The 217,432-nt window shown below is 46.2% G+C and overlaps 2 protein-coding genes across 15 annotated transcripts; both read right to left on the reverse strand.

Moving 5' to 3' along the window:
* Window positions 1–5,349: 5,349 nt before the first annotated feature.
* SAV1 (salvador family WW domain containing protein 1) lies at window positions 5,350–52,270 on the reverse strand. Of its 4 annotated transcripts, none has more exons than XM_030562838.1 (5): window positions 48,805–48,922; window positions 44,823–45,263; window positions 29,411–29,681; window positions 28,153–28,296; window positions 5,350–6,868 (listed from the first exon to the last, which is right to left on the reverse strand). In XM_030562838.1, the coding sequence occupies exons 1-5, from the start codon at window positions 48,851–48,853 to the stop codon at window positions 6,667–6,669; spliced, it is 1,107 nt and encodes a 368-aa protein (XP_030418698.1). In that variant the 5' UTR covers window positions 48,854–48,922; the 3' UTR covers window positions 5,350–6,666. The 4 variants fall into 4 exon arrangements, with proteins under 4 accessions (XP_030418698.1, XP_030418697.1, XP_030418696.1 ...); XM_030562837.1 differs by lacking the exon at window positions 48,805–48,922 and adding an exon at window positions 47,520–47,608; XM_030562836.1 differs by lacking the exon at window positions 48,805–48,922 and adding an exon at window positions 52,121–52,270 and having other exon boundaries at window positions 5,351–6,868.
* Window positions 52,271–57,175: 4,905 nt separating this feature from the next.
* Window positions 57,176–180,306, reverse strand: NIN (ninein). Of its 11 annotated transcripts, none has more exons than XM_030562841.1 (31): window positions 180,285–180,306; window positions 178,518–178,568; window positions 167,409–167,615; window positions 155,216–155,297; window positions 140,290–140,459; window positions 126,886–126,925; window positions 124,071–124,261; window positions 122,186–122,332; window positions 120,867–121,034; window positions 119,314–119,450; window positions 116,546–116,686; window positions 115,639–115,813; window positions 113,581–113,691; window positions 112,633–112,722; window positions 108,510–108,657; window positions 106,463–106,584; window positions 104,586–105,109; window positions 101,723–103,792; window positions 100,257–100,382; window positions 99,220–99,289; window positions 97,758–97,973; window positions 96,363–96,476; window positions 94,585–94,707; window positions 93,560–93,673; window positions 80,027–80,173; window positions 78,369–78,548; window positions 77,051–77,200; window positions 74,890–74,991; window positions 70,547–70,747; window positions 63,728–63,841; window positions 57,176–60,233 (listed from the first exon to the last, which is right to left on the reverse strand). In XM_030562841.1, the coding sequence occupies exons 3-31, from the start codon at window positions 167,592–167,594 to the stop codon at window positions 60,024–60,026; spliced, it is 6,369 nt and encodes a 2,122-aa protein (XP_030418701.1). In that variant the 5' UTR covers window positions 167,595–167,615; window positions 178,518–178,568; window positions 180,285–180,306; the 3' UTR covers window positions 57,176–60,023. The 11 variants fall into 11 exon arrangements, with proteins under 11 accessions (XP_030418701.1, XP_030418700.1, XP_030418704.1 ...); XM_030562840.1 differs by lacking the exon at window positions 180,285–180,306 and adding an exon at window positions 180,223–180,241; XM_030562845.1 differs by lacking the exons at window positions 57,176–60,233; window positions 180,285–180,306 and adding exons at window positions 61,318–61,358; window positions 180,223–180,241.
* Window positions 180,307–217,432: the final 37,126 nt, after the last annotated feature.

A 217,432-nucleotide genomic window follows, 5' to 3' on the forward strand; every position in this document is an offset into this window, starting at 1 on the left:
ACGTGATGAAGTCGGGCGTGTCACTGGTCACGATACATGAACATAGCACAAATACTTCACATTTTGTCAAGCTGTGCATGACAGCAGGTACACACATCTGCAAGATGTTCAGCTGTTCAAGGACTTCTGGTGACTGGCACAAATTGGTTACATCTACAATGCACAGACTGCTAGAGTGATCCCTTATCTTCTTTGAAAAATGGAATGTAGCCCCCCCTGCGTGGGCTAAATGAAACAAAGCAACGTTAAACCTGCTGTTCCAGGGCGTTACAATGGGAATGGGTGGAATACGTGGACTCTTTCCTTTATTCCCCAAGAGCATATAGAAGCGAGCTTTATGTGCCGGGCTCATTACACAACCACAGCCAGGTCATTTACTTTTTCCAAGGTTTTTACGCCACATGTCAACCAACCAAGTTTAACAGGTGAGCAACGCATCGTGAGCACAGCACTCTGAAACAACGGCTTCATGCTCTGCTCCTCACTTCGTCTTTGTATACCTTGCGACACAACAGCACCGATCTGGTCAAAGGAAACCTCATATTTATCTGTTTCCTGTATTGCTTGGCTAATGGGCTTAAAGATCACCAAGTCCAAAACCACACAGTCCAACAGAAGCACGTTTACCATCAATCCACGTTCACATTATGGTTAGCTTAAAACAGCCAACTTGCTGAGACTCTCTCTCTCCTATTTGTGTGGTCTCGGTGACAATACTGATCCCATCATAAATCTTCAGCTTTTCTTTTAATTTTGTTTACATTGTTTTCAAATACTCTTGGCAAATAAAATTCCTGTAGATGGCCTGAACTTGGTTCAGTTCCAACATTTTTCAGGTTGCATTCTAAACACTCCTTTAGGGTTACATTGTTAAGAATTCTTGATGGCAGCTGTGCTTGAAAAGCTCTGCCCATCTATGATGTTGTTCCTCTTTTCCCCTCAAACATCTGACAGGTTTTTTGCACTTTGCGTTCTCTGCCCTCTTCAGATTTCAAGGCCTCTATGTTTGCGGGATGCTGTCTCCACGTTTATCACAGCTTGCCTCATGATTGTAATCTACCAGCATGCTGCATGTTGAACAAAATAATAAGCGTCCACTTCCATGGAAGATATTGTGCAGCTCACTCCCTTGTGCTTATTACTGATATTTTTACTCCTTGTCAACCCCCATAGCTGTAGATTAAATCCTCTGCATTTATAATAGAGCAGTGTGCTTACATTGTAGCTAAGGAAAGCAGCCCACCTGTCAAACAAATTAGGTAAATGCTTGTTTAAATGTTGCACAAATTATGTAACGTATTAATTTGTTGTGTAAGTCACAAAACTATGAAAAATACCTTTTTAAGCAGTCAAATTGAATGCACCCAATTACTGTGGGTCCCAAACTTTTCAATAAGGCAACCCACCAATTACACGTTGTCTTTTTTATGTGACCCAGGATCCAAGTTCACAGAGTGGGGTCCATTAGGCCAGCAACCTCCTTCTTGCCCCACCAAAGGGGCACCGCCCGCGGCAGCACCTCCTGCCTGTAGCAGATCTTGTACGGTGACCGTCTCAGCAAAGCAGGCAAGCACAAACATTTAAATATAGATCCCTTTCCACCACCTGTGGCACATGCATGGAGTGCATGGTCAAGGTCTGAGAGGAGGCAAAGCAATGAAGGTTTCCTGTGGGGTCTGGGGTGCAGGATTCACTGCCCAAGCCATGGTCAGTGATCTACAGCCGGGGTCCTCAACCTTTTTCTTTCTGAGACCCCCCGAACATGCTATAAAATACCATGGCCCACCTTGGCCGCCATAACTGTTTTTCTGCCTATCCAATAGATTAAAAGCCACTGGCATTAGGGGGTAGCACACAATGCAATTGCCCAGGACCCTACGCCACAGGGGATCCCATGAAGCTAAGTTCTCAGGCTTCGGCTTCAGGCCTGGGTGGTGGGGCTCAGGCTTTGGCTTTCTGCCCTGGGCCCCCGCAAATGTAAGGCCGGTCCCTCTCTGGACCTCCTGAAACCTGCTCTCAGCGTCCCAGGGGGCCCTAGGCCCCTGATTGAGAACCTCTGCTCTATAGAGTGCTCTAAAGTGTTGTGCTCTGTCACACGCAGACAGCTAGCAAACTAGGTACCTTTCAGTTCATGCCAAGAGGGTCTACACCAGGGACAGGGAACATTTTTTCTATCAGGAGCCACTGACCCACAGAAAAAAAATCAGTCACAGGCCACACCAGCCCTGCAGGGTGGGTGCAGAGGCTCAGGGCCAGGCCCTAGGCTCCAGGGTGGGGCCAGAAATGAGGAGTTCAGGGTGCAGGAGTGGGCTCCGGGCTGGGGCCAAGGGGTTTGGAGTGCAGGAGCGGGCTCAGGCGGTTTGGGTATGGTGTCTGGGAGGGAGTTAGGGTGCAGGAGGGGGTTCCAACCTAGGGCAGGTGGTTTAGGGTACAGACTCTGGCTGGGTGGCACTTACCTTAGGCTGGGGCTAAGGGAGGCTCCCTGCCTGCCCTGGCTTTGCGTTGCTCCTGGAAGCGGCCAGCACATCCAGCCCCTCAACGGTGGTGTGGCCAGGCAGCTCTGCACGGTGTGCACTCCTCACAGCTCCCATTGGCTGTGGATCCTGGCCAATGGCAGCTGCGGAGCTGGTGCTGGAGGCGGGGGAAGCATGTGGAGATTTCCTGATTGCCCCTGCGGCCACTGGGACATGCCGGCCATTTCGGGGAGCTGCACAGATCCGACCAGACTTTTAATGGCCTGACAATCCCAGCTTCCTTTCCTGCACCCTGAACCCCTCATTTCTGGCCCCACCCTGGAGCCTAGGTCTGTGTTCTGGAGACTTGTCACAGGCCAGATTCAATTAAGCATCTGGCTTAATTAAGTAGGTTCCCCATCCCCGGTCTACACAGAGCGTTTCACTTAAATCACATCCCACTGATCACTGGTGCAGACTTGGGGGCTTAGGGTGGTGTAGCCTTTTATTTGCATTTAAAGTGAATTTAGTGTTGTTGTATTACAACACTGTGGGTTTGGCTCTGGTGTCTATACTCTGCAGCTCATTAGTTTTATCTCTGCCACTTATTTCCAATCTAGAGCTTCTAGGAACACATGAAGACCAAGGAAAGTAACAGACATTCACAAGAACAAGGTCTAATATCTTTTATCAATTTTATTGAAGTTACCAATAAAGTTTTGAATAGCCAAGCATAGATAAATCCTACCTATATCCATAGTTACAGTCATATGTACATCCTCCTAGGTAGTCTTAGGGGCTGATGGGTCTCATGGTTTGATCATCAGTAGAGGGATGGTTCCTGCTGGAGTTTTCCTGCAGGGAGCTCACTCTTCCCAATCTGGGCACTCTCTTTTTAATAATGTGATTCTGACTATACCTCATACCCTGCCCATGTGCCGTGAAAGTATCAACCCTCTTTTCCTTAGTTGTATTGTGTCCCCAAAGAATATTGGTGTACCCTGTTTTTCATAGTTGTGTATAGTTCCTTTTATTCTCATTAGCATGGACACAACCTGCATCCTATGGTTAAGGGATACGTTAGGAAAAAAAAGTGCCTCTAGAGCATTTTGTGATCTAAAATTAATCTAAGATCTTACAGGCCTCAGCCTGTAGGCCTTGGATTTCAGCCCTCCGTACTTAGGCCTGGTCTACACGGAGTGGAGAGCGGGAAATCGATCTAAGATACGCAACTTCAGCTACCAGAATAGCATAGCTGAAGTCGACGTATCTTATATCAACTTAGAATCACTTACTTCATGTCCTCGCAGCACAAGATCCACGGCCGCCACTCCCCCGTCGACTCTGCTTCCGCCTCTCGCCATGGTGGAGTTCCGGAGTCGACAGCAGAGCGATCGGGAATCGATTTATTGCGTCTACACTAGACATGATAAATCGATCCCCGATAGATTGATCACTACCTGCCAATCCAGCGGGTAGTGTAGATGTACCCTTCGATACCTAATCATATTGATCCCTTCTGACTACTGATTGACCTGTCCCCCTCCCCACTGACTATGTGTTCAGAGTCCTGCCCCTCCCCGGGTGTCTCCGCCAGCTGTTTCCTACCTGCTTCCCAATGGCCAGTTCAATCTCATGCACCCAGGCAACTGCTCCAGCCCTGCTCCGGGTTCTGTTCTCGCCTCCGTCACCCCTGCGGAAACACAGCCAGGTCCTACGAGATATCGGGGAGATGGGGGAAACATCAGCTCTCCAAATATTTCCACAGCAGGGCCACTTGACCTCCTGGTTCTGCTGCCACTGGGAGGGGAGAGGTCCCAGCCGGTCCAGGTCTCTCCAGGGCGAGGGCAGAAGGAAATGGTCCCTGTTTCTCCTGACGCTTACTCCCAGACAGGCCAGACTGCAGGGGGGAAGGGGTTTGGCTGTGGGGCCAGAGTGGAGGGAGCGGGGGTGCTAAACCATTTGGTCTGGAGGTTGAGAGAGATCTGTGGGATAGGAGTTGCTGCTGCCAGGTGAGTGATGAACAGGCTCCCTCTCAACAATGCCCCCAAGGCTTCCCTCCTCACTGGGCTGGCAAGGCACCCACCTACAGCCTTTCCACAGGAACTCACAGAAGGACTGAGAAATCACAGTATTCATGACAAGCCTGCAGCCATAATCAGCTACAGCAATGGTGTCAAGTATCCAGCCTGCAGGCCTGGCACAGCCAACGGAGGCATTTATCTGGCCCGCAAAACATATTCAGACTGGGCCGAATGTAAGCTTTATTTTTCAAGAAAGCTTCCTGCTCCTGTGGCTGTGAAGAAAACCTTCTCCATGTGAACTAATGCAAAGCCATTGGAGTGTTCTTTCCCTGTGTTTGCAGCCACACTCAGCGATACAAACCACATCAACTTCATCTCATCAGGAGGCTGCTATTAGGCTTAAAAGCTTTAAACAGCAGATTTTAAAATTCAAATGTAAATATGCACTGGATGAGCCCAATTACTGCACGTGGTTTGCACAAGTTGGGTACTGCACACTCAAACAGCAGAGAGTGTTGCTTCCCACTGATTAATGCTGAACACAATAACAACTTTATTCTGCCCAGGACCTTTGTACAAGGCGCCTGTTAGCAGTGGGAGATCTGCTATGGATCAAGGATGGCGTACTATCTATTTTTGTAGACCAGCCTCAGGGATAATTAAAATGTAAATTTTCCCAATCCACAGACTGAGTTTAATTCCCGAGTTAAAGATAAAATCTTCCCAGAAACCAGTTATTCTAGATGTCTTTGTCCTCTGATCAAAGGATTTTCATGATTAGGAGGATCTTCTTGGAAGCAATTTTCTCTGATCTTTTAAAAAGGCAAAAAATATTTTTGCTACGTTTTGTTCAAATTTTAATCTCGGTAAATCAATGATATTCACGCTTTTCTTATTTAAAGCAAAAATTGAATTTATTGAACTGATGGGATTTACAGGAAATGTATTTTCTTATTTGCAACAATATTTATTGCACTAAAAGAAGGAGCCATAAACAACAAATCAACCAAAGTATGATCCTGGAAGGGGTAGCTGTGCAGGTTAAAAACTTCATGTGTAAAGAAAACCTCATTACAAGACAACACTTTTGCAAAAAATGCATCCCTGATTTTATCATGGAGATTTATGGCTGATAAGTCAGTTAGATAATTCTATTGCTTTCCAACTGCAGTTAGCTCAACATGTATGTGGAGCAGCTTGCAGGTCTTAGGGTACGTCCACACTGGAAATGCTCCAGCAACACAGCTGCCGTGGCACTGCTGTAGCACAGACACTTCTACAGCAATGGAGGGGATTCTCCCATCGATGTAGGTAATCCACCCCCCAGCGATGCAGTAGCTAGATTGAGGGAGGAATGCTTTTGTTGACCTAGTGCTGTCTACACCGGGGGTTAGGTCAGCTTAACTATGTGTCTCAGGGGTATGAATTTTTCAAACCTGGGCAACGCAGCTAGGTTGACCTATATTTGAACTGCTGACCAGCCTTTAGTCTTGAAGAGGCTGCAGGTATCTTGCCCCATGACAAAGTTCTGTGCAGACTGCTGGCAAATCTAAAGTGAGACGATGCATATAACAGTAAAAAATACAAGGCACCTCATACTTCATCAATGAAGCATTTTGTTCTGATTGAAAAAATAATCTATGCATCTGCACTATTTAGTAATATTACTGAGTGTTACTGTAAAGTAACAGTGTCAGTGTTTCTGTACATTAAAGCAGTAAACATCTTAGCTTAGATGTTGCACAAAGAACAGCCTCTCCCCAGAGACACACCGGGCATCTGAAGGGAAATAAACTTATTCATTTAGATTTTAACAAGATTGTTTTGCATCCAGGACATTACTTATAATTGCATTTATCACCATGTTAAAATATATAGACAGCTTCTTAATACAGCTGTCTGCTAAAAGGAGATACCAGTATCAAGTGTTTTTTCCTCCATACTGGTTCTCAGAATAATAAACTAACTTTTTTGTACAGAAAAAGAATAACAAACATGTTTTTCATTCTATAAACAATACCTTATATATGTAGAAAAACATTCAAGAGGATAATTAATGACAAAGGTGCAACATCAACACAAATAAGCTGCCTTTTAAACCAAAGCACTTGTTCATGGTTTAAAAAAAATAAAAATCTTTTAAAGCTCTTAGTGTCCTTATGAAATTCCATTTAAAAAAAAAACTTAGCTTAAAAATTCTTGCCGTGTTGTTGTGCATACCACTTCTGCCTTAGCTTGCGATTCTCCAGCTCCGTGAGAAGGGCTTGCCTGTATGCTTCATACAGTTTAACAATTCGTTCCAGTTCTTTCATGAAGAGCAGCTTCAACATTCCCTGGTATGTATCTAGATCAGCTAGTTGGAAGAGTTCCCACTTCAGAATGTGATCATATCTGTTTTGAGATATATATGTATGAGATGTGTATTTACATGCCATTATAAGAAAACATGTACATAAGACATTATGCATATCATTTTGTAATTGTGAATCCACTAAAGACATTTTTAGTAGTTGATACTGATGAACCTATTTCTGATAGCCGCATACTTCCACAATTAAAATTAGTTTGGTTAATCTCTACAGTAATTTGTTTCTTAAAGGAAGAGGTATCCCACAAAGTTACACACAGGAATCACTCAACCATACTGTCGATATATATTAATGTAAAAATACCAAACCATTTTGTAAGAACAAATATAAAATTATTTAAGACACTAGCAAACAACTGCTATTAACCAAAAGGTAGTGAATACATTCTGGAGGCATTAAAAAAAAATTTAATAAAACCCCACAAGAAATCCCCCTAAGTAAGAGTATGGTTTGAATTTTGTGTACAAACTGTGGGGAGCTTGGGAGGTCAACAGAGTAACTTGAAAGAATAATCAAGTCTGTCAGCTGATTAACCCAGTCCTCCCAAATGCCTGCCTCCTAGATAGCTGAATTCCACAGGCTTTGCAATGTCCCTTCTCCACTCACAGTATCAGTCTGCTCCTAAAGTGTCCTCGCCCTAACTATTATAGCTGGTGAAGAATGATATTGTACAGCACTTGGCTAATCCAGAGCTCTACTGTACCTGTTACACTTACAGTACAGACAACAGAGTTCAAAAAGCGAGCCCTCTGTTTTGTAATGGAAGGCCTTTAGAGTGCTCTCCTGTTGGAACGTTCGACCTATAGCTCAGTTTCACATTTCCACATAATCAAGCAAATGAAGCAAAATGAAGGTTGCCCAAATGTATCCTTAAAGCAAGTCAGCACTATTGATCACTGAACTGTTTTATTGTCCGTTTATTAGAATGGTTACAATTGCATAAATGAACAAGGCAAAATATGGCAGCATGGGTAAACTAATGAGACCTTCTGGGTTTTGCAGGACTGCATAGTACATGCCTTTATTGTCTGAGCTAACCTGCATTGTATCAACCAGTACAGTCCAAGTCCACTACTTAGCTGCAATTATTGTTGAATATTTCCCTATTTAGTTTTCCTTCCTTCTGTTACTACTCCTCATGCTACGATCTTCTGATATGTCAAATCTTCCTCCCTTCATTTATATCCTTATCATGAAAGTATGTACAGATAATTGTACTGTAGGGGGTGGGAGATTGCCCAGTGACAAACAGGTTAGGAATAACTGCCGGGAAAGCTAAAACGTCATCTATAGAAAAACAGGGAAGCATGCAAAACAAAAGAAAGTGTTGGGGGGGGGGGGAAAGAACCCCCTAAGGCTGTCGATTAATCAGTTAACTCATGCGATTTAACTTGAAAAAAATTAATCACGATTAATGGCAGTTTTAATTGCATGTTAAACAATAGAATACCAATTGAAATGTATTAAATATTTTGGATGTTTGTCTACATTTTCAAATATATTAATTTAAATTAAAATACAGAATACAAAGTGTACAGTGCTTACTTTACATGAACTTTTATTACAAATACTTGCATTGTAAAAATGATAGAAGAAATAGTATTTTTTCAGTTCACTTCATACAAATACTGTAGTGCAATCTCTTTATCATGTTAGTGCAACTTACAAATGTAGATTTTTTTTGTTATGTAACTGCACTCAAAAACAAAACAATGTGAAACTTAAGAGCCTACAAGTCCACTCAGTCCTACTTTTTGTTCAGTCAATCGCTAAGACAAACAAGTGTTTACACATTTACGGAAGATAATACTGCTCGCTTCTCCATTACAGTGTCACCAGAAAGTGAGAACAGGTGTTCCCATGGCACTTTTGTAGCCAGAATTGCAAGGTATTTACATGCCAGATACACTAAACATTGGTATGCCCCTTCATGCCTCGGCCACCATTCCAGAGGACATGCTTCCATGCTGATGATGCTCATTAAATAAAAAGGCACTAAATAAATTTGTGAATAACTCTTTGGGGGAGAACTGTATGTCTCCAGCTCTCTTTTACCAGCATTTCTGCCACATATTAGATCTCAGATGCTGATTCAGCACGTTTGTTTTAAGAACACTTTCTTAGCAGCTTTCAATGTGAGATTTCTATGGATAGCTACAGGACTGGACCCAAGGTTTAAGAATCTGAAGTGCCTTCCAAAATCTGAGAGGGATGAGACGTGGAGCATGCTTTCAGGTCTTAAAAGAGCAACACTCCAATGCAGAAACTACAGAACCTGAACCAGCAAAAAAGAAAATCAACCTTCTGCTGCTGGCATCTGACTCAGACAATGAAAATGTGTCAGTTTGCACTGCTTTGGATTGTTATTGAGTGGAACCCATCATCAGCATGGACGCACGTCCCCTGGAATGGTGGCTGAAGCATGAAAGGACATATGAATCTTTAGCACATCTGGCATGTAAATATCTTGTGACACTGCCTACAATAGTGCTATGCGAATGCCTGGTCTCACTTTCAGGTGCCATTGCGAACAAGAAGTGGGTAGCAGCTTCTCCTGCAAATGTAAACAAACTTGTTTGTCTGAGCGCTTGGCCAAACAAGAAATAGGATTGAGTGGATTTATAGAGTCTAAAGTTTTACAGTGTTTTGTTTCTGAATGCAGTTATGCTTTGCACGTAATTCTACATTTGTAAGTTCAACTACTGTACTTGTATCAGGTGAACTGAAAAATACTATTTCTTCTGTTTTTTACAGTGCAAATATTTGTAATAAAAATAAATATAAATTAAGCACTGTACACGTTGTATTCTGTGTGTAATTGAAATCAATATATTTGAAAATTTAGAAAACATCCAAAAATAAACAAATGGTACTCTTATTGTTTAACAGCACAATTAAACACGATTAATTTTTTTTTAATTGCTTCACAGTCCTAAAAAACCCAACTACCAGTCATAGCAGAGTGTCTCTGAAGTAGGGGACTCAAAATGAAAGGAAGCAAAGAAGGGGTTGTTGTGTTGGCAATGTTTTCCTTGATGTGGGAACAAGATAAGGAATAAAAGCAAGATGCATAAGGTGAAAGACTGTAAAACTACAGCAGATGTGTCATAAACAGATAAGTAAAAGTTAATAGAACAAAAGTGCTTCATATCCCTTTGCCTGGAAAGGGTTAACAAGAACAGTGAGCCTGGCTGTCACCTGACCAGAGGACCAATCAGAGGACAGGATACTTTCAAATCTTGAGGGAGGGAAGTTTTGTGTGTGCTGTTAGTTTTTTGGTGGTTGTTCACTTTGGGGGCTCAGAGGGACCAGAGGTGCAACCAGGTTTCTCTCCAATCTCCCTGATACAGGTTCTTATAGATTCAAAATAGTGAGTACTAGGTGCTAAGGCGAGTTAGGCTTATGTTTGTTTCCTTTATTTGCAAATGTGTATTTGGCTGGAAGGAGTTCAAATTTGTATTTTGCTGAAAGGATTTTAATTTGTACTTGTATACTTAGGCTGGGAGGGTGTTCCCAGTGTCTATAGCTGAAAGACCCTGTACCTATTCCATCCTAAATTTACAAATAATTTTTACTGTTTTTTCTTTCTTTAATTAAAAGTTTCTTGTTTAAGAACCTGATTGTTTTTTTTTTCTGGTGTGAGACCCCAGGGGACAGGATCTGGATCCACCAGGGAATTGGTGGGGAGAAAGGAGGGAAGGGGAAGAGAAAGGTTATTTTCTCTCTGTGTTAGGATTACTTTCTCTCTCAGGGAGAGTCTGGGAGGGGGAGAGAGAAGGAGGGGAGAAGGTGCATTTTCCTCTCTGTTTTAAGATTCAAGGAGTTTGAATCACAGTGATCTTCCAGGGTAACCCAGGGAGGGGAAGCCTGGGAGAGGCAACGGTGAGGGAAAGGGTTTACTTTCCTTGTGTTAAGATCCAGAGGGTGTCATAAACAGATAGCTAAGGGTTAATGTCTCTTTCACCTGAAGCACCTGACCAGAGGACCAATCAGGAAACCGGATTTTTTCAACTCTGGGTGGAGGGAATTTTGTGTCTGAGGTCTTTGTTTTTCTGTCTGCCTGTTTTCTCTGAGCTTTGGAGAAGTAGTTTCTGCTTTCTAATCTTCTGTTTCTAAGTGTAAGGACAAAGAGATCAGATAGTAAGTTATATGGTTTCTTTTCTTTGGTATTTGCATGAATATAAGTGCTGGAGTGCTTTGATTTGTATTCTTTTTGAATAAGGCTGTTTATTCATATTTCTTTTAAGCAATTAACCCTGCATTTTGTCACCTTAATACAGAGAGACTATTTGTATGTATTTTTCTTTCTTTTTTATATAAAGCTTTCTTTTTAAAACCTGTTAAAGTTTTCTTTACTAGGAAATTTCAGGGAAATTGAGTCTGTACTCACCAGGGAATCGGTGGGAGGAAGAAATCAGGGGGAGATCTGTGTGTGTTGGATTTGCTAGCCTGATTTTGCATTCCCTCTGGGTGAAGAGGAAAGTGCTTTTGTTTCCAGGGCTGGGAACGGAGAGGGGGAGTCACTCTGTTTGGATTCACAGAGCTTGTGTCTGTGTATCTCTCCAGGAGCACCTGGAGGGGGGAAGGGAAAAAGGATTATTTCCCTTTGTTGTGAGACTCAAGGGATTTGGGTCTTGGGGTCCCCAGGGAAGGTTTTTCAGGGGGACCAGAGTGCCCCAAAACACTCTAATTTTTTGGGTGGTGGCAGCAAGTACCAGGTCCAAGCTGGTAACTAAGCTTGGAGGTTTTCATGCTAACCCCCATATTTTGGACGCTAAGGTCCAAATCTGGGACTAAGGTTTGACAGAGGGTCTGGGTCTTGGGGGTCCCCGGGCAAGGTTTTGGGGGGACCAGAGTGTACCAGGCACTGGAATTCCTGGTTGGTGGCAGCGCTACAGGTCCTAAGCTGGTAATCAAGCTTAGAGAAATTCATGCTGGTACCCCATCTCTTGGACGCTAAGGTTCAGAGTGGGGATTATACCATGACAAGATGCAATAAAACACCCAAAAGACTAGAGCTCAACAGCCTTGGTTAAAGGTCAGATTTGTCACCCAGCAAGACTGAGGGTGAGGCATATTATGATAAAACCCTCATGCGAGGTGGAGAGGCTGGAAAGAGAAGCATATAGTGGAGTGGTTTTTGAATGTCACTGGCTACTAAGAATGAATACCCGAAGTTCACTATTTAGTAGGTTTTTAGCTGATTACATTTACAAAGCTCATTCTCTATCACGTATAGGTAGTCACTTCCATTACAAAGCAGCATATCGCTAGATAAAGATGTCAAGGCTCAGTTACAGACAGTGCTTCTAAGTTTTTCCTTTGTATAAAGCAATTCTGTTTTACTGTTTAAAGATCATGATTTTCATTGCTTTTTGGGAATACATGAACATCTAACTTTCCTGTGATCATCACAGACTCTCATAGGCTTTTTAGTATATTCCAAGCTGCTGACATTAGGTACATTCAAACCCCCTATAATCTAGCATATGTATTCACTCCTCCCACCTTTCACTAACCCAGCTGAATTTAATGGAAGTCTCCTGAATGTTTCATTTCATGTAAATACCGCCCGTCTAGTCTTGTGACGAATCAAGACGAGACCAGTTCTCCTGCAAATCATTTTCCAGGCTCAGAACTAGCATTGTTTAGTCCTGGAAGGGAACTGGAAAACTAGTCCAGAGTCCAGTTTTACTTTCTCGTTCAATGTGTGGCCCTAGGCTCTATTCACCACACACTATTCAAACCCTGCTCTCAATACAGAATGACTCATTTCCTCCTCACTGCTTCTATGGCTCATCACTTTCGTATGTGAAGGCTTCACAGAGGTGAATTTATTTTCACAACGCCCTTGTGCAATGAGGAGGATCCTCACTTTACAGATGAGGAACTGAGGCAAAGAGCGAGATCAAGCTCAAGTGTCTACTAAGTTTGGGTGTCTGATCTGAAATGCCTAAGACCCCATTTTCCTGAGCACACAGCATTATACATAGCTTTGTATGTTCAAAGCACAGCTCTCACTGACATCAGCTGCTGCTTTGAGTGCTCAGCACACCTACAAATCAAGACCCTGGGTTCTCGAGCTGGGCATCCAGAGAATGAGGAACCCACAATTAGTGACCACCTATGAAAAGTTTGGTTTAAGTGACCTGACCAGCATCATGGAGGAATTCTGTAGCAAACGCAGGGACAAAATTCTCCAACTGCCTTAACCATAAGCCCATATTTCTCTTCCCGCAATCCCCTGCCTTTTTCACTCCACACCTTTCAACTTCTGAAACAGATAAGGCTGGGGTCCTACAGACACCCACCTCTTTCATTACACAACCCTAATTCATCCACAGTACATTGGTCCATCCGCTGCATTGAATAAGACAGGGTCCTGTGGAAAAAAGTACATGATCATGTAATAAAAGACTACCCTAATGCACACACACAAAAGGGGTAAATTAGGTTGCACAGGCAACCTTAATCTAGCATTTCCTGACTTTACAGTGCTTGAATTGCAATGCTAATGTTTTCAGTGTCATTTTTTGTATGTAATTTATAGGTTAAAAAAACGATTGGCATCATATTGACACCCACATGCCAACTCTGCCAGTGGGAGGTTTCAGATAGTTGCTGACAGCAGAGGACTGATGAGACTCAGGAATTGTGGTTTCCATTCCAGGCTCTGGAGGGCAGTGCATTCTAGGTGTCACCGATCCTTCTGCCTGTTCCACCCCAAGCCTGACTCCTTCTACCCTTGTCCTCTCCAACCTATCCCTGTCCTAATCCTCCCTCCTGCCTCCTTACTCACTCATAGCTTCTTGTCCCAGACTCCTTATCCAACTCCCCCCCTCAGGGTATGTCCCATTGCAATTAAAAAGCGGCAGCTGACTCAGGCTTTCAGCGCTTGGGTTAAGAGACTGTTTAATTGTGGTGCAGACATCTGGGCTCAGGTTGGAGCCCAGGCTCCAGGATCCTGCGAGGGGGGGGAAGGTCCCAGAGATCAGGTGCAGCATTATCCTGAATGGTTACTCCACAATTAAACAGTCCTTTAGCCCAAGCCCACATCACCCAGTGTGGGCCAGCTGCGGGTTTCCAATTGCTGTACAGACATACTCTCAAAGGCCTTCCTCCACCTCCACAACCTTGGCTCCCAGTTTCAGAACACCTCCAGAGGTTCCTTATCCCAGTCCCCCATCCAGGCCCCACAGACTCCTGCCCAGCCAGTCCCTGTTCCCACCCACTTTTGGCCCCAAGGCTCTTCGTCCCAGCCTCCCTTCCACATTCTTCATCCTAATGTAGTTCCTCCACCCCTGGCAAAGGTCTTGCTCTTGTCCCATCTGCATTCGATTCAGGTAGCTTCCACCACTGCACTGTCTGGGTGCTAACAGAGGAAGCATTGAGAACTCATGAGAAAGATTCTCCCAGATCTCTGTTTGGGGTTTGGCGCCAAGAAAAACCCGTGGCGCAGAGTCTCAGAACCTGAGTCAATTGACTTGGGCTATGGGACTACAAATAGAAGTGTGGATGTTCAGGTTTGGGCTGAGACCCAGGGAGGGTCAGAGAGCCTGAGCTCCAGCCCGAACCCGAACATGTACACTACAATCTGTAGCCCCGCAGCCCAAGCCCCACAAGTGCGAGTCAATTGACCCAGGCTCGGAGACTCAGCACCTTGGGCTGTTTTATCTTTGCAGTGAGGTGGCCTGCTGCAGCCTGAAGCAATACATGCAGGGAATCCTGCTCAGACCCTCAGTGCAGATGGAATCCATGGAGAATTCAGCTGCCAAACTCTAGGAAGTGTCTATGGAGCATGCGCAAATTTCAGTTATTCAAAGGCTTATAACGTGGCCAGATTTAAGCATGTTTTCACTGGAACAGGAAAAGGCACATCACTGACAACAAGGCCAACCACCCCCAGCAAAGTTTCAAGTCCCTCCTCCAAAGCATGAAATTAACAGAACTCAGCGAAATGGCTGTGCGAAGAATGTGGGATATTTGTATTATTTTTATGAAGATTACATGTACATCTGTTTGATTGTCATGGCATAGTCTGCCATACGGGTGACAAGGCGGTTAATTCTTGCAGGGGTTATTCGCATGACCCAACAAAGGAGTACAATGGCTTCAGATAACCAGCCATCTCCCAATACTTACAAGACAATGACTAGACTGGACTATTCTCTTTGATGGTCTATCTCCACTCTGAGGCTTTTAGCAACATGGCTTTGCCGCTACAGCTGTGCCACTAAAAAGCGCGCAGTGCAGCTGCTGTTTGTTGGCAGGACAGAGCTCTCCCGCCAACAAAACACTTCCATCCCCTACGAACGGCAGCGGCTGTGTTGGCAGGAGAGCGCTCCTGCTGACAAAGTGCTTTTCACACCGGCGCTGTTCATTGGTAAAATTTGCCGCATTTGGGGTTTGCGGTTTTTTTTTTTTTTTTTTAACACCCCTGAACGACAAACGTTTTGCTGATGATGTGCAAGTGTAAACAAACCCTCAGGGTCAGACAAGTCTGGCAAGAGGAGGGGGCGCCAGTCTGTGGACACAGAACAAAAGGGCCGGCCTGGATTAAAAAAAAAAAAGAAAAAAAAGACCAAAAAAAAAAAAAGACACACACATAAGCAGTGTCTATAGAGAAGCAGATGGAACCTGGGTCTCCAGAAGCAAGGCTGCCTGGGCTGATTTGTGCTTGGAGGGAAATGCTAAGCTTAAGGTAAGTAATGTGTGTATAGTATCAGAGGGGTAGCTGTGTTAGTCTGGATCTGTAAAAGCAGCAAAGAATCCTGTGGCACCTTATAGACTAACAGACGTTTTGGAACATGAGCTTTCTTGGGTGAATACCCACTTCGTCGGATGTGTGTATAGGTGTTTTATTGGTTTAACCTATTTCTCTCCTATGCATAAACAAACATGACTTTGTTTTGAAGGAGCTGTTCTGAGGCACTGTATTTACCTAGTGTATTTTATTCCCAAAAGGGAGTCTCTTGCAGGTGCTGGGAAAACAAGGTTGGAAAACATGGGTGTTGTAGCCCAGAGACAAGGTTTTCATCCTGAGAGCAGTGATGGTGCAGAGCCTGTCACTGGAGAGAGGTCAAGGGTGAAGCTAGCCCTGTAACCGGGACAGGTTGCACAATTTTTTTTGTAAACGAAGTATTTTTCTGTACTCCCACTCCCAGAATTGTGTGTAATCTGGTTTGAGTCTTGTTTTCTAATTGTAGTGTAGTACTTTATATTATACTGGCTTGTATTTTACACAGCCTATTAGCACAATTACTGGTGATATTAGAATGTCTAATCTTCCTTGTCCAGCAACCACAAAACTCATTTAATTTTGTATTCTCTCAAGTGTAAATGTGCACCTACTTGCTATAGCTATCGGTAAAACAAAAACGAATAAAATAAGATCATCATCTAGGTATGAATAAACTAGATGAGGAAATGGATGCATATATAGAGTGGAAGTAATACAGTGTCTACTTTAAGATGCTGCAAGCCAGGAGACCAGGAAGAAGAAAGGATATCATAGTAAACTGCCACCTGCAATTATAAATAAAAACATTAATAATTTAATAATTATTAAAAAGGGCAGATGGCCAGAAGGGCTCCATGTGCACTGCAAAGTGGGAGGACTCAGGGGTGCAGCTGGCATCCAAAGAAAACTAGTTTGAAATATAAAGGGTTTAAGCTCAGATCCGGACTTTTCATTACGTTTAATCTTATTCCATGACTTGACACATTTCCATTGCCAAACCCATTATTTTCCAAAGCAAAGCACAATGAGAAAACCAGCTCTAGTTATTAACCACTGATCAGGGGCATTTATTTTTTGGAAAGAGTTATTGGATCCCTGGGGTATGACAGGGCTCCTAAGTACGGAGGTAAACAAACAACAACAAAGCAAGTTATCCACTTCCAGAGCTTTATGTGCTGATGCCAAACAAGTCAGCATTTTTATTTATTATTATTGTATTTTTTACAGGCCTGGTTACAACCGAGTCAGTGCTAATTACAGACAAGGCAACGCTCCCCTTTTCTCTCTCTGGTGAACTGTGCGAAGGTGGAGCAGGGTCTCCGATTCATGTTCCCTCACCCAGTGTTTTCACACACTTATCAATGAACAACATTCAGGATTAGCAGCAGGCAGATAAATTCGGCTCTCAGTGGGGGAACACTCCTTCCTATTTACTTGGCAACAGTAGGGAACAAAGCTGCATGTAACATATACAGCGAAGCTGTGTCCAGAGGTGTTCTGTCACTTCATAGTTTTTATTTTATTTTTTAAAGTGGGATCGTGGGTGGCTATAATTGTGTATCTTCTGGCAGCCTGCCAGAAATGAATCAGCAAGTTAGGGCTGCTCACAGTTTTTTGTTGCTGTAGTTTCAAATGTCAGCTCCCAACAGAAGTGCTGGGTAGAAGATCAGGTGTCTGATTAAAGAGTTATTGAGCCACCAATAAGAATGGGAATGAGAGTTTACTTGAAGTACACCCAGTCTTCCAGATAAAGAGCATCCAAACAATGCCTTCTATTTCTGGCTTTTTAAGCAATGGGTAAGAGGCTCGTAGGGCATCTGGCAACACTTCAAAGTCTACAGAAGCAATCTGAACAACAGTAATTTAACACCATCAGCTCCACTGCAGCTAGACTGGCTGATGTAATAAAGTACGTATGGAACTGTCCGAAAAAAATCTAAACGGTTGGCCAGGCCAAAAGGTGACTATATGCAAAGGATATCCTGCTCTGTCCTCTTAACTTCGGCTTTTTCATTCCCCATAACCACCATCATCAGTGTGTAATTTGTTTCTCTTGCACATTTTAATAGCCTTTAAATAAACTGAAGACAATCATATATCATAAAAGATTTTTCTCTTTAGGTGGATGAAAAATGTAATTCCAATGTCATTTGGTTCAGATGCTTGGAAGACACTTCCTACCCATTTAGGCTATTCTTTTTCATTTCAAGGATGATCCTTGTGAGATTCCACATGCTGAAAAAGATCCATACCTACTACATATAGCAAATACATTGAAATATATTTCTGGCCTTTAGTACGTGGCAGATTCTAGTTCACAACTCTCATGCATTTAGCAAGGCAAACTTCCTGAATTTCTTGGCAATACTTAATTTTAAACAAGAGGAGCTAACTTCCTGCTCAGTGATCCCTCACCTATATTAATTTGGGCAAAATTAAAAAAAAATTTGATATCTGCTTTATCAATGTTTAATTTGTTACATGATATTGTCACTGGAGACAAATGATATTGTGGGTGGCATATGGAATGAAAGTTTTGACCCCAATTTCTCATTGTTATTGCATTCACACTGGATTTATCATTCTAGATGATTAAGCTACTGTTAAACTGTGAAACTAAGACAGAGAAAGCAATTGCTCCAAGTCTCGGATTGTGAATTGCAGCTGGCATTGAAACTTAAAGTCCTGTTAAAGAAAAACTGTCAAGTAGTTTGCCAATTAAAATCTAGTAAATCATATTCTAGAGATTCTACATTATATTTTTAAAACTCTACCTCACTATCAAAAAATACCTCTATTGGTTTAGGGCTTGACAGAACAAACATACAGCTGTGTCTATACTTTCTCTCTCTCAGGGTTTGGCTACACTTGCAGCTGTACAGCGCTGGGAGTTAAAGTTGTCTTCGTATAACTGCGTAGGGAAAGCGCTGCAGTGTGGCCACATTTGCAGCATTTGCAGTGGTGTTGGGAGTGGTGCATTATGGGCAGCTATCCCAGAGTTCAAGTGGCTGCAACGTGCTTTTCAAAGGAAAGGGGTGGCGTGGCGCATGACAGGGAGTGTGGGGGAGAGAGAGTGGATTTTTGGAGCTGACACTGTGTCAGCTCCCTGCCTTGAAAGTTCCCATCTCTTCCCCCACCCCTCCCTCATTAACTGAAAGCAAATAGCCCTCTTTGTTTTTTTCCTCACAGACCTGATAAGCAGCTTCTCCGAAAGGGACCTCGTGCTGCTTCTCTCCTCAAGCAAACACTAGCTGTGGACATTCCAAAGGGATCCCCCTGCCCGCCTCTGCTCGAGCAAACAGGAGCTGTGTTTGTTTTTTAGATAAGCAGCTCCAGGAGCCCCCCCCTTCACAACAAAACAAAGAGTGTTATCTTTATTTAAAAGCATTATGGGAAGGTTCTGAAGGTCAGTTACAGCATAGTATGATTAATCACTGTTTACACTGGCACCCCAGAAGTGCAACAGCAGTGCTGTTCTCTTTATTCCTCTCATCGAGGTGGAGTACATGTAGCGCTGTATCCAGGGAGATACAGCGCTGTATGTGCCTTTCCAGTGTGGAAGGAGAGTAAGTTACAGCGCTGTAAAGCCACCACCAGCGCTGTAACTCTCAAGTGTGGCCAAGCCCTCAGTTTCTCTATCTGTAGCCTGGGGGATAATACACAATTATAAATACCTCTCTGAGGAAGAGGAGGATTCAATGATTGTGAAATACTCTGAATGTATAAAGTGCTTATTAATATTGCTACCAGATCTACTCTAAGATAGAAAAATGAAAAATTGACTGGTATTGTGTTTATATATAAATTCATTATTTCTTCTCAACTATGTGAATCACATTTTAATTCTTTGGACTAATTTAACTTGCTCTAAATTTGTCTCATCCCACAGGATTTACAAACATTCCCACGAATCTGAGATTTTCTATTCCCAGGTTTCCACAAGTGCACTGATAAGAACCCACCTAACACTGAAATAGTTTGAAAGCAGACATTGACTAGATACTCCAACATCTAATGAACAGAACACCGTTAATGACAGCAACTAAGAGTGCTCATTGGAAAAGACGGTTACTCACCTTTGTAACTGTTGTTCTTCGAGATGTGTTGCTCACATCCATTCCAGTTAAGTGTGCGCGCCGCGCGTGCACGTTCGTCGGAAACTTTTTACCCTAGCAACTCCAGTGGGCCGGCAGGTCGCCCCCTGGAGTGGCGCCGCCATGGCACCCAATATATATCCCTGCCGGCCCGCCCGCTCCTCAGTTCCTTCTTGCCGGCTACTCCGACAGTGGGGAAGGAGGGCGGGTGTGGAATGGATGTGAGCAACACATCTCGAAGAACAACAGTTACAAAGGTGAGTAACCGTCTTTTCTTCTTCGAGTGATTGCTCACATCCATTCCAGTTAGGTGACTCCCAAGCCATACCTAGGCGGCGGGGTCGGAGTGAGAAGTCGCGGCACAGAGCACTGCAGTTCCGAAGGCCGCATCCTCCCTCGACTGCTGGACCAGGGCGTAGTGGGAAGCAAAGGTGTGGACCGATGACCAGGTCGCTGCCCGACAGATTTCCTGGATGGGCACACGGGCGAGGAAAGCCAGCGACGACGCCTGCGCCCTGGTAGAATGCGCAGTCACACGGCCCGTAGGGACATGGGCCAAGTCATAACAGGTCCTGATACAGGACGTAACCCAAGAGGATACCCTCTGGGAGGAGATAGGAAGCCCTTTCATACGATCTGCTACCGCCACGAAAAGCTGGGGGGATTTTCGGAAGGGTTTGGTCCTCTCTATGTAGAACGCGAGAGCCCTATGGACATCCAGCGAGTGGAGCTGCTGCTCCCTGCCTGAGGAGTGAGGTTTTGGGAAAAAAAACGGAAGGAAAATCTCTTGGTTGACGTGGAAGGCTGAGACCACCTTGGGCAGAAAAGCAGGGTGTGGTCTCAGCTGCACCTTGTCTTTGTGGAAGACCGTATATGGGGGGTCTACCACAAGAGCTCGGAGTTCCGACACCCGTCTAGCTAAGGTGATAGCTACTAGAAAGGCAGTCTTCCAAGAGAGGTAGAGCAGGGAGCAAGTAGCTAACGGCTCAAAGGGGGGCCCCATGAGCCAGGACAACACCAGGTTAAGATCCCAGGTCGGAGCAGGGGGACGGACGTTAGGGAATAAACGTTCCAGCCCTTTAAGGAATCTCGACACCGTCGGGTGAGAAAAAACGGAGCGACCGTCCGCACCCGGGTGAAAGGTGGAGATAGCTGCTAGGTGGACTCGCAACGACGATAAGGCCAGACCTTGCCCTTTGAGGGACCAAACATAGTCTAAGATTTCGGTTACCGAAACTTCCATAGGGCGGAGATTTCTCTCTACGCACCAACAGGAGAAGCGTTTCCATTTCGCCGAATATGTGGCTCTTGTGGACGGTTTCCTGCTGCTCAAGAGCACCTCCTTCACAGGCGTGGAGCAGCGCAGCTCGGAACCAGTCAGCCACGCAGGAGCCACGCCGCTAGGTGCAGCGACTGCAGGTCTGGGTGACAGAGGGTCCCGTGGTCCTGGGTAATCAGGTCCGGATGAAGGGGCAGGGGAACTGGGTCGGCTACGGCCAAGTCCAGCAGCATGGTGTACCAGTGCTGCCTGGGCCATGCCGGGGCCACCATGATCACTAGAGCCCTGTCTCTGCGCACCTTCAGGAGGACCTTGTGGACCAGGGGGAACGGGGGAAACGCATAGTACAGGTGGGTCGACCACTGGATGAGGAAGGCATCCGCTATCGACCCCGGCTCCCTGCCCTGAAAGGAGCAGAACGCTTGGCACTTCCTGTTCCCCTTGGATGCGAAGAGGTCCACCCGGGGATAACCCCACCTCCGGAAAATGGAGAGAGCGACGTCCGGGCGAAGGGACCACTCGTGTGACAGGAAGGATCTGCTCAATCGATCCGCCAGCGTGTTCCGTACTCCAGGGAGGAAAGAAGCCCTGAGGTGAATGGAGTGGGCTACGCAAAAGTCCCAGAGTCGTATCGCCTCGAGGCACAGGGAGGAGGACCTGGTGCCGCCCTGCTTGTTGATATAGTACATGGTCGTTGTGTTGTCCGTGAACACGGCGACACAACGACCCTGAAGCTGATGACAGAACGCTTGACAAGCAAGGCGGACCGCTCTCAACTCCCGCACGTTGATGTGTAGCCCCACCTCCTCCTGAGACCACAGGCCCTGTGTCCGCAGGGTCCCTAGGTGGGCCCCCCAGCCTAGATCTGAGGCATCCGTTGTCAGGGATACCGAGGGCTGAGGGGGGTGGAAGGGAAGACCCGCACATAATACGGACTGGTCTAGCCACCAGCCGAGAGAATCTAAGACCTTCTGGGGGATTGTGACTAACATGTCTAACGGTTGCCTTGCCGGCCTGTAATGACTGATAAGCCACAACTGGAGAGGCCTCATGCGGAGCCGAGCGTAGTCGGTCACAAAGGTGCAAGCCGCCATGTGGCCCAACAGGGTTAGACATGTCCTCACTGACGTCAATGGGGCTGACCGCAAACGTTGAACGATCGCCACCATGGTCTGAAACCGTTGCAGAGGCAGCGAGGCCCTGCCCACAGTGGCGTCCAGGACGGCCCCGATAAATTCCACCTTCTGAGTGGGCCTCAGGGTGGACTTGTCTGTGTTTATCAAGAGGCCCAGACTTGCAAACATGCCGGTGATCACGCGGACATGGCTGTTGACTTGTTGTTCCGACGTGCCCCGAATCAACCAGTCGTCCAGATAAGGGAACACGTGGACACGGTTGCGCCGAAGATGCGCCACGACAACTGCCATGCATTTTGTAAACACCCTCGGGGCCGTGGACAGGCCAAATGGGAGGACTGCAAATTGATAATGAAGAGCCCCCACAACGAAGCGGCGGAAGCGTCTGTGGCGCGGCCAAATGGCAATGTGGAAATACGCGTCCTGCATGTCGAGGGCGGCGTACCAGTCTCCCGGATCCAGGGATGGAATAATGGTCCCCAGGGATACCATGCGGAACTTCAACTTCACGAGGTATTTGTTGAGCTCTCGCAGGTCGAGGATAGGCCTGAGGCCCCCCTTGGCCTTGGGGATCAGAAAGTAGCGGGAATAAAACCCCTTGCCTTTCTCGCTTTCCGGAACCGCCTCTATAGCTCCTTTGCTGAGGAGCGTCTGCACCTCCTGCCGAAGGAATTGCTCGTGAGAGGGGTCCCTGAAGAGGGACGAGGAAGGAGGGCGGGAAGGAGGGAATGAAACAAACTGCAGGCGGTATCCCGTCTGCACCATGCTTAAGACCCAGCGGTCCGATGTTATTTGGGACCACGCCGGGAGGAAAAACGAAAGGCAGTTGGAAAACGGGGGGGAAGGATCCATAGGGGAAACTGTTACTGCGCCCTCGGGCGCACCTTCAAAATGAAGGCTTAGGTCCAGGCGGGGGTTTTGAGGAGCCTTGGTTCTGCCCCCCTTGGTTCCCCGAGTGCCTGCGCCTGCCGTTCCTGCCGCGGCGCCTGTAAAGGTCCTGCCGCTGGCGGAACTGGGAAAACGGCCTGCGTTGTTGTTGTTGCTGCGACCTAAAGGGTCTACGCTGCGTCACGGGGGTGTGCATCCCGAGGGACCACATAATGACCCGATGTCTTTCAGACTCTTGAGTCTGGGGTCTGTCTTGTCAGAGAACAAGCCCTGGCCTTCGAAAGGAAGGTCCTGTATAGTATGCTGGAGCTCCGGCGGAAGGCCGGAAACCTGCAGCCAGGAGATGCGACGCATCGTAACTCCTGACGCGAGGGTACGGGCAGCCGAGTCCGCAGCGTCCAAGGAGGCTTGCAAGGCCGTGCGTGCGACCTTCTTGCCTTCGTCCAAGATGGCCGCAAGCTCTTGGCGAGCATCCTGTGGCAGCAGCTCCTTAAATTTGTCCACTGCCACCCAGGAATTAAAGGCATATCTGCTCAGCAGGGCCTGCTGGTTGGAGACCCTGAGCTGCAGCGCCCCAGCCGAATACACCTTACGGCCAAGGAGGTCCATCCGCCTGGCTTCTCTGGATTTGGGGGCTGGAGCCTCCTGGCCATGACGCTCCCTATCGTTCACTGATTGCACCACCAGTGAACCCGGAGTCGGGTGTACATGGAGATATTCGTATCCCCTAGAAGGGGCCATGTACTTCCTCTCGACGCCTTTCGCCGTCGGAGGGATGGAGGCCGGGGACTGCCAGATGGTGTTGGCGTTGGCCTGGATGGTCCGTATGAAGGGCAGGGCGACCCTGGTGGGAGCATCAGAAGAGAGGATGGTCACAATTGGATCCTCTATCTCCGAGACCTCCTCTGCCTGCAGACTCAAATTTTGAGCCAAACGCCTGAGGAGGTCTTGGTGCGCCCTGAGATCCAGCGGGGGGGGACTGTTGGAGGAGGTACCCGCCACCGCCTCATCCGGGGAGGAGGATGAGGAGACCCCAGGCACGAGAGTGTCTAACTGAGGGTCTTCCTCAGCCCTCGCCTCTGCCTCCGGAGCCACAGCGGAGTCTTGCTGCTTGGACCCTTCCTCCCCTTCCGGGGAGGGAGGGGGGCGAGACAACGAGGCTTCAGGAGTCCTACGCTCCGCAGTCGCCGGCCTAGCAAGGAGCTGCTGGGGGCCCTGGGCCTGATGGTATGCCCAGGGTGTCCAGAATCCCCACTGTTGTGGGCCTTGGTCCTGCAGCGGCGGATCACCGAACAGCGCCGTCTGCCGGTCGGTGCCCAGCGCATACCCGCTGTCCGTCTGGGAGGATACGGACGGCTGTCTAGAGGGCCATGGAGGGGCCGACCCTGGATGGTAAGGGTCTGCGCGGGCCGGCACGGAGGATCGTCTCGGTGCCGGGGACTGGTGCCGGGAGTCATATCGGTGCCGGGATCGGGATCGGGACCGGGTTCTGTCGCGGTGCCGGGATCCTGATCGGTACCGGGCGCCGCTTCGGTGCAGGGACCTGCCACCGGCTCGGTGCCGGGAGGTCGACCGAGACCTGCCACCGGCTCGGTGCCGGGAGGTCGACCGAGACCAGGACCTGCCACCGGCTCGGTGCCGGGAGGTCGACCGGTGCGGCGAGTAGCGTCGGGACCTGCTCCTGGAATCGCGGTGCCGGTCTCGGCGACTGGAACCTGACCGCGATCGTCTCGATGTTGACCGGTGCCGCGAGTGCGACCGGTACCGCTGAGGGGAGCGGTGCCGGGACTGCGAGCGGCGGCGGGACCTGGAGCGCCCAAGACGTCGGGACCTGGATCGTGAACGAGATCTTCTGGGCGGTGCCGACATCATGGGCTTGCCTCTGGACACAACCCGCACCGGAGGTACCGGGGGTGGCAGCCGAGTGGGCTCAGTCAGGGCTATGAGGTCCCGAGCCGAGGCGAAGGTCTCCGGTGTGGACGGGACCATTGTCTCAACCCCAGATCTCATGGGGGAGCTCGGCGGTACCGGACTCGACAGACCCGCTGGGCCCGGAGTCGACGGTGCCGGCGGCGCCGCGGCCGATGTCGAGGCCGGGCGCTCTAGCCGGGTCTGCCTGGCCGGAGTATTGGACTTCGACGGCCTTGGTTCTGACTCCGGTGCCGGAGAGGGTCGGTGCCGGGGAGTCTTCTCTGTGCCGGTGCGATCCGGTGCCGGCGCCGAGATCACGGCCTGCGAAGCCGTCGGGTCAAGTGCCGCCTCCATGAGGAGAGTCCGGAGCCTTTGATCCCTCTCCTTCTTTGTCCTTGGCTTAAAAGCCTTACAGATGCGGCACTTGTCAGATCTGTGCGATTCCCCGAGGCACTTCAGGCACGCTTCGTGGGGATCGCTGGTAGGCATGGGCTTCTTGCAGGCCGCACACTGTTTGAAGCCCGGCGAAACAGGCATGAGCCTGGCGCCGGGTGCCGGGAAGGGCTAAGCCCCCGGCGAAGAACTACTTAACAACTATTTAACTTAACTATCTACTTAACCAACTAATTAACAACTATAATGGACTAGAGATGAACGATAGATAAACGATAGAGAACTAGGAGAGCTAGGGACGTGGAGGACAGCTATGCCACGCTCCACAGTTCCAACGACCGACACGGCGGTAAGAAGGAACTGAGGAGCGGGCGGGCCGGCAGGGATATATATTGGGCGCCATGGCGGCGCCACTCCAGGGGGCAACCTGCCGGCCCACTGGAGTTGCTAGGGTAAAAAGTTTCCGACGAACGTGCACGCACGGCGCGCACACCTAACTGGAATGGATGTGAGCAATCACTCGAAGAAGAAACAATCCTTTCCAACAGGTTACTGGAACTGGACACACCCTTGATGCATAAAAATATCATTGGAATGTATGCCAATTTAAATCTTTACAGCAGCCACATGTAGCTATAAAACCCATTAAATTATATTACCAGAAGCTTCTTTAAAAAGAACCTGCATATGGAAGCTGCCGAAGATCATCCAAAAATCTATGAATCTGCAACTGCAGTCATTGCTACAATTCTATTAATTTATCAAAAAATTGATTTCATATTGCAAAATATTAAAGCCACAATCCCTAGGTTCTCAGTTGCTTTTCCTGTTGGTGGTATTATTGCTCCCTGGTGAGCCGGGTCTCTACATTTCATTTGTTTCTCTGAAATGAGTCAAAAATGTATTCTTATGGGACAGACTCTTAGCTCCTAAAATAGCATAATTTCTTCTAAAAATATAGTTATACATTTTTTCAGTTTTATTTAGTAATGAAGATTTTTGAGCAGGGATGTAGTTGTCAACAGTCTAAATGCAAAATTCTTAATTTTGTTGTGAAATTTGTGTAGGTTCGTTTCCAGCACAAAGTTTACTTTAAGAAATTAAAAAGTAGTTAATAGGCTAGAAAAGATTGAATGTGATTATATTTCCTAAAGCTAGCATAAGGAACTGCAGTGTTCTTGGAATCAAACACATTAAGACTAAGTCACACACTCTGGGCTCTCTAGCATGTTATTCGACATGTTGATGTGAACAGTAAGGAGCACTTCGCAACATTTTTCTCCAGAGATGAACCTTCCTTTAAAAATTGTGAAACTCATCAGCCCGTGTTCTTATATGCCATTTCACATACCTGTGTGATTAAACAACTACAGGACTATTGCTTCCTTGCCCTCGGGAGACCATGAAAACCCAGGAGGCAACATTCATACTCCCATGGAGTGAGTTGCACATGTTGGTTATGAACAAACCTTTAGGAATGTCTACACTGCAATTAATCACGCACGGCTGGCCCACACTTGCAAGGCTTGAGCTGCGGGGCTGTTTAACTGCAGTGGACTTTCGGGCATGGGCTGGAGCCTGGGCTCTAAGACCCTCCCGCCTCACAGGGTCTGAGAGTCCACGCTGCAGCCCAAGCCCAGGAGTCTACACTGCACTTGAACAGCCCTGCAACCTGAGCCCTGTGAATCTGTGTCAGCAAGCACAGGCCAGCCATACATGTCTCGACCAACCCTAAGTATTTAGTTTCAGGGGTTTAATTCCATCTGACAGCTCCTTATAGTTGAAAGGGAAAAACGAACAGACTCTTTTCCTAGAGAAAAACTGTATAGGAAATTCCTGCTTATTTACAAATAAATAAAAATTAAAAACCCAAACTCAGAACAGAGAAAATAGTTCTATTTGGTGGGGAAAGGAATGAACTGGATACTTCAAGCTGCAACTGACCCTCTCCCAAAAGATATGCTCAATATTTTTTGAATTCCCCATCTTGCTCTGCTGGTAGAAGGTCATATTACTACGGGTCCAGACTGACCTAATGGATAAATTTGGTCTGTCAGAGGGTGGAGGAAAGAGAATCGTCCCCTCAGGCTCCTGAGGATCAGCAATTGGAGATTTCTGAAGTTCACAAGAGCTGCACAAACTACCCACACTCAGCACAAGGTAGAGGACCAGCCATAACAGTGTGGAATGCATCAGACCTGCAATGTTACTTCAGCGCTGTATGTTTGTATTTAAAATATACTATTCTGCAAGACTAAATTGGGCTTGTTGCTTGGGTACATGTTCTAATCCACAACCGTACCTCCTTCCTAGGCTATTACTGTCACAGCACTTATCCTCTACCTACGGCAAAACAAACCTCCCAAGACTAGATTTAATACCACTAGTGACATGCAAAGATCAGTAACTGCTTACTGTGAAATAAGTCTCTCTACATCTGACCATATATGTTATCTTGATACCAATTCTGATTTTGCTGCAGAAAGCCTGATGTTAAATCTCTATCAGACACTGGTGGGGGGAGGGGGGTGGGAGAAGAATGAAGGGGCATCCTCTAACCCCATCTTCTTTAATATACCGTTGATGTCCCAATGATACAGTTACAGGTCTCAAGCATCCTTGTACCTGGTCCCCACAACTTTTGCATATGGCTGCACTCGTCTTCTGAATAACTCAAAATATCTGCTATAACTTTCTACATTTAATTCTACTGCAAATAATAGTGCCTATGCAATTAAACAAATGAATTTACATAATGCAAAAAAGTATTTTTCTTTTCTAGCTGTTGAAATACAACTATAATACTTCTGTCTTTTAAAAAAAAAAAAAGTAAGTCATTTTGAGAGGAATGAAAAAGATACTCACTTTACAGGAGCCCTGGCATAGACCTGTAGCCAATCAGGAATCTCCGCAGTGTGGTATGGATTTGCAGGCACTAGAAGGGGCTGGCTTCTCTCAGCTTGCTGTGGCTGATAAGTCACTGGTGGAGGTTGATCATAACGAGGAACGCTGTATAAAGAACAGAGATAGAAATCTAAAATGTATCAATTCAATAATCTCCAAAAGCAGCAAATTAAACACGCTAGTATAATTAAAATGTTAATTTTGACCAAAATGTTAAAATCTTAATAAAAACTACTGATCAATCCAGCCACTTACAACAATAGGAGTCTGTATGCAGACTGATGGCATTACAGCATGGAGGTAGGTTGCATTTAATTTTAAATGCTCCAGTACTTAATTTTAAATATTCTTTAGTGGGAGTAAGGAGACTTTCTGCAGTCATTTTTAATAATAATTGTGCCATGGTCTTTATTTTATTCTAAACACAAATGTAAACACTGCTGCATTTATCACATTGTACAAACTCGTATCGGACCATTTCACCTGTTACCCCATTGCATTTTTACTAACATGGTCTGACCAAAGATTAAAAACCAATTTTAACAGATAAAATAGGCAAGTGATCAACCCAAAAGTCACTGGATTTAGAACAAATGTGTTCAAGTTACATTTGGTACAAGCTATTCCACAATGTTATCTGTTGTTCCATATCGAGATTCTTCCTTCTCACATGAAGAAACAATAAGAAAAATAGTACAGCAGGGACAAGTGTGTTGGAGTATACTAACAAAAAGTTATCAACATTTATATTGTGTGCAGATGAAACAGGGACATTTATTTTAGAGCAGAACTAGCCCATGTTTAAAATGGCAAAGTGCCTCTTCATCAGGATTATTATTACAGGTTATTTGTGAGGACAGCCTGCTGGAAGGTAAGATTTAACAGCTTCCTTTCGACCTGTAACATTTTCCTCCTCTTGAAGTATTCTGTCAATCTTAATGAACATTAATAGTAAAGTACAATGATGCATTGTTCTTGATTAGTTGGTAGCAATATTCTGTGCTCTGAACTTACATTAAAATTAACACAGCTCAGGAAACAGAAGCCCTAAGGTTACCTCCGTTTACAACTAAAGCAACTTGGACAGAAACCAGTAAAGTTCCATGTATAAAAATAACATATAACTGATCAGTGATGTGCTAAAACAGAAAAGCTTGATTTTCCTACACTAAATTCGATCAGAATATAGTCTGCAACAAAATTAACATCGATAGCCTACCTGGGAGCACAGGGATGTTTGTACTGAGCTCTTTTATTGATGTGATCTACATAATACACTCCAAATTCTGCTGACTCAACTCTTTCCCAACCAGGAGGCAGCCCCTCACGCTCAAGTGGATGGCTCCAATGAGTTGTATTAGTGTTATGATCAATGTAGTATTTCCTTCCTCTAATAGTCCAGTCCACTGACCAGCCAGGAAGAAGAGGTAAATCTTCAGAACTGTGATTTGTTAAATTTCCTAGTGATGTAGCAGGAACCCTGCCAATGCCTGAAAAAAACATAAGAGAATTCATCCAAGCTGACAACAATGCTTGAAATTGGATGACTGACTTGAAAAAAAAAAGTTGTAATTACTTTCCTCAGGAAAGCAGTGAAAGATGGCCATGTTCTGAATGAATTATAACTCAAGAATAAGGCTGCAGCAGATTTACAAAGTCTGTATTCACACATTGTTTTTCTCTACATATTTCAAATTAGGACTTGTCAAATGAATCACTAATTATTGGGCAATCAGAACATTATATGTATGGATTGACCAACAACAACAAGAGCAATAATCCTTTTGTTAAGTCAGGTCTCACTTCCTGAAAAAAGAAAAAGCAAAGTAGTGTTTTGTTTCCATAACATAACCTGAACTTTTGCCACCAGGTACTCTTGATTTTACCCACAATGCACTGGACAAATGTCATAGCAGTTTTATCTATATTTACTAAAAGTATGTTTGGAGCTAAATGTCCAGCTGACTTGCCTCCACGAAACTCAGTTAAGACTTATTGGCTCCGTTTACCTTAGAAAAGTAGGTAATGTATTTAATAGGGATGACGCTGCAATCGTATTACTAACGTTGAATTCCTGAACAGGGCTGGCAGACATGGGATTTTAAAATGCCTGAACATATTTAAACTACAATTTATGTTAGTAATACATTACAGTTACATCCACCCTACATACCTACTAAACACAGCTACAGTATTTTTCTAGTGTAAATGGGACCTTCAAAACCCATTCAGCAGTAGACAAGCCTTCCTAATTTACCTACACAGGCAGTCACAGAAACAGAAGGGAGGGAAGAGATGCAGAAGTTAAAAAAGACAATGGACAATGATCATTATACCATATACTTACATAACCACAAAAGATAATTCAATACAATTTAAAAATCGTAACTTTTAAAATATACAAATATTACACTTACATGCATTATAGACATTAGTGCACCAAGTACTAATAAACACAATAAAAATGTCATATCAATTTTTTTATCTTTTCCTTCTCTTTATGTATTGTGGAACTTTAGAGAGGACTCCATGTCAGTCAAAATACAGTTGAAATGAGAAAACTTCCAGCAGAGATAAAAATATGGCTGAAAATGTAAAACACATGGTGACCTAACCAAAATGTTCACAGATCACTAGGTTTCATTCCTCAGATGCTTGATATCCAGTATAATGTTGGCACAATTTAAACTCTTCTTCATATATCCTTGAAATATAAATTTATTTTCCTGAACTGCAGTTACATTTACATTCCCAGTTAGATACTTCTCTAGCTGCAGAGAAATCCCTAATTTGACACAGTAAAAGCTTAGAAAGCTCTGTAAAGTTGCATTTCTGATCTTCATTGAAATGCTGGTTTATAGTCGGGTTGGTGGGGAGACAGCAGGGGGTTGGGGTGTGGGCTCTGAGTGGGTGTTTAGGTGCAGGAGGGAGTGAGGAGTGCTGGATCTGGAGGCCACTCACCTAGGCCGGCTCCCCTTAAGCGGCGACCTGTCCCCGGCTCTGCCTGTTCCTAGGTAGAGGCATGGCAGACAGCTCTGCATGCTGCTCCCCGACCTCCGCCCTAGTGCCTGGGAACTGTGACCAATGGGAGCTGTGGGGGTGGCACCTGTGGGCACAGGCAGCATGCAGAGCCACCTGCTGCGCCTCAACCTAGGAGCAGCCAGAGCCCGGGACATGTTGCCATTTGCGGGGAGCTGCCAGAGGTGAGCACCTGCCTGGATCCAGCATGCTGTACTCCCTTCTGGGCATCCTAGCCTGCTGCCCTGAGCCCCCTCCCACACACAAACTCCCTCCCAGAGCTCACGCTCCACACCCTCTCCTGCACCCTAACCCCCAGCCCCACACCCACTCTCTCTTCCTTAACCAGCATTTTTTTTTTAACTTACTGGCACCTCCCCTTCCTCCAACATGCCCGTTAAAACAACTTTTACTGTACTTTCAAATGCCATAATAAAATACATTTTACTGGATTCCAGAATTCCCAGCTAGCTGATAAATGTCCTATTAATGCTTTATTTTCTCACTGAACCATATAGAGGAGTTTAGATTTTTTCCTCTCTCAGCAGTTAAACAATTGATTCTACCACAGTACTAATGTCTCCACAGATGTTGGAATAAATACTTCCTCAGTTTTGGCTCTTCAGAAATAAAAATGTGTGTGAGTGTATGAGAGAGAGAGATGGAACTACTGGTATCATCCAAAGAATACCATGAAAAGAAAACAATCTATGCAAGCTCATCCAAAAAGCAGCACTGAAGCCAGATGAAACTTCACCATTACTCCTTCTCTGCCTAACCATCTGTTATAAACAGATATCACACATGCAGCTTCTCCTTTGTACTCACCCTTCCACTTCTGCTATTAGGGGAAATTATGAACATGCTTTCCTTCTGACTGTTCACCCACAGATCAACACTGGCACATAAAGGACATTCTTTTCGATCTTTTGCTTACCAGTTTGGATTTAGTACAGCACAAGTACTGGAGTAATACCTCGCCTGCACTTTCAGTCTGTGAGATTAGCCATCAGCAATAAGGTAACTGGAAATTATTCCAAGTGAAGAAACACAGGAAATGAGGGACTGAAGTCCTCTCTTCCCTGTGAGTGCTGGTCCTGAAAACATTTCTATTTGTCAACAAAAATATTTCTAACCCTGGCAGGTTATGAAATATTTGACCTTGGAGTACCTCCCTGTATTAAAATATTTTTGCTATTTCCATAAGTTATCATGTGTACCAATGCTGTGGTTCCCTCTCGCAGGTCCTGATTCCAAGAAGGAATCTGCAACCTGGACCTTATTTCCCTGTGGAGTCTCATTGAAGGCAGGGAAGAGAAAGGTATTCCAGTTTCTATTTCCAAGAGGAAATACAATTTTCCAATTAAGCTACTTGAAAAGATACTGGACTTCAGATAAACAAGTCCAATATTTTCTCCAATTAACTGGATTGTGATGATTATGACTCTTCTTGGATGTGTAAACAAGTACTACTTATGGTGTCAGCACTAGCATGGGATTCAAATACTCTCAGACATCACTAGAAGAAAGAACCTCAACATAGGTATAAATGTTAACTTTCCTTTCAGTTTACATTTAAAACGAGCACATGCTCAAGTGTTTTGTTGTGTTTTTTACTCCCACTTCAATTATAGCATAATTTAGCAGCCAATATATACTCCTGTGGACAGAGGTTAATGCTTAATAAAGTTTTAAAGCTGGAATTAGAAGGTTTCAGATAGTACATAGAATGGGTTTTAGCTCTAACGGTTAGGACTTGTTCATGTGGGAAATTATTTAAACCATGATATTCATCCCAGTATAACAGCCTACATGGACACACAAAGGTCTAGTCTTTACTTAAAAATTAGATCGACCAAGCTATGTTGCTAGGGAAAAACGTTGTGCCCTGTGCACCACAATTAGGCTGACTTAACCCCTGCAGTGTAGATGCCACCTCTTGAGAGATGGATTAACCCCTTTAGCTGATGTAGGAAGGGTCTACATTGCAGCGCTACAGGGGCTGAAATATTGACAAGGTCTTATTTAAGTACATTTCTTGCCACAAAAAAACAGACAAGAGCTAAGAGGAGAAAGGGAAAATTGTAATCAGAACGTTACCTTGTGAATCACCAAGACGAGAAAGTAATTGCTACACTTCACTGGAAAGGCAAGACTTAACGCTATAGAAACTAGGAAAACGAGAAGTTATAGCCACAGACCTTAAAACAGTCATGACTGCCTCAGACAACGCAATCTTATTTTGGCACTGTTTCTGGACTTAACACAGCAAGTACCAAACCAGTGTAATTTTTTGATCCCTGGATAAATTTTTTTTTTATATATATAAAAATATATAACTGAAGCAATCAACAGTTATGAAACAGAAGGCTTGATTTCCAGGTAACAAAGAGGCTAGAAGTACACAGAGAGCTGTAAAAGGTCACATAGGCTTGGTCTACACTACGCGTTTAAACCGATTTCAGCAGCGTTAAACCAATTTAATGCTGTATCCGTCCACACTACGAGGCCCTTTATATCGATATAAAGGGCTCTTTAAATCGATTTCTGTACTCCTCCCCGACGAGAGGAGTAGCACTAAAATCAGTATTACCATATCGGATTAGGGTTAGTGGGGCCGCAAATCGATGGTATTTGCCTCCGGGCGGTATCCCACAGTACACCACTGTGACTGCTCTGGACAGCAATCTGAGCTCAGATGCAGTGGCCAGGTAAACAGGAAAAGTCCGGCGAAATTTTGATTTTCATTTCCTGTTTGCCCAGCGTGGAGCTTTGATCAGCACGGGTGGCGAGGCAGTCCCAAATCCAAAAAGAGCTCCAGCATGGACTGTACGGGAGATACTGAATCTGATCGCTGTATGGGGAAACAAATCTGTTCTATCAAAGCTCCGTTACCGAAGACGAAATGCCAAAGCGTTTGAAAAAAAAATCTACCGGCTACACAGTGCTGTGTGACAAGTGTAACGGGAAGCCAGAGACTCAAATGGACACTCATGGAGGGAGGGAGGGGGTACTGAGGACTCCAGCTATCCCACAGTCCCCAGCAGTCTCCGAAAAGTATTTGCATTCTTGGCTGAGCTCCCAATGCCTGTAGGTTCAAACACATTGTCCGGCGTGGTTCAGGGTATAGCTCGTCAATTTACTCCCCCCCACCACATGAAAGAAAAGGGAAAGAAATCGTTTCTTGACTTCTTTCAGTGTCACCCTATGTCTACTGAATGCTGCTGGTAGACGCGATGCTGCAGCAGTGAAGAGCAGTATCTGCTCCTCTCCCCTGCCCGGTGGCAGACGGTGCAGTAGGACTGGTAGCCGTCCTTCTTATCAACCCGTGAGTGCTCCTGGCTGGCTTCAGGTGAGGCTGGCCGGGGGTGCCTGGGTGAAAATAGGAATGATTCTCGGTCATTCCCAGTAGATGGGACAGAACGGCTGGTAACCGTCCTCATCATAACAACTGGGGGCTGAGCTCCATCAGCCCCCTCCCTTTCCTGTGTAAAGAAAAGATTCTGTCCTGCCTGGACTATCATAGCAGCGGGATGCTGGGCTCCTCTCCCTGCACTGCTTAATGTCCTGCCTGGACTGTCATAGCAGCGGGAGCCTGCCTCCCCCTCATTTTATCTCACTAACAAGTCACTGTTTCTTATTCCTGCATTCTTTATAACTTCATGACACAAATGGGGGGGGACACTGCCACGGTAGCCCAGGAAGGTTGGGGGAGGAGCGAAGCAACAGGTGGGGTTGTTGCAGGGGCACCCCCCGTGAATGGCATGCAGCTCATCCTTTCTGCGGGATCTGACACGGAGCAGCTGTGCTCTCTGATATACTGGTTGTCTAGCACACTTGCCCCATATTCTAGGTAGGACTGACTATTTTTAGATACCATAAAGGAGGGATTGACTCGGGGAGTCATTCCCATTTTTGCCTTTGCGCCCCCGGCCGACCTCAGCCAGGGGAACCCATGATAGCAGCAGACAGTGCAGAACGACAGATAACCGTCATCTCATTGCCAATTTACACCGGCAGCAGACGGTACAGAACGACTGGTAACTGTCTCTGCTATCATGCAAAAGCAAATGAATGCTGCTCTGTAGCGCTGGAATATCGCCTCTGTCAGCGGCATCCAGTACACATACGGTGACTGTAAAAAAAAAGAGCTGAACGGGCTCCATTGTTGCCGTGCTATGGCGTCTGCCAGGGCAATCCAGGGAAAAAGGGCATGAAATGATTGTCTGCCATTGCTTTCCCGGAGGAAGGAATGACTGATGACATTTACCCAGAACCACCTGCGACAATGATTTTTGCCCCTTCAGCCACTGGGCTCTCCACCCAGAATTCTAAGGGGCGGGGGAGACTGCGGGAACTATGGGATAGCTACGGAATAGCTACCCACAGTGCAACGCTCCGGAAATTGACGCTAGCCTCAGACCATGGACGCACCCCCCTGAATTAATGTGCTTAGTGTGGCCGCGTGCACTCAACTTTACACAATCTGTTTTATAAAACTGGTTTATATAAAATCGGAATAATCCCGTAGTGCAGACATACCCACAGTTTCATGTATACTTTTTCCTTAAGTCATAAAAACACCATCAGTATTTTCTTGAGGTTGTTGAAAGTTATAAGAATTCAGATTCTATTTGGAAGTACAGATTCTCGTGCCCTTTGAATCGTTGTAGCATTCAACTATAATTAGCTTAATTTAGACATTTGTTTGTATAATTGGAGTTATTGACTACCAGAATAAGCCATACTCACTGCTTTTGCTTATAACATTCTATGAAGGAAGTGCTCAGCAGATGCTTCCTTGAAATGAGAACATACAAAAGGAATACTTCCTACTGTAGCTTAGAACAACAACAGGAGAGGAGAAAACTACTTTGTTTTTTTAGACTCCTGTTAAGTATCAATAGTAAGAGTGGGCACCACTTCAAAGGTTAGATTACCACTTAATCTTTTTCACAATTGCTGGTCAAAGAAAGGAGGGGCATTTAAAGTATTAACAAGGAAAATACTGTGTTATAACAGGATATTTTACTAGACTGCAAGACAACCTGAAACATAGTAAGCAGAAAGTTACACCTGACAGAAATAAGCTGGTACATTACAGTCATGTAAGGTTACAAGAGCCCTGCCTTGAGGAGCTTTGTAAGAATACTTATTAATTCTACTTCTACAACACCTGAGGGCCCGAAATGTGTATTAGTGTCCATTTTAAGGCACTATACAAACACACCACATGACTCAGAGCATTCAGAAAATATAAAGTATGTATTCTGACAATGACTGGTGGAGGAACAAGTTAATTTTAAGTCTGAGAGTTCTTTCAGTAGAAGTCTGGGGGCAGATATTTAAAACATGATGGAACTTTGGCATCCCTATTAGTGGGTGGCATGGTCCCAGTCTAACTGCTCCACTGCAACTTTTCTTTTAAAACCTGACCTCTACTATCCTGGCTAAAACGTCTCTTTTCTTGGGTTAGATCTCTGCCACTGTATTAGTTGCTAGACAGGCTTTGCATTTCCTGCTCAGAGACGGAACAGCTTTCTGAAAAATGGTTTCTGTTAGCATGGTCTCAGTCCTTTCCAAGTTATAACTCTTTTACTCTCTGCTTAAAGGTGGGTTCTCTCATATGAAAGTGACTTTCTTAATGAAAGTTACCAAATCTCAGGAGTGGTCACAACTGTATTCTCATTTACTGGACTACAATCTCTGTCCGGACTGCATCACTTAAACCCTGTAGTCTGGAACCTGTCTTTTCTCATTTGCCATTTCTGTTTCTCTCGGACTCCGATGTTTTCTTTTCGCTTTAACTATTGGTCTTAAGGAATTTCAATGCTGCCTTGTTATTTTTGGCTTGGCTTTTCCTCTGTGCTGTAACATGCTGCCTTCAGTTCAATCCTCTGAACTAACTGGCAACTAGCTTCTGAGTTTTTACATAGTGTTGCAAAGCAGAGGAATCCTGTTGAATCTAGTCTGCTCTCCTTAGGAATGAAACTGTGCATTATCTCACTAGTCTGCTAAAAGAAAATGTAAATGGATATAGACCATTTTTATTAGCCACATTTTACAACACTTCATGTATTTCCAGGTTTTAAGCCAGTCTCTACACTAAGTCTCTTTTTGAAAACCTTCAGCAGCACAATGCTTCAACACTAGGATCCAAGCATCAGTTTTTAGCACTGTGTTTTACCATATATCATGGAATCCAGAGACAATGCAAAGGAGCTCCTTTGGATCACAATATCTATTCTTATAGAAATGGACCTGTAATGCAATGATCCCTTTCAATTCAAAATCGAGCCTTTGTTTGTGCATACACCACAGAGAGATCAAAACAGATGTATTGCATAAATGATTTTGTAGTCCAATCAAAGGCATCTTTCTGTGGAAATACCCTGCTTGGAAAAAACGGGTCACTGGAATCTATTCTGAGTGGAGGTCTCAGTTCTGCCAAAGATCATCACTTTGGCCAATCAATTGGCCTGATGGAATTGTGTTGGAAGAGAGCAGATGACCTCAGAAAGAAGGAGGGTGTGTGTGAGGAAGGGACTGAGCAGGAAACCTCAGCGTGCTACCATTCATCTGATGCAGAGCCGGAAAGGTGGAGCAGTTTTAGATCCCACTGTCCTTGACCAACATGAAAACGGTTGAAAGACAAATACAGCCTATTGAATAAGACCCTCCGACTTGCTTGTGTTTCGTTCTAATATCTTGAGTACCCACATCCCAAAGCTGGTCTAGAAACCTGATGTGAGGTAATCTCCCCCATCCTGAGATTTTTTTTTGGGGGGGGGGGGGTGCCGGAGGGGACGACAGGACAGGGAGACACAAGAACTGTTTAGTTTTGGGGTGGAGGCAGTAGGTTTTTCAACTACCAAACCAACAATCACCATTAACTAGATTTGCAGCCCTTAGATACTCAAATACCGTCCTCTTCCCACCCATCCCAAAGTTGCTGACTTTACTCCCACCATGTACCTTGCATAAGAGCATAGGTGGAACATTCCCCACCACAACCAGACAAAAAAGGAATTTAAAGTCTGGAAAAAGATCAACAAGAACAAGCTGTGAAAACTGTGCTGCTATAAAATTACTGTAGAATCAGCGCAGTAGTTTAAAACGATAAGAATAAATGTAGAAGTCAAACATTTTCCCAATTTCTTTTTCTCCAAACACGACTAGGCTTGTTAAAACAGCTTTCTGTTATTGGTTCCCAAATAAACCTTCCACTTGACCATTAACCTCACTTCTTGTTCCTTTTCCTTTTTCCCACATTACATGAACCATGTCTCCTTGTTTACAATTATGAAGAGTCATGATTTGACATAAGCAGCATCTTTTGCTTTCATTATCATTCAGTGTGTAATGTTAGTCATTTTCATCTTCGGACATACCTGAACGGCTGAAAATACACCTCTGAAAGTACCCCATACAAGTGACTTCGAAGTTAACTGATTTTCATGTACATGTCAGTCAGTTTTATGGCGTATCTACAATTACAAATGACTCAAGACAAATGGTTATAACCCAGCCTGAATCTGAAGCACAGACAGAGCTTTAACCATGGACCAATCAAAGGCTTTAACGCAGGAATGGAGAAGAGGAGGAAAGATAACCTCTCAATTGTACCTATGTTTCAGATATCAGAGAGGCAACTAAAGATAAAAAAATTAGGAGAGGGAAGGGTCTGAGGTAGAGAGGTAGATTTTGGGAAACACCACCATTAAGGTGTCAATCAAAAACAAAGTTACTGAGAGCAAGAAAAGGCAGGGACTGAGAAGAGAACCTCAACATCAGATAGGAGGGAAACAAGGAACTCTGGGGGATGAAAGGTTAAGGTAAAAAGCACCATTAAAGATACCAACTCAACTGTTTAGCTTAAAAATAACAAATATGATTTTTAGAGTTTTGTTTTTGGTTTTTTTTTTTTGTTTTTTTGTTTTTTTTTTTTTACAGGAATTGTGGAATTCTCTGTATTTGCCTTGTGGTTTGAACCTTTAGGGTTCACTTGAGTCATGTTTTCAAGCCTCTCTCTGGAATCATGAGGGTGAGAATCTTTAGGTAATCACTTAACTCTAGCAGCTGAAGCTTTAAGAAAAACACCAACATTGTGAGATCACCAAAAAGAAAAACATGAGGATTGGTAGGAGAATCAGGAAAGCAGAATCATGGAAGCCAAAAGAAGCAAGGAAATGGATTAAGAGCAGAGACTAACCGTTACTGAAGACCTAAAACACCTCATGAAGGAAAAGGACAAAAGAAAGCACTTGTAAATTGAGCTAGAAAGTAGTCATTTCAATAGGGCTTGAAAAAAAATCCATTTGCCCAGTGCAAATAGGAGTTATTTCTAGGCTAGTGCCATCAACTTCTGCAGAACCTAACCGTCCATTTTAAAAACTGCCTGTTTTGAACACTAAATTACTATTGAAAAGATAGACTTCCAAACACGAATGGTGCATAAACTGATGCACCAGTGTCTTCCTGAGTCAGCCAAGACAGACCAGGGCTGACAGTCCTGTTTGGGTGAGAGAAGTGGAGCCTGGTAGGATGAGATGGTTCTAGATGAGGGGTCGCCCAACACTGACTGACTGACTGACCTGGTGTGTGTTGCGTGTGGGGGCAGCATTAACTGGAGAAGCAAAGTTCAGCTAGCAAGAGACTGGGTCTTCAGGCATAAGCAGATGGAGATAACCGAAGTACAACAGCAGCAGAGAGGAGCTCTGCTTGAGACGCATGCATGTTTCAGTCAGATGATGAGTAGGTTTAATCCTTCAACTCGTAGGTATTAAGTAGTTTTTTTCAAGCCCTGGTCATTGTGACTTTGATTAAGACAGTTTTGATTAAGTAGAAAGGTTGGAAGCTAGATTGGAGGGGGATAAAGAAAGGGACTGAGGTGAGGACATGAAGTCAGCATGTAAAAAGCATGCTCCAAAATTCTGGAGACAAAGGAAAGACAAGAGATAGGACAGCAGACCATACTGGATAAAGAAAAAGTTTTTTTTAAAGATGGGGGAGTGAACCAGAGGAAAGGCAGCAGTTAAAGAAAAGGGAAGGGGGAATCCGAGGGAGCCATGGATGATAAAAGGAAGGGCCAAGGGAATAGGTTAAAGGATTAAAGACAGTTGATGATAACTCAGTCAAATAAGAATGAAGGAAAGTAGAACTGGGGTGAATTGAGGTGGAAGAGAGATGAGGAAGTTTCAGTAAAAAAAATCTTGTCAAATATTTTGTTTTTGAAAAAATAACTACAAGGCTGTCAAGAGATTAAAAAAATTAATCACGATTAATTGCATGATTAAAAATTTATTTAAATAGTTCTGGATGTTTTCTACATTTTCAAATACATTGATTTCAGTTATAACAGTACACAAAGTGTACAGTGCTCACTTTATATTTATTTTTGATTACAAGCACTGTAAAAAACAAAAGAAACAGTATTTTTCAATTCACCTAAGTACTGTAGTGCAGTCTCTATCATGAAAGTTAGAGTTATGTACAAAAAAACTCCATTCAAAAATAAAAACGTAAAATTTTAGAGTCTGCAAGTCCACTCAATCCTTCTTCTTGTTCAGCCAGTCGCTCAAACAAACAAATTTGTTTACATTTGCAGGAGATAATGTTGCCCACTTCTTGTTCTCACTTTCAGGTGACATTATAAACAGGTGTTCGCATGGCACGGTTGTAGCTGGCATCACAAGATATTTACGTGCCAGACGCGCTAAAGATTTACATGTCCCTTCAGGCTTCAACCACCATTCCATGGGACATATGTCCATGCTGATGATGGGTTCTGCTCCCTAACAATCCAAAGCCATGGAGACTGATACATGTTTATTTTCATCATCTGAGCCAGATGCCACAAGCAAAAGGTTGATTTTCTTTTTTGGTGGTTCGAGTTCTGTGGTTTCCACATCAGAGTGTTGCTCTTTTAAGACTTCTGAAAACATGCTGCACACCTCGTCCCTCTCAGATTTTGGAAGGCACTTCAGATTCTTAAACTTTGGGTAGAGTGCTGCAACTATCATAGAAAATTCAACACTGCTTTCTTCTTTGCGTTTTGTCAAATCTGCAGTGAAAGTGTTCTTAAAATGAACAACATGTACTGGGTCATCATCCAAGATTGCTATAACATGAAATATATAGTGGAATGGGGGTAAAACCCCCAAGGAGTTCAGTCACACATTTAAGTAACTCATTTTTTTTAACAAGCATCAGCAGCATGGAAACATGTCTTCTGGAATGGTGGCTGAAGCCTGAAGGGATATACGAATGTTTAGCATAATTGGGACATAAATAACGTGCAATGCCGGCTACAAAAGTGACATGCAAACGCCTGTTCTTGCTTTCAGGTGACATTGTAAATAAGAGTGCAGCATTTTTTCCTATAAATGTAAACAAACTTGATTGGCTCAACAAAAAGTAGGACTGAGTGGACTTGTAGGCTCTGAAGTTTTACATTGTTTCGTTTTTGAGTGCAGCTATGTAACAAAAAATCTACATTTGCAAATTTCACTTTCACAATACAGAGATTGCACTATAGTACTTCTGAGGTGAATTGAAAAATATTATTTCTTCTGTTTATCATTTTTACAGTGGAAATATCTATAAACAAAAATAATATATGCTTTGAATTCAATTACAACACAGTATACAATATATATATAAATGTAGAAAAACATCCAAAATTTTAATAAATTTCAATTCGTATTCTATTGTTCAACAGTGCTATTAAAACAGCGAGTAATCATGATTAATTTTTTGAGTTAATCATGTGAGTTAACTGCGATTAATCAACAGCCCTAACAACCACAACCTAGGCTGAGAAAAACGCAAAGGAAGAGGAAGCTGGGAGGGAACTGAAGAAAAAAAATTGGGTTCATATTCTCATTAGCAATGAAACACATCAAATAAATAGTTTAAAATTGCATGCTCGGGGTGGGGTGGGAAGAGACAGTGCTTTTGTGCAAAGGAACAGAATGTCCTTTTTTTGCCTCTCCCCTCACACTAAGCAGCAGCAGATTTAATCCTTGATTCTACTACTGCCGCAGGAGACCTGTAGAATTGAGAAGGCACTTTTATTAATGCTCAGTCAAGCTAGGGGCAATAAAGATATGGGAATGACTGACAGAGAACCAAATTCAGAAGCTCCCTTCTGTTTTCCAGCAACCAGAGAGGTGAAAAGGTCAGAGAGAGGAAAGTCCTCCGTCAGCAGTTGTTTGTGTAGGTCTCAAATAGCTACAGGGGAGAGAACATTTAAACAAACAGAAAAATGTGACTGTAAAAATCACAAGTTGGCAGGGTGACCCAGAGACAGAACCAACAACTACCTTTAACTTGGTTTGGAAGTTAACTAGATTTCAACCAACAGTGTCCCTTTTAATCACATAAAAAGAAACCCAGATTTCCATTTCCAGTATATCAAAGACTTTTGCTCTTCCACCAAGCATCAATAATGTTTTCCAAAACTGTTCAGACCAACCTATATTAGCACTTAAATCATTTTCAATATTGCTTTGGGGAAACGGTTTCAGCCGTGGTTCACTGTTTCCTACGATAGGGTTTTTAAAAACTGACGGTTTTAATAATAGGAATATATGACTTATATGGATGACACTTGTTCAAACATATCAGATGTATTATTTAGCATTTAGTAAATAAAACCAAAATGAAACTGCATAAAAGTCCTCACAGTAAAGCTTTATTATTTACTGATTTTAAACAGTATTACTATTATTACTCTTTGGAATTCAGTTTTCCCCCTAACTATTCACTGAATAAGAAGTTTTCTGTAACAAAAACATTTCTCTGTCAAGCTAAAAATTCCACACATGAGGTCAGTAACCTTAAAGTCTTGACATTCTTGATAACAGAGTTGTTTTCTTAGAGACAGCAGATTTACTATTTTGCTTATAGTGTACATGTAAAGATGAACTGAAGGTATTTCACAGTGAAAACACTTAAGTTCATGTTTAAAGTTTAAAATAATTTCTTTAAAATATTCTTTATATAAGATGTTTTATATTTATCAAATGTTAGAACATAAGTTCACAAGTTCTCTCTTTTTAAGGTCACTTTTCTATGACCAATAGAGCGGTTCCACAGATGCTGTACAAATTTCACAGGTTCTCAGTAGCTTTCCATTGTAAGGAGAAGATTCATAACAAAACACCACACAAAAAATATTCAGGAGTGCCACAGCACACAGAACAGAGAAATCTAGAAATACTGTGCTGGAATACCATCAAGGTTTTGATTAGGCAAAGCACTCTATCCTCTTTATTGTGGTATCTAACTTCAGATTGTTTATAAACAGAACTACAACCCACAATCTATGGCCATCTGTTATTCTATACATACTTAATTCATGCAGCAAAAGTCTACTGCAAGTTGACAAAATCAAGCCAACTAATGGCTACAATGTTACCACAGGGCTGTATTTTAAGAGTGCAGATATGATTCACATCAATTCTCATAGCATTTTAACAAAGGGGATTAAAATGTGCAAGTGAGCCAAAATTAATTATGTGACAGTTTTACCTCATGAGTATTTTGAGAGAGTTGAGCTGGTCATAATTTAAGGGGAAAGAGTACTTCATAATCCATGCTTAGAATACCACTCACTTGGCTTCCATTTTGCACTCAATTAAAATACAGTACTCATTTTAACTCTTGAAATGTGTAAGGAAAAGTAGGTCACTTATAGGCAGATAGTACACATTATATACACCTCTACCCCAATATAACACGATCTGATATAACATGAATTCGGCTATAACGTGGTAATGCAACAGGGAGCCCCAGGCCCTTTAAAGTGTCGCCTGAGCCCCACTGCTTTACCACATTGTATCTGAATTTGTGTGGAACCCTGGGCCCTTAAATCGCTGCCCGAGCCCGGCCTCCGGCAGCTGGGCTTGGGCGGTGATTTAAAGGGACAGAGGTTCCAGCTGCTGTGGGGAGCCGCAGGCCCTTTAAATCCCCGCCTGAGCCCCGGCAGTGGTTTAAAGGGCCCGGGGTACCCCACAGTGGCTGGAGCACCGAGACCTTTAAATCACCACCAGGGAAGCCGTAACAGACCATACCCAATATAACACGGTCTCACCTATAAGGTGGCGAGATTTTTTGGCTCTCAAGAACCGTGTTGTGTCAGGATAGAGGTGCACTTTAAATTATTTTAAAAATTCAGAAGTGTATCACTTTATTTAAAGAAATAAAGGCCATGTGGCTTTTGGAGAATGGTATAATCTGTTTAATAGATGTATTTGTTAAAAAATACAATATTAAGCTTAAGCCTGGTGAATACAAGATATCTCCAATTCTGTCAGGAGTTAAATAAGTTTAATATTAAAAAGCCATCCTACAAAGTACCTTTAAAAAAATAGTCTTTTTTAAAAAAAACATGCACATTTCCTTTCCTTCTCCACAGAGAAGAACCCTATATGCAACCCTATTTTCCTGGTTGCCATACATATAAACAAGCAAACTCTGTACCAGAAATGTAATTAAAATAGGAGAACTAGAGTATATAGAGCAATATTAATAAAAACATGACCAGAAGCATCATTAAGAAATATTTCCATACCAAAAATATTTCCCATGCATTATCTAAAATAACTTGCCTGCAGCATGCCTCCCTTGATTCTGTGACATCCTTTGGAAGAGATCATTGTTATGTCCATAATATCTATAGTTCTCATGTACACGATCACTTAGCTGATGCCTCCTTTGACCATCATAAAAATCATAGTAATAGCGGGTACCAGCATCTCCATTTTCTGTAACAGAGTTAGCTTCTGTTAAAAAGGACTGGGAGGAAGAACCATAGTCCCGAGGGACATCAGCCGAATTTCTTGCAAGATAGGAAGGTGCAGATAGTCTGTTGCTTTCTCGCCTCATTATTTCATGAGGTGGCCTCTGAACTGGAGTTCTAAGGAAACTCTGGTTTCTAGAAACTACTCCATCCCCTCCAGCAGAGTAGGCAGAAGAACTCGAGTCAGGAAGGCAGATATCAGTTCGCCTTGGAATGGTCGGACCATGACGGATAAATGAAGGCATCAGATCTGTAAGAGTAAAACATTGTAAGTTAAATACAAACTTTGCTACAACAAGTGTCCAAATTAGGTGCAAAATAGGTATGCTAATTGGTTGACTGTAATGCTAAATTAGAGTGTAGAAATCAGGAAATTCAAAGCTAAGGTTTTCACAGTAACATTAACTCAGCCATTTTAAACAAATATACAGTCAGAGTTCCAAATCCAGAAGGGACCATCAGATAAACTAGTCTGACCTTGGATATATCACAGGCCACCAACACATTACAGCCACATGCACGCTAAATCCAACAAACGGAATTGTACCAAAGTATAAGTATAAAGGGATAGCTTAGTGGTTTGAGTATTGGCTTGCTAAACCCAGGGTTGTGAGTTCAATCCTTGAGGCGGCCACTTAGGGATCTGGAGCAAAAAATCAGTACTTGGTCCTCCTAGTGAAGGTAGGGGACCGGACTTGATAACCTTTTAAGGTCCCTTCCAGTTCTAGGAGATAGTTATATCTCCAATTATTATTATTAAATTATTATTAGAGCCCATAGGAGACTAAACTACTGTGTGCCACCAAGACAGAACATGAGGGACCAGAAGGTACAAATGCCCAAGGCCTTAGCAGTAGGAGGAAAATTGATTAAATGAGATCCTGGCAAATGGCCTGTATACCCCACACTGCAGAGGAAGGTAGAAAACCTCAAGGTCATTGCCAACCTGACTTGAGACAAAATTATTTCCACATCCCACATATGGTGATCCGTTAGACCCCTGGAGCATGTGAGTAAGAACCAGTCAGCCCAACACCTGAGGGAGATTTCAGTACCACCTCAGAGTACTAGTTCACCTTGCTTTTTATTGCTCTATCTCAAATACCACAAAAGAATCTCAAAGCATCTAGTATTAAGCCTCAAAACATCCATCTAAGGAACGTAGCCCCATTTTACAGATTGAAAAATTAAGGCAAAGATAAGTTAATGAGCTTGTAAGCTCTTTAGAAGAGAGGCTTTTACTCTGTTTGTACAGTGACTAGCACAACAGTGTCTCTAGGTACAAATGCAACATACATAAATTATTTGCATTTTACTAGCTTCTGAAGACCCCAACTGAGACTGAAGCACCATATACACATATAATAAGAGGCAGTTCTTGCCCAGAAGAGCTTGCCATCAAAATACAGAGTTCATGTGACTTCTCCAAAGTCACACAGCAAATCAGTGGCAGAACAGAACTCAAATCTTTCAACTCCCAATCTAATGCCCTATCATGAGGTTTGCATTTATGTACTTACAGTGACTGAGGGTATGGCTAGACTTGAAATTTCAAAGTGCTGCCGCAAGTGTGAGTGTGGTCGGAGCACCAGTGCTGGGAGAGAGCTCTCCCAGTGCTGCACGTAAACCACATCCTCTATGGGTGTAGCTTGCAGCGCTGATTACACTGAGGCTTTACAGCGCTGTATCTTGCAGCGCTCAGGGGGGTGTTTTTTCACACCCCTGAGCGCGAAAGTTGCTGCGCTGTAAAGTGCCAGTGTAGCCAAGGCCTGACTGGGTAAGTGACTTTCCCACAGTCTCACAGGAAGCCTGTGGTACACACCCAGGAACAGAACCTATACTTTACTGTATCTGTATAACATGGCCTAGCTAGCAACGCTGTAATTCTGAATGCTTAATTTCTCAACTTTAATGTTACGTTAATGTATAATAGCATTTAATAGCTCAGCTTTAAGGAAACCGCATAAGACATGAACATAATTGCTATACTGGTTCAGAATCTAAACCATTTTGCCTCTATCAAGTTAAACACCAACCCAGAGTGGTAGACCTCACTCAAAAGGAAAAATATGCCAATGTATTCAATAACTGTTTCTAAAGTTTGTCTTTTAAATTACACCTCAGTAGATGTAATGAATAATTTGCCATAAGAAGTGCTCTGACACTAGAGCACACAATGGCTTGTTATTTCACAACAAAAGACTGAAAACATTTCTAATGTATAGACAAGTTTAAACTTTTACAAGTTTTAAAAATAAAAGGTATAGTATTTTTAATCTAGTCTGTCTCCTTTCTCACTGGGAAATACAGTAATACCACGCCATTACCTTACATCTTCAGCCATTTTTGAGCTGTACATGCAAAACTGGTTATCAGATTATTGTTACAGCGAGAATAGAATTTTTAAACCCTTTTTACTAAGAAGGTTAAAACAATTAGTTCATAATTTACAGTATGATACTGAATTTGAGTAACAGTTTTTAAATTTTAAAACTAAAACACATGCCAAAGAAAGAGCACAAGCTAAAGAGTTCAAAGTTCATTTCCCAAAAGTATGTTTTCAGCTCTTGCAGTTGCAAAGGTAACTGTTCAAACAACATGAGGCACTGCTGTCACACTCAGGCTTTGTCTTTACACTAAAAAAAAGATGTGCTTTTATCATAGGTTAACTAATTAGATTAGCTAGCCTGCTGTAAAATCCTATTAGAGAGTCAGGAGACCACCGACAGGTGGGGAGTACAGTGCTGTCCTTGCCTAGCTGCCTCCTGGTAAAAAAACTACACGTGCCTTGTCTCTACTAGGATTTTATAGTGAGATAAGTATCACACATTAGTCATCTTACCATAACATCCCCCCTCCCGCTATTTTGGAAATGAAGATATAGCCTTAGCTTGCAAAAAAGAACACTGACTTTAGGAGAGCTGCAAACCGCTCCAATTCATATGAACAAGTTATTAAAGGAACATTGTGAACTTAAATAAAAATCACACTTCCGTGTGAAGATACTGTCTTCTACAACCGGAACTGAGATTAGAGAAGTTTGTTTACAAAGTGCATTTGACAACACTTGTGTATAGACAGTTTCCCCTTTTCACAAATGTCTTCCATACAGCAACAAGGAAAATAACTTTTTTTTTTTTAAATGGAGGGGAGAATATTTTAAAACCATAAAAAGCTGGCTAGTAGGGCTGACAATTTCCTGGGAAAAACTAGTTTAGGAGGACCACGTGTTAGTAAAAACTGGCTTAAACTGGGGTTAAACAGGGAAAAATAATTGCACCAGTGTCCAGCAAGTTCTGCAAGCATAGAATGAGTCTTTTCAAATGTTGGCTATATTCACTGAAAACTGAGGAACAGTTGGTCTATCCACTACATCAACGTTGGGCTTCTACAGAATTCTGCATGGCCAAGCGGAACTAGACTGGTAGTCTGAAATTCTGCCTGCCTCTGACTGCTTAATGCTTCAAGCCCACAGCTCTGCATTACGGTCATTTTCACATAATCAAAGGTTTTTGATGTTTGTTTATAAAATATTGAAAATTGAGGAGTAACATAACTTTCCTGAAAAAATACTAAAAGAAAAATGTAGACATTCTGCTGCTCATTATTATAGTTACACATATTAGTATTACATCCACCCAGAGTTTTACTTTTTGTTTGTACAACCCAAATTAATCTCTGAATCTGTTTTATGTAATCACAATTTTAATACATAACTAAAACTAAGTGTAATGTAGTGTGCATTAACAAAACAGTTCTTAAAACCGAAAATACCTTAAACCGGGACTAACCGTTTTTCCCAGGACAGTAAAAACCATGATTTTCGCTTGTAAAAACCATCTCTGGTAAATACCATGCCAACCCAGCTGGCTAGAGGATTTAGAGGCAGGTGTAGTACCTCAAAAGTTTTAATAGACTTTATTGGGATTGGTGCTCATTACACTCAGCAATGTATAAACAAAATACAGAAGAAAAACAGTCCCTTCCTGAAGTGTATCCTTAAAATAAAAGCAAACACCAACAATTCAAATATGTACAACTTATGTACACTGGCACATACTTCTTACCGTTCACATGCATCTGAGCTATCCCCTGGGATCCTACATATCAAGCTGACAAGGATTCCCTTCAATTACAGTCAAAGAACAGAGGTTTTACTATCACATCAGGTGGGCAGGGTGTCACTATAGGCCCCCGTCCACCTCCTGGGGTGGGTGGTGGGGGGTCCTTTTTCCCCCCACTTAGGACTCCAGGCCCGGGGCACGCTCCCCACTGCCCCCTGACTCCAGGACCGGGGCACGTTCCGCACTGACAACCAGGGGGCCGCTCCCCAATGCTCCATGACTCCAGCCCCAGGGCATGTTTCGCACTGACCCCTGCGGGGGCCGCTCCCAAATGCTCCATGACTTCAGCCCCGGGGGCATGTTCCGCACTGACCCCTGTGGGGGCAGCTCCCCGCTGTCCCATGACTCCAGCCCCGGGGCATGTTCTGCACTGACCCCTGGGGGGGCCGCTCCCCACTGTCCCATGACTCCAGCCCCGGGGCATGTTCCGCACTGACCCCGGGGGGCCGCTCCCCGCTGTCCCATGACTCCAGCCCCGGGGCATGTTCCGCACTGACCCCTGTTGGGGCCGCTCCCCGCTGTCCCATGACTCCAGCCCCGGGGCATGTTCCGCACTGACCCCCGGGGGGGCCGCTCCCCACTGTCCCATGACTCCAGCCCCGGGCCATGTTCCGCACTGACCCCTGTGCGAGCCGCTTCCCGCTGTCCCATGACTCCAGCCCCGGGGCATGTTCCGCACTGACCCCGGGGGGGCCGCTCCCCGCTGTCCCATGACTCCAGCCCCGGGGCATGTTCCGCACTGACCCCGGGGGGCCGCTCCCCGCTGTCCCATGACTCCAGCCCCGGGGCATGTTCCGCACTGACCCCAGGGGGCCGCTCCCCGCTGTCCCATGACTCCAGCCCCGGGGCATGTTCCGCACTGACCCCTGCGGGGGCCGCTCTCCGCTGTCCCATGACTCCAGCCCCGGGGCATGTTCCGCACTGACCCCTGTTGGGGCCGCTCCCCGCTGTCCCATGACTCCAGCCCCGGGGCATGTTCTGCACTGACCCCTGGGGGGGCCGCTCCCCACTGTCCCATGACTCCAGCCCCGGGGCATGTTCCGCACTGACCCCTGTGGTGGCCGCTCCCCGCTGTCCCATGACTCCAGCCCCGGGGCATGTTCCGCACTGACCCCGGGGGGCCGCTCCCCGCTGTCCCATGACTCCAGCCCCGGGGCATGTTCCGCACTGACCCCTGTTGGGGCCGCTCCCCGCTGTCCCATGACTCCAGCCCCGGGGCATGTTCCGCACTGACCCCCGGGGGGGCCGCTCCCCACGGTCCCATGACTCCAGCCCCGGGCCATGTTCCGCACTGACCCCTGTGCGAGCCGCTTCCCGCTGTCCCATGACTCCAGCCCCGGGGCATGTTCCGCACTGACCCCGGGGGGGCCGCTCCCCGCTGTCCCATGACTCCAGCCCCGGGGCATGTTCCGCACTGACCCCGGGGGGCCGCTCCCCGCTGTCCCATGACTCCAGCCCCGGGGCATGTTCCGCACTGACCCCGGGGGGCCGCTCCCCGCTGTCCCATGACTCCAGCCCCGGGGCATGTTCCGCACTGACCCCCGGGGGGCCGCTCCCCACTGTCCCCCGGGGGGCCGCTCCCCACTGTCCCATGACTCCAGCCCCAGGGCATGTTCCGCACTGACCCCGGGGGGGCCGCTCCCCGCTGTCCCATGACTCCAGCCCCGGGGCATGTTCCGCACTGACCCCTGTGGTGGCCGCTCCCCGCTGTCCCATGACTCCAGCCCCGGGGCATGTTCCGCACTGACCCCGGGGGGCCGCTCCCCGCTGTCCCATGACTCCAGCCCCGGGGCATGTTCCGCACTGACCCCTGTTGGGGCCGCTCCCCGCTGTCCCATGACTCCAGCCCCGGGGCATGTTCCGCACTGACCCCCGGGGGGGCCGCTCCCCACTGTCCCATGACTCCAGCCCCGGGCCATGTTCCGCACTGACCCCTGTGCGAGCCGCTTCCCGCTGTCCCATGACTCCAGCCCCGGGGCATGTTCCGCACTGACCCCGGGGGGGGCCGCTCCCCGCTGTCCCATGACTCCAGCCCCGGGGCATGTTCCGCACTGACCCCGGGGGGCCGCTCCCCGCTGTCCCATGACTCCAGCCCCGGGGCATGTTCCGCACTGACCCCGGGGGGCCGCTCCCCGCTGTCCCATGACTCCAGCCCCGGGGCATGTTCCGCACTGACCCCCGGGGGGCCGCTCCCCACTGTCCCATGACTCCAGCCCCAGGGCATGTTCCGCACTGACCCCGGGGGGGCCGCTCCCCGCTGTCCCATGACTCCAGCCCCGGGGCATGTTCCGCACTGACCCCGGGGGGCCGCTCCCCACTGTCCCATGACTCCAGCCCCGGGGTATGTTCCGCACTGACCCCCGGGGGGCCGCTCCCCGCTGTCCCATGACTCCAGCCCCGGGGCATGTTCCGCACTGACCCCAGGGGGCCGCTCCCCGCTGTCCCATGACTCCAGCCCCGGGGCATGTTCCGCACTGACCCCTGTGCGAGCCGCTTCCCGCTGTCCCATGACTCCAGCCCCGGGGCATGTTCCGCACTGACCCCGGGGGGCCGCTCCCCGCTGTCCCATGACTCCAGCCCCGGGGCATGTTCCGCACTGACCCCCGGGGGGCCGCTCCCCGCTGTCCCATGACTCCAGCCCCGGGGCATGTTCCGCACTGACCCCGGGGGGCCGCTCCCCGCTGTCCCATGACTCCAGCCCCGGGGCATGTTCCGCACTGACCCCCGGGGGGCCGCTCCCCGCTGTCCCATGACTCCAGCCCCGGGGCATGTTCCGCACTGACCCCCGGGGGGCCGCTCCCCGCTGTCCCATGACTCCAGCCCCGGGGCATGTTCCGCACTGACCCCGGGGGGCCGCTCCCCGCTGTCCCAGCTCCGGAGCACGCTCCCCAATGCCCCGGGGGGCCCCGCTTTTTCCTCGCCCCCTCCCCCCAAGCCCGCGGGCCAGGACTCCTGCCGGCGCCGCGCCGCCCCGGACACTCACTGCGGAGCAGCGGGCTGGTCTCCTTCTTCACGTACTTGCCCTGCACCTCGCCCGGCTTGGAGAGCTCCGTGCGCGTCTTCTTCCGGGACAGCATCCCCCCGCCCGGGGGGCTCGGGCCCGCGGCCGCCTCACTCCGCGCGGCCCCCGGCGCTGCGCTGCGCGGCTCCCGGCTGCATCATCCCCGCAGGGCGGCGCGCGGGCCCCGGGCGCTCACCCGCTCGCGGCGCCAGCGGACAGCGCGCTCAGGGCCAGGGGAACGGAACGGGGCCAGGCCGCAGCCGAGCCATGTGCGGGGCCGCCCCTCCGCGCACAGCCCTGTGGGACACCAGCAGCGCCCGCCTCCGCCGCCGGACAGCGCCCCCTGCGGCGGGGAGGGCTGTGCGGCCAACAGGAGGCGCCTCTTGCCCGCCGCGCGGCGTGGAGCGTTCGGGGGCAGAGGGTTCCGCGGCCGTTGGGGCTGGAGGGGCGGGGCCATACCCAGGGGGAGGAGCCTGCAGCCCCCTCAGCCCCAGCCAGGGGTGGCCCTGCCCGAGCAGGCTGCTGGGGAGAGGCGCCTGGGGCTGGCTGCAGGGGGGTGGGACAGGAGACCAGGGCACAAGGTGGGCCCACACCAGGCAGAGGGAAGGAGGCTGGGAGAGACACAGGGCCCTGGGAGGAAAGAGGCAGGAAGGGACAGCACAGGACACACATTGTATGTCAGTTAGATCACAAGCCCCCTCGCATTGGGGTGGCTGGGCACGGGTCTGAGAGCTGGGCCTGGGGCCTCCATGCTTTGATTCCATGGGTAGGGCTGGTCACCTTGCCAGCCACAAACTCACAATAGGGTTGCCACAAACTCCCTCAGAAGGTGAGCTCTCCCCTAGGGCCTGTTCTCATTCTCCAGCGCCCTAGAGCCGTCAGACACAGAATATCAGGGTTGGAAGGGACCTCAGGAGGGATCTAGTCCAACCCCCTGCTCAAAGCAGGACCAATCCCCAGACAGATTTTTTTACCCCAGTTCCCTAAATGGTCCCCTCAAGGATTGAACTGGGTGTAGCAGCCCAACGCTCAAACCACTGAGCTATCCCTTCCCCCCATGAACACTCCCCTCTGACAGCAAAAAGCAAGAGCCACTACGCTAATGGATGGGCATAGTGCAAAGCTAGTTGAGTTATGCAAGCTGCATATTGGTATTACTGCAGCAACCAGCACTCTTGTGTTGTGTGCATGTCTACCACCTAACAAAAAAACAATCCCTCCCCTAAAGAGATTACAATCTTTAAGTGTAAGACAAGGGATAACAAATGGATACAGACAGGGAAGCATATTGAACAATGAGAATATTTGGTCAATATAACAGGCAATGGTCACAGCACACCAGCATCAAAAAGGGCATAGAAAAACAGTTACCTACCTTTTTGTAACTGTTGTTCTTAGAGATGATGGCTCATGTCCATTCCATTCTAGGTGGGTGTGCACCCACATGCACAGTCGTCCGAGATTTTTGCCTTAGTGGTAGCTGTAGGGTTGGCTGTAACATCTAGAGTGCCTCAGTCATGTGCTGGTATATTACATGTTGCCAACTCTATGCCCTCTTAGTTCCTTCTTGCTAGCAACTCTGACAGAGGGGCAAGAGGGCAGGTAATGGAATGGACATGAGAACACATTTTGAAGAACAACTGTTACGAAAAAGTAGGTAAGTTTTTTCTTTCTCAAGTGCTTGCTCATGTTGATTCCATTCTAGGTGACTCACAAGCAGTATCCTCGAAGGTGGGCTCTGAGTTCACAGTTCAGTGGCTTGCAGTACTGCTCTATTGAAGGGCCTGCTGGGTAAGTGCATAATGGGATGTGAACATGTGGACAGACGACCAGGTGGCTACCCTACAGATGTCCTGTGATAGACACTTGGGCTAGGAAAGCTGCTGAAGAGACTTGCACCCTGGTTGAGTGGTTGGTGACAATCGCCAGAGGTGGCACCTTCACCTGGTTGTAGCAGCAGCGAAAACAGACAGTGATCCAAGAAGAAATTCTTTGAGTGGACACTGGATGACCTTTCATCCTGTCGGCCACTGCGATGAACAATTGCATTGACTTGCAGAACGGCTTGGTCCTTTCAATGTAGGCTAGCGCCCTCCAGACATCTAGGGAATGCATGAGTTTGAGGGCGAAAGCTTCTGCAGATCTGCACTTATCCTTTCTGTGGGACTCCCCCAAAGACTTTAAACAGCTCTCATGGGGTCACTAATGGGCAGGCTGCGTGATGAACATGGCTAGAAGCCAGAGATGAAAGTAAGCTGGTCCGGTCCAGCATACCGGCAAGACCCAGTACACCGTGCCGGACCACACCGTGCCAGACCGCAGCTTTGGCGGCTGGGCTGGGGCTGGATTTAAAGGGCTCAGAGCTCCCGCGGCTGTGGGACACCCAGAGCCCTTTAAATCCTGCCCGCGGCTCTGGCGGCCCAGCTGGGGCTGGGATTTAAAGGGCCTGGAGCTCCGCAGTGTCCAGAGCCCCAGGGGCTCCCAACCACCTCTGCAGCTGGGAGCCCCGGGTTGATTTAAAGGTCCTGGGGCTCCCAGCCACAGCTGGTGCCCCGGGGCCTTTAAGTCTTGAGAGGCACCGCCTCTTCTGGATGAGGCCACGCTCCCCTCAGGACTCCGGCAGTACCGGTAAGTCCTGTAAGTTACTTTCACCCCTGCTTAAAGCTTGAGGAACGGGACATGCCCGGCTTTGAGGCGGAGTCGCAGCCGGGACTCTAACTCCTAAACAACCACTCTAACACTTAAAGGTCTAACTAAATACCTATCAACTAACAACAAAGGAGGCAGAACAATGGACTATAAGAACTGCTAATGCTCTTGTGATCCAAGACAAGGCACTACGACCAAGGCCTTGGTTACACTGGTGCTTTACAGCGCTGCAACTTTTTTGCTCAGGGATGTGAAAAAACACCCCCCCCCCCCGAGTGCAGCAAGTTACAGCGCTGTAATCCCCTCGGGGAGGTAGAGTACCTGCAGCACTGGGATTCCAGCGCTGGCGTCACCACACTCACACTTCAGAGCGCTGCTGTGGGAACGCTCCTGTGGCAGCGCTTTGGAGTTTCGAGCGTAGCCAAGCCCTAAGTGTGGTAAGAAGGAATTGAGAGGGTGTAGGGTCGGCAGTGCATGAGTGCGGCACTCGAGAGGGAGCTACAGCCGACCCGAAAAGTACTGCTAAGGCAAAAATCTCCGACTGCACATGAGTGTGCACTCGAAGAATGGAATCGACATGAGCAAGCACTCAAAGAAGAAACCAACCCTCCAGCAGTGCAAATTAGAGGAAGCTCATTAATCTGTTACCAGTAGAAAAGCCTATTTGAAGTCATACACAAACAAAACATGAGGTAAATTTAATCCTAAATTCTGAATATTTTAATAATTTTTACAATCAAATAATTGTGTATTAAAGATTACCTTTTTAATACAAATATTTAGAGTGGTAACAATGATTAAGGAGGAAAAACACTGGAGGATGAGAACAGGCTAGAGTAAAAATAAATTAAGGGGTAGGTTCATTCTTGGTTTTTTCCCCTCCCTAAACTGGTTTATCGTTTTTTTCATAATGGAAAATTCATGTTTTTATCATTAACTACAAACCTGTCAATTTTTATTACTATTTTACTTAGTTAAAAATGTAGCTTTGATTAGTACAGGCATACGAATTACAACTGAATAGACTTATTGGTCTCCACAGCAAAATACTCAAATATTTTCATACAAGGAAAAAAAGAGCAAGTCGTGAGTACAGTAATTTATATTTTTAATTTCTGTATAAATGGTTCATTTTTTCTGTTTTACATGATGGTATAAAGACAATTGTTGTAATACAGTATATTATACAGATATAATACAATGCAAACTTGATAAAAATACACCCACTAGTCTTCATCGCTACAGAAGTTAAATGTCACTAATTACAACATTTGACATTTAGTGGGAATGGAAGCTATTAATGGGTGAGAGGGCTGAACATCAGCAAAGCAACAGAATGAAATTATAACAACATCATTTCCTTTAGATTTACCAAAGGATTTTGCTGTTCTTTGCTAAAGTACACTGTTCCCTTAAATCATTTTATGCAACAGCCATAAATAGTGAATGTCAGTTGGGTTACAGAATCCCTTTCTTTGAATTTAAATTCAGTCTCATCTGACTGAGGAAAAAGTGTTAATACTGTATATACTTTTTACCAATGCAAATTGACACACAGCTCCTTAACTGTGCAGATATAAAACAACCCCTCAAGTTGTTTGGAATGAATTTGTATATATTCCCCACCAAAAAAACCCAACAACTCAGTTCCAAAACACTTATCTTCACAGTGATTCACACAGCATGATGCAGGAAACAATGGTCATACTTTTAAAAACACTGTTATATTATCTTTGAATTGGCAAGACCCATTGTTTTGATTGAGGCCTAGTACTTCAAGTTTTGTTGAGCATACATGAGTTTGCTATTACAGACTTTGGCATTTAAAAAATGCGTATATGGTATACCCAGGCTTCTAACATGATATTCAGGCATCAGAGACTATAAATACTTAATACTTTTCATAGGTGTATATCCATTGGCTCAAATGCACGGTAAAAAAAGTATATGCAATTGTGCCAGCCCAGTGGTCAGATGCACATTTCACTGACAGGGCATCAGAGTTTGAGTCCTCAGTTTCACCACTGCATACCATCTGGGGAGGAAGTGCCCTAAACTGCTTCTCAAGCAACCCTTCTGGCAGATGCTCTAAGCAGCATTTAATAGCTCTGAAAGGTGCAATGTCAAAGGGCACTTTTGAGAACGCTTTATTCACACAGATATCCCAAAGAAGTAACCTTGAATTTTGCCTGAACAAGGGAGGTTGAACTCCCTCATGGCCCCCCAACTCCCAACTGTCCTCAGTGGTTGGATTAGTATTTGAAGCTAAATACATGAAAGGAAGGATACATTGAGAGAAGGGGGAGAAATCAACCTCTGTGCACTATCCCTCCAACAAAAGTTACCTATCCTAGTTTCCCCTTTTTTGACATTGATTCTGATTAGTGCTTTTTTTTTTTTTAAATCCAAGAGAAAATAAGTGCCAGAAAGTAAAAATTTGGAGTCTATTCTTTTAAAAAAGCATCCATGTGAGATTTTATTTAATTACGCAGCAATTTAAGGACAATCTCTACTTCAATATCCCCATAATGTCTGACAGTTTGCCACATGTTAACATTAGAGGCTAGTCTACACTACCGCTGTAAATCGATCTAACTTACACAACTTCAGTTATGTGAATAACGTAACTGAAGTCGATGTAGTTAGATCCACTTACCACGGTGGCTATACTGTGCTGTGTCAATGGGAGAGCGTCTCCCATTGACTTCCCTTACACTTCTCGGGGAGGTAGAGTACACAAAATGATGAGAGGGTGCTCTCCCATCGATTTAGTGTCTTTTCACCAGACCCGCTACATCAACACTCGCTGCGTCGATTGCAGCAGTGCCAATCTACCAGTAAGTGTAGACACGCCCTAGGTCATGTCTAGTCTAGGAAAATATAGTGCATTAAAAAAATGCTAGCTAACGCCTTTTCCTAGGATGACCATATCCAGCTGAATTCTGTCTACTCTGCCAGTTTAAAAATACTGCCTATTTTCCTAAGCTTGACATAACCTTAGAGACGTGTGCTCAATTTCCTTATTGTCACCACACATTTTAGTCCAATTGCCCATGCATCAAAACTTTATTATGTATGTGACTTACCAAGCTAAGTGGTCAATATTAGCATAAGCAAAATATTTATACTCTTCGGAATTTAAAAAGGGAACACTAATTTACTTCAATGTAATTTGCAATAAAAGACCGCTTCTACAGTCAATGTAAACATGGTGTATGCAAGCGTTAGAGCTTGTCATCTACCAAGAGAGAAGATGGAGAGTGGAAAGAGACAGCACAGTACAGTCATGAAATAATTTCTAACTAAGGTTTTCTTGCTTTGTGTAGTGCTAGATATGTTTGTGCTATCATTGTAATTGGTCTACCTTTTAAAGGTATATTGAACAAATCTTTTTAAAGTTTTAAGAGTTAAAATGTAAACACTGCAAGCTGATTATTGTTTTTAAATAAAACTCTGTATATTCATTGCACCCTTTCAACAGGGAAACGGTGCAGAATTTTCTATCATAGGACATGCATTCATGGTGATTATTTTCTCTGCCGTGTCCTTATGCTCCATTCCTGTACACAGGAAGAAAACAAATCTCTCTGGATTCTTGTAACATTCACAATATTGTCTGCATAAAGGAATGGAGCTGACTGGCAGTAAAAGGAAAGGGTCACACCAGGTATTTATTATCCAATCCCTCTACCCTCCAATGAATAGGTAACTTTTTAGGTACAACAGTCTTGACAGTGCTTCACTGGCTTTCTAAATCAGTGCTTTACCTGGCTAAATCAGTATAAACTGAAAGTCATTCTCTGCAGGCTGGCTAGTGGCTTGTGGCAAGTGAATTGACAGTCTCATTTCAGTTCCTAGTGGACAGTTGCATGTCACAAATACTACCGTAACTGGCACCTTGTTGGCAGTCTCAGAGACAAGGGTTTGAATACACAGTTTGAACATTTTTAACCCTTCCTCCAAATTCCACTATGGCTGCCAAAGTGGCCCCCCTCATCTTGATCAATTGATCCTTCAAGCCCTCATATAGATTGTGCCAATCACAATACATCTTCCAGTCTTATCCTGGCCCCTCTCACCAGTATTAAATTCACATTTTAAAAATCTTATAGTCTTAAGTCTATTTTTATCAGGTCGTATTAGATAATACAGTTTGATTTATCATTCTTTTCATAAACAAGGTTTCTTAAAGCTTGAATAAGTGGTTATCTTCATACACAGACATTAAGTTCCATATTTATAGTAGTGCAGGAAGCTAGTTTATGCTATCGTTCCAAGTTGCTGAGGTGACCTCAAACATAACCTTACAATCACAAACTCAGATCCTGTAGCAGGATCCATTAGCAGAGACCTGTCTGTACAGAGTCCCACTGACACCAAATAGAAGTTTGTATGGTCATCAGAGATCTATGTTAGTAGAACCCATTGCAGGATCATTGCCATAGATATTACAGACTAAAGTTTATGTAGGTCCTCTTCTCTGTTCTCCTGCCAATACAGGTTTATTCCATAAATACATTTCAGTGCTTTGCCTAGTTAAATATTCAAGTAGAAGCCACATCACTTTCTGTTTGGAGATTGGTCCTCTGTTTTAACTGAAGGCCCCTAACATATTTGTAAAGGAGTGTTTAATTGCAGCTGTGTAAGTCATTATCACACTCACCACATGGGACATTTTGCAGAATTAGAAACTGCTATGTTTAGTTAAATGGCAGCATTCGATTTACCAAGTTTTAACCACCATTGGGAAGCTGAACCCTGGAAAGAAACAGCCACTGATGAACGGGCTAGAGCCTAGTGCATCAGTTGAAGCATACTGCTTTAGGGAAACTCCAGAATCTATTTGCAGCCTAACTGAGACCTAAGTTGCAAAGGTTCCCCTTAGACCTAGGTTTCAATGTAGACATGAGTTACAAATTAATTCACTACAATAAAACCAGAGTATATATTTAAAAATAAAGCAGTTAAAATAAGTTAAGTTACATAGAATCACAGATTCAAGTCTTTTCTACAATCCTGAATAGAGTAGTTTTTAACAAAACTGGGCAGGAAGGTGGTTTAGGAACGCAACCAGAAGTTTGTTGGCAGCTATCAGTTTAGGTTTTAACTTTAAACTATGTACCTTGGGATCTCTGTTAACTAACATCTAGAATACAAAAAGGCAGCACAGTGAGAAGTTGAAATCTTAACATTTCCGTAAAGTGCAAGAGAGCTTCTGAATATACTTATGGCTTTGCTATGACCTTAGTTGAGGAGTAGAATTCAAAGACGGTGATGCCAGGTTCTTTACTATCGTACCGAGGTTGGCAATCTTTTCTTCTAAGAAGTAGTTTTTCTTCTCAGCAGTTTTCTGTCGCTGTTCTGTCATCTCCAGAGCTTTCAGCAATTGTGCGTTTTCAACATAGAGATCCTTAACCATTGCATCTGCTTTAGTATTCTTGGAGAGCTAAATATATATATATAAATAAAAGTTACTACCAGCTTTTTATGTATGAAGAGATACTCATGAAAGCAGTGCTGTGTTTAGGCTGTGTTCTGGCTGGAGTGCGTTGTTGACCACTTAAGGCTGCTTTGTTTAACAAACGACCATCGTTAAACCTAATAGCCCTCCCTATGCACAGCTAGACAGAGCAAAGAAAAAAAATTCTCTGGCTGTAGGTTTAAAACAAAACCCTTTCTCTCTCTGCTTACAAGCATCTAGCAGAGAAAAAATTTTATAATCTTACTGGCTTTTGGATTCTTATCTTTCCCATACGCTGCACACCATGTCATAATATAATTCCCAAATCTGGACCTTAGCGTCCAAAATATGGGTACTAGCATGAATTCCCTAAGCTTATTTACCAGCTTAGATCTGTAGCGTTGCCACCAATCAGGAATTCTTTTAGGGCCTGATACCCTCTGGTCCCCCCCGAAACCTTCCCAGGGGACCCCAAAACCCAGATTCCTTGAGTCTCACTACAAAGGGAAATAAACTATTTCCTTCTCCCTCCTCCCCTCCAGGTGTTCCCTCCCTGGGCTCCTGGAGAATTATACGGATTCAAGCTCCGTGAATCTAAACAAAGGGATTCCACCTTTCCCTCTCCTTCGCCTTCTCTGTTAAGTACAGACTCAATTCCCTCGAGCCTCAACAAGGGGAAAAGGAAACTAAACAGGTCTAAAGCAAAGCTTTTAATAAAAAAAGAAAGAAAAAAAAAGTAACAGGTTTATCTCTACACTTTAGATGGTAAACAGTTACAGGGTCTTTCAACTTATAAACAATAGAAAGAAACTTTGTCCAGCAGAAACACAATGTAAGCTACTTCCAGCAAGTACACATATGCAAATGAAAAAGAAAACAAATTAAAAGACTATGACCGCCTTTTCTACTTACAATTCTGAACAGATAAGAGACTGTAGCAGGGAGATTGGCAGAAACCTGGTTACACCTCTAGCCCCGTCCAGGACTCAGAGAGAACAAAGCCAAAACCAAAACCCACAAACAAAGGCTTCCCTCCCCGAGAGATTTGAAAGTAGCTTGTCTTCTGATTGGTCCTCTGGTCAGGTGTTTGCAGGTCACTGTTTGTTAACCCTTTATAGGTGAAAGAGACATTAACCCTTAGCTATCTGTTTATGACAGGCAAGCTGCTGGTTCAATTTATTGTGAGCACCCTCATCCATGCATTCATGTAGTGCATGATCATATGAAATCATCCACAGTAAAAGGATACACCAAATTGGATATTTTCATGTGTTATAAATGGAACATTTCCTAATGTTTATGGGCACTACTAGTATCTTGAAGGTGGAAAGAGGTTGTGCAGAAGGTCAGATATGAGACAGATATTATGGGTCCACAAATCAAGATCTGCAAACCCTTGCTTATGCAGTTAGTGCATTTAGTTTGTAGAATCATGCCCCAATTCTTTAAGGCTTGGTAAATTCTCATACACCAGAACCCATCAAGCCCAGAGTGGGAGACGACTGCAATTAGACACATCTACTGGGTCCCACAGATACAGCTGTGATGGAAAGTTCTGGAACACAGGCTTTCCCTATTTAAGTGGGTGAAATGCACCAGTACTCTGCCTTTATTCCTTTGAGAACAGCCCTTTTGTGGGTGATTTGAGATTATGGTGAGGGCACCTGGACCCTGTCTGTCAATACTGCATTTCCCTGATGAGTCAGTGAGTAAAATCTGTTGGCCTCCTGCTTTACAGGAGAGTCCAACTGCAACTGTGACTCCAGAAGTCCATGGATGAGCCCACCCAATCAGGGCCGGCTCCAGGCACCAGTGTAGCAAGCTGGTGCTTGGGGTGGCCTCGGGAAGGGGGCGGCATGTCCAGCTCTTCGGCAGCAGGTCCCTTAGTCCCTCTCGGAGGGAAGGACCTGCTACCGAAGAATGAAACAGCGGTGGTCGCGGCTACTTATTATTTTTGTCCCCCGCTGCTTGGGGCAGCAAAAACCCTGGACTGGCCCTGCCATCAACGATAATTCCTCCTGCCTGGGCCTTCCACACCACTGTTGTCCCAAATCCGTTGCTCAGCTGAACAACTGGCTTGGTCTGCTCAGAATTCTCTTCTGTCCAAAGACTATGTACTTGAATGTAATGGTTAGCTATATGCTTGGCCATATTAATCTGCCTGGCAAATTTACTACCAGATCTCAGCTCTTTCAGGACACCGCTCATCATCTTATCTTCCTTCCACTGCTCCAGAAAGTCCTCTCTGCCATTCCTGGAGATGTCTACCAGTCCCTGCTCTTCTCAAAAGAGATGAGTAAAAATTAAAATAAGTGAACCCAGGGACCATCTTATCTCCTGAGAAAAGGGAGATCTTAGTTTTTTGACCTCTCTAGTGACTTGTGTTTTGAATCTTTGGAAGCTTTGTTGGGTTTAAGATGCAGTTCATTCACCTGTAAAGTGAAGCTGCCTCTGGGGGACTAAATTTAATTAAAACTAGTTGTCTCCAGCTTTAGGTGGATAGATTCTGTCATGAGGGAAATATGAGGTAGGAACAAATTGTCTCAACTATTTAAATCTAATATTGCAACAAAAATTGCATTTTTTAATAAATGTGCTGACTATTTACTAAGGAAAGTATTTTCCATTTCCCCTCAAGTAATCTGATTTAATACATCCCCAAAATGTAAATTGTTTGACTGAACGTAGAATATATATAAGTTAAGTAAATAATATACAAGACTTAAAATCTGATTTTGGGAATGGATTTTCACTCACCGTGAACTCCTACATGCATTGAAAGGGAACACAACATTTGTGACATTGTGAGGAAAGTTAAGTACACATCCGTGCTCAATATACCAATCTACATGCAATGTATTTGCCTGTTTTCATCTATTTTATCTCAAATAAGAGATCTTATACGTATACTTTTCAGCCCTGAACTGATATAAACTTGAATGTTAGTGTAATTTATTTAGTGAGACCACTAAAAAGCTCACTGGAATTCATGGGCATTTTTATTTTTTCCAACAGAGAAGAGATGAACATTTAGGTAATTCAGAAAACGCTTGTATCCTAATAAAGGAAAACAGGAGCAAAGACCCTGCTGTGTGTCTGGGTAAGTTTTTCCCCTGCCATGTGCTACAAATCCTTGGGAGGGAATATCCCCAAAGTGTAATCTTTGGGAAAGTACCTTGTTCTCCCTCTTACCCCATGTACAACCACTCTTCAGTTAAGATCCTTCTCCCAAATTGGAGAGGTTTATTTCCCAGGTTTAGGTCTTGCAAGGTACTGAGCAATCATAGTTCCCAGTCAATTAATAACAAATAGTGGATGGTGAATTCAGAATCTTTAGTCAAGTGTGCTGTGTTTTAGATCAAAAGCATAAAGGACTTTTACAATCTACTTTGAACAAAAGTAGAATCTGGCATACTTTGCTCACTTAAGTTGTGTACACAAGGTATGTGGGATCCCTGGAGAGGAATGGTAAGGCTTACTTGTTCTTTCAGTTGGTTCACTTTATCTTGGAGAAGCCTCTTCACAAGCTTCAATTTCTGCTCAACATCCATCATACGTTCTTCCATCATCTTTAGAAGCTGAGCATGGCCCCCCTAAAAGGTGAACAGTTGTGAGAGTTAGGTCACAAAGACACATCAATTGTTATTTGTCTCCTCTCAGGTGATACTGGGCTGGGAGACAGATTTGGTAGCCAATACAGGTCTGCTTTAAAAGATGGGCTCACATCTGTTTTGCAGTTTGTGTAGGCAAATACTTATGCACTGCCTCTAAAGGGACACTGTCAATATTAAAATAATTTTTAGACTCCTTATTAACAATATCTTAGATTATTAAATTTAACAAATCTAGTTTACTTTCATATGTACTTTCTGCTTTTCACTCAGGCTGGGCAATGAACATCAGACCTAACAGTTTTCGCTTTCAGTTCTCACGCTCTAGACAAAGTTCTGTTGCATTTGGTTTCACTACTGCAGGGGAACAAAAATCATACGAACCTATTTTTATTTTGTAAAATATTTGTAGTAAACTGAAACTTTAAAGCATGAAGTGTGACAGACTCTCTTTAAGGTCAAATAATCCCCACAACCTTCAGTCTTTAAAAATAAATGGAGGGACTTGCTACTTCCCCAGAAGTTTGCTTCCTTTATTATAGCTGTAGATTACAGGCTTCTGGCTATTCAGAAATGTTAGTAATCAGCCTCCTTTTGCCAGTTTTCTTCAGCAATGTAACTCACAAGCCAGCTGAAACAATAATTTACTGCAATCAGAATACCTGCAAAAATCAGACACTGCATTGCAATTTCCCTGAAGCAGCTGGGAAGGGGAGGCAGCAGATCACGAAGAAAGGTATTTGGAGATATTTTGGTAATTAGCAATCACAGGCAAGGAAATACAGTGTTAGTTTAAATGCCAGTTTCTACCTATATTTTAAAAAGGCATCTGAACGGGTGTTAGCCAGGAGTCACTTTGCTAAAATACTGAACCCTGAAAGGGCCCGTAAGCAAGCCACTTTGGTACATGGGGTGGGGCATTAATGGGAGGCTGGAGGAGAGTATTTTTTCCCAGATAAGAGTTGCTTATTTATTTAAAATTCTATAGAATGGATTCCATTATGGAGGGAATTGCAAATAGAATTACATTTTACCTGAAGAAGCTCCAAAAGGATCTCAATAGAAGGAGGAGTTTTATATATACTGTAGTTAAAAACAGTATTTTAGAATTACATATCATGTAGGAAGCAGTATGTAACGTAGTTGGACTGGGGACTTTTCCAGAGGGATTTAATATAAAATCTAGCAGTAAGTGGAACTTACCATAACAAGTTCTAGCCAAAATATTTTCATCCATCTTTTTTTTTTAAGTTTAGTGAAATACTCTGAAACATAGGTCCATAAATACTTTTGTTTGGCTGTTGGTGCATGAAGTGAATAATTAGACAAGTATAACTGTACACTGTGTTGTAGCTGCTTGGTCTCAGGATGTGAGAGACACAAGGTGGTGAGGTAATATCTTACTGGACCAACTTCCATTGGTGAAAAAGAGACAAGCTTTTGAAAATTAGCTCTGTGAAGCCTGAAAACCTCTCTCTTTCACCAGCAGAACTTGGCCCAGTAAAAGATATTATCTCACCCAACTTGTCTCTCAAGTATTACTATATAAAACTTACAGGTCTCCGCAGATATTTTTTGTTCTGTTTTGTTCTGAGTTGTGTGTTCAAATGAATTTGAGAACAACAATTGAAACTAAGTTCTACCTGATTAGTCTATGAATCTATAAAGCCTTCTCCTGAAGTTACAGGAAGTGAGGTAATGGACTCAAAGCAGGTCAGGTTCATTGAAAAGATGTAAACCTCAGTAAGTCAGGACAGAGTTTTGTTTAAAAAAAGTTTCACACAATTTGTACTTCAAGTATACAAGAGCCAGGCTATAATGCTGTAAATGTTTATACACATCTGTTAAAATAATGCAGAAGTCTAGCTTAAAAACAGTAACTGCTGGGAAACATGGGAATACTAAGAACTGTGATTTGAAGATGGACTTCAGTCATTACAGATGCTACTTTTTTGTCCAAGTTTTTAAATCCAACACTATATAGCAAGTGGATGCTTCAGACCAAATTCCTTCATCAAATGTGCACATGCAGCTCTTGCTAAAAATGTATGTGCAACTCCCACTCAAGTTGAGGACAGAATGTGGGTCCATGTTATTACATACTATGCAATAGTTCCCATCCGCAATATCTGAGAACAGTGAAATAAATATTTTGGCCAAAAGTTTGTCTAGAAAAGCTGAAATTCTGTAGTCAGTATGATACATTAGTAAGACAGAAGACACACCATTATATTTAAAATGTTTTATTTCTCAGGTACATCAAAAAGTGTCATCTTTCCCTGTTAAAAAGTTTATACATCTTGTACAAAACTCAGTATAAATAACCCAGATTTTCTTCAAATCTCATATAAAAATTAGTACCTTTTGATAAAAATAGTTACAACCATTTGAGAAAAAATAGTGTATTTCTTTCCACAATGAACAAGTCAACAATTTAAATAACATAAATAAAAAGGATTTGTAACAAAATTGAAAAATGACAGATTATGAATTTTCTTCACAGAATAGGTTCTACACAAATAAATAGGAAAAACATAATACTGTAGAGGCTTTTTTTTTTGTATAAAGCACAGAATAATTTGATCCTCAAATTTCTCAGCTTATGCCAGTTTGAGTGTAAGTAAGTCTATCATTGTAAGGAATGAGATCATTAGCAGCCAAGCTTTCAGAGGTGCCCAATCCTCCTGTAGGAATCTGCATGCACTGCTCGCTGCTCCCGTAGCAAGGCCTAGAGAAAGAAGGCAAGTGGGACACTTCACCCTGATATCAAGATTTAAAAAAATAAATAAATACATACACTGCTATTAAAGTAAACCACCAACAAGCAAGCAAAGCAAAACAAACAAAAGCAGCAGACATCACAGAGCATGCAGAGAATCACAAATTACATTTTTCTAAATATTTGTACAAGCACTACCCAAATGGGGTGGGGAATGTCAATTAACTTTATGCAGTTGCTAACTAGAAAAAGTGAAGCTGTAAACTTCTGGTTAGAGGAATACAGCTGCCACAATATGTATATAGTCTCAATATTGTTGGGAGACTTGCAGCATCTGCCTGAAGGGTGTGGTCCAGTTCAGCTACATTAGAAAGTGTTCTCAGCATTTCCATTATAAACCTAGTTTGTAAAGAGACTATATCTGGGACACACAAATTGGCTCTAGGCTAAAACTGTATTCTGGAAGGGGTTTCACTACAATAAGTTGCTTTTTAAAATTTTCAAATTAAAAAAAAAATCTGAAGGAAGTTTTTTGGTGTTTATACGGTGTCCACACAGGGATAAAATGAGGGACAATCAATTTTTTAAAGTATTTTGGACAGATTAGTGCATGTTAGAAAGCATGGCATTAAACAAGCGCAGGTTCTAAACATATGGAAAAAATTGGTTAGGTGACAGGGTCACTTTGTAGTTGTAAGGTTATTGCATATGGAGGAGGAAGTGAAAGAAGTACAGGGATTGGTGTTGGGGCTAGTATACTGCAGACAGAACTGGAAATAAATGACACAGGAAAGCATCAAAGTTTGCACCAGACAAACCAAAAAATATGCTAATATAGATGAAGGATCTCAAGTTCAGAAAGGTCTAGACAGGTTAGTGTGAGTAACAGACGGCTCAAGATTTTCAATTTACAGAACCTGAAGTCCTGAATACAAAAACAGTGATCCTGAAGGGCAACAGCTTGGGAACAAGGACAGAACATGGCTATGACCAAAAAAGCAAATAAAACGGGGACAGAAAAGAAGCACACAGTACAACTCAAGCACAAAGTTTATCACCATCACTCTACTTGTATGCATATTTGCTGTACCTAATTTTAAGCACCTTATTAGAGAAAGGCCTTGGAGCTAGAAGAGCTCTGTAGGAGTGCAGCAGCAGCAGGAGTAACACCAGGACTAGGTAGGTTAAATGTATACAGATAGCATGGAAAATCTGGAGTTGTACTCACTGCTGAAATGACGGTGGAGAGGGGAAATGACACAAGTTTTCAAGATGCTAAAGGGGACACTGAAACGTAAATAAGCTTTCAACTAAACGTTTCCCCTAGGAATCAACTAAGAAAAAAAAGCAAGGTGTTTTTACAAAGGAATGTTCTATTTTGTGCTGAACTAGAAGCTGCTGACAAAGATATAGTCCCTGACCATACTGATAAAGTGCTCTGCTGTAACAAAATTGATTTAAAAAAAAAAAAAAATCAATCAATATAGTTAAACCTATGTGAACCCTTATTGTAGATGCAGTAGAGCTGGTGTAACCTTTTTTTTTTTTAAATCAATTTAGTTTGCTTAAGCTGTATCACTGTAAGAAAGGGATAAACAGGTTTTAAGTACATCTGTTTGCACAGGTTTAACTAGATTGATTTTTAAAATCTAATTCAATGCATTATAGACAAGGCCTTGCAGAGATACACAACAGGAAAGATGTACACTTTATTCACTTGCAGAACCACCATTTATAGCATATAGCTAGCTTATGCTTGATGAGCTCTCAAATAAATTTAAAAACTTTTTCTTGTTTTCCAAAAAAACTAAACAACCTTACGTACTCTTAAGACAGTTCACAGTATGTTAATTTGCAGAAGCTGCTATAAGATTGCCTTTTTCTGCCTTTTTTTGTTTGCTTTTAAACAACAAAATTTCAGACTAAACCTTACACTCTACCTTTCATACTCTTTGTCACCAAAGACCTTGACATATGGGCGGGCAGCCCAGAGCCCTTTGAATCCCGGCCATGGCTCTGGCGGCTGGGCTGGGGCCAGGATTTAAAGGGCTCGGGGCTCCCTTCAGCGGCAGACGCGCTCTGGGCCCTTTAAATCCCTGCCCCAGCCCCGCAAAGCTTGGGGCTCCCTCCAGCCGCTGGACCCCCGGGCCCTTTAATTTGCCCCTGAGCCCAGGGGGCTCCCAGCCACCTCTTCAGCTGGGAGCCCCTGGTTGATTTAAAGGCCCTGCATCTCCCAGCCACAGCTGGTGCCCCAGGGCCATTAAATCTTGAGAGACCATGCCTCTTCTGGATGAAGCCACACCTCTTCCGGATGAAGCCACACCCCCCTCAGGACTCTCACAGTACCGCTAAGTCCTGTAAGTTACTTTCACCCCTGACATATGGTAACATTGCCTTCTCGTCGTCAGAGTGCCTGACAGAAGACCTTACATGCAGTATAATTTGTATTTAATTCATCCTGCTGTGCTTTCCTTTCGTTTCCCTACTTTTGGATGATGCGTCTCATGCTTAAATATTTAATACTCTTTAAAAAAAAAAAATGGCATCACCAAAGAGGTTTGTCATTTTTGTTGAAAAAGTCCATTCAAGTACATGGCACTTGGCAGGAGTATGAATTTTTTGATAGAGCTATCCCTGTCACCCCAACCCAGTCTGTATAGAGCCTATGTATGAGTAAGTCCCCAAAAGATACGGTTATGAATTGATTTTAATTGTTTTTATGCTGAAAAAGAATACTGTGTTGTGACTCCTTCTCCCAGGATACACTTTATACTCTTGTAAACAACCACGAAGGGTCCCGTCACCTTTTCAAATCATTCCAAAAAGATAGCATGATGTCAAGTTTCTTACCCCATGAAACTTAAAACACTATTGCTACATAAAAACAAAAATAAACTGAGCATGTTCAAAGGCTCTTCCTAACTTTAAAAAAAAATAAATTCAATTTTTGAAAGCCCAAGGCTTTAAAGAAAAATGCTAGAGTTTAGTCTACTTTGAGTGTAAGATTGTGTTTAAAATTTAAGCTTTTGTGTTTAAGAGATATGGAGAAGTGTTTACAATAGTGTTTTTAATCAATGTTATCTGAAGCTCTACCTCCCTCCATAAAAGGAAGTCAGGCAAACATTCTGGTTTACATATAAGGCAGAAACCAGTCTTTTGGGTACCTCTTTTGCTTTTGAAGCAATTTAAAGTGGCAGAGAGAAACTCCCCAAACTGTAGTTTACAGTGGAAATGCCAGCTTTCATACCAGTGGTTCTGCATAATCTCCTATAACACACTTCTTGCACATTTGGGTTATACTTTATTGTTCAAATAGTAAAGAAACTGGATGACAACTGCATTGAAAATCCCACCCCATGTGAATGGTGGCCACAATTTAGTCTTGAAAATACATTCTGAATTTTCCTTCAGAAATGGCAATATTATACAAATTTTATCATAACGCCACCTTCCAGAATGTCTCCTCCTATGACCTGAGAATAATGAAGCTGCAGTGACAGGGGTTTGTTAAGTGTCTGCATTATGTCAGGCAGCATTTGACACACCTGGACTCCATGCGGCAGTGATATACTTTGCTAGTTCTGCATGCTTTAGATACAGATGTTTGTGCAGTTTATAGTTGTGCTGTACCTTTAAAACTGTATAGTTTCATACTTGATCACATTTTAAAAAATATAAATAAAAACGGTACTGTCAAATCAAAAATATAGATCAAAAGGAGAAAAGCCAGTAACATCTAGCTGGGAATGGTTAATACTCAGGAAAATTAGAAAGACTGCAGAGTTAAGCTACGGTCTCAGTCAATGGCATGCAAACTGAGGGCATGTTATACAGATATTTGTATTAGAAAGATACCATTATTTTTGAACTGGCATAAACAGAGAAAGGATCACATCAGAATGGAAAAAACGGGACAGTTATTCAATACATTTTCTAACTCTGAAGCTGCACAGTAAAGAGAGTTGTACCTGTGGCATGTTTGTTTCAGAGGGTCTATTTTCAAGTTCCTCCTGTAGTCGTTGACTCCTCCTCTCTGCCTGCTGTAGCTGATGTTGGAGTTGCAGGAACTGCTCCTTGGGCACCATAGTACAGTCTTGCTGCTGGAGCTGCTGCAGCTCCCGAGAATGCTGGGATTGGCTACGCATCACATTGGAGCTCGAGTGTAGCATCTGAGTAATAAAACCAAACCAGCCGTTAGGAGCGATGTTGTTTACACTTCAAACCAACCAAAAGAGCTATTTAGTAAGTAGCTATTTACTAGCATATGCTACAGGACACTACTGGAAACCAGCTTCAAGTCTTCAGCAAGCTCTTTTTCTGGATAACTGAATCAAACAAACTTGATCTGATGGCGAATACATGCACTGTGTTAACTATTCTGCAACAGCTCTGGTTTTTTACCCACAATAAAAAGTTATGAGGTTAACAAACCTTTGTACATTTTCTGAAAGGGAAAATGTATGCGTGTTTGTTGTTTTAGTCTAATGAAACCTGACCTTTGATCCACGTTTTCCTGGGCCCAGTTTAAAATTTAGGCCTGTCAAACCTAAATGAGCCATTGGTAATTTAACTTCAGTGTTCATTTTGTTTAGACTTGATCTTAACAGCACTAGCAGTAAGTTTAGTATTAAGGCACAGCAAAAGCAACCAAGCAGGGGCTTGGCGAAAGAGGCAGTGCAATTATTGACTTGGTAAAATGGGCTCAGGTCACTCCATTCTGATCCAAAGCTTTCCCAACATTCCGAAGTGCTCAGATATGTGGTTTTGGTTTGGGATCCATCTCTAGTTTAATGGAATTTCATTAATATGCCAAAAGCCATTTTCCTAAAGGAGAAAGGAGAGTAGGATGTTTTCAGCTCAGTGCATGTAGGATTTAAGTCATATAATGCTACTCATTATATCCCATTCAGATTTGTGAGACTAAAGCCTCATTCTTTATATTTACCCCTAAATGCTGGAAAACTGAAGCCTTTATATTCCCAGTTACTCGAGTGATGCCTCCAGCTACAAGCAGAGATTGCTAACAACCAAACAACAATTCGACTTCTATGTACAGAAATGGAGTCTTGAAGGGGTTCCTTCAGTTATGGGTGTGTTTAACAATATGAAGAGGTTTCTTTACCATCAAAACCTGATGTCTTGTCTATCCTAGAAGAGGATAATCCCTCCAGCAAACCCTCCTTGTGTAGACACAGCTTATACCCACAAAAAAGTGCTTTTCCAGTTATAGTTTATACCAGTTCCCCAAGTGAACTAAGCTATACTATCCAAAGCACTTTTATGCCAGTATAACAGTGCCTAAACTAGGCCTTTTTGTATATACATATGTTGGGGGTGGGGTGGAGAGGCCACAGGAATCACTTCCTTAACCAGTATGTCATACTACCCAAACACCTAATGAGGACATGGCCTGAGAGGGTCTAACTTCTCTCTCTCATTTTGACAAAGTGCTGCTTTCAAGCAATGGGATGACACTGCTCAGACGAGGGCAAGACTGCAATGTGATTGCTGGAAATCTCAGCTGGGAATTGTCTGACAAGTTTACAGATTAGAAGTCATTTATTTTGTTTTTAAATACCCACACAATTCAAAATGTGATTATTTAAGTTAACGTTTTTCCAGATATTAACAATTGAATTTAAAAACAAAATTCCAGGCAAAGTTAGTTTATATCTAGAATCATTTCTGATATTTGAAAGAAAAAAAAAACATAGTCAAGATATTAAAATTTTAAAAAGATCAACATGCATTTGAATAAGATTGGAATGGCTCTATTCCTGTTAAACTATTAGATATACAATAGCTTTTTAAAAGGATTTATAATTAACCTGACACCTCAAAACACCTGCACTAGTCTCTTGAGTAAGGTGTTTGTGGTTTTTTAGTTCTGCAAACATGATTTTGCTTCTTCTCTCCCAAGTGGTGTGATTAAGAAGGATGCATCAGCTACTATTGCTGTTTTACTTCTTGGACGTGTCTATATTGGGAACCATAGTGGCATGAACTCCTGTGCCCTGTCTATGCTACGGCTTTCTCCTTGGGCTGCCCTGGTGCAGGAAAAAAGGAAGTTATACAATGTTTTCAGTGTAGACAAGCCCTGTGTGTTTATTTTCTACAGGAGAATCAGAACTTTCTCCTGAATCAAATAAACGGTGTTCAAAGGCTAATTTCCTCCTTTCTCCAAAATACAGGCTAAGAAAGAATTCTATCTATATTCTCTGCGGCTCTGACGGGATTTATCAAAAAAGCATTTCAGTTAATAGGACACAATGAAACAGTAATTACTAATGGAGGACTCTAGAACATGAGCACAGATGCTAGCAGTACCTCAAGAGAATAAAGGCAATGAAACATTGTTTGTCTAGGCAGAAAAAAAAACCAAAGTATAATCTTTTGCCATGCTAATCTGCTAGGGAAAGAGTACCAAGAGCTGCACTCCTTAAAAGATTTAAGCATGTCATGTAGTCTGACTGCATTTAAAAGAGTGCTCGGCAGTTCAGTGAAAGGCATGCAACATATCTGATGTTAACGAAGAGACATCTCCAACCCTCTCAAGAAAGTAAATGGTCGTTTAATAAATGAAAAAAGAAAAATGAAATTTCAGAGCCACTTTTCATTTTGTGATGTCAAAAGTTTATCCGTTATGACTTTTCAAATAATCTTGGGAACAGACTTTGAAAGGTATGCCACATTTCTGGACCTACAGGACGGAACATTCGTGATATATCCACATCCTTTAGTGTAAGCAATATGGTGTTTGAACTAAGTATAGTCATAGCTATATTACAATGAATAGTGACTCCTTTACAGATATGGAGGGTTACAAAACCCAATACAATTAATAGCGTAATAAAGAAACAAAAATGAGATTTCTCCGTGCTATGGTAGTACATTGAAAATTATTGCTCTACCTTCACACACTATCTCAGACAGAGCACTGCACCCTTCTCTGCTAGTTCCAACCACTGAGTTCTAGGCACAGGTTAGCCACAGACAAAAGGAAAACAAGCACAAGAGAGAAAGTCAGAGTAGTTAGGATGTGCAAAGTGCTAAGTGAGTTTTATACATACCTGTTGGAAAAAGATTAGGAAAAACAACACAAAAATCTTGCATGTTACTAGATAAAGTTTTACAAGAGAATACATTTCCATGTATGGTAAAGAAACAGCCAAAAGCATTAACAGTCCAGTCTAACAGTATATCTGGGTTCCCATGATTTCAGTTGTCTTACATAGAATGGAAAATTTAATTGGTTTTGAGCATATATAAAAACAATAGTATTTTGGACATTCTGTCAGCCATTAATTATCTCTTCTTATGAAGGTGTTATAGTAATATTTTAAGTTACGCAACTGAATTAGTGTTATCTGATAGTCTACTTGGGGCCTATTTCTGCCTATTATCTAGGCAATTTTTAAAGTAGTTTCTAATATATCTTGCTAGGCAAGCATCCTCTGGGAGATACTCTCATTTTTATTTTGGCACAAGACTTGATTTTGCTTCACCATTCTCTCCTTCAAGTTTAGGGGATAAGGTCAGATAGAAGGTTATGAGTTCAAAGTTCACATTCAGCTGCAAAATATTCCCATCATAAATAAGAGAAACCTTTTAAATTCTATTTTCATAAATTTGTTTCAAGCACATAAATAAATTAGGCAGACTAATAAATTAGAAGGACAGAACATTTTTTTTTCTTTTATTTGTTCACATGACCCATCTTGTGTTACTGGCTCTTGAAGGGAGCAGGAGGAATTTAGAATAAAACACTCAGAAATTTACAGTTTTCCAGCAGGACTAGTAAATTTGTCTGATGTTTCGTTGTTAAAAAGCAAGTTTTCAAAATTAACATGCATAGGTCATTAAGCTGTAAGAGGTTACAAGTGAGTAGTTTTATACACTTATAATCAATAGCTCCCTAAAATTATGATTTGCACCCTAGTGTTGCCAAATAAGGTTTGGATAGAAACATTGAGAGTCTTCACTCTTATCTTTGGATACAAAAAAAATCTCCCTCTGTCTTCCATTTGATCATGACCTTGAAATAGCTGTAGTTTCTTCTCACAACTTCTGACAAACATCCCCTTTTGTCGGAGCACATTTGTCATGCAGCATAATTCCTTGATTAATGAGAATGTGACTGGACATTTGCAAAAGACTTCTACCTGGCCAGCCTTATCAGTTTAAGTTCGCACATTAATGTATCGTATTCCTATCCTACTGAGACCAGGAAAATATCTTTAAATACATCATCTATAGATACTAGGCCCATTTCTTCTTTATTCAATACCGGTAATATTTATTGAAAAGGTACCTCCATTAGTTGTTCATCCAGTTTAACTTGCTTTTTTCTTAGCCCTTCATTTTCCAAATTGATGGTTTCCAATTCACGCTCAAGTGAATTCATCTGACTGATCTGTAAAAAGAGAAGATCTTCCCTTAGGAATGTTGTTTCACTTGGAAAGAACTGTATATTTACCAGAAATACCCACAACACGTTCCAAGAGCTATGAGACGCTTTCCTGGAAGTATCTGAATAATCCTATTAAATGCCTGTCCTCTGCTTTCCACTCTTCTCTGCCCATTTCCCTCCCTCCTCTGAAGTTCGCTTCTCTTTTTTTATTTTATTCTAATGATTTCCTTTTTTCCCCTTCAGTTTTTCTGTACATAAAGTAAGAATAAGGCATAAGAAGATTTAAAACTAACTGGACTTTTATAAACAAACTGTTTGTAAACTGGGTAATACAAATAATTAATTTATATTTTAACCATTCATATTCTATATAATGAAATACTTCAAGCATAATTACAGTTAGGTAGCAAATGGTTAACACATTATGAGAAATTTATGTATAGTTTGTTATGTCGGTTGTTTTTGTTGTGTGTACATGTACGTACGTACAACATTTTGTAAAAAGTTAATAGGAAAAAAGAAATGGTTTTTGGCTTATGGTTTTATCTACTTTGTTTAATAACATCTACATTAAACCATATCTCTCAGTACTTCAAGAAAAACCACTAGTAAGGGAGACAAAGAATAAGTAAGCAAGTACTCAATGTTTGCAATGTTGTAGCCATGTTGGTCCCAGGAGACTCTGAAGTATTCAATATCAGACTAATACTAAACACATTTGACATAAATGGAAACGACCTCGAAGACTGATGTAGAAAGGCAGAACCCCTAAACTGCAGATTGAAGAATGTGAAATAACAGAGGTTCTGAATCTCATGAACTAAAGCTGGGATACAAGAGCGGCATATCCAAGGACTCTTCAAAAAAAGGCAAAAGGATACATGTTGTTTAGAGTGTGTGAGTTCCAATTCTACAGTTTACTCTGAGCAGGTTCAGGTTTAGCTTTTGTTGTTAGGAACAGGACAGGTTGACCACTTAACGGCCTTGCAGTCTTGCTTTGGTAAATTGCAAGCCTCCCAGAGCAATAAGAGCCAAACTTAATAGCTAATGTTCTTCATTTCTGACTTGGCTTTGTTTTACTTTCCACACACTGAATATTTTATACATGCATCCTTCTTGCGAGTAGGATGGGCGGGTGCTTGGGACACGCCAAAAGCCAAAAATAATGTGTCTGCTTCACAGGAAAATTGCCATTTTCAGGCTGGCTTTGCCCACCAAGGGGAAGGAAATAGAGAGTGCAAGCAATAGCCAGGTGAGCTTTGAGGGTCAATTTTTCTCAGATTTCTCTATAGTCTACACAGACTAAATATTTACACAAGGCCCAGAGTGTAACCTGGTATTCTGAAATTTCAGTAGTGGAACAAGAAATGTGGCTTTCAACATGAATTAAGGACCTGTGCCTGACAGTACTTCATGCATGCAGATGAGCAAGTGCTTAGAGCAGGGGTAGGCAACTTATGGCACAAATGCCGAAGGCGGCACACAAGCTGATTTTTAGTGGCACTCGCACTGCCTGGGTCCTGGCCACTGGTCCAGGGGGCTCTGTATTTTAATTTAATTTTAAATGAAGCTTTTTACACATTTTAGAAACCTTATTTACTTTAAATACAACAATAGTTTAGTTATATATTATAGACTTATGGAAAGAGACCTTCTACAAAGGTTAAAATGTATTGCTGGCACGCGAAACCTTAAATGAGAGTGAATAAATGAAGACTTGGCACACCACTTCTGAAAGGTTGCTGACCCCTGGCTTAGAGAGACCCATCCTGATCATGCTGGACAGGCTGCAGAACCTCACTCAGGACACAGACACCATAAATATGTAAAATATTGCACACCTACACCATTCATGTCACCTATTTATCTATACACAGAAAAACCAACAGTGTCTGCCCAAGTTCCATCAGATTTCACAAGAGCAGCACACAACTCACAAAGAAGACTTCTATGTAGCTGAGTAAAATTATAGCGTTTCATCTGAACAAATGCCATTGCAGCAAAACTAAGTGATGCTCTGAAGCCAGAAAAAGTGTTATTTGTTTTACAGTCTGAAACTAACCCTCCTGTGAGCAGAAGACAATTCCTTCTGAAGCTGTTCACACTCCCTCTTCAAACTTAATTTCTCTTGCTCTATGGCTTTCACAATACCAGATTGGCTTTGATGTTTTTGGTGCTTCATGGAAAGGATCGCAGATTCCAACTGCCGGATCTAATGAGAGCACAGTTTGAACAAGGAACACAGAAAGGCATCATAGAGCATTAAGAATCTGTTTTCTAGTCAAGATTCCACTGGCTAGCATATCCAAACTGACCCGATGTAATGCAAATCAGATGTCAATGAACTGAATTAAAATGTAAGTTACCAACCTATTTCCTAGCCACAATATTTTCTACTTCTTTTTATACATTTAGTAAAGTAACTGAACAGGGTCCGCCCTTCTCCCTACTACTGGGAGCCAAAACTTTTGTGAATTCCAGTAAAGCAGTGGTTCTCAACCAGGGATACATGTACCCCTGGGGTATGCAGTGGTCTTCCAGGGGATACATCAACTCATCTAGATAGTTGCCTTGTTTTACAACAGGCTACATAAAAAGCACTAGCGAAGTCAGTACAAACTAAAATTTCATACAGACAATGACTTTATACTGCTCTATATACTATACACTGAAAAGTAAGTACAATTTATATTCTGATTCATTTATTTTATATCATAATTATATGGTAACAATGAGAAAGTAAGCAATTGTTCAGTACTCGTGTGCTGTGACACTTTTGTATTTTTATGTCTGATTTTATAAGCAAGTAGTTTAAGTGAGGTGTAATTGGGGGAATGCAGGACAAATCAGACTCCTGAAAGGGGTACAGTAGTCTGGAAAGATAGAGAACCACTGCAGTAAAGGTCTTCTTTAAAAATGAAGTTTAATGGTTTTCAGTTAATTTACAAGCCAGCCTAGAGCTGTTTTCTATTAAGGTTATATTAAACACAATGAATTCTGAACCATCAAGTCTCCCTAAAGCAGGAGCACTGTTTTTAAAACAAAAAAGTTCATAAGCCTTGGTCCACTCTTAAAAAACTTATACCAAAACAGCTATGATGGTAAAGGGTGTGCAAAACCACACATCTCCTACTCACCTAGCTATGCCAACAAATCCCCAGCATAGACACAGCTATGCTGACAGAGGAGTGCTTCTGCTAGCAGAGGTAACATTGTTTGAGGAAATGGTAGAAACCCTGTTATGCAATCCTACTGCGATATTTCTGTTAAAAAGCAGTGAGCATCATTTTTTTTTTGTGTATTACAAGTTGCAAAATGGGCATCATCACAGGGGTTCTGCCTAGCATGCAGTCACTATCTATTAGACTCTCTCAAGTTACCTTTTCCCTGGAATGAGTTAGATCTGTTTTAGTGTTCTGGACCTCTCTCTGGAGCCTCTCATTCTCTTGCCTCAGCAGCTGCTGCTCCTGTTTAATCAGCTGCTCGAGTTCATCCCAGTGCAGCTTCTTCTGCTGGTTCTGCAGCCCTGAGGAATGCACAGCCAGTTCTAGAACCCGATTCTTAAGACAGACAGAATTGCAGGGTTAGGCCTTAAACAAAGAAGCAGATATTTTCTGTCTTCAGAAAGATTTTGCATTTACCAGGAACTCTGTAAACTGATATTTACAAATGAATTTCTGTTTTCCTGCTTCCCCACATCCAGTTTCTTTCAAATAACCAAGGTGCTAATCACAGGGCAAAAAAACCGAAGAGGGTTTTCCTCTTAGCTGAAACCACAGATGACAAGTTGCCAGTTAAATGTCAGAATTAATAGGTTAATAGGAATGTACTTAGGCCAACTATAAAAATCAAGCAAACTGGCCCACTTCCAAGCCTCATCAGGCAAGTAATAGCATGAAGTTTTATAGATATAATTTGGTCCTTGTTCTAAAACTCAGGAAAAAAAAAGTGTCATACCTCTTTTCCACGTGGACACAAAAGTATTTCACAGTTCTAATATAAACCATGCAAGCAAATCATGATAGTGATTACAAGATTGCTCCCTACACCCTTCCCCAAGTATTAGTGTTTCTTATCTATTAACAAAGTAAAGTGACAGGCTGTTATAATGAACTCTTTTCTGAAAGGACACAATGTAACTGAAAATTGAGTCTATTTCCCAATCATTAGTTCCACTTGTTAGGACAACAGCAGTCTAGAAAGTCTCTGAAGCCCCACTCTGGTACAGGACAGTAGTTATACCTAGTTAACAGTGTAAATAACTGTACAGATTTTTTTTTGAAAGTTTACTCTCAGGCAGTGTCAAAATATCCCTTTTAATGAGAAAGATCATTTAAAACAAGAGGCTCAGATTGATCTTAACCTGCCTGAACACCCATATAACTAGATTTTAAGTCTATTTTAAGTGCAAGTTACCACAGATCTGAGTGTGGGTTACACTTATGGAGGACCAGCTAAAACTTATAATGAACAAATATCTTCACAAAAAGGATGATAACTAACTATGCTCTTTTGTCCTCTTGTATTACTTGAATACAAGGACTAAACTGATGAAGTAAAGAGAGTTGGCTAAACCTTCTTCTACTCAGACTTCTGCAAAGAAACCTGACTGGAAGGTGCTGTTCTTTATAGGATCTTTATAATGGAAATCAAAAGCTGGAGGGTACCCAGATAAAAGCCTTCTGCGATCCCTATCTTATTACACTTCTATCGAGGTATCTCTCTTGTATTTAAGAAACAAAGTGGGGAACAGAAATAGATTTCCATTATTCCCAAGATGTCCACAATGAAATATGTAATTGCTACTTGCACAAGACTCTACCATTATTTATGTTCTTAGCCAACAAAAATACTTAAATGCTTATGCTTTATTAGAATTTTATGATATGTAGGATACTCTGACTGGCTTAAAAAAAAAAGCAGCAATTGCAATTCCTTTAATTGAAATTTGTGGGTAACCAATAAGCTGGGCTATACAAACCTGTAAAGGTTATTTTGCGGTCATGCTAGTACAGTAAAGGTACTATTCAAGAATTACCTTATCATTGGCATTTTGCAGTAGCTTGTGTAGTGACATCACTTCCTGTTTCAGAGCCTCCTTCTCCTGCTGGGTCACCCGTAGGTCTGATTTTAGCCGTGACATTTGAAGGTTGATATTTTGTAGAGCTTCATCTAGACTCTGGACCTGAAATGCACAAGAAAGGTGAGCTTTAGCCTTGCTGCAATGAAGGAACAGAAATTTAGTGTTTGCCTGCTGGTCAAAGCAAAATAAAATAAACAGTTCTTCGAGTGCTTGCTCATATCCATTCCAATTAGGTGTTCGCGTGCCACGCGCACATTTGGAGATTTTTACCCTAGCAACACTCTGTGGGCCGGCTGGGCGCCCCCTGGAATGGCGCCGTTATGGCGCCAGATATATACCCCTGCCGGCCCAACCGTCCCTCAGTTCCTTCTTACTGCCCGTGTCGGTCGTTGGAACTGTGGAGCACGGCTTTGCTGATCTCCACATCCCTAGCTTACTCGTAGTTCTCTTCTCATCACTGTGTTTATAGTTTCGAGTTTTTGTGGTTATACTTAGTATTAGTGCTTAGTTTTATAGTTAGTGTATATAGTTGAAAGGGGGATCGGGGATTAGCCCCTTTCCTCTGCCCTGGTGTGGGCCCATGCCCAAGGCACCGGGATTCAAACCGTGCTTGGCATGCCAGAAGCCGATGCCAATAGGGGATCCCCACGACTCCTGCCTCAAGTGCCTAGGGGAATCCCACCTTGTGGACAAGTGCCGCATTTGCAAGTCCTTTAAACCAAGGACGAAGAAGGAGTGGGACTTTCGTTTGAAGCAGCTCCTCATGGAGTCTGCACTTAGTCCCGTAGCAGTGGTATCCAGTGCCCAGCAGGCTGCCTCGGTAGGGAGTGCGCCTTCGGCACCGGATTGCCCCGGTACCGAGAAGGACTCTCGGCACCGACTCCTCGGCACCGCTCCCTTTCCCCGACGGGGAAACGGCATGCTGCTACAACTTCAGCCTCCCAGAAGGAGTACTCGTCTAAGACGGTTCGCCGGGCACCGTCATCTGCTACGGCACCATCGTCCACGGCGGCACCGCCGATAGCTGCTCCTCCTGGGACGGCACCGTCGATTCCGGTCCCACAAGGGCCGTTGAATCCGGTGCCTGACAACTCCCCGCCTCCAGCTGTGGTTGAGCTTGTTCTCCCTTCTACGCCGGAGACCTTCTCTACAGCAAGGGAGCTCATCTCGATGACGGAGACGATGCGTCAACCCCAGCACCGCCGGTGCAGGTTATTCAATCCATCGGCAAGTCGGCCCTGATAAGGCCCCTGTCTGCCGACCCTCCAGAGAGACGTCGTTCCAGATCGCGGTCTCGCAGACGCTCTCGATCACGTCGCTCCCGCTCCCGGCACCGCTCGCAGTCCAGGCACCGCTCTCTATTGCAGTACCGGTCGCACTCGCAGCGCCGCTCAACATCACGCTCACCAGACAGATACTCCCGGTACCACTCCAGCTCTCGGCACTGATCTCGGTACCGTGTATCCCACAGTCGCTCCAGACGACAAGGCTCGAGATCCCGGTCGACCTCCCGGCACCTCCATGGTAGAAGGTCCCGGTCTCGCTCGCGGTACCGCCACAGCTCCCGGTACCGCTCCCTGGTACCGCCCCGGGATCGAGCGTCCAGAACGGTGCCATCCTCACAGGGCCTCTCGGCACCACTGTGGCCTTCGAGACACACTTCAATATCGTCTCAGGCCGGTAGTGTATCATACCATCCCGAGGGTGACTCTGATGTCCCCAGCCACTTTCCGGAGGAACAAAGCCACGAACAAGGGCCTCATCACTGGTCCTTTTGGACACCATGGGCATACCACCAGGCCCATGGTGCCCCGTCAGTGGCTCCACGCTCAGCCCCCTCAGAACACCGGGTACTGGAAGCGACAGTGAACCGCCCTTCCCCTACGGGCACGGAGGAAGCTCCAGTTCCATCGGTGGGCACAGAGGTTCCACCTGATCCAGCTGATGCTCCTCCTGTTCATGACCCACCTCAGGACCCGTTGGTCCTGGGCCTATCCTCCTCTTTCTCACCTGACAAGGCAGTAGCAGGAACATCCTCCTCAGGCCCTCCACCAATTGATCTTAGGGCCCATCAAGACCTCTTGAGGCGGGTGGCCCAGAACATGAATTTGCAGATGGAGGAGGTCACTGAGGTAGAGGACCCGGCAGTGGACATCTTATCAGCTGATGCACCTACCAGAGTGGCGCTCCCATTTATCCGCACTATACAAGCCAATGCGGACACCATTTGGCAGTCCCCAGCTTCAATTTCACCTACAGCTAGGGGAGTAGAGAGGAACTATATGGTCCCCTCAAAGGGATATGAATACCTCTACACCCATCCACCTCCCTGCTCTCTGGTTGTCCAATCGGTGAACGAACAGGAGCATCATGGCCAGCAAGCATCAGCTCCTAAGGCGAAGGAGGCTAAACAAATGGACCTCCTACGCCGCAAAATACACTCGGCTGGGGGCCTCCAACTTAGGAGGGCTTGCTGATTTGCCACCCTAAATCAGTACAATTTTAACACCTGGGTATCAGTGGGGAAGTTTACGGACCTTCCTCCCCAGGAGTCCCGTCCGGAGTTTACGGCCCTGCTCGAAGAGGGTCAGAAGGTGGCAAGAACCTCCCTCCAGGCCTCTGGATGCTGCGAACTCGGCGGCCAGAACTCCGGCAATCGGAGTGACGATGAGGCGTATCTCCTGGCTCCAGGCTTCAGCTCTTCCTCCTGAATTGCAGCAGACCATTCAGGATTTACCCTTCGAGGGACAGGACCTCTTCTCCAACAAAACCGACCCCAGGTTACAAAACTTTAAGGGCAATCGGGTCATAATGTGCACGCTGGGCATGCACACGCCAGTGACCCAACGAAGGTCCTTCTGGGCCCACCCATACTGCCCGTACAAGCAGGCTAGGCCGCATCAGGATAATACCAGACGGCACGGCAGGGGGAAATCAGCGCAGGCAATCTGGCCCTCAAGGATCCCAAAGTCAAGTGCCTCGTAAACCGCCAACAGGGCCTAAGCAAAACTTTTGATGGGATGCCCGAGAACGGCCCACCAGTTATCCTACTGGATCCTTCTCCCTCCTTTTTCAACCGCCTCTCCCATTTCCTCCTGCCTGGTCCCAACTAACCTCCGATGGTTGGGTCCTTCACATGGTGGAATTGGGATACCATCTACAGTTTGTTTCAACCCCTCCCTCTCACCCTCCCTACCCGTCCCTCTTCAGGGACCCCTCTCACGACCAATTCCTCTGGCAAGAGGTCCAGGCGCTCCTAAAGCTGGGAGCCATAGAGAAGGTGCTGAAAGACATGAGGGGCAAGGGGTTCTATTCCCGTTACTTTTTAATCCCCAAGGCAAAGGGAGGTCTACGACCAATCCCAGACTTGCGAGAACTCAACAAATTCCTGATAAAGTTGAAGTTCCGCATGGTATCCCTGGGGATCATCATCCCATCCCTGGATCCGGGAGACTGGTTTGCCACCCTCGACATGAAGGACATGTATTTCCACATCGTCATTTATCCACCACACAGACGGTATCTTCGTTTTGTGGTAAACCACCACCGTTTCCAGTTCACGGTTCTTCCCTTTGGTCTTTCTACAGCTCCAAGGGTCTTCACCAAATGCATGGCTGTAGTAGCCGCCTCTCTCAGGCGTCGTCGAGTCCACATCTTCCCGTATCTCGACGATTGGCTTATTCGAGGGACTTCTCAGTTACAAGCATCGCAGCACGTGTGCAATGTCAGAGACCTCTTTGAGAGCTTAGGTCTCATGATCAACACAGAAAAGTCCACTCTCACGCCCACGCAGAGAATAGACTTCATCGGAGCTGTTCTGGACTCCACTTTGGCCAGAGCCTGCCTCCCCCAGCCTCATTTTCAAACAATGGCTTCATTAATTCACAGTCTTCAATCCTTTCTGACAACGTCAGTCCGATCTTGCCTCGGCCTAGCAGGTCACATGGCCTCCTGCACCTTCGTGACCAAGTACGCGAGACTGCGTCTCTGCCCCTTCCAAACCTGGCTGGCTTCAGTATGCCATCCACACAGGAACAGTCTGGATTCAGTGCTCACTATCCCCAGGAAAGTTCTCGACTCCCTGACTTGGTGGTTAGACCCCTCTATGGTCTGCGGAGGGATGCCATTCCACCCACCGCAACCCTCGGTAGCCCTAACCACAGACGCGTCATCTCTGGGTTGGGGTGCTCATCTCGGGAGTCGTCACCTGCAAGGCCTATGGTTGCCCCAAGAGTTGTCCCTACACATCAATGTGAGGGAGCTGAGAGCAGTCCGCCTAGCATGCCAGGTGTTTCGGGACCATCTACAGGGCCGTTGTGTGTCAGTATTCACTGACAACACAACGGCCATGTTTTACATAAACAAGCAAGGCGGAGCACGTTCCTCTCTCCTCTGTCAAAAAGCCATCCACCTCTGGGAATTTTGCATAGCTCATTCTATCGATCTGGTAGCGTCCTTTCTCCCAGGAGTCCAGAACACTCTGGCAGATCACCTCAGCAGGTCCTTCCTGTCTCACGAGTGGTCGATACGCTTGGACATTATCCATTCTGTTTTCCGGAGGTGGGATTTTCCCCACTTAGACCTCTTTGCCTCTTGAGAGAACAGGAAGTGCCAGGTGTTCTGCTCCTTCCAAGGACGCTCCCCGGGCTCCCTCTCGGACACATTCCTGATCCTGTGGAACAGACACCTACTTTATGCCTTCCCACTGTTTCCGCTCGTCCACAGAGTCCTGCTCAAGCTCCGCAGGGACGGAGCCCACTTGATCCTCATTGCTCCAGCATGGTCGAGGCAGCATTGGTACACCCTGTTGTTCGACCTCTCAGTGGCAGACCCGATCCCCCTGCCACTCTGGCTGGACCTCATAACGCAAGACTTCGGCAGGCTTCACCATCCGGACCTGCAATCCCTTCATCTGACAGCATGGCTGCTACGTGGTTGAGCCAGTCGGAACTGCGTTGTTCCGCTTCGGTACAACAGGTGCTCTTGGGCAGCAGGAAGCCTTCCACGAGGGCAACATATCTCGCCAAGTGGAAGCGTTTCTCTCACTGGTGTGCTCAGAATAACTTAATCCCCGGACAGGTTTCTGTTCCCATTCTCCTGGATTACCTATGGTCCCTCAAGGAGCAGGGCCTGGCAGTCTCTTCTGTAAGGGTGCATCTGGCAGCTATTTCAGCCTTCCATCAAGGGGAAAGTGGCACCTCAATGTTTTCTCACCCCATGGTTTCCAGGTTCCTTAAGGGTTGGAACAGTTGTACCCTCAAGTCAGACGCCCGACTCCTACCTGAGATCTCAACCTGGTGCTATCCAAGCTCATGGGTTCCCCTTTCGAGCCTCTAACCACCTGCTCGCTGCTGTACCTCTCCTGGAAAACAGCCTTCCTTGTCGCTATCACCTCGGCAAGACAAGTGTCAGAGCTTCGTGCTTTGACTGTGGATCCCCCGTATACAGTATTCCACAAGGACAAAGGTACAGCTGCAACCACACCCGGCATTCCTACCTAAAGTGGTGTCTGCCTTTCATATTAATCAAGACATCTTCCTCCCAATTTTCTTCCTGAAGCCGCATTCATTGCCTTGGGAACAACTACATACCTTAGATGTCCGCAGGGCTTTCACCTTTTATATCGAGAGAACCAAACCCTTCCGAAGGTGACCCCAGCTCTTTGTAGCCATGGCAGACTGGATGAAAGGCATGCCGGTCTCTTCCCAAAGGATTTCATCTTGGGTGACATCATGCATCCGAACATATGACATGTCTTGGCTCACATTCCGGCTAGCCATCTCACCGCCCATTCTACTCAGGCGCAAGCCTCATCTGCAGCCTTCCTGGCCCATGTCCCCATCCAGGAAATATGTTGCACTGCTACCTGGTCTTCCATTCACACCTTTGCCTCACACTATGCACTGGTTCAGCAGTCCAGAGACGATGCAGCCTTTGGTTCAGCAGTTTTGCATTCCCCAACGTCTGACTCCGACCCCACCGCCTAGGTAAGGCTTGGGAATCACCTAATTGGAATGGATATGAGCAAGCACTCGAAGAAGAAAAGACAGTTACTCACCTTTGTAACTGTTGTTCTTCGAGCTGTGTTGCTCATATCCATTCCACACCCACCCTCCTTCCCCACTGTCGGAGTAGCCGGCAAGAAGGGACTGAGGGGCAATTGGGCCGGCAGGGGTATATGTCTGGTGCCATAGCGACACCACTCCAGGGGGCACCCAGCCGGCCCACCAAGTGTTGCTAGGGTAAAAATCTCCAACGAACGTGCATGCGGCGCACGCACACATAATTGGAATGGATATGAGCAACACATCTCAAAGAACAACAGTTACAAAGGTGAGTAACCGTCTTTTCGACTACAGTGAATTTAGACTTAGTATATAAATTTGGTACAACAGTGATTTATCTGTGGAGGTGCCTATAATGGAGTATAGCGAGGATCATCGAGGATCCTTAATGAATGGGGGATGAAGAGGATAAGACGGTTACTCACCTTTGTAACTGTTGTTCTTCGAGATGTGTTGCTCACATCCATTCCAGTTAGGTGTGCGCGCCGCGCGTGCACGTTCGTCGGAAACTTTTTACCCTAGCAACTCCAGTGGGCCGGCAGGTCGCCCCCTGGAGTGGCGCCGCCATGGCGCCCAATATATATCCCTGCCGGCCCGCCCGCTCCTCAGTTCCTTCTTGCCGGCGACTCCGACAGTGGGGAAGGAGGGCGGGTGTGGAATGGATGTGAGCAACACATCTCGAAGAACAACAGTTACAAAGGTGAGTAACCGTCTTTTCTTCTTCGAGTGATTGCTCACATCCATTCCAGTTAGGTGACTCCCAAGCCATACCTAGGCGGTGGGGTCGGAGTGAGAAGTCGCGGCATGGAGCACTGCAGTTCCGAAGGCCGCATCCTCTCTCGACTGCTGGACCAGGGCGTAGTGGGAAGCAAAGGTGTGGACCGATGACCAGGTCGCTGCCCGACAGATTTCCTGGATGGGCACACGGGCCAGGAAAGCCAGCGACGACGCCTGCGCCCTGGTAGAATGCGCAGTCACACGGCCCGTAGGGACATGGGCCAAGTCATAACAGGTCCTGATACAGGACGTAACCCACGAGGATAACCTCTGGGAGGAGATAGGAAGCCCTTTCATACGGTCCGCTACCGCCACGAAAAGCTGGGGGGATTTGCGGAAGGGTTTGGTCCTCTCTATGTAGAACGCGAGAGCTCTACGGACATCCAGCGAGTGGAGCTGCTGCTCCCTGCCTGAGGAGTGAGGTTTTGGGAAAAAAACCGGGAGGAAAATCTCTTGGTTGACGTGGAAGGCTGAGACCACCTTGGGTAGAAAGGCAGGGTGTGGTCTAAGCTGCACCTTGTCTTTGTGGAAGACCGTGTATGGGGGGTCCACCACAAGGGCTCGGAGTTCCGACACCCGTCTAGCTGAGGTGATAGCTACTAGAAAGGCAGCCTTCCAAGAGAGGTAAAGCAGGGAGCAAGTAGCTAACGGCTCAAAGGGGGGCCCCATGAGCCGGGACAACAACAGGTTAAGATCCCAGGTTGGAGCAGGGGGACGGACGTTAGGGAATAACCGTTCCAGCCCCTTAAGGAATCTCGACACCGTCGGGTGAGAAAAAACGGAGCGACCGTCCGCACCCGGGTGAAAGGTGGAGATAGCTGCCAGATGGACTCGCAACGACGATAAGGCCAGACCATGTTCTTTGAGGGACCAAACATAATCTAAGATTTCGGATACCGAAACTTCCATAGGGCGGAGATTTCTCTCTACGCACCAACAGGAGAAGCGTTTCCATTTCGCCGAATATGTGGCTCTTGTGGATGGTTTCCTGCTGCTCAAGAGCACCTCTCTCACAGGCGTGGAGCAGCGCAGCTCGGAACCAGTTAGCCATGCAGGAGCCACGCCGCTAGGTGCAGCGACTGCAGGTCTGGGTGACAGAGGGACCCGTGGTCCTGGGTAATCAGGTCCGGATGAAGGGGCAGGGGAACTGGGTCGGCTACGGCCAAGTCTAGCAGCATGGTGTACCAGTGCTGTCTGGGCCATGCCGGGGCCACCATGATCACACGAGCCCTGTCTCTGCGCACCTTCAGGAGGACCTTGTGAACCAGAGGGAACGGAGGAAACGCATAGTACAGGTGGGTCGCCCACTGGATGAGGAAGGCATCCGCTATCGACCCCGGCTCCCTGCCCTGAAAGGAGCAGAACGCTTGGCACTTCCTGTTCCCCTTGGACGCAAAGAGGTCCACCCGGGGATAACCCCACCTCCGGAAAATGGAGAGAGCGACGTCCGGTCGAAGGGACCACTCGTGTGACAGGAAGGATCTGCTCAATCGATCCGCCAGCGTGTTCCGTACTCCGGGAAGGAAGGAAGCCCTGAGGTGAATGGAGTGGGCTACGCAAAAGTCCCAGAGACGTATCGCCTCGAGGCACAGGGAGGAGGACCTGGTGCCGCCCTGCTTGTTGATATAATACATGGTCGTCGTGTTGTCCGTGAACACGGCTACACAACGACCCTGAAGCTGATGACAAAACGTTTGGCAAGCAAGGCGGACCGCTCTCAACTCCCTCATGTTGATATGTAGCCCCACCTCCTCCTGGGACCATAGGCCCTGCGTCCGCAGGGTCCCTAGGTGGGCCCCCCAGCCTAGATCTGAGGCATCCGTTGTCAGGGATACCGAGGGCTGAGACGGGTGAAAGGGAAGACCCGCACACAATACGGACTGGTCCACCCACCAGCCGAGGGAATCTAAGACCTTCTGGGGGACTGTGATTAACATGTCTAGCGGTTGCCTTGGTCTGTAATGACTGATAAGCCACAGCTGGAGAGGCCTCATGCGGAGCCGAGCGTAGTCGGTCACAAAAGTGCACGCCGCCATGTGGCCTAACAGGGTTAGACATGTCCTCACTGACGTCAACGGGGCTGACCGCAAGCGTTGAACGATCGCCGCCATGGTCTGGAACCGCTGCCGAGGCAGCGAGGCCCTGCCCACAGTGGCGTCCAGGACGGCCCCGATAAATTCCACCTTCTGAGTGGGCCTCAGGGTGGACTTGTCTGTGTTTATCAAGAGGCCCAGACTCGCAAACATGCCGGTGATCACGCGGACATGGCTGTACACCTGCTGTTCCGACGTGCCCCGAATCAACCAATCGTCCAGATAAGGGAACACGTGGACACGGTTGCGCCGAAGATGCGCCACGACAACTGCCATGCATTTTGTAAACACCCTCGGGGCCGTGGACAGGCCAAACGGGAGGACCGCAAATTGATAATGACGAGCCCCCACAACGAAGCGGAGGAAGCGTCTGTGGCGTGGCCAAATGGCAACGTGGAAATACGCGTCCTGCATGTCGAGGGCGGCGTACCAGTCTCCCGGATCCAGGGATGGAATAATGGTCCCCAGGGATACCATGCGGAACTTCAACTTCACGAGGTATTTGTTGAGTTCTCGCAGGTCGAGGATAGGCCTGAGGCCCCCCTTGGCCTTGGGGATCAGAAAATAGCGGGAATAAAACCCCTTGCCTTTCTCGTTTTCGGGAACCGCCTCTATAGCTCCTTTGCTGAGGAGCGTCCGCACCTCCTGCCGAAGGAATTGCTCGTGAGAGGGGTCCCTGAAGAGGGACGAGGAAGGAGGGCGGGAAGGAGGGAACGAAACAAACTGCAGGCGGTACCCCGTCTGCACCACGCTCAAGACCCAGCGGTCCGATGTTATTTGGGACCACGCCGGGAGGAAAAACGAAAGGCGGTTGGAAAACGGAGGGGAAGGATCCGTAGGGGAAACTGTTACTGCGCCCTCGAGCGCACCTTCAAAATGAAGGCTTAGGACCAGGCGGGGGTTTTGAGGAGCCTTGGTTCTGCCCCCCTTGGTTCCCCGACTGCCTGCGCCTCCCGTTCCTGCCGTGGCGCCTGTAAGGGTCCTGCCGCTGGCGGAACTGGGAAAACGGCCGACGGTGCTGCTGTTGCTGCGGCCTAAAGGGTCTACGCTGTGTCACGGGGGTGTGCATCCCGAGGGACCGCGCAATGACCCGGTTGTCCTTTAAACTCTTAAGTCTGGGGTCTGTCTTATCGGAAAACAGGCCCTGGCCTTCGAAAGGAAGGTCCTGTATCGTGTGCTGGAGCTCTGGCGGAAGGCCGGAAACCTGCAGCCAGGAGATGCGACGCATCGTAACTCCTGACGCGAGGGTACGGGCAGCCGAGTCCGCAGCGTCCAAGGAGGCTTGCAAGGCCGTGCGCGCGACCTTCTTGCCTTCGTCCAAGATGGCCGTGAACTCTTGGCGAGCATCCTGTGGCAGCAGCTCCTTAAATTTGTCCACTGCCACCCAGGAGTTAAAGGCGTATCTGCTCAGCAGGGCCTGTTGGTTAGAGACCCTGAGCTGCAGCGCCCCAGCCGAATACACCTTACGGCCAAGGAGGTCCATCCGCCTGGCTTCTCTGGATTTGGGGGCCGGAGCCTCCTGGCCGTGACGCTCCCTATCGTTCACCGATTGCACTACCAGTGAACCGGGAGTCGGGTGAACATGTAAATATTCGTACCCCTTAGAAGGGGCCATGTACTTCCTCTCGACTCCTTTCGCTGTCGGAGGGATGGAGGCCGGGGACTGCCAGATAGTATTGGCATTGGCCTGAATGGTCCGTATAAACGGCAGGGCGACCCTGGTGGGAGCATCGGAAGAGAGGATGGTAACAATTGGGTCCTCTATCTCCGAGACCTCCTCTGCCTGCAGACTCAGGTTTTGAGCCAATCGCCTGAGGAGGTCCTGGTGCGCCCTGAGATCCAGCGGGGGGGGACTGTTGGAGGAGGTACCCGCCACCGCCTCATCCGGGGAGGAGGATGATGAGACCCCAGGCACAATAGTGTCCAACTGAGGGTCTTCCTCAGCCCTCGCCTCTGTCTCCGGAGCCGCAGCGGAGTCCTGCTGTTTGGACCCTTCGTCCCCTTCCGGGGAGGGAGGGGGGCGAGACAAAGAGGCTTCAGGGGCCCTACGCTCCGCAGTCGCCGGCCTAGCAGGGAGCTGCTGGGGGCCCTGGGCCTGATGGTACGCCCAGGGTGTCCAGAATCCCCACTGTGGGGGGCCTTGGTCCTGCAGCGGCGGATCAGCAAACAGCGCCGCCTGCCGGTCGGTGCCCAGCGCATAGCCGCTGTCCGTCTGGGAGGACACGGACAGCTGCCTGGAGGGCCACGGCGGGGCCGACCCTGGATGGTACGGGTCTGCGCGGGCCGGCACGGAGGATCGTCTCGGTGCCGGGGACCGGTGCCGGGAGTCATAACGGTGCCGGGATCGGGACCGGGATCTGTCACGGTGCCGGGCGCTGCTTCGGGACCGGGATCTGTCACGGTGCCGGGCGCTGCTTCGGGACCGGGATCTGTCACGGTGCCGGGCGCTGCTTCGGGACCGGGTTTTGTCACGGTGCCGGGCGCTGCTTCGGGACCGGGATCTGTCACGGTGCCGGGCGCTGCTTCGGGACCGGGATCTGTCACGGTGCCGGGCGCCGCTTCGGGACCGGGACCTGTCACGGTGCCGGGCGCCGCTTCGGTGCCGGGACCTACTACCAGCTCGGTGCCGGGAGATCGACCGGGACCGGGACCTGCCACCAGCTCGGTGCCGGGAGGTCGACCGGGACCTGCCACCAGCTCGGTGCCGGGAGGTCGACCGGTGCGGCGAGTAGCGTCGGGACCTGCTCCTGGAGTCGCGGTGCCGGTGTCGCGTGGAGCCTGACCGCGACCGTCTCGATGCCGACCGGTGCCGCGAGTGCGACCGGTACCGCTGAGGGGAGCGGTGCCGGGACTGCGAGCGGCGTCGGGATCTGGAGCGCCCAAGACGTCGGGGCCTGGATGGCGAACGACTGTCCGTGGGCGGTGCCGACATCATGGGCTTGCCTCTGGACGTGACCCGCACCGGAGGAACCGGGGGTGGCAGCCGAGTAGGCTCCGTCAGGGCAATAAGGTCCCGAGCCGAGGCGAAGGTCTCCGGTGTGGATGGGACCATTATCTCAACCCCAGATCTCATGGGGGAGCTCGGCGGCACCGGACTCAACAGACCCGCCGGGCCCGGAGTCAACGGTGCTGACGGTGCCGGCGGCGCCGCGGCCGATGTCGAGGCCGGGCGTTCAAGCCGGGTCTGCCTGGCCGGAGTATTAGACTTCGACGGCCTAGGCTCTGATTCCGGTGCCGGAGAAGGTCGGTGCCGAGGAGTCTTCTCGGTGCCGGAGCGATCCGGTGCCGGTGCCGAAACCACGGTCTGCGAAGTCGACGGGTCAAGTGCCGCCTCCATTAGGAGAGTTCGGAGCCTCTGATCCCTCTCCTTTTTTGTCCTCGGCTTAAAAGCCTTACAGATGCGGCACTTGTCAGATCTGTGCGATTCCCCGAGGCACTTCAGGCACGCTTCGTGGGGATCGCTGGTAGGCATGGGCTTCTTGCAGGCCGCACACTGCTTGAAGCCTGGCGAAACAGGCATGAGCCTGGCGCCCGGTGCCGGGAAGGGCTAAGCCCCCCGGCCAGGAACTACTTAACAGCTATTTACTAAACTATCTACTTAACAATACTAATTAACAACTATCTATAGAACTAGAGATAAGCGATAAACAAGCGATAGAAACTAGGAGAGCTAGGGACGTGGAGGACAGCTATGCCGCGCTCCACAGTTCCAGCGACCGACACGGCGGTAAGAAGGAACTGAGGAGCGGGCGGGCCGGCAGGGATATATATTGGGCGCCATGGCGGCGCCACTCCAGGGGGCGACCTGCCGGCCCACTGGAGTTGCTAGGGTAAAAAGTTTCCGACGAACGTGCACGCGCGGCGCGCACACCTAACTGGAATGGATGTGAGCAATCACTCGAAGAAGAACTCTGCCTGACAAGGAAGAGGTGAAGAAGAAAAATCATAATTCTATCAGCTATTCCAGAAAGATGCCAGATGACTTGAGCTGCCATTTCAAGTTACCAGCCACATAACACACTGAATGTGACAGTCTTGCATCTGCCTTCCCCTCCTGTAATATCTTCCTGCTCAAGGAGGAAGTGTGAAGGATTTCGTTGAGATTACTACTGGCAATCCAGGGCAACTACGGTACCACAACTGCTGTCAGCCAAGTGAGCTGCCTTTTCTCCCTTTCCTCCCCCGGCAGGCCAGCTGGGAGAAGAGAGACAGCAGCAGGAGATGAAAATGTTGTGCTGTTTAGTACTGGCTAGTGCAGAATCTCTCTTTACAGGTATACCAGGGAACTGGGAAGCAGGCGTAAGCAAAGGGGAATCTAACAATAGAAATGAAACCACAGCTACCCCTCTCCCCCACCCCCGGGAGAAATTTACGTTCACTCGCCCCTGTGATAAATTCACTAAAGGAGCTCCTCAAAATGTCCCAGGTATTAATTGCATATCACCTTTGTACAAAGGATGAGAGGACTATTTGGTGCGAACTCCTGCCTGGTCCAAGGGGCTAACAAAAATGTCTATGCTTCAGAAAGATCAAAACAAAACATATTACTGTACCTTTTCTTGGGAGACTGTGAGCTGCACTTTCAGTGTCTGACTTTGTTGTTCCCAGGACTTCTGCTCCTGCTTCAAGCTGGCAATAACATTCTCTAAGAAGTTCACTTTAGCTACCTGAAATGAGAGCAAGGAAGAATATACAGAATGACAATGTACCACTAGTCTGTATGCAAAGTATTGCTGGAGATTTCTCTCTCCAGCTCATGTTGACTTTGATGAGAGTGGAGCTGCATGGGGTTTCAGATAAAGAATATATTCAATGTGCATGCTAGTTACACTGCTTGAGTTCTAAGCCACCAGTTTAGAAAAGAAAGGCGCGGGTTACAGTGAAAATACAATCATGTTACTGGCTGCCTTTTTGACTGGTGGTTTTATTACATCTACTGAAGTCCATGGTACAATCAAGGTTGGGTGTACTCCAGGCTGAACTGGACCTAAGCTCTGCATCAAGATCCCTGGGTTTCTGGTATGAAAAAAAAAATGTTGAAATTAAACTGAAATAGGACACTCAATCCAGAATGTAAGAGTGTTCACTCAGATTTGCACCAAAATAACAAAGTGTGAATTATAACTGAATTAGTTATTTCCTTTCCAGTTTGTGTATCAAAAAGCTCAAACTAAATCACAAGATGACCGATATAACCCAAAACGAGAGCATCCACATAGCCTTTTACACTGATTTAATGAAAAAGATTTTAAATTAACCCTTAAATTAAATCAGTGCAAAAAGTTTGCACGTAGACGAACCCCAAGGTCTAGAAACCAACATTTTTTAAAATGAAAACTTAGATTCTGGAGCACAAATTTGCTACAATTTGATTCTGCAGCAGATTCCAAACAATGCAGAGCATATGAAGGCCCAGATAGAAATACTGAAATAGTACCAGACACACATTTGTCTGGCATAACTGTAAGAGGAAAAAGAAATAGCTAAATTATTTCACAGAGTAATGTACTGTATAGAAATTAGGGCTGGATACAGCAAGTGGTTTGGGATATAGGTAAGCATTTGCAGTTCTTATTACCTTATCAACACATCTGTTTAGTTCCTCGCTGAGGGCCTCTCTTTCTTTAAGCAGCTTTTCATTTTTAGTTATTACACTAGAAATTTCATTCTGGAAGTCAGAGAGATCAGGACATCTGGGCAGCTGTGGGAGACAGAAATCCCTCAGATCTTGTCATCTTATCAAGTAGCATTTCTGCTGCTGTTTATGACTTTATTCACTAACATTTTAGACAGCTATTTCTATAGGGATCAGGGCTTCTTCATGCTTGGCATAGTACAAATATATTTAAAAATACAATCCCTGCCTCGGTTTAAGGGAAAGCTACAGTTAATTTCAACAAACTGTTCTTCCACGTCTTTCTGAAAACTGTTCCGCCTGTATGCTAAAAGTAAGACATCACAACAGCAAACAGAGTGAAAGTATAGCAATTGAGAGGGGACAGCATTTTTAGTCGGGTTGTTTAAAACTCTGTTTTGCTTTTGTTAATGCTCATGTAACTTTGACTCATGCTTAGGACAGGGGTTGGCAACCTTTCAGAAGTGGCGTGCCGAATCTTCATTTATTCATTCTAATTTAAGGTTGTGTGTGCCAGTAATACATTTTTACATTTTTAGAAGGTCTCTTTCTAAAAGTCTATTGTATATAACTAAACTATTGTCGTATGTGAAGTAAATAAGGTTTTTAAAATGTTTAAGATGCTTCATTTAAATTAAAATGCAGAGCCCCCCGAACTGGTGGCCAGGACCCAGGCAGTGTGAGTACCACTGAAAATCAGCTCACGTGCTGCCTTCTGCACACGTGCCTTAGGTTGCCTACCCCTGGCTTAGGATAAAGAAAGTCTTTGTTAAAGATTCAACACCCTCCAACCTGCAACTAATGGGTTGGAGCTGAAACATTCTGGAGAGTTGCCAGAGGTTCTCCAGCAAAATCATGGCTGAGCAGGGGCTTATGATCCTGATATTTCTAAAAAGTGAAAAACCCAAGCACAAGGGCCTTTACAAAACCACAAACACAAGCTAAAAATGCTCCCTGGGCAGAGTAAGACTCCAGTAGCGCTGCAGGACATGACACCGCTAAAAACAGCAGTGTAGACAGTGCCTCGGTGTGTAAAGAGCCACTCGGTCTTAAAGAAGATGCGTTTTGTAATCATGCAAGAGTATGAAATTGAGTTAATGGAGTCCAGATCAAAAGGGTTAATAATCCGACCCGATGGCAATTTTAGTTCCAGCGATTTGAGATCACAATACGTTAAGCATGATTCCATTGGCTCTAATGTGACTGTTCATTTAAATGAAATCATACCAACACTTCCAGTAAAATGTACATCTACTGAAGCCTTCTAGGGATAAGGCATCAATTGGTGCAGCAATCAGAAGTCTCCTGTAGAGGGCATCCTGGAACTGACTAATTCTCAGCTGGGAAACCGCACGGATATGACCAGCTGCTACAGAATCACAACTGGATAAAATGCCATATTTTTTAATAGTACTTTCTACCTATTCGTTGCCAAGACAGGGCTCCCAAAGCCCATTGCTTTGGAACATCTGTTGGTGGAAGACTAAGGGGAACAACAGTCTTTACTGCCTTCAAAGCAAATTTATGAACAGCCGTGTGCACATTGGGACATTGTTGCAAGGATACTTGCATTTCTCTTTTGTCATTGACTTCCTTTACAAACAAGCTAATCACCTCAAACACAGTCAGGAAAGAAGAATATAAATGTTAAGAGCAACCATCCTGCTACTGTATAAATTCACCATCTGCACAGTCTGGACAAGAACAGGGACTGTCTTTACCTGTTTGGTCTTCTCCAGTTCCTGCCTGAGGAGGTGGTTTTCCTGATCCAGTAAACGAATTTGAACCTTGATTTTAGATAGCTCGGTCTCCAAAGAAGACACCAGAGTTGAAGACTGGGGAATGTTAAAAAAATGAAATGCTAACTGAACTGGAACACCATCTTCATGGAAAAATTCAAGATCACACAAAAGACCAATCCAAAAGACAGTCTGCGCAATGGCACAGGGCAAACTCTAGGTCAGAGATGGGCAAACTATGGCCCAGGGGCCACATCTGACCCTTGAGACATTTTAATCCAGCCCTCGAGCTCCCGCCGGGGAGTAGGGTCGGGGGGTTTCCCCATTCCATGCATGCCATGGCTCCACATGGCTCCCCGAAGCAACAGCATGTCCCCCCTCTGGCTCCTATGTGTAGGGGCAGCCGGGGCTCCGCACGTTGTCCCCACCCCAAGCGCGGCCCCTGCAGCTCCCATTGGCCAGGAACCAATGTGGACGTGGCAGTGTGCAGAGCTGTCCTGCCACGCCTCCACGTAGGAGCTGGAGGGGGAACATGCCGCTGCTTCCGGGAGCTGCTTGAGGTAAGTGCTGCCCAGAGCCTGCACCTCTGACCCCCTCCCATGCCCCAACCCCCTACCCATGATCCTCCTCCCACCCTCCAGATCCCTTGGTCCCAGCCTGAAGCACCCTCCTGCACCCCAACCCCTCATCCTCAGCCCCATCCCAGAGCCAACACCCCCAGTCGGATCCCTCACCCCCTCCCACACCCCAACCCCCAATTTCGTGAGCATTCATGGCCTGCCATACAATTTCCATACCCAGATGTGGTCCTTGGGCCAAAAAGTTTGCCCACCTCCACTCTAGGCCATAGTGGCTCTTGCAAAATACCTATGTTAGAACTCTGTGAAAACAAGAGCACCACCGTCTCTTAGCATTGCCTAGGATTAGTTTTTCCCAATCCCTCTTTTAAACACTGCCGAAGAGCAGACCCTCTGGCTCAGTTTCCCTCCCTCTCTCCACTTCTATAAAAGACACCCATGTTTGCAGATGGGATTTAAAGAACAGTTTTGAAAGACTATGTACTGTTAAGAGAGAGAGAGCATGGCTGCTAGTGTCATGGAGATGCAATAGTGTTCATTCCTGAAATTCAGCAGTGTCACACCATTAGCCATGGAACAGTCCAGATGCTCCTCGACTTACGCAAGGGTTGCATTCTGGAACGCCTTGCGTAACTCCAATTTTGCGTAAGTCGGAAACTTATCTCCGACCATGACGCAAACACACACCCTCCCCCCGCCCCAAACCCTTCTATTTCTAGCTTACAGAACTTCTTCCGTCCGCTCAAATTTGCGTACGTTGGGTTTTTGTAACTCAGGGCGCGTCTGTATTACGCTGTACCTTTACTTGACACTTTTCCAGTTCCTCTTTCAGCTTCGATCTCTCCTTTTCCCATTCTTCCAGTGTACATTTCCCCACTTCCTTTTCTTTTTGCCTGAGGATTCTTGCCAGCCGTTGATTAAGATCCTGCACATCTGCTTGATTTTTTGAATTCTTTTGACTAAGTTCTGCATTTTCAAAGTCAAGCTGCTGATTCCTGTCTTTCAAATCTGATACCTGATTAAAACAGGAAGTATCAGAAATGACTAAATAAATCTCTCCTGCACTGAACAATAGGTTCAGGAATCAGATACACAGTACAGAATCTCTTTCATACAAAGGGAATGGTTCCTATCCAGATTCTAATTCGTAATATGATGGCATGACCTACTTACACTGCTGTGCTTTCCCAAGAGCAGCATTCTACCTAAGCCAGTCAGAACTCCAGTAACATACACGTTTATTTGCTCTCATTATAATCTGTCTTGTTCAATCATTCTATGAAGAAATTTTACGTCAAGCCAAACAGCGCCACGTTCTAACGCAGTTCACTTTCATGATAGTTTGCCGTGACTGACAAATTTACTCATCAGTCTCTCTTTTGCCATGAGGACATACGTTTTGAGGGGTGTAGGACTCTCATCCATAAGATAAATTACTGTGAGCAAGCAGCATTTTCTAGGCAACATTAAAAAAAGGGCAACAACAAAAAAACTGTTGAGTTTGTTTTTAAACCTATTACTCTTCACCTGTGATGACTGTACAGCACTCCACTTAAAAATTTTAGAGCCTGTAATTGATGCAAGTAAATCTAATGCGTCTCTCGGGGTGAAATATCCAGCACTGGAAGCATTTCTATGCCCAACTGATCTGGGAAGAGAGGCCAGCCCTGGAAATACAACTAAGATCTGCCACTGGGTGCTGCAGAGCAGGACCCACCAGGGAGACAAAGACAGACATTTGTTAAAATTAAGGACTTGTCTACTCTTGCTGTGCTGCAGAAGCACTTAGTGAAGAAGAGGTTACCTATGCCGACGGGCGAGCTTGTCCATCTCCCTGAGAGGCAGTAGTTAGGTGAATGGGAGAAGCCCTCCCATCGACAAGAGTGCTATCTACATGGAGAGTTAGGGAGGTAGAACATGTCACTCAGGGACACCTCTATGCAAAGGAGTTACACTGATATAAGAATGTATTTTCATTAGGAAGTCTTTCCATGTTGAATAATGCAATAAACACCTTAAAAAGTCTGAAAACTACTCTAAGTACCTAGGTAATAAAAGTGTGCAAATTACCTGTAATGCAATATGTCAAGGAAACCTTTAATCAACACTAACCAGTGAAGGAGAACATCTTTGAATTTTGTAATATATGCAAGGTGCATCTCCTCTTGCCTTCATGACATTTAAACTATGGGGCAGAAATTACCTTACGCATCAATGTCTCTTTACAGAAGAGATTTAGGAGGAAACCTCAGTCTACATACCTGTTTTCTCAAGTTGTCAGCCATCTTCTGCACAGCTACCTTCTCCTTTCTTATAGCCTCTATTTTTTGCCTAAATAATGGACATTGAACAAAAGTATGGTTTACACTTGGTTTTTTCAGATGTGCTATGTGCTAGAACTGTTTCAAAATGCACCATCTTTCCATCTGAAATGGTCATGGTTGAAAAATTCCTGGTTAGTACTAGAAAGGCACTCAACAGCTGCCTGTTATGTTCATTCCCTCTGAAGCACCTGGCACTGGGCCACTGTCGGAAGACAGGATACTGGGATAGATGGACCTTTGGTATGGCAATTCTTATGTTCTTAAGACAGGGAACTGCTGTTTTCCCATAGGCACAGTCAGTGCTCGCCTTCCCTCTCTTTCCTCAGGAACTGATGCATGTGGTCCAAGAAATACCTCCCCTTCTTTTCTGGAAGGCGCTGGCAATCCAAGGACCACATGTTCGACAGTCCTTCAGGAGACAGATGGAAGTCAAGGCATGCAAATACTCCCGCCCCTCCTTTTTCATGGTAAAGGTCTTTGGGCACATCATTTTTGCATATCAGAAGCAACAACGCCACTGTAAGCAGGTAGACATGATTGCTAAGCAATGTGAGCAGCTGCACAGTGCTTGGCCTGTGGACCACATTGGCAGACAGGTCCCTCACCTGTCTTCTCAAGTTTACATAGGACCGCTGTTTCTGCCGCTAAGCAAGGGGATGGACAGCATTAGTACATAGATCATTTAGTAGGTGATGTGCTTCTCTGGCGAGAGAACTCCCTTTCCCCATCTGGCAATATACTGAGCAAGCAGAGGCTGGTATGAGCTCATATGCTGCCAAAACTCTACAGCGAATAAGTGCTGTCACTGGAAAGAATTGCTGTTATTTTAAAGGCATACAACATTTCTAACAAGCTAAAGAACCTTGAGACGGACTTCCTATATCCCATAACAGCAATAAGGGTGCCATTTTTCTTGTTTGCATTGCAGTTAAAACCAGGAAGCACATGCAACACATGCCACTTCATATTCTTACCACATTTCTTCTCGAGATCCATTTAGCTCCCTTAGTTTCAGGTTAGAAACACTACCTTCCTCATTTAACAGGGTTATTTCATTCTTCAGAATAGCATTTTCTTCTCTGAGCTTCTCAGCCTCACATCTATAGTATAGAGACAAGACAATTGAAACACACCGATGTTCTTGTACCTCTTCCAGCTCCACTGGCAGAAAACATTCTCATTATAAAAGGCAAATTACTTCTGACAACTAAAACAGCAGAACTTCCCGTTGATAAATATCATACAGATGAATTTAAATGGCTTTTATGTAATGCTTACTAAGAGCACCTCCCAGAGCATTGCATAAGTGCTGTTTTAATTTCATGTACAAACTGAATAAAAGAAGTCTGTTATACTGAAATGTGATTGCGAATTTAAATTACGCCGCCGTAATCCAGTAAAAAAATCTCAGTGTATAATTTTACAGAACTTTTTGTTTGCAACATGATTTGAAGACAATGTATTAGTTCAGACAGTTTGAAAGCAATTGTTTTGCCACACTTTGCATATTGTAATGTATTAGACCATCTGTTTCAGGAACAGCAGTTCAATACAATGGGAATACCAGCATGAAAAGTAGCAGAATTTGACCTGTCTTTTCTTTTGTTTGTGATTTTAGAGTAGGTGCTTTTATATCAGGATCTAGACATGCTGCAACACTTGAAAGGGTCATTCCAGGCTTCCGATAAGAATTTACTAAAAAGTTAACAGCCATTTGTAACCACTTTGTGTAATCTCAAGAGAATTAATTCTTTAACTGCTAAATTTCAACAAAAATGAAGGTAATTTATTATGAGCTACATGTGTTCTTAGTTATGTTGGTATTTACCATATCACATACTTAATGGATTCTGAAGGATTTAGGTACTCCTATTTTGAGAAAATTACTAAGATTGTCTAGTATTAACTTTAACATTTTAGAAAATTGCAGCTCTGCTAGCACCCTGAGTTACAGGCCAAGAACTAAGGCAAGAGAAGTAGAGAGATTATTAGTATGAAAGTTGAAAGCAATCCAAAGAAGTTACAGTAATGTTCTTTCACATTAACATGTTTGTTTCATTGAGACTTATCAACTAAAATACACTCTGCAAGAATACATACATACAATCAAACTGAACAGTTGACAAAATTACTCTTACTTTACCATCACTGCTTTTAGAAGATCATCACTTATGTAACTGCACAGAAGATTAAATTAACCTACAAACGTTCATAATCCACATTAAAGTAGTTTTCTTACTAGTCATTAGAATCCAAGGCATTGTCTTCTAGTCAAGGTTAATCTACTTGTTAATGTGATGCAATCATAAGGAAGTCAGTAGCAGTTACATGCCAGTCAATGAATGCTAGCAGGTTAGTATTCTAAGCACAGCAAGCAGCAAAGTTAGATTTTGGGGGGAACACAAATATGTCCCAATTTTTTTTTTAAAGTGTACATTACCTCAGGAGTTCAACTTTTTGCTGCAGCTCACTACATGTGCTTTGCAAATCATGTATTGTTGAATTCAACTCTTTTTCTTCTTGAGAATGCATGTCTTTTTGCTTAACCAGAGAAGTAACTTTCTCTTTCAGCTTCCTGCTCAGCTCTTGTAGCTCTCGTTTCTCCGCTGCCAGGTCTTTTATCGTGGTCTCACATTGGCCATGTTTGTCTTGCAGGACTTTAAATGTTAAAGTATATTCTTCCAGTTTTCCAAGTCTGCACTGCAGTCTTAAGTTCTCACTGTGCATCTCTATCTTTTCCTGTGCAGATTGGTCACAGGCATATTCCAGTTCCTGAACTTTTTCCAGGAGCTGTGTTTTTTCTTGCCTGAGTTTGACACTTTCTTGAGTACTTTCTTCTAACCTGTGCTGCAGGCTTGTAAGTCGTGGTACATCCTCTTCAAGTTTTTTATTTTGTTCAAATAACTTTATCATTTCAGATTTCAGGCCTTTGTTTTCTAGCTGGATTTCTTCCTGTAATGATAGAAGTATAGCTTGTGCCCTTGATCTTTCTTCTAGCTCTTCAATCTTTTTCCAAAGCTGAGGTACTAGATTGTTCAGCTGTCCATTCTCTTCAGTTGCTCCACAGATCTGCTCAAGTTGAACAGAAGCTTCAGTTATTTCCTCAGCCTTTTTTAGTTCAGTCTGTAGCCTAGAAACTTTATGGTCTGTAGCATGATCAGATGTTATTTTTGCCACCTTGCTATCTTCCTGAAAACATCCCTTCTCTTTCTCAACATCTTCACAGAACATCTTCAACTTGGGAACCGCCTCAAAGATTTTCTCAAGCTCTGTCTGTTTCATTTCCAGCACAGACACTTTGGAAGCCTGATCTTGCTTCTTGTCATTAGCTTCATTATATTCTGCTTCCAATACCATTATATTTTCCAGAAGCTGACCAATCTGTATTTTCAGGGCATGGTTCTCTACCTTAGTGTCTTCATACATCTGCTCTAGGCTGGAATAAGCCTCAACCATTTCTTCAAGCTCCTTAGTTTTAGCCTCCAACAATGAAAGAACAAGCAAGTATGCTCTGTGATCTGTCTCTTTACAACCATCTTGCAGATTTTTGAGAATATTACCCTCAATTTGCTCTATCCTGTCTTGCACCTGAGATTCTTCCATCTCAGAATTTGATTGGTCAAAACTGGAAAGTTTCCTTGGCTCTTGCTCCAGTCTCTGTAACCTGACGATCTCAGAAGCCATTTTCACATTTTCCTTCACAGCCTGCTCATGCACCTCTCCATCCTCTCCCAATTGTTGCATGCCAGACAGTGCTGAAACCTTGCTCTTCACTTCTGCATATTCATTTGCCAAGGCATTGTAATCATTCTGCAGTTTGGAAAAATCAAAGGTTTCCTGCTGCAATTTTTTTATTTTTTCTTGAAGCTTTACGATTTCCAAACTCATCTGTGCCTTCTCTTTTTCTGCTCTTTCATGGGTCTCTTTGTTTAAACCCTCTAAAGCAAGAAGTTTGAAATTCAGTTTGTATTTCTCTTGTTCATATGCAGTCTCAAGCACTTCAAGTCTTTGGCTAACCAGCTTCCTTTTTTCCTCTACCACAGACATTTGTTGTTCTCTGTCTTTTAGCTCTCTTTCATGATCATTTTGCTGCTGCAACATTTTATTATGCAACTCATCCTCTTGTTTTTCAGCAGCATTTCTCAGGTCCTGCAGCTCTTTCTGGAGCTGTTCCTTTTCACACATTAGCTTGTTCACATGCTCCTTGAAATTCTTCTCTAAGAGTTCTCTTTCCTGTGTTAGGACAAAAGAAATGGCCTTTTTGCTCTCCAGCGTTTCATTCAGTTGCTCTTGGGCTTCAGTGCATTCCTGGATGATTTCATCCTTTTCAAATTCCCACTGAGATTTCTCCTCACACTGTTGTTCGGCAAGTTCTTGCAGTTCTCGTTGGTAGCGTTCTTCAAGATTTCGTAGTGCTTCTTCATACTTGTTCACAATTGTTTGTCTGTTGACAGAAAACTGAGTTTCTGTTTGAGATGTTCTTCTGTTATACTCAGTTTCCATTTTTCCCCTAAATATGGTCAACATAACACATTACTAAAACCTCTCCCATTTCTGGAAAATATGTCTGTTTTCAAACTATTTAACGAAACAACTGAAATTTACATATTTAATCACATTTCAGACCAATATATTCAATAGTTGGATTTTTCTTTTGAGACCCAGAGTTACATTTAAGAGACAACCTGCTGGGATTAAAAAAAAAATCTACTTGCCTGGCAAGGAACATAACTCATGCAGTATTTTCAGAGGCAGTCTTACCAAAAATAGGCACCAGCTGATTCACATGAGTGAAACCCTCTCAGTAATGCTTCACATGAGAGCAAGGGGTCTCTTTGAACTGATCAACTTTCAGGTTCTGGGCCAGAGATTTAGCTCTTGGGTTCGAGAACCCAAGCTGTAATTTTAAAAACTCTTTCAATAAAGATGCAAAGAATGTAAAGGGCATGGACACTGAATGGGATTTACCAATTAACTGTGCTTTAGATCTTATTAACTAGTTTGATTTTATATCTGTATTTATCTGCAGTCGAACTGAAACCACTAATATTAAGCATCCAGTGTAAAAAACCGAAGAAAAGGCTTTTCTTTTATATTGTTCTTTTATATTGTTATATTGTCTTATATATATTGTTATATGTGAACAGATTCACATATAACAATAAAAACAGTTCTTCTAGTATAGTTTATACTATTAGAACTTTAAAGAAGAGTCAAAACAGATTAAAGATCAGGAATAACTTCTGAACTAGTTCAGACTCAGCAAAGCTGCCTAGCAGATAGCCCAAGCAGTGCTGTCTCACCTTACTTCTTGGAGTTCCTGTTGGTGTTCTTCCAGCAATTTGTGTTGCAGCTCTTCCATCTCAACAGCATGCTTTTCTGTCAGGCTTTTCAGCTGCTCATGGAAACCACGTTCTACCTCCCCCTTTTCTTCTTGCAGGGTCTGCACCAGAGCTCTCATCTTTTCTTCCATCCAAATACTGCTCTGAACCAGCTCCTCCCGCTCTCGGTTAAAGCTCTCTTGTACCTGCTCCAGCTTAACCCGGAGCTCTTCCTCATGTCCTAGCTTCAGCAGTTCTTGGAGATTAGCCTTTTCCTTATCAAAGCTCATCTGTAAGTCATTTCTCTCCTCGTTACGTTTACACTCAATCCTTTCTCGTTCCTCTCTGAGCATCGCTGTCTCTCCCTGGAGTGCTTCAATTTGGGTTTTAAGGGCACTTATTTGCTTTTCCATGGTTTGCCTCTCTTCATTGTATCTCTTAGCCATGTTTTCTTGCTCCTTTTCACAGTGGGCCTTCGTCTCAACTAGTTTTTCATAATGGCTCATCTGTGTTAAAAGAAAAATGCAGTGCTTTATTTTCCAGCTTACAGAGGAGCAATATTCTCATTTGCACACTGGTATCTTAAACGGCCTTTCCCCACAGAAGCAGAATAGGAACGCTAGAGCAGTCAGCTCGATTTCTTAACGTGGCAAGGATAATTTTTACACATATACAAATGAAATTCATGTTACATGTTATTGGGAAACCAACAAAAGAAAGCGTAGACCATGTGCAGGGTCTCAACTGATTTTCATGAGTCAGGAAGGGAAGGTCTAGACCAGAGTTTGTGGTCCTGATTTAACTTTAGTCAGCCACACTTTCAAAATCCTTCAGTTAAGCTTTTCATTGTTGAGTCACCAAGAAAGTAAATATATTAAGCCATGCAAAAGAAAAGAGATCTGCTCTTCAAGGAAAAACTGATTTCCAGAAGCAGCAAACTATTGTCTCTCTTCCCTCCATGCTTCCTATCCCCAACTGTGGGGGTCAGTTTTCTTAAATTACAAACCCACCGTGTCTGAAGCCTGGTCTACACTCGGAGGGAAGGGAATCGATCTAAGATACACAACTTCAGCTACGTAAACAATGTAGCTGAAGTCAGCGTACTTAGATCTTCTTACCACGGTGTCTTCACTGCGATAAGTCGATGGCTGACACTCTCCCGTTGACTCCGCCAACGCCTTTCACCATGGTGGAGTACCGGGGTCGATGGGAGAGTGCTCAGCAGTCAATTTATCGCATATATGCTAGATGCGATAATCGACCCTCACTGGATCAATCACTGCCCATCGATCCAGCAGGTAATGTAGACAAGCGCTGAGACTCCCTTTTACAGTTGTACTGTAGTCATGAATGGATGCAAACTAGGATTATTTTCAGCTGGGAAGGTGGGATAAGGAGATAGTCTGAAAACCCCCACACTACCGCAGCCTGGGCCACAGTTTAACATTGCCAGGCTGCTTAAACTTCACTTTTATCAACTTTCTATCCAACAGCTTTTCAAATTAACAATTGTTCCAATTGCTCCAACTACTCAGGTGACTAATTTGGGGACACCACTTGAGTTTCCTGTGCTCTACAGACCAAGAGTCCAAGTGTACAGCAGGAAGGCGTTACTATTTTCTACTTGCTGGTACGTGGCTGTTACACTACAGCCTCATGAGGTGTCCTGCCCTCCCAACCACAGAGGGTGAGTGCTGCACTTGTGCTGGACGGAGGAGAGAGATAAGAGGCCAACCACTGGCGGTTGCAGGTCAAATGGCAGCAAGAAAAGGAACAGCCAAAGCCACGCCCCTTCCAAAGGAACCATGAAAGGGATGAGGGAATTTCCGAGGCTTTATTTGCGTATGAAGATAGCTTACTGTGTCTTTGAGCTCCTGTTTCAGATGCTGCAGCTCCTTGTGGTGTTGTTCCTTCATTCGTTCAATGACCATTTCTGCTTCTATGCTCATATTTAGTGGATTGCAATCTTCAGAACCAAGCCCTAAAAAAACCCAACAAAACAAAAAAAACCACGCATGTGTTTTCTTGAAGCCCCAAGTGACCAAATGTTCAAGCAAAGCACCTCACCACCTACTCTCCTGGATTTATTGAAACTCAAGGGTGTCAGTTACAACAGCAGGATTCTGTAACAGCCCAGCTCAGGCTCAAACCATCCCAAGGCACCTGGGGCAAAGCAACGCCAAGCTTTCATTTTAGTCTTAATGCTTAACACAGTGACTGACTGCTCTCCAGCGGCAACACTTTCCCTGAGGTTAAATATCAGAATGGCGGCCCCACTCCCAGGCTCTCACTGAACTGCCCACAGGGCAGGTTTGGGTGGAAGGGGAGGATGGAGGTGTTGTAAACCCTGCATTAAGCTCACCTCTACACTCTCCCTATCCTGGAGTCACTGGGCACACGCGTCATCACCCAGTGGCAATCTGAACAGCCCTCAGACATCTTTGACTTCTGCCAGCTGAAGCCATAGCCAAGAATCATTGCTGCATATAAGCACTGGAGCCATTCCCTCTCCACCAGTACAGCTGAAATCTCTATGCCAGCTTCATGTCACCAGAGGTTCCACTTTGCAATGGGGCAAATTTCTCTGGACCAGATAGGTCAGCTCTGGGACCTGGCTCGGCTGGCAGCTTGGCGTGGAGCAGCTGCACCACACTAAGAATATGTCTTCACTATCGGCCGGATCAGCGGGCAGTGATCAATCCAGCAGGGATCGATTTATTGCATGTAGTCTAGATGCGATAAATCGATCCCTCAGTGCTTTCCCGTCAACTCCTGTACTCCAGCACCGCAAGAGGTGCAGGCAGAGTCAACGGGGGAGTGGCAGAGTCGACTCACTGCGGTGAAGACACTATGATAAGTTGATCTAAGTACATCAACTTCAGCTACATTATTCATGTAGCTGAAGTCCTGTAACTTAGATTGATCCCCCCTTAGTGTAGACCAGAGCTAAAAGTAATGGCCCATCATCATCTGCCTGTTCTCATATTGCTTTGCTGGGATGGTGGTCGTGATGGTGCAGGATTAGATAGGTACCAAAAAAGTTGCTTTAGTTTAATGAAGGAAAATATACATGTTTTGTAGATTAAGGAAAATAAATGGGTTTTAGCAGCCATAGGAAGGGCTTTGAAAATACAGGGAGAAAAATGTAAGTGGCAAGATCAGTTATAAAAATGCTGCACTTAAAATGTGACTGATAAGAAAGAGAAGCCTCTGATCACCAGGAATGGCATCCTCTAGTTTGCATAATAAAGAAAACATTGTTCTGTATTGCCCCAGGAGTGACCCCTAACACACCAATGTCATCCCAAAGAAGGAGGCCGAGCCATAAAATCTTATCTGCTCAAAGCCGGGGAAGGGGTCAACCTCAAACTCCCCCAGACTGGTTCTTAACTAAAGATAGCAACTGGCAAACACATCACTTGTCTGTATAAAACGCTGAGCTCTTAAAGGGTTCGTTACTAGTACCTGCCTGACCAGGTGGGACCCGCCCACATGGGTTTGAGTATCTCTGGGTTCAGTCCTTCTGTGAGTATTCTGATCAAATGCTCATGCTGTGTGTTGCAATAGCTTATTATTTCGGCTTTTAGACGTGCTTAGAGCAAGTGTATAAACATTATCTGGCTTTTAGATTTCATAAACGAATTAACAGTTGATTTGGTGTTGTGGGAATATCCTGCCCTACTACGACTGCTGATATCTCTAGCGCGGGGACTGCTCCAAGTGTTTGATTGTCTGGGATTTCCTTATGTTAGTAAGTTTCAAGTTGTGCCTAGTTCTGGCATATCAACTCCCATTTAATCCATCTTGTCACAAAAAGTTCCAGAGCCGAGAGATTCCTATAATCCCTCCACTAGAATACAGCAGAAGAGCCTACTCCAAAACAAACCTAGAGGAAATATCCTTTACCTTGATCAGGCTCCACACCACCACTTCCCCCATTTTTCATGTCAAACTCCTCATGCAGCGAGCTTTCCAAAGAAGGCCTAAATATTCTGCCTTGAGTACGATACTCTTCCAGCTCAGACTGGAGTTCATCGATCTGGTCTTGCATCTCCTGAGTAAAAAAACACACCAGAATGAAATAGACCAAGTCACGGGAACAGATATATTGCAACATGACAGGACATTCAATCTCGTAAAATAAACCACTCTGACTTGCCAAAAATCTTGGAGTAGCCTAAGACCAGCACTAATTATCCTCCCATCTGCAGACCCATGGCTGTCCTTTTCCAAGTTCCAACACACACAGATAACTTCGAGGTGTATGTTTACTCACTGAGCTATCAGCACATTCATACTGAATGTACACTTTGTGTAGGAAACATATGAAGCTTTCATACTCTACATTTTGGTCTGTTTCCCATTGGTTGTTACCCAGGATACAATGTAGGAACCTTTCAAACATAACCGTGAAATATCTGCTATCACTCACAGGGGAACCACCCTTCTGCTGTGACCTGGATATGAAAGTTACAGGCTGTGATGCCCTCAATGCACATTAATTCATTTACCATCTGTTACTTTTGCCCAGTGGCCAACAGGATATCCTGGCTCTGCGCCACATACAAACACACTGAGCACATGGCATTAGCGTTTATTGGGGCAAATGAGTACCTGAGCTAGTATGCATGTACACTAATTCATGTGCATTTGGAAAATGTCCACTAAATGAACCCTGACATTTCACTCCCCCAACCTCCTCCAACAACTTCAGAGCTGACAGTCCTTCAAAGTAGCGGGCTGCATATTCCCATAAGAACATGGAGAGGCAAATATTTGGCCTGCAGACACCATCTGAAAGAAAGCAAGTATGAATGTACCTAGTTCTACAGGGTTTTTGGCTTTAGCTCCCAAATTGGTGGAATCCCAGAATGGCAGCAGAGTGACAGTACTGCTGTGGATTAAATGTCATCTAAAACCAGGGCATTCCGTGTGAAACAAGAAAGCTCATCCATTCTGCTTTGAATATTTGCAGCCACAGCAGTCCTTAGAAAGTGGATAAAATTAGAGTAGATATTTTGGGGACACAAATTACAAGAATTTTGAATCAGGATGGGTTGATTTAAATCACAGCGTTGTAAATCATGATTTAAATCAGCAAGCAGAAAACCCTGATTTAATTTTAATTGTGTTTTGCATTTGTACTTCATTATTTACTTAAGGAAACGTTGAGTCTGATTGGTTGGTAATCAGTAAAACAACAACTGAACACACCCTTTTTGTTACATTTGGCACTTCCTTTTGATAATGTGGCAGAGCTCTGGCTTTGCTCCTGTGGGTCCTGCGCTTCTAGGCGGCTTATGCTAGCCTCAGTGGCTCACTGTGACCCTCCACGTAGCCCTTTTCTCTCTAGGGCCAGGGTTACAGTCTACTGAGGCCAGCAAAGAGGTTGGTGAGAGAACTCCCATAGTTTCTGTTGTCCCTGGGGGCTTATTTCAGAACAGTTTAGCCTCCTGTCCTGACAGGGGCCTGACTTCCCCTCCCAGATGTTCCTGTAGTGGTGGGTTGGGGAGAACCCTGGCCCGCCCTCTACTCCGGGTTCCGGCCCAGGGACCCTAATGGTAGCAGTTGTTGGCAGCCAACCTTTCACTGCCAGAGTTGCTACATTTCCCTGGGCCACTTCCCCACAGCTCTCCTGCTTCTCCCTTCTTCACCCTTACCTTAGGGCTGCCTTAACCATGGTTTGGGGGTGTCTTCATTAACCAGCCCTTCAGCCGCACTTCCTCTCCTCTGGCTCCCTGGCTGTCCCCTGCCTGACTGGAGTGAGCCCTTTTCATAGTATCAGCAGGGTCTTAGAGTCAGGTGTTCTCATTAGCCTGGAGGAGCCCCTGCTCTGGTCAGTCAGGGAACAGAAAACTATTAATCCAGTGGCCAGTATATCTGCCTTCTGCTATACCCAACTGGCCTGGGTCTATCACACTAACCAGGAGGATATACTAGATCTAGAAACTTTTATTTAAGCAGTTGTGTAGCATAACTTACGTTTAATCATATTCTTAAATTTTATATTTTTTATTATGTTAGAAAATGATCAATGATGCATCTCTTATTTACTAGATGATTGTTTTTCCTGCAATGTGTGGATTGCAGGAAAACAGTCATCTAGTATTCCAGCTCTATTTGAATGCAGATTTAAAATCAACTAAAAATGCATAAAAATGGCATTTTAAAAATTAAATATGTTGGATACATAAGGAAAATTGATCAAAACATGTTTTGCATTTAAAACTAACTGATTTAATAAACAAAACAAGTAATTTTATCTGTAGTTAGTGAATTGAATGGATTGTTTCTGGCCATGTCTTTCAAGATTTTAGAACAAATAGATCTCATCCTCTCACACCTACTTATTCACATATTAGAAGCAAAAAAAAACACAACCCCCCCCAAAAAAAGCTTTCCTGCTTTAACTCCCAATAGGTTTCTTAACTTGGAATGAGCTCAGGGGTTCTCAAACTTCATTGCACCGCAACCCACTTCTGACAAAAAAAGTTATTACATGTCCCTGGGTGCAGGGAAAGAGGGCTGCAGCCCGAGCCCCACAACCCCGGATGGGGATGGAGCTTGGGCTTCAGACCTGGGTCCCAGCAAGTCTAATGCTAGCCCTGGCAGCCCCATTAAAATGGCGACTGGACCCACTTTGGAGTCCCAGCCCATAGTTTGACTAGCTCAGCGGTTCTCAATGAACTGAACTAGTTAACTAAACTGAAATGAAGAAAATATTCTCTCTGCACCTGCAGAAGAGGCTGCTGCTGTCAAAAGCTAGCTTAGCACTTCAAACTCTGGTTCCAGGTGTTAGCCAGGGACATCCACCAGTTCAGTGAGTTCACTTTCTTTATAGGTTGGCAGCCCACGTGTACTGCTTAGTATTGTTTTTTGTGCAGTTTAATTTAAATGATTTCAGTAGATTTGAATATGTTTAGGTCTTAGCGTGAGTTGTCAAGTTCAAATTTAATTTGATTTCTTTTTCTGTAATCATTTATTTAAGTTTTAAGAAAACTGATTTTTTTTTTATTTAAAAAACAATTTTCATCCACCCTGGTTTAAATGCATAAGATTTCAGGCAAAAAATGCTTTCTTTACATGCAACTGTTCTTTGGCTTGTCTCTTGGGCAGCCGAAGGTGGTAGCGAGTTTCACAATGTGAGACTCAACTTGTTCCAAAGGCCAACAGCCAGAAGGTAACTTTTGCCTGGAACTGTATTAGGACTGGCTAACACAAAAGGCTTCATATCCCAACCTTAATTATCAATCAAGGTACTCCGCTTTGTCATGATTATTTTCCTTAAAAAACAACAGCTAAAAGAGGGGCTTTTAGGTCAAAAGGCTTGCATTGGTCTAACAAGGGGGGGGATTACACCTCTACCCCAATATAATGCGACTCGATATAACACGAATTCCGACAGAATGTGGTAAAGCAGTGGTCTGGGCAGCAGGGCTGCGTGCTCCGGCGGATCAGCGTGTCAGGCTCCAACACACTGCTTTGAGTGGCATGTTAAGGGTGCTGGGCTGGGGCTGAGGAGTTGGATAAGGGCCCGAGGGTCTTGGGGGGCAGGAGGGGTTGGATGGTTCAGAGATTCTGGGAGTGGGGCAGTCAGGGCACAGGGAACAGGGGCATTGGATAGGGCGTGGGAGTCCTGGGAGTGATGGTCTCTGGAGGGGGCAGCCAGGGGACAAGGAGCAGGGGGTTGGATGGGTCAGGGGTTCTGAGGGGTCAGTCAGGGGGCGGGAAGTAGGTGGAGGTCGGATAGGGGGTGGGGCCAAGCATGTTTGCTGACTGACCATTAAATAAATGGAAATGGTTGGGGCCAGAGCAAGTCCGATATCATGCAGTTTCACCTTAACGCGGTAAGATTTTTTGGCTCCCGAAGACAGCGTTATAATCGGGGTAGAGGTGTATTTCGTTCATAAAATAGCAAACTCACCTGAATCTTAGACATGGCTCTTGATTCCTAGAAGAATGATGCGTTAAGTACAGAACTGAGATCCAGTACTGAAGTTGGTGTCTCCCAACCCTTTGATTCACTCACCCTGCACTGCTGTTCATACTCGTTTTTCATTTGTACCAATCTCTCCTCCTGCAGGAAAAACTCGGCACTGCTGGGATCAAGGTCGCCGAACTACAGCGCAACATGAAAACAATCTAGTTAATCCTCCACTGTGAATAATCCTGGTGCAGAATTCAAGGCCAGGCCCCAATTCCCAAGCATTCCAATCAGGCTGTGTTTTATTTATTTATATAGAAAATACTGTTAGAAGGGACAGACAGCAAGAGATCAAAACAATTTTCTAGGCAACAGACTAGCTGTTATTTCACAGTCCCGCATTCTCATTTCACTAACTTTGGTTCCAGTGGGTATTTTTATTTTTAGCCAATAATATATAATGCAACTATAGAAGTAACTATCCTGAAAGGGTAACCTGTTTAAATGTAGGAATCGTTTACTGGATTAGAGGCACAGAAAATTCTACACAGTTACATCTTTTAAGAACATTGACAAATGTTAAATGACCAAAAGAGGATCCAATCCTAAATTACAGTGCAGGTTATTATAACCCAGCTAATTTTTTCCCCCTGATTTTTAGCTCACATTTAAGAGTGCAAGGGCTCCTAATGTCGTGTCTTTATTTAAGGCAGGATCTCAGACAAGGATCCATGTAGGTGTGTCTATGTGACTCCCTTTCTGTGACTGGGACCATAGAAAACCAGCTCTGCAGAAAAGAGACAGTTTCCTCTGGGATTTGGAAAATGCTTCACCCACTTTAGGGTACTACATGAAATAGTAAGTCATTTACTGATAATTTAGGAAAATATAACCTGCATTAACACTCAGACACAGTTGTCAGAGTAACCAAGGTCCACTGTGGTCAGGTTCACAGCGAAGGTCTCCTGCTAGTGGTTAAATCAGCACCAGCCAGCCACCCTTTAGGAATTTGCTCTCTATTAGAAAGGCACAATGGAAGGAAGGGAGGCTCACCTTCTCGGCCAAGACATTTTCCAAGTTCCTTTGCAGTTTGCTTGTCAGGCTCTCATACTCTGTCAGCTTCTGTCCAGTCTCCAACAGCTCACTCTCTAAACGGCTGCTTTCCTAAAGGAGAGGTGATCGTAAAGTTCTGGCCTATTTTTGTTTGTTTTAAAAAAAACTTTCCAAACACTGATACCCAAGAAAGTCCACAGTCAATCAGGTCAGAAGGTACATTTGTCTTGCCTAGAAGTAGGTCCAAGCCTGGCTTCTGACAGATACTGGTACAAATGTCAGTTACCAACACGAAGTGTGAATTTGTCTGCTGGTAAAAAATGGAAGACTCCTCTTGTCACACCAAAGTCACAAACAGGAAGGCCTGAATCTGCAAGCAGCGTATAAAGTGAAGAGCAATCTCTAGTTCTGTCTTGAAGCTCTTCTCCCTAGTATTCCCTGCATGCATCTGGCCAACAGCTGCCTAAGGAGGAGATGACAACTTTCAAGGCAGATGAGGGGATAGACATCAGCAATATCATTAAACGCCCTCCATCCCCACCCCCAGAGCTTGTTTACGTACAGCCTGCTCACCTTAGTTTGTTTTTTCAACTGGGCAGAAATAAACTAACCATGAAGTTTGAGAGTGAAGAGTTGCCTGATCCAATTGCATTCAGACTAAAACTAGATCATTTATGAGTTTGCTATTTCTAAAAACATTTTGGAAAGGAACCTGAATCTGGGGCCTAAATACTAATGGCCCCAGCTCAAAAAACACAACCCTGCAGTCAGACTGTTTTGAGAATACAGATCCAATTGGAGAATAGGTTTATGGGGGTTTCAAAGCTGTATTTTAATATGTCAGGACCTTAGCAGTAAGATGTTTCCCCTGCTAGCTGATGGCCAGATGACAAAACAGACAGCTATCAAGCAGAATTTACTCCTGGGGGAATTCTGCACCACTGCACAGGCACAGAATTTATGTCCCCCGCAGATTTGTTTGCTTCCCTGCAGAAAAATGATTTTCTGATGGGGAAGCAAAGGGAACCCACAAGAGCGGTCATGCGACCCTCCCCAGCCATGTGTTTCAGGTGCCCAGGGCAGCAGACAGAGAGGTAAATCACTGTGGGCAGGGGACAGGACTGGGGAAGACCAGGCTGGTGGCTCCTACCCTGTGCCAGGCACAGTTGCTAATCCCAACTAGGCTGGGGAGGACAGGACTTCCTCTTCCCCTGCACGGCATCTGGGGCCGGGTCAGACCTACCTGGAGATTTCTCCCCAGCTGCAGGAAGCTCTGCAATCCACTTCTCTCCCCACTTCCTGCACCCATCGCTCCTCAGCTGCAGGGGGAGGGATCGCTGTACAGGGAGCTGCTCCCTTATCTGCCCAACCCTCATAACCACACCGTCCCACTGAGCCTCACACTCCCGCACTCAGAATGTCCCCTACCCCGATGAGCCCCACTCCCCCTGCACCTGGACCAACTCAATGAGCCACTCACATCTGGATCCCCACCCCACACCCAGAGCCTCTGCCAAGCTCTATCCCGCCCACACCCAGACCCCCCCACTGAGCCCCAACCACCTTGCAGAGTCCCATTACCACTGCACCCAGAAACCCCACCCAACAAGCCCCTGTGCATCCAGATCCCCACACCCAGATCCCCCATTGAGCTACCTGCATCCAGCTTGCCCCACAGAGAACCCTCTCAACCCACACTTGGATCCCCTCACGCTAAGCTCCTTCACACTTGGATCCTGCCACATTTGACAAATAAAATTGGCAGAATTTTTATTTTCTGGCACACCATTTTTAATTTTTTGGCCCGAATGCCCTCAGGAGTAAGAATAGCCCATCTGGTGTCTGGGTTGACAGGACATGTACATGCTGCATATCACAGCTGCAGAGTCTGGGACCCTTATGACATCTAGGCAACAGCCTACCCAAGCAAGCCTACACCTAGACAAATCATGCTGCTAAAGGTAATTTCATCCAGCCCAATATACACAGTCACTGATTCTCGTAAGGAGGGCTGATTTAATGGAGAAAGTTCTGCAACTTCAGCCAGATCTTTGTTACCTTTAGGGAAAGGGTGAGCCGATCGCGGACATAGTTCTCTTCTGTTTTCACCTTCTCAATCTCCCGCTCCAGCTCCAATCGCTGTTTGCCAGCCTGCTGCAGGATCAGCTCTCGCTCCTTCCGGAGTTCGTTCTTTAAAGCTGCAGTGCGTTCTTTGTACTCCTCATCCAGCTTCCTATTACCACAAGAGAGGATGGTAAGAAGAATGAGCAAACACCGTTAAAAAGCAAGTCGGGTAGGAACAGTCACACAGAAGCAGTTGGGTCTTACACCAACAACTCCTACATGTGAAAAAGACTCATGGGAGAGAAAGCAGAGATGCACAGATCAGTAGCACACCCACCCACCAGCCGTACTGTACAATGCTGAGTGACATGCACATCCCAGGTGATGTTCTGCATAGGCTGCTCCGTTTTTAGGATTAAACTGGATTTCTATCTCGCCAATCCAAATCTTAAAGGTAGAGTTCAACTAAAATTATATTTGTGGAAAACAAAATGTAACACTTCCTGCCATCTAATCAGGAAGGCAAAATGAGAGCACGAAAATCAGGTGTGAGGACCCTGATGCCCAAAAAAGAGGGAACTGTACAGATGGAACTGGGTTGCAAAGAGTTTGAAGACCTTTGGTACTGTAGAAATGGGTGGTAGGAAAGAGGAAGACAGGATCAATTTGGATAAGCCCCCTGAGCCCTTCAGAAGGCATGCATGCGCACACACTTGCATTCTTCAGCCTGAAGCTTTTCTTTAGAGCCCCACACATGCAGCAAAACAATTATTTCATTTTTATGTACAACCAATACTGTATAAACCTGCAACGACCAAACAAAAGGGAGAGTCCTGTGCTCTCCGATCACTCCAGCCCCCTTCACAGCAGTGAAGGCGGAAATGCAGGTGGGTTGCCATACCTGAGGTTGTATTCATTCCGGCGCTCTATGGTAGCATGGTGGTCGTCAACTTCTGAGGCCATAAGAGATTTCAGTTTTTCAGCTTTTTCCAAATCTGAGCGCAGCTTCTCTTTTTCTCTCACCACTTGGTCAACTCGCTCCCTATCGAAAGGAAGGAATCCTGGATTATACGCCCTTCCCTGGCTCCCGAGCACCCAAACAAGTCACTCACACATATCTCAAGGCCTGAGGAATATCCCATTTTCTCCCCCGCTATACATCCCTCCAGGTCATAGCCACCTTCCTCTTGGTGAAAGATCAGATGGGCTTGTCTCATCAGTTCTAGTTCTTCATCAGCGTGCGCACAAGTGCATTGTTGCCTCAACTCTTGCTGGACAAGACGGATGAGCCTAGGAACTGCTTTGGAGTAGTTTTAATTTCCTGCACTGGTGGAGCTGTGTCACTGGGCCAGGCCACCTTCTGTCCCATTCTTTAGTTTTCACTGTTTTGATTACCTCTGTCACCTCACTCTTGTGCTGTACCCACCGGTCACCTGGATTTGTTTTTATTACTTGGTCTCTTTTGGATCGGCTACGTTGGACAGTTCCCTTACGGGAGCTCAGTTTTCAATTTGTTCTCTCTCTCCTGGCAAGTCTCATCCCGGAGGGAAAGTAGAGCGGCTGAAGTGTACAGACGAGAGCTTACCTCTCAGTGCTTTGCTGGAGACCGTTCTTTCCTCTGGGTCTTTTATTCAAAATCTCTTCCAAGACAAACCCGAATGGCAATGTAGTGAAAGAAGATGTGACCCTCCAAGCACTGGCAAAGGGATGACTATCATGTAAACGCAGCTCCCATCAGGCCTGACAAACTCACTATACCTGCCACACTGCTGTCGTGGTATTTACCCATAAAGAATGTCTTGTAAAAGGTATCAAAAAAAAGCTCCTAGAATGCTGGTCATCACAAGCATTGAGAGATGGATGTATGGGTGCCATGCAAGGAGTTGTGTCTATGTGCTAAAAATATGTTTAAACTAGGTAACCAGGCAGGGATGATAAACAAGTTTTTCCCCAACAAAGAAATGTTATGTGATCTGTCTGCCTAGGCCTCTGAGGTAAATTAAGCACAACAAGGGGAAGATAGATTTGCACGTAAGTCAACAGGAAGAGCCAGATTGACTGGGGGATGTGAAATCAGCCTGGGAAGGCATCAGAGACTAAAGCCACAGGGGGTTGTCTTGTGTTTGGGGAAACAGAAGCAAAAAGATATTTTTCTGATGCATTTCACGAGGAACACTCCTGGCGGAAGGGAGTGATTCATGAAAAACCTGGCTCCTAATTTAACTGAAAATCAGCAAGCTCTGCAAAGGACTCTGAGAAAGAAACCGTTTGAGAGACAAAGGATTGTAGTCTGCTAAAGTTATGTTTAGACTCTTAGAAGCGTATTACACTTTTGTTTTATATGTAACCAGTCCTGCGTCCCCTACCTTTACTCCATGTCACTTAAAAAAAATTCCATGTTTGTTAATAAACTCGTCTTTGTTTTATCATAAGTAGACCTCAGCACTGTAATATTAAGCAAAGTGTGAACTCTTAGCTGAATCAAACAAGCTGGGTTGTACCCTGCCTCTTTGGAGATAATGAACATGGTAAGTTTCTTTGAGTGTCCAGTACCAGGGCTGGATATTCCAGGCATAGGTGCTGGAACTAGGGGTGCTGCAGCACCCTCTGGCTTGAAGTGAATTCTATTATAAACAGGGTTTACAATTGGTTCAGTGGCTCACAGCACCCTCATTATACAAATTGTTTCAGCACCCCTGACTCCAGGGAAACAATCTTCCAGGGGCTCAGGATTTGGAGTGCAGCAAGTGTTACCTGTCTGGCAAAGGAGAGGCTGGCAGAGTCCAGAGAAGTTTGTCGGAGGCAGCTAACAGACCAGAGTGACAGGGAGCTGCCCCAAGTTCAGCATGAGCAAATCTTTCGCTGAGGCAGAAGGGTAACAAGGTGTCTCATGTTTCTGAGCACCCTGAGAAAGTGTCAGTTTTGTACATCCCGTGTGCTTGCACTGCATGACAAACCCACGTCACACTGGAGAACCATAACTAGTCAGAAGCACTCAAGGCAGCAGGCATCAAATCTCACCGTCCGCAGCACAAGGCAGGACCGGCTCCAGGCACCAGCTAAAGAAGCTGGTGTTTGGGGCAGCCAATACCAAGGGGCAGCCCTCCAGCCGCTATTGGGGCGGCACGTCCAGGTCTTCTGCAGCAATTCGGCGATGGGTCCCTCAGTTCCTCTTGGCGAGAAGGACGCGCCGCTGAATTGCCATCAAAGATTGGAACAGTGTGATTGCGCTGCTGCGGCTTTTTTTTTTTTTTTTTTTTGCTGCTTGGGGCAGCAGAAAACCTGGAGTCGGCCCTGGCACAAGGGCCATCACTATTGATGTTCCTTGGCTGTTACTGTTTCCAGCCCTTTAGGAACAAGCAAGAGAGATGCTCAAGAAAATCCTTTCTTGTGGTTTTGTTTTTTCGGACATCTGAGCGTGCTTTCCTGTGAAGCTTTGCTTCCACTGAGGTAGATCGCTTCTCAGACTCGCAATACGCAGGCTAATGAGAAATTCGGAGGTGATGTGAAGCACCAGAGGGTATTTTGTCAAGAGGTACAAGTTTTCACACCGTTTTAGGGAGATGTTCTCTGAATTGTGGAATAAGCGAACAGTATCTAAACTCCTGCCCGGCCACGTAACTAGGACACAAGGGAGATCCGATGGAGAGTGAAACCCTGCTAACTTACAGTAAATGTCTGATCTCCATTTTGAAGCTGGCCAAGGCGGCCTGATGGGTTCCATTCTTGGTTATCAGGAGCTCATTTTCTAACGCCAGAGTCAGCTCCGTCAGGTTGACCTTCCCATCCAGGCTAAAATCCAAGGCCTGTAAAACAGCAACAAGTCAGCACAAACTGGGAAAACTTCCCTTCTCCTGTAGAAGCTTAAAATGAAGGTGACAACAGAAAGCTGGGGAAGCCTAGAAGTGGCCTGCGCTTGGTGGTGAATCTGTTCTGAATGGCAGCTCCGCAGGGATACAGAAATGTAGCCTCTCATCTCCCTCCCAGAATTAAATCCATGCTGTGGCAAAAGGAAAGGAGAGAGGCACAATTTCCAGTTAGACATACAGTCAATCAAGTGCACACACGAAAGAAGCGACAGATGGATTTGTCTGTTTACTGTAGGTCTCAGCTAAACTGCATTTGTTTTTAATTTAAATGTGGCAAGATGGATGATTGAAAATGATCTTCCCAAACATTAAAAAAAGTCTCGCAATAAAGGTAACTAGAGAGGTAGGTTAATTTGTGCATGACCCCTTAGCTTCAATTAACTTGTGTATTTAATAATAAAAACCTCACCTTAATTAGATCACAAAGCCCATTGCTAATAATTACAATGGTGGAAGCCTTTGATGGGCCTCTAGTTACACTTTGTTTTAACTGAAGTATTTTACCATACTTAAAATTATAAAAAACACTGTGTGTAAAGATGACAGAAATCACACGTTAATGCTAATAAAACCAGATAGGAAAAAAGCTAAAAACTAAAGTAATCAAGCAGCAAATGAAAGAGAAATTAAGGAGCTACATTTCTCAAATGCCAGTCTGGCTAAAAAGAAAACAACTGAATTTTTAGGACTAGCACTTGGCTTGAGCCCAAACTGAATTTCCTTGCCTAGGGCTGACAGAGCTTTGGTGCAAGTGTTTATAGCAGCCAGTAATGCTCAAACTCAGTGTAACATTGACTGACAGACAGGCGAAAATTCTTACAGTGTATCCCGTGTCATAGAATCAAGTGCCAAGAACAAGTACAGGAAATTCTCCTTTAGCTTGTCCACAGCTTTTGAAAAGGTAGCCTGGGAAGCAGTTTGCTGCAGGGTGAGCACATCTGTTTTGCAATGGATATGAACATTTTTATCCTCTGGATATGGAACACCCAGCATGAGCCAGGATCTCAAATGTTGCTCTCCATTTTGTTATGTGCAACAATTTAGAGCATTCTGACGCTGGAGTATTTGGTTTGCTGGCGCAATCTGGTATTTAGACATCTAAATCATTACCCCGACCCCTGGAAGTATAGGTGGCCTGCTTCAGGAAGGATGGAAAGCTGCCTTTTGTGTCACCTTAAAACCCATTCACTCCATGGGAGTTGTCACTTCTCATTTCTCTAAGCCTTAGGAAGTTACCATGGATATCAACATCCCTGCTGTTCCCAGCACTGCATCATTTTAGATTAAAAGGGCAGATCCAGAAGCAGCAGTGTCCAAAATCAAAACCAGGTGGCTGGGGATCTACCCAATTACCGTGAGGATTTCATGGCCATTCTCGATTCCCTCTTCATGCCACGTGTCAAGTACTCGCTCCACAGAGGCATAGCCCAGCCCGTCGTCGAGGCTGGAGAAGACTCTGAACCCAATCGTACTAGTCATCGCAGACAGGGCAGTGGTGCGTCTCCCACTTTCATCGAAGGACTAGAAGAGAGGAGAGATGGGGGTCTGCAAAGGCCAGCTAAGGGCAACACTGGACATTTCCTACCGCTGCCGAAAGAGGAAGGCTTATAAACCGAATTGCCGTAAGGACATGAATCTTCTCTCAACTGCACTGATGTAGCTCAAGAGTAATTCCATTTAACCCAGTGAAAGCCCAGTCTAACCAGGCCCTTGCTGTTAAGTTTCTAATGTAAAATAAAGGAGGAAAAGTTCTACTGTAGCAAGACAGGTTCTCAGGCTGATAAGAGTTTTACCCTGTTGTAATTACACAACTATGGGCAATTTTGGTTTTGAATGTTTTGTTGTTCCCCCCCCGAAGGGGTGCCTCAGGAATGCATCCGCACATTTGCCTTTGCTGGCCCTTCCTCCCCACAGACCACGTGACCTTTCAGTGGAACAGTTGCCTGGTGGTGCAGGCTTTCACCTGATCACTCTGGACCAACAAATTTTTTTTCTCACTTTACACCGTGGTTTCAGGAGCATTCAGGTACTTCCATAAGAAGCGACCTGGTGGTGGCTTATCCTGATTCCTCCACACCAAAGCAGTTTACTCCTCTTTACCGCATACACAAAGATGGCCTTTGTATTCATGATGGGCACAAGCAAACCCAGATGCAGCAGTCGTTTTAACCCACCCCAGCTTGGCCTGTGACATTCCTGCTGACTTTCTGGAGTCAGATAACCAATGCCTAGGGAGAGCCTTTCCCCAAAATAACATGTTCTCTTTTGTGGAGAGATAACATGGAACTTGAAACAGTGACCACTCTGGTCCCCAGTTCTTACACCAATGCAATATTAGTCTGGTAACGCCTGGGGGGTCCACCAGCAGCAATCAGGTGCCTGCATGGAGAAATAAAAGCACGTGGGGCATGACTCAATCTCCACTGAAGGGCTCCGGCTGACTTTAAAGGACTCTGGATCAGGGTCCTAGTCTAATGTGGCGTCAGAGAATCAGGTTAGAGATCAAGAAGGCCTATCAGCAGAATCAGGCAGCGACATCTACCTGAACGCTTCTCTTATTACTACATTATCTAGTCTCCCCACCATCCGGGACTAGCTGCTATTAAAAACTGTCTAGCATTCTAGTCGAATGAGGCTATTTTCCAGAGAAATACGGTCCCAGTGCTTCTCACCTGCATGGAGAGGTGCCGTTTGAGTTGTCTGTATGGGGTAGAAGCTGATGGCGTAAGAGATTTTCCATTTTTAAATAAGCCATAGAAAAAGTCCTCTATGCTCATTGTGCCATCTTGTTCAAGATTATGGAACACCTCTTCAAGCACCTGAAAGCAATAAAATACAGTCATCGTCCTTTATACACATGGAGCACCTCTCAGCTGCATCAACACGAGACACACTTTTACAGCTCAGCATAAACTGGTAGAATTTTGTTTTTTAAGTCTTTTGTGCAAATGTCATTTAAGGAGCAAACCAAACAAATTACTCAGTATACCAGATTAATAAATAATAATAATAATAATAATAAATGAAATGGCAATTACTGTATTGTGAACAGTGGCTGAGTTACAGAAATACCAAATACAACTACACTGAAGCCTGTGTACCAGCGCATTTTTTCCCTGCAACATTTTAAGCTGTTCTCCCCTCTCAAAACACAGTTTAAAGAATTTCAGTGTCTCGAGGGGTAGTATATTCAAAGAACTATCTTCTAGAAAACGTTTTCTCCATTACTTGGGATTGGTCCTGCTCTGAGCAGGGGGCTAGACTAGATGATCTCCTGAGGTCCCTTCCACTCTCATATTATATGATTCTATGCTCCCAAAGCCTCCTGGCACAAGGGTTTCAGAGCAAATGATGTGCTGAAAGAACACCAGCTTGCGGAGTAGCAGCTGAACCGAGGGGTAGTGCCAGGTTAAAATAAATACCATTTACTACCACAAGGCAGCCTGGTTTTCAAAACCCCTTAATTTTTAATATGGAAAGTGTTTAAAACGTGCAGTTCATTAACTTTCTGCACTACACTCTGCTTTGACTATGAAAGAATCTCATCCGTTTCTAGTCCCTTTCAATTCCTAGTTCCCCGATGGCAGCAGGACGCTGCAATGTTTGTGTTGCAAACACTGCAAATGAATATTATCCCATTAAAATACAAACATCATGAAAAAAAAATCATTTAAGTTGTTATTTGGGGGTGTAGAAAAGCTACTGTCTACAAACCTGTGAATCCTAAACTAACATGAGAGTGTCCCAGTAACACAAAAAAATTCACGTCAAATTTAGTTTTGAAATATTGCCCCAGGGCATTTGCAAATGGAGCTCAAAGCAAGGGTCTGTTGACTTCTTGGCAAGCACTCTAGTGCCTGATGAGGCAGTTTAATACCACGCAGCGGTGTAGTGGTTTAAAAAAAAAACAAAAAAAAAACAAAAAAAAAAAACCACAAAGTGGGCAAACTAACCTTTCTGGTGCTCCAGATGGGGCAGTGACATAGTAGGCATTAAGGGGGTGCAGTGAGTCCCTTATTTTGAATTGTGTTTAGGCTAGGATGACATCGGGGTGAACGTGAGAAGTGCCATTCAAAAGCTTTTTGGCACTCTCTGCTATACACAAAGTGATCCGAAGCGAGTTAACTCCATATTCCCCAACCAAGAAGCGGATAAACTCCATTAACCCCTGGACCACACTACGGATACCCTGGATACAGACCTGCCGTTTACTTTCTGGTTTGTAATCACAGTTTAGATCCCATTTTACTGGAGAAACCTTCATTAGTTAGGGCTGTTACTACCTTTTTATAAAGACAGGATTGAACACTTGTTGACTCAAAACCGTTACGCTCATTAGGAAGCTATCAACTGGATTTGGATCCTGTTTTGCAAGTTACCACCTATCTCTTTAAAATGGACAATTAAATGTATCCTAGGCATTTTTCAGAGAAAAGCGAGTCATTTTCCTGGTAAAAGTGAGGAGACATTTCTTATGGAAAAGCCTTGACAGTACTTTGTGCCACCCCAGCTTTCCTCTGAAAAGAGACACCTCCGCCCTGCCTCCGAGATCATTACCTCGCCATCGACAGTCTGCAGCCCATACTGCTCACAAACGGAGATAAGCTTTTTCCTGTTCAAGTGGCCATCTCTGGTGATCCCTAGATTCTCACAAACCTCCTGCAGCTTCTCTTCTATCCAGTCCTGGGGAGGGGACGATGCAGTCTGTGATGCATTCAAGTCATCTGGATTCCAAAATCTCAACTGGCCTGAAACAAGTGCAGTTAGTTTGACATTATTAAAAGGAGAAATAAAAGGATACAACACACCATTGCAAGAAACTCTGGTGGATTTTATAATAGAGAACAAATCTGAAGCTAACACTATGTGCCAGCACAGTTATGTTACCCAACACCTTCAGCTGGCTGTTTGCCAGCACTAGCAAGTTATCTACCTTAGGGGCTTGTAATGGTGCCCATCACTACAGCATCTGGGCACCTCCTTCTTCCTTGGTAAGATTCTTAGTGAACTTCATGGGATCTTCTGCTGTGCTTCATCCCTGGCTGCAGGGGCTCTGCCTGGGGCAGCATTTCTCATTGGGGGGGAGGGGGTTGCTGTGTCAGCTGGCCGAAGGAGAGACTCCAAAGGGAAGATCTTGCAGCATGTTTAACTTTCATGCTCCATCATGGGCTTTGGGACCTGCACAATCCAAGGGGAAGGCAACTCCCCTCATGCTCCCAGAATGACCTGTAGTCTGTAACTCAGCTGGGACCTGAACCATGAGGAACTTTGGAAACTGGGACCAAGCCTTCAGCTGGCAATGAGTGCAGGCTGGGGGCCCGCGGAGGGACAAGAGCACAGGCTGGACATGCTCACTGCAGCCTAGATGGAGGAGGAAGGGGTCAGCTGCATTCTGCACAAGCTGGAGCTTTTGCAGAGTCGTGTAATGTCTGCCAGAGTTCTACTCTCAACAGTTGTGTGTTGGCCACTAGGGCCAGACCTGGTTATCACTAGGGAGTCCTACAGCCCTGGCCATGCTCCTATGGCAAGACATTCAGAACCCCCCCATCCCAAAACCATCTGAAGCTTAAATATGCCATTAAGCCAATGTTTTGATCAAGATATGTTCAAACAATTCTCTGTCACCAGCAACCTCCACTTGAATCCCTTCCTCCAAGCAAATAAGTTCAGTGCAATACTATACAGCCGAAAAATGTTAACGTTTAGAGGGTTACTTGAAAGGGTTAGAAGACTCTTTGTTGCAATTCCCCACGCCAGCCTGAACTCTCCCTCTTACACACAGACACACTCTCTGGGGGAAGAAACTGGTATTTCCAAAGTAAGTGGGAAATGTTTCGCCATCTCTCAAATCAAAGCAGAGAGTCTTCAGGATCTTTCTGTGACTGACCAGCCTCCTGCAATGACTGCTCGCGAACAGTGCTCCACAGTCTGTGAAGACAGTGTGCTCTAGTGGGCCGGGTACTGTACTGGGTGTCAGGAGACCAGTTTCATCCCTGGGTCTCCCACTGACCTCCTGTATGACCTTGGGCATTGAACTTCCATGTCTCCTCCTACTCTTTGGACTGGGATCATCACTCCCTATGTTTTGGTTGGTGCGTTTAGGACAAGTGATAAGACACACACAACAAAACCTTAAGGGAACAGTTTAAAGTCTAGTAGGGTGACCAGACAGCAAGTGTGAAAAATCGGGACGGGGTGGGGGTAATAGGAGCCTAAATAAGAAAAAGACCCACAAATCGGGACTGTCCCTATAAAATCGGGACATCTGGTCACCCTACACTCTAGCCGAGGTAGAAGGAAGTCACTTAATTCAGTGACTCACATTGACATCTAGTGGCCAAGGAGTGCAACTCCATCTAATGCTATCAGCATTCCCACTGCTGGGGGAAAGCCAGGAGAAGGGACTGTACTAGCAGCATCTATGGCAGTGGGTCTGCACTGCTGTAGCCCAGTGAATCTCGCTACGCAGCAAGAGGCTTGATGTGTGTTGGTACATAGTTCCTCCCCCAGAACTCACAGCACGGGAGCCCCAAGCAGCCGGCCATCCCAAAACACGGGGACCTGCTAAGTGGGGAGGAGGAGAAACAAGGGAATGGGATAGGAAAGACGAAGAGGGAGATGAACAAGAACTGGAGAGAGGTCTGCTTGGGACAGAAGAATGAGAATGGGTGAAGGCAGCAAGTGAGAGGGAACCCCCTGCGCCCCCCAGGGACTGGAATGCAGGAAGCTAAGAATCCTTTGGGAGAGGGAGCAGGATTGAAGATGATCCAGGGCCACTCGCCTCCAGGGTGGGGCTCAGGCAGCCGCCTGTCCCGGTCCCAGCTTTTCGTCTCACCCCAGCCTTGAGGCAGGTTTCCACCTCAATGTGCTACAATAGAAAACTGAAGCCCTGCAGTCTACCTGTTTGTGTTAGCTGGTCACCATTACAAAAGTAGAGACTCATCAGCCATGTTCCACTGCAAGAGCATCTAAAGACCTTTCTCCAGCAGCCTGAACCTATCACTTCTGCATAGGCCCTAGGAACAGGCATCGGCTTCCCGGAAGCACAAAACCAATATTTTCAAGCTTTCAGAGGAACAGGTTCCAGCACACAGGGATCTCACATCCCCAGTGAGAGTGAGCCAGGAACCTCCTCTGGTCCAGGTGGATTTTAGCCTCAGACACTTGCAGCCGGTTCCTGGGCTCTGCCTTGCTGAGCACTGCCCCATGAACATTCCCCAGGGCAAGATGCCGAGAGCTCTGCTTACAACTAGATTAGGTCTGAATCAGAAATTCTTACCAAGAAATTGCCATTGTTTAACTTTCTTATTCTCCTCCATTCCCCCTCCTTAACTTTACAAAAATTAAAGGAAGCGCTTCTGCTTGTTCTTACCTTCTGCTTCATATTCCTCGCTGTCCTGGGTTTTCCAGTGCTAAGAAAAAAATAGGTTCCACAAGTTATTATTCTTCAAAAGGCAGCACAGGTATAAAAAGGACTCTGGTCATCATCAGATGAGCTACAGAATTCCAAGAATGCCGAGATACTTTCATCTCCACAGCCTCCAAGGCCAAGCTGTCAATCCAAGCCTTTTTGATGAAGTCCATTGATAGCAGTGCATCTATTCCAAGGTATTTAGGTGAGGGTTTGCCAGGGGCATCTCAAAATAAAATCACTTTTGCAGTAAGTGTAGTTATCGCAAAAATCAGATTTGAAGATACCAGGCTAGAGCAAAGTCTGGTTAAACCAGTTCAGTTAGGAGAAAGGAAAGAGAGATTTATTTTGAAAGGGGCTCAATTAAGCAGAACAGATCTGACTTTGTGATGGGAGCACGTGGATGTGAAGGAAGATTTAAGGAAGGGTATGTGCCTAGATTTCTAGGTTTTGGACCATCCTTCCAATTCTGGAACAGCACCAGCCATCTCTCTTCTGCTCTGCCTATATGACAACCCAAAGACGACAAGAACGACTAGCAAACTACACACTATGCTCTCATCAACAGCAGGTACCTGAAACAGCTACATCTTGCACACCACCAGGTACCAGGTATGGAACCCCCTGTCCCGCTACCAGTCCACACAGCACAAGCAGCAGATTTTCAGCGTCAAGATAAGGTGCAAGAAAGCTGTTCTGCACCCTTTTATACCGCTTCTATCCAAACCAAGTTCAAATCCTGGCTCCCCCAGGCTTGAAAATGCGCTAAATTGATTGAATTAAGGCAGCGTGGGTTTGTCCACAACAGCCTTTCAGAAGTGCTAGCTCACCTTTAAAATCCTACTCTAGGCACTGCTTCCAGCTGTGACAGGTTAGAGACTGTTCGGGGAGAGAGCAGAGCACTGATGGGAGGTGGAATCTAGAAAAAACATATTTGCAGGCAGTGGACTTTGTAACGAGCCACATGGCAAACAGGTGGTCGTACAACACACTAGCTTTAGCTTCTGAATGGATAGCCTCTTGTAGAGCACCTTGCTGAAATCCTAGGCAAATATCCCAAATATCCCTGGGACTGTGAACTGCTACCCTCATACACGTATGATCAGGACATCTGCTCACAGAACATGCAACAAAGAGGCTTAAACTGTTCTTTACCTTATCCATTGTGACATGGGTGGGACAGGTCAGCCTCTGCTCACTGAACCTGCCCCACATTGGGAAAGGAAACCACCAAACAGCTGCTGTAGGACACGAAACCAAAACAACAAGCTCCTCCTTACCTAAACTAGAATATTTACTGAAGACGTGAAAGATAAAGCAAGTCACCGATGTACTCTCTGCCCTCCCTACGGCAGCAGCCAGATCCCTACGAAATGCCCTTCCCAGGCTAGGGTAAGCGTGTGTCATAAACAGATAGCTAAGGGTTAATGTCTCTTACACCTAGAAAGAAGTTCCTGAAACACCTGACCAGAGGACCAATCAGGAAACCAGACTTTTTCAACTCTGGGTGGAGGGAAGTTTGCGTGTGAGTCCTTTGTTCTGGGGTCTTCTGCCTGTATGCTCTCTCAGCTATGAGAGGATTTGTATTTCCTGCTTTCTAATCTTCTGTTTCCAAGTTGTGAGTACAGAGTTCATAACTCCAGTGTTTATTGTCTGAACTGCAGGCTCTGTTGCCTCCTGGGGTCTGCCTAGCAACAGTGCCTTTTTCCTTTTCTTTCTCTAGCTAATTTTTTCAATGTAAAGTAAACCAGAAAAACCACTTTATCTGCATGAGTACAGTGCTGGTATCTGCCTCCTAATGGGAGTGCTACTGTGTGACAAAAGACCCTTAATAGTCTCTTAATGGTTTCTTGCTTAATATGCAAGCCACAACTGCCAGAGAGAGCAGAAAAAAAAATTGTCTCTGGTTCCTTTTAAAACCAAACCCTCTCTGCTAAAAAGCCCCTAGCAGAGAAAAGAAAAATATAATATTCCTACTGGCTTCTGGATTCTATCTTTCCCAACACTGCACACCATATCATAAACCTAGTCCCAGATTTGGACCTTAGCGTCCAAAATATGGGGGTTAGCATGAAAACCTCCAAGCTTAGTTACCAGCTTGGACCTGGTAAAGCTGCCACCATCCAAAAAATTAGAGTGTTTTGGGGCACTCTGGTCCCCCCAAAACCTTCCCTGGGGACCCCAAGACCCAAATCCCTTGAGTCTCAAAACAAAGGGAAATAAACCTTTTCCCTTCCCCCCTCCAGGTGTTCCTGGAGAGACACAGAAGCAAGCTCCGTGAATCTAAACAGAGGGACTCCACCCTCCCCGTTCCCAGTCCTGGAAAACGGAATTACTTCCCTCTTCAGCCAGAGGGAATGCAAAGTCAGGCTAGTAAATCTAACACACACAGATTTCCCCCTGACTTCTTCCTCCCACCAGTTCCCTGGTGAGTACAGACTCAATTCCCTGGAGTTCTCCCCTAAAGAAAAACTCCAACAGGTCTTAAAAAGAAAGCTTTTTATAAAAAGAAAGAAAAATACATAAAAAATGGTCTCTCTGTATTAAAGTGACAAATACAGGGTCAATTGCTTAAAAGAATATTGAATAAACAGCCTTATTCAAAAAGAATACAATTCAAAGCACTCCAGCAACTATAGACATGTAAATACAAAAGAAAAAAACAATAACCCTTATTGTTTTTATGAACTCTGTACTCACAACTTGGAAACAGAAGATTAGAAAGCAGGAAATAGAAATCCTCTCATAGCTGAGAGAGCATACAGGCAGAAAACCCCAGAACAAAGGACTCACACACAAACTTCCCTCCACCCAGAGTTGAAAGAGTCTGGTTTCCTGATTGGACCTCTGGTCAGGTGTTTCAGGAACTTCTTTCTAGACATGTAAGAGACATTAACCCTTAGCTATCTGTTTATGACACAGCTGCTGTAGGACAGAAAACCAAAACAACAAGCTCCTCCTTACCTAAACTAGAATATTTACTGACGATGTGAAAGAAAGCAAGTCACCAATGTACTCTCTGCCCTCCCTACGGCAGCAGCCAGATCCCTACGAAATGCCCTTCCCAGAGCTAGGGTAAGTGTGGGTCAGCAGAGCGCAACGTGTGTGTGTGTGTGGGGGGACAAAACTAGGAACTCATCATTGCGATCTCCTTCAGAAAGGGAGGAAGTGCTGGCGAGGCAGTCTGAGCACTGGGCTGTTTGCGTGTCCTCCACCAGGCAGCCATCCTGGTACGATTCCCTAGCACATGGCAGTCAGCACCCAAGTATCCATGGCCAAGTTACTTCCACAGTTCTATATTCCACATTCATTATTTAAATGATTTACCAAGTACTGCACAGCCAGCCCTAGATACTGCTGCCTCTAATCAACTGACAGGGCATTTCGTTGCTTATGTACTCAGCACACACGAAGCCCGGCTATATCAGCTCTCATTCTAATGGCAGTATTAGCAGAGGTTACTTTTCGGCAGTTAAAAAGAAGCACATGAAAGTATACGCATGTGACTGATGGATTTAGAGACAAAGTCACCAAGGACACAAAGAAGCTCTAAATCGCAATATAAAAGTTTAATACGTCTCGTTCAGATTACAGCTAAAAGCCATTAATCTACAATGTTACCATGGAAACTGGATTAGGTCACTGTACTTTTTAGCATGGCTTCTTGCTTCTGTTTCATCATCTGGTTAACCGCACGATACCAGCTCGTAACAGCACACAATTTGAATGCCCACCACTGCCTTTCTGCATGATTGGGACAGGAGCGAACACCAGCAGCAGAGCAGTCTGGAGTGGGGGAAATTCATGCTTCCCTAGCAAGGACCCCCATGGAAAATAGAAATGGGTGTGGCGAATGAACCGCCAGAATATCCTCCAACGTGCGTAAAGAGTCAAACGGCAGCAAGGCAGCTTCTATAGCCTCAATGGGATGTCACTGAGCAGCAAGCAAGAGCTGCTCACACAGGTGCCAACTTTCTTCAGTCTGGGTGGGTGCTCCACCCTCACTCCGCCACGAGGCCTCGCCCCACTCTGCCCCTTCCCCCAAGGCCCCACCCTCGCCCTGCCTCTTCTTGCCCCCACTCCACCCCCTCCCCCCAGCACCTCCTGCCCGCTGCCAAATGCACACACTGACACGCACGCACACACACCATGTGACAATCACACCAGCACAAAAAATTGAAAAGTTTGCAAACAACCCACAGTATGAAATTTACACTTCTGGCAAATATACTGACAGACTAGGAACGCATTCAAACACAGGACGAAAGGCCTGAATTTATGCCGCTTAGCCTCAATGAATACTACTCCCCTGCTCCGCTCAGCAATGGCATTAAAGAATTAAGTTGGCTGGATTCCTAGTTTACCTCCAGTGACCTCTAAGGAAAAAAAATATACCAGAAAGCAGGAGCCAGGGGAGCAAATGGCCACAACTTGTGTTTGTGGAAGTGGAAAACGGAGCATACTCCTGCAGTCGACAATATATGGCCAAAGAATAGCCTCTAGAGCTCCAGAGATAGACGCAGCCTTCAAGTGTATTTCCCAGCCTCCTCCCTGAACTCCCTTTTGGTGGGAGGCGTGATTTGTTAACGCGAACTGGATTTTGAAGCGGGAATGGGGTGAGGAGGAGAAATCTCTCTGAGCCTGGTTGTGAAGGGTTTACATACAAGTAGCGTAATATTTTATTTCTTATTTTTTAAAGCAAGAGCTGAACTGAAGCCACTGAAACTTTTAAGCACTCGATGGAGAAGCACCAGGTAATTTCATAAATCCAGACAGTTCAGAGAGGCTGAATGGTGAGCTGAACACCTGTCATCCCTGCTCTATGCTGATAATCAATTGTCGCAGACACTGAAGGCCGAAAGGCCCTGTTAGCCTGACTGCTGCGATAATTCGCTTTATCTGCAGGCGCTTTCCTCTGCTGCCCAGCATCGGGGGCTCTATTGTACTGGGCTGCTGCTGCCTCAGCTGGCAGGACCCTCTACGCACACAGACTCGTTACCAGACTGAATGCTTGACAAGAGCTTCATTGTGAGGCAGGGGTACCAGAGGTCAGAGGTCAAGCAACACCCAAAATGGCTGCCATAGAAGGCAGCCAGCCTATTTCAGGAAGACAAAGAGAGACTTCCATCAGTGCTGTGGACCGTGCATCTCAATGTCACGCGAGGCATTGTTGTAGCGGGCGTGATTGTTCTACAGCTGGATGTGGGTCACACACATTACTGAGCCGGTGTGCAGAAGGCAGAGATTTTAGGAATGTATTATTTTGACAGACACATGCTTTGCTGGGCTGAAGAGCAGATGGCTCAGGTTTTCAATGATCACTAGCTTCCAGCTCAGAACTCATGTAAGCATCTGCAGCCCATGCAGTTTGCTCGCTGCGGCCTCTCTCCATAATAACGTAGCAACCTCTCACACCCTACCATCTGCTTCAGTGAGACAGACCTTTGTTCTCGGTCCGAATATATTGCTAATTAAAATGACGATCAGAAGCTCACACTGCACTTATTCTATCCTGCACATGTTCAAGAGATCCTTAGCACCAATGTTAACATCAGATTTTGGGGGGGTGGAGGGGGCAGGGGGGCAGAGGGAGGGCAGTGATGAGGGGATGGCATGTGTTTGCTGAAGGGTTGACTCATTGATGCAAACAGCCAGAACAAAGATCCCCAAAACTGAGCAAGCCTCTAAACTGCAACACAATTTACAGCTGCTTTCAGTGATAAAGCACCACCACTAAAAGCCAACAGGGAGTCCAAAACAATAGCCACTCACAGCTCCTGTTTTAAAAAGATAAACATGCTTTGGATGATCAGATTTGTATTTTGAAGACTTCAGGATCCTACATGTTGAAAAAAGTCACCGACACCATTTCTCTGCCCAACTTTGTGGGCCATCCTATGACGTAAATCAGGGATGGAAGATTTTCCAGTTTCAATTAGAATCTTTTCATTCAAAAGCAAAGGAAAGTATACATCCATACTCCTCAGGCTTTTCCTCAGATTAAGCTCTTCTTTATCTGATAAGCATGCAAATTCAGGAATAAGGCACCCGGCTAGGACATAATCATCCCTCCACAGCACACTAAGGAAGGAGGCAAAAAGTTTGGGTTTTGGCTATCTCAGTCGTAGAGGATTGCCAGAAAGACCTTTAGCTAGAGCAGTGGTTCTCAAACTTTTGTAGTAGTGACCCCTTTCACATAGCAACCCTCTGAGTCCAACCCCCCTTATACATTAAACACACTGTTTATATATTTAACACTATGATAAGTGCTGGAGGCAAAGCGGGTTTTGGGGTGCAGGTTGACAGCTTGCAACCCCCCCTCACAACCCCCTGAGGGGTCCTGACCCCCAGTTTGAGAACCCCTCAGCTAGAGTGTTAAATGGGTTATCCATCACTATGGTATCTAAATAATTTCCACGGGTAGTAAACACGAAGAGACAAGCTTACAGTTACTGACAAGTGTAAAGGGTGAAGCTGCTGGCATGTTTGGGGAGGTAATTTCAGGGAAGCTCTGTTGAAGAGGAAGTGGGTTTTGCCACTGGTTTTGAGCACAGTGAGCATGGGGGTTGTTTATTTGGCAGCAGGCTCCATAGGCTTGGTCCAGCTCCTTAGAAAGCTCCATCTCCTTAAGATACAAGTCTTCCTCTGCTTGTCAACAGCTTTTTCCAGTGGAACCAGGCAGTCCTGGGAGGCTGCCCTCATGGAAGGAAAGGCCATCAGGTAGCTAGGGCAGGCACTCTGCAGGGCTTTGGCTGTCAATGCAGCGACCTTGAGCTAGACTCTGCTGGGGAAGGGGAAGGAGTGTATCAGGGTGATGTGTCCCTGGTAAGCAGTGCAGCCTCAGAGCACTGGGCTAGCAACCGGGAACTGCAGCAGACCAGCCTGGAAGTTACAAATGCATGAATCACTGAGGCCAAAGCAGCTACATGTAGCTACAGGCCGCAGTGAAAGGCTCCATCAGCAGGATGCTACACTGCAGTGTAGACACAGGAGTGGCAGCTTGGGTGAGCTCTGTATAAAGGCTCTCTTCTCTATTCTACCTGCCGAAGCCAGGCCTCTCTGTCTACACAGCTCTTTATACCCGCGCTCTCCAGGCGTGAAGTGTCTGTCCGCTATACAACACCGTAAGTACAGATGTACCCGTCCTCTCTTCGTTCCCCGCTGCTGAATGGAGTCCGTTCTAGTCAACGTGCTTTCGGGCAAATCACCAATTATAATTCAAAGCACAAAAAACAGAGCTCATGGCACTTTCTGAATGTGGGGACTATTGGCCGACCCCCAGCATCGACGACAGCAGGTCAAAAGCTGCATTAGCAGGAGGTTAATACTGGCGAAGGACTGGCTTGCCAGGATTTAGTCCCACTAGCCACGTTTCTGACAAGTGGCTTTAAAAATGCTGAATGTCATCTTCAGGGGGGTCATTCCTAACCAAATCTGTAGTGTCTTTTGCTCCCCTGCAGAGCCCAGAAGTTCCCACTGCAGTCTGGGAGGCTGAAGATACACACAAGTTTTAGGGCTTCAGTGCATATCAGCTGGCCCCTCTTGTTTTCAGATACCCTACTGAGGGCATTACAGAAAGGTAGAAGGAAGGCACTGAGAAACTTATCCAAGTGCTGAGCAAACCTCACAAGGGATTAAGTCCCTGGTATCCCTCCTGAAAGAAACCAGCACGAACATTAGGATGTTTCATGCAGACAGAAGAACAAGTATGGCTACTTAGTTAATTGACTGACCTTGTTAATTTACCAGCCTTTTACACCCACTTTGCAGCTAACAGAAAGGAATACAATTACGCTGTTTTCCCAGCTGGTGCACATCCCGAGGAGGAGTATTAACATTGATTTCGAGGTCAGTGCAGTACATGTGGCCTGCACCAGAGGAGATGGATTAGTTTCTCCACGGTGGTAAGCAAACACACTAGTGCACATATCACTGCAGAAGCCAGCTCTCTTCCAAGTGCACAGTCGAATTACTGTGAGGAAGGCAAGATTGGAAAGCAAAGGATCGTAGAGCCACACGGAATCGTTGGCAAGCAGGCACACTAGCCAGGAGCTTGGTCTTTTAAAAGTTCTAGTCTGGGTGGTGAAGTATATTTTAAAGCGACACATTTCGTTCTCCCCTACAGATAACCAGGTTTTCACTGCCCCGTAGTATTGCTACATGAACTCTCTCTACTAACAACAGCTGCCTGCTCCTACCTGCAATTCTGTATTTCAATGTTCTGTCAGCGTGTTTGCGTGTGGCAGCTAGAGCACACTGGGGAAAGAATCCCGCTTCCCCTCTATGGCAAGGTCTGTGCATCCACTCTGATCTGACAGCTAGCAACACTTGCAGTGCAGTACCAAAGCTCACGGATATTATCCGCCACTTAGTGCAGTGTGGCTGGTGCCCCTCAGCAGTCACAGCCATCCAAGGAGGCATAATAAGCAAATGCGGGGGAAGGGAATCAAAAACGAATGTTTCTTCTCCCTCACTGGACAATTTCCACTGAGTGCTACTGAACATTCAATACCGGATTGACAGTATTTGGCAAACACACGGCACAGTGGCAGGGATCCAGCATCAGCAATGTGCTGTTGTGGCTATATGCTAATACACCCTACCAAGGTTACATGATTTCTCCTCCCGTGCACATTCTGTGGCTTGGAGTGGTGGAAGGAGGAAGAGTCTCAGCGCTCACACGATGAGATGCATAAATTTCATCCAGCAGTATCATGGTGAAGTTTGAGGGGGGGAGAGGGATAGATCGGTGGCTTGGGCATTGGCCTGCCAAACCCAGGGCTGAGAGCTCAATCCTTGAGGGGGTCATTCAGAGATCTGGGGTAAAAAAAAAAAAAAGTTGGGAATTGGTCCTGCTTTGAGCAAGGGATTGGACTAGATGACCTCCTGAGGTCCCTTCCAACCCTGATATTCTCTGATTCTATGCCCTGATCTTACAGAACACAAGCAAAAGAGGAGTTGAGATCTTTAGGTGAGCACATGACTAGACTTACTATAAATAAAGCTTGATACAACCATGCATCTCTGGAACTGAACATTCCCAGGCTGGGAGGAGAAAGCAGCTTTCAGAACCTCAGGAATATTTATGAAGTTTCTCTTCTCAAAGCATGTCATTTTGGTGTTGCAGATTATGGCAGCGCAATGGAAAATCACCAAGCACAAACAGAGAAGATAAGGGGATGGGAATGCCAGGAAAACCCGTTGTATTATCTAACAAAAGCATATAACGAAGGAACAAAGTTTTCTGCCATCAAAGATTCGCCACTCTCCAGTTATGGCAGTTCTGTAAAACTGCCACTGCAAAGGAGCAGAGTAAAAAGGCCAGATTTACTTAATCTCTGTTTGGACCACAATACATGGATTAATACTCTAGCATCAGACAGCTAGCCTGGTTATTCATCTTCTATATTAGCTAGTACTGTAGTTGCTACTGAGTTTTCACGGATGAACTGAACTGATGGCAGAAGACGTCTCTTCTGCTCACAATACACTTCGTTAGACATGAAGCCAGAGTTATAGCCATAGCTTAATTACTGGCCCTTACTTTATTCAGAAGCACAAAGAGGCCAGAGGGAGGTATTCTGGTATTTAGTCAGCATGATTTAATGTGTAGAACAGTTATTAACATGCTACATCAACCAGATACAATCATGTATTCTTCTGGGTTTTGAGTAGACACCTTACAAGGCTGGTCCAGTGGTGCCACCGTCAGACATGATCTTGGGTAGGACTGGACAGCTCCCCAGTTTACTTCAGGAGTTACACTATTATCTGCATGCCAAACGTATAAGTACAGACCGGAAACTAAGAGAAGCTGCATCTTATTTACAAAGAACACTTTTTACTCTGGGAGAAAATATTGCTCCGTGTTAAGAGAGTGGTTTGCAGTCAAGACGTGTTTTTTACGCTTGGCCCCAGTCTGAAGTGACAGTTTTGCATTGTAAGCCTCAGCCCCAGGCCCTGTATTCAGTTTAAGGCTGGCAGATTATTATATTTTTTTTAATATAATTCTGACCGATAACATCAATGTTTATTTTTAAGCATTTTTTCAGATTTTTATCGATTTAACTCTTCACAGCTGCAGGAAATTATAGTGGTTTCAGACAATTATTTAATGACAGTAGACGCAGAGATTTAAAAAATTAAACCTTTTAAAAAAAACTGTTTGAATACAAACTATCATCACGTGCCAAAATATACAAAGTAGATCTTCAATCAATAAATCACACCCGTGTTTACTATTCATTCTCTAGTCCATTTGTAACAAGCCTAATTCAAGACTAAATCAATAGATTTTGCTAAATTCCCAAGCCACATTTTTCTTACTTCGCCTGTTAGTTTTGATCATCTATGGAAATATTTCCGACGGTTTTTGGGAGTACAGTGAAATCAACATTCACTGACATTTACCAGTAAAAATCTAATCCTTTTAAACCTAAATTATGCTACACACACAATAACCTATTTCCAAACAATGTATAATTATGACAAGGACTCTGGAGATGCTAATTTCAGTTCAAATTAGCTCTGCCCTGCTGCCCACTTTGATCAACTATTATGCACAATCTGGCCTTGTACCACATTCTCCCTGGCTGATGTGCAGGATACAGCAAGGGAGGGAAGTTTGGAAAGAACTATGTTGTGGGAAGCTATAGATTCAACAAAGCTTTGATCCCAGCTACTCCAGTTTCCCCCTAGACTTTACTCAACTGAAGCCCAAATGAGAAGACTTGAGAACCCATTTCTCTTCACGAAAAATAGAAAAGGGACCTATTTGTGACCTCCTTTGTAAAGCACTGAGATTGATGGATGAAAAGCACTTATATAAGATCTAGTTATTACTATTATATTTCTGCATAGACCTTATATTTCAGCTGCTTGAGCAGCATAAAGTTTGCAATCTTATCCTGCGGTGTTGGGGTTAAAGGAACAATGCTTGAACTGGGCAGGTGATAGGTCACAGCCATATTATTTGGCTGAGGCTCCAGACCAGTGCTTTTCTTTGACAGCGGATTGCTGTGTCTGTGTGTACACATGGAGAGCTGGGTGTAGCTGGTAGCACCAGCCATGTGGTAGCATACCTCCTGGGCCCACGGAGCCTAGATGGTTTTCTGAAATCCAAGGCCTATCCTAGCATCTGATTGTCATAAACAGATAGTTAAGGGTTAATAGAACAGGAGTACTTCATGTCTCTTTTGCCTGTAAAGGGTTAAGTTCAGTAAGCCTGGCTGTCACCTGACCAGAGGACCAATAAGCGGACAGGATACTTTCAAATCTTGAGGGAGGGAAGTTTGTGTGTGCGCTCTTAGTTTTTGGTTGTTGTTCTCTCTGGGTTCTGAGAGTGACCAGATGTGCAATCAGGTTTCTCTCCAATCTCTGATACAGTCTCTTATATGTCCAGAATAGTGAGTACTAGGTAGATAAGGCGAGTTAGGCTTATGTTTGTTTTCTTTATTTGCAAATGTGTATTTGGCTGGAAGGAGTTCAAATTTGTATTTTGCTAAAAGGATTTTAATTTGTACTTGTATACTTAGGCTGGGAGGGTATTCCCAGTGTCTATAGCTGAAAGACCCTGTAATATATTCCATCTTAAATTTACAAAGATAATTTTTACTGTTTTTTTCTTTCTTTCATTAAAATTTTTCTTGTTTAAGAATCTGATTGGTTTTTTATTCTGGTGAGACCCCAGGGGACTGGGTCTGGATCCACCAGGGAATTGGTGGGGAGAAAGAAAAGAAGGGGGAGAGAAAGGTTAATTTTCTCTCTGTGTTAGGATTACTTTCTCTCTCAGGGAAAGCCTGGGAGGGGGAGAGATAAGGAAGGGGGAAGGTGAATTTTCCTCTCTGTTTTGAGATTCAAGGAGTTTGAATCACAGTTATCTTCCAGGGTAACCCAGGGAGGGGAAGCCTGGGAGAGGCAATGGGGGGGGAAAGGTTTACTTTCCTTGTGTTAAGATCCAGAGGGTCTGGGGGGTCCCCAGGCAAGGTTTTGGGGGGACCAGAGTGTACCAGGCACTGGAATTCCTGCTTGGTGGCAGCGCTACAAGTACTTAGCTGGTAATTGAGCTTAGAGGAATTCATGCTGGTACCCAATCTGTTGGACGCTAAGGTTCAGAGTGGGGAATTATACCATGACACCGATAGCGTAACACTCCTCGGGTCTAGAACCCAGGTCTGTAGAGCTACCAGGCAGCTGGCATCTCCAGGCTGCCACCCAGCGGCAGCTGTAAACAGCTCATGCTCCACTTCCCATGACCTGTTGTGGAGAACGACCATGGGAAGTTCCGCCTTAGGGATTTGACAGACAGCAGCCTAATGGCTCTTGATTGGCTGCTTGCCCTATATAAACCCAGGCAACAGCATGGATCTTCTCTAGCTGCCATGACTGTTCCTGCTCTTTGCACTCAGCAGGATTTGGACTTTGCTTCCTGACTCAAACCCTGAAACCTGACTCAGATCCTGGACCTTGGTATCGACCCTGGAACCCAACTATTAACTCCTCTGCTCCTCCCAGCCTTATGTGTGGCCCTGCTCTGACCGCCCTTGTTGGGATCCTGACAGACTGCTCCATAGATTGTGCAAGAGCTGGGCTCCTCCACGAATCTGCAGAAAGGGCCATACAACTCTTTGGAGTGTGTGTGACTGGAAGCCATCCTTCCTACTACGACGAGCAAGCTCAAGTCGCCTATAGAGCTTGCAGTGTGGCCTGCAAGTGGTCAGTTATATTCAAAAGTTCTTCATATAAAGGAAAGATCGACTACGGCAGAGAGGTGGGTGGAAGGTAAGGAACATTCATTACAGCTGACCACAATTTGGGCACTGTGGAAAAACCAACACTTAAGGAGAAGCCTTCTTGCAAAACACTAACTTGCTCTGGGACCACACAGTGCTGTAGGGACGGACGTACACAACGGGGCTAAAATTGTTAGCCAACATTTGCATTGCTGGCACTGATGCTAATCCAGTTGGATTTCTCCAGCATCACTGGACTTTTCATCTGCTCACTAGTGAATCAACATATTAACTCAGCATTAAAATAAGAACCAAATGCTCATAGAGATGCCGCGAAGAGGTCTTTTTCCCCAGAAGGGAACCTTAAAAAGCAAGCTATGAGAAGCGCATTTAACTGTTTGTGATGTCCCCTTTCTTCCCTAATGCCACACATTGCTCTGCCTTGTATTGTCTACATTAGCACATTGTTGCAAGATTTAATTTTGGGCCAATGTACCCTTAAAAGGAAGGGAGTCAGAAGGAGGCCAGGGTCATGTCCAAAATCTCACTTTTCCCCCTCACACATCCCATCAATGCAATGCAGGTCCCATGGATAGTCACTTTCTGATTATAGATTTAAATGGGGGCACTTTACCTCATTGCAGTCATTGGAAGCGATGTGTGAACTCCGGGCTGCTTCATTGAGAGGCTCAATCACAGTCACCTCGGCAAACTCTTCCACGGATTCCTGAAACTCCGGCAGGGACCGCCTGCCATAGCGTTTCCCACCTTTGATGTATTTGGGCTGGGCTTCTGGTGAAGAATCTATTGAATTAAAACAAAAAGAAAAAGAAAGAGAGCGCATTGGCAGCATCATTGCCAAAGAAGCAGTCAGCATTTAGTCCCAGCAAGATGCATCATCATACAACTGTAAAGAGCAAGCGATTCCTTCATACTTGTGGCAATTCAAAGAGCAGCTCCTCTGGTAATTATATTGTCCATAGTACTGAGTCTGGGACATCTCTAGGTGGTGCCTGCTTCCATGAATACTTGCACATGCTCTAGAAGGCCTCCAAAGCATGCCCGCTTTGCAGCCTTAATTCTGCAAGCAGATTCTCTCAACCTTTGGAGAGTGGTTTTGAGAATGCTGTTTTTGTAGGGGGTTCTCTCACCTGGAGAGCAGAGGCAACTAAAACCAAACCAAAAACACCCCAGAGATGCAAATGCTAAACAGTAATTTAGAAAAAGACCCTGAATAAGCATTGCAAAAACTAGAGAGCCCAAGAGGTGCCAACATATGTCAGCTATGCAGTTGGTACTGAAGACTGTGGCTTTTGTTCCAAGCCATACATTACAGTCCATTTATCAATCTACATTGACTGCTCCCAGTCTGAAAACCAGGCTGCAAGGCTACACCTATTGAATCACTGGGGATGGGCCCATCCACACCGAAAGGCCCCTCCCCTTAGCCTAAGGAGAGGAGCCACCAGACACTGGAGTTAGGGATAGCTCAGTGGTTTAAGCATTGGCCTGCTAAACCCAGGATTGTGAGTTCAATCCTTGAGGGGGCCCATTTGGGGATTGGTCCTGCTTTGAGCAGGGGGTTGGACTAGATGATCTTGTGAGGTCCCTTCCAACCCTAATATTCTGTGATTACAGGGGGCAACTAATGAAACAAACAGGGACAGGAGTGAGGATCACAGGTCCAAAATCTAGGATCCAGAGAACACTGAGCAGAATATCCTGGACAGTGCCCACTTCTCCTCAAAGGCGTCCAGGGAGCCAGTAGATATGGCCTAGCGGAACGCTGCCTGGAGATGTGATTTCAAGAGGATAAGAAATAGGCCCACAGTCACAGAGCATGCCGTACCCCCCTCCAGTTTCCTCCTCCTGGTATGGTTGATGGCCATCTTGGTCAGCACCAGGAGGAGGTTGACATGGAGATCTCGTGACTTAGTGAGGTCCTGGATGGGGTGTGTGTAAATGAGGAGACGCAGAAAAAAGTGCAGCCAGAACTTAAGGGAGAGTTTCTGGAGGAGCCGGAAAGGGGCCTGCAACTTGGTGCACTCGATGTAAACGTGCTCCAAGGTTTCCCTCTTGCTGCAGAAAGAGCAGGTGTCGGGGAAGGCGGTGAACCGCTCCAGGTATGTGCCCATGCTCAGGGCTCTGTGAGGAAGTGGCCAACTAATACTCCTGCAGGAGCGATTCTTGAAACTCAACTGAACAAAACCGCCAGGAGATCTAAAAGCCTTCGTACTTGATAGCCATGTAACGTTGGGTTTTGTACCACCTCCTGCGAGCAGCTCCCACTCCTCCACTGTATCAGACATCACCAGCTAGTTACCAGTAATGGTCTTCATACACCATCAGACTGTACTCTGTCTGTACTCTGAAAAGTGATACTACAAAACAGCATCATCTTGAGCTCAATGTTTACTGTCCCTCACTGACTTCCAGACCAAATTCGCTCAGTTTGCAAGCACAGATAGGCTGATTTTGGACAGCTAACGGTGAAACCTGGGATGTGAAAGTGATGATGAGTCATTTCCTTCTTGCCCATCACCAGTAATGAAGATTACTGCAGGCCTAATTACGTACTCTGTTACACACGCACTGCTCCGTGCTCTTCAGAGTCCCACCCTCAGAGACCTGTGCAACCCTCCCTTTGCTTTCAACAGATGTGGTACTTTTAATCTATAAGTCTGACAGTGACCCCGCAAGTAGGGGGAAAGGAGCACTTGAGGAATGGGCCGTCCCCAGAAGGCACTCATGTTTTGATTGAAATAAGCAATCAATCTTATCTATATGACAAGCAGGGTGCATATCACACCTTGCATGGTGCATTATAGAGCCAATGTCAACTGCAACCCCTTTTAGTTGTCTCAGTTATGGGGAGATGAATTGCAGCCTCTCTCACGACCAAAATTTCAAGCTTCCCTTATGGGAACCTTCTGTACTGGGCAGTGAATTTCCCAGCACTGCTTACTTAAAGCAATCAAAGTTGAAAAGAGGGAAGTTGTGCTATTTTTAGCATAAGTCATTCAGTGTCTGGAATTTGGTCAAATTAAATGGAGGATCAAATTAACCAGGGATTCAATTAAGGGAATGCTTCGTTTTGCTCTGTTTGTTAACTTTTGTATTTGAAAGTCCCACAAGGTTTTTTGGCCATTTGTAATGCACTGAGGTAACGGTGAAGGCAGCAGCTTTTTAAAATTTTATTTGAGAGCGCTCTGGTACAAAACAAACACAAGACTGCAACAGCAATGAAGACCAGAAAATCCATTCAATTACTGAAAAGACACATAGGGCTCTAAGGAAGTTATAGGGGCTTTATAATCCCCTTCCCCTCCAGGGTCATCTTGGATATTATTCCTTTAGATATGGATGCTATCTTCAAGCTTGTTAGAGGGAAAAATATTCTGCAACTTAGCTATGCAATGAATTATAAAATACACAGGACTGGGAACGCTTTGATTTTTCCAGCCTTACGCGCCATCCATATATATTGCAGCTCTGGGGAACAAAATCTGTGCACACGTTTGAACAAGATTTGCTGCAGCTGGGAGCTCGCACATGAAAGTTGTGTGAAGGGCGCAGATAGACTGATTAAGAGCTCTAAGAACAAAAGCGAACCTTATCACTGCTATTAAAGCTGGACTAACACCGAGCAATCTCTACCCCACAGCTTTCTCTGAGATGTTAACATTTCTGGCTGCTTACCAGCCCATTTCTTTTCTCCTGCCCCCCTCCACAGCCCCCACCGAAAATGCTCTTGCCACGGTGCAGTCTTATTTCTCAAAGGCAGAAACACACCTTTAGGGAGGCCTGTATCTAGAAAGGTTTCAGAGAAGGTGAGAAACAGCTTGGGAACAATGCAGCTATTGCTAGATCTACTCCCTGACTCCTTAAATCCCAGCAGAATCCAGCGTCTGTTTTGGTTTTTCTAAATGCTTTAGCAAACAAGGCTTTTGAAGACACAGGAGAACCACCTCTGAAAACAGAACTTGACACTTGTACTATTTGTGAAAAGGACGGTGAGATTGTGCTTGGAATAGAGAGGTCTGACTTTAACATATTATGCCTAAGTCCAGTTGGCCAATGAGTCTAAGGTGTCTGGACATTTCCATCTCCAGACTGCGAGGGAAAATGATGTTCTGCAAACTTTACTGAAGGACAGGGACAGACCAATGCTTCTTTCTAGCCCGATTTCTGATTCCTAAGAAGTAAGGATGAGTGAGAGATGACATGCCATGATCTATGCACCTTAACTGCACTGCTGGTGCAGCACACTGCTTAGAACGAAGCCTTATTGTTGTGACGCGATTTCATAATCCCCCCGCTTCCTTCCCTGCATTTAATCATCCTGAAGTGGAATTGTCTCAGCCAATCAAAACCGAGGGAATGCTGGAAAAGTACTGACCCATAACTATACATTTCTCATTTATAGGATTCCCAGCACTCCAGTTGTCTTAGGCTTCTGATTTGCATGATCACTGATGCACCGTTATTTCTACACCATACAGTGCTCCTCGAAATCCCTGCATTCAGGCTGTCTACTACCCTCTGAACACCACATCTATGTACCTACAAACATGTCCCCTACACTTCTCCCCTTCCGCCTAACCCCATATGGTATGCGGTTAAGAGTCCCTCTTAGGGTACATCTACACAGCAAAGTGGCAGCCTGCAGCAGCGGGTCTCAGAGCCCAGGGTTTGTGCTACAGAACTAAAAACAGCAGTGTAGACACTGTGGCTCGGCCTCTGAAGGCCACCCCCCTCCTGAGGCTGCAGAGCTCAAACTCCAGCCTGAGCCGCAACATCTCCCCAGCTGTTCTGAGCACCACGTATAGATCTTTAGTGGTGGTGTGGGCACAGTCTACCTCCAAGTGGGAGGAGACCAAGGTTAAACTGGGTGGGATCAGAAGCGGAGGTGGCCATGTTTGTTGTGGCTATCCACAGACAGATGGGGAGTCCCATCTTAGCATGAAGGTGTGAGAACACCAATATGAAAAAAAACAAAAACAGACCCAACATAAAGGTGCTTCAGGGTTAGGAAGTACTAAAAGTCACTGTGGTTCTAGTACAGTTATTTAGCCAAGAATAGTGTTATCCTGCAAACAGGAAGCATCCCCAGCTACTGTGAAAGTCCTCAAGTTTCACCCAAAACCCCCAGGCATTACTTCTCAGAGGAGGGCATACAAAGAAGTTCTACAAACAACTATCCAGTTGCCCTACTCCACAGCCAACTGTTCGTCATTTCAGAATTATAAGCATTCAAATTACAGCAGCTGGAGTGGGAGCTATTTTTAACATACCAATATTTTTATGTAATTCAAATTCATATTCAGGAAAATTTGTATATACATTTGCTGGCAAAATGCTGAAGAAAGTGACCAGCGCATCCAAAGCACAGCTTGTTTTGGTGCCGTTTTTTAATTGAGTTGACGTACGTACCTTAGTTCCAGCTTAAGTTATGAACATTACTACAGCCAGGATAGATTTCTTGGGTCCATGTTGTGTGTAGCACACAATAAAATGGCAAAGAAACTTTCAAATCAATATGATATGTGAATGCAGGCACATGAGGTTGTGCTCGATGCAGATGGTATTAAGGTACAGGGTATTAAAAGGGTATTAGAAGTTTTTTAGCATGATGTATACTCTTCGGTGTTTTTGGAAAGACTAATGGTATTAAAAGCTCTTCCTGGCCTCTGGTATTCCAGGGTGTGAACAGCGAGACAGGTCAAGTCATTGCTTTCCACGGAACCTCCGGCTATCATCTTGCCAAGAAGAAGCTGAATGAAGACCAAATGAGGGTTGGTGGTGCATGCATTGACTTTCCATGAGATTTAGGAGCCTAACGCACTTTGGAAAACTTTACCTAGTGCCTAACCTTCTACTCCTAGCTTGCAATTAATTTTTGGATAAAACTTGACAGGCAGACAGATCTTTATGTTAGCACATGTCCAGATTCAAGTCCAGAAGGGGCTATTATAATCATATAGTCAGCCCTGCAGTATAACGCAGGCAGGCATCACTGTGTGGAATCTTTAGCATTTAGCCCAACAGCTTGGGATTGAAATAACAGTTTGAAGCGAGACATCCACTGTTGACGTAAAAACTACAAGTGATGGAGAATCTACCACATCTCCTGCTATCTGTTTCGGTGAGTAAATGCCTCCATGGTTCAAGCACCAATCTTTATTTTCTACCTCCTGGAACCAGAGTACTTCAAAGCTATGCTCTAGTCTCACACTTTTGGAGTAAGGAGAAGAGATGATATGGAATCAGTCCTTCCAACCCTTGCGGCAAATTTTCCCCTATCAAGGACAGACTTCGCTTTCCTAGCCCGAGCATCAAAAGCCAGATACCATACAAAAGGAGTTTAAAACGAGGGATGCCACTACTCTGAAAGCCAGTCATTTCAAGAGGAAATTAATTTCTTTGCTGCTCAAGATTCCTTAAAAAGAGACCAAATACTCCTTGTCACTGCTAACAAAGCCAGACAGCCTACCACCGTATAAATCACATTAGAGAGATAGAATCTAATAAATCCTAATCCCCAGAGATACTAGGCATCATCTAAACTCCTCTTAGGCCCTATTTCACACTTCAGTCTTAGCAATGTGCAGCCACAAAACAGCAAGCTACTGAGGCCTGCTGGAGCCCTTTGTCTGACAGAGCAGAGGCTGCTGGAGTTTTAAAGACACAAGACCCCTTTTCTAGGAGATGCGAGGTCCCTCCTATAAATGAATCATTGCCTGTTTGAAGGCCCCAGTTGTGAAAGCCGATTGCATGGGCACTCTCAGGCCCACATGGACGGCGCCCGACTGCAGAAAATTTCCCATGTGAATCAGCTTGCAGAACTGGGGCACAAGCAAAGCCAGGGAACAGGAATAGACTATACATGTCCAGCAGAGAGTGTCCCGCGATGGCCAGGAACATTCACAGTGCTTGTAAGCTATTCCCAATACGCCTTTTGGGAGGCAGCATTAGGTGATCAGTTCTGTTCTCTCCAATATCTGTGTGTCATGAGTAAACGCAGCAGTCAACTGCATGTGAGTACTGCAGTAAGCTGGTCTTTAATTTGTTCAGGGCATTCTTTTAATCTTTAACACCATCCTGATAATCCGCTCCTAACAAGGATTTTAACACACAAAACCCCACTTCTTATTTGCTGCTACAGAAAAAAAGCCTGATTAATTTTACACACGTGACTGATTTCACCAATTTTCCCTCCAATTCTATATAGAGAAACAGACGCATTCTGCTTGGTTAAACATGAGACAGTAAGTGACTCCATGTTAACCGGCAACCCCTGAAGTTACTACGGATCTGTGCGCAGATGGCTCAGTGCAGGATGGGAGCCCAACGCCCAGGGCAAAGAGTTTTAAGAGTCGAAATGTAGATGAAGCACAGCTACTATTTTTCTGCCAGAGATTTATTTTCTCACACACACCACTCTTTTGAAATCTCTCAACCACAATCGCTTGCTCCGTGGCAGAATGTGGGCTGACAGAGTGGCCACTGGAGGCCAGACTCCTAGGATCCTTTAACCCTCTACTCTCCGCTTTTTCCTCTGTCTCTTCCACAGCCAACATCCTCCTCTTGCTTTCTAGGCAGGAGTTAATGCAGCACTTCAGGCCAGAGGGTTGGACAACCAGCCACTTCCAAGCTAGGTGGGAATTCTGGATGGCAACTGGTGCATTTAGTCTGAGATGCTGATGCTACGGCTCAGAAGCCAGCTGAGTCTTTCCTTGCAACAACATCAGCTGCTACCCCCAGGGGTTAAACACAGACTGCAAACAGGACAGGGAGCGCTCCTCGCACCAGCCACGGAGGAAGGGGAAGTACAGGGAACCCTCCTCTACTTTCAACAGAGCAGGGGGAGCTGCTTACTTGGATTAGGGCTACCCCCAGGCTTTACATCTGCTTAATAATGGAGCAGAGTGGGTCACTTCCCTGAGAGATGTGCTTCCAGGTGATTCACAATCCAACATCCTTCCCAGGAAAGCTGCCATGTCCGAGAGGAAAACCCCCCAAAGTGCACATTTCACCAGACTAGCTGCTGCTGTGACACAAGAGATCTGCAATCTTCCCCACGCCCACCAACCCATCCAAGTCCCCAGCCAGCTCCTTCTGCAGGAACTGCTTATGCAGCAAGAGGCCATTCTTGTTCCTTTCTCTTCCGACATTGCAGTCTGGCACGTCCCCTTTGGCCGCATCGTTACCCAGGAGAGAGCTCTGATCCAGCGCTGTCGCTTCTCTGAAGTCAGCAGGAACCCAGGACACCCCGTGCCCCGTAAGGCAGAACCCACCGAAGGGAGAATGGCTGCACCTGAACAAAAGCCACCGACGAGACATTCAGGCATATCAGAACGAAGCCCTTGGAGTTTCGTTACATGAGATTCCTGCTGGATCAAAGTGAGCTCGCTGGCGCGGTAGGAGCCCATTAGAGAACAGCCTTCTCATCCTCGGCTTTGTGCATGCAAGGCACTCTTCAAGGCAGAAGCCACCTGCTACCACTGCCATCTGCCCCTCTCCAGTGAAACACACACAGCCCTGCAGCATCACTAATTCCATTACGCCAGCGAGCACACAGGCCGTCCTACTACCTGCCTTTCCTGGGGAAATTCAACCCCCTCCACTACCGCCAACGTGTCTCCGAATCGGCAAACTCACTCATGGCTTCAACCCAAGTGTCCGGACCAAGTGCTCCCTCTGTTACTCAAGATCAACTGGTGTAGTTTCCTTGACCCCATGCTTTTCTCCAAGAGAAAAACCTGAACAAAATCCTGTCCCAAATGCTGGGAGCACTCCCCAAACATCTCTTCCTGACCCCCTTGGTTATCTTTTAGCAGAAGCAGAAATCAATAACCAGGAAGCCAATATGGGTGACAGCAACAGGCTGGATTCTTCTGGCCTCCCTACTTCTAACATCGTTTCAGACTTGTGCAGGTTTCTCAAGTAAAATGCCGAGACGGGCTGACTGGCTCCTTTGCTGCCTGCCAAATTGAAAGCTCGCTATGAGCACACAAGCGTTCCCACAACCACAAGCTTGATTCCTCCTCTGCATTCAACAGCTGTTGGGATAAGCTATGCTTTATGCGTCAACTGGAGTGAATCATTCCCTCCTGAGCAGAGACCAGCTTCGAGTTCGAGAATGAAGTTCCCTGAAGCCCCTTTCTGAACCAATCCTGCCCCCCAATTTGAATTATGCCCTCATGTAGAGCAGCGTTAGCTTATCAGGCACATGGACACAGGCTCACAAAAGAACAAGGGCAGAATACATAAGGAAGAATTACAGCCTGAAAACCTATGAATTTTTTTTTATCTCATTATTTCTAGGGGGTGTGACTGGTGATTTTTGAAAGCTTGGGGCTGACAGTGCTGAAATTACTCTACTTGCTGAAAATCTGATACCAACAGCATATACTATATTAGAGACAGGAGTTTTGCTCTAAATTTTAAGAAAAAGTGAACACCTCTACATTTTGTCAGCTTGTCAAAATGCATTAAATATACATTCCTTCCAGGCCTATAGGACTCCCTAGCTGACACATAAGCCTTTTTAATTTCATGACATTCAAAATCCAGATGACAAATTACTCTAATTATGTTGTGTCAATTTCGATGGCATACACGGGCCCAGAGAGTTAAAGGTGTTCACGTGACCCTGTCATTATACAACAAGTAAGTGTGGTTCAGGGTTTCCAGTACAGAGACCTTGGCCTGCTTAGTACCATGACAGATGCATTAGAAAATTCATGCCGAAGTTTGGGAATTTATGGATCATGTTACACAAGGAAAAAAGATAGTCTGGAATTGGGAGTGAATGTTATATATAAAACTTTCACAATCAGAATTCCTTTTTCAGGGGGAGGATGTCCATCTCATTTTCTCAAGCACTCCTTCCTGCTGGGGAAGAAAGAACTGAGCTGCAGAATTAACCCTGAGTTATAAAGGAGTCAGTTTCCCCGCCTTTGACAAGAGCAACACAAGAGGGAGAAGAGACAGGATAGTACAAGTGTGGGATGAGAGGCTTGGGGGAAAATAGCTTTTGTTGATGTTCTCAGCATAGAAGGCAGTTAGTTGGTCATAGATGGATGCTATGGACTGGCAGGTTGACCGAACACTGTTACTCTGAACTCTGGCTCACTTCTCCAGTCTGAGACTGGACCTGGCTGATGCCTCTCCTTTATGGGTCTCTCTCATGCTGGGCAGAGCAGGACAGACTCTCTCATCTTGTGTTCTTGCCATGTGGTACAGCTGGCTTTGGGATCAGGAGTAAAGCCAAGAGAAGTAGAACAGGAGGAAGATAATGGAAAGCAACACACAAGACGGCAGTAAACAGTAGGCTCTTGCATGTATCAGGGTGGGTCCTCACTGGAGCAGCTGTGATGGTCAGGTATCCCCACTGGTGCCCAGAGGTCTGGTTGTTTCAGTGACATGATGGTCCTTGAGGATCACAAAGAACAGAGTCCCTGGAGTGAAGTGAAGGCTGGCCAGCCCTCCCCATCCGTCTGGGAATTCCTCGGTCTGTTCTCCACCCCCACCCCTTTTCATGGCCCTTAAAAAGGGGCAATAGGCAGAATAGCCTATCCTCTCACTATCCTGCTCACCAGTCAGGCCAGATTTGCAACACTCCAGTTTTGGTCCAAGAAGTGTGGGACTGGAAATCGGTATTCAGACATGGTCTCACCAGTAGGCCTTTTTGTTTGGACTTACCGAGTGGTTTGTTTCCTTTAGGTACCTTTCCCCCAACAATATCTGTTAGAAGTGACTGGAATGTTTTATAAGATTTCCTTCGCCTTCCCACAGGTGAGCTCACAAATGGGGTGGGCTTGCCAGGCCCCAGTTACCCTCTTCTATTGGAGTACCATGGCCGGCCGTTCATGCCCCTAGTGCTTCGGGTGGTTACCGTTTTCATTGGCACAACCCAAAATTTAGCCCTTCCTATAACCATTATTTTGAAAAAATAAGTTCCTCAGCATCTTAGCTGGATGATCCACTACTGAACACAGAGCACCAAATTGGGGAGGGAAGGGAAAGCTTAGTTGTTTGAGCATTGACTTGCTAAACCCAGGGTTGTGAGTTTAATCCTTGAGGGGGCCACTTGGGGATGTGGGACAAAAATCTGTCTGGGGATTGGTCCTGCTTTGAGCAGGGAGTTGGACTAGATACCTCCTGAGGTTCCTTCCAACCTTGATATTCTAATGAGTCTTAGTTCATCAGCATGCACAGGCACGGCCTGCGGTGCTCTCCATGACAGCTCCATGCCGATGAGCTGGAAGGGAATTAAACAAATAACCTCATCCTCTTACAAGAGACCAGCTATCCTCCCCGGCTCAGAGGGGACTGGCTGATTTGCATCATGAAATGATGTGAACCATCCAGCTTGTTGGTACAGTTTCAAGATCTGCCATCTCTGGCAGCAGCAACCCTTTAAACAATTTCAAGAGCTCAGAGAATTGAGCTGAAAATCCACCAGTTTTAAGAGAAAAGTTACAATTTTTGTTGCATGGTGCCTTGCTATCAGGCATGGGATTCTCCACATTCACTGTACAAATACATCTGCCAAGAACAGCTTTCCACTCAGTTCTTTGGAAGATTTTGTTTTTGGGGGTGTGAGGGGCGGGGAGGGGTGGGTTGTTTGTTTGACAAAACCACACAATTCTCTGCATATGTATAAAATTTCACTTCACTATCGATCAGAAATTTAAAGTCTAGGAGAAGAATCGAGCATTTTTACTGGACTTAAAGTTATCCCCTTGTTAAGCCATCTCTTATTTCCTGGATTTCACATTGTCCCCTGCTCAGAAGGGAACGGATTACATGATTTACATACAGATGTGACATAACAAAGGAAGATGCTAACCACAGATTCTAAAAGGCCCAATTGTCAGTTGTTCGGCACCAGAACTCCAGCTGAAATCAAGGGGGAGTTGCAGGTGCTCAGTGCCTCTGGGGGTGGGGGGGAAATAAAGTCACCATTTAGATCTTACTCTATGATAGACAGCCAGGAGGTCTCCCCAGATTATGTTTAGCATTCCTCAGATCCCACGCCTGATCCTAGAAAGGTCTGGACATTGACAATAGTAAGATCCTCTCAGCCATGCAACTTTCTGGGGAGGATGAACACCACAAACCTAGCACTGGTCCATAATCCGTTTCCTACTTAGCCAAGAGCTTGAAATGATGGGCTGAAACGAAGAAAGGAGAAACAGGAGAGGAATGGTTAACAGACCCAAAGGCAGTGAGCAGTCTGACGCATTACATCTCTGTTTCGTCAGCCCCAAAGAGCTTCATTTCTGAGGGCTTTTACTTAGCTTGTCCAGAAATCTTTGTGCCAAATGACTGACCTGGAGCTTGGGTGAGAAAAACAGATGGTTCAAACAGACACTTTCCTTATAGAAAGGAATTCTCTCAAGTCACTCTGAGAACTGGGTAGAACAGAGCTCTCTGTTTTTTAAAAACTGGCATATATTCTTTGCATTTCCTGCTGTTGTCATACTGGTATCTTGGACAGCTGCTGCATTAAATAGGAGTTTTCTTCCTGTAGCATGCTCAGCATTTCTTTTGCCCTATGTGAGATTTCAGGGCATACTGGACCTTCAGCTATGTTTCAATGCCATATTTTTGGAACTTTCAGCTGCTGGAAAAGCAGTCCAGTTGTTTTCCCTCACGCAGACCAATTATTCTGATGGCTTTAAGTCCAATTCCCGACCCCCTGCCCCCAATATCTTCAGTCTGTTTAGCATGTTATTTGCTTTAATGAAGGCGACAGAAAGACTTCAGCTCTTCAGTGTTCTGTCAGCACTCTGTCCCACTAACTTGGCCTCGATGTCAATAAATTGGTCATCTGGGACCTGAGTTGTCAAACTTAGTAACTGGAAATACAGTAGCAGCCTGGACACCTCATGTTTGCTTCAGTTTCAGACAGAATTCCCTTGAGAGTCGCTGGGCCCTAGCACTCTCACAGCAGGGCTCTGCACAGCTCCCAAAGATGGCTGCTCTGGATTTCTCCCAGTCTTTCAGCCTTTAGATGCTCTATCCTGGCCTGTCTCGTTGTTGACGTTGTTTGCAGAGATTTTGTAAGGGATAATGCCCCAAGCTTACCCTCGAAATGGGCAGATTTTTAAGTTCACTAGGGAACGAATACCCCCTTACACAGGGATAGGTGTCTTCTCTCACAGTCTGCTGGTTCTTCCCCAGAGGCTCCAAACTTCCCAGCTCACCGAGTAGGATCCTGGATTTTCTCATCTTGTATTGCCAGTTACCATTTTCCACCTCATCTCCCTCCCACCTACCACTAGACTGGGGCACTAGCTTTACGGGAAAGGAGGAATGAGTCTTCACCAGGCCTGTGATGCTGCTCTTTAGCCAGCCACAAGGAGTTAAGGAAAAATTAAGAGCGCATATTCCATTCCAGGACTGAAACTGCCACCTGTACCACAGCCTAGGAAGCAAGTCACCCAGGAGCTGTCTGTTGGTCCCACATCTTCTGTGCCACAACGAACTTGTAGCAACTGAATCTCAGGGAAAGAAATTGTCCAAAGAGATGTGGGTTTGCAATTACAATTGAACAAGCCACTGTGCCACTGCAATGCTAGGAAACTAACAGGGCTCCCTACACATTTTTTACATCTTTCAAAAGGAAAATGCAAGGGATTCAAACTACTGCCTTAACGTATGGGAGATACCCAGCTCCCACCAGAACCTAGCTAGCAATGACCGCTGCCCTGACAAGCTGATTGTTATACTCAGAGCTAGTAGCAGTAACAGAAGCCTTCCTTCAAACTAAGAGGACACAAACTGAAAGCTAGTCATATTTCTGTCACTCAGAAAGTGCCATTTAAGAAATAAATAGCATATTACAACTTGTTACACAGAACAGGTTTTCTTCAGAAAGCATTAAGCCAAGTCTGCATTGCTGGGATTCCTTTCTTGCGTTCACTAGATTAATTACTCAGACACTACAACTAGCAACACTCCTGTGTGGAACAGAGATCCATTTCTCTGCACCAGCGACGTGCACAGCTACAAACCACCATATGGAGCTGCAATCAGGGTTTGCACACTTGACCCTGCAATCAGACCATGCAGAACAATCATCGAGCAAGCCAAGATCATGGGCCTAATCCTCATGATATAATTTCTAACATAAGGTGTAGAAGGTAGGAGCAGAATCAGCTCAGACTATAGAGCGTGACAATTTTTCTTGTTCATTTAAAAATTCATCTCAGCTTTTCAGGGCACACCTGGTCACTTCCTTTCAGGCTCCTGAGAAGAACTAGACAACGAACCCAGCATTTATCACACTGAAGTTATACAACGCCTGGTGAAGGTCAGCAGGGAGTAGACAGGATATAGAGTCATTAGATGCTGGCATCCCACGTAAGTGCACCATCTTCATGCTCACCACCAACAAGCATTTGTGCTGGCTGTATTCTCCACCCATCCCTCTTTCCCTCCCCTACCCATCTTTATGATCACTCAAATGATGCAAGGAACTGACTTGCCGTTTGTGGTGGGGGGAGGGGACACAGACTTGAAGTGCCTCTATTTGCAGTGTGAAATTAGCTAGGTTGTTATATTCCATTATAAAAATCTCAAATTATCAGTGTCGATATTACAGTAGCCTGTAGAGGCTGAAATTAAGATCACAGCCCCACTGTGCTAGGTAACAAGACCCAGTCCCTGCCCTGAAGAGCTCACTATCTAAATAGAAGAGACAGAAATGAGGGGGGAAAAAGCAGCATCATCCCCATTCCATAACTGGGAAACTGAACCAGAGACACATTAAGTGACTTTGATCCATATCTCCCAAGTCCTAGTCCAGCGCCTACACCATATGACCATCCTTTCTCCCTAACTTATTAAATGGAGTAACTTTGCCGTCTACTCCGGCTTCACTAAAAGGAGAAGATGGCAGTACACAGCCGTGCAGATCTCTTTTCACCCAGTGTTTACTAGTTATCACACCATCACCCAAAACCAATGTCAGTATTTCTCCAAAGTTCAGGAGTTTGGAAGGCCCATCTTAATTTAACAGACAAACTGATGAATCCGTAGCTGAACTTGTTTGTATGAGGCTCCTAACACACTGGGGCATATACAATACAATAGGTTACTAAGGGAGGTTGTGGTAACCCCATCCGTGGAGGTTTCTAAGAAGAGGTTAGACAAACACCTGTCAGGGGTGGTATACGCAGACTTGGTCCTGGCTCAGCACAGTGGGCAGGACTAGATGACCTCACAGTCCCTTCCAGCCCAACATTTCTTGCTGAGTTCTGAGACACAGGGATTCCAGAATTTCTCATGCCTATCCAGGCATCTAGACCACGGTGAGCCCAATAAAACGTGCATAAAACCAAACATTTTCTACCATCGATCAGAATTCTCCCCTGCCCCACTTCCAGGAGGTTCTTCAAAGGAAAGTTCTGCCAAAGGAACACGAGAAAAGCCTCTGTTTCAGTCAGCCCCAGCACTTGTAGCCACGTCCCTGTATAAATGCTGCTGGGGTCCTCTCTTCTCAAGCACAGAAAAGGATTCTTCAAGCACATTCAGAGAAACATTACCTGGTTCTTGAAAGTCGTCCTCGTTCGATAAGGTTCGGGATAAGATAAGGATCAGCGCTTCTTTAAACTGCTCAAAGTGGACCTTGAAAGAGAGAAACAGATAAATAATTCAGCCAACACAGAGCCCTTAACATAGGCAAGGAAATCCTGGGTAAAAGTCTGAAGTGATACTGCATGACTCACTCAAGGCAGTCTGTTTAAGCAGATAGCGCTCCATACATTCCCAGGCCTTGTCTTTGAATGCACAGATTTGTTTAAACCCAAAACCTATTGCAAATGTCTCAAAATGAGTCAACTTTGATTATTGAGCTCTGGGATACAAAAAGGAGGGACGCAGAGAACATGAAGAGAACATCCCTTACTTATGTGAATGACAAACAATGCCTAGAGTACAGCTGTGTTACAGGAAAACCATTTTGATGCATCAGGTGGATTCTTCTGTGGACCAGGGATCATAATGGTGCTTCCTACCAAACCGCTTGCAGATCAGTGACCCCCAGAGGATCTTTCACAACATAAGGCATAGGGCAGTGTCAGAGCACCAACACTGCCTGCTAGATTAGCCCCACAGAGAGTCTTTAGATATAACCTCTACCTCAGCACCTTGCCCAACTCAGTCACTTCTCAGTAGCTGGTACAGCAGCTTCATTTCTCTTTGTTCTTGAAGTGTAGTGTCTACACAACACAGCTTTTAGCAACATGGCTATGTCACTTCAGCCATGCCGCTAGAAGTCATTCAGTGTAGCCGGTGTTTGTTGGCGCTCCTGCCGACAAACAACTTCCACACCCAATGAGTGGTGTTTGCATTGTCAGCAGGAGAGCGCCGCTTCCGACAACGCACTGTCAACACTGGCACTTGTCACAGGAAAACTTGTGTCTTTTTCTTTTGGGTGGGGGGGTTAACCCCTCTGAAAGACAAAAGTTGTTGTTATTCAATTGCCAGTGTAGACATAGCCTTAGTGTGAGAAAATGCTACAATCTTTTTCTCTTCCTTCCCAGTCTAATGCCTGGTCCACACTACACAGTTAAATCGATTTAAACAGCGTTAAATCGATTTAACTCTGTACCCATCCACACTACAAGGCACTTTAAATCGATTTTAAGGGCTCTTAAAATCGATTTTGTACTCCTCTCCAACAAGAGGAGTAACCCTAAAATCAATATTACTATATCGATTTAGGGTCAGTGTGGACCGAAATCGAAATTATTGGTCTCATTCCTTTAATGTAGCTACCCAGAGTGCACCGCTCCGGAAATCGATGGTAGACTACGACCATGGACACACACCACCGAATTAATGTGCCCTAATGTGGATGCATAAAATCGATTTTATAATATCGGTTTTATAAAACCGGTTTTAGTAATTTTGATTTTATGCTGTAGTGTAGACGTAGCCTAAGATAGACAGCCTGGGTTATTTGTAGGGTGTTTCTCTGAGTGTCAACACACTGAGGGGAAGTGAAGCGAAGCAGAGCTGGCAAAATTGTTTAGGTGACTAGTAACATCAGTGAAAGAATTGCATATTTTGGCCAAAAAACTGAGGGTATTGGAAACATCAGAATGGTCTGTTTCAAATCAACATTTCATTTCAAATTGACCCAAACAAAAGTTCCATTTTGGCAAGGAAAAAAAAAAGTCAGTTTTGTTTCAAAATTCATTTCTCCCCCACCCCCTATTTTTGGGGCCAGTCACTGAACGAAAAAGTATCAGCTAGTCACTTGCATCTGACGAAGTGGGTATTCACCCACGAAAGCTCATGCTCCAAAACATCTGTTAGTCTATAAGGTGCCACAGGATTCTTTGCTGCTTTTACAGCTAGTCACTGAGCTCCAGCGCCAAGCACTAGCTGAACACTTTCCACTGAGCTCTGAAAGTGGCAAGACTTACGGTCTCTCCTCCTGAAGGAGGCCTCCCCTTGCCAGCTGAGTGACAGTTCCAGTGAAACACAGAGCTACTAGTGGGAAAGGTGAGGATCTCAAATACCTGGGTCCAATGCCATGGAGGGCTCAGATACCAGGGCTGGGATGTACAGTTGGATGCTGTGTTCACCGAGGAGCTAGAGCAGGGAGCAGAACACTGAGCTGATGTGATCCCAGAGGTTGGTGTTGCTAAGCAAGCCACTGCTGCATTTTGGAACAGTTCTGAGCTTTTTCAGAGCACACCGCTTAACCAAGCCTGAAGTACTACCACTGCTCCTGCACCACCCCAAAAGGAGACCTGCTCCCAGTCACCCACGATTCACAGAAAACTCACCACCCTCACCATGGGGGATAGCTGGTGGCAATGACAGACTCCCCTTTCACATTGACTCCTGAGAATGCCAGAAAGCAGCTCAGTTACCCAGTGAAGGAAAGAATTCGAACACTGAACTACATGCATAATGATGACTTACAAAGAGTTAGCTAGAAGAGACCTGTCCAGTCCCCTGGACAGTGCAGGCCAAGGTGTGTTCGAGTACTCTGACCAGATTAGTTTTAAGTTTCTTGCTAAGCTGTTTTGTGAAACGTTTGAGTGAGTGAACATTTCGTTAGCTGGAGATTTCTGGTTTGATGGTCCACAGTGAAATAGTCACCATATGGTGACGAGTGACATAGAAATGTTTATAAACAGCCGTAATTTTAAGCTTCAGAACACCCACTGAAATGAACAGGGGAATTTCACACCTTTTGGCACTAGTGTCTTGAGCCTGCATCCTGACAGACTGAAACAGCAGTGCACTAGTTTATACTTTCAAGGTCATCTACAGGACTAGAAGTCTTGGGTTTTAAATATGGTAAAACAAGACGAGGAAGGACAGATCCCCACAAGAGATTTGAATCCATGCATTTCTGTCACCCTGGCCTTTCTGCAGCGCCTGTTAGAAGCACTGTTGCTTTACTGCCATTAACAGCAATGTGGCAGGGACACAGCCTCATATGTAGAAGTGTATTTCTGAATACCAACAATTCCAGATACCCAGGCCGTACAGCTGCCTCCAGCTTGCACAGCGAGCCAGAAAAAGAAAATGCCAGGACAAGGGGTGAAGCTATTCAACGTCGCTCAGTTGCAAGCCAGAGCTAACCTCGGGGATTTCCCTTTCAGCCAGATGAATTGGAATAGAATTCTCAGCGTTGAACAAGATTTGGTTTATTTTTTATTACTTCCTGAAAATATCCTGTGCTAGTGGCACTAACTGCCGAGGCCTTGTCTACACTAGCAGATTTGAGGGCCATAAATACACTAGTGGTGCAAGTGCACCAGTGGTGAAAGCTCTAGTATACAGGACCAAGCTGATAACTGCCACTGGTGGGACTGTCCAGAGAATGAATTATAGCTTTGTACACAGTCGTACAGTGTTAACACACCTACCTAACCAGACAAACCGTCTTTCCTGACAAAAGGGGTGCGTTTTTTACCTTGGGTTAACCTAAACACATGACCTGTCCTGAGGTAAATAGTGAAGATGAAGCACTTTAGTTTAAACCATGAGGTAAACTAGCTGAAGTCAACACTACCCCCCCCCCCATCTAGCTCCACTGAAGTAAAAACTACAGAGCCTTGTTCGCACTGTTTTTAACCTCAGGACAGCTGACACATGTTAGTTACACAGAGGTTAAAAAATCCTGCACCTTTATTAGCAGTGAATGACAAGGCCAGAGAGAGAGATTTCTCCTTATCCCAGGGCAGATCACAGAGCATTCAGACAGCTATGCAAGAGTAACACTATGCAGATTGCTGTACATGCACACTGCTGCTAAGGAAAAGAATCTGCTCTGCCACTCGTCTGCTAGCATAAATGAATTCTGGACTCAACCATTCAAGCTATGCAAATCACCACTAGATTTTTAAACATATGCACAAGTAGTAATTAAACAGAGTTAGATACATGTTCTGTAAAGAAACTTGTTAGAGAGGACTTCATCTGAATACTAATTGCTGCCATGCATTCGACGTATATTTCAAAATGCTGGTGTACTTCAAAGGGCAGTTTACAGGGATGGGAGAATTTGCCTGATTAAAAAAAAAACCTTGACATTTAAACTAAATGAGCATGAATAAAAGATGAAGGAGTTAGATTAACAGTTCCCCTCTGCATCATCTTCTCTAGGATGTGTTTGCAGGGCAGGAGAAGAGGTGAGGCTTCAGATTCAGCACTAGGAAACTGGCCCCATAAGAACAACGAGGTACTCTAAGTCAGGGCTGAATGTATTAGCAGTTAAACCATTTTCAGCACCAGTTCAGAGGCCCTACTGCTGACAGCTGGCAGCATTAAATCAACGGCCCAGTATAGCTGGGGCTGTGAACAGGGTTGAAGGAATCACTTGGTCTTGTTTCACATCCCCCACCCACCACATTCCTTGTCATTTTCTCTCCAATCAGAGAATGATGTGAAGCGCTGTGCGATGGAGAGGCAAGTCCTAGCAGTCAGAGCTACTAACTCGCTTTGCCCGAAGCATCAGTGCTTAAGACCCTTAGCACCCAAAAAGATGTAGCCAGCTGACTGCCAAAGTTATCAACCAACCAGTGCACCCAAGGGCTGACTAAAGCCAAGTGGGCAAATTCAGGGGTGTAAATTACATATAATCTACTTTAGTTAATGAGTGGTTGAGAAAGGTGTTAAAATACTATTAGACATGACTTCTAAGCATCACTCACAAGGGCTTGCTGCTTAATTTAGTTAGTGGATTATTCCTACTGTACTATATGGAACAAACCAACTACTTGTAAATTGCTGGTGACAATTTATGTGCGATGAGCAAGAAGTAAAAAAAAGGGGGGGGTTGTCTGTTCTCTCATCAGTGTGTGAGGGATACAACCAATAACTATCAGAGGGTAGCCGTGTTAGTCTGGATCTGTAAAAGCAGCAAAGAATCCTGTGGCACCTTATAGACTAACAGACGTTTTGGAGCATGAGCTTTTCGTGGGTGAATACCCACTTCCTCAGATGCATGTAATGGAAACATTAATGTAATGTTCCATTACATGCATCTGAGGAAGTGGGTATTCACCCACGAAAGCTCATGCTCCAAAACGTCTGTTAGTCTATAAGGTGCCACAGGATTCTTTGCAACCAATAACTAGTGGGAATTATTTAGATACCTCTCTTAGCAGCGAGGCAAAGAATAACCCCTTAAGTACTCAACAGTAGATATGTATTTTGTGTGTGTGTGTGTGTGTGCGCGCACGCGTAGGGGGGGGGAATATTACTATATTGTTCTCACCTAACAGAGTGCTCATTGTTTTGAAGGAAGCTGCTGCACCACATATCAATGCTAAAGGCTCGAAGAGATATTTCCTGCCAAGTCAGAACTTGCTATGCAATTGAATGAATTTTACAGGCAGTGTTAAGGAAGGGGAAGGAGAGTGCAGGGAGGGAGGAGAGTAGAACCAGCACATTTCCCTTGGTGTTTAACTCTAGCCAAACAGCTGCACACAGGACAGATGGCTCATTTTTACCACATGAAGCAATTTCACCATGACCGCTTCAAGTTGAATCTAAAGGAGATTAGTCTTCAGGGAAGAAGCTGATAGTCGTCTTAAAAAATTAACATTGCAATCAGCTGTGCAATGGGATTAAAAATGCAAATAATTAGCCCTACAATATACATCACTGCAAGTTTAGCAGTGAAACAAGAATCCCAGGGAACTTGAGAGAACTTACAGGTGCCCTGCCCAAAATTGAGACTCTGAAGGAAATGACAACAAAAATACAAGTCAAGTCATCACACTGGAAAAGGCCTGGGAGGCCTCCCATGAGGAAAAGAATTTGGCCTGTGTTCTCTGAACACGAAGATTTAATTGCTAGAGGGACACAGTCAACTGAAAGAGTGAACATGTGAGGGTTGGTTCATTTTTTAAACCTGCTTCTGTCATACAGTAAAAATCTTTAAAACCAAAGATTGGGGGGGAGAGCGGGAAGAATTATTCTTATTGTTTATATTGCACATTTGATCTTGGCTGTCCAAAGAAAACGATGAAACAGACCTTAGGTTTGTATGAGTCTTTCACAAAAAATATCATTTAAGTTTGCTAAATGCAATCGCTAAAAGTAAAACAGGAACACTCAAAGAACTGACCAGGGGACCCCCAGACAGACAGCACCTCAAACTCAAAGTTACAGTTGTAAAAACTAGTTGGCCCATTACACCACAGATCCTCAAGCAATGGCTACTGTCACCATGCTATTTCTTTAGTGACACGTTTATTTCCCAGCCTTTTTTAAAGGCCAATGGAGGTACAGGACACAGAGATTTGAAAAGGCTTGTCAAGATATGCAAGTGGAGATACTGTTCTATCAGACAATCTGCAATACAGCAAAGCCTGTACAAATACACTAGCACAGCTATTGAACATACAGGAGAACCTCAGAGTCATGAACTGACCAGTCAACCACACAGCTCATTTGGAAATGGAAGTACACAATCAGGCAGAAGAAGAAACAGAAAAAAAAAACCAACAGTAGAGTACTGCATTAAACAAACTACTACAAAAATCAAGAGAAAGCCGCATTTTTCTCCTGCATAGTAAAGTTTCAACGCTGTATTAAGTCAATGTTCAGTTGTAAACTTTTGAAAGACCAACCAGAACATTTTGTTCAGAGTTACGAACAACCTCCATTCCCGAGGTTTCTGTAATTCTGAGGTTCGACTGCAGCTCCATTTACCTCAACTTCTGAAAAACTGTCTTAGAAACTCAATATCAAAAAAAACTCCTAAGCCCCTTCAGAACAGAAGGAAGAGAGCCCTGGGATGAAATAGTTACAGTGGATGTAAAGTTTAATGCTCTTGATGACTGAATTAAAGGGAGCCCAAATGACATTTCAGAATCTAGCAATCGGCAGCGCTCAAGTTTGTAGGTGCTGCTGGTACAGCATTTATTACAAAGTTCCTAAGGCACAACAAACAGGAAATAAAATGGAGTGTAATGACACAGCATTAGTTCTGTATGGCATTAGCAACCCAGGGGTCCAAATGAGGATCAGGGTCCTCTTGTGCTAGATGCTGCTATAAACAGGTACGGAGGAAAGGTCCCAGTCCCCAGGCTCTACAATTATTGCCACTATTTAATTAAGCAGATTTAGGCTACTGGGAGATGCAGCGCGGCGGGGGGGAGTTGGGTTTGGTGCACTATTTATGATAGCCTTGCAAAATGGTCCTAGCGATGTCTCATCCCATGCACACAACCTACTCACCATGTTCTCACAAGGAAGAGGAAGACAAAGACTAAATTATACTGTATTCACCCACTGAATAAGGTATCTTGTCCCAAGTGAGAAGAATTATCCAAGTACAAGTAAATCAAAAGACAATATGTACATAGATAGGACGGCTGTTTCCCCATGGTAATCAAGCTAATTAAACTGCAGGTTGCAGCATTTTCCTGACAGTGTTTAGAAATCCTGAGGTCCATTTTCAGAAGGAAGCTTCCTATAAACTAGCCCTCTTATTAGCACTGGAAAGAAAAAACAGAATCGTAGCAATATAAGCCTAGAAGGGACCCTGCACTGGGTGTGTGGGTGTGTGTAACACTATTCATCATTTTCACTATTAGCCACCATACAATCCAAATCAACACTCTTCAAGTTACCTCTCCCATGAGAGAATCTGGTATCAGCTTCTTATATTTCCCTTTCCTTGTTCTTCATAGAAGATTCTCGACTTGAAGTCATAATCCTCTGTTTGTGAATTCATTCCCACAGCAGCCGACCATACTGTCACAGCCAGAGAGTGACTTCAGGTGGAGAATAAACGGGGAATAGATGAATTCTTAAACAGCCTATTTTATATGCACACACAAAAAATGACAGAATGGAAGAGATATACAGAATATCATTATGGTAGGCTTTGCTAAGAGATTTCAGGGAGGCAGCAGGCAGCCCTTTAAAGATGAGCTGCAAAAGGAAAACAAATGGAACAGGTGCTCTCTGTGCATGTTTGCCTGTTTGCTTTTTACATTAGGCGTATCTGTCTGAAACCTGACCTCTGCCAGCCCCTCCTGAAGAAGGCCACAAGGGAGTCTTCAGCCTTGTCTACACTAGAGTTTTAGCCACTGGTATCACTACAGGAGTCAATCTGCATTAAATCCAGGTATAGTTTACACTGGTACAGCACATCAGCATTAAGGGTTGCATGGGTGTATCGACCTCAGTGGCTACGAAACCCAGTTTAGACCAGGCCAGGCCGCCCACCCATCTCCACTAGGTATAGGCACAGTGTAAGCTGTATGCTGCTTCATATGTGTCTCTATAATGTGCTGGATACTTGGACTGCCTGAGCCTCAATACTCTCCAGAAACGGGCTGGGACAGCAAGAAGTTTTAACCTCCTGCGACAGAACCAGCCCAGTCCTCCCAATACAAAAGTCCTCCCATCAAAGAGAAGTCAGGATCAGCAGGAAAGAGTTAGGAGGCTGTCTTTATACAGCATGAAGGAACAGCATAGAGCTCTACCAGAAACAGACTCTCTTTGGTAGTTCTTTAAACTTAAGATGCTTGGGATGGAAACTTTGGTTTTGTCTCCTTTTGTTGAAAATCATTCGAAAGACACGTTCCCTTAAAGAGCTAGTTTTATCACTGAGGCCCTGGAGGAAAGTTACTGACAGCATTAAACACAGACTAGATGCAAGGAATCACTATTGAGAGCTGTATGGACCTATATAGCTGTAAAAGCTATACGGATCCTTCACAAGCAGCAAACACTCAGCGATTACAGTTCAGCATAAGGCTTCTGCCATCTGAAAGGAAATAGGTAAAATACATTCCAAGGGCTACATGGGGTAGCCTCACATTTCAACCCTAAGGCAGGGACCACGTCTCCTCGTTTTGGGAGGCACCTAGCACACTTTCACTCTGGCTGAACTAGAAGCACAGCTGATGCAAAAGTCACACTAAACACTAATTTTTTTTATTCCCTACTGAGCCCTACTGTGTATTTATGATGCAGGAACCATAGTTAACTGTTATAGTCCAGAAAATAGATGGAAATCTACAAGCACCTTGGCTACTGTATTTCAAAAGGCACAATGAAATGCACCCCACAGAGGAATCTGAAGGGTTATTTTGAGCACTGCCTTAGTACACAATGGAGATAAGAAAGGACAGTGAGAGCTGGGTTAGTCCTACTGCAAGACAAACTATCGGATTTCTATAACCAAGACATACCGGGAAGGTAGAGTGGATTGGTTAATCGTTAGAGTCTTATGCACAGAAAGTAGTATGTTAGCTTAATTCAAACCGACATGACTCCAGATAACCACCAAGTACATCAGAAGCAGTGTTTGTTGTATGCACTGCTATATAAAACTTTCATCACCGAGGCACTGGGCAAATACCATACTACATGCCGCGACTTCGTGTATTCATTATTCATAGGCAAACATCACATACAAAAGCTTGCACATGACTTGCCAAGTTGCAACTGCTTAAACATGTCGGTTCATTTCTCCCCCACCACACAAGTGTCCTTTAAAACAAGGTTGCTTTTTAAATACACAAAACAAAAGCCACTCAGTGTGGAGAGGAACCATCTGTAGGAACTAGATTGGTGCTGATAGAACAGGCCTCCATTAGGGAGCAGCGTGTTTACTGCCATTCTCTTGACAACCTCCCTAGGATTTGATAACCATTAAATCAGGTTCATACTCAGGCATGGACCATTGGTGCCACTAGCAAGTGGGGTAAGCAGGGAGGCGTGAGGAGAGGCTGAAGACAGATTATGAGAACTCTCACTAAGACACGAGACTATAACAGAACTTTTCCCAAAGCCAAAAACCATCCCCGAAACCATCTTCATCGCCCCAGGAAATCTTTAGGAGATTAAGCACGTTGAGATAACTATGCAAGACTGATTCAGTCCTCATGACATTCTTAAATAGCAACCTCTTATTTTCTTTAGGCTGAGCGTTTCCTTTTTACCTTGTCCCTGTTCCTCTCCAAGTGGGCATCTGACAAGGGACTTTGTTCTAGCTTTATTCCCTGGCAAAATTCAAGCAACCAGGCTTTTGAGGCACCCCTTATTCCCTGCCCTCCGCCCATCTGCTCTCATGTTCCGCAGCGAAGCCGGATGATCACGTCTGAACGGAAAAAGTTGGAGCTGGGGTGGAAAGTAAGTAACTAGTACTCAAGCAAATGCCATGCTGCTATTTGGAAAGGTCAGAAGTCTCCTCTTGTATCCATTAATGCTTCCCTGCCAGCAAGTCCCATCAGCAAGAGAATCTCAGCCCAAGGGGAAGGAAGTTTCTTTTTTACAAAGTTATTTTGTCCGAGGGGAGATTAGGTTTGGTGAGAAATTCACACGTCAAATTATTGCACTTGCCCTAGTCTGAAGCAGAGGAAACTTTCCCCGAGCTTCCTCTGTTTTCCTGATTTTAAGGAGTTTTACGAAACAAAGGCTTTCCGCTCCAAAGCTCTTCATTTTCAGGGGCAGGCCTCTTGTACATACAGCCCAGCAACATGTGACATTTGTTTTAAGTCTCATGATGCACCTGGTTCACACTGAGCAACAGGCTGATCTTGAAGTCTATAAAGCAAACATCACACCGTAATGCTGCTTTAAAAACAGGTGCATTCACTTGCACCACCGTTATCCAGACAAGCTGGTACCAGATCTGGTACACAGTATCACCGTACACAGGTTCTGTGAGCTAGCAAGAGGGAAGCTCAACAGTGGCCAACAATTCACAGCTGCAGCTCCACATAATCCTCCTGCTCAGGAGTCACAGCAGTGTGTTCTGGTTACATTTGAGGAAATCCCATGCTCTCTGTAGAGTGGGAGGATAGAGCGGACCGTAAATGTAAAAGTTCAAAGTCATGTCTGAAACTAGCCTCAGTTTTAAGAATTCTATAATAATTGAGGCCATTAGACAAAGACTGAACACCCCTTCCCCGCTATCTGGAAGGCCACTGGAGCACAAATTCACAGGATTTCTTCTTACCACCACCCCATGGAAGAAATAAAGGGAAAATACTTTAAATACAAACAGTATCAAAACTGAAACAAAGCCAGATCACTTGCATGGAAAGTTAATGAACACCTGTAGAAACGATGGCCCATTTCCAAGCCTGCTGCCAGGAGTATATTTGGACAGAGTGTCATAAGGGCCGGTCTAAATGTTGCACTCATTTAACTAGACGTGTTGATGTCACCCCAATTAAGTTTTACTGGTGCAACTTTATGCATGTGGACACACTTACATCAGTTTAAGTCTGGTTTATATTGGTTATTTAAACAGGCATAAGCTAAATCGATGCACTATCTTACATGGGATGAAAACAGTTTTAAACGAGTGTAAGAGTGCACCAGACAAAGCTGCACCAGTTTAATTAAATCAGGGCAACATCCGAGTTAAAGGCAGTTTGTGTGTAAACAAACCCCATTAGCTGAATGCTAAAGTTGAAGCAGAAGTCACTCCGCTCTGGATTGGAAAGGAAGTGACTCTGGCCCAAAGACTCGGTGTGACTGACTTCCTTAAGGTCTTGAGAAATGCATCCTTAAATAGTTTTCTTCCTCATTGTCACTAATTCCTCCTTCAGCAACTGCACTGTGCATTTGTTTCAGCTCAAGTGAAAGCCATAGGGAAAAGAAGGCTATTTTCTTACAGTAGATGCCAGAATTGAGTCACTCTTGACTTCTGCTTCCAAGCACCCCGAGGAGAGGCGTCACTGTATAAGAGTCATTACCTTTTACAGCAGAGGAGATAAGCAGCCTCCTCCTTTCACCTAGCAACATCAGCACGGTTACATCTTCATAAACCCCTCATGTGCATACGCTGCATTGGTGCCCCTCGGTTGGGTAACACACCAGTGCAAGCCCTGCTGTGCCCTGGTGCACCACATCTGTGTTAGGGTTTGGTGCCAGTGAAACTAGTTACCCTATTGTGGGTTTCCTTAGCCTAGAAACGGCCTAGGTCAGGCATTGGCCTAGAACAGGGAGCACTGAGAGAAGCCCTGCAAAATACAGTGTGCAGGGAAAAGCAGCTTTGACTAGTACTCTTTTTGCCTCTTTCCTTGCAAGAAGTCACAGAAGTCGTTAATTTACAGTAACAACCGGGATTCTGAATTAAATAACCAAAAGTTCCCATGTGCTCCCACTGAGATGCAACAATCAGGGCATGCCACACTTTTCATTATGCCCCTTTGCTAGACAGTTACATGAGGTAGGATGTGCTTGTTGGCTTTAGCAGGGGCACTTACTCCCTCCATAGTCAGTTGGCCTTACCCTGCCAAGAAGGTTGCCTTGCAGAAGTGTCTGTTGCAGCGCTCCAGGAGCCACTTCCTCCAGATGTAACACGTGACACAGATCGGTCAGCTCCTCCTGCCCAAGGGATCCAGTGCCCGTGCTGTCAAAGCTGTCAAAGAGCTCCTTGAGACGGGCTTCATACTGGTCCTGCTCGGCTTCATCCATCCCATCACCCACCACGCTGACCTGCCGGGAGGAAGAGACATTGGATGTTACACTGGTGAAGGGCTTTACCGGACATGCTTTTGCACACTGAGTGATGCAGGCAACTGCACAGTAAACAGTTTCACCAGCAGTTCCGAGTGAGAAGTGTAGCAATCCAAGCGCTGACCTGAAGCCAGGCTAAAATGCCAGAGAGAAGAAACAATCAACTGCCTCTACTGGGCAAAAGAATATGCTACTTGGATGGCTCTGGGCCTCTGCGCTGAGGATTTTTCAGGAGCTCTAATACATCTTGGCTTTACTGAATTCCACAGCCCAGCAACAGAGAAGAGCTTTCTCTCACCCACGCATGTTACCTGTAGCAACACTCAATCTGCATCAATAGAGGTGGATGCTGAAAGAAAAACACAAAGACCTTTAGACAATCACAAGTCAGCTATTACCACTCACTCTCCCTATTATTTTGAACTGGGTGAAAACAGAGAGAGCTCCCTGATTCTAGCAAAGATTTAGGAAAAACTAATCAGGTCCTCGGATTTCTTGATCGGGTGATTTCTTCTGGGATTCTGAATCCATCAAGGTGGTGATGAGTTACTTCTTTCTCAGAGATAATTGAAAAGGGGTGAAAAAGTAAGAAAAATATTAGTGCTGTCAATTAATTGCAGTTAAGTCATGTGATTAACTCAAACAAATTAATTGCAATTAATCACAGTTTTAATTGCACTATGAAACATGAGACTACCAATTGAAATTTATTAAATATTTAGGATGTTTTTCTACATTTTTACATTTATCTTGTATTCTGTGTTGTAACTGAAATCAGTGTATATTTTGATTACAAATATTTCCACTGAAAAATGATAAACAGAAGAAATAGTATATTTCAATTCACTTCATGCAAGTAGCATAGTGCAATCTCTTTGTCCTGAAAGTGCAACTTACAAATGTAGATTTTTTTTGTTTTGTCATATAACTGCTCTCTAAAACAAAATAATGTAAAACTTCAGAGCCTACAAGTCCTCTCAGTCCTACTTCTTGTTCAGCCAATCACTAAGACAAACAAGGTTGGTTACATTTACAGGAGATAATGCTGAGAACAGGCATTTTCATGGCACTTTTGTAGCCGGCATTGCAAGATACAATTGCATTACAGTACTTCTATTAGGTGAACTGGAAAATACTATTTCTTTTGTCTTTTTACAGTGCAAACACTTGGAATCAAAAGTAAATATAAAGTGAGCACCATACACCTTGCATTCTGTGTTGTAATTGAAATCAATATTTGAAAATGTAGAAAACATCCAAAAATTTAAATAAATGGTATTCTATTATTGCTTAACAGTGCTATTAATAGCAATTAATTTTTTAATCACTTGACAGCCCTAAAAAAAAAAATCCTACTTGGCCACTATTAAAGTCTCAGGAAGTTCTGAAGCCCAGCAATTAAATGGATAGCAGAAGGCAATTCTCACGCAAGCCTTTTAGTTTTCAGATCAATTCGGACCAATTACATTAGGGAGGTGGAATCTACTTCCATCTTAGGTCACCTGACCTGCCAGTACCAGAGCCACGTTAACTTACCCCAAACATTTTCTTCAACCCTAACATGAATTGCAAGGAGTGTCATTTGGCTGAGTGGCCCCCGAGTAGCACCAAAGACCTGCTTAGCAATACTCATTAGCTCTGCTTTATTCAGCAGAGACCCAGTATATAATTATTTCTGCACTGCACAGAGGGGACCCCTCTCCCCCCTCTACCCACAAAAGACTGAATGAGTCAGGCTGATGCAAAGAGCTCCCCTGTTTACATGATAGTACTAGCTGCTCTGCAGCAGTTCATCAAACACAGCTTGTTTAGCTTCACTGGAGCCAGCAAATGAGGTGGCGTAAGAAAAGAGTGTTCCCAGGAGCTACATTTATTCCCTAGGTGGTTTAATAATGCTTTGTCTGCAACAGCAATAAGAAAAACAACACACACGGTAGAAACAGAGCTGATTGCAGGTCAACGGTGTGAAGCAAAACTAAGGGACAGATTTCTAGAGCCCTTCATCTGAAATGTCTCGTGCTACATCTTTGTTGTCCTCCACCTTTTACCCTTGCCTGTTATTAGGCTGTAGGCAGGGCCACACCACACACTCCTACAATGCTACACAACATACTGTTACCCGAGAACACACATTTCTACTCTGACCATGCTAGCTTGCTTCATCTTTTCCATCCTACATGTTGCCAGTCTCTTGGGTTGTTTACCAGCAGGAAAAATCACATAGCACCAGCAACCGCTTTCACTGATGGAAAGACCAAGTGTAGCTGTGTACTCCCTTTTCTAGGATGAAAAAAGACTGATTGGTACCCCACCCCCAACCCACACACACACTCTAAAGTCTGGGTTGCCCCCTTTTCTCTACAAGCAGCTCAAGTGCTTCTGTCCACTGCAACTGAGGAGACTGGCATGACAGTAGCATGCAAGACCACTTGAGGTTTTTCTCTACAGTTCAAAATAGTGGCTCATTAAACTGTACAAACTCTCCTGCTCTGGGGAGCTGAGTATATCGAGGCCTATCTCAGTACAGCTACCTGGCCCGGAGGGGGGCATGGATCAGCATTCATGTCGTGCTCCCCGTCAGTACCTGGCCTGAGCTGGGCAAGCTAATGATCCAACCAGCGGACCAAATCTGGTGATGAATCCTGATCACGTGCCACCTAAGGTACATTGCACACAGGCTAAGGAGCCTTGGCCAGGTCAAGCATGGCTCCAGGACTCTGTCAGCACTCATGAAAGGAGCTCCACAAAGCAAAGCTGAATATGCTGCTATGTCATGGAAACCAGCACATATGGGTCAAATTCTTATCACTGTCTCAAGTCCATGCAAAGCGCACAACCATGGCAAGGCTCTTATTGACTTGCAGCTCATTAATGGGGAGCTGAAAAGCTGCAAGCCACGACAGGTGCAAAGTGAGCCATTAAGAGAAAGAGCAAGAAAGCTAAACAAAACTCCTCTCTCTGAAAATAACCCAGCCACAGACCGCCAGCCTCCACATTTTAAAAAACCACCCCCAGAAATGTTACTGGATTACACACACCCACATGAGCGTTTTTGGCCCCTGCTGCCTCCCACCTTCCTTAAAGTCGGGGATTAAGTTAGCTCAGCCTGGGGTTATGCAAATGAATTAATCAGAGGACTCAATCCCAGCTATACATGAGATAGAAGCAGAATTTCCTGCCAGAAATGAAAAAAGAAGAACCCTGCCAAGAACTCAGCATAAACGCGCCATTTTATTAAACCAGTTTTTGGTGTTTCCAGCCTTGCTAACGACACTGAGCAATGGGATCAGACACGGCTACAAAGCAGCTTCTGTAGACGCGCCTTCCATTGTACATTTGTTCCCCTTCTTAAAACTCTGGAACAAGCCATCATTCATGACTGCCGATGAGCTTGCAAGGCCTTATGTGGAATTAGCTGGCTAACCACCCTTTCTGCATATGTACATGGCTATTTATTTGCATTTTTGTCACACACATATCAGAGCATGGAACCATATGCTGACAGACGACATGATCATTAGAAGGATGCAACCCAGGACCTCCTGCACAGGTCTTGGGCTCTAGGAGAATTATTTCGCTGGAGGGCAGCCTGGAGGGACAGGAACATGCAGACATTCTAAGCCAGAAGAGACACTTTGCAAACATGCAGCCTGAGATCACATCCCAAGGCCTCTCAAGTTTAGGAGGTTTTGTATCTGTTTTTGTCTTGCACATTCAGGCTGGCACTCACATCACAATGGGAGAACCCCTGACCAGAGTGCTAATCATGATGAGCGTGGATCTCTCCTCCCCTCCTTATCGCGGGTCTCCTGCAGAACAGGGACCATGAAATAGTTGTGTTAAAGGGTACTTTTGCTTTTATGAGCGACACCTGCAGGGATTCAGGACCGCTACGTTACTCTGACGGCTACTGACATTTCTGCCCAAAAAAACAAGCTTGAAGAAATCCAATGCCCTTCAAGAGCACAGCAAGCCGCAAAATCAGACCTAACAAGCGTTCAGCGGCAGAGGGCTAATCAGCGATAAAGCTGCCTTAAGTCAATGATCTTTGATAATTAGCTTTCAGAAATCCCCAGGGCAGAAGACAGGCCAGCAGACAGGCCATGCTCTCAACACATGGGCTGGATTGTGAATTGCCTTGGTCCTTATGTAATCACTTACACCCACTGTGCACTAGTATAAATGACTCCACAAGGAGTAGAACAATGAAGAATCAGGTCCCTTTTGTTCTCTGTTACAGATACCGTGGCTCCTATATGCCCTGCCCTTCACATCATCTTCACAGCTCACTTTGGTATTCAGACAAGAGGCTGGTGAAGGGAGCACCAAAGGCAGAAACGACAAGAGAGTCAGAACAAACATGAAAGCATAAGGTGTTTCCCAGAACACTATGTTGGGGCTCTGGTGGGAAAAAAGAAGAGGATCTGCTCCTGCACCATAGAGACTGAAGTCCCGACCAGCAGAACTTGTCTGGGTAGCAGACATGGTCCGGCAAAACCTGGCTCAGGTGCCCTGAATTGGGTGGGTGAGAGAGTCCCCTTTTGTAGGCAGTGCTAACCTCTCCGTGACGTGGATTACCTATGACCCTCCTGCCAGCATAGATAGTGTCTACATGAAGCACTCCAGTGGCACAGCTGCAATTCTGCTGCTGTACCACTGTAGCATTTTAAGTATAGATAAGTTTGGTGCAATACACAGCTGTGGGTTTCAACTACCAGACTCTAAACGGTTTGGGTTCTTCCCATCTCAGGACTGGCCTACACTGTGTCTGAACCCTTGTGCTAGCGGACGTGATGCTGACCTCTGCTTAGAAGTCAGCACAGCCTGGGATGAATCATCTTTAGATAACACCACTGCTGACATCTGTTACTTCTGGGGGAATACTGAGCAATGCAGAATTAATGTTCTGTGCAGAATTTCTTTTTTCCCCTCGCAGAAGTGGGCTGTAGAGCTGCTGGCTGCCATTAGGGGCTGCTGGACCCAGCAGAGCCCAGCTCGCAAATAGAAGGTATCGCCGGGGGTGTGTGGGCAGGGAGAAGAGGTGGAGCTGGAGAGTTCCTAGCAGGCACAGTTGCCAGCATGCCCTGAAGGAAGGGGGCGATGTGCAGGAAATTCTCTACAAACCCAACACTCAGCATCAGGCTGTTTTCCCTCCGGATGCCTAGGCTTGGGGGAGGGGTACAGGTGTCTGAGCTGGGGGCCCTGCAGGTGGGCTCTGGAGGATAGAGGGTGCGGGTGTCTAGGCTGGAAGGATGCCCCATAGTGGGTTCGGGGGTAGGGATAAGGGTGTGGGTGTCTGGGCTGGGGGGTACCCCGCAGCTGGGCCCTGGGGGGGAAGTGGTGCTGGTTTTGGGGCAGGGGTTGCCCCACGGCTGGGCTCTGGGGGTAGGAGGTGTGGGTGTCAGGGCTGTGAGGGGCCCTGTGGCTGGGCTCTAAGGGGAAGGGGGCAGAGAAACAGGAACTGGGTTGTCACAGGGGTTTCTTTAACAGTCTACTCCCAGGGGAATATTTGTTGTTGCCTGTATTACCAAAAATAATTGAAACTGGCCTGATTACATAGCGTTATTTTGACAACTAAAATGTGCAGAATTTTAAAATATTGTGCGCAGAATTTTTTGGCACAAAATTCGCCCAGGAGTAAACTGTGCTCAGACACAACAGAACTTCATTGCGTTAACCAGCCCCTAAAGACAGCTTTGCCCACGTGTTGCACCATGTCAGCTGAAGTCAGATGCAGCACTGAAAGGTCCCAGATTTAAAAAAAAGAAGGGGGCTGGTGGCAAAAGAGTTCTCATAATGGGTTCTTATTATTTCTACTGTGGTACGATCTAGGGGTCCCAGTCAGGAACCTATTGTGCTAGGCGCTGCACATGCATCTATCAGAAGGATGGTCCCTCCACCAAAAAGCTTATAATGCAAGTATAAGATGAGATAACAGATGGGTATAGACAGATGTGGGCGGGGGAGGAATGGGGGGTTCTCTGGAGGCCAAGGGAACAGCAAGACCAATATGATTATTGCAATAATCAGCAGTCACAGCACACCAGCTGCTCACCTATTGTGCAGTGTCATGTACGCGTTACAGTGAGTTTTAAGGAGGGGTGTGAAAGAACGTGAGGACATTGGGGATTTTTACAGGGAGCTCCACTTATGCATGAGGGATGGGGCAAAGTGCAAAGGTGTCGAGGAGAACGTCAGACCAATGGGCAATGCAGGCTGGCATTGTTGGCAAAGCAAACCCTAAATCGTTGCCTCTGTTGGCCGGTGAGGAGAGGGTTTAGTGATCTTTCAGACACACTGCAAGGCGTATTTCCAGACCATGGTAGGGGAAAGATCACGGAATACTTCAGGTTCAAAACTCAGGAATCTTTGCAGTCCCTCCCCAGCTGCAGAGAGCATGTGTTCCGTACCCCCACTTTGCAGGAAAGCATTGCAGAGAATTGCATGTTAGATAGATAAGAGAGATGTATGGAAGGTAATTCACCTTTCTGTAGGCCATCTAATAATCACCTTCAGCTAAAGCCAACCAGAGAGGCTGGGGCAGCCTCCCCCACACACCCTCCAGTTTATAATCCAGGCTCCAGAACACAGGACACTCTGTAAAGTGAGTCAAGATGCCTGCTCAGCTCTCTGCCTTATTCAGCAGTGCTTAGAGAGCTCTTGCCTCACGAGCTCACAACATCAACTGGCACCAGAAAAGCCAAGGAGTGTGGAAAGGGTGACCAGTCAGCAAGTGTGAAAAATCAGGACGTGGGGGGGGGGGTTAATAAGAGCCTATATAAGAAAAAGCCCCAAATATTTGGACTGTCCCTATAAAAATCGGAACATCTGGTCACCCTAAGTGTGGAGCCACCACCAAGCAGCTCAGTTACCGAAGCCAGCAGTAGCAGAACACTGTACTGTAGTGAGCCTCTGACCTCCAGCAATTTCAAGTGCAGAAACTGACTGTGTGTCACCACTGAGGGTTATGTGCCATTGGGGGTGGTAGGGGAGATGTGACAGCAGCAGATTGGCAGGGGAAAGAAGGCCTAGAAGAGGGGGAACAAAACAAAAATACGAAGCCAGAGTTAAACTCAGGCCTTTCATCTCCCCTCCAGATGGCCCAGCAGCTGATACGAGATGGAATGTCTGGCCTGTCCTCACGGCTCAGTCGCTCCCCAGACGTGCATAAAAAAAGCTGCAGCAAGAGCAATGCTCAGGCACAGCTGATGGCATCACCCACGTCCGGGATCACTCTCTAGCTGCGAGATGCAGTCTCCAAGTTTTATATCCATCTATCTCGAGGGGGGTTATTTTGGTAAAGTAGTTTTGCTCAGCCTCACATTCAACCCTTCATTGTACGTGTTTTACAGCACCAAAGTCCTTGTATTTACCCTCTCAACATTAAAAGTTTCAACAGATGGTTCAGCACAGAAAACCAAAGGTTTATCTGCTTTAACATAATGATGGCTCTTCGTTCATCAGAGCCTCAAGGTGGCTTCAGCCCTTAAAAGTATTAGCAAAGCACTAAAGCTGGAAGATGGTGAAACTTTTAGGAGGGACAAATCCGCCAACAGAAATTGATAGTGTAGCAAATTTCCAGTTAGCATCAGGGAAGTTTTATGGGTGATTCTTAACAGAAAATAAGCTTAGGAAAATAGGTTGGATGTTATAATATTTATAATGAAGGTATCCTTCCCTATACATACATTTTGTGAAGCATCACAGTAAATCAGTTGTATGGAGGATGAAAGGAAAATATTTCAACTGTGGAGGAGACCAATTCAACCTTCCTGCTAATTTCCAGACCTCTTAGATTAAATCCACCTTCTCAAGAGAACCAGAAAACCTTCACAATACATGTTGCAGAGACCTGATACAACTTAATTTCAAGCTAAATTTAATAATACAGGCTCCAGAGATGACTGCTACTTAGAATGATAAACGCTTGAATCAATATCAAGCTTCAAGCTTTCGTATAAAACTAATGAGAGGTAGATTTACCTGATCAACCAATAACATGATCAGGTAAGAATATTCCAATTAGCACAGCACAAATGAACACTGCATTTCTAAGTCTGTAATCAACACCACAGCAACGCTGTTATAGGAGGAAAACCACTCAAAGCATTGGCCACTTTCCTTTAAAGGAATATCATTTTCTGTCATTTTGCATTTTCACGGCCACATTCAATCCTGTCCATTTAAGTCACGTTCCTTCAAAAATGTCTCTCTTAGCTACTGCCCTGCACCCTAATTTTTTTATATTCATGAATAAGCTATCATCCAAAGGATCACAAAAGTAATTCCTTTTAAGAAATAGCAGTGATACGGTACCTATGGTTTTGCCATTAGTCTTCACTGCTTTGTAGATCTGAATGGTTGCCAGTTAGGCAGTCTTATTAGAGTACTGTATCATAAACCACCATCAAAACAAGAACATTAATTTCAGAAGACAAGAAGCCATTTTTGCAGCACTCCTCCCACGCTGAAAAGCAAGATCATAGTTTGACAGGTTAAACTGTAACTTATTCTTCTCTTTCCACTGATTTGACAATAGGAATTACACAGGCATATGGCTAGGAGAAAAAAAGTGGTTGTGTTTAAAAAAAAAAGGGCCTTTTCACAAGATAAATAAAACATCCACTGAAATGACTGATATTTGAGCTCACTGAAAGGTCTGCGATTGGGTTGTCTTATCTAACGTCATTATCTCTCCCAGTTAATGAACTCTCTCTCATCCATCTGAGCAGTGTCTACATTGGCATGATTCACCACCTACTTCCGATATATATATTCTGCAAACTCAGGCTCTTTGCTTTTTATGCATTTCAGAAAATTTCTAAAATAAAGCCATGTCACTCTCAGTCTTACGGAACCTTATTTCATCTCACGAGAGCAACAGTTCCCTGACATGTCAGACAATGCAAAAAGGCAATGGGGCAGAGAAGCCAAAGGGGGGAAAAAACCCAAAAAGACAATTTTGCATATGGCACCTTAGTATCAGTAAGTCACTTTACAACACATTGAACTCTCTTGAAGGGTCACCACCAAAGTCAATTCTCCAGCTGGCATCTGCACTTTCCCATTAAGTGTACTAATAATTTTTGCAGCCCAATACTAGTCACCAACCTCACACTCATCTATCACCATGTTCCCCCCTCTAATTATTCAACACAGCCTGTATTTCCAATAAAACTCTTAACGCCTTTTAAAGTTGGCAGGGAAAGGGAATTCTGCTAGCCGTGTTTTGCTAGTCTGTCAGGGAGCACAAGATAAATTGTGTATAAAGTGCTCTAAATGTATGTCAATAGCTCAGAAAGACACGCACTGCTTTGAATATTCACAACACTTCAGTATTAGCATTGTAATAGCCTCAATAATAAAGCCTTTGCATCAATAAGAAAAAATAATGTGCCCATCTGTTTTGATTGTAGAAACTACTGCAATTTGCACATTGCGAGAACTTTAGAAACCCTCTGTGTGGTAAAACCCAAGGTATATACACAGAGCTAATTATTTTCAAAGTAAACAAAGCAAGCGGCAGCTATATCCCACAACATCACATTTGTCTGGAAATAAGCAATTACGTAATTTGCAAGGAGTTCTCAACCCTGTACTTGCTCTGGTAAGTCTTTTGTCTCTCCCTAGCCTATCAGTGCTGACTCACTGCCATAACACTGAGCATCTATTTAATAGCAGGAATCAGGCTTTAGCACCGTAACCTTTTTATTACCATTTTCCCCTCAGTTGGGCAAATGAAAATCCAAGAAGATTCAAAGGATTAAAGAAAAAAAAATTAATTCACACAGCAGGTAAAACCCCAGGTTTTCCCTCTCACTTTACAATTCTGCTAGGCTGATGCATGGGCTTCCATGCCCTTTCTGAGGCCCCAATCCTGCAGCTGAAACTCTGCAATAGCAGGGGTGTGCCCTGGCTGATCAAATTGCAGAATCAGGGATTAGGATGTGTCAGGATTTTCTCCTTGTTTGCAGCTGCAGCTCCATGCCCTCCCTTCTGCCAAACACCTTTCGAGATTGTCCAAAATCTTAAAGAGCTCACGTTTTACCACCAGACAGCAGATGCTGTCTGGAAACTTACTTACAGAGGTAGCTTTGTTTTCAGTAACAGATCAATCACTAGACAACCAATATTATTAAAACCTAAAGAGCAGTGACCATCTGTTTCTTTAAGTGTAGAGTCAGGTAACTTGGGCTCAACATTTATATTTTTTAAAAAACAAACTTTAAAAAAACAAAACAAAACCCACATCTTCCCATGGAACCAGACTCAAAACCCTGAGGCTATCAATCAAAAACAGAGCTCATGTGGATTCCAAACAAACTCAAACCACTGTGCAAGGGCAGGGCAGGCAGAGCAGGCAATGGGCAAGCAACAACAATGAAACTGACTAGCCGGTTTCTATTGTCCAAGCCCAGTAAAATGCAGAGACACCAGCATTAGTGGTGAAAAGCCAGCCAGTTCCTTCCTGATGGACAGCGTTATTAACAGCACTAGGAAGGAAGGTTTGGGATATATTCCAGCCAAATACCCCTGAGATGCTGCTTATTCTCCCCCTCACCCCAAGTGAATCCCACGCAGGGACAAGAAGGGTTATCTGATGGCAAAGAAAAATGACTATGTGAATCTTGCATGGGGGCTTTGCTCTCTTTCAGTACAAACAAAGGATCACTGTCCATCCTTAGCAACCCGGACAATGTCCTCAATTCACATAGCCACTGCGGGCAGCCAAACGGGCACATCCCAGCTCTGCTCTCACCTACGCTAGCCTGAGCCAGGAGCCATCCGGTTGCAGTTCATGGAGTTACACTGGTGTAAAACTGGCCAGCACCCAGACCAGGATCAGACCTCTGAACTGTGTCCCCCCCAGCCCTCACTCACCTTCCTGGGAATGAAGCTCTCGCACAGTGACCGCCTGCACCCCAAGTGCCACTGCAAAGCAAAGGGGGAGGCTTTTGTTAGCGCTTCAGGACGGTACAATGCACCCCAAGCCCCTGCCGCTGTTCTGAGCCAGCGTCCTTCACAGGAGCCTGCACGGGGACAGCACACGCAGCATTAACATCTCTAAGGAGCCAGCTTTACAAAAGGGAGCTGCAAGCTGCTGCCAGCTGAATGCACCCCTCCCCACTACCTCCCCTGCCCCTTCCCCTCCCTCGGCTCACTTCTCCCCAGCCCCCTTCCTCTGCTTCCCTCATCAATGCACCCCTCCCCACTACCTCCCCTGCCCCTTCCCCTCCCTCTGCTCACTTCTCCCCAGCCCCCTTCCTCTGCTTCCCTCATCAATGCACCCCTCCCCACTACCTCCTCTGCCCCTTCCCCTCCCTCTACTCACTTCCCCCCTGCCCACTTCCTCTGCTTCCCTCATCAATGCACCCCTCCCCACTACCTCCTCTGCCCCTTCCCCTCCCTCTGCTCACTCCTCCCCAGCCCCCTTCCTCTGCTTCCCTCATCAATGCACCGCTCCCCACCAGCTCCCCTGCCCCTTCCCCTCCCTCTGTTCACTCTCCCCAGCCCCCTTCCTCTGCTTCCCTCATCAATGCACCCCTCCCCACTACCTCCTCTGCCCCTTCCCCTCCCTCTGCTCACTTCTCCCAAGCCCCCTTCCTCTGCTTCCCTCATCAATGCAACCCTCCCCACCAGCTCCCCTGCCCCTTCCCCTCCCTCTGCTCACTTCCCCCCTGCCCCCTTCCTCTGCTTCCCTCATCAATGCAACCCTCCCCCCCACCTCCCCTGCCCCTTCCCCTCCCTGGGCTCACTTCCCCCTGCCCCCTTCCTCTGCTTCCCTCATCAATGTTCCCTTATCGCTCCCCTCTCAAGACTCCCTACCAGCTCCCGCTCCCTTCTTCTGCTGCCCCCTCCTCAACGCCCCTTTCCCATCTTCAATGCATCCCTCACCGCACCCTCGCACAAGCTCCCTCTCACTCTCTTCAATCCACCCCACTGCTCCCATTCCTAGATTCACCCTGTGTACCCCACCCGCCAGCTCCCTCCCCCTCAATGCATCTCAGTGCACCTCACCCCTCCCCTGTGCATCCTCACCCAGCTCCCTTTCCCACAATGCACCCCATCTCTCCTCTTCACTGTACCCCAACCCTCACCCATGCACCCCTCACCCAGGCAGCTCCCTCCCCCTCAATGCATCCCAGTGCACCCCATCCACCTCCCTTTCCCTCAGTGCACCCCTCCCCATGCACCCCCACCCAGCCAGCTCCCTCTCCCCAATGCACCCCATCCCTCCCCCATTCACCCCCACCCAGCCAGCTCCCTCCCCCTCAATGCACCCCCTCCCCTCCCCTCCCCTCCCCATGCACCCTCACCCAGCTAGCTCCCTCCCCATCAATGCACCCCCACCCAGCCAGCTCCGTCCTCCTCAATGCACCCCCACCGAGCCAGCTCCCTCCCCTCCCCTCCCCATGCACCCCCACCCAGCCAGCTTCCTCTCCCCAATGCACCCCCACCCAGCCAGCTCCCTCTCCCCAATGCACCCCCACCCAGCCAGCTCCGTCCTCCTCAATGCACCCCACCCCGTGCGCCCCACCCCACTCCCTCCCCTCAATGCACCCCAGTGCACCCCTCCCCCACGCACCCTCCGAGCCCGCTCCCCGGACGCCGCCTCCCTCCGCAGCCGGCCGGCCCGGCGCCCCGTACCCACCTCAGAGCCCGGCGCGCCCGGCCGCCGCCCCCGCTCCCATGCCCGGCCCGGCGGCTCGCTCCGGCTCCCCGCGCCGAGCCGGGGCCGTTGCCCGAGCGCTGCAGGCGGGAGGCAGCCGGCGCCAGGCCGAGCGGGGCGGGGACGGGCCGGGCACCGCCCGCCGGGGAGGAGCTGCCGGAGCCCGCCCCGCGAGGCAGACGCGTCCCGGCCCCGGGAGGGAGGAGCCCGCGGGAAAGGGGGGTCCGCTTCACCCCCCAGTACCCCCGAAACCCACCTGGGCGCTGAGAGCCGGGCCGAGCCCTGCCTGCCTGCGGCCCCCTATTTATTCCTGCCGGTCACTATCAGCCTGTATGGCCCGAGGCCCTGACAGCCGCAGGGCCAGGCTACGCCGCGGCCGCAGCACCGCTGGGACCTTCGTGAGGACGCTCCGGTTCTCCGCCTCCCCGAGAGGCAGCGGCTCAGTCGAGGGGCGAAGCCCTCTGGTCAGAATAGCGCCGCTTACGCCGGCGTGTAGCCCGGCCTCCTCCGCCTCCTCCCCGGGGTGCTGCAGCACCCCCGGCTTGAAGTGGTTTCCATCTGATAGGGTTTCCAGTTTGGTTCAATGGCTCTCAGCCCCCTCATGCTCACAGCCTGGTCTGTCTCAGGTAGCCAGGCTGGGGCGTGGGATGGTGGTGAGATCACCCCCAAGCAGTGGGGAGCTGGAGCTGGTTCACAAGAACCGGTTGTTACATTTAGAAGCCAGTGTAGAACCGGTTATTAAAGGGGCCAGCGGGTGGGCAAACTCTGGTCCATGGGCCACATCCAGCCTGCGGGACTGTCCTGTCCAGCCCACCTGAGCTCTCAGCTGGGGAGACTCCTGCAGCCCCACTCCTGCTTCCTCCCCACCTCGCAGCATGGTAGGGGCGGCTAGGATGGGGTTGGATAAGGGGCAGGGAGCGGTTGGAGGGGGCAGAGGGTCTGGGGCTGGTGGTCAGGGGATGGGGAACAGGGGGTTGGGTAGGTGTGGGAGTTCCAGGGGTCTTTTGGGGTGGTGGTGGATGGGGTTGGGGCAGTCAGGGGACAGAGAGCGGGGTGAGTTTGGTAGGGGGTGGGGTCCCGGAGGGCAGTTAGGGTGGGGGGTCTCAGGAGGAGGTGGTCAGGGGCAAGGAGTGGAGGGATTGATGGGTTGTGGGTTCTGAGGGGGGCAGTTGGGGGCAGGAAGTAGGTTGGAGGCAGATGGTTGGGTGGGGGCAGACAGGCCTGTGGGCTTGTACTCACTGTGTGGTTCCCTACCAGGTCTTTGGTGGCACTTCGGCAGTGGGGGGGTGGGTCTTCACTCGCCCCAGGTGAAGGACCCGCCACCAAAATGCCACCGAAAACCCAGAGTGAGTGAAGACCCTCCCCCCCCAGCCAAAATGCTGCTGAGGACTCGGTGGGGAACAGGTTATTAGGATTTGGGGAGCTCATCCCTGCCGCCAAGTATTGTGTGCAGCTTTTGTAAGAGCAGCGGGTCTGAGGCTCAACATCAGATTGACTGTTGACCTCCCCGGCCTTCCGATAGGCCTGCCATAGGTCCTGTGCTTTCATGTGGCACTGCTCCTGATCCCAGTTGTGCCCTCTCTCCTGCATGCCCTGTGCAATCTGCTTGTAGATGTCCACATTTCTGTGGCTGTTCTGTAGCTGTGCCGCACCGCTGCTTCTTTCCATTGGCCCAGGAGATCCAATACCTCCTGTCTGCTCTCATTTGGAATACGTCTGCAGTGTGTAGCTGGCATGACGCTGTCGGAAGACAGGATACTGGGCTAGATGGATCTTTAATCTGCCCCAGTATGGCCGTTCTTATGTAGTTATGGTCAGCTTGGCAGCTGTACACAACAATGGAGAGCTGCTAAGTGCTCACCACCAAGCTGGACAATCAGGAAAAAGCATTTAAAAAATTCACAGGACTTTAAGGCGGGGGGGGGGGGCTTCCCATCTCTGTGACCCCTGTGTAGTGGAGTTCATAATTGTGACCGGAAAGGTCAGTGTCAGGCATTGTGGGACAGTTGCTGGAGGACTGTTATGGTCCACATAAGTATGCACTGTGTCGACGTCAGTACATTGACCATGGCTCAATGCCACTTGAGGAGTTTGCATCGCTGTAACACAGGGGTGGGCAAACTTTTTGGCTCGAGGGCCACATCTGGGTGGGGAAATTGCAAGCAGGGCCATGAATGTAGGGCTGGGGCAGAGGGTTGCGGTGCGAGAGGGGGTGCGGTGTACAGGAAGGGACTCAGGGCAGGGGGTTGGGGTGCGAGAGGGAGTGCGTAGTGTGGGAGGGGGTGCAGTGTGCAGGAGGGGACTCAGGGCAGGGGGTTGGGGTGCGGGAGGGAGTGCGGTGTCTGGGAGGGGGCTCAGGGCAGGGGATTGGGGTGCAAGAGAGGGTGCAGAGTGCGGGAGGGGGCTCAGGGCAGGGGTTTGAAGTGCAGGAGGGCTGCAGCGTGTGGGCTCCAACCTGGCGCCGCTTACCTTGAGCAGCTCTGGGGTGGCAGCGGTGCACAGCGGGGCTAAGGCAGGCTCCCGGAAGCAGCCAGCACCATGTTCCTGCGGCCCCTGGGTGTGGGCTGGGGCAGGCGGCTCTGCGCGCTGCCCTCATCTGTGGGTACCTCCCCCTAAGCTCCCATTGGCCGCAGTTCCCTGTTCCCAGCCAATGGGAGCTGCGGAGGGAGGTGCCTGCAGGCGAGGGCAGCACGCAGAGCCATCTGCCCCCTCTCACTCCTCCCAGGGGCCACAGGGACATGGTGCTGGCCGCTTCCGGGAGCGGCACAGGGCCAGGGCAGGCAGGGAGTCTGCCTTAGCCCCACTGCACCATGGGGTTGGCAATCCCGTGGACAGATCCAAAGCCCTGACAGGCCAGATCTAGCCCACGGGTCATAGTTTGCCCACCCCTGCGGTAACAGATCACTTACATTGTTAGTAGACAAATTGAAGTGTAGACACATGTACAACTAGGTTGACAGAAGGTGGCTTATGTTGACCTAACTATGTAGTGAAGCAAATCTCTTTGTTCCAGATCCTTAAATGTATCTGGGCTCGGAACTTGGCCTTTTCCTCTCTTACTAGTAACATCTTAACACAAGTGAAAGGATTTTTACGATACAAGGCCACAGTCCGGTAAACGTTCCATGCAGGTGAACCCCTGTGCCTTCACAGAGCCTGCCCACACAGCCCACCTTCCAGGGGCCAGTGCCCAGTTTAATTGGCTCTGTTTATGGTCTTTATTTGCTTGTTGCAGTTCACTCAGCTTAGATCATGACAGATCTTTGAAGCCGGTTTCACTTTCGTTCATTGTCAGTTTTACTTTCAGTGAGTGCTGGATTTCAAACATGGTAAGGGATTGGTTTATTTGTTTAAAAACTCTTTTCATTGGATGAATTTACATTGTGGAAACTTTCCTATTGGCTCCAGGGTTTACAATAGCTTTTGTTTACCAAATTCACATTTTGGTCCAAACGTAGTCTCCGTTAAACAGAGAATACAGGATGCTGTCAAGTGATTTATTTTATAATCCTGCATTTTCTCTTCACTTCTTGGGGCTTGTTCCCATTGAAAACATTCATGATCCACCCAGATCTGCAAGATCTGGAAGGCTTTTGTATCTATTGGGTTTCCATTGCTAAAGGATCCTCCCCCAGCCTAAGGGGAGGACCCACAGGACCACAGAACCCACTGATTACGGGGGACAACTAATAAAAGAACAGGGACAGGAGTGTGGTCAAAGGGTCATAAGAAGGGAACCTGACGGGGACACCGAGCAGAGAACCCCGGACAGCGCCCACTGCTCCTCGAAGGCGTCAAGGGAGCCAGCGGACGCCGCCCAAAGGAACTCCACCCGGATTCGTGAATGGACCATGGAGCGGAAACAAGCCCCACAGTCACCGGAGTCTCCATCGGCCAACCTCCTCTCCCTGGTCGTGTAGATGGCCTCTTTAGCCAGGGCGAGGAGGAGGTTGACCAGGAGGTCCAGGGACTTTGTGGGGCCACGGATAGGGAGTGCATAGAGAAGGAGGTGAGGGGAAAAGTGCAGCCAGAAACGTAATAGGATGTTAATGAGGAGCCGGTGTAGGGGCTGCAACCTGGCGCCGGGGAGGACAAGGTCAGGAGAGCCCCATGCGTTGAGCGAGCGTCAGGGGATCCAGCCAGCCTCCCCAGTCGTAGTCCAGGAGGTCTCCGACCCTGGTAGCAGCTGTCCCACGGGCCCCAGTCCTACACATTTCTCCAGGCTCGGGAGGCCCCTGCACCTGCCCCGATATGGTCCATCCACATAGAGAAGCTTGCATGCTCGTGGCTTTGCTGTGTTCCCAGCTATGATCATAAGTACTATGCATATGCCCAGAGGTCAGCCACCGGCCTGGGGGCTCCGTAGCTGTTTACATCCATTCTAGTCATCCTCTGGTAGACTCAACAGATCGGATCCTAGCTCCTTGGCAGGCCTTCTGTTCTGAGGCCATCCATTCTGGAGAAGGATCAGCCTACCCCAAGAGCCTCCACACAAATGCCACAGACCTAAATCATGGTTGCTCTATGTCTTGTGCAAAGGACGTGTGAAGTGTTACCCTTCTGACTGGGCACCGTGTGACACTCCCTTTGCACTGGTTCATTGGGCCCCGTATCAGCCAGGTACAGAGGTGCCAAGGAGCAGGAGAGCTCCTGTAACTATCCTACTCTTGAGTCGCTGGGCTTGAAAGGCCCCCTCCTGCAGGAATTCTCCTGGATGCTGGCCTTGTCAGCTGGCTGCAGGAGTTGGCCCAAGGTTTACAACAGAGTGGCTCTTCCAGTGAATATTTACATCTTTCTAAATCTTCATGTCCCATCACTCCTTTTTTACTGTACCTCCCTGATCTCGGAAACGGTGCTGTCAGAGAGGGAAGAACCCCAAGCCTTTGAGCTATAGCTCCTTTCAGCTTCTCCCAGAGCCAGATTAAACCAATCCAGGGCCCAAGGTATACCACACTATAGGGCCACTTTCCTCACCCCGTGGCTCTGCCTCCACTTCCCACACCTGGAGAAGTGGTTGCAGGGAGTCCCCATCCCTATCCAGAGAAGCAGAGGCAGCAGCAAGGGGTTCCTGTTCCCCTTGGGGGCAGCACTGAATGTGCCTTCTTTGCCTACCCTCCCGGAGAAGTGGGGGCCCCCAGTACATACTTCAGCACAGCGATGTATTTGCTTGGATGGTGGGTTGGGTCCACTGCCCTCTTCTTCATCCACATGCACAGCCCCCTGCTGGGAGGCCTAGACAAGTGTGTCTTGGGGGTACCACTCCACTGAAATGTATGGGACAGTTCACATATCTCAGAGCCATTGTTTCAGGCTCTCTGCAAACTCAGACACCATTGCATTGATTACACTTGGTTTGTGTTTTCAAGCTTTTCTTTAAGACCACAAGGATTAGCAACATACTTTTTTTCCCCGTAGCAACAGATTATATTTTGATGTAATTATATGACTCCAGGAGCCGAGGCCATAGATATGGGGCAATAGTGCCTGTGCCTTAATCTGGCTCTGACTTCTTCCACAGCTGACAGACAATCATCCACCCCCACATCTGGATTTCAGATGACTTCCAGTTGCACTGCCCTCTGTGTATCACAGTTGAGCTAGGTGCTGGACAACTACTCTGGCACTGGAAAATGGCAGCAGGAAACTGGCATGCAAGTAGGGAGCAACCTGCATGGCTGGACACCCCACGATGCCAGCAGAGCTCTGAAGAGTCAGCGGGGTGGAAGGTGAGGTAGAATATGAACTGGATGGAGCCCATTGTGCCAGAGGCTGAGTGTCAGAACCTGAATCAAATAGAATTTCAGGCCCAGATTTCGTTCTTTGTCTGCCAGCATCACTGGATGTTCGTCGGGATAGCTGTGGCACTGGGTGTGTGGATTTTTCACCCTGGAGTGACATCACTATGTCGAGCTACATTTTAAGTGTAGACCAGGCCTTAATCCACTGGCGCTCACTCTTCATCAAGGCCACTTTGCTGACTCCTGAGTGAGATCATCCACAAGGGGTCCAACACGCTTTGAATTATGAGCATTTACTTCACACCCTGAGTTGGTTCATCTCAACTTTCCTCAGTGTAGACATGGCCTAAGCTCCTCAGGGCAGGGATCATTGCCCAGCTCTTCAAAGATACTCAGGAGCCTAACTCCCATTGCTTTCAGGGAGTCTGGTGCCTAAATCCCTTTGAGGATATGGACCCATATTGTCTTTATATTTGGGAAGTGCCTCATGCAGGAACATAGGCATCACCAGACTGGATCTGCCTAGGGTGACCAGACAGCAAGCGTGAAAAATTGGGATGGGGGAGGAAATAGCCTATGTAAGAAAAAGACCCCAAAATCAGGACTGCCCCTATAAAATCGGGACATCTGGTCACCCTAGATCAGCCCCAAAGTCCAGTTTCCAACAGCCACCAGAACCAGATGCTTCAGAAGAAGGTGTAAAAACAAGATAGCTGCAGATGTGGGATAATCTTCCCCCCTACATTCGGTCTCGTCCTGGTCTCTAACAGATGGAGATCAGCTTAAACTCTGAAGCATGAGGTGCAATAGCCCCTCCACAAAACCTGCTGTTGGTAATAACAATCTGGATGATCTTGATGTCTAGATTAACACCCAGTCCTTTTCGGAGTCTTATCCAGCACATTGTGGGTGGTGGCAGAACAAACAACAAGGCAGTGAACTGGGAGTCAGGAGACTGGAGTTCTGTTCCTGGCTCAGCCACTTACCCTCTCTGAGTCTGCTTCTCCCCTGCCTTGCACCTCGTTGGAGTCATTTATCCCCCGTGCACAGGACATACAGAATTTACACAGGCATAAATGACTCCACGGGGTGCAAGACTCAAGCCCCGCTGAGCCTTGGCTGCCCAGCTGTGACTGGGGCTGCTCCATGAGGTGAAGACACATGTGAGCTGCAGAGAGCTGGAACTAAGTGCCACAGAAACAAATCTGCTACCGAGTGTGTTTTGCAGGAAACAGGTTTCAAGAGAACATCCAGACAAGTGATGGGCTGTTTGGCAGTAGTGGGCCCCGTGTGGCAAGTAGCCAGCACTGGCCACTGGCCCAAGAGTCAGTGAAGTGGTTAATAGAGAGATCCTAGGCTGGCTGTGCTGGGATGGCATTGGAGAGTGGAAGTGTCTGAGGCTATGGAGCTGGAGCACCGTTTCAACGGTGCGCATTAGTCTGTGGAGCACATCTTCCAGCTGCATACTAGTTAAGGGACCTGTCCTGCCAACGTGTAACTCTATGCAGGTGATCTCAGCAGGACGACTTACCTGCCCAGAGGGTCTCCCGCATGTCATTGTTTGCAGCACTAGGCTTTCCCGTCTATAGTCCAAGTTGCTGTAGAATATTTCACACTTTTAGTTAAACTGGTGCAGCTTTGAATACAGGCAAGGCCTAAATCAATATTTATGTCCTGACTCCCAGTCCTGCAGTGAAGTCTGTCCGGGGATAGGGCCTGTCTGCACAGAGCTCCTTGCAGGACCGGGGCCTTTCTGCAAAGTCATGCTTATGGCCATGGAATGATTTAAAGATAAAAACAAGCAAACAGGGAAAGCTTATCAGGGAGATGGAAGGGCCAGTTCTAACACACTGCGCAGCCCCTCTGACTGCGAAGGGATGTCAAGCGAGAGCTAACGTCCTTCATGAAATATTAGATTGTTGCAAGCAGCTAGACTTGCTCTTCATTTTCTATTCCCTGAATCCTGCTGCCCTAAAGGCCATTGCACTCGGGTGTATTTCCAGCCCCAGTAGGGATCTGAACTTGCTTTCACTTGATTTTGAGTTCCCCAGTTACTATGAAGTGAACAATATCCTTCCACAGAAGACAGCCAGGGCAGGTGACTTTGCGAGGAGCTGCGCCGGACAGATGTGAGCAGAGACAGCTTTGGGGTGGGCTGGGGAGTGGGGATTTCTTTATGTAAACATTTGCCATTTTTCCTCTGAAGCTTTTTTCCGCTCTGACACTTGGTGTTTTTCCACAGTTGCTCTTTCAGCCCCAGTTCAAACACTTTTCCACCAAGTATTATGTCGAAGTTGAAGCCATCTGGTGCTTTGTGTTGTCCCAACCTCTTCTAGTGCCAAGAGCTTCCTCCCTGCTCCCTCCCTTTGCTCTATGACTGCAGCAATGCAGATGGTTCACTAATCCAAGAAACATCCCAGAAACTCACCAGCATCACTGAACAAAGCAACTCAGTTATTGTCCTGATCTGGGCCTCTGCTGACTGGACTCAGAACTGCTCCACCAACGAACTTCTAGGGGCCAGTGCTCTTGGAGCACACGGCTCGGAGGTTTAGCCTCACGGCTTGGCACTTCGCAGAGCCACAAACCAAGGCCGTGGATTTGCTGCGCTGTTAACCAAAGACTGGACGCCCTTCAAGAAACGGGGCCTACAGGACATCTCAGATCTCCACCGCAGAAAATGGCATCCATGAAGTGTGGCCAGATACTTCCTTTGCCTCAGGATTTCTCAAGATAGGGAGCCTGGAGTAAATCAGTCTGAGGCAGGAGGGCTTTTTTCTCTTCACTCCAGTTTTATTGTTCCTTATTTGCGTGATGGGCCTCCAGCTAGGTCCAAAAAGTTCCCTTAAGCAAAAAAACAACTCTCAGTGCAAACAGGAACATTTCCCTGGCCCCTCTCCGGGGCATAAGCCTGCTGTGCTGGCTCCTAGTTGCCAGTCCTTCCCCAAGGAGAAGTTACCTTAGTTTCTTTCCCTAGAGGGAGGGGCAGTGCTTAATTTGTGCCAGGGCTGAGCCTCTGCACTTCTAGGCTTGACAGTTCATAGCTTCGGCGTGGCTGGGCTGGGCTGGCCACTACCTGTCTCGCACCTCTCTCCACCTTACGCTCACCAGAAGAGGGGTTTTTAAAGATCACTGGCAGCTCTTAACTGGCCTCAGGGGGCTCTAGTTAACCTGAGGTACTAGGGAACAGGGCCTTCACCATTCTAGGGCTGATATATCTGCCCTCCCCCACACCCTCATATCTGTCAGGACTGACTTTATGACAGGCGCTTAAAAGCAATGATAACTGGCAAACTGACTGGAAAAGAAATCTGCTGGGGTACAGAATAAATGAAGCTTGGGGGATAGCAGGTTTATTGCTATTTCTGCAGGAGACGGCACCAGCTATATGCACAGTGCTGTACATAGTGTCGATACACCAAATTAACCACAGCTCCATTCACCACCCAGAGAGAGAGAGAAAGAGAGAGCGAGTGGTGAGGCCCTTATGGATCTTGGGAGTCCCCAAGACAGCACAGCTGGCGGCCTGAACAATGGTTTGACCCAAAGATCACTGCAGCTGTGCATGTGGAGTCTGCCCACACCGTTCAGCTGCAATTGGTTTGCTGGCTGCTGATCAAACAGCCAGGCTACTGTCTGTCTGCCTGTGCCCGGATATAACTCCCATTCCCAGGGTATCCCAGCCCCCTGAGCCAAGTGCCAGGCCGCCTGGATCAGTCTGAACCGTTGGTGAGAGTCGAGGTTCTACACAAACACGAGGGGCCCCCTTTCAATAACACGAGTGGAGGGAGCAAAGCATGAGCATGGGGGTCAGGAGGAAGCTTTGGCGACGCTTCCTTCTGCTCTCATGGACAGGGCCGGCTCTAGGTCTTTTGCCGCCCCAACCTCTGAGAGCGCAACTGCCCAAGAAAAAAAAAAGTCCAGAATGCCGCCCCTGGAATGGTGCCACCCCAAGCACCTGCTTGCTTTGCTGGTGCCTAGAGCCGGTCCTGCTCATGGAAGTCCTGATTCCCACCCAGTGAGTAAGGAGGGCGCTAAGCCAGGATAGTGCAAAGGGGCCTTGGAGCAGTGCCTAGGCTCTTTGCCCTGCTCCCCCAGGGTTTTCTCCAGCAGGCCTGCTCTGGCCCAGAGGTGGGGCTGGGCCCGGAACAGCAGGGCCCGTCTCCTATGCTAAACACAAGTGCTGCTGGGAGGGCAGGAGCTGCACAGGGTCCCATGGAGCGGCTCCAGCATGGCACATCCATGGGCTGAGAAGGAAACCCATTATCCAGCTCTAACGAGCACTCGAGGGGAGCCAGCTCCTGCAAGAATCAGCCCTCCAAGCCATGCTCTCCACTCCCCCGGGCCAGACTTCCCTTCCCAGTTGCAGTCTGGGTCTCTAGGCTGTTTACTTGCCTTGCCTACCTGCAAGCCCTGGAAGGCTCTGAGCAGCGGCACCTGACAGCCGCAGAGCCCTGGGGGGCACATTAGTGAGAGCTGCTGGGGGCGGGGTGGAAAGGAAGCAGGGCGAGGAGCTCTGAGGAGGTTAGGGGCGCCACAGGCAGGCAGGCAGCAGAAAATAAATACAGCTGGACAGGAGGCGGGCTTCTTTAAGCCTGACACAGGGCGGGCAAACCTAAGTCTGAGGAAACAGGCACGCCCAGCTCTGTGTATGTTTCGCCCTATTGTAATTCCTGTGTGCAGGAGCCATTATCTCCCCCATGCCACCCCCCATCATTTAGATACAGCTTAAAAGGCTGATACAAGGAGACAATCCTTTTCAGTCACTTCCTCCCCTTGCTGGCAGGGAGATCAGGTCTCCCAGTCTCCCCCTGGGATGAAAGGGCCAGGTGCCTTTGCAGATGTCACTAATCACAGCTGCTTTAGGGACTGCATGAAAGAGCGTTGGGCCAGGGGACTGAGCAGGTGCAGAGGGAGTGGAAGGCTTCCTTCTCCTGCCCAGAGGCAGGGTGAGGGCTCCTGTGCAGCTGGGCTGGGATGCTACTGCCCTGGAGAGACAAGGTGGGTGAATGTAACTTTGGTGCCTCCTGCTGGCTGTCTTGGGAATTAGTTCTGCACCCTCTTCAGGCGGTGTCTCGCCACCATCACTCCTGCTCCAGGACCCATGTCTAATCCAAAGACCGCGGTGCCTCTTCAGTGAGACAGCCCTCCAGCCGTGCCACACTCTGTGCTCCCCACTTCCAGGGGACCTGCTGTCCACTGTTCAGCCACTTCCCTTCGTAGCTGCTGCTGCAAATTGTCTGGCTGCTTCCCCGTGGCCTCAGCATCCTCTTTGCCCTTGCCCCAGGTCCTCAGCCTGCAAACCCCAGCAGCTGTCTCTCACTCCCCCCATCCCTGCTAGCAGCACTGCTCTGTCCTGGGTGCTGGCAGTTCTGTCAGCCCTCCAGAGACACAATCCTTCCTCCCTGGTCACCCAGCAGAGAACTGTCCTCCTCTGCCCTGCAGCTCCCTTTTTAAATGGGTCTGCTTGGCCCTGATTGGCTGCTCCCTTCAGCCCTTCTCTGATTGGCTGCTTCCTGTGCAGCCTCCCCAGGGTTCTATTCACCCTCTAGAGCTCAGTGTGGGGCAGGCACCCCATCACAGTGAGGTAGTATTGTTATTGGCCCAACTTGTGTGGGTGAGAGAGCTCCACAGACCTGGTGGGGAAGGTCTGGGAAAGGTCCTCCGAGTGCCACAGCTCAATACTCAGTGGAACAGATTAATTGGGTCCAATAAACGATATCACCTGGCCCATCTTGTCTCTCTAATATCTCCAGATTGACACGGCTACAGCACTGCTGCATGCTGCTGCTCCCATTGAAGCAACAGGTCAGGAGTTCATGCCAAGCTCCAAGCCTCGCTGCAGTGTACACATGCACAGGGACAATCCCTTGCATGCTTCTGCTGTAGCAACTGCAGTCTGTTGCACTCCTCCATGCCCGGGTCAGCTAGTGCATCCAGCCCAGTTACAAGCTCCCTGATTTAGAAAGAGCAGCTGTCAGGTTTGGCTCTGGGATCTGTGGATGCCTTGTCTGAAACCCCCATACATCCCAGCCCCACCTCACCCAGAAATGTGGCATTCCCACTGCAGGCTGGACCCAGTGTATGGACGGCCTTCCGGTTTAGATCCATGCACTTGTTTTTCAAACCAAGTGCCCAGCCAGCAACACGCACGTACCCCCGCCTCGTAACGCAGGCAGCCAGCGTCCCCTCTAACTGGTCTCCTGAGCCCCTAGCCTGGCATCAGGATTAGCCTCCATTTTTAAAGGGTCTTTTCATTTCTGGTGCTAGGAAGTTGCAGCAAATTAGGGCCTGATCCTGCTGCAAGACACACCGCATGCCTCATTGACTCCAGTGCAGTTTGGGGTGCACCAGCCACACGGTGGCTTACGGGGTGTGTGCATGGCTCCCTCTAGTGGCTGCCCCCAGCAAGCGTAAGGGCCTGCTACTTGTTCCCAGCGAACAGTTATTCCTTTAGCTCAGATGGTTTTGCTGCTGAATGTCCCAGGCTTGCTCCTTACTGGGGTGACTGTGTATGTGGCACAGGTTCCTCATACATCTCCCATGGCAGCTTGAGGGCCCCATCTTTGTATCAGTCCCAGGGCAATGCCCTAGTTGCAGGGCTGGCTCTAGGCACCAGCAAACCAAGCACATGCTTGGGGTGGCACATTTTCAGGTGCGGCATTCCGGCCATCTTTTTTTTTGCTTTGGGTGGCAAAAGCCTAGAGCCAGCCCTGGCAGCAACAGCAGCAGCACATCGTGCATGGGGGGGAGCCCTGGGGCTGCTGCGGTTCGTGCCGTGGGAGAGCAGTGCCCGCACCTTGTGGCTGGGCCAGGCGGGCTCCGAGTGGGGGACACTGGGCTGGGGGCCTCCCCATGGGGCACATAGAGCCACCTGCAGGTGCCAAAAGGCGGCCATCCCCCAGTGCTGCAGCTGGGGCTGGGTGAAGCAGCCCGAGACACCCAGGGACTGTGGCAGGGCAGCCAAAAGCAGCAGCAGCAGGGCCATAGAGGGTGGGGCGCTGCAGGGCGGGCCCATGTCCTGCTCTCTGGGGCTCCGCTACCTCTGGGGCTCTACCATGCCCTGGCTCCTCAGCCCCCTGCTGGGGCAGTCCCCTGGCTCTGCCCTCCTGGGTCCCAGCTTGTCCTGGAGGTAGGAGCCCTGGCTGGAGGGACCTTGAGCTGAGGTGCAGCTCAGAAGCCCCGCTGCTTACCCCAACCCTGCCAGCGCCAGACCGGCTGGAGGCAAGGGGGGAGTGGGTGCAGTCAGCAGTGGTGGGGGGAAGCCCAGAGTTGGGGTGGCAGGGGGAGTGGGTTGGGGGGGAAAGAGAGCCCAAGGCTGGGGCGGTATGGGGTGCGGGTGGGGGAGGAGAGCCCAAAGCTGGGGCAGCAGGGGGTGCAGGTGGTGGTGGAGAGCCCAGGGCTGGGGTGGGTGGCAGACAACATTTTATTTGCTTGGGACGGCAAAAATCCTAGAGCCGGCCCTGCCTCGTTGATCCTTGTTGTGTGGCTTCACATTCCCCTGCAGCTGGGGCGGGGGGAGTGAAAATTGCTGGATCCCTGTTGGGGCACTTCCCAGGCAGAGCAGAGAAAGCTCCCTCTGGCAGAGGGGGATTTGTCCAGGCTGCTAGCTCCCTCTGAGGCCGCCTCTACACAAATTAAAAAAGGTGTCTTTAGATGCCTGTAACTGAGATGGTTTAAGCTCCGAGTGCAGACAGGGCAAGTTGTAGGTTAAACACATATTGGCTGGTGGAGATGAAGCTACCAGGGAAGGTGAGGGGTTCACCTTGACCAGTCAACACACGTTACCACTTGCCCTGTCTTCACCTGGGTTTTAAACCATGCTAACGACCCCATTTTTCAAGATGCACCTTTTTTCCAAGTGCAGACATAGCCTCAGCGTTGTGACAAGCCCCCTTCCCTCCCAGTAGCTACTGGAGCCCCCAGCTCCAAACAAAAACTTCTCACGGGTCTGGCCTTATTGGAAGCCAAGAATGCCCTGTAATACCACTGCCCAGTCCCCCCAGCTCACACCCCTCCTAAGTCTCTTTGCCCAAGGGCTATTCCTCCCCCTAATGAGCTACCCCTGCTCCAATGAGCCAGAACTAATTAGCTCCAACGCCTGCTAACAGAGTGAGCAAGGAGAAAATACAGTTGCCTTATGACAAGACCCTGCGGCCCAGTTCCCAAAGGTCTGGGGGCTCCTACCTTCTGCTGAATTCAATGGAAGTTAGGGGTCTACGCACCTTTCAGGATGGGCAGCTGTGTGTCTATAGCATCTTCTACAAAGGGGACAAGATACGGCGACTCCCTGACTGCTCCAGCCAAGCCAAGGTGCCAGCTGAGGGTCTGGCGCTGAGAGGTGCCAGCAGCCCGTGGGAGTTGAGATGCTCAGCACCTGGCAGGATTAGGTCCTAATCTCGTCCCGCAGCTTTGGCTTTCCAATTGCGGATGGGTGAATCTGTGGATTCCTGTTTAAGGACAGTGTCAACCACTCTGCTTGGATCCTGAGCCATTTCCGGCTAGTGGAAACCTTGTTGCTTCAGAAGGGCCATTAGTTTTGGTAAGGGCTGTGTAGGAATGTGCGTGACCCTCCTTCTCCCCCATGTCAGTCTCTGCGGGAGGCCACACACCCTCTCTACAGGTGCTTCACAGCAGGTACAATGCACTGGCCAGACCAGACAGCGACGGCCTTGCCCCAAGGGGCTCGCAGCCACATTTCCAAGCTTGACTTCTCCTTCTGGGTGCTCCCATTTCCTGTTCAATGTCTCCGAGGTGATGGGCACCCACAGCTCCCAGAGTCACAGCTCCACTTTCAGTCCTGCTGCAGGTCAGCACTGGCCCCATTCACACATCCTGGAGCGGTGCTGGATGAACTGGTGTTCCCCCACTGCTCTCATTGTCCACTAAGGGGCAGTTACTGGGGACTGTTTGCTAATAGCTCTTGTCAGCAGCAGGTCATTTTCCTTGTGCAGCTGCGGCCTGGAAGTAACAGAGCAGCGCATGCAGAGCCCCTGGAGGCAGGAAAAGAACAAATCGCTCAGGTCACTATTAGTCCCAGTCTTAGATTCAAAAGACAAAGGGCTCAGATCCCCAAAGTCTTTAGGCTCCTGATTTCCAAATCTGGGCTTTGCGCCGTCCCTACTGGTGGGTGTATGGAGCAGCGTTAAAGTACAGTTATATGGTCAGAAAAAAGTCAGTGTAAAAGGATACCTTCACATCCAACAGCTCTGCTCCCAGTGTCTGTCCAGAATCCTGCCTCATTTCTTTGGTGACGAGAACAATCCCTTCTTGCTTTTCTCTCCCATGAGCCCAGCAGTGCCAGCTCAGCTCTGGAAGAGTGAGCTGGATCCTAGGCTGGCTCACAGATCGACAACTGAATTACTAACTAAGTTACAGTTACCGATTTTTTTTAAATTTATTTTTACAAGTGATGAGTCACAAGCCGGTAAAAGCCATCTTGATTATCACATCCCAGGCTCAGTTTGCAGTGCTGGCTGTTAGAATAACCATCTTTCCACCTGGAAATGGAAAGCACGTGCAGCATAAGTCATTAGGAATTGCTAAACACTGAACCCTATGATGCTATTTTAGAGTCAATTTCCAGAAAATAACTACATTTTAACATGATTCTGAAGATTCAAGGCTTCGTCTGTCACAGACAATAGCTTTGCAATGCAGCTCTTAGTTGGAACCCAGTTTTTTTCATATCCCTAGATTTTTGAAAAGAACCTGACCTCAAAGCCCCTGCACTTTTGTTAAAAAATAAATAAAATTGTTTGCATGCAATGAAAGATACACCCGCTGCAAGCTAGAGAAACCATACATCCTTGTGTCAGATTTTGGGCTTGATTTTTGAGGTATTGCATCTGAGCAGCAAGTCTGGGAATTATTTATTATATACAGTGACTGAAAAATCAGGCCAGATCTTTTGACTCTGTGTGTGTGTGTGTGTGTGTGTGTGTGTGTGTGTGTGTGTGTGTGTGTGTGATTGAAAAATCAGGCCAGATCTTTTGACTGTGTGTGTGTGTGTGTGTGTGTGTGTGTGTGTGTGTGTGTGTGTGTGTGTGTGTGTGTGTGTGTGTGTGAAATAGAAAGCAAATGGTCACAAACAGGCAAAAATGAAATACGAATCTCTCTGTCTAATGGTGTTTGCATCTATTTCCTGTGCATAGAAAACCCCCAGAAGTGACCTTGCTGTCATGTGACACTTCATTTCAAATGCACCCTGGACAATAGATGGCTTTGTTCCACTCTACCACTTAATCTCTGAATATCACTTGCGTTCTGTGCCTGGTGGGAGTACACAGATCTCAGCCTCCCTCCCTCCCGGGAGGCTGGGAAGGGATTTCCCTGCGCTCTCAGGAAATAAAACCTCTTCTCTTCTAACTGGAGATGACAAAGGCAGCAAGACATAGTGAGAAAATGAGTTACATAAAGTGGGTGAAATCAGCAAGAAATAAATGGGGACAAAAAAAAAGGAATCAAAAGGGGTCCTGGAAACAAAGAGCAACAAAGAGCCACCCGTGGGCTTTCTCCTCATTTCTGACAACCAACCACAACAAAAGATTTAGAACAAGACTAACCCCGGTACAGCTCAACTGAGTCATTATTCTGTCCAGGATTAACACTAGCTCCTTGGCTCACTGCTGCCATCCTATGTTCAACATGAGTAATGCAACTTGAGGCTTATGCCTACAGACAGACATGCCTCCCCTACATGTTCTCCCCACATGGGAGGCAGGCAACTGTCTGGGCCAGAACTTCAGTGGGTGTAAATCAGTATAACTCTGAATGCATTGAAGTCAATGGAGTGAATGCACTTTACACCCACTGAGGATGTGGCCTGGGAGTCTCCTCCTCATCCTTTGGGTGGCAGGGGTTGGCCCCTATTTCTCCTCACTGTGTGATGGGTGGGAGGTTTTGCCCCTCAAAAGCAGTGGATCTCCCCAACTCCACAGCTGTCCCCGCAAAGACACTGAAAGGAGCCACACTGCCACTGGCTCTGAGCTGCCCCCTGCAAGCTGTGCGGGGCTGTGCTAGGAGGTTTCTTCAAACAGCTTCCCTTCCCACCCAGATTTCCAACACCCCTCCTCACCCCCACCCAGAGTGGAAGGGCTCCTGCAGAGCACCATGAAGCTGAAGGTGGGGAGGATGGTACTGATCCGTCCTTCCTCCCTTGCTCCATCAACCAGGATTCAATAGTCTAGGCTCCTCTCTCTTTATGGAGGCAGAGAAGAGACTATTGCCATTGGTTGCTGGGATTATGGGCCAAACTCAGGTGTGGTGTCGCCCACTGGGGGGGGGGGTAATTTAGAGCACACATTGGTAAACTGGTGTAATGTACATGCAGAGGAGCAGACAGGCAGGATTAGCAACCCTTTTATCTTACACCCTCCAGAACTGTAAGTTGCTTTTCCTGCTATAGCCCCACCCATCTGCTCCTTTAGCATGTAATTTATACCAGTTGATACTTGCCAACAGGCAGCTGGCACTGGCCTGAGGCTGTAGATCACCCAGTAAAATCAGTCCTATGTATATTTGTGCAACAATCTGCCATTTTACCAAGGGAGTTAGGCTAATTTTGCAGCTCCGAGTGTCTGTAGAACAGGGTATAGTAGGGATATAGAAAAGGGGAATTTGAATATTGAAGAATGTGGGCCAAATTTTAATGTGTTGTAAGTGGGTGACATCAATGGATGCGACCTTGCTTACCGCAGGGTTGAATTTGGCCTATAAGTGACACCTCTGCTGTTTATAATGAGTTTCAACTTTCTCCAGGGAATCTGAGTTCCATGTTGTTAGCAGCCTCTTCCCTCACATCACTACCAACACAAAGAACAGGTAGGGTTAATAATTTCATCTGATCTACCACAAGTTATTGGGCTGGATGCAGAAATCATCAGGTGACATTCTCTTGCCTGGGTTCTGCAGGAAGTCAGACTAGATGCTCCCAAAGACCCCATTGAGTTTAAAAGCTGCTAGTGTTGCCAGTTCTAACAATTTTTATCACTTGCTTCCTGATATCTCATATTTTCTTGAAGTTCCACCTCCTGGATTCATGTGATTACATAAGACTCTCAGCTCTCATTTAAAAAACAAAGGAAGTTTCTAGCCTTGTCGATGTTTGAAAATGTGACTCTTAAAGGCTTCAAAAAGTGAAGGCAAATGCAAAGGACCCAAAATGTATTCTTTTAAAAATCTCATGATTTTTGAGCCAATCTCATTGTTTTTGAACTCTTGGGACCGGCAATAGTGAGACTATGAAGTTCAGCGGTAGCTGTGCATATTTTAAAAGAACACCCTGAGAGCACTAGAACATTTTCTCTGCAATTAATAGTCTGTTTATGAATCATACATGTTGCCTAACTAGCTTTTGGAGTTTTGTGTTAAATTCCTCCAGTAAATAGTCAGCATCAGAAAATGGAACAGCTGCATTTCTCGTTCCCATGTTGCAGGCATGAGAGGGAGTTCCCATTGCACGTGTTGATCCTATCCAGGTAGAGCATAACTGTGCAAAGGTTGGTTACAGGCCAACCTTCCCAAGATCAGGCCTCTGCAAAGCCATACCAGGGTTCAGCAAATACATGGACCCCCGAGCTAAGATGGGGCTTGTTTCATGGCTGACAAAACATGCCTGTAGAGAGAGTTTGCTACTGTCAGTAACATCATCATCTGAAATGTGGTTAGCGTGCCAACTGTCTAATCACAGAAACTCAGACCCTTACCAAGCCCCTGCCCTGAGGCCACGCCCCTGTCCTGCCCCTTTTATGAGGCCCCACCCCCACTCACTCCATTACCCCTCCCTCTGTTGCTCGCTCTCCCCCACCCTCATTCATTTTCACCAGGCTGGGGCAGGGAGTTGGGGTGCAGGAGGATGTGCGGGGTGCAGATTCTGGGAGGGAGTTTGGGAGCAGGACGGAGTGCAGGGTGCAGGCTCTAGAAGGGAGTTTGGGTGCAGGACGGGGTGAGGGGTCAGGCTCTGGGAGAGAGTTTGGGGATGGGAGGGGTGAGGGGTCAGGCTCTGGGAGGGAATTTGGGGGCGGGACGGAGTGCAGGGTGCAGGCCCCAGGAGGGAGTTTGGGTGCGGGAGGGGGTGAGGAGTTGGGCTCTTGGAGGGAGTTTGGGGATGGGAGGGGCGAGGGGTCGGGCTCTGGGAGGGAGTTTGGGTGCAGGACGGGGTGAGGGGTCAGGCTCTGGGAGAGAGTTTGGGGATGGGAGGGGTGAGGGGTCAGGCTCTGGGAGGGAATTTGGGGGCGGGACGGAGTGCAGGGTGCAGGCTCCAGGAGGGAGTTTGGGTGCGGGAGGGGGTGAGGAGTTGGGCTCTTGGAGGGAGTTTGGGGATGGGAGGGGTGAGGGGTCGGGCTCTGGGAGGGAATTTGGGGGCAGGAGGGTGAGGGGTCAGGCTCTGGGGGGAGTTTGGGTGTGGGAGGGAGTGTGGGGTGCAGGCTCTGGGAGGGAGTTTGGGTGCGGGTTCTGGGCTGGGGCAGGATGTTGGGCTGCAGGAGAGGATGAGAGGGTGGTGCTTATCTCGGGTGGCTCCCAAAAGCGACTGGGACATCCCTCTGACAGCAGCTCCTACACGGGCGGGCAGGAGGTCTGCGTGCGTTGTTGCCCACAGGCACCGCTCCCGCAGCTCCCATTGGCCACAGGTCCCAGCCAATGGGAGCTACGGAGATGGTGCTTGGGGCTAGGGCAGTGCACGAAGGCCTCCTGCCCCGCCGCTAAGGATCCAGAGGGACAGGAGTAGCGTGGAGCCAAGGCAGGTAAGGGAGCCCTGTGGTGCCACCAGACTGTTAATGCCTAAAATCTCGTGGGTTGGCTCCAGGAGATCAAACAAAATTCCAGGTGACTCCTGGTGAAACTGGGAGAGTTGGCAACCCAAAATGTGGTCATTATATGAGATTTGCAAAAAATCCTGCCCAGAATCAAAGCTCTCTTTGATGGAGCTGGCATTTACTCTGGCTGCCTGCTGGTGAACAGAGGTTTAACTTCAGCTTAACTTCCCCTCCCTGCCCTCCCCTTCCACCTGCATAGTATACATTGTGCAGGTGAGTTGGGGGAGGTCTATATATTGACTCCTCAGGTGACAGAGGAGATATTAATCATGAAAGTGATCATGAAATGGTAGTGTTCATGTTTCTAAGGAATGGTAGGAGGGAGAACAGCACAATAAAGACAATGGATTTCAAGAAGGCAGCCTGCAGCAAACTCATGGAGTTGGTAAGTAAAATCTCATGAGAAGCAAGCCTAAGGTGAAAAACAATTGAAGACAGTTGGCAGTTTTTCAAAGAGATATTATTAAAGGCACAAGAGCAAACTATCCCACTGCATAGGAAAGATAGGAAGTATGGGGAGAGACCACCCTGGCTTAACCAGGAGCTCTTCAATGATCTAAAACTCAAAAAAGAGTTCTAAAAAAAGTGGAAATTCGGTCAAATTACAAAGGATGAATATAAACAAACAACACAAGTATGTAGGGACAAAATTAGAAAAGTCAAGGCACAAAATGAGATCAAAGTAGCTAGGGACAGAAAAGGAAACAGGAAAACATTCTACAAATACATTAGAAACAAGAGGAAGACCAAGGACAGAGAAGGCTCGTTACTCAATTGGGGGGGGGGAGACAATAACAGAAAATGTGGAAATGGCAAAGGAGCTTAATGACTTCTTTGCTTCGGTTTTCACCAAGAAAGTTGGTGGCGATTGGACGTCTAACGTAGTGAATGCCAGTGAAAATGAGGTAGGATCAGAGTCTAAAATATAGAAAAGAACAAGTCAAAAATTACTTGACAAGTTAGATGTTTTCAAATCACCAGGGCCTGATGAAATGCATCCTAGAATACTCAAGGAGCTGACTGAGGAGATATCTGAGCCATTAGCAATTATCTCTGAAAAGTCATGGAAGACGGGAGACATTCCAGAATACTGGAAAAGGGCAAATCTAGTGCCTATCTATAAAAAGGGAAATAAGGACAACCCAGGGAATTACAGACCAGTCAGATTAACTTCTGTACACGGAGAGATAATGGAGCAAATAATTAAGAAATCAATTTGCAATCACCTAGAAGATAATGAGATGATAAATAACAAGCAGCATGGATTTGTCAAGAACAAATTGAGTCAAACCAACCAGATTGCTTTCTTTGACAGGGTAACAAGCCTGGATGGGGGTGAAAGTGGTAGATATGGTATATCTTGACTTTAGTAAAGCTTTTGATACTGTCTTGCATGACCTTCTCATAAACAAAGTAGGGAAATACAATCTAGATGGAGCTACTATAAGGTGGATGAATAACTGGTTGGACAATCATTCTCAGAGAGGAGTTATCAGTGGTTCACAGTCATGCTGGAAGGGCATAACAAATGGGGTCCTGCAGGGATCGGTTCTGGGTCTGCTTCTGTTCAATATCTTCATCAGTGATTTAGATAATGGCATGGAGAGTACACTTATAAAGTCTGTGGATGATACCAAACTGGAGGGGGTGCAAGTGCTTTGGAGGACAGGAATAAAATTCAAAATCTTCTGAACAAACTGGAGAAATGTTCTGAAGTAAATAGAATGAAATTCAATAAGGACAAATGCAAAGTGCTCCACTTAGGAAGGGACACTCAGTTGCACACATACAGAATGGGAAATAATGGTCTAGGAAGGAGCAGGGCAGGATTAATTTTTTGTGGGGCCCCCTGGGGAATGATTGTAGAAGGGACAGGGGGTAAAAGCGCAGTGGGGCAGGAGCTAAGGTTGGTCTCTGGAGCAAGGGAGGGGTCAGGGGTAAACTGCAAAAGCAGCAGTGCTGGGGAGGAGTAACCAGGATCCCCCCCCGCCCCTGCCCACACAGAGCAAGTACCTACCTGTTCTAGCCCATTCTCTGTGTCTCTTTGCACTGAGCTGCTCCTCCTCCGGCAGCAGCAGGGCAGGTTCTCTTCCAGCCCTCGGTGGCAGGTGTTGGGAGTGGGAGGTGCGGAGGCTAATGTGGTTCCTCCTATAACCAGACATTTAGTTTCCAGTCAGCACTGCTAACCGGACACTCAGGTCCCGTTTCCAGTCTAAAACCGAATACCTGGCAACAGGACTGCCAGAAAAGCCTGAGGGGAAGAGGGGGCAAAAAATCATTTTTAAAAGTAAGAGGGTTAAGCCTTCGGGGGAGGTGGGAAGTGGTGGGTGGACTAGGGAGGGGAGAGGAGCTAGTGGCAGGGCCATGCCTGCTGTACTGCCCAGGTAGGTTGGAGACTGTGGGGATCAGCTGACACAGTATCCAGGGGCGGTGCAAGGATATTTTGCAACTTTGTACTCTAAGCGAAACTTCCACCTTGCCCCCCCCCCGCAAGTATCACTTAGTATACATTTTAAAAAATGAATACAGTGGAGTCACATCTTACACGGGGGTTAGGTTCGAAGGTCAGCGCGCGAGAGGGGGATCGCGTAGAGTGAAAATTACCGTAAACTACAGTATACACTGTATACACTAGAACAGGGGTCCTCAGCCTCAACCAATGGTGGCACTCGAGCTGATTTTTTTTTTTTTTTGGCAGGCTGCGGGTCTGAGCCACCACAGAGCCTGCTGGCGGCTTGGGGTTCCGTTCACTCAGCTTCTAGCCGGGGTCCCAGCCAGCGACTCCGCTCAGCCTCCCGCCATTCACCCAGGCCGGCAGGAGGCTGAGCAGGGCCGGTGGCCAAGACCCTGGCTGGCAAGGGGCCAGCAGCCGGAACCCCATATCATCAGTGGACTGAGCAGGGCCTGCGGCTGAGACCCCGGCTGGAAGGAGCCAGCCCACTGCCGGCCCTGCTCAGCCCACTGCCGGCTGAGTGAACAGAACCCCAGGCCAGCAGCGGTTCTCAGCAGAGCTAGGACCCACAGCCTGCCATTAAAAAAAAAAAATCGGCTTGTGTGCAACCTTTGGCATGCGTGCTGCAGGTTGAGGACTCCTGTTCTAGTGTATACTGTGTATACTATACTTTATGATAATTCTCACTATGCGTGATTTCCCTCTTATGTGCTGACTTTAGAAGCTAACCCCTTTGTAAGATGTGACTCCACTGTATTGTAAAAAAAAGAATTTGGGGCACCGCTTTTTGGTACCCCCAAATCTTGGTGCCCTAGTCGGCCGCCTAGTTCACCTGGCGGTTACACCGGCCCTGACGGTATCCCCAGCCCAGCTGACGTGACAGCCAGTGGTGGATTTAGAGCTAGTGGGACCCCCAGCCCTGTGCTCAGCTTCATTTTTGGGGCTCCTCCTTGGGACCTAGCCAAGAAAAAGAACATTCTCTCTTATCGCCCCATGCTCCTGTTTTTCATTCTTTTTTTCTTCACCCTCCTCCTATAAGTAATAGCAAGTAAATGGAAATAAAGTGAGGTACCTTGATTGTTTTTGTTGCATCTGATGAAGTGGGTATTCACCCACGAAAGCTCATGCTCCAAAACGTCTGTTAATCTATAAGGTGCCACAGGATTCTTTGCTGCTTTTACAGATCCAGACTAACACGGCTACCCCTCTGATACTTGATTGTTTTTGTAGTCTAACTTATTTTTCCACAGACCCACTGGAAAATCACGGAGGGTCTTGGACCACTTAATGATCTTTCCAAATATTGTTAAAAAATGTTCGGCTGAGGGGTCTGGCCAGGAGCTAGGACGAGGGAGGGAGCTCAGGGTTGGGGCAGAAGGTTGGGGTGTGGAGCGCTTAAGTAGGGCAGCTCCTGTTTGGTTCTCAGGATGGGGGTGGGGATGTGGTAGGGTGCAAGAGTCAGGGCAGGGGGCTGGGTGTGTATGAGGGGGCTGCAGGTTTCAGCACAGGGGCTGGGGGGCATGAGGGGGGATGCAGGAGTCAGATCTGGGGGCTGGGGAGGGGGGTTCAGGGGTCAGGGCTGGGGAGGTGTGAGGGGAGTGCTGGGGTCAGGACAGGGGGCTGGATGTGTGTGAGGGGGTGCAGGAGCCAGTGCAGGGGTACGGAGGTGCAGGGGGCTGGGTGTGTGGAGAGTGCAGAAGCCAGTGGAGGGGGCTCAGCGTATGTGATGGAGGTGCAGGGGGCTGGGGGTATGTGAGGGGATGCAGTGGTCAGGGTGGGCAGGGGGTGTGGGCTGGGGTCTTGGGGGTGCTCACGCAGGGAGCTGGAGGGGGTATGCCCCAATTCCAGCCCCTTCCCCAAGGCCTCACTCTCGCCTCTTCTCCTCCTCCCTGGAGCTGCGTGCTGTGGCTCACGCAGGGAGCTGGAGGGGGTATGCCCCAATTCCAGCCCCTTCCCCAAGGCCTCATTCTCGCCTCTTCTCCTCCTCCCGGGAGCTGCGTGCTGTGGCTCGCTCTTCTTCCCCTCTCCTGCCGGCAAGCAGCTGATCCAGCTGATGGCGGCAGGGACAGGGGAGAAGGAACGAAGCACGGTGGGGAAAGAGTGGGGGCAGGACCCAGGCTGCTACTGGCAGAGGCTGCCATGGAGCCGCAGCAGCCAGCAGCGTCAAGCTTCTCTGACCCCACAGGAGAGAGTGGAGGGCGGAGAAGAGTGGGCCAGGGCCCCTTTCGACCGTGGGCCTGGCACCAGTGGCGCCATTGTAAATCCGGTATTGGGAAGGAGCACTGCGGAAAGGGATATGGAGGTCATAGTGGATCACAAGCGAAATATGAGTCAACAGCATAACACTGCTGCAAAAAAAGCAAACGTCCTTCTGGGATGGATTAGCAGGAGTGTTGTAAGCAAGACACGAGAAGTCATTCTTCTGCTCTACTCCGCACTGATTAGGCCTCAACAGGAGTATTGTGTCCAGTTCTGGGTGCCACATTTCAGAAAGCATGTGGACAAATTGGAGAGAGTCCAGAGAAGAGCAACAAAAATGATTAAAGGTCTAGAAAACATGACCTATGAGGGAAGATTGAAAAAATTGGGTTTGTTTAGTTTGGAGAAGAGAAGACTGAGAGGGGACATGAGAACAGTTTTCAAATATGTAAAAGGTTATTACAAGGTGGAGGGAGAAAAATTGTTGTTCTTAACCTCTGAGGATAGGACAAGAAGCAATGGGCTTAAATTGCAGCAAGGGCGATTTAGGTTGGACATTAGGAAAAACTTCCTAACTGTCAGAGTGGTTCAGCACTGGGATAAATTGCCTAGGGAGGTTGTGGAATCTCCATCATTGGGGATGTTTAAGAATGAGTTTGACAAACACCTGGCAGGGATGGTCTAGATAATACTCGAGGCTAGTCTACACTGGCAATGTCAAGGTGCTGCCATGGCGGCAGCGCTTTAACGTGGCTTGTGTGGTTGTGCTGCGGCGAGGGGTGTAGCTACCAGTGCTGGGGCACTGTCTACACTGGCACCTTACAGCGCTGAAACTTGCTGTGCTCAGGGGGTGTTTTTCACCCCCCTGAGTGAGAAAGTTGCAGTGCTGTAAAGTGACACTGAGAAAAACCCTTAATCCTGCCTTGAGTGCAGAGGATTGGACGAGATGACCTCGAGGTCCCCATTCCAGGTCTATGATGATAGTGGTCTCCAACACAGTGCCGTGGGTGCCATGGCATGTGCGGGGGCATCTTAATGCACCCGCGTCCTGGCCCCCAGGAGAGTATCTGCCAAAATGCCACCGAATTTCAGTGGCATTTTGGAGGGGACGCCTCTCGATGATGACGCTTGTTGCCGACAAGTCATCAAGAGGCATCATCCCTGAATTTCAGCGGGGACGCCTCTCGCTGACGCCACTTGCTGTCGACAAGCGGCCTCATTGAGAGGCGTCCCAGCCTAAATGCCGCAGAATTTCGGTGGCATTTCGGTGGGTGCTCCACCGCTGCTGTGGTCCTTTAGCTGGCGCTCGCCAGCCGAAAAGGTTGGAACCCCCTGTTCTATGATATTGCTTGTGGGAATGCAGGATCCCAGGACAGGGTCAGACCCCAGGCAAGTGGAGTTGTGTTACTCTCTTTTTTGCTTTTATGCCAACTTGTTTTGGTTTCTGGTTATAAACACTGTCCTTTGAAGAACCCACTGCTAATATTAGTGATTGTCATCAAGCTGCTAATATTGTGGTATGTGTTTGTTCCTGTACTGAAGGTTAAAAATTGCTCTGTGGCCACCAGGGTTACTAGTTCCACCTACATTCAGTTGGCTCTCTGGAAGGGCTTTAAACCTGCAATGTGACAGAGCAGACATGTTGCAGTTGAGCTCCTGTCTCGGCATCTGCAGTTTGTCTAGTTAAACCTCTAACAGCTCCCATTTGTGCTCAGTGACTCCTGGGGAAAGGAGCCAAGGAGCAGCAAACACAAGATTCACAGGACGTTTTTGCTTGTCGAGGACTTGTGCAGCTTCAGGGCCAAAACATGTCTCTCCTTCAAGGCCATCGGCAAGCAGAGGCAGTGGCAGACTCTCTGGGGAATTAGAGAAACGTAGGCTGGAAGGGACCTTGAGAGGTCATCTGGTCCATCCCTCTGCACTGAGGCAGGACCAAGCGAACCTAGACCAACCCTGACAGGTGCTTGTCTGACCTGTTCTTAAAAACCTCCAATGACAGGGATTCCACAACCTCCCTTGGAAGCTGGGACAGGGGTCCTAGGGGAGCCAACTGAGGTTGAACTGCAAAGAATGGGGCAGACACTCCCCAAAGCTGGTGGATATTACAACACTTAGATTTACCAAGCCAGCACAAAACAGCTTCTGTAATATCTCACTGGTTACCCGGAAGCCAACAACACAGCTCCCTTAAAGCAACCCAGTCTTAGGCCTTCACCCAGGCACCCAAGTCAAATATGATGAGGATTACTGAAAATCTTATTCATCATATAAAAAAGTTCTACCAATCCCAAAGGATCACACACATTATCTCCCAGGTTAATGAATATTCCAGATCCCATCCAAATACACGCTACAGCCAATTCTTATTAAGTAAACTAAAAATTATTTAAAAAGAAAAGAGAGAGAGAGAGTGTTGGTTAGAAGACCAGTATACATACACACATGAGTACAATTCTTGAGATTCAGCTACATAGCAGAGATGGTGAGCTTTGTGGTTGCAAAGAGTTCTTTTAGAATTTAGTCCATAGGTTATAGTCCAATGTCCAATATTATATTCAGGGCATTCCAGCTTAGGACTGGGATCTCAATCTTGTGACTCCAACTTCCCTTGATGAAGCTTAAGCAGATCTGAGATAAAAAGAATTGGGACCCAAGACATCTTTATACTGTTTCAGGCCTTCTTGTGACAGCTCGGAGTCCTTAGGCGAACAATAGGCACTCATGGGGACTTTGATGCTTTCCTAAGCATCACTGGTATTTATCTACAAAGATTAACATAAGGTAATTGCCTGTTTTCCATCATTCTCAGATGATTTGCTATACATTTCAAAAAGAGACGAACGCTGTGATGTTACTGTGTTTACAGTTCATCTATATGTTAATATGTCCTTTTGATCTCTGAATCAAAGTTTTAGGGACAGACAGGAACTGTCTGTTTACATGGCTAACATTTAAAAAGATTAATAAGTAAACACATACAATTAGTATCACCTCTAATTTCTAACAATATAGAATCATAGAATCATAGGTCAGGAAGGGACCTTGAGAGGTCATCTGGTCCAGTCTTCTGCACTCAAGGCTGGACTAAGTATTATCTAGACCAGGGATTGGCAACATTTGGCATGCGTCCTGCCAGGGTAAGCCCCTGGCTGACTAGGCTGGTTTGTTTACCTGCTGCGTCTGCAGATTCGGCCAATCACAGCTCCCACTGGCTGTTGTTCGCCGCTCAAGACCAATGGGGGCTATGGGAAGTGGCACAGGCTGAGGGATGTGCTGGCCAATGCTTCCCACAGCCCCCATTGGCCTGGAACAGAGAACCGTGGTCACTGGGAACTGCAATCGGCCGAACCTGTGGAGGCAGCAGGTAAACAAACCAGCCCGGTCATGTGCCAAATGTTGCTGGTCCTTGATCTAGAACATCCCTGACAGGCGTTTGCCAAACCTGCTCTTAAAAATTCCCAGTGATAGAGATTCCACAACCTCTCTAGGCAATTTAATCCAGCGCTTAACCACCCTAACAGTTAGGAAGTTTGTCCTAATGTCCAACCTAAACAGTCCTTGCTGCAATTTAAGCCTATTACTTCTCGTCCTATCCTCAGTTGTTCTCCCTCTTCCTTGTAACAGCCTTTTATGTACTTGAAAACTGTTATCATGTCCCCTCTCAGTCTTCTCTTGTCCAGACTAAACAAACCCAATTTTTTCAATCTTCCCTCATAGGTCATGTTTTCTAGACCTTTCATTGTTTTTGCTGCTCTTCTCTGGACTTTCTCCAATTTGTTCATATCTTTCCTGAAATGTGATGCCCAGAACTGGGCACAATAATCCAGTTGAGGCCTAATCAGTGTAGAGTAGAGTGGAAGAATTACTTCTTGTGTCTTCAGCCATATTAGGAAAGCAGCAGACATGAACTAAGAAGCAGGAAGTCACATCCTCACATTCCATCTAAATTATATCAAAACAATGTAATATCGGGCTGTTGAGAAGGCGATCCTGTCCTAAGAGTACCCACCATCACCAGAGAAGCATGGAATCTCTTAAGATGTTTATCGAAAACATTGTTCGATAGCATCCTGTCTGGCAAGGAACCACTTATCAACCTTTGTGGGTGTGAAATCTCTACTTCTTTATCGTTTTGCTTTTATGGTCTCCACTTCTCTATTGTTTATCTGGATGGTTTATGTCTGGTTCTTTTATTGTTTCTGACTGTTGCATAACAAATTTTGCAAGATTTAAATCAACTAAGGCGGTGGGGTATGATTGGGTGAAGAATTATTTTGCAATATGTTAGGATTGGTCAAAGAATTATTTTGTAATATCTTAGTAAAACGATTGGTTAAGGTACAGCTAAGCAGAACTCAAGCGTCACTCTATAAACTGGGGTCTGAAAGGAAGTTCTTTGGAACCTGCTCCAGGACACAGCCCCAAGATCAGAGCTGCCAGACGGTAACGCTCTGCCAATGACACCGTGCAGAAGCTGGAGTTCCCGGATAACCTGATCCTGACTGGCCACAGGGAAAAGTTTTTCTGCCTTATTGGGAATGGTGAGCATTGTATGCTTAGTGTGTACATTGTGTTCTGGTGATTGTTAATAAATAGAGGTTAGGGATATTACTGTGTAAGGCTCTTTCACTGTAAAAAACTCAATAAGCCCACAGAAGATTACACCCTGAGCCCTAGGAATTGGGTATGGGTGGCCCTGAGGCCTAGGAACTGGGAAAGGGTAGGTGCCTTTCCCCCAGCCCTAGGGACTGGGAAAGGGTGGGGGTGCCTAAATTAACCAAGTTATGCCTTGAGCCTTAGGAACTGGGGAAAGGTGGGTGCCCTAGACGTGCGGTAACACTTGCTGAATCCTTGGCCTTCTGCACTGGGTGGTGCTGAGTGCAGGAGCCTCGGCACAGGATTGCTGTGTAGTACACAGAGAGTAGCTCCTGCTGGGTCAGTCAGAAGGAGCTCTATTGATCTCACTCAGTCCTGCTCACTCAGGACTTCGACAGCCTGTTCCCGGTTCTGCAAATCCTCCTTGGGGTTCTCCCAGCAGCAGGGCCGGAAGCCTGCGTCCCCCCTGACACAACCGATGGACACTGAGTGTGTGGGGTGACCCAGCGCAGACCAGCCAGGTCCCTCAGCAGGAAGGAGCCTCGATCCCATAAATCCACCCAAATCAGCCAAAAGTGACACAACCCAAGAATCCCTTGAAACCTCAATAGCTACACCTCAAGTCCTGCTTTCCGTTAGGCCTTTCCCCAGTCTGGCACCCATTCGTGGAGCCAGAAGTTAACTCCTTGCTTCCTGGAGACCTAGAGTTGCCCTTGCACTCTATCCCGTGGGACTCCTGTTTCCCCTCGTGGTGTCATGGGCACTGCCTGGTGCTTGTTGTAATCACTTGCCTGACACAGCTTCTCCTTCGGCAGAGCTGTACTGACTTACACCGGCAGTGGATCCGGCCAGGACCTGCTGCACTCTTCTGACTCACAGACAGCAAACCTGACACATGGAAACACGAACTGCCCTGAAGATGTTTATTTTCCAGCTAACTCGACTGAGCAGTGTGTTCCCACCGCCAGCTCTCAGACAGCACAGCTACATCTACACGGCAGGAATTGCACCCTAATTAACCTGTCTCCTCATTCCGTGACCAGCTCTGCTTTTGTCCTCCCTCCACCTCAGGACTTTGGCTAACAAATCGCCAAGGTGACTGGGAAGAAAAAGGAAAAACAATGACGCAAAGTGTGGGGAAAAAATTAGCACAATTATTTTTGAGTTCAAGGCCATTCGACTAACCAGGGGATGAGAATGATGACTTGGCCCAGGCCCCGCCCTCTGACTGGAGCTGGAAGTGTAGCCTGGCTGCCCCTGGGGAGGAAAGACTGGGCCAAATCTGAGTGGTGACCCCTCCATTTTTACAGGCCTTTCAGCATCCCAGGGCACAGAGACTCCAATCCCTGGAGGGTGGGAGGTTTGGAGTGGGGCTCCTGGCGCTTCCTGGGGAAGCAGCAATGCAGAAGGGAGTTGGGACATGGGGCTCCCGGAACAGTTTGACCCAGGGAGGATGGTGCTGATCACCTCTCTGGGGAGGAGCTTGGAGCTGAGTGTGGGGCAGGAAGAATGGGGGGCAGGTGGCCCAGGCGTCAGGGCTAGCTGGCATGGCTGGGGCAGCTTGGGACGGCCCAGGGGTTGGGTCAGTCAGGGGCACCTCCAGCCGCAGGGGGTGGGCTCAGAGCTTCGGCTGCAGGCGGGGCACTTGGGGCTCTGGTAGGTGTGGGGCAGAGCCTCAGGCATAGGGCCGGGGACTAGCCTCCCCAAAGTGAGGGTTCACCCGCCACCCGTGTTGCCATCTCTTCAAACTTTACACATAGTTAAATCTCCTTGATAACTTGTGCCTGGGCTAGACATGTAGAAAACGGGTTATAATTAAGCAAAACTATTTAACAATTGTCTCATCCAAGGTGTATGTCTGTATAAGGGCAGCTTGCCCTTTGACTGATTGCAGCTTAGAGGGAATATAAATATCTGTCTTCACTTCACGACTGGAGCTGGATGGAATACCTTCTGGAGGAAGGGTTCCCGCACCCCTCTCCCCAGATAGTCTAACCAGAACCAGAAGTGTTCCCCAGCCAAACAAAAACGACATTTTAAGTCCAAATGTTAACTGGAAAGTACAATTTTAGTTTCGATGCAACTTTATTTGAACTGAAACATTGAAGCAGTTGAAGTCTAAAGAGAATGAAGTCTAAAGCTGTAGAGAATCGGCTTGAGAAAACTGAAATGTTTCAACTGGAAAACTTCCAACAAAGGTTTTTCGTTTGAAATTTCTCCTGGAGGGATGGGTGGGTTTTCCCAGCTGCCCTCGCCAGTGTGACACCAAGTTTTTCCTCATCTCAATCCGCAGGGCGATCTGCTTGTGGAGCGAAGGGAGCAGAATTGTGGTTCTGGCTTTCCAGGCCTGTTAATGAATAATTATTCTGCTTGCAAACAGAGATGCTAAAAACCTCAGCTTCCATTGAATTCAGTGGGTACACTCAGCACATCTGAAAACCAGACCATTGTATTAAGAACCTAACTTGAGTTTCCCAGCTTTGCAAATCTGGGCTAAAGATTTAAACTATTATTTGTACAGCTACTGTGAAGCACTTCCCATTCCCAATGAACAGAGCCAGCCAGCCAGCCACCCTCCCCCTGCCAAAAACATAACCTCTCGTTATCCACCATAGTGTCCCCATTAAGCATGCTACCAGCCCACATATTTCCTGGGAAGGCTGGTGAGACAGTTCTCTGGGATGCCCGCCCCAATTCACTGGCTAACTTTACATACAGAAAGGGAGCTCAGCTGCTCCCTCCTTTCAACTCTAGCGATCAGTTTATTTAATTTAGGGTTTTATATTGCTGCCTACCACTGTCACGTCTGAGCATGTTCCTTATACAATCCATAGCAAGAGTGAAGCTTCTAGTGGACTTCATGAAGTCTCTGGAACATCTCATTTTATGGGGTAAAATCTCAGCTTGGGGAAACCTTGGTTTTTGGTTTGGAATTTTTTTTAAAGATTTTATTCTCTAGTCTTTTGGTTGGTCAGGGTTATTGAGTAGCTGGGGTGTCAGTTTATGTTCTCAAGGCTGGCTTCACAAGGACCACGGCCTGGGACCTGCTATTTTTTTCCTGATTCTCCAGGGAGACCCAAAGACCAGCTCTGACAATGATGAGAACCTGACAGGTTCTCTGTCTCCTAAGTAGCCAGTCCACAGTCCTCTAGAGCTGCTTGGCTCTGGAGGACTGTGGACTGGCTACTTAGGAGACAGAGAACCTGTGGGAAAGCAGGGCTGTGTGCCCCTGAACAGAGCAAGGGGTTGGACCCTTGGGCAGGGGACGGGTGGGGGAAGTTTGTTTTTCCTTTGTTTTGTTTTCAGATCATGAACCTTCTCCTCTAAGAAACACTTGTGGCTGGCAGCAAGTGCTCTGCTAAGTGAGATTGCCAGTTTACAGTGTCTAATCTCCACAAGGCCCTCTAGCTAAAAGCAGATTCCCACAGTTAATCTGACTATGTAGACAGACCTGCAGACAAAAGCCAGCCTGTTTCTTTGGCATGAGCATGCAGGCCTTGTGATGTCCATGTGGCCCCATGGGCACGGCCTAGAGACGCAAGAGGGCAAAGGGAAGTGGACAAAGGGCTGCAGGGCAGTCCAAGGTACAGGGAACGGGAAATCAGTCCAAAGTTCTGTTGGGCAATGTCAGCTCTGGAAAGCAGCTGAGCTTATGGCAGAGGGAGATAAAGGAAGCTGAGCCCCCAAGGAGCTAGTAAGCATCACATGTAGGTGATGGAAACAGCTGCAGACTCTGGTGAATTTCCCTGCAGAGACCATGTGACCTGGTGAATGTGGCAGTAAGCTGAGAGTTTACCTGTGTTCTGTCGCAGGCTGGGTGACCTTACACAAGTCACTTGCCCTCGTTTTCCCCCTACAATCCTCTTACTGCCACTATCTATTAGATTGTGTAAACTCTCGGGGGGGGGGCGGGTCTGTCTCCCACTAGGTCCTATTGCAAGGGGACTATTTCAGTACTACTGCTAAAACTCGATATGGCCACATATTGTTTGAAATGTGTAATTTCAGACAAATCTTTGAACTTTAAGCGGACTAGTATGAATGTCACAAGGGACTTTTGTTTGCAAAATATAGGCATGTAATAGTTTGAAAATGAGCAGGGGAAGGAAGGTAGGTAAATATGCACATAGTCACAGCTCTTCAATAACTATGTGGACACACAATATCACGTTGCAAATTAAAGGCTTCAGTGAGATCAGGATCAGGCCCCCTCATCAAAAGCTGTCACATCACATGGAAGGAAAAGCAATCACAGAACCAAAAGAGGTAATGGATAGCAGCTGTCACATGGGGGGTGGGGCAGGCAGTAAATCAAATATAAACATCTAGCAATTCAGAATGGTAAAATCTGGACAGACACTATATAAATAAATGTCACATAAGATTAAAAGCAGCATAAATGCCATTAAATATTTTCAGCTTCTGCACTCATAACACAAGAAAGCAAAGAAAACATCCAGAAATGCAAAACTTTAAGATTTCTTGTAATCCAGACAAAGTTCAGGCGGGATGCATGTGCATTGCCAGGAAGTCTTACAACACCAGTTCAGATTCTTTCCCCACTCCGGACACTTTTGTGAGATATGGTCAGACTCAGAAGGACTAATTGCTGATCCAACTCCCACTGACATCAACTGGAGTTTTTTCTATTGACTTTAGTAGATGCTGGATCGGGACCCTAAACCATAATAATGGAGGTGCCCTCAATCCAAACATCTGCAGAAGTTTGTGTGTTAGCAGGTGCATCAGTGAACTAGTTTGCAGTGTCCTCAGTAAAAGAATACTTCAGTTAGTATCTGACAATTAGCGGTGTAATACGAGACAGCTACATTTGATTCCTTCTCTAGAATGAATCACCAGCCCTGGCATAGATTAGAGATTTTGGGTGCCTCTGTTCCTGGGTACCCAACTTGAGATCCCTTAGAAATTCCTGATTTTTCAAAAGTGCTGATCACTCACTCTCTTAAAATCAGGCCCCTTTACAATGTCTCAAGTTGCGCATCCAAAAACTGGAGTCACCCAAAATCACTAGTAATTTTTTTAAATGTTAGTAAATCTCCAGACACTGCTGAATAATTACAGACAAAATACCAACTGGGGCAAGAGATCTTCCTGCTTTCTGATCTGAGCAAAAGCCTTTTATTCTTTCTGGACTGGAACTTAAACTGGGGCAAAATGGAAAAACATGGCGTATAGTCATTTAAATCATTGCCAACCCACCATCTGTCATGTGAATATAAACAACATGCTGACACCTTCAGGCAAAGAAAGAGCAGCAGGGCAGGGGTGTGTTGCCTTAACCCTACCCCTCTTCCATATATACACCAATGTTCTACTTCAAAAAGCAGTTGTCAAATTCAGGACTCTGAGATAAATCCCATGCTATCTAATTACTATCACCTACTCATGATAGCTTCTGAAGGACCTTATACTTGATAGGGGACATGCTGCAGCTCATGGACCCTACAAGTCAACTTGAGGAATCCAGGATGCTTCAGAAAAAGCTCCACGATAACAAAACAAATGAAAATGTTATTCAACAAAGAATCTGAACTATATGTTACATGCAAGAGGAAGTTTCCAGCTGGTTATAAAACCATTGCAAGAAAAGCATTCCATACCACTAACTATTGAAATATTACACCCCAAAAAGACTACTGCTGAAATTGTTCAGTAGTTTAATTCAGCCCATTTCACTACAGCAAATCAAAGTCTGGGGGCCATCTATACAAAAAGACCCAGCTGTACAGGGAGAGACTATACTGAATAGCGCAAGACACTAGCAAAAGCCCTGCACTTGAAGTTCTGCCAACCAATACTGTAACAAAGATGTGACACACAGAAATGCTGGTGAGAGACTGAAATTTATTTCTTGGCTCCAGTCACCTGGCATGGAAGAGGAGTACTAAAGATTATATGCTGGTCAAGTGACAAGACTCAATATTTGCTATCATCTTTCCCCACACACTCACCATTCTTTTTCATTCTTAAAAATCAAATGCAAATAAAACATAAGAGCAACTAACGACAACAAACAAACACTGCTAGTTAACAGAACACACAAATGGAGACACAGAGAATGCAGATCACGGTTGCTGATGAACTGAACCTCCCGACAGGTGGCAGGATCATTTTGTCTCTGATTGGACATCTGCCTATCATTACTATCTCTGAGACTCTGTAGCTTTCTGGCCACATAACCCCTTTCTTGCTCCCCTTCCACCCTGGCCTGTTTGACCACTGAGGTGGATCTGCCACATGGAGCCTGTGTTTGCGGCTCCCAGTTTGTGCATGTATTTTAATGGTTAATGATTGGACAATGATTGTATGTATACAACAGTGTACTACTTAGCTAAAAAAAGCAGCAGAGTCCTGTGGCACCTTATAGACTAACAGAAGTTTTGGAGCATGAGCTTTCGTGGGTGAATACCCACTTAATCAGATGCATGTGTATTCACCCACGAAAACTCATGCTCCAAAACGTCTGTTAGTCTATAAGGTGCCACAGGACTCTTTGCTGCTTTTACAGACCCAGACTAACACGGCTACCCCTCTGATACTTAGCTAAAGTCATCATACAATCCACTTTAAACACAACACTAGATTAGTTTTGAATAAAGAACAAAACAAGTTTATTTAGCTACAAAGAGATATCCTTTAAGTGAGGACGAGTACCAGGTATTCAAGTCAGAAATGGTTACAAGGGAAATAAAGATAAAATGCTTCCTAGTAGCTAAAACTTAACCAACTAGACTTGGTTCAATGTAAAATCCTTACCACATGTTCCCAGCAACAGGGCTAATCACATTCTCAGGTCATAACCCCTCCCATACTCCAAAGGCAGGTTCCTTTGTCTTTGTAAGTGAATGAGAAAGAAAGAAAGAAAGAAAGAAAGAAAGAAAGAAAGAAAGAAAGAATCGGTCAATCTGGGGTGGTTTTGCCCCTCACTTTTACAGTCCAACCACCCTTTGAAATGAATTTGCCAGAAAGTTACCCCTAGATGTATTTCCTTCCAACTATGAGGTTAGAGACATGGAGTATTGTGGTGAAAGAGGTTCCATGTTGTTTGTTAAATGCAGATCAATCTGTCCCTGCCCCTTCCATTGCCATAGAATGGCCACTTGACCAGTGATTGTCAATCCACTTTGATGACACCTGGCTAGAGGCATTTGTTTGTCCTTTGTCTGTGAGGAATAGGTTTACATCCTCTCCCAGACCCTTTGTCTGGTAAACACATTTCAGTCCTAATTTCAGCTTTTTTTCATAACTTTACATATAATGTTTCTACACACATTTCACCATGATATTACTGAACACCAAGTTATTAGTTTTCCAATGACATCTCACAAGGCATATTTTATACAAAGATTATTACAGTAATGTGTAGGGTATGATTAGTGGGTGCATTTGGTCACACCCAGCTTATAGTAAATTCATCTAGGCTACATTGCCCTACTTTACTTATGAGAACATCATGTTGGGCTGTGCCAAAAGCCTTCCTAAAATCATGATCTATCCCATCTACAGCTTCCTCACTATCCACTAGGCCAGTAACCCTGTCAAAGACCGAAATTAGATTGGGTTGGAGTGATCTGTCCTTGACAAATCCATGTCGGCTATTCCTTATCACCCTGCTATCCTGGGTGCTTACAAATTGATTATTTCATACATTTATTGATGCATCTCTCCAGGTATCAAAGTTAGGCTGACTGGTCTATAATTCCACGGGTCTTCTTTGTTCTCCTTTTAAAAGCAGGTATTATATTAGTCCTTGTCCAGGCCTCTGGGACTCAGCCATTATCCATGAGTTCTTAGTGATAACTACTAACAGTTCCAAGATTGCTTCAGCTAGTTCCTTGTGTACCATAGAATGAATTTCATCAGGCCCTATTGACTTTAATACAACTAATTAACTTATCTAAACTTTCTTTAACCTGCTCGCTCCCTATTTTGGCTCATGTTCATTCTCTCTTGTTGTTAATATTAATTGTGTGAAGCATCATGTCACACTTTAACTTTTTCCTAAAGACTGAAGCAAATAAGTATTCAATACCTCGGCTTGGATGTGATCTGTTATTAGCTCTCCTTCCCTGCTAAGTAGAGGACCTACACGTTCTTTCATCTTTTTCTTGCTCTTAATGTATGTATAGAATCTTTTATTGCCTTTTTACTCTCTTGCTAACTATAACTAGCCTTAGCCTTTCTCATTTTCTGCCAACATGCTTGTGCTATTCTTTTGTACTCCTCTGTGATGTTGTATGATTGAAATATGACCATTGATATAATTAATATTGTCACGTTTAAACAACTGCAGCAAAACTTGC

This window comes from Gopherus evgoodei, chromosome 4 (genome assembly GCF_007399415.2).
Source record: "Gopherus evgoodei ecotype Sinaloan lineage chromosome 4, rGopEvg1_v1.p, whole genome shotgun sequence".
Lineage (NCBI taxonomy): Eukaryota > Metazoa > Chordata > Testudines > Testudinidae > Gopherus > Gopherus evgoodei.

Coding starts and splice junctions, on each gene's coding strand:
- NIN (XM_030562841.1), bottom strand. CDS start 167,594: ATGGATGAAGCCGAGCAGGACCAGTATGAAGCCCGTCTCAAGGAGCTC. Junction 106,585..108,509: donor TGGTGTGGAGCCTGATCAAG/GTAAAGGATATT, acceptor GGGTTTTTTTAG/GGCTTGGTTCTGAAGATTGC. Junction 93,674..94,584: donor TAAACAGATGTGTTGATAAG/GTAATAAGAACT, acceptor CTCTCATTTCAG/GTAGCTAAAGTGAACTTCTT.
- SAV1 (XM_030562836.1), bottom strand. CDS start 52,214: ATGCTGTCCCGGAAGAAGACGCGCACGGAGCTCTCCAAGCCGGGCGAG. Junction 45,264..52,120: donor GACCAGCCCGCTGCTCCGCA/GTGAGTGTCCGG, acceptor TTACTCTTACAG/ATCTGATGCCTTCATTTATC. Junction 6,869..28,152: donor TATGCCAGGGCTCCTGTAAA/GTGAGTATCTTT, acceptor ATCTCAAAACAG/ATATGATCACATTCTGAAGT.